Source organism: Eucyclogobius newberryi, unplaced genomic scaffold, assembly GCF_026437365.1.
Source record: "Eucyclogobius newberryi isolate DKJ021-1_F unplaced genomic scaffold, fEucNew1.0.hap1 SCAF_15, whole genome shotgun sequence".
In the NCBI taxonomy this organism is placed as follows: domain Eukaryota; kingdom Metazoa; phylum Chordata; class Actinopteri; order Gobiiformes; family Gobiidae; genus Eucyclogobius; species Eucyclogobius newberryi.
Window position 1 is genome coordinate 4,937,694 of NW_027315779.1, and position 286,660 is coordinate 5,224,353.

Below are 286,660 nucleotides of genomic sequence, written 5' to 3' on the forward strand. Positions count from 1 at the left end.
GTGTTATGGTCTCTGTGCACAACAGCGCCTGGTTAGCTCAGTGTTAGCGTCAGTACTTCCTGTCTAATTCTATCTCAGTGGGATTTTGGTTAACTCACTCACTCTAAATTTAATCAATACAATTCACCTTATTCCGGAAGCTCGTCGGGCGCCGCCTTATGATGTAATCTTTCTTCCAGTTGTATAAGTTACAAAGACTTGGATATTTTACTCAAATCAATCTACTTCATAGCATCCTTTTTAGAGTAACGCGTTAGTTTTGTGCACCTATGTAATCCAGTACTCCTCAAGTTACTTTTTCACATGAGTAGCGTGTTAGTTTTGTGCACCCATGTAATCTAGTACTCCTCAAGTTACTTTTTTATCATGAGTAGCTTGTTAGTTTTGTACACCCATGTAATCTAGTACTCCTCAAGTTACTTTTTCACATGAGTAGCTTGTTAGTTTTGTACACCCATGTAATCTAGTACTCCTCAAGTTACTTTTTTATCATGAGTAGCTTGTTAGTTTTGTACACCCATGTAATCTTGTACTCCTCAAGTTACTTTTTCACATGAGTAGCGTGTTAGTTTTGTACACCCATGTAATCTAGTACTCCTCAAGTTACTTTTTCACATGAGTAGCGTGTTAGTTTTGTACACCCATGTAATCTAGTACTCCTCAAGTTACTTTTTCACATGAGTAGCGTGTTAGTTTTGTACACCCATGTAATCTAGTACTTCTCAAGTTACTTTTTATCATGAGTAGCGTGTTAGTTTTGTACACCCATGTAATCTAGTACTCCTCAAGTTACTTTTTATCATGAGTAGCGTGTTAGTTTTGTGCATCCATGTAATCTAGTACTCCTCAAGTTACTTTTTCACATGAGTAGCGTGTTAGTTTTGTACACCCATGTAATCTAGTACTCCTCAAGTTACTTTTTCACATGAGTAGCGTGTTAGTTTTGTACACCCATGTAATCTAGTACTCCTCAAGTTACTTTTTATCATGAGTAGCCTGTTCGTTTTGTACACCCATGTAATCTAGTACTCCTCAAGTTACTTTTTCACATGAGTAGCTTGTTAGTTTTGTATACCCATGTAATCTAGTACTCCTCAAGTTACTTTTTCACATGAGTAGCGTGTTAGTTTTGTACACCCATGTAATCTAGTACTCCTCAAGTTACTTTTTCACATGAGTAGCGTGTTAGTTTTGTACACCCATGTAATCTAGTACTCCTCAAGTTACTTTTTCACATGAGTAGCGTGTTAGTTTTGTAGACCCATGTAATCTAGTACTCCTCAAGTTACTTTTTTATCATGAGTAGCTTGTTAGTTTTGTACACCCATGTAATCTTGTACTCCTCAAGTTACTTTTTCACATGAGTAGCGTGTTAGTTTTGTACACCCATGTAATCTAGTACTCCTCAAGTTACTTTTTATCATGAGTAGCGTGTTAGTTTTGTACACCCATGTAATCTAGTACTCCTCAAGTTACTTTTTCACATGAGTAGCTTGTTAGTTTTGTACACCCATGTAATCTAGTACTCCTCAAGTTACTTTTTCACATGAGTAGCGTGTTAGTTTTGTACACCCATGTAATCTAGTACTCCTCAAGTTACTTTTTCACATGAGTAGCGTGTTAGTTTTGTACACCCATGTAATCTAGTACTCCTCAAGTTACTTTTTCACATGAGTAGCGTGTTAGTTTTGTACACCCATGTAATCTAGTACTCCTCAAGTTACTTTTTCACATGAGTAGCGTGTTAGTTTTGTACACCCATGTAATCTAGTACTTCTCAAGTTACTTTTTATCATGAGTAGCGTGTTAGTTTTGTACACCCATGTAATCTAGTACTCCTCAAGTTACTTTTTCACATGAGTAGCGTGTTAGTTTTGTACACCCATGTAATCTAGTACTCCTCAAGTTACTTTTTCACATGAGTAGCGTGTTAGTTTTGTACACCCATGTAATCTAGTACTCCTCAAGTTACTTTTTTATCATGAGTAGCTTGTTAGTTTTGTGCACCCATGTAATCTAGTACTCCTCAAGTTACTTTTTATCATGAGTAGCGTGTTAGTTTTGTACACCCATGTAATCTTGTACTCCTCAAGTTACTTTTTCACATGAGTAGCGTGTTAGTTTTGTGCACCCATGTAATCTAGTACTCCTCAAGTTACTTTTTCACATGAGTAGCTTGTTAGTTTTGTACACCCATGTAATCTAGTACTCCTCAAGTTACTTTTTATCATGAGTAGCGTGTTAGTTTTGTGCACCCATGTAATCTAGTACTCCTCAAGTTACTTTTTCACATGAGTAGCGTGTTAGTTTTGTACACCCATGTAATCTAGTACTCCTCAAGTTACTTTTTATCATGAGTAGCCTGTTCGTTTTGTACACCCATGTAATCTAGTACTCCTCAAGTTACTTTTTCACATGAGTAGCTTGTTAGTTTTGTACACCCATGTAATCTAGTACTCCTCAAGTTACTTTTTATCATGAGTAGCGTGTTAGTTTTGTACACCCATGTAATCTAGTACTTCTCAAGTTACTTTTTATCATGAGTAGCGTGTTAGTTTTGTACACCCATGTAATCTAGTACTCCTCAAGTTACTTTTTATCATGAGTAGCGTGTTAGTTTTGTGCACCCATGTAATCTAGTACTCCTCAAGTTACTTTTTCACATGAGTAGCGTGTTAGTTTTGTACACCCATGTAATCTAGTACTCCTCAAGTTACTTTTTCACATGAGTAGCGTGTTAGTTTTGTACACCCATGTAATCTAGTACTCCTCAAGTTACTTTTTATCATGAGTAGCGTGTTAGTTTTGTGCACCCATGTAATCTAGTACTCCTCAAGTTACTTTTTCACATGAGTAGCGTGTTAGTTTTGTACACCCATGTAATCTAGTACTCCTCAAGTTACTTTTTCACATGAGTAGCGTGTTAGTTTTGTACACCCATGTAATCTAGTACTCCTCAAGTTACTTTTTATCATGAGTAGCGTGTTAGTTTTGTGCACCCATGTAATCTAGTACTTCTCAAGTTACTTTTTATCATGAGTAGCGTGTTAGTTTTGTACACCCATGTAATCTAGTACTCCTCAAGTTACTTTTTATCATGAGTAGCGTGTTAGTTTTGTGCACCCATGTAATCTAGTACTCCTCAAGTTACTTTTTCACATGAGTAGCGTGTTAGTTTTGTACACCCATGTAATCTAGTACTCCTCAAGTTACTTTTTCACATGAGTAGCGTGTTAGTTTTGTACACCCATGTAATCTAGTACTCCTCAAGTTACTTTTTATCATGAGTAGCGTGTTAGTTTTGTGCACCCATGTAATCTAGTACTCCTCAAGTTACTTTTTCACATGAGTAGCGTGTTAGTTTTGTACACCCATGTAATCTAGTACTCCTCAAGTTACTTTTTCACATGAGTAGCGTGTTAGTTTTGTACACCCATGTAATCTAGTACTCCTCAAGTTACTTTTTATCATGAGTAGCGTGTTAGTTTTGTGCACCCATGTAATCTAGTACTCCTCAAGTTACTTTTTCACATGAGTAGCGTGTTAGTTTTGTGCACCCATGTAATCTAGTACTCCTCAAGTTACTTTTTCACATGAGTAGCGTGTTAGTTTTGGTTATTTCATCATCTTTGTGCCGGCCTCATCTCCTCACTGCAATGATGAGGGGATATTTTAAGGATTATTTTACGGTGTTCAGCGATGCAAAGGGATTGTCAGCAAACAATATAGGTTATACAAACATTTTAATTATTGGTAACACAAGGATACTCGTAACGCTACCCAACACAGCTCATTCAGTTAAGGCATGTCAAGTAACAAAATTAAACCATTTAATTAATAACAAACTGAAAGGTTCTTCACATAAAAACAATCAGTCTTATTTAGCATTAGCTGTGAGAAATGATTAGCTTAGCCAACTGCAGTGCACACAGCCCTGTCTCACATTATGTCAATAATGGTGAGTCCGCTCAGTCAAAAGGTATTTTGAGCAATGAAATCATCCATAACTAAATTAATTCAAACATAAGTTTGAGCTGGAACATCAGAAAAATGACTGTTACAATGGAAATCAGCCCTTTTGTTGTAAGTGTGCGAAACAATGAAAACCAAACAGCAGTGGAACAACTCGATTAACTGCTGGCTCGTTCTGTGATGTCAGAAAACTTTTGATAACGCTAAATTTAGTATTCAGGCTCTTAAAATCTTGATATGCAAACTGAAAATCGTATTATGTTTGATGACCGACACAATACCGAGCTCTACAGGCCATAACATCTCCATAGAGACAAACAGCTCCTAACTCCATAAGTAAATACAACTGTAAAAGCTTCCATCTTGGCAGAAACGCTCAATAGCCTGTATAACCTGGACTTGCAATCATTTCTGATTAGCTAAAATAATGACTTACTAGAACTCCTTTGGGGAAACATTGGCATTGTTTTCTTCGGAATAAGCAAAAATAAACAAAACAATCCCTGTTTAAGAGCTCCTGTCTGTGCCTCCCTCACAGCGGGGAGCATGATGTCACCAATAGTTTACAACGAGGGACCAGCTTCCCCCCGGACCATCCGCATGTGTTTTCAGTCAGGAGTCAAATTATAGCCCGAAAGGTCAGGTCACAGATAGTTTACAATAATATTATTCATAAAAAAGTGAAGTGGAAATGATCCGTTTCAGTGACTTCATTGTGTTTATACAAGAATGCCCCAAACGCACCAAAATGGCCGCCCAGTAAAACCAGCCGCGCACACATAACTGAACGTAGTAATAAGGTGATGGAAAAGAACCAAGCGCAGAGTTCGACAATTAGCAAAGATTTAAAATAACAATCTCGGGCCCGGGGCAATGGTGAACTCACTGGAGAATAACAGAGCCGCGTTGTACATGGGGGATGTCAGACGCCAAGTACCTCACAGCTTTTTGGATCAACTTTCCACTAAAATATTAATTAGAAACATGCATCTTTGTTACGTTGGAGTGAAGGTAATTTTGATGATAAAGTTTATGTGTTTAAGAGGTCAGAACTACGGATATTTTCTTTCCACAATGCAAGCCAGTCAGAGGAAACAACACTTATATTGAAATGATAATATTACGCAAGTAGAAATACAAATATAATAGGGATTGTCAGCTTGATGCAGGGAACGACCAGGGCATCGATTAAACCATACGTTGTATACATTGTACACTTTTAAATAGCCTTAATATAAGACGAATAAAGAATTAAATGATAAAGAACAAACTGTTTGTTAAGAAAGATTCAGGCTTAGTAACTACTTAATTAATACCCTAAACATCTATGCCTTATGCTTATTATGGTGTTGTAATTATAAAGTGGTGCTGAAACTGCAATTCTTGGAGCGATATTTTCTTCAAAAACATGTGAGTAACTGCATGATGTTTAAAAAGGATGCAGCTTTCTCTTGTTCCCGTGGGACAAACGACACGTGCTGCTGTAAAAGGAATGTGGACAAGGACATGTCTTAACATACTTGTGTCAAAGTGTACTTAAAAGTGTACTTAAACGTGTACTTAAAAGTGTACTTAAAAGTGCATCTCTAGATTAGATCAGGAAAAATAGCCATAACAATATATTTAGGAAACGTTCTCAAGAAAGATGAGGAATGATTCCATCTGGAGATGAAAACACAGTTATTAAGGCTCAAATGTCAATGACACAATGGAAGAGTTTATGTTATGAAATTATATTTGATTTGACAGTAGGGCTTATACATATAGCAATATAACAAGAAGAAAGGACTTTTGAATTGAATGATGAAATTGTGGAGCATGTGTTATGTGTTCACCCACCAACTGCAGGGTCAGAGGTTTTTTCCTAATATTGATCAATCACAATATTTGAACTTTTATTTAGTCTAAAAAACAAATTGTCAAAGTACATTTCTCAAACATAAACAATACCTGCTTTTATGCACTTGTCCAGTTGTCCTCGGAGGACGATTTTCCAGGTTTATATCAACACAGAATTCCTGATTATCCGAGTTACAAAATCCAACATGGCTGCTCCCTGCCTTTGGAGACAGTTAAACATCCAACAGTTAAATTATTGATAGTCCTTGTGTTATTTTCCGTTTAGTTTCTCTCTATCTGTCCTCCCTCTGTCTGTGAACCTGCCTCCTCTGTCATAAATCCTCTGTTACGCTTCATAAACTGTAGATGTAATAACAATATCCTGCTTTATAACGCATCCGCACTTTTGGCTGATTTGAGCACTTTGTTTGCTTGTATTTATGACTGAATACATAAACTGTACACTGCTCACTCTTTTTCAACTCGACAACTGGAACACAGACAACATCCCTCCGAGGATTTAACACAAAAAAAATTTCGAAATTGTTCCTCCAAAGTCCAACCTCTGCTCTAAATCACGCGTTTTCACTGACAGGAGGATTTACTGTAGATGTAAAAGCACCAAAAACGGATCATTGACGATTATAGCAGACTCGAGCTCAGTCCCAGTTTAAATATGATTAATTATTAAAGGCATTTCACCCCATCAGCCAAACCATTCCACCGGTTCGCTGTATCAACTTTCACCCGGACCTCCTGTACATCCCCTCAGCCCGAGGCCTTTGCTCGTGCCTAATGTGCCTATTGAAAGAGCCTGTCGTATCCGCGGATGCCACAGCAGCGTAACTACAGCATAAACACAGTATTTTTCATTGGGACCGGCCTTATGTCATGTTCCCACTGGACTGTGAAGCATCTGCAGCAAATCAGACGCCCCGCCTCTTCCTTTCTTTGCATTTTTCTCTTATTATGAACAACTTTAAACGGGCCAAAACTTCCTTTCACACAGAAAAACGCTGGCTCAGGACCGCGGTCAAACACAGGTGCTTGTCTTCAGCCTGTCAGTCACAATTTCGCTCCGGGCTCTGGATGAAATTATTGGCACAAAAAAAAAAGAGAGAGAGCAGAAATCTGATTATTTTTCCATGCAATTTACATCATCGTATCCTTATCGCCGTTCACATGCGTAACGGTAAATCTGCGTGAGTGGGAAAAGGAGCTCGTAATGTGTGTCCTTGGGATGTCTTTGTGGAGGCCAGTGCGCAGGTGTTGGCTTATTTTCCTGTGTTGTGGTAAATGGTTAATTGAATCAAGTCGTTAAAAAGCAGATGTTTTGGGCTCTGGGCTGTAAGAACCAGTAAAAAGGAGGTTATTTATGCGCGAGTTAGCGCCGCGATCGACACATTGTAGAGATAATTCAACTTTTTCGCAATTTAAATTTGTTAAAAAAAATGACTTTCTTGCCAGGTTAAAATAATTAGGATTTTTTAAAAACTAATCACAAACAGATACATGAACTCTAAACTGTGAGGTCAGGGTGTGGCTGGAGAGGATTGGCAAAGGGAAGGTACTAGCCTCAAGACAAAAGAAAATTGGCCATTGTGGTAATAGTTTTATTATTTAGCACAGTTTTTTGGTGTTTTCAGTGTACTTACTACTACTCTTTTATATTAGTATTTTGTATCATGGAATTGTACCGTCAAATTCAAAATGGAAGAATGACGATGTAGCGTGTTTTGTGGTTTTGGTGTTAACGCTCTACAGATGCAGAATGGCAAACAATGAGGTTCTTACTACTTCAGAACTATAATAATACATTGCTTTTATGTAGCACATTCCTAATAACAATATGCAGATGACAATCAGACAATTGTGAAAAGTCTGTATAATGAATGGATCGTAAAAAGTGCAGAAATCTCACATTAGAGCCAGCTTTGTCTGAACATTTTTTGCCCAATGAAATACTCGATATTCAAATTTCAAAAATCTTCAGAACAACATCCTCGATAATATCTACATTTCGATATATTGTTGGAAACATAAAGCAATGGCAAGACAAAAACAAGTAATGTGCGAGTCATTTGTGAGGGTTGTGTAGCAACTGAAAGGGAAATGTAGAAAATTAACAACAAAATGACATGAATTTATTGTTTACAGCAAACAAGGACAGACTAGGATAGATAATAGAGACTTCCCTGCAATTTAAGACAGTTTGAATTGATGGGTGGGCAGTACTGGTACTTACTTTTCACTCCTTCTTGAGCAATATTTAGTTCAAAGTAAGTAACAGTACTCTTACTCGACTAAAAATGTTTGGAAAATGTGTGTTTCTTGCACCAATCCTATAGATATGATTTAGATTTTCTCATTTTTGTGTCAGTCCTTTGAAAATAGCATATTTAATGTTTTTTTGTGTACTTTTTTACTCTAACGTGAGTCCTTCCCTGGACCACTACTTTATGCTTATAAGAGGTAAAAGGAGAAGCAATACGAGGCACTCCGACTTGTGCTTTTACTTGAATAATATTAACTCCAGCCACCTCTGTTCATACTCCTCCCTCTGATACTTTCCAGGGATCACATTTGACCTGTACAATGACCCCCGCACACATCCTATATCCTAATGACCCCTGAACACGCCCCAAAATGTAATTCCAGTGGAAGTCCCCCACCTCCTCTTTCTCTCGCTCTCCCTCCTCTTCCTTTCTCACTCGTCTCTCTCCTCTCCTCTTTCTCTCCCTGTCTTTTTCCTAACACACTGGACCTGTCCACAGTTCCCCTGCTGCAGTTTCCCATAGCCCATCTCTCTCCCCCCCTCCCCCCGTGCATCTCGCCCACTCCTCCTCATTCACGAGAAGAGAAAATAAACTTAACAATCCGCAGTATCCCCGTGTCCGCAGCATATGGTCCTCATCAGCCCTGTTTGTGTTTGTGTGTGAATGTTTTGATTTTCCATTTACAATACGAGACCCCGCGGCTCTGTGCGCACCCCACGGGTCACACAAGCCTGAATTTAAACTATTAGCCTATTATTCTAAATGTTGTTATGATACTAACATTTCAAACTTGAGTTCAAAACTAAGGGACTGTCTCGGTGCGCTTTTATGACAATAGCATTGAATTAGTTTGTTTAATACTACCATGTGTTTAATAAGAGTTTTGATATCGACCGAAAACATTGTAAAACTATTCAGAAAAGGTACAATGTTGCGCTGTTTGTATAATTTTTCTCTATTGTACTTGTTCAAATTGATTTATTTTTGTAGAATCAGTACCTCTGTATGGATATTTATATATATTTTTACTTTTTAAAATGAAACAAAAACACTGGAGCAGCACAAGGCATCCAAAATCTAATAATATTTTTGACCACCCATACGGACAATACCAGAACTATTCCAAGATCTGAATTAAACCAGGTATTAATTAGGACTAAAGCAGATCTAAACCAGAAAAAAAGCATGAGTGAAGTCTAAAAAAAAACAGTTCTAATGGAGTTAATTAGGACAAAACCATGCTCAAATCCAGAACTAAAAGGAAAAGATAACTAAAACAAACATTTACATTTATAGGGCCAGGACTGTAGCTCTGATCAGGTGCAGGACTAAATCAACAATGTCCCAAAAAGATAGCAGATGTAAAGCAGAACTAAACCGTGTCTTTATCAGGACTAAACCAGATGTAAAGACAACATGACAACCTCAGTATTTCCACATTTCTGCGTTTGGCCCATTGGCTCTTCTGAGTTTTCCCTGAATCCTCTCACGCCCTCTGCCGCTCTCTCCTCGTGCCTGTGCCTTTGAATCGCAGGTTTAAAATCCCTCTGTTTCTCTGCTCTATTTTGGGTTTTGCTTTTCTTGGCGGCTGCTCAGACCTGGGGCGGACTCCGGGGTCTTTTTCCCAAGCGATCTCTGGTTGGACTCCAGGGAGCGACTGAAAAACACACTTCACATGCTCTGGCCACTTCCTCCTCCTCCGCTCAGCTGGATAATCCCCTCTGTCTGCACCTCTCTGTTGACTTAAAATACTGGAATTCAATGTCATGTATAGGCTGTATTATGCATGCTCTGTTTGGGCTTAATACGACTTAAATATCTATATAGTTCATGCATTAGAACAATGTAGAAAACATAAGGGTTAAAACAATTTAACCCTGATTTCTAGCCATTCAAAAATAAATGACATCAGAGGACATAAGGACTCAAGACTGAGAAGCTACCAGAGTAACTGAGGCAAATTACAGTAGCTGCTCTACTTCTAGATTCACAGTCTTTGAATTCTGAAATGCATGAAGTCTGAAACACAAGGTGGAACTGAGAGAATCACAAACCAAACTAATTCAAACACAAATTTAAAAAAGAACCAAAAAATCAAATTTTATGGACGAGGAAACAATAATACCATGAATAAAAACTGTTTGGAAAGTATATTATTCAACTTAACCACTTAAATTTCTTGATGTTGCAGGATTTCTGGTGAATGGTATTTTCATTCCTCATCCAAGATATGTATAAATAAACAGTGCACATGGCAAGGGGCAACTGAAGGATTAAATAACAAAAATAGATAGCTCCGTTTTGAAAATGTTACTTTTTTTTTCTTTTTGATACCATTCTACACATTGTACATTACTTTGTACAGTACATTACAGTGAGTTGGTGGGATTTGCTCAGGAATGGATGGAATAATATTTTTTATTGCATTAAAGTAGATGGTTTGTTTGACTCTTCAGATGCAAATCAAACCTTACTTACATTTCAATGTGAAACTAAAGCTCCAGAACATAATGGGGCCCTTAGTACCATGTGTTCTCCAGGCTAACATGAATCCGAGAAGCTTTAAAAGGCTTTATTTGCAGGTTATTCCCATGGGATTAAAGAGCTTATTTACAACAGAGACTTGGCTCGTCCAATCTGAGGCAAAACTAAATCATTTGGAAACAATCAAAAACACTCTTCCTGCCTTTGTACAACCCTGACACATATGACTGTCTATTGTTTAACCAAAAAGCCTGCTCTGGAATAGTGTAATTGGACTCAATTGGCTGAACAATAATAACTATTGTTGTTCTAATCAAAATGGCCATGATGAGCTTCACAGTGGCACCAGAGTCACAGAAGGACTCACAGGTTCATTCACAACTGGACAAATGACAGAACATGTGCGTGGGGCGCAATCTAGCGGGGAAATGGGGAATTACGTGCAAAACTAATATCTCTAATATCTCTAATAATAATAATAATAATAATAATAATAATAATATAGCCAAAAGAGAAAACACAGACAGGCATGAATTTTTATTTTTTTTATTTTTTCACGTTCAACCACCAATTCAATGGGTGGAGTTTATCATAACTTACTGACAGGTTTGGCATAAATTTGACCAATACTATTGGAGCTGCAGTGCCTATTTTCAATAATCATTTTGAATAAAAATGTAGCTTCAGAAAAGCGTTTCGCCTCCCACAAGCTCGTATAGCTCCTGTTTACCGTAAACACTGCGCACTCTTGCTTTACATCAGCGCGTGCCTGTGACGTAGAGAGGACGGCGTTTCCGTGGTAACAGGGGCCGGGTCCATTCACCGCAGCGGCTGCGCTTCAGCTCCCCGGGACTCGGCTCAGAGCGACACCTTTAGAGGCGGCGGCCCGGGGCAAAGCGCTGATGCTCAATATGTGGAAGGTCCGAGAGCTCGTGGACAAAGCGTGAGTAATAAAGAGGAGGAAGAGGAGGAGGAAGAGGAGGAGGAGGCGGCGCAGGTGCTGCTGCAGGTGCTGCCCCGCTAACCGCTAATGTGAAGGGGCTTCTCCGCTAACCGGGCTCCTGCGGGCCCTCGGGGCTCCTGGGAGCTCCTGCGGGCTCTTGGGGGCTTGTGGGGCTTCAGTAGCCTTCCACGGGCTTTAGCAGAGCAGCATCAGCAGCTTTCACACGGACACAGGGGACACAGGGGACACGGGGGCCCTCACCGTTAGCTTCACTAACCTTAGCTTAGGTTCCTCTTTCTCCTGTCGTGATGGATGACTGTGAACATGATGCTTTGTGCTGTGCTAGTGTCGTGTGTGATGTACAAACAAGAACAAGAACACATTCTGACCCACTACAGTGGTTAGCTCGTGTCGTTAGCATGGCTAACACGGGACCCCCGCCCGTCCCGCTGCAGGATGCGCCTCACTAGAGGACACTCTCTGATCTGCCTCTGTCTGTGCCCAGCACAATGGGACGTGAACATTTGAAGATGTAGATTTGAATTCCTGCCTACACAAGACCACCGCCCAGAGAACTGGCCACCACAGTGAGGCCCTCAGGGTTTAGCATCAGCTCACACACTGTGGCCTAATTACAGCTATAAGCCTCTGTTCTGTGGTACAGCAACAGAACAAACTGGTTTAACTCCAACCCCAGTTCCCACAAGACACTGTCTAAATAGTGATTAAAGGTGATGTATGTTGCAATAAAACCTTGCAAAGTGGCAATAATAGTTGCTGTGATGGATAGCACCCCTTTGGCATGAAATAAAGAATTAGATCATTTCTATTGGAAATGTTTTGTAGGAAAAGATTCAGTTTTAGTCATCCGGACAGCGTTTTTAGGAAAACGAGATGTTTCGACTTTCAACCAAGAGTCATTCTCAATCTGAGGTCTAGTCTGAGAACTCAGATATTTATCCTACTCTGCGTAGGCCCTGCCCACCTCTTGTATCCTAATAGAACTGTGATGGGCTATCAAAATCCTACTGTATGCTGGCTGTCGCTCCTTCATCAGGCTGACAAGGGCTTCACAACACTATTGTATATGGCCTCCATAACTCTCCTCTTTCAAACCATCTCTTCTACTTAGAATCTTCACCTCACTGTCTTTAAAAGATTGGTTTGTGGCTTTAAGATGAAGATGCACAGCGCTCTGTGGTCCTGATTTAGCACATACCTTGATAAAGCCTCTTGCACCTTTTGTAACGCTCTTAACAACTTTTTTTGTAGTGTATTGGAACTGCTGCCAGTTGGAACTGCTCTTTAAATAAGTTAGACAATTTACTAAAAATACATTTCTGCAAAATGTAACCCGTTGTCATAAAAAATATTATAAATAAGTGTTTTAAAAATGATGGAGTGCAAATGTGAATATTGAATGGGACAGGATGGAGGAAATGGATTAAACAGAAAAACAGGCATGATTTCAAACTGACATTCTGAGTTTGTGAGTGCTCTGGCTGCGGACACCAACGATGTGAGCCCAAACGCGTCATCGCTGGAGAGTGTGATTGTTTCTGTAGCGCAGTCTGACTTGAAACACTTTAAAGAGTTGTTTTCTTCGCTGAGTCGAGGAGAGGGGCCGCTGCATGAGAATAAATCACTAATGGATAAAAACAGGAGAGACACTGGATAAGACGCCAGTCGCAGCAGCAGCAGCAGCAGAGACTGAGAGTGACGAGGACTGTTAAAGGATGAAGTAAAAGGTGCAACTGTTTTTGAGGCAGTTCAAAACCACATGAGCAGGAAGTTGATTTGGTTTTGTAATCCATGTCTTTCTTAAGGTGACAACTTCAGTGTCTATTAGAGCAACTGTCTTTAACTCTGCTTCATATTAAACTTGTAGTAAGTGAGTAAAAAGTGACATTCTGTTTAACGTTATAAAAATTGTGCAATACTTAGACATCTACAGGCAGGTTTTAGCACATTCATCTGACAATAAACTAATAATATTAAATAAAATGAGGTATTCCTATTTCTCAGTATAGGGACTGGACTCAAAATATCGACAGACTTCTTGTCAATACTCGCAATGATATAGAGATGCGTCGTGTGATCCTTTTAAACAACATCAATTCATTATAAATTGCCGAGTTCTACACTTCTTAACCTGCTGAATCCTGCTGCATTAAGGCCGAATCTGCTGAGCTGAAAAATTGACTTATTCATAGGACAATTGTATTCTGATAGAAAAGGCATGGTGATTATGCACTTTGTTATTCTTTTTTTCAGCTTTTGAGAAATAAAGACACAAACACAGTACATAGAACATGAGCCGAGTGCGAAAACGGAACACAAAGTACATTGCTAGCACGTACCATTTATTGAAAAGATGAATAATGGCACATTCAAACCAAACAAAGAGTGGAACGTGGAACATTTTTCCAACAAAATTCCCTCAAAACGTGTGATTTTGTGGTCCTCCGCTGGGGTTTTCCCACTCTTCATCTGTCAAAACAAAGTTATCTTTCCTATTCATTTTTAATATATTTAGAAGAATGGCTGTCCAGATTATTAATCTATTGATAAAATATAGATATTAATCCCCTTGAAAGTTCTGTTTTTTATGCCTTGATAAAGATTTCAGTCAGAGAGTTAAAATGGCCATTGCTTTGTTTCCATTTTGATTATAATAACTAACAAACTGGGTTTTTCCTCTGTCTTTTTTGTATTAAGAGGGGTTTAGTTTTTCCTCTAGAATTGTTGACAAGTCTTTGTATAGAATGCATTTTAATTCAATATAATAAAAAAAAGCATACATTTAGTAAACTTACACACCGGTTTTCTCTATCGCGAGGCACTACCCACCCTCATGTAATAATGTTATATCAATGAATAGTGCATTGTGCAGCCTCGCAATCAAGATCTCCTCTTTCTGGATCTGCCATTTGTGTTTGCGAAGGCGACTCTGTAAAAGCTCTCATTCATTATTCAACGCTCTGCTCGTGATCATACGTGAGGTTTGATCTTACATAATGTTTCAGCTGACTCCCAACACATGACACTCATGTTCAAAACAAAAACATAAATTCAGATATTAACATTAAAAATTAGTTGAGGAAAATTGGTTTCGAAGTAGATCATAAAATGGCAGCCAAAATGAAAGTCCTTTATTTACATGGACAGCTGAAGCTTTTCGACACATCGAAATATGTTTTAACTGTATAAATGTTACATATTTGATTTGTATGTTTAGTCTATATATTGCTCATCTCATCTTGTCTTTTGAGTCTATATTTGCACTAATGATTAACCTTCGACTCTGTCTTTCTCTTTCATTTCATTTCAAAAAGCATTTTTCACATTCTCTGTTCAAAAACCTAAATCCTGACAATAATGAACACTTTCTGATTTCCACAGCACAAATGTGGTCATGAACTACTCTGAAATCGAGTCGAAAGTGCGAGAGGCGACCAACGACGACCCCTGGGGACCCTCCGGACAGCTGATGGGAGAAATAGCAAAGTACGTGGGAATTATGTTCTAACTGGAAGAAATGAAACAAACGAGCAATAATCACGGTCAAAAATAAAGCACCAGTGGATCAATGTCACTATGTAATTGTTTCCCTTCTCATGTGGCGCCGCTCCGCTCTCGCAGATCTACCTTTATGTACGAGCAGTTTCCAGAAGTCATGAACATGCTCTGGTCCCGAATGCTCAAAGACAACAAGAAAAACTGGAGACGAGTTTACAAGGTGAGGAATGTTTACTTTGTATTTGGCTGAATGTTTAACACAATACATGAATCCTGCTTTGATGTGTATTTAAGGCAAGGCAAGTTTATTTGTACTGCATAATTCGAAACACAAGGCAATTCAAAGTGCTTCACACGACAGGAAGAGAAATGCATTAAAGTCACAAAGACGTGAAATCACACAACCTTCATTTCTATTCATTCAATCAATGTAACAACTTATTTACACGTTTTATATTTCCTTGCTGTTATTGCATGTGCTGAAATCTCCAGGCGTTGCTGCTGCTGGCCTATTTAATCCGAAATGGGTCAGAGAGAGTCGTGACCAGCTCCAGAGAACACATCTATGACCTGCGCTCTCTAGAGAACTACAACTTTATCGGTACAAATGCGACGCCGCGCTAACATTTCACCAGCCGCCGCCGCCACTGCTTTCGGGGAGTATAAATACCTGTGTGTTTGGGTTTCGCGCAGACGAGAACGGTAAAGATCAAGGCATTAACGTGCGGCAGAAGGTGAAGGAGATGGTGGAGTTCATTCAGGACGACGACCGGCTCCGAGAAGAGCGGAAGAAGGCCAAGAAGAATAAAGACAAATATATAGGCGTTTCCTCGGACAGCATGGGCGGAGGAGGCAACAGCTTCAAGAACTGTGAGCTCTTTAAATGTTTTTACCGCTACTACAAATGGCCAAACGTAACGTAAGAGATTCCGCCAAGTAGAAATTGATGCATTGGTTTGTGAAATATCAAAGCGCAGATGGAGCGCAGTAAAACCGTTTAACCTCACTGTTCTTTTCCTCCTCGCAGCCACAGAGTTGGACCGCACGAAGTGGGACGAGGACTGGGACAAGGGCAAAGGCGGGTTTCCCTTCAGCGAGAAGCTCGGCGAGATCAGCGACAAGATCGGCAGCACCATCGACGACACGCTCAACAAGTTCAGGAAGAAGGAGCGGGACGACTCCCCGGACAGAATCAGGTAAAAGCTTTCAGGCGGTCCAATTTGAGACGCCGATCCGGAAACGTTACCAAACTAGTCATGAAAGGCGGTCAAAAACACTATATTTACTGTTCTGGCTGCGTTAAACCGGGACAGTGAGTGTTCGGACAGGTTTTGGGGCTGAAGCGATGCGAGCGACTGAGTCAAACAGGAGAATCATATTTAAATCTGTAGACGGCAATAACTTTTGACAGAAACAGACAAATAATAAATAATAAAAAGAAACCTCTGCATTGCTGCCTCTACCGCATCCTCTCCCTGTTGCCATAGTGACAACGAGGAGGACCGGGCCTCGAGGAACGGCCGGCAAGACACGCTGGAGTTCAAAGACGAAGAGGAGACGGTGACCACCAAAAGCATCCAGATCACACAGGCCACCGAGACGACCACCACCACCACGCGCAAGCGCAGCGGCGGCTCCAGCAACAAGAGCCTGGACCTGGGGGCCGCCGCGCTCTACACCGGGGACAGGAGCCCGGACGAGAAGGTACAGCCGTGAGATGGAGCCCGTACAAGCACATGCAGTGGAATGACTGATACAGGAGGTGAAGGTGAAGCGGAGCACAATGTGACGGCAGTGAAGAAGTTTGGATTGGCCACGGAAGACACTCATTAACTAAAACATTAACTGAATAGATTTAACATTTGACTGGAATTGTGTGTACAAAGATCTGAAATTTGACATTTTTTGTGAGGCTTAAAAATAGCGTTAGCGCTTGGAAGGTTTTTTTTTGTCGTTTGTAAAAGAGAAACAAATTAACTGGCATTTCTACCCGAGACATTCTAAATTGTAGTTTCTTTTTCTCTTTTTAATACTTAAAATTAGTGGTGGTACGAGACACAAGATTGGTTTTATGAGAAATTGACATTATATAAAAATACATTTTGCCTCACAATTTTGTATGTATTTAGTGTGATATTTTTGCTGTCATTGTAGAACTGCTTATTTTGACTTCGCAAAACGTAACTCGCCAGCTATATTTTGGTCTGGAAAATAAATCTTACAAGATCCTTTCCCACATGTGTGTGTAAAATCTTTCTGCGGGATCTTGTGGCACGAGATCTTACTTAATATCATTAGCATTTAGATTTTAATGAGAGAATCTTGAAAATGTGTTATGGCCTCACTTAATTTATCCTCCATTTGCCTCACGGTTTAGAAGGATTTTGATGACGTAGCATTTTAAAGATCTCTAAAATGAGAATATATAAACGGCCTCAGAGATGTTTACAGCAGGTTTTATGACCGTGATCCTTCTCTCTCCAGTCTTCAGGTAAACTGTCCTCCAGCAGTGGTCTCGCCGACTTGTTAGAGATCAACCCTTCATCCAAGAGCACCACAGGTAAACTGGCTCAATGAATATGTTATATAAATGTCATATATGTTCACGGTGCAGATCACGTTTTTATTTTGTTGTCGTTTTTCTGAAAGGTGTGAGTCCGGACCTCATTGCTGGCTTTGCAGATTTCTCCTCCCCTGCAGCCTCCGCCAGCCTCCCAACTTCCACAGGTACACGAGGTTTTAATCAGTAATAACGATGCTTTGTCCACTTTAAACGGCCACATTGAATTAACTGCTCAGTCATCGATGGAGTGCGTTATGTGCATGGATTCAGACTACTTCAAACGTCATAAACTAAACGTATAAAGTAGAGCCGTCTTTTATTTTCAGCTGCTTCTTCCACTGGAAACGGAGAGTTTGGGGACTGGAGTGCCTTCTCTACCCCTCCCACCTCGACGTGCGGGCCGACAAAGGACCTGTTTGGCTCCAGCGCGCCCACCTCGGCCCCGCCCCAGAGCCCCGTCCCTCCGTCAGCTGAGCTCTTTGACCTCATGAGCGGCCTGAGCCACGCGGTGCAGACGCCTCACGCCACCCTGAGCGCGTCCCAGAGCCTCACCTTCTCTTTGGGGGGCGCGGCACCCGGAGCTCTGCCCAGCATGCCCCTGTCTCGCTCGCAGCAGGTACAGCTCGCCTACCTACAGTACCTGCCTGTATATTTACTCGGAAATTCCAAACTGAAAATGTACATCTGTTGGATCTTCATCATTTTTTATTAGGGACTGAATCCATAAACTTATGTATACAAGTAAAAACATCAACACATTTTAAGAACAATTCAGGCGTTGTAACTACTTAATGCCCTAACTCCTTGATTAAGTTGTTACTAACCTTAGATCATTCTTAATAAACCAATATGATCATTATTTTGTTCATTTTGGCTGACTGAGAAGACATTATGAGTTGGTTTCATTCGGATTGGCGCTGTAATAACTAAAGTTTGTAAAATGTTGCGATGTGACGTGAGCACAGCCTTTTCAGACGTGCTCATTGTGTCTGCTCTGTTTGTTCTGCAGAGTTTAGGGAGCATGATGCCGCAGCAGTCAATGGGACAACAGCAGAAAGTCGGTGGACCCGGAGCATTGGGTTCAACGTGGTCCGATCCCTCAGTCAACATCAGCCTGGACTTTTTAGCTGCTGGTCTCAATCCCCACAAGACCCCGCCTACTCTCAACAACATCATACAGCAGCAAGGTACACGGCCCGGGTGTGAGGGTTGGCTTTGGAGCAGGCAATGTAACTCATATCTCAAACAGTGACTGTAACAAATAAACACTTCTCTCTGGACCTTTTCCAACAAATGTGATCTCACAGAAACACCCTTCCAATGTGTGTGAGCAAACGCACAAACTCCCTGAGCAGTCTCCAGGGCCACTGCGAGTAACAGATGAGCACAATGTGGCCACTCCTGTGTCACTCCAGCACAAAACCTGACAACAAATGTTTGTGAACAGAGTAGTATTTAGAACTTGACGCTCAGTTTTGACCTTAGCTCTATTGGTGCCCCAGGGAAGAGTTCTAACTGCCCTCTGCTCTCACCCGCAGAAACACATAGTCTAATTTTGGGTAATTTTATAAATGAAGGATCCCTGGATAGAATTCTGTCCAAGATTGAAACGGGACTCTTGTTTATTATAAGAAGTGTTACAGTTGTGGTTAACCTGTTGTTCACGTGCTGCTGATGAGTGTTTCTCAGCCCCGTTCTCCAGCCTCTCTCTGTGAGCTGCACAGCCTCAAGGCCTGAACCTTTTGTCAGGAAAACTGGCCTCGAGTTTTATGTTGCCTCTGAAATAATTCAACAGAAATGTGCATATATGCTGCAGTTCTCTCTGTAATTCACATATCAAATCGAGAAGCGTTTTAGTTCGTCTGCTGTTTGTGCTCATGACTCCAAAATAAAGACTGGCTAAATGTTTGTGGTTTGCAGAACGTCTTAATAGATTTTCTATTTTTCTTAGAGAGAACGGTGCTTCCAACTCAGAATTCCTACTCAAAATCTCAGGGAAAATTTCAGAGCCTGTTTGGTGTAGAATAAACATCGGACAGCTTCATAAAAGTAAGTGTAAGTGGAGTAAATTAAGTTAGGCCATATTGTCCACCCGCTTCTGTGAATCTTCTCCTGCACAGCTTCTGAGCTTCTGCAGCTATAAATGCACAACACGGGTCTAATGTCAGCAAAAGCTAAATTAACTAAACTAAACTGTAATAACAATGTCCGGGTCAATAAATCAACTCAAGGTCTAGATTTTGGCTGAGTTGAGCTCAACCAAAATGAGGCGTTACTGTGATTGTTTGACTTGACAACTGAAGCGCAGAAACTCAAAGAAAATGTCGCTCCGAGTTCTAAGTTCCGACCTCGGAGGACTTCATAGACAAGTGTGATGTTCAGTTCTATGTGAAATAACTTCTATCCTCTGCTTGTTTTAAAGGCGTGCCTCCTGTGAACCTTTTGGCCCAGAACTTTGGAGGACTGACCCTCAGCTCTCCTCCTCACGTGACGCCCATCAGACCAGGAGCCAACCCCATGCTGTCGGGCAACTCCATGGCCTTCGGAATGCCCACCTCGGCGCCCATGACAACCGGAATGCCTGGAACCATGACAACAGGGGGGGTGAACACAGGCTCTATGGGGATGACCGGGATCTCTGTGAACCAAAGCATGATGGGAATGAACATGAACATGAATTTGGGAATGGGCGCTCCGGTGATGATGGGCGTCCCGGCGATGGGCCTAGCACACTCCATGTCTCCAGCCGTGATCCCACCCAAACAAGATGCCTTCGCTAACTTTGGCAACTTTGGAAAATAAAAGTGAACCTGACGAGTGAGTGAGTGAGTGGATGAGTGTCGGACATGTTTGTAGTTTTTGAGAGTGGACCGCTGAAGAGTTGTGGGACTTGGAGGCAACCTTGCATGTTACTTTACTCCTCCTTCGGTGAGCGCCACAAGTTGTTTGCATCCATGGTTTTGCTGGCATGAATTTGGAGATCATGGAAGTGGTTGTCTTGCTGACCAGTCTTTTTGTTAATTGATCTCATTTTACAGTATAACAAATCAGTGCATCATCAGTGTTAGTACCAGGGCTGTACATGAGTGAGGTGGGCTCCAAATGGCTTCACTGCCTTAATTTTACACTGTAATAAGGAACACTTATATCTTTTCTATTATTGAACAAAATTATTTTCCTCAAGTAAGCCATTTAGTGGATACACAGAAATGCAGTGCGTTTTTAACAGTGTAGAGCCATGCGCTTGTCCTCCAGCAGAGGGCAGCGTAAAGCGTGCAACTGCTGAGCCTTGTTCAGGGGCTGAGCTGCAAAGTCCATGTTTGCCCCGCCTCTTGTAGTAATTATTTTACTCATTAAAGAGATTTAAACGTTTCCGTTGACATCCATAAGGTCATATATAGAAGTGAAGACGGGCAGAGTTCGAATGGCTTTGGCTGAGTGCATGTGGGAGTGTGTGAAAACTTGAACATGTTTTTCTGTTTGCTGTGTAAACAGCTAAAGCAGAGCCTGTTGTCTTTTTCTCAGGCTCTGTGCTCCAAATGACCAAATCTTTATTTTGTTACTCTCAGAAGGATGATTCATATCTATTGGTTTAATATTTTATTAGTCAACTCAGACTATGTTCATGACATAATTCAGTGAATTTTCTTTTGATTGTACCCTTTTTTTCTGTATTTCAGTCTACATTAAATTAAATTGCAACTTTACCTACCTTTTCCTGTTTGCTTTTTGTAGATAAAACACAATATTATAAGAAGAAAGTCCTCAAAATGTTGCCTACAACAGAAAGCGGAATATTCATCGTTTCCTGTTGTATTCTGTATTTTGAGAACTTTGTTTTTTTTAACCATTCAAAAGATATATTTTCTTTTAAATTGGCGAATTAGGATTGTTACCATAGCGATTATCTTAAATCTGACACCCCTTGGATTGAGGAATTTTAATTCTAACGTTAGTTAAACGTTGGAATAAATGTGGTACAGTAAAAGCCATGTGACCAAGAAAGAAGACCACTCAAGATCAAGGTTCCACCACAAGGGGACAAGGGGACGTTCACAGTCAGACCAATGTCCAACCAACTATTGTGATCCTACCTTTCACAGGAACTACAGCAAAGCATCACAGCCTTTATTTCCAAGAGGTATTCTCCAAGTACTGTGACCACCCCCATGTTCGAGTATCAGCCTCTCTACCATTGCACTCCAACTCTGGTCAAGACTGAGGAAACGATTATTGATCCCACAGAGCAAGGTAACATGTTCCCAGACACACACTGAAGAAATCTGCACAGGGCTGGTTCAGCATTAGATTTTTTTTACAATTATGTCAAATGAAGTTACTCCAATAAAGAAAAGAAAACAAAAGTTGAACACAATAATAAACATCTCACTTATATCGAATCCCTTGAAGTATAAACAGGCTGGGCTCTTTACGTTTTGGCCTAAATTGTCAGGATTACTTCAATTAGAAATTATAGCAAATTATGCTCAAAGGAAAATCAGATTTCCAATTTCGCATAGAATTTTTAGCAGTAAATATAAATGAGAGAATAGCTGCGATTGGGATACAAGGACTGACAGACAGTAAATTGAGCATTTGCTGTGTCTTGACTATTCCTATTTCAAATTAGAAGCTTCCATAATATCACTAATATAACAGAGATTGCTTATATGTTTTAAAGTAACATAAAAAAACAAAAACTCCAGAGGTAAAGCATGTAAATGTATGAAAACACATTTAGTGTTGTGCTCGCTTCCCAGAATGGTTGATTTGATTGAAAATAAGTGGGCTATTGCGTTCCCTTTATATTCATGCCCAGGAGCTTGTTGGTTATCTTTTATCAGTTGTTGACAAAAGGAAATAAATGAGGATGTTGGACGTTTAAGGAGTTACACTACCTAAAGCTAACCCATGAATGCCGGTAGTAATAATATTGAATGATAATGCATATTGAAAAGCTTTTGCCTTATCGATCCATGCACAATCTATGATATTTGGCACACTGGATCCATTGGTAACAATGTAAATCTATTTTCAAAAAGCAAACATCATATGAATTCCAAACTTTATTTCTTTCAGATCTGCTGAAGTTACTGGATTCGTGCCAAAACACTGGGAGTTGTGAGGAAGCTTCTTAATTCCTGGATGAGAAGGGAGTGGTCCAAACTCACCCATACAGAGGGCTTCCTTTGTTTTAGTAATAATGCTGGACATGAGTGTCGCCCCCTGCAGGACACTCTCTCTGCTCTGGAGAGCAGCTTCAGTGACAGACTGATCCACCCTTGCTGTGTGAAGGAGACGTTTCACAGGTCTTTCCTTCTGCTGCTGTCAGACTCTACAACAATCACTGTTAGCCCTGGTCACATAATGTCATCATCCCTGCCGCCATATTTTTCTGTCCATATATCAGCTGTAAATAAGAGTGTGTAATGTATTTATTTTAAATTATTTCATACTTCTGTTCATAATCTGTATTGCAACACTGAAATGTCCACATTGTGGGATAAATAAAGTTGTCTTATCTTATCTTAAATTATCCCCATAAAACAATTAATCTCACCATCTAGGAATATCTTTGACATTTAATGTATATTGCGTATCGAATAATACAGTTTAGTTTAATATAGTATAGTATAGTATAGTATAAAACAATCAAATTCAATCCAAGTTTTAATTGTTTAGTACATTTTACCCACACAAAGTTTCCAAAGTGCTGCACAGAATACAAAACAAGCACAGGAAAAATGTGTAAAAAATTATATATAAAATAAACACGTACAAATCAAATTAAAAACAACAAAAAATATACAAAATAATAAAAGATGGTCAGAGGACCACACAATTCTCATGCCGGGTTAAATGCCAGTGAATAAAAGTGTGTTTTTATGTAGTATAGTATAGTATAGTATAGTACAATATAGTATAGTACATTTTTTTTACATCAAATTGATCTTTTTTTTATATCGAATCTAGTAAAAATATGAATTGTATATAAATACGATTTTTTTTTTATTCCATGTAAAAAAAAAATCGATAATAAATAATCGAATTCGATGTAATTAAAAAAAATCGTAATAAAAACACAAAATAATCTAAATATAAATAAGTATAGTATAGTATATATATATATATAATAATAATATTATATATATTAATATATATATATATAATATTATTATATATATATATATATATATATATATATAATAATAATATTATATATATATATATATATATAATATGACAGTGACACCTGGAGAGGGGTGATCGGGAAGAACGGCTTCCCCGATCTGAACCCGAGCGGTGTTCAGTTATTGGACTCCTGTGCTAGCCACGGATTGTCCATAACGAACACCATGTTCAAGCACAAGAGTGTCCATCAGTGCACGTGGCACCAGGACACCCTAGGCCGGAGGTCAATGATCGACTTTGTTGTCGTGTCATCTGACCTCCGGCCGCGTGTCTCGGGTGAAGAGAGGGGCAGAGTTGTCAACCGATCACCACCTGGTGGTGAGTTGGATCCGCTGGCGGAGGAGGAAGCTGGACAGACTTGGCAGATCCAAGCGCATTGTGAGGGTCTGTTGGGAACGTCTAGTGGAGCCCTCTGTCAGTAGGGTATTCAACTCGCACCTCCGGGAGAGCTTCTCCCATGTCCCGGGGGAGGTTGGGGACATTGAGTCCGAGTGGACCATGTTCTCCGCCTCCATTGTTGATGCGGCTGCTCGGAGCTGTGGTCGCAAGGTCCCCGGTGCCTGCCGTGGCGGCAACCCACGAACCCGGTGGTGGACACCGGAAGTAAGGGATGCCGTCAGACTGAAGAAGGAGGCCTATCAGGCCACTCTGGCTTGTGGGTCTCCGGAGGTCATCGACGGGTATCGGCAGGCCAAGCGAGCCGCGGCTCGTACTGTCGCAGAGGCAAAAACCCGGGCCTGGAAGGAGTTCGGGGAGGCCATGGAGGAGGACTATCGGTCGGCACCAAAGAAATTCTGGCAAACCGTCCGGCGCCTCAGGAGGGGGAAGCAGTGTCTCACCAACACCGTTTACGGTGCGGGTGGAGGCCTGCTGACCTCGACTGGGGATGTCGTCGGACGGTGGAAGGAATACTTTGAGGATCTCCTTAATCCCTCAGTCACGTCTTCCGAAGAGGAAGTAGAGACCGGGGATTCAGAGGCTGGCTCATCCATCACCCAAGCTGAAGTCACTGAGGTTGTTCGCAAACTCCTCGGTGGCAGGGCTCCGGGGGTGGATGAGATCCGCCCTGAGTACCTAAAGTATCTGGATGTTGTAGGACTGTCTTGGTTGACACGTCTCTGCAACATCGCGTGGCGGTCGGGGACCGTGCCTCTGGACTGGCAGACCGGGGTGATGGTCCCTTTGTTCAAGAAGGGGGACCGGAGGGTGTGTTCCAACTACAGAGGGATCACACTCCTCAGCCTCCCGGGCAAGGTACTGGAGAGGAGAATCCGACCGATAGTCGAACCTCGGATTCAGGAGGAGCAGAGTGGTTTTCGTCCCGGTCGTGGAACACTGGACCAGCTCTATACCCTCCATCGGGTGCTCGAGGGTTCATGGGAGTTTGCCCAACCAGTCCACATGTGCTTTGTGGATCTGGAGAAGGCTTTCGGCCGTGTCCCTCGGGGTGTCCTTTGGGGGGTGCTCCGGGAGTACGGGGTCCGGGGCCCTTTGCTCAAGGCTGTCCGGTCCCTGTATGACCGGAGCAGGAGCTGTGTTCGCATTGCCGGCAGTAAGTCAGACCTGTTCCCAGTGCATGTTGGACTCCGCCAGGGCTGCCCTTTGTCACCGGTTCTGTTCATAGTTTTTATGGACAGAATTTCTAGGCGCAGTAAGGGGTCGGAGGGTGTCCGGTTTGGGGACCACAGGATCTCATCTCTGCTGTTTGCAGACGATGTTGTCCTGATGGCTCCATCAAACCCGGACCTGCAACATGCACTGGGACGGCGGATCGGTGCAGCGGCTGCAGTGATGCAGTCGCTGCATCTGACCGTTGTGGTAAAGAGGGAGCTAAGCCAAAAGGCAAAGCTCTCTATTTACCGGTCGGTCTACGTTCCTACCCTCACCTATGGTCATGAGCTTTGGGTAGTGACCGAAAGAACAAGATCGCGGATACAAGCGGTCGAAATGAGTTTCCTCCGCCGTGTGGCTGGGCGCTCCCTTAGAGATAAGGTGAGGAGCTCGGCCACACCGGGGGAGCTCGGAGTAGAGCCGCTGCTCCTCCACGTCGAGAGGAGCCAGCTGAGGTGGCTCGGGCATCTGTTCCGGATGCCTCCTGGGCGCCTCCCTCGGGAGGTGTTTCAGGCATGTCCCACCGGGAAGAGGCCCCGGGGAAGACCCAGGACACGCTGGAGAGACTATGTCTCTCGGCTGGCCTGGGAACGCCTCGGGATCCCCCCGGAGGAGTTGGAGGAAGTGTCTGGGGAGGAGGAAGTCTGGGAGTCCCTGCTCAGACTGCTGCCCCCGCGACCCGGCCCCGGATAAGCGGCAGAAAATGGATGTATGGATGGATAAATATATATATAATATATGTATATATACATGTATACATATATATATATATATATATATATATATATATATATATATATATATATATATATATATATATATATATATATATACACACATTATATATATATATATATATATATATATATATAATATACAATAAATACGTTTATAAAAATAAAATCTACCAAAAAAGCCTGCTGTAAAGCGAACAAAGGCATCGTGGTGAGTGGACGGAAGAACACGGAGGAAGCTCAAATATTGTACAATCACGAAGGGTATTTTTGTGATCGACATAACTTTCAGCCAATGGACACAGGCAAAATGGTTTGGGGGCGTTTTCAGGAAGAAAATCCGTTGCAAGTCTCTGTAATGGCGGACCAGGCAGAGAACGATACCATTGGGTTCAACGACAACAGGTCAGAATAAAGTTTTTTAAAGGCTCAAATCTTTTCAGACTTAGAGCATTATCTACAAACAACTAATATTACAATATCATCAAAATAAGAGCTCTTCTTGATTTCATTAGAAGCTAAACAGCTCCTTAACTTGTGGACGCTAGCCATGCTAGCTCGTTAGCTCACTAGCTCCTCAAGTGATCTCCAATCGCTCGCTTCAGCATTTCACTCGTGACACTTGGTAAACATCTAACAAGAAATTCAGGCAAATATCTCTTCTTTTTTATATTGTGATCAAGTTCTCTTATGAAGAGTATATTCTTGATTGGCGCTGTTACGCTGCACAAAATGCTTCAAAACCACATTAGCACAGCGATGCTACTTTTTAATTTGTAGTCATAACGTGGTTGCAGTGCTGTTTGTCATGGTATTGCGCGTTTGTCTTGCTGCACCGTTTTGAGGCGTTTGCATTTTCAGCGCTCGTTTATGTTCATATTGCCGCATAATTTAGGTGCAGCTTTATTTGCTGATGGTTTATTGTAGGGCAGACCGTGGCAGACAGACAACACCCGACGACGCGACGTGGACTTCTGAGTGTTTAATGAAAAATAATTGGCATACGCGATCTCGCTGTATAAAATCAAAGGTTTAGTAATTGATTAGTTGATTAGTAATTCGTTATAATCATATAGCTTCATTTGATTGTAAGGACGTTTTTATAATCCCAAAATGTTCATCACTGTCCCGCAACACATGCAACTAACTACAATAATTAAGTGCTTTAAAATCTGCCTGAAAATCGACAGTAAACGGACCAGCGTTGAATTCTTAAGTACTGCTACTGTCTTGTACTTTGCCAGACTAACGTTAATCATTTAATGCACAATTAACGTGTTTTTATTTGTAAGGAGTGACGTGGACAAGAGCTAGAAGGCCTTACATTAAACATAAAAGTGCTGAATCAGAATTAATTTGTCTCTTGGAAAAAAAAATAAAAGAATCAAATCAAAGTGAGACATTGATCTCAGGTCCAGGCTAATAGCAGCATAACATAGTATCATAAATGGTTTAGAAAAATATTACTTCATACATGTTTGTTTGAACTTTGATGAGATTACCAGTACTCATCCTCTGTTTTCATGGCCCTTTTAAAGAGCCTTTATTATTGACCTTATTCCCTATGTTCTGGTTTCGCGTGACTCCGAAAAACAACAACAATCACATTGCAAGCAATAATAATCAGTTAAATTTAGTCATTGCTGACAAGTGTTTTCTATTTCCCAAACGGTACCAGGATGGCGCAGCAGGTGGCCCGGTTCCGCAGCCCCACTCCTCCTGCTGCCGCCCCCCCTGTTCAGGCCCCTGTGTTGCGTGGTCCTCCTCCTCTGTTGAGACCTCCGCCGCCATTTGCGATGATGAGAGGACCTCCACCACGAACTCCTTTTGCCAGACCCCCCTTTGATCCAAACATGCCCCCCATTCCTCCACCAGGGGGCCTGCCTCCACCCATAACCCCTCCACACATACAGGTTAGTTCCACTCTCCGGCCTAAATGGGCACATGGAGTACCTCTTTTGTATTTATGGGATTTGCCGTTGTCGTGGTTATAGTTTCCAATTGTTCTGAAATCGGTTGTTTGTTTCTGACCGCAGCAGAGACCGCCGTTTCTTCCTCCCATGGGGAATATGCCCCCTCCACCTGGAATGGGTTTTCCTCCTGGGATGCCTCCTGGACCTTCTTCTGGGACCCCTGCACTCAACCCAAATGAGGAGATTTGGGTGGAGAACAAGACACCAGAGGGAAAGGTACATTACACTTGCACGTTACAGGCGATAATTCAAATGTTCTCCACTGTAAATCAAAAACAAAATACTGGTATAACAAATTTTACTTTTGGCTTCTTGTAATGTCACAATCTTGCAATAAAATAGTAGTAAAAGAGCTACTTCAAAGTGTGAGACTGTAAAATTTAAGGTGACATTCCTCCAAAATGAACTTAATTGGACTAGGGATGGTCACCACATATGTGTCTAGTATGAAACTAGTTACAGCAATTTTCTACACATATAATTATACATGTAAGTACTGCAGTGTTGAGTTCAATATTGTGTTCTGCAGTTTTTCCTCCTCGCATACTAATGAGTGTGGGTATTGATTTGTTTTTGTTTGGGAAAATCTGACCTTTTGAAATTCTGATCCCATGACTTCATGACTCCTTATGTCTGCGTTTTTACAGGCCTATTTCTACAATGCCCGGACCAGAGAGTCATCCTGGACTAAACCTGATGGTGTGAAGATTATCCAACAATCTGAACTGAACCCGCTCCTCGCTGGTGGGGCGTCAGGAGGAGGTGCAGCAGCGACCCCAGGGACCAGTGCAAGTCCGAACGGTGCAAACGGCGCCACAGTGAGCACTTCCAGCCCCTCCCCAGCGCAGGCGTCCCTCCCCTGCAACACGCTCACCTCCAACCCTGACTCCACAACCACCACCTCCTCCCCATCTGTGGCCATCTCAGGTCAGTAATGTCCCAGGTTGCACAGAGAAAAAGAGAAAGGATTGTAACAAGACTAAAAGAAAAAAACTGTGCAAAATCATCTGAAATTATCACATGAACTAAATGCGTCATGAATTGCGGTGCAATGAAAAAACAAAGAATTATGTAACATGTTTCAGCTTCCTTTCTGAAGACTGAGTTTTTCATCACTGTCAAAATGAGTCCTGAGAGCGTTCTGCATCTAATTATAGAGCGTTTTATTCTCTGACAAACTAGAAGTGTGCTTGTTAGCTTTACTGTGACAAAACTCACCCTAGTCTCTGAAAGTTTGAACTGTGCTTACAAACTGAATATTAAGATGAAGAAAGTGTGGAATGCCTTTGGACTGCTGCAGTTTAAAATGAACTTATGTTTTTGATGATTTTAGATGGTAAAAACAGCCTTTTTAACCTTTGGTAATAACAGGTTTGCATTGTGTTTATACCAAGTTTAGAGACTACGTCTGCTATTGCAAAGTAGGTCTTATGGTAGTTTCAGAATCACCAACTCCAGAAGTAGTGAATGATGAAACAGTTATTAACATTCTGATATGATTAGCAGCAGTAAAAATATAATTGTAAGTTCTGAAAGTACATAAAAGTGCAGGAATGGTGTTGCTGTGACCATCTTTGCATATTGTAATTAACTTTTCTAAATTACAAGTTGTAATCACACCTTTTTCACCTTTGTTAAACTTTCTTGTGATTTGTCCCTTGCAGCTCCCATTGTTGCAGAAATGCCGCCTGTTGCCACGGTCACTTCCACAGTTGCCTTGTCTCCGGTCACCGTGGTCACAGTCTCCACGGTGCCGTCGCCTGTCACAGCGGTGCAGACTATGTCACTGCTGCCCACGGCTCTGTCTCACAGCGTGGCCCAGTCCACTGTCATGTCGGCCGGCATGCCCGCCTTTCCACCGGTCATGGTGCCGCCCTTCAGAGTGCCCCTGCCCAGCATGCACATCCCTCTGCCAGGTAGACACGACAAACACAGGCATTCTCTTTGAAATAAGAGAACTGTCCACACAATTGGGTTATGTTGTTTCATTTGTCTAGAGAAATCAACGCTTGGTTATTTGCTACTTTATTTGGAGAGAAGCGTGATGTGTAAATCTGCTTGAGCTTATGGGTCTCAGTTCCCTGTCCGTCCATGGATTTCAAAATAAGAAATTCCATAGCATTTAACAATTTAAAAACAATATTTTTTTATCTTTTGAATTGGAAAAAAATCCAAATTGTTGCATAAAATAGGAAGCTGGAACGCCATTCAAGAAATAGAACAGATTGTTTTTGAAGACTACATACTTCTAGTTATAAACTGACTATTTACATTTTGTTCATTGTAAACGACAATATATTGATTTGAAATGGGTCCATTGACTTACTGATAACACTGCAGAATCGTACAGAATTTACTGTGGCATTTTACCGATGCAAGCGTGACCCAGAGTCTGATTTTTATTTTGAGTAAACGTGCGTCTGAATAAAGTTGTTGGTGAAAAAGGATATTGACAACACTTAGGCCTCAAATGCAGGACGATATAGGATCATGCATACATCTAAATACTACTTTGATAAAGTCGATGATGAGGGACCACTGTTATAATAACATGGATAAAAGCTCATAAAAATGTTGTAATATATCTCCTTTAATTTATCTTTGCTATAGCAACGATGCTAATTTGTATTAAAATTATTCGAGCAAAAGCAGCCACAAGCCAGTGTGAATCACAAGGGAGCACAAACTTAAGCCTGGTTAAACATGTTAATCAGATGATTGCCTTTTGTTGTCCCAGAGGAGAAAGTGCACAAACATGACGGGCGTTACTTGGACAAATACATTAGGTCTCTGAGTTTGTGTGTGGTTTCTGTGTGCGTCTGTGTGTGTGAGAGTCGGGAGCTGTGTCCTCTGCCGTGTGCTCTTGCCCTGTTCACTCGACGCTTGCTTGTCCGTTGTTCTTGCAGGTGTAGCAATGATGCAGATAGTAGGTGCTCCGTGTGTTAAGGCTGGCCCCGGCGCCAACGGTAAAAACCAGCCGCCCGCCTCCAGCTGTAGATGGCATGGCAGTGAATGGTGTCGTCATAGTAACGCTGTATTTGAGGCTGAGCCGTGGCATGTGGTGAATGCTCTCGACATGATCATCAGTGTTCAGTGCAGTGTCCTGAGTTTTTCACAATTTTGCTGTTCAATTAACTCCATGTTAGGGTTTTTGAGGCGCACACATCGCATTATATCTTTAATTATTCATTTCCGGTATCATAATTGACCTAAAAACATCTTCTAATAATTTAGTGTAGTCGAATTGTAGCTGTGTAAATCTTATATAATCTATATTCATCTAAATTACCATCCTATCCAAATGGTGGTATGGTGCAAATGAAAGGTTGATTTAGTATTTAGATTGCTTTTTGGGGTTAAAATCTATGAATGCATATAGAAAATGATTATGAAACGTTACATGCGAGTTCTATGTTGTTGGTGTTGTGGGTGTTGTCGTTGCTGCTGTGGCATGGTTGTCGTTGCTTCATCTGTGTCTGGTTGTCCACACTCACCCAAAAGGCTGAGGCTTTTACAGAAATATGTCATTTTGTACCAGATAAAACAGATAGGACTAATAATGGCTTTAGGTGGCACATTCAAATACTTTTCTTGTGCTATTAGATGATTGAAAGAAATCCAATACATTTTTAGTACATAAACAGAACACACATGAAAGTAGAGGTGGGTGATAAATTGAAAAATGTATACTATTGCATTTATCCAAAATTAGTATAGTCTTGTCTATAATTAAAACTTAAACAGAGAAAAGACTCAAAAAGGTATAAAGTGATATTTCTGCACTTTTTTTTTGGTTAATTTTATGGTCTTTTCATATTTTGTGTTACACTTGAACTGCTACCAAGACATTTACTGGCACATTTTATCACATTCCCGGTGCTTTTGTTAAAATATTGTCTGAATATTGTTATCGAGATGATGCAAAAAAAAACATTGAAATATTCATTTTTGTTGATATCGCCCACCACTTTGTGAATGATGGAAAACTAAACAGAATGTAAAAAAAACCCTATTAAGAAATACAGAAAATGCACTTCCACAGCTCTGACTAAACCCCATCAAATCCTCGGTCTCTCTTTTCTTTCCCTCCTTTTTCTTTCTCTCTCTTCTTTCTTTCTCTCTCTTCTCTTCTGTTTCTCTCTCCTCTCTCTCGTTGTTCCCTCCCCTCAGGCATGCTCCCTGGCATGGGTCCTCCGCTGGTGTCCATGATGCACCCACAGCTCGCCCTCTCGGCCTCCGCCTCCCTCGCTGGGGCCCTGCAGCTCCCCGAGTGGACAGAATACAAAACTGCGGACGGGAAAACCTACTACTACAACAACAGGACGCTGGAATCGACCTGGGAGAAACCGCAGGCTGTGCTGCTAAAAGGTACGTTCAGATTCATGTTTTTTCATGGGAGATGTTTTTGACTTTTTACCCTCACGGTGCAAAATAAGTAGTAGAAATAAGTAGTAGTTCTTTTTGATTGGGTTTTTGTACAATTCTACTACTACTAGCCGCTACATGTGTTTTAATATATTTGTTTACTTTACTCCAAATCAAAGTATCTTACTGCATTACACATTTTTTGTGGTCGTTCTCCAGAGAAAGAGGCTGAAAAACTGGCGATGCGTTTGGCCCAGGAGGAGGCGGAGGCGATGGAGATGGAAGACGAAGAGCAGAAGATGGAGAACGCTCTGATGATGAAAGAGGTACAATCACGAGCCGGTGTGGACTTTCACAAGGAGAGCGCCATGTCACACTGACCTAGATGTTTTGATGAGTGACCATTTTGTGTATTTTTTTTTTATGCTTTGCCACGCGTCCAGTAAATTATGATGAATGCTTTTTGCTCTGTGACTGGAGAATTCATTTCAAACCTCTTTCTAACACTAGCTACTGTAATGGGGCTTCCACACCGCCGCGGTCGAAGCGTCCAGTTTACATTCAAAGTCTATAGTAAACGCGCGTCGAGCGCGTAGTGCGTTATTCGCGGCGCGGTTTCTTCGTTTTTGTGGCGCGATTGGTGCGTTTTCTTACGCTCTCGATGCTTTGAGCGCGACCGAGGCGGCTAAAGCGGCCGGCGCGACGTGCTCAGATATGTTCAGATCTCTGCAGCAGATGCGCCGCAGCAGCCAATCAGAGCTGACGCTCCAGTGATGTACGTACGTAGTTTACTACCGTATTTTCCGGACTATTAAGTCGCACCAGCCAAAAAAATGCATAATAGAGAAGAAAAAAAAACATACTCCAGAGCGACTTATATGTGATAGTATTGTGTAGTATAAGTATAAGTTGCACCCTTGCCAAAACTATGAAAAAAGTGCACCTTATAGTCTGGAAAATACGGTAATTGTAGCTAGTCTTGACTAATCTGGAATGTATGAACTCTAAAACACATGCAGAAAATACCTATTTATGACAAAAAGAATAAACTCATGGTTTTCATAAATAATACAGTTTATTTGTAAATATTCTTTATTTAAAAATGCCACCACATTTCAGCCTTTATTTTATGTATTTAAAAATAGAAGTAATCGAAAAGATAATCAATCACAAGTATTAAAATCTTTAGTGACGGCGCTAATGTGACAGTGCTTTTTCAAACCAGGCTAAAGAAGAGGAGATGACTGAGGAGGAAAAGGCAGCTCAGAAAGCCCGACCCGTGGCCACGAACCCCATCCCGGGAACTCCGTGGTGCGTGGTGTGGACCGGCGACGACCGCGTTTTCTTCTATAACCCGACGACGCGCCTCTCCATGTGGGACCGGCCCGAGGAGCTGATCGGACGCGTCGACGTGGACAAGCACATTCAAGAGCCACCGCACAAGAAGGGCCAGGAGGACAGCAAAAAAAGTATGTAGAAAGTACTTTTGATTATGACTGAGGTGGAAGGTGCGTTTTAGAAAGAAGCCCTTGATTTGTACGAACAGAAGTGCCAGTTTCGCTTCACGTTAACCAAACACGTTAGAGTAATCCTCTTCCGCTTCTAATTATTATCGATTTTACATTTGCAAAGGTGTCAGTAAAGACGACTTGGACATCGGCTTAGCTTCCGACGATCTGGATGAAGAGCCGACCAAAGCCAAGAAGAGAAAGTGAGTGACGAGCCCTTGTTTTTTATCGAGATCCCATAACGTCCATTGTAACGTTTTGTGTGTGGTTTGCTCGCAGGAAGGAGGACTCCAAGGACGCGGACACTGAAAAGGACGCGGCGATGGAGGCGGAGTTGAAAGCTGCCAGAGAGCGAGCGGTAGTGCCCCTAGAGGCTCGGATGACTCAGTTCAAAGACATGCTGCTGGAGAGAAGCGTATGGATTTGCTTTGAACGAGACTTTGAAAAGAAATGATGGTTTGAGACTATACCTAACTTAATTTGCCTCTTTTGTAGGTTTCAGCCTTTTCCACCTGGGACAAAGAGCTCCACAAGATTGTCTTTGATCCTCGCTACCTTCTGCTTAACCCCAAGGAGAGAAAACAGGTTTGAATCTTTCTTTTCAACTCCTTCATCTTCACAATTGCACAAAATATGGTACGGATGATTCAAGCAACAATTGGTGCTGTAGGTTTTCGACTCGTATGTGAAGACGCGAGCTGAAGAGGAGAGAAAGGAGAAGAAAAACAAACTGATGCAGGCCAAGGATGAATTTAGGAAGATGATGGAGGAGTCGAAGCTCACTGCAAGGTATCGGCAAACATTTGCAACTAAACTTGAAGGTAACAGCTGTGAGATGTGCCAGTGGTTAACATACAATCATAATTTAACCATTGGATGATATTAAGCTGTAAGATATTGAGGGCACGTGATCTGAAAGACGAGAGAACCTCTTTTGGGTTTACCACAAACTGGTTTAAGCTGTGTGTTTATTTCACAGATTAGTTGTTTTTATGAAATTAAACTTTTTAATTTGATAGTGCCTTCCTTTGGTTACAATACATCTATTCAATTATTTAACTTTTTTTTACAGGACAACATTTAGTGAATTTGCCCTGAAGCACGGTCGAGACTCACGGTTCAAGGCCATTGATAAGATGAAGGACCGAGAGGCCATTTTTGTTGAGTTTATGACGGCCATGAGGAAGAAGGAAAAGGAGGACTCCAAAAACAAAGGAGAAAGGGTATTTTATTCCTCTAGGTTTTTATTTAAAAGTCACTTTTGGCTTTCTTCATTTCATATAAAAATGTTTCTTTAGGTTAAGCAAGACTTCTTTGACCTTCTGGGCGAGCACCACATCGAGGGAAACCAAAGATGGAGTAAAGTGAAGGACAAAATGGAGACGGACCCTCGATACAAAGCTGTGGATAGTTCAGCCCTGAGAGAGGAACTGTTCAAACAATATTTGGAAAAACAAGCAAAGGTACATTTTGCATTCTCTAAAATCCAACCTTTTTACAGTTTCAGATAAATAATCCATCACTAATGCAATTTGCTGAAGCTGGAACAAAATATGTCTTGATAAAAACTATCACACTGATGTTAATGTTTCTTTTCCTATGAAATGACAAGATAGAAAAATTAGAGTCAGAGACTGTATGATTATAAGTGAGATTTTTGTTTGTTTCGTGTAGAACGTGGACATCGATAAGGAGCGAGAGATGGAGCGACAGGCGCGGATCGAGGCCAGTCTGAGAGAGCGCGAGAGAGAAGTTCAAAAGGCCCGATCCGAGCAGACCAAAGAGATCGACCGGGAACGGGAGCAGCACAAAAAGGAGGAGGCCATCCAGAACTTTAAAGCCCTCATGTCAGATATGGTGAGTCTCCCGCCTACTTCTCTGATGAAACTAAAGACAAAACATGTAAAACAATATACCGTAATTTTCAGGGTATAGAGCGCTCCTGACTATAAGCTGCGCCAATGTAATTTACAAAGAAACATTAAATTATACATTTACGGGCTGCACCTGTCAATAAGCCGTAGGTGCCCACGCTGTAACATGAGCTATTTACACATTAAGTACATGGTAGTGATCCGCTGATCGTCTTTGGAGGGTCTCGTGGTACACCTGCGGTCGGCTGCGCGGTCTAATTAGACTAATTTCTCCGTGAATATGAGTGATTGTAATAAAACACAGCATTTTGAAGCTTAAAATACAGAGAACACGTTGTGCCCCCTGAACCGTGACCATTGTCCACTGCCTTCTTCTACAGTGTGTCAACCGCTTGCGCATACTTCTATAAATTAGACGCGCCGTTATATGAAAAATGTGGGGGGAAAGTAGAAGCTTAAAGTCCTAAAAATACAGTAACCTGTTTTTCTGACACAAATGATAGATTCTGTATTTTCGGGACATGTTCATTAACTGTTTTTGTGATCCAGGTGCGTTCATCAGATGCGACGTGGTCCGACACTCGGCGTAACCTGAGGAAGGACCACCGCTGGGAGTGTGCGTCCCTCCTGGAGCGAGAGGAGAAAGAGAAACTGTTCAACGACCACGTGGAAGCTCTGGCCAAAAAGAAGAAGACGCAGTTCAGGCAGCTCCTGGACGAGACCAACACGGTGAGGCCACGTCGCTGCAGAGCTTCAATGATGTTTAGTTACTGTAAATCCTATAATTATAATATAAATATAACTATAATTTAACTAATGAGCTCTTTTTAGAATGCTTTGATTTCACATTAATGCAACATAATTAGAGAGAATAACACTGTATTCATCGTTCTCTTCTAATTGAAAGATAACACTGTCGACCACGTGGAAGGAGGTGAAGAAGGTGATCAAGGAAGACCCTCGCTGCATCAAGTTCTCATCGAGCGACAGAGTAAGACTTTTCAAACCTGTAAAATGTTCCTGAGCTACATGTTGAAGTTGGTGGCAACCGTATGAATGTATATAACCAAAGCTGTTGTGACTTGAATGACGGGTGTTAACCTGTTGTAATTGCACAGAGAGTAAAGGAGAACTGCGATAAATTGATGACAAAAGAAAAATCAAGCCTCTTCCTCTGTTAGGTTGGCAAACCAACACAGAAAGCATTAGAGACCAAACCTAGCATCTCGGGGCTACGAGTCTGTTTGTTCTCTGTGACCTGACGCAGGTTAGTCAGAACGATGTTATATTTTTAATACAGTCAACAACAACCGCCCTAAACCGGGTCATTTACCTGTGTTAAAGTAAAGTGCAACAGATTTAAGTATAAGCCAGTGTATGCTATGGTCCTGTCTATTCTGGCATATTTTAGGTCAACTTTTTAACATTCACATTTGTTTTGGTTGTTTTTCCTTTGGCTAATGCTTTTTTCCTCTTTCATAGAAAAGGCAGCGGGAATTTGAGGAGTACATCAAAGACAAGTATATTACAGCCAAAGCGGACTTCAGGACGCTTTTAAAGGAGACAAAATTCATCACTTACAGGTTTGTCCATCTCTTACTGTACCAACATGCTGCTTATGATATGGCTTCATCATAGTTTGAATAGTCTGTTGACCATAGCCTAGTTTTCAGACAAGAGGATACTAGAGGATATCAGGCCAGATTTTAATCCTGATTTCTCTCCCAAGTTGTGATTCTTGTAATAGAATATTAGTTGTGTCACACCTCATTTCAATGTGGTCAATGCGATTCTATTACCACTATTTGTCTGGTTGCGCATGCAAAACCTAATTAGTCCTTCCACAATTCCACTACCATGTTTTCAAAGATTCCAATATTTAAAAAAGACAAATAGTAAAATGTTTTTCATTATAGTCATTGAATATTTTATTAAATGCATTGTGTACATTCTTCACACCAATCCAGGCTGTAAGAGGCATTGTTTGCATAAATATGATTAATCCGTAACACAATCTGAGCTGTAAACCAGCCTCTTTAGGGACATTTCCTTGCGATCAGACAGCAGGCTTTTGTCATGAATAATCATTTCTTTCCTCGCCGCACAGGTCGAGAAAACTGATCCAGGAGTCTGAGCAGCATCTGAAGGACGTCGAGAAGATCCTTCAGAACGACAAGCGTTACCACGTGCTGGAGTGTGTCCCGGACGAGCGCCGAAAGCTCATCATGTTTTATATCGAGGACCTGGACAGACGTGGGCCCCCTCCTCCCCCCACCGCCTCTGAACCCACCAGGCGCCCCACAAAGTGAACAACCAGAAACTGTAGCTACTTCACGACCAATGCCACAAGCCCTTTCCTCCCCATTTTTGGCCAGAGCATGACCTGACCCTTATCTCCCTGGCCTTCGCAGTGTTATCAAAACGGAGGGATTGTTTTGCTTAGAGATGTACCATCGAGATTAACAGTGTAAGGTCTCTGTGTTGCGTCAAGTGTAGTCCTGATTTATCCCCAGAGCTGCATGAAGCAGCGGTGACCCTCCTCGACCCTCCTCTTTAGACACACGAGGCACGCCAGGAGATGAAAGCTGCAAATTGGTGGCGACCGAAGTGTAAAAAAGCAGATGTAAATGGATAACATGATTTTGTATGTGACTTTTTGAGTGTTATGTTATTGAATGGATGAGCGCGTGAGTGCGAGGCGTCCTAATGCCTTACTGCTCCACTGGGCCCGGTCTCGTTTCAAGCGCTCAGTGCGAATGTCATTAGTTTATTCTAAGTGGTTCTCTCTCATGTTGCGGCTGTCGAACGAAATAAAGGCAACTTCCACTGTTTTTTTCAATAAGACTCTTGTGCCATTTATTTTATCAGGTTTCCTCTCTAGATTAGTGGCTCCAAACCTTTTTCCATATTACGTGATGATTAAATAGTTTGTTAGTAAGCTTTTACCAAAAATAAGTGTTTTCACTTCTTATACCAATTTTTTACCATTTCATTTGCACAATTAACATTTGATGACCCGACTGACCAGATAAAGTCCCGGGAAAATGTCATGGAATTAGACATGCACCAGATGCTATTCCTTAACACATAGAGAACACAATTCAACTTAGAATATGAAACGACACAGAAACGTCAGACATTTGTATGGCAAGCTTGGGAGAAAACGCTGGGCTGTGTCAGCCAAGCCGTTGTAAGGAGCCTGGCTGACCCTCCTGCGTCTCACCCTGTTTTTTCCCATGCTGGTTGGTTTTATTAGATATTCTGGAATAGGCGGGTGTCACATTTCTCATTGGTCAGCCTCACATCAAGGCACTTGGTATTTTTCCGTAGAGATAAAGCCTGCAAGGGGGGGTGCAACTCCCCCCCTGGGGCAACATTCTATGGCCCATCTTTACGACCCCTTCACAAAAGCAGTTTGTCACACACCCGTTCTTCTCTTAGACTAATGATGCAGATAAAATATCACTATTATGCAGATAAAATATATCACAGAAATATACTCATATTCACATTTTATCACATTTCCCTCCTGTTTATCAAAGCATTGGTCTACTGTCTCATATGCCAAACACATTACTCTTTTCAGTTTTCAACATGTCTTTCATATTGGTGTTAAAATGACATTTACACTCAAAAAGTAATGCACATTTCTCAACATTGAACACACTTCTTTTCTCTCGGCCCACAACATGTCTACATGTCTATATTACTGTCCTAAATTTTGAGTCAGATTGGTCAATCTCTGTAATTTGACAAACAGACAATTTATCTTGTCTATAATTTTGTGCGGTGTGATGGGAAATATAGAAGTACAAGCGGAAAGCCCTTAAACCCGCTGCTCTCTGGTCAGTCAGTTTGACTCGTCAGGGACCTCTCTGGACACCCCAATAGAATCAAATACGTAGTATCAGGTGCTACTGGAACCAGATTGTCCACTAACCTCTCGACCTTGACCCTGCAGTATGGTTCTGGGTGATGCTGATCACAAAAGAGACATAGGCACAAGTGCCCTCTCAGCACTGTCCCCACACCACCATACGTCCTCGCTTGGTTCCTTAAGAGATCTTCTTCCGCTGCTCGCTTTGGTCACACCTATGACACATATGAACTGGTACATTTCCCATCTCAATTCATAATCTCATTAACATTGCATGTAGTTATGTTGTAGCAGATAAAAAAGGCACTTTTAGTTAGTGTAAACAATAGTGGCTGTATAATATGCCATTGTGTTTCTTCAGCTACAGTCATGTCAATTATACATTGTATATTATACATTATACATTATACATTTCATAACCTTTCATGTTGATCACTTATTTTCTTCCCTTTATTTTCCATTTACCGGTATACACAGTTGTGTATGTTGATCGATTGTCCCGATTGTCCCGATTGTCCGGTGAATAATACAGGTGTTCAGCACCCATATCATCGTCATCACTTGTGATGATGATAACTGTTGATTCTTTTTTCACAGAGTATGGTACTCTGCGCACCGTAGCCTCTGGCTCTCGTTCATCGTAGCAGAGTATAGTACTTTGCGTACTGTAGAATCTGTCTCCCGTCCATTGTAGCAGAGTATCGTACTCTACCATAGACTCTGGACAAAACTCAAACAAACGAAGTCCTGCGTCTGCGATGCTATGGATCTGCCGCTGTGTTGTCCAGACATTTCTCTCACTTTCCCATGAGAGCACCCATGTTCTCGTCCCTCCAATGGTCGGTGTGTGGCTCCGTCCACCTTGCTTGTCCACTTGGCTCGCCTCTGTAAACACCACATCTCCAACATGTTTTGCTGCAGTGATAAACAAAGTCTTTTCAACATTTCAGTGTATTTCAAACAGTTTTCTTGTTTACATTTTTTTTTTTAGTAATTATTGATTCGGAATATTTGTTTACACGTACATATCCCTCCTTTTTGAGATATGGCATTGCCCATTTCTCAAACTTCTACATTTAAACAAAATTCAATAATCCAGATAGTTTACAACGTTCATTAATCCAAGATGTAATCAAGGAAGAGATGGAATTGTGTCTGTCACTCCAACTCCGCAATGTCACCTCTTGACCTTTCACAGTTCAGTGGTCACATCCCTGGCTGAGCCCCCCCCCTTCCACGGCGCTGGGCCCATGTGTCTGTAATCTTACACTGCCCAAACCTATCTGTTTTACCACCATTTGTTTCAAACTCCAAATGTTTCAAACTCTAAAAGTCTCAAACTCTACATGTCTCAAACTGTATGTGTGTATGTATGTATGTGTGTGTGTGGGTGTGTGTGTGATTCAAATACATCAAACAATAATAATTATCTCAATAATTCCCCCGTTGAGCTGGCCTTAAGGGTCAGTTCACAACTTAGAGTATTAACATAATTAATAATTTCACATCTCCTCTGTGGGTGTGGCCTGAATAAAGTCACACATCTAATGTAATATGTGCTAATCTTCTATATGTGCTTCAGGTGAGTTTCAAACTCAATCTCTCACACCTGCTCATGTGATGCTTTACAAACATTGTGTATTAGTTTGTTCTAACAAGTCTATATGTGTATTAAAATCAAAATGATTCTAAACCTTCCCCTTGTCCATAAGGCACGTCTCTTGTATCAACCTGTTTTCCCCTTGTTGCCTACTTTCTTTGTCTTTTCTTTGTCACGTCATCACATCTTCCTCTCTGTCTTCCCCTCTGTCTTCCTCTCGTAACGGAGGAAACACCCATTTCCAAATTTCTAAACCTGCTCTTTCTTTCTCTCTTTTCACTTACTCTTACCCTCACTTGTAACCTGCTTTTACTTTCTCTCTTTCTTGTAGTCTAACCATCTCTTGCCTCCGTCCTGAGTCCTATAATGTTTAAGTCCTATTATCAGTGGTTTTCATAACTTCTATAGCTTCTAAATTTAGATGATATTGTCTAATTTAAATCTATTCAATTCTTGATTGAATCTCAACAATCCTTCAGGTATTTACTTTAGAATGTCAAATTCTTTCCCTGTTAATGTTAACTTTTCCTATTACTCATCAGTCAACCCTCCCTGAGGTGTAACCTCTTGGTGTCCCTGTGATCCGTAAAGATAACAACATCTGCTCCATCCTGAGTCCTCCAGATTCTTTGCCAGTCAATAGCCCCTTATCTCTGACTATTTTTTATGACTTGGTGTCCTTTGCCTTTAGTTAATGACACAGTCATGTCTTTCCAAGGAGGACATCCGCACGTCACTATTTAACTTATTCCCTCACTTACGTCTACATGCAATACAAGGTTTCCTCATGATAATACAAATAAATAAGTTACTGATATAACTTTTACTATCACTTTACTTACTGCCCGTTCTATGTCCAAAAACATCAATCGTCACTCATTTACCCACATTATCACTTCCAGGCCTGTGCCTGCATTTGATTCTAAATTTAAAAACACTTCTGTCTTTTCGTCCTGTACTTTCATCTAGTCATGTATTATGGTTACATAATAAGTCCAAAAAGATAATTTTGTCAAGTCCAAAAATGAAACAAAACAAAACGTAGGTTTGTTCTGTGCACTCAAAAAACACGATACCGTAAAAACGCAACTTTTGTCTTCTATGTCGGGGACAGGAAGTGTCCTGTCTGTGATCACATTCCCCAAAATATTGGCCATCTATAAAAATCTGAATTCATCTTCATCTCAAGTTTAATACAATCTTTATAATTGATTGTTGTCAATCAAACAAAACCCTTAAAATTTGTTGAAATACTAAAATTTAAAACCAGCTGAGTTTAGTTTTACTTATTTCATTCATTTAGAGCGTCCTCTGAACTGCTTTCCCTTCTCCTGTCTTGTTGACCCCCCTTATCTCCCCCTCTGCCACGTCATCTGAGCATACTGGAAGTCTCCCTCCAAAATCCTCTTATGACTTTTCCTTTGTCTTTTTACAGTTTGGGGTGATAATTTTGGCATTATGTGGTCTCGGTCGTCTGAGAGAAATGCTACTTGCTTTACAGTCACGGTTAATGTCAAGCTTCTAGAGAAAATTCCTTATTAGATTCCTCCGGACATAAACGTGGTGTTTAAGATTCACCCATGACTGCAGATTTTAGATCTCTCAGAAAAACGCCTTGTGACCCTTGTATGATTAATTGTGATTCACACTTGTTAGTTAATCACTTATTAATCCTCATTCACACATTCACACTTCTCTCTTACTTACTTCGCTCGTGCACAGCGCTTACATTCACTCATTTTTATGTCAGTAACAACTCGGCATAAGGCTTCATTACTTGCTTTCGGTGAGAAACTTAACTCGTGGTGAGCAATTTAACTCCTTTATGTGAGAACTTATCTACACAAAGCCAACCCCCAAAATATTTCCTCAGTAACATCAAACTGGGCATTTCCTCAGTAACACCTAACTGGGCATAAGAGCCTATAACATTTTTCCAGTAAATATCAAACTAATGCATAAAAACGTTTTATGGCTAACTCTTTTTCACACACAAAGTTTTTGTCTGACCTTCTTCGTCGCCTGTGTTCTCCTGCTGCTTCGAAACAACGCGCTCTCCTCACGGAGATGAGGTGCGATGGGCGGCCACGGGAAAAGTGGACTTCCTTCTGCTGTGCACACAGACTTTCACCGATTCACCCGTCAATCTCTGCAAAGGGGCTGCTTGTCGTCCGGCTCGATAGGACCAGAAAATGTCATGGAATTAGACATACACCAGATGCTATTCCTTAACACATCGAGAACACAATTCAACTTAGAATATGAAACGACACAGAAACGTCAGACATTTGTATGGCAAGCTTGGGAGAAAACGCTGGGCTGTGTCAGCCAAGCCGTTGTAAGGAGCCTGGCTGACCCTCCTGCGTCTCACCCTGTTTTTTCCCATGCTGGTTGGTTTTATTAGATATTCTGGAATAGGCGGGTCACATTTCTCATTGGTCAGCCTCACATCAAGGCACTTGGTATTTTTCCGTAGAGATAAAGCCTGCAAGGGGGGGTGCAACTCCCTCCCTGGGGCAACATTCTTTGGCCCATCTTTACGACCCCTTCACAAATGCAGTTTGTCACACACCCGTTCTTCTCTTAGACTAATGATGCAGATAAAATATCACTATTATGCAGATAAAATATATCAGAGAAATATACTCATATATTCACATTTTATCACAGAATGACGCCCTTCTGATCAGGAACCCCTGCTCTCAGTTTAGTTTGTATAATAGTGGGCAAAATAAATATTCAAATGTACAAATACCTTTATTTCTGTACTATTAGTATAAAATTGCCCAGTGCATTAGAGCCAGGTGGAAACTCAAATTCCAGGTTGCAATCAGTGACTACAAGAGAATTTGATTTACTGAAAAGAGGAAGAAACCAAAGATGAACATGAACAAGTTTAGGCTTTCTTTAGGCAGCGGTGGTAGATTCTGATTGGTCGAATCAATCAAAACGTAAGGGTCACGTGATGTTGCCGGACGTAGATGCTCATCGATCCGCCGCAGTTTCTCCAATGCCCCATTTTGTAGCCTTTTCGGCGTCATGTTATGGCAGAAATCGAAACATACTATCAGTAATGCATATTAGCAGGGAATCCGTTCATTTGTAGGAGTTTCTGTGATCGATAAAAGCGGATTGAAACCAAAGGGTTGCGAATGTAGCATGTGCAGCGCCTATGCTTTGTAGCCGCATCGCCCTGTTTCCGGTCAGTTTAGCCGCTGATCGCTGCACTTTTGTGGCAAGAAAAGCCATGAATAAAGCCGTGTTTGTGCTCTTCACCGTCCTGCTCCTGAAGGACTCTGCCGTGGGCGACCCGCCGGATCCCGCACATGTGGACGGTGCTCCGCCTTCAAAAATAGGCAAGGATATTTTTGTTTTAATTCAGACAAACCAGGGCTTTTGGTTCAGGCTAATTTGATCAGTATGAAATGACCTAATTTAATTTAGTATTTTTATGATTATGGTTATATAATCACTATGCACCTAATACAATTTGGAATCTATCCATTTGCAAAACTTCCTTTTGACTGTTTACATTAGTGTGAGGAAACGACTTTCAGCTATCAACATGATTATTAATACTGGTTTTAACGTTATTCTTGTTTATATTTTGCTGGGTGGGAATCACAGTGTCCTCATGATACAATGATTAAGATACAAAAAGAAAAAGAAAAGATACACAATGAATATCTCACACTACGATAACATGTATGTATGTATGGCAATACATGCACATATTCTACAATGCATCACCCTTTTAAAAGGAAACAATATATTTTAAGAACAGCACTTTGTTAAAGCACTACATGCACATCCATTTATAAAATGCACTTAATTCAATAATCAGTGAATAAATAGTGAATATGCCACAAGCATATCATACATATATTTTGTTTCTCTAATCTAAATTAAAGTAATACCAAAAAATGCTCATGATGATCAATACAGCAGCCTGCAATATTGATAATGAATCAACAAATTGAATATCGCGATAAATATCAATATTTTTGCACAACCCTAATTACAATACTTACAATACTGTTTGAGCTGCTATCGAATATTCCCTATTTGCATAAGCATTTTACTGAATGCTTTTCAATTAACATGGTATTGGGGTGAATGGGTTTCAATCTAAAGCTCTTCATCCACCTTGTTATAAATCTTGTTCTCTTTTTCCTCATTGTCCTCGTTGTCCTCGTTGTCCTCGTCTGCCTCAGCCGTGGTGGGAGCCGGCATTGGAGGCAGCTCCACGGCTCATTTCCTGCGGCAGCACTTTGGGCCCGAGGTTCAGGTGGACGTGTTCGAGAAGGGAGACGTCGGAGGCCGGCTCGCCACGGTAACGGTCAATCACCATGACTACGAGTCCGGAGGCTCCATCATCCACTCGCTCAACCTCCATATGCAGGAGTTTATCAAAGTACTCGGTGGGTCTGAAACTTACTTCATTTAAAGTGATAAAATATATGAGCACATCCACATGATGTGCCAGGAACAGTTTAGAGAAATTACAATCTGTTATGATAAAGCTTTTTCCAAAATCAATAGACGTTTGCCTAATTTGATTGTGTTTGCTTTGCTAAAATAGATGTCTCACCCAATGTATTAAGTAAAAAAAAAAGAATAAAAATGTCAATATAATACGTAAACTATACTGCTTATGTTCCAAAAGTTCCTGACTTCTGTTTATTTGTAGTTAGTTAATGAGTCATTCTGTAGGTTCTTCAAATGAAAAAAAAACAGGCCTCTCACAAAATAAACAATTGGTGTCTTTCTACAGTTTTAATTGCTGCAATTTGAAGTATTCTCAGTAGCGGTGGGAGATCTATTGAAAAATGAATGATGTTGCTTTGGAGATATATACAAAATTAGAATATCAAGTATATTTTATATTATTAAAACTATTAAAAATGACCTAAAATACAGATGAAAATGTCTTTTGTAATCTCCCAAACAAGGTTATTTAAAGTGATGATCTGGCTCTTTTGTGGTTTATTTTATACTATAAGGTCTTGGGCTGGATACCACTCAAAATGGTTAAGGTATACTACAACTGGCACCAAAAAAACTAGCACTAAAGCAGGATAAAGGCACGTCAAGCTGAAATAAACCATGAATAGTTTTTAAAATGATTTACTTAATAAATAAACATGATATTGGGTGTTTGGGTTATCGCTAATGAGGAATGAATGAGAGCTGATCTGCCCTAATCTGGATTTATATGTAGTTGTGACATTTTGTGCATATGTCCTCTCCTCTGTTACTGTCCCCAAAGGTTTGAAGTATCGCCGCAGTGTTGCCGGGAAAACGGCGGTCTTTAATGGCGAGGAGATGATTTTGGAGGAGACGGACTGGTACCTCCTGGATCTGTTCAGACTCTGGTGGCGCTACGGCATTAGCTTCATCCGCCTGCAGATGTGGGTGGAGGAGATCATGGAGAAATTTATGAGGTAAAAAAACACATCTAGAGGCAATTTGGACAAAAACTAAATTTGTCCCCAAAAAATCTAACAATAATTAGATTATATTTTTGCAATCCAAGTTTCATACAAAATTGCAAACTTTTAAATAAAACACAAACTCTACTGCAAATTTATTCCTAACTGTTGCCACTTTTTGGGCAGTTTTCTAATTACAAACTATATACGCACTTTTCTAATATTGTACATCTTCAAAACAGCATATTAAAATCTATCTAGACAATGTAATGCCCATCTCCTGCCCTATTGTGTTACCTTATTTGATATCGGAGCACATCTGAGCCTCTTATAACAGCCCAGTGGCATGCTGGGTAATTGACAAGATGTAATTATGGTGCCACTTTGTCTAATTTATAATCAGCACCATGCCTCAATAATGGAAGTCTGGCATTACCTTAAATTTATATATGGCTTTTAAAATGTAATGCCACTGTTGTTTCAGCCAACGATTTGTCTGTGTTGTTGACGATGAGGGAAACTGAGGGCTAATAACATGATGCAAGCCACACTCGGACACAACAGAACAAGAAGGTGGCTCTAGACAACGCTTGGGTTTACAATTAAGGGTGCAGATTTAGCAATTTAACGATACTAACTAATAGGGCTGGGACTAACAATCAGTTTAATAGAGCGTCAAAACGATTATTTCTTTTGTACATTTATAGAATACATTATCAACAAAATAAAGGTTGAAATATGATGACTGAAGACTTCTATGTGGAGAATATTTATGACTAAAGTGAATCATTGAAGAAAATCATAAATTATTTATAAACTTTTTGACATTTTGATGTCATAATGTCACTCTTTGTTATAAAGTATTTTTGTGTGTGTTTTAGAGTCTGTCTAGTCCAGATAATGATTATTGAAATGTGACTATGGTTATTTTCTATAGCTTACTGATCACGATTAGTTGATTGTTTGTTGTTGTTGATAATAACGATAAACAATCTGCATAAAGAGGGGACAGACATTCAGCAAATTCTCAGAGCCAGAAATTGCATGATTATCATACGATGCCAATATGAGGTGTTTTGGAAATCTAACTATGGACACTTCCCTGCTAAATCAATACTTGTCTTTCTCTGTCACCAGCCTTGTGCGCTGCCTCCTTCTGCTGCCTTAACTGCCTCAGTTTTAGTGTGAACCGGGATTTGTCATTATTAAGAGTTTAGTTTGCATTCGGTGTCTAAAACGCAATAATTTTTAGTCCAAAAACATAGTTAAAACCTCAATAAAACCCTATGTCTTATGCCCATTAAAGATTTCAGACTTTATTTTTCAAACAAATCTATGGACATTTTTTATTCACTTCTACAACCTGTGTTAATCTCGCACGCCAAAGTCCTATTTGGCAGTAAAGCATGTTAGAATCCCTTTTCTTTAAAGATCAAACGCAGCTCAGATTTGAGCCAGCCCTGCGTCCTTCCTCAGGAAATTGTTTTCTCTCCGTCATGAAAAAGTGGAAAAGAACATTTCTTTTTGTGGACGTATATTACCGTAGTTTTAATCCCCATTTAAAATATTTCCATTATAGGATATAGAAGAGTTATTTATAGCAGTTTGTTGATTTAGTTTCTCAGTGCTCCTCAGTTACTATAGAACGGCAGAGCTATTTTAAAATCTGAATCTGATAGGACTCTACATACAAACATAGACTCATGAATGTACATTAACAACATTCACATTTTAATTAATTACAAAGCCATGTGAACCTCAGTCTAATCCCATGCTTTCCTTTACTATGTGTCTCTGTACACTGCTGCAAAGACAAGTGAGTGGAAAGGGGATTTCTCAGACCTGTATTACAGTTAGAGCTGAAACAAGTTGTTCCATTTAATTGCAGCTAAGTAATTCAATAATCAAATAATCCCGAATTGGTTTATGCACAGGCTCAACAGATGCCGTGTGCAAAGAGAAGAGGTTTTATGACACAAGAAATGTGTAAAATTGTATTCATGGGTTTCAGGCATAAGGATTCTTTCCTATATTATATCTTTTGAATGGAAATGGGAAAGGTCCTCACAAGATCTTTCAAATCAGGAAGGAATCGTTTGTCTGGAACTCATAAATACTCAAAGCAGTATCACTTTCGCTTTAGCTGGGTCCAATTTTGCAAAAAAGAATAATTGGTCAATTAATCGATTATCAAAAATAATCATTGGTTGCAGCCCCAATTACAATTAGTTTTGCAATTTATTTTGTAAAGTAAAGATTCAATTGCATATTTTAAACACGGGCCCAGCGTAGAACACATGTTTGTTGAGGTCTAGTGTTTTTTGTTTTTTTTTTAATTCCCAACGAAAATTGGACATTATGTTGTTGGTTTAGAACATTATATGACCTTAAAATGTACAGCCATTGCGATTTAAAAATTGTGACTGTTCAATTTAGCTTTTCTTTGCTTAAACAATTTATGTTTTTACTCTATGTCCCAGTTTAGATGCATCTGTCGGCTCCAACTTGCCGGGAGAGAACCAGTTGTCTTTGTAAATCCTGTAAACCCGTTGTGTGCAGGATCTACAAGTACCAGGCGCACGGTTACGCCTTCAGCTCGGTGGAGGAGCTGCTGGACTCTCTGGGCGGCAGTGGGTTTTTGAACATGACCCGAAGGCCGCTCTCCGACTCGCTGCTGGAGCTGGGCGTGTCGCAGCGCTTCATCGACGAGGTCATCGCTCCCATCATGAGGGTCAACTACGGCCAGAACGTCAGCATACCGGCGTTTGTGGGTGAGGCGCATTTGTAATGGTCACACATTCTCAAGGACAATCAACATACAGCACATGACACACGGACTGGACTTTAATGTTTTCCATGCTGTGTAAAGTCTGTTGTTTTAAATGAACAGAGAAAATGCAATGACAATTCAAGTTCTGGTTAAGGTTAAGGTTCAGAAATGTGTCTTTCAATGCCACTGGGGCGACCTGTCAGGAGAAGTGGTCATGTCTACTGTATTGTGCATGTTTTGGAGGAACTGGAGCACCCAGAGTGGTTGCGTACCTATATTCCCCGTTACCTATGTTCCCCCTTTTCTATGAACGGGGAAACTACGCTAATACTAGCATAGGCTACTGGTTCAAGTTCCACATTCCCAATAATTGTGCATAAATGTATGGTTTTACAGCATGAAATATAGCGGCATATATCCCTAACCCAAACCCAGGTCTTGGGGAACATAGGTACCGGGGAACATAGGGCTGACCCCATCCAGAGTAAACCCACCCAGACATGGGGAGAAACAAGCAGACTCCACACAGAAAGGCCCGGTCTATTTATCTATATGTATTTTGATCATGTTAAGATTTAGAATATAATTTAAGCAGTGACATTCTGTGTAATACATAAGCCTTATTTATGTTTTTGTTAAAGTGAATCCCCTCAAGCTATATATTTTACACTCTTTACGAAGGTAAAGAGTGTAAAATATATAGCTTGAACATGTGAAGACATGTTAGTAGACACGCTGAGGCTTACTGGATTTACACCTGTTAAACAAAGCATGCATTTTCTAAATGTTTCTTGTAAAACTGTACGCTTTCTGTATCATACAAATGCCAATCCGTGTCTGATAAGATGGCTGGTGTGTGTGAAGTCTTCTGTACAGTTTTAAGTCTGTGAAAAGTCACGAAGAAGAAACAGAGAGACGGAGAGGTGTGAGCAGCAGGTGTTGGGCAGCTGTAAATTGGTTGTTTTCAGGTTTCGGAAAGTACTGACGTCATTGTGTCAGAGGGAGCAGGAGCAGTTTTCTTGTACCGTATGAGGTATTTTTTTGTGAAAATGCATGTATTTATTTATTGTTTATTTGATAGGGACAGATATTACATATTCATCTATGTTTGTTGTATTTATGTAGCATGGATTAAACACCAGTCCTTTTAACCAATCCGATATCTTTGAAAACAATATAAAAACTCTAATGAATATGAGTGAATATGCCAAAAAGACCAAATAATGCCCAGCAGTATACATGAACAGACATAATTTCATATAAACGTTTATATACACGTTTATATGAAAGAGGAACTTCACGAACGATCGGGACACGCACTGGAATCGCTTTAAATTAACTTGTTTTGACTTTATTCGGCTGGATTGAGTGTTTTCGTCGTGTCGTTGCGATGTGTCTTGGCTCTGAGTCCCCCGGCTCCGGCCCCGCCCGGCGCCGTACCGCGTTTACACAAAGGAGGAACTCATGAAACTGCGGAGAACAGTCGTCTTACCCGGAGATCGTCACGTTATCCCGGCGGACATCCTAAGGAAAACGCAACGAGGCAGACGGGCTGGACGTAAACTCCGAGAGAAGAGAGGGACAAACAGGAAGTCGGTTCCCGCCGTAGTCATGGGTAACGTGAGGTCCCTTCAAAATAAAATGACGGAAATAGCGAGCCTCATGCGGTCCCAGAGGATTTATAGGGACAGCAGCGTCTTGATTTTCACAGAGACCTGGTTAACAGCAGAAATGCCAGACTCTATTGTAGGTTTGGACAATTTTCATCTGCTGCGGGCGGACAGAACGAGAGAATGCTTGAAGAAAAGAGGTGGAGGTCTGGCGGTGTATGTGAACACGAGCTGGTCCAAACCCGAACACTGCACAGTGAGGGAGCAGCTATGTAACAAGGATATTGAACTATTGGCTATTGGCATGAGGCCATATTATCTGCCCCGGGAGTTCTCACATGTGATTTTGATCGCAGTCTATGTGGCCCCGTCTGCCAATGCTGAAAATGCTTGTGAAGCACTGCTCTCCTGCACTTGTAGGCTGCAAACACAGCATCCACAGGCTCTCTTCCTCATCTCTGGTGACTTTAACCACGCTTCTCCCTCTTCTGTTCTACCAACATACACCCAGTATGTTACCTGCCCCACCAGAGAGAATAGAACATTGGACTTGTTTTTTGCCAACACCAAGGAGGCTTATTCTTCTTCCCCCCTCCCTCCCCTGGGCAGCTCGGACCACAACCTTGTACATCTGAGGCCTGTGTATGAACCCATCGTGCGCAGGCAGCCTGTGGTGTCCCGTGAGGTGAGGATGTGGTCTGCTGAGAGCGAGGAGGCTCTGAGGGACTGCTTCAGCACCACTGTCTGGACTGAGCTTTATGACCCACATGGGGAGGACATCAACACCATCACAGAGTGCATCACGGACTACATCAACTTCTGTTTTGAGAACATTGTTCCCTCCCGGACGGTGCGGTGTTTTCCAAACAACAAGCCATGGATTAACCGTGAACTGAAGGCTCTGCTGAAGGAGAAGAAGAGAGCCTTCAGGTCAGGGAACAAGGAGGAGCTGAGGACTGTGCAGAAGGAGCTGAGGAGAAAGATCAGGCAGGCTGAGGCCGGCTACAAGAGGAGGATGGAGGAGCAGCTGCAGCAAAAGAACATTCAGGGAGTGTGGAGGAGCCTGAAAACCATCTCGGGCTTCAAAATCCCCCCTGCCCAGACAGAGGGGGATCTACAGTGGGTGAATGATTTAAATGCTCACTTCTTGAGGTTTGATCGGTCACCCGCCCCTCCCCCTGCACAGCTGCATGCTCCCTCTTCCACAGCTGGACAATGCCCTGCATCTGTTCCTCTTCGCTTATCTGCCCCGGACCATCGGCTCCCCACTTCGCCTGGACTCACCCATCCCCCCAGCACACAGTCCCCCTGCCAACCACTGACTGTCACAGCAGCACAGGTGAGGAGTGAGCTGAAGAGGATTAAAGTGAGGAAGGCAGCAGGACCTGATGGCATCAGCCCCAGGCTCCTTAAGTCCTGCGCAGATGAACTGTGTGGAGTTGTGGAGCATGTCTTCAACATGAGCCTGAAGCTGAGGGTGGTACCACAGGTCTGGAAGACCTCCTGTCTGGTACCTGTGCCTAAGACACCGCGCCCCAAAGACCTCAACAGCTTCAGGCCAGTGGCTCTCACGTCCCACCTGATGAAGACACTGGAGCGGCTAGTCCTGGACCACCTCCGCTCCACCGTGAGCTCAGCCATGGACCCGCTGCAGTTTGCATATCGGTCTGGCATCGGAGTGGAGGACGCCGTCATCTCCCTGCTGCACCGCTCTCTCTCTCACCTGGAAAAGCCTGGCAGCTCTGTGAGGATTCTGTTCTTCGATCTTTCCAGCGCCTTCAACACCATCCAGCCGCTGCTCCTGAGGGACAAGCTGGAGACGGCTGGTGTGGAGTATGACCTGGCAGAGTGGATCCTGGACTACCTCACAGACCGACCCCAGTTTGTGAGAGCCCGGAACTGTGTGTCTGACACTCGGACCTGCAGTGTGGGGGCGCCCCAGGGCACTGTCCTCGCGCCCTTTCTCTTCACCCTTTACACTGCAGACTTCAGACATGACACGGACAGCTGTGTCCTGCAGAAGTTCTCTGACGACTCTGCCATCATTGGACTCATCACGGACGACGATGACGCGGAGTACAGAGGACTGGCGCAGGACTTTGTGGACTGGTGTCAGCGGAACCACCTCCTCATCAACGCGGGGAAGACCAAGGAGATGGTGGTGGATTTCCGCAGACGCCACCCCACTGCCCCCTCACCAGTGAACATCCAGGGACGGGACATTGAGAGAGTGGACTCATACAAGTACCTGGGTGTTCATCTGAACCACAAACTGGACTGGACTCATAACACGGACGCACTGTACAGGAAGAGCCAGAGTCGGCTCTACCTCCTGAGGAGACTCAGGTCTTTTGGAGTGACAGGGCCACTCCTGAAGACCTTCTACGACTCTGTGGTGGCATCAGCTCCTGTACGGTGTGGCCTGCTGGAGCAGCAGCATCACAGAGAGGGAGAGGAAGAAGCTGGACAGAGTCATCAAGAAGTCCAGCTCCGTCCTGGGCTGTGCTCTGGACTCGGTGCAGGAGGTGGGGGACAGGAGGGTCCTGGCTAGATTCACATCTATGCTGGACCATGAGTGTCACCCCCTGCAGGACACTCTCTCCGCTCTGGAGAGCAGCTTCAGTGAGAGACTGATCCACCCTCGATGTGCGAAGGAAAGGTTCCGTAGGTCTTTCCTTCCTGCTGCTGTCAGACTTTATAACAAAAACTGTTAGTACTGAACACTCGCAATACTGACCTAACCATGTGCAATTCTGTCATATGTGCAATTGCTGTTGGAATTCATGTGCAATTCATGTGCAACCTATGTGCTGTCGTGACACATATTCATGTGCAATTACTGTCGTGATCACATGCAATGGTATTTATGTATTTATTTATTTATTTGTCTATGGGAGTTTTTATTTATTTATAGGAGATCTTCTACTGAAAGTGTTTTTCAGACTTCCTATAAGTGATCTGTTCTTCTGTATCTACCTCTGTATCTACCTGCGTTGCACCAATGAAATTTCCCCATGTGGGACAATAAAGGAATATCTTATCTTATCTTATCTTATAACACTCTTCACTCTAGTCACTCTCCTTAGCCCTCACACCTACACCTAGACCTATTTAATCAGAGGAACCACCCAGTCCCTCTTTCTCACCTTCACACAGCACACGCTGAATGTGGGGCTTACTGACAAAATCAAATGATAACTTTTAAATATTCAATTATATTCAAAATTCAGAATGAGTCTTTCCTTGCACAAAAACCGATGCACAAAAAGCAAATGGTAAAAGGTTTATACAGTACAAATCCTCTATGGTCTCACATATCAAAGTAAAATCCACTACTGCTGAACCTAATCATAATCCATTACCGTGCTCTCTTTGTGTCTAACCACAGCAAACATTCAGAAAACTATAAATAGGCATAAAACACACAGCTGTTCCTGACTCAAGATTTGTAGATGAGTCCAGGCACTACTCTTTTACCAGTCGAATCCTATAGGACAGTAAAGCAAAGGGCCTTCCTCCCCGTCACTGTGTCGGCTGTCGGGAGTGTGGCGACGTCATTTGAAACCTGTCGTCTGCGATGTGTCACAGGGGCAGTGTCTTTGGCTGGAGCTCAGAGCAACCTGTGGTCTGTGGAGGGAGGAAACAAGCTGGTGTGCTCTGGACTGCTTAAAACGGCCATCGCAAACCTGCACCAGGCTCACGTCACCTCCGTCTCACCGGTCAGATCAGGTACACTGGCTCCGGACTTTTACTGTATGTGGTCCAAAAGAGCTGTACTGGAATAACATCTCAATCTGTGACTCATGAGAAGTCTGTGCTTAATATCGACATATTAAATATGTTTATTCACAGTCAAAAACACAGTTTACATGTAACGAATAATTTCTCTTTAAGGAAAAAATATAAATGTGTTTATTGTGCATTTGGTTTCAGACCACCGCATTATGTCATTCAATCTTATCAATCCTTAACAATTATGTGTTTATATATTTCATCTATCTGTCAGTATCAAATATTTTAATAATTGCACAGAAATTAAATACATTTATTTGAAACACAATGTAAAAATATCTGTAAAATATCAGTTATTTGGTATTTAAGAAGCTATTTTGAACCTGCATGTTCTGTTCTAATGAGGTTCATTTGATTTCTGATAATTTAATTAAAAAGGTTAATTATTCAGACGAGAGTTTTTTTTTCTAACCTCAGTCTTCTGCGGCCTTCTTCAGAGTGTCACATGATTTTGCTGTGACGTGTCTTTTGCCGCTGTTATTTACTGACAAAGGCAGGACGACCGCGCCATCTGCACTTAGACTTCTTCGGGACAGTGTGGGAGAGTAAGAATGCCCCCTCGTCCTGTTTTACAGTCCAGTGGTCACGTTTCTTTATTTCAATCGTCTTTATAATCCAGCGACGATGTTTGCTGCACCCCAGTCCATAATGTGGTGCTCTGTCAGGTATAAAAAACTAACTCTGATCTGATAAAAGGACAAGACAAGGCAGCATGTGTATCATTTTTGTAACCCTGTAACATTCTTCGTTTTAGCGTATTTATTTATATTTATTCCTCTTTTTTGTTTCCCAGGAGACACTCTTCAGTACCGCCTCAGCTTCACCTCTGAAACCGGCTCTGGGTCTGAACTTTACGACATTGTTGTTTTGGCGACGCCCCTCCAGGAGAGCGTCCAATCGGGGATCAAGTTTGAGGACTTCACGCCGCCCTTCGACCAGTTGCCCGGCCACTACCACAGCACTGTCGCCACCATCGTGCACGGATATCTCAACACCACGTTTTTTGGTTTCCCCGACCCGCGACTCTTCCCATTCGCCAGCGTTTTGACGACAGACGAGCCCGAGCTGTTCTTTAACAGCGTGGCCAGTATCTGTCCCGTCAACATCTCGGCAGGTTTTAGGAGAAAACAGCCACAGGAAGCTGGGATTTACAAAGTGTTTTCCCCTCAAGCGCTGGACAAGACTCAGCTCAAAGCACTCTTCAGGTCAATCACATATTTAAACATGTATTATGTATTTAAATCTAACTTGTTCCTTGCTCTCACAAACCCTTTGGCCGTTTGGTTAATATTCACATGCATACATTTTCTGGCACATTTACAGCTTTAGCTTTTTTTACGTATTGCGGTGTTCAAGCGTAGTGTTGCTTACAGCTCTTGCTTCTGGGCTGGTGGAACATAAAATACATTATAATTAGCTGCAGACAGCGCACAGTGGTCTGATTTTGTCACAAAGTGCTGCTTTTACTTACTTACTTAAGATTCAATCAATCAATTAGTACAGCAGCTTTAATACGTTTTATTCTGTATGACTATATTTAGCCATTAAATATTCTTTCTAATTATACAGTTATTGCATTATTTCTTTGCATCTTTTGGATGTTACCGGCTTTTATCTGAACTACCATCTTAATACGCATTATGAAGTGCTTTATAAACACTTAGAAATACCTGAATAACCATTAAATAACATACCAGTTACCACTTAACGATCAATATGTGGTCCCTAAACTAAAGTACCATTTGCTTGTACTTTAGATTAAACAAAATCACAATCTGTTCCCTTTTCAAAATACTACAATTTGAAATAATCAAAAGTAATTCAAAAGTTTAATTCCTTACCATAAGGAAAGGAAGTACTTAAATTAAAATATGTGAGTAATTAATTTAGCCTCGGGCTGCACAATTTGGGAAAGCTACTGTCTGCATCTAATTCCGATTTTTCTGACAAGCATTGCAATTTATGTTTTAATAATAGTATTCTGTTCAGAGTTCACATTTTAAGCATCCAGGAGAATTGACAAAAAGACAATCTAATAAAATAATCAATTAAGTGTATTTCAGAACGTGTTTGTACAGATCTAAACTACAGGGTTGGCAGTTTTTATTCAGAATAAGACAGAATATTTTGTTGTTTGTGAAGGAAATAATGATAGTTATATTGCAGCCTTTGTGATTTCAAACCCTGGAAATTGCTATTTCAATTCGATTTGGAGTTATTGTGCTGCTCTAATTCCACTCCTTCCACATTAAACCATCTTCTCCTCCTTTTCCCTTGTATGATTCCAGGTCGTATTACTCGGTGCAGTTGACGGACTGGCAGGCGTACCCTCGCTACGGCAGCAGCGCGGGCCTCCCCTCTATCGAGCTCCACCCAAACCTGTACTACCTGAACGGGATCGAGTGGGCCGGCAGCGCCATGGAGATGAGCTCAGTGGCGGCCAAAAACATCGCGCTGCTGGCTTATCATCGCTGGAACCGACAGGGCGACATGGTGGACCAGAAGGACCTGATGCACAAGATCAAAACCGAGCTATGACCGAGAGAAAAGATGAGGACTCGACACTGAAGCCGTGTCTGACTCTAAACCTGTGCAGAGCATGGTATGTGATGGCTAAAGAAACAGTGCATAGTTATTTTAAAACCTTTCAAACCTCTCAAATAAGGCGACATTATAAACATGAAGAGATTCCATTTAAAAGACTGAAATGCTCTAGTCTTACCCTGGACTGAAGATGTGAATATTTAATTATTGGGTTGTAAGAATTAACTCGAGTCATGGTTAACTTTGTTTTTTTTTGTCATTATTAAAGTTGATCTATTTCTTTATGTCATTAACATAGAGAGACTCATTCAGTTCATGTTTTATTTATTTAAACATTTTGTAATAATTGCACTCTGGCCTGCACAATATTGAAAATGATTCAGATTTCAGATGTTATTGAGTGACTGCGTAATGTCCTGTTTTGTTCCTGTTTTTCTTTATTATTGTTATAGAAACACGTTTCATGGCTCGCATTTCTTGTCTGATTTTTGTCATTCAAGGTTCTTTTTGTAGATATTTTTCATATAATTCCAGCTCTTGCTTTTGGTGTCCCTTGATCTTGTCGTTTTTTCAGAATTCGTCATCAAAGTTGCAATTTCTCATATATTTTAGAGTGGCGGAATAGTAGTAGTAGTAGTTAGTAGAACTTCTGATACTTGTAGCAATATGCAGTCTTTTCATCATTCATTGATCATGGCAGCTGTACAGGATATGGCCATACATTACGCAGTCACTCGCAAAGACTTCTTGCCATTGCACAGCTTCTAGATGTTATATTTCTACTTTTTGACACAATGTCAGCTATATTAAAACAAATATGTTCATAAAAACTTAACAGAGACAAAACTAAGACTAAATCGAATAACAAATAATAACAAGTGGTGAATAAAAATGTCTGTCGGATGGAGGATTTTGGTGTCAATGCAGTATATTTAGTATCGGTTATTGCAATAGTGATACTTTTGCAGTATATTGTGCACGTCTTATAATAGTAATGCAGTCTTACGGGGTACTTTTTGGACACTCTTTGTGTCCAAAAAGGACTTATTCACATCACATTACGCCTCGTTCCGTTTTCATTCCAGACACTCGGTGGTGGATAAACAGATTCACAAACAGAGCTAAATCTCTCTTTTATCATCTGTTCAATGGTTTCACAGTAACATGCACGACATGGGGATTTCAAGAAACCTCGAAGGACAAAAGCGTCAGCATCTGAAGCCCTGACACCACAGCCTTTTAATGAGCTGTTTGTGAGACGTGAACATTGGCTTTGTATCAATAACTACAGCTAAGACCATATTACTTTATAGCAATTATAAAGTTTGTCCCTTACTTTAACTCCTACACAGATGTCCAACTACATTCCAGGCTTTATTCTGCCAATAGGGATATAAAGTTAGAGGAAGCAAATGACAAACAAACAACAAATAATGGAACCTACAGTATTTTGTTTACCTTCACCAAAGTTGAGAGGGTTCGGGTGTTTTTTATTAGATGTGGAAGTGGTGTTTTAAAAAGTAGGGGTGGGTAATATTGACGAAAATTAATATGTTGATATTTTCCTGATAACAATAATTAGTTGAGAATCCAACAGAAATGTGGTAAAATATGTCTTGAAACACATTAATCGTCAAGACAAATGTGAAATGTCTGTAAAAATCAATCACAAAAGTGCAGGAATATCAACTTATAGCCTTGTTTTTGAAGTTCACCACTTTTTCATTTTTTTTCTTCTACTTAGCTCTTTTTGTGCCATTTCTTTTTACCATAAATTATAGACTCAACATGTTGTATATCTTCAAAACAACATTCCCATATTATCCATCAGTCCTGAGATTATAACATTCAGGTCAAAGTAGCACATACAAACATATTATACCATAAACAGCTCGCAATTACGATCTTATCTTTCAGTTCAACATCAGACCTTGTTAATATCTGGATTCAGCATTTACAAAAGCATTGGCCTTTTCAGTGCTGCCTATGTTTTCTACGACGCTGCAGAAAGTGTTATGGCTGCGCATGTGTCTCCTTTGTAACCGTTATAAAAGTGTGAGTGCGGCTGGCATCTGCTCTGTGTGGAGAAAATTAATCCAGGTCTCTTTATATTTAGCCGCCACACAGACGAACAGCATTTGGGATTGTTTATCTAGCTTTTGTTTCAGTCTAAATGTCAGTTTAATGGCTTCACTCTCGAGTATCACAGACTATATGAATATGATTTTTAGTTTATTGTTATTAAGTTCATTTTCTATCAGTTTGTATCAAATCTTTTTGCAGCTTAATGATTTACACATGAGACAATATAATCGAGTTTAGTATGTCTTCAAAACAACTACAGAGTATTACCGCTTTAGTACTAGCATGTATTATAACTCAAACGTCTAAATAGCAAGACTCCAAGCGGTTGGACCGGTAGTAATTAGTTAGTATTTAATATTCTCTAATGGAGTACTATTTTTGGGTTGTCTATTGCTTCAGCCTGTGCAGCAAAACCTATTTGTAACCTAAAATAGTTTGGGTGTAGCTTCCCTTCACAACAATAATTCTCAAGCAAAATACAAACGACAACCTTTTATAAATGCACGTGTTATTTACTACTATAATATACTTACTTGGTTTTCTATTTTTGTCTTATTTTTTCAATTGGAAATGTAAATTACACACATTGCCAATTTGCTATTCCCACATTTCCTATTGGTTATTAGGATTATGGCCAATTGAAGTCCCATAAATAGAATGGCATTTTCACTTCGCACTGAAACACAAACTGTTCAACCTCTGCTACTACTAGAAGCATTAAACAATTGGTAATTACAGTTTTCTTAATTTTCTCGTTAACCCCATCACCGCAGTGTCTTTGTAAATTCATCATCCTTGGGTGATTTACTGCAGTGGCCTGATCCATTATCTGTTCTTACTGACGCTGCTTCTGTTGCATAATCCAGTGGAAAGAATGTTTTTTAGGGAGCGCGGCCAATGAGCTTCAATCAACGCTGGGCCAAATGCACAGACCGCATCCAGTTTGAGAGTTCATGTGGTAATTATTCTGTCTTGTGCATATTTGGAGCAACAACTAAGGTTTCAAATGATCAAAGCTTTTTAGAATTTACTTTTTCCATATGGGGCTAACCTCATGGGTGAATGCATTTGAATATGTATGTACAGTGTGACTTAGTAAGACTGGTTTCTTCTGTATCAATAATGTGTAAATTAAAAAGTATTATCCTGAACACATCCCGTTCTGACACAAAACAAAGTGCCCTAAATGTCCATAAGTGATGCCTAGCCTTAGATTGTATATGTACATTTGTGTCACTATTTTAACAACAATATTGATACCCAAATGAATACTGAGTATATTAGCTTCAACCAGCAAGATAAGGTCCATTTATTTATCTCATTGTGTTTGAGTTTGTATTAACTAAATCATAGTTTTTAAACTACCAGATTTTGAATAATTTGACCAAAATTGTACTTTTACGTAATTTCTCCAACCTAATATAAACTCTTTTGCACTGTTGTTGTTGCTGTTGTTGTATATATCTGTTCATTTGCCTTGATAACATGTAACAGAAATGTCATGATTTATTAAAACTTTGTGGCATTTCAGAGCACCAGCTCAATAAAAGGTTCTGCGCCTTCTTAAATCTTCGCTTGAGAGTAGAGTAATTTGTCATTTTTACTGTTAACTGAACTAGAACCAATAGAGTTCAAAACTGTGCGTCCTGAGTTCAGTTTGATGTTTTCAGTCCAGAGAAGAACCGTCGTAAAAATGAAAGAGGCCAGAACTGAACGTCTTTTGTTTTGGTTGGCTAATGTGAAAATTGTGTTTTCTTACATCATACATTAAGTACTGAAGCTGTTTTAATATTTATAACATAGTATAATATAAATACATATCTCATAATATAAAATTGAAGAAGAAACAATAAAGCAAGAGATATATGTAAATTTGCTTTTTTTAAAAACTTTTTTGTTAACATTTGTCTTCAGAAATAATATATTTTCAATGAAGCCACACTTGGAAAATTTTGACTTGCTAAAGATGTTTTGTGTTTTTGCCAAAACAATTCCCCGAAAGACTCACAAATACAGCACCAACAACACTGTTGCTAAGGCCATTCTAAACATATAATTATGTGAATTGTTATTTGGAGTGAACCTAAACAATATATATATATTTTTTAAATTTAATATGGACATAGCATTGGACGATCCAGATGCTAATTTTCAACACCTGTCCATAGGGCCAATTTAGGTTTGCGAATTTTGCCAACACATTTAACAGTATTTAGTAAATATATTATAGATACCTGAAAGATACTGCTCATTTAGTCTTTTGGCCCTCACCCTGTTCAAACAAGTTGTGTTTTGTTGGCATTGGCTTGTTTTTCTTTAGTCAAACTAAAAATATGAAGTGATGGTCTGCAGGGTCATAGTTTCAGTTTCCTGTGACAACACAGCAAGCAACTAGAGAGATTTCACTATTTTGATCCTTTTCCTGTAAGTAACTTCCAACTTAATTGTTGTTTACATAAGGTGCTGACTCACTTTGCAAGATGTAACACTGAGGTAATCCTCAAGGTCATGACCTCCACTATCCCACTGATCATTAGATCTGTCCCTCTTCCGTTAAACAGTTCACCAAAGGTGAATAAATGCACTAGACCCACCCCCATCCTCTGTAATAGTGCATAAGAAAAGAAATCATGCAATACCCAAGCAATTGGGGACAAAGTTAAAAAGCCAGTCAGGCTTGTTTATTTTGACAGTGTTGTTCTGTCTTACAAATTTACTTTTTTCCATAGTTTTAAGATCTATATATAGCTTGCTTTACCATGACACATACATTTGATCATAAAATTATAATTACTTAATCTATTAAGAAATGAATACGTATAATCATCACATCAATGCTTATTGGCAATTACAGTTATTACACAAGCATACATGCATTATTTTAGTGTACTAATTGTCATAAAATGTAATCATCGTATAATTTCAATTGAATAGACTGTCACAGGAGACATTTTATCTCGTTAAACTTACCCTTTATATATATATTATGAGTTATTAAGTTTATCATTAAGTTATTTTACGTATTAAAATCTACAGTTAAATATTAAATTCTCGGGGCTCATTTCTGATTGGCCCCAGTCGCACCACGTGACGTGAGCAGTCACGCGCTTTCCAGGAACCCGTCAGGAAGAAGAAAAACAAAACAAACCTTTTGCGAGCTTCAACGACGAGCAACGTGTGTGTGGACTTAACTGACCAAAAAGGAGGGCCTGTAATCTTCACTACAAGGTCCAACACTAAGACGAGGTGCCTCAAAGAGTGAGTATTGGCGTTTGGGATGCGTTTGATGGTGACTTTGTCGAGTGTCACGTCGCAGTTTTTGCCCAAGCGCAGCGGAGGATTAGCAGCGAAGCTAACATGCTAAAGGCTAATGGTGCTGCTGCAGCTGGGACCAAGCAAAGAAGGGGCGGACAGGCGACTAAAGAGGGACAGGAGGCTAAAGCTGTAGCTGGGTGCAGATACATGGTTAAAATGAGAAAGAATACATGCCTGTTCAGCTTTTAGTGCAGATCTACGAGGAAAGTAAAATGTGTTATTGTGGTTCTTGTCAGGAGTTAATCAGGAAGTAGAACTAGTGTTATAATAACTGCACAATTGTGTCAAATTCGCCATCACATTTTGCATTTTATCGTGCAATTAATATTATTCGACACTGGAATGCAATTTCATCTTGCTGTTACATTTGATTGCACTAGTAAACATTCCCCCCCCCCCCCCCCCCCCCCCGTGGCCTTCTTCATTTGATGTTAATTTGCCTTATTAACGTGATTCCGCAACGGTTTTGTTTGTTATTTGAATTTTAACAAGAAGATGGGTATCTTAAAAATCCAATCGAATTCTTTTCAGACATAGAATAGTGTTTTTGAGCCATAAAGATTGTAGCTAACTTTTGCAGACCGCGCAAAGGTTCTTGGTGGTATCGGGTACACGCCCCCCAACACGGCTGCCGCTGTCAAAACTCGACATAACCCAAAATGTACACACGATTTCACGAAATGAATGCGTTATAACATGACATAGCGTCTCACTACTTAGTATTTTATATTTTTTGTGTCTACTAAACGCGTATTTTGTCAGGTTTTCCACGTTTAGTACCGTTGTATTCGCTAGAAAACATGTGCTCTGTCTATATGTCCGAGTAGTTTCGCTTTGTTTTGCAACAAAATGTGATTAATTTTGTGTTGTCCGGTGTTATATTCATATATAATTGCGATTTTTTTGGTTTAAAGTTCATTTTTACGCTTTAAAACCTAATCTAGGCCACGGTATTACAGGCCTCCAACTTGTTTATCGTCACTCTCAACCTATACTGAAGCGAGCAGTTCATTATGGAGCAGCTCTGTGGACGAACAGACCCGGCGGCCAATCAGAAGCGCTCGGGGGCTGGACTACGCGTGTGCCGGTCCAATCGGAATGCAGGATTACGTGGGTGTTGGCGCAGCGGGTTAGATGTCGCATTTGTTTTGCTTTTACCGTGGAGCTGTGATGCGAGCGCAGACTGGGGCACGATGCTGACATTTTTGCCTTGAACCTCGGTGCGTACGAGTCGTTGCTTTGTCCCCATCATATTTGTGAACTTTGTGCTCATTATAGCTGCCATGTTATTGTTTTTTTGACCATGCACCAATCACGTGTTTCCATCCCTTGTTTATATCGCAGTACATTACGTACCAGTCTTTATGTCCAGCGTGCTTGCCCCCTTTCCCATGCAATAACGTGGCCTCCTTTGTTGTTGTATAGAAAACTGCTTTGTTCATTGTGGCCTCACCAGCAGATGCATTGTCCACCGACTTTGATGCATTCATACGTGTCTATTGTCCCAAGATTTTGCATTTGACATGGATTATATTCACCTGACAGGTTCGAGATAAGTCATATTATTAACAACTACTCTATTATTTGACCTACATTGCATCAAATGTGGCTACAGTATTGTGATTACAGTTGAGATGTATGTTTAAAAAGTAGGATTCTGCTCCGAGTGCACATTGTTAACACATCAAGGCAAACAATAACATTTGACAGAAGTCTAAAATATGAACTGATAAACTAATGCAAGTAGCTAGACATTTCCAAACATGTTTTTAGATGTCTACTAATTATTTTATCTCAAATACAAGGAACAGCACAAAGGAGAAGGTATTTTCTAAGTTTACTGAATATTTGGGGAGTGAATCATGAGTTTAATCAGCCTTTAATAAACCAATTCTTTCTACTTTTCTGCTTAAATAGTTGTGGTCTTGTGTCTGTGAGTGGTCAGACTTACTTTTTTGAGAGCCTTTGCCACATATTAGTCAACCTATCAATCGGCGGGTAATTTCATTCGTTGACTCCCTCAACTTAGACTTGGATTTTGCTCGTGATATATTGCGCAGCCCTAGCATCACGCACATTTTGTCTTGCATTTGCAGCATAAAAACTGGAGCAATAATACACTGTGTAATTGGTGATGTCATTTGACCTGTGAAAAAGTCTGTTTTTAGATTGCATTTCAGCTTGCATGCTGTTAGATTAGGTTTTGGTGGCAGCCTTTGTCAATCATTAATCCCATTTATTTCCTATTGTAGTTTTCCACATTAAAGTCCCTCTGTTGTGTCCTTGTGACGAGGCATTTGACACACCATCACCGTCAGATTTAAGCAAGGCAAGTTTATTTGTAGAGCACAGTTTGCACACAAAGTGATTCAACATGCTTTCGAGAACAAGAAAAGGTGCATTTAAAATCACAATACAAACAAATCAAGCATTCAAAAAATCATTATAGAATAAACTGTTGCAGGTCAAGTGGTCAATTTGAATGGATCGTCAACAGTTTTATAAAACAGACTTCAGACTCGGACTCAAATGCAGTTTTGTTAAATGTTCTGAGAAATGTTGATTTACCAAAAGTGCCAGATAAATTGAAACTGCACATCACTAAATAGTTTTGACTGAAACGACACATTATTTCAAACCATGTATCTTTTATTGTCTTTCCTATTTGAATACTAACGCATATTAAATTGTCCTATTAACTGATTCATCTATTCAAAAATGATGAATCCTCTAAAAGCTATGTGCATTACTCCTCCTGTTATTTGATTTCTAGATCCAGATTCCGATGGTGAAAGCTTGTACTGTTTTCCCTGCACTTTCACTGAACACTCTCATTGTTGTGAGCAGGAAATATGTCTGAAACCCAATGTATGCTTCCTATAACTTCCTCAAATGTCACCAGCAAAAATGTTCTGTAACATTATCTGAGCATATTAACTTTAGCATTCTTTACCCCGCTGTATTATTGTGAGCTCTGTCGAGAAGAGCTTTTTTATGATATGCATTGAAGCAGTGGGTTGGATGGCTAATTCTAAGGAAATGAAAACGTATAATAATAAATGTCACCTTGAAACGGATGCCCTTCACTACTGTACCAAATGTCCCGACACTGGCCTTGCTTCAGGATGGTTGCTCAGTGTTCTTTTGCTGTCAAACTTGATGATATTTGTGTAAACGGACAGCGTGGCGAGCTGCTCTTATCTGGGGTGGCATCAGCACAGACGCTCTCAGATAAGACGCAGAGTGGCCCAGTTGGAACGGGGCCAGACTGTGGAGAATGTGAGCCGTGTGCAGTGCGCCTCAGAACCACAGGCTAATTTGGTTATTAATCATTTAAACTGGACTCAACGGAAATATGTCAAATTGATCCTTTATACAATATTCATACCATAAAATCACATTCATGCTTTTGTGACATTGACATTAATGGGCTTTTTATGAATATTATTTTAATTAAATAAATGAACACTTTTGCCCATAAAAACAAATGAATCGTTAATAATAGATTGTATTTTACTGCTTAAAAAAGCTCTTCACAGGATTAATTTTTCTCCTCAGTCACTACTTTTGAAGCATAGTTGGGAAATACTGACATAAATGAATGTCTAACTTATTTTTTATATCGAGTATCTGGCTCACGATAGTCAGACTACTATGTCAGTTAGGGCCATATCATACTTTCACGGTGATACCAGTATGATTTGAGTGACATATGAAATTGAAAGATCGCAGTACAATTTAGATGGAACTTGCATCAGCGGTGGAACTTGCATGGAGCGAGAACTTCCGTCTTTTATTTTATGTCTTGATCAAACCAAATAAATTGGCTCTGCTTTGTGCAGTGAGAGGAGTTTGAGTCGCTGCTGTGATGTCTGTTCTGTGTTTTCTTTACACTGACACGTGTTGTTGTCAGGTCATTGCAGAGCGAGCGGACTGTCTGACTTTAAGTCACTATTTTCACTATTGACAGTGACTGAGTTCACTCACAGTCCGTGTCACGTTACAGGAGTAGCCACAGTGTTGCACAAAGCATAAAACCACCATTTAAAGGTTTTAGGTTAAATAATGAAAACAATAATTAGATAATTAAAACAACATTCCTTAATATGTGACAAGTTCAATGAATGTAGGTCCAGCCTTTATGAAACCTTAATCTACCTGACAGGCCATAATTAGATTATTGAATTTAAAAGCAGGCAAATGTTGCATTATGGACTATTAATAAAGTTATTTATAATGTACTATTTATTAATATTATATATATATATATATATATATATATATATATTATATATATTATATATATTATTAGTATTTGTTATTATTATTAAAATTATAGCTTTAATGTATTAGAAAGAGCTGGTTAAATGGAAAATATATATATTTTTAAAAAATCTGAACCAATACAATTGTGCCTTTTTGAAGTATTTTGTTTAGCATAAATTATATGGTCAATTATATAATTATTATACATTTTCTAATCTATATCATGATCAAATGTTTTTGCCCTAATGTCAGTCCAACAGAAACGTGTTAAAACATATCTTTGAATATATTAGTTGAGATTGGCTTATTCAGTTTAACAGAGCACTTCACATTATTCCTTTACTCTTTCACTCCTCAGTTACACACTGAAGCCACACTGAAGCCACAGCTGCCCTGGGCAAACTGATAGATGAAGCATCTTGCACAAGGATACAAAGACAATTTGCATTGAATCATTCTTTAAATTTAAGTCAAAGGTCGATTGATGCTTGCTAATTTATAAGATAACTGTCAAATGAATCAAAATCTAAATCCAAAACTGCACTGACACAAAAACAATAAACAACAAATGTATGTAAGTGCTCAGTTTAATTTTAAAACAGTCCTAAAACTGTCAAACCAGTAAAATTATATCAGAGTTTGCTCTGATATAATTTTACTTAAGCATAAAAGAATAAAATAGCAATTTAAAAAGTTCAAGAAAAGGATCAAGTGCAAATAAACAGTTATTTAATATATCTAATGCTGGTTATTTGGTGATGGTGTCCAGACGTGATGGAGCTGTGGGCGCTGCCGGTGTCACTCCTCTGGGAACAGCTGCCCTTTTACACAAATGACAAGATCATTTGTAACAGGCCCCTCGGCTCTTCAGGAGGAAACGCTGTTCAGTGTGGACCAGACGCCTGAATACTTTACAACAATGCAATCATTTCTTTACATTACTGTTTAAATGTGTGCATCTGACATTTTGAAATACCGTGTGTTGATCAGCTCTAGAAGCGCACCAGTTTTAGTTGTGAGATGAGTTTGCATAAAGTCATTTTGATTTCAAACCACACCAGAACATGATTGTAGCTCTTGTTTAGCTGCATGTGCTGATGCAGAAGCACCGGGGCCTGTTCGAGGCGAGTGTGAAAGCCACATATCGAGTAGTCCGGAAACGATACAAAGGTAAAAATGGCACAAACAGCAACTGCAGCGATGATCAGATTCAGCAGCACAACAGGCCACGTAATAGAGCCAGAGATGAAGAGGTCCAATGTGAGTCGTTCGATCAGGGCGCACTCATGATGATGATGATGATGATGAACACAAACACATCTCACAATCACACAATATTCCCTCTTTGTTCACGTCAAGATAAAAGTCTATTTTTCTGGCCGATTTGCACTTAAGTTGCTGTAAAATAATGCTGTTTTTCAATGCCTATTTTACAAGAGGAAACAGAGTTGTAAAAGTGTTTTGATATTACTTCTAAAGAAATTCTTGTTCTAAACTAAAGAAAAGTCTAAAACTAAAGTCACCCTTATAAAAGAGGTTTCAATGGGTTTCTTACCAGGTTGAATAAAGGTTAATAACAACAACAAAAATGTCAAATTACTTCCTCAACTCTCTCCAAACCACATATTTTGTTGACATGATTGGCTTCAGACCTCTCGATTCAAAAAAAGATCCCAAACTGATCATTTACAATTAGAAATGACTGAATCGAATCGATTGTTTTAAATTTGTATTTGATTAAACTATAGTTAGCAGGTTGAACTCTGTATATTTTGTTGACGACGTCGTTACTTGAACGAACGCTCGGTTTGTCATTCGCTTTATGTGAGCCTTCGATTTGCAGTTTCAGTCCGATTGTGATTCATCCTGCAGCTCCAGTGTCCGGCGAGTTTTATTACTAAACGTCGTGGCGATTAAACGCTGTGTGAATGTGGCTGAAGAGGTGAGTCACTGTGTCCCCGTCGTGTCGTCGTAACAGATCCGCCTCTGGATATAGAGCACTGTTTTTGTTTAGTTTCCTTTGCCCGTTTAAGCTTGTACATTTTACCAAAGCAGATGAATCGGAGGCGAGGGGGAAGTGGACCCTGCAGAGCGGCGATGGTTATCAGACTCCGTGCTGTTACAGTTATTGCCTGTTATGTCACGTCGTCGTCTATCGTTACGTAAGGGTCTCCTATATGTTTTCTGTGGGGCAGTTTTTAGCAGAGCGCACAAGGAGCCGGCTGTGAGTGAAGTGAGTGAGAGCAGCTCAGGGGTGAAGAGTTTATTCGGGGCAGGAAGTGATGCGCTCTGCACTCTCCTCCAGTATTTGTTTAAATGCAAAACGCAGCAAAGGGGAAGACTGGTGTTACTCTGTGTATGAGCGGAGAGATGGAGGAGGAAGAGAGAGAGAGCTCAAAGTCTCTTAATATGTTGGAGTGATTTAGGGTGGGACGAGACACAAAGTTAGGTCCACGAGAACAAGATGACATTTTGACATTTATCTAAAACATAAATGACTCTCTTTGGTTCAGATTACAATTGTACTTCTATTTCATGTTATAGCTGTCGTCGTAACAATGTACTTGGACCAGAACCACTCGCTACAAGAACGATTTCCTCCCTTTACCCTTGGACTCATGAGCACTTCATAACCTGTCACTTTAAATAACTCACTGGAACAATGCTCCATCTATTTGCACGGCTTGTTCTGTCCATACTGTATCGTTTTTGCATCTATGCATGTAGCCAAGGTCTATTTATATAGTATCTTATATTTTGCATGCCTTTATTTATAGTTTACATTGCATTATTACTCATAGCTTTGTGTTGCACCATATTGCTGATGCAAATTACTTGCTTTTTTACTAACAATGGAATTAAAATCTTTCTCAAAAACAATTCTAAACTATTGCTTCTCAAAGAGACTCTTTAAAGCACTTCACCCATTTGGACCCTGCTGAAAATGTAAACACGTGAGAAAGAAATCTCACAAGATTGTTCTGTGGGCATAGTGTTGTGGCAGTTTTACCTCGTGAGATCTTGTCTCATCCTTAGAAGTAAGAAAATTGTAAGTCTTAAGATAAGATAAGATAATCCTTTATTGTCCCACATGGGGAAATTTCATTGTTGCAACGCAGGTAGATACAGAGGTAGATATAGAGGAAAAGAACAGATCACTTATAGGAAGTTTGAAAAACACTATCAGTAGAAGATCTCCTATAAACAAAAACTCCTATAGACAAAACCTCCCATTTCCCAACAAGGGATGGAGGGGAAAATAATAAAGATAAAAATGAATAAATAAGTACCATTGCATGTGATCACGACAGTAATTGCACATGAATATGTGTCACGATAGTAATTGCACACGGCAGTAATTGCACATGAATTGCACAGTATTTGCATTCATTGCATTCATTGCATTCATTGGTTGATTAAAGCTCCTCCTGCAATATTCAGTCTTACGCTTCTTAAACTACTTCGGTATTTCACCTCAACTTAATATTAGACTGTTGTATCAAAGTAAAAGCCTAATTCCTCCTGATTTCAAAGGTGTAACTTCTCTGCCCTGCTCTCCTTGTAGATGCTATTGATTTGTCTTGAGGGCTGGACTGACTCCGGGTTTGTTTTGAACATTTGGACATTATAACACGGTTAGACGTGCGCTGTAAAGGCAGGTATTTGGAGAAGAAGAAAGAGACTACGGTATTGTCAGACGCAACGCCTCATTTTCTCCACGGTTTGTTGTTGGATGAGTGGAAGCCTGCGTTGCCAGATTTTCAGAGTGGAACAAGCGGCAGAGCCTTTGAAAATGGCCCAAAACAAACAACCCGAGCTCTACGATAATAAGCAACAAGTAGATGGCGTTGTGTCGCTGCTGAACGAGCCCTAAATATATGTGCATATTTATTATAACATGTTTAACATCAGTAACCGCTTGTGCAGCCCGTGTTTCAGTCACAGTGGGTCTTTTAACATAAAATTCGCTCACTATAAAGATGAGAACTGCGGAGGAAACAGCATTGGGACGATCCGGCAGTTTCTCTATCACGGTGCAACGTCAAGAGTGGGCGGAGCTAACGTTTCAAACTGAAGCGTTTAATCAGGTACAGGGCCTTTTAATGTTTTGGTGTATTAAGTTGTCTCCTCTGGGAAATGCGTTTTCCGCTGGGACGACCTGTCAGGAGCGATGTGTCGTGGGACTTCATTACAGCGGGACGAGCCGTATATTCAGTGCGTTTAATCAGGAGAATGGGGAGTGGCTGTTTACTAAAGGATGTGTCTTTTACGATACACTCTGGAGGGTAAATAGTACTGCAGTTTTATGGTGATGTTTTGGTTATTTTTCGATTGAACGTCCAGGTCCATGGTCCAAAAATAAGTTACCGTATTTTCCGGACTATAAGACGCACCTTTTTTCATAGTTTTGGCCGGGGTGCGACTTATACTTATATTTATACTTATACCTGATATTATTTTCGCTCTTGCAACCGCATTTCATACTCCAGTGCAACTTATAAATGTTTTTTTCTTCTCTATTATGCATTTTTTGGCTGCTGCGACTTATACTCCGGTGCAACTTATACTCCGGTGCGAGAATTATACTCCGGTGCGAATTATACTCCGGTGCCAGTTATACTCCGGTGCCAATTATACTCCGGTGCCAATTATACTCCGGTGCCAATTATACTCCGGTGCCAATTATACTCCGGTGCCAATTATACTCCGGTGCCAATTATACTCCGGTGCCAATTATACTCCGGTGCGAATTATACTCCGCTGCGACTTATACTCCGCTGCGACTTATACTCCGCTGCGACTTATACTCCGCTGCGACTTATACTCCGGAAAATAAATTACTTAAGAGAGTAAATTATCACTTTACAAATACATTCATTATTCATTTATTTTTGATTGAATTTGACTAAATAAAGTCATATCACAACATTGTTCTAAAACTGTTCCGAAAATATTTCTACTTCTTCAAATTAATATCTAGTTTCAACACTAGTTTTAGTATCAGTTTGTATCTAGTTTTTGTTACTTTTGATAGCCCTATTTTAGTTTATGACGAGAAAAATGATAATGGGATTAAAGGAGGCGGGCCGTTTCGAGACTCCTTTAGTTACCTTAGTTACCTTTTGAGTTACCAAACAATCAAGCTTTTCATTTTACCTGGAGTCAAAGCGTGAGAATATAGTCGTTCTCATAATGCCGTCATGCTACTTACATTTTGTCTAAACATTCATCGCTAAAGAATTTGTTACTGTCAGTTCAATTGTATGATGTGTATTCATATTTCATCTGCTGATTGAATACTTTCCTTTTCACCTCGACATTCCACAGGCTGTTTGTTTGTGACACTCTGCCTGTTATATAAATGCAATTATTTATAGATGAGTCAGAACATTACATATGTCATATACATACTGGTCGTCCTTTCTAATGTTTGCTAATGCAGTAATAACAAGCTCAGTCTCTCCTCTGATTCGATCTCTTTACCCACAAACAGCCGCTCCGCTAAAGCTTTGACATCTACAGTAAGTTGAACCCAACACTCTGAAGGATGACGGCTTTTCAGAAAGGAAAGACATTTTACAAATCTTTTAAATCCAGATTAGTCCATAAAATGCAGGTTAGTTATCCAGTTAGCAGTGCCAACTTCTCTGAAAAGGCTGAGCCCAGACAAACAAAGGTCAAATGCAGTTCCCCCACCGTCTCGTATAACATCGTTTTTATTAGCCTAATTTTTGAGCTCATAAACATCCGAGTTCTTGTGGTGAATTAACATTTCTTGTGACTGTGTTGTAGTTAAGGCTGAACGTTTAATATAACAAAATATCGAATTGTGATTTTTCAGACAAACCTGTTTATAGAGATCTAAACTACAGGGTTAGCAGGTGATATTGTACAGAATATTAGGAGGAAAGAAATTATGTTCGCTAAATAATTGTAGTCCTCGCTATTTGCCATTTGCTAATTGCGACTATTCAAATTGCGATTTTGACATACATCTTGCACTAGTAGTGGAGGTCGTAGTCATTGTTGTAATAAAGTCCAGACGGCATTCTTGCTGTATTTAGATAATTATTAGATTATTATTATTACATATTTGACATCAATAGTGCACTTGATTAAGAAACCTACAGTGGCTTTGTGGCATAATATTCAGCACTCATGTCTCACAACAGGAAGTTTCATTCTCAGACCATGTGGGGACTTAATGGGCAGACTTTTGCCTTTCTTTGTTCCGGTTTCTAAACTATAGGCTAATTGTCCATCATCTACTCCTCGAGGTCACATGTTATAAATAAGTCCTTTTATAAATATGCTATAAAGGATTCTGCACATCGATTGGCTTTTGACAGTTTTCCTCGTCTTCTCTCCACAGCCCTGAACAGACTTGTCCCGTATCCAGACCCACAGCAACAGAGCCCAAACCCAGTCCCTTCTGTGCCCTCTGCGCCCCTCTTGTCTCTGGGACATCCCAGAGTTTTTCTGTGGAGCAGGAACTCCTCCCTCACCTCTGGGACTGGACAGAAGGCCCAGAGGTTCCCCCACTACAGCCCATAGCTGTGCTTTGGCGATGCCTCAGGTAAAAACAAATGCATGAAAGATGTACATTTGAGACCTGTGTTACTGTTACTGTTTAATGAGTTTAATGTTAAAAATAAACTATTTTTAACTGCTGTTGACTTCATGCTTAACCATGTTCTAGTCAATCAAATATCAAGCCATATCCCAATGAACTTGTTCCAATGTTATGCAAACTGATCTGTTACAACGCCAATTCAACAATTTATAAAGACGTGCAAAGATACAAATTGCCAAAACAATGAACAAAAGGAAAGCTGCAGAAACAGAACAAAACCAAACGTAACCAGAAGGTTTGTGATCTGTGCCTCCGCTTCCTGTCTTCTGTTTGAAATCTGATTTGGTTAACCACACCAAAGCTGCTGCTCTGCATCAGCTCAGAGCAAAGAGATCTTTATCTGCTGTTGTGCTTATGGTTAAAACTGATGCCACTAATGCTGCTATTGTTGTAAACATTAATGCAAAGGCTCTTTACCTTTATGATGCCGTTGTGTAAAACTACAGTGTTTAAGCATGTGATTTCAAGTACTGGTCCAGAGGTACAAATAATTGGAGCAATGCCAGAGATTTGCCTTTATATTACATAAAAACAAAGTTCAGTAACTCTTGAAACAGACTTACCAATGAGCATCTAAGTGTGGTTTTGTTGTTTGAGGCTCAGTAGATGACGTGTTTCTGTTGTTTCAGCCCAGTGTATGTGCGATGGAGCCTCCCTTTGCAGACGCCTTTCAGAACTACTCAATTGTCAACCAGGCGCTGACCAGCACCGACCTACTGGCCACCAGCTCCGACCTGGACTTCATGTACGAGCTGGTGAGTGCTCTTCCACACTCTGTACACTGCATCACTCCAATGTAGAGGAGCTGCTTATTTAAGACATTAAATCGAAACTAATTCACAGATGAAGTCACAGCTTCACACCAAACCTTCGTCACCATGTGCTGCAATTTCCACATGATTAAAATCTGCTGTAACGAGCAACGGTGTTGGTTTCAAAGGAACCAGTGTCATCACAATGCTGAATTTTCACATTGATTCATTACTAAGGAAAAGTCTACATATTTGACAGATTTCAGGGTTCATTGTTGGATGTTGAGCCTGTGGATCTGGGTGTTTCTCTGGAAAGGCCTGTGTCTAATTGTTTTTCAGCGTGTGACATTTGCGTCCTCTCTGTCAGCTGCAGGTGTCCAGTCATTTCCCATCAAACTCCACTGTGAGCCACCTCAGCAGAGTCAAATATGACCCAACACTTGACAGTTGATTTAGTTTATTTTAACTGACTCAATTTGTCTGAAAAATCGGAACATAAACAACTCTGTTCAAGTTTCTAGATTTTAATATCACAAATGTTTTATATTTTTTAATACACATTTAGGAACGTGTAATAACCACCCTGCGGTCTGGTTGATCCCCCTCTTCTTCAGGATAGGGACATGAGCTACAGACAGAGCCCATGTGGCGACAGCATGTCAGGGGCGCTGGACGGAGGGAAGGAGGCAGAGGGCCCCGAGGACCAGCTCATGGCTCTGGGAGAGAGCGAGAGCGTGTGCAGCGGATCGGCCTTTGAGCAGTGGGACTCGTACTGGGAGGACCTCACCAGGTACACATCACTTATTCATCCACTGCTGCTGCAGGGTTCATATTAAGGCAAATTAACCTTATCTGCCAAAAGAACACGTGTATAGCGAAGGAAAAAAAGTAATTCCCTGAGGCGCCGTAGGAGGGAGAAAGGCTAGAATGATTCTAAAGGCCCAGAAAGAACCGAACACGAATAGACCTATATATTTTGTTGTAAAGGCTTCAAGGCGTTCAAGCTCTCACTATAAAAGCCCCATAAAAGTTCAGACGTTCTTCTGACAGGAGCTTTTAGTGTTTCCTCTGCACAGACCTCTTAGATGAGATCTGAGTGCTGCTTCTGCAAGGCCAGGCCCCCAAGACGAACCTGGTCCAATATTTAACTAATTAAATAGATAATGGCAACATATTTTATTTAAATTATAAGCTATTCCTGTCTGGATAGAGTAACCTCTGTGAGATGATAAATAGATGATCTGTTTATATTGTTTGATGAGTAGATAGATTTCTTTATTTGTTCTAGCGCAGCCAGCAGTTTAAAAACATTTACATACAAAACATCACAGTATTTTGCTCTCAAGAATTGTTGAAGGTCGATAGTTGTGGGGATAAAAGAGTTTTTTGTCTATTGGTCCTACATTTGAGCATGGTGAAGCGCCTGCCAGAGGACAAGGCCTTAAACTGTGGACAAGGCCTTGAACTGTGAGTGCAGTGGGTGAACAGGATCTGCCAGAATCTTCCTGGCTTTGGTCACTGACCTTGTTTTTGGGTCCAGTATATCATTGCAAATCATTGAATCTCAATGATTATACCACACTCACAGTGCTATATAGACGGCCACGATTTTTCATGTTCAACAAATTGAACCAAGAAAGAAAAGAAAACATTAAAACCAATTCCACAAAATTACTGTAAAACATTTTCATGTAGTACAGTATGGGGTAATGGGAAAGAAACTGATAATTTTATAAGTAATTGTGGGGTGGTCTAGTCAAATTTATTTTCATGGGGCCCATCATTTTCTGGCCCTCCCATTGGTAATTCTGGTAATAAGAATGTGTTCATTAGGTACTCTTAAAACTGTTGATACTGGGAAACTGAGATAATTCCAAGCCAAATTATAGCGCGAGAGAGTGTCCTGCAAACACTGGGAGTATCAGGTTAAGTGTGATAGTGTTATTTTGTGAAACCGGTTGACTTTCCAAAGACGCAGTAACACAACCAGAGCCGTTTACAGTGTAGTAACTATTCACAAATATCAAAGCTGCTGTTTGGACAAAGAGCTGACATGTGAAACATGTGACTGAAAGGGAACACAAGCAGTCCTCTCTGTGACTCTGCTGCAGTGAAACCAGCGCTGCCAAAACAGTTTGTTCTCCCTGATGTTGTGTCAGTGCAGCACTTCACAGTCTGAAGGCTATTAACTTTAAGGTGGAACAGTGCAGGCTGCAGCAGTCTTATGGGCAGGCTTTAATGAGGTCACATTTGAGTGAGGTGAGGCACTTACAGTTTAAGGTCAATTGTTCAGTGCATTAAAACTAATTTATAAAACTTAAAGTGTAACACAAACTTCCTCAAACTAACTAACTAAACATACCATGGAAAGACCACTGGACCATTCTTTTTGTTTAAAGTGTGACCCGTGTTGTTTTGTGTTGCAGATACACACGGCTGACCAGCTGTGACATTTGGGGCACTAAAGAGGTGGACTTCTTGGGGCTGGATGACTTTTCCAGCCCATACCAGGACGAGGAGGTGATCAGCCGCACCCCAACGCTGGCACAGCTCAACAGTGAGGACTCTCAGCCTGTGGGCGAGACGCTCTGCCCCCCCACAGACCTGACCATGCCTGCTCTACAGGCCCCGCCACCCGTGTTCCAGCTCCCTGCCCCCAAGAAGAGACCTCTGGTGTCGGGCCAGGGTCCTGGGGCAGCCCGCCCTGTGCCCGCCCGCCTGTCCCACAGCCTGCTCCCGGACGTCCCGGAGGGGCCTCAGAGACCCACACGGCCCGTTGCCTCCAGCACTGAGACTATGTCCAAGACCCAGGTCCAGGTCAAACCGGACCCTGAAATCACCCAGACCAAGCCGTCGGGACGAGGGGCGAAGGTGGCCCCTGTCTCCAACAACACTGACTTTGTCCGTAAGGCTAAAGTGCGTGTGAGCTCTGGGCCTAAGACTGATGTGATCTCAAAGACTCCTTTTGAGAAACCCGAGCCGGCTCTGGCCCGGGATGAGAAGGCGTCCACATCGATGGGACCTCCCAGTGTGAGTGTGACCGGGGGCTTCGAGAGGCACTCTGAGGGGGCCACCAGGTCCTCTGTGCCGCAGCTCGTGGAGCCCAGTCCAACTGTAGACGAGCCGGCCTCAGGGATGGAGGTGAACAGCAGCGACGTGCCTGGAGCAGGAACTGTCCTGGTGGTGGAGGGCAGCGAGAAGAGCAAGGAAGAGGAGCACAACTACTCCCTGTTCCTGACCCGCCGCCGCCTGTCTCAGAGAGGCCTGAGCCCGGAGGATGACGAGGAGGAAGATGAAGAGGAAGAGGAGGAGGCAGAGGAAGAGGAAGAGGAGGAGGGTCTGGATGATGAAGATCATGATGAGGACCACGACGAAGGTTTTGGGAGCGACCACGACCTGCTGTCGGAGAACGATGAGGAAGATGACGATGACGACTACGAGGCTGACAAGGATGATGACATGAGCGACGCCTTCTCTGAGCCAGGTACTGCCCCAATAACAATGATTCTACTTTTATTGTTTTATTTGATTGATAATTAAAACTTCACAATAGTATCAAGCTCTTTGTTTCCTTTCATTTTTACACTGTCTGTCACTGTGTTGCCGCAGGCTGCGATGTGGAGATGGAGGACATTAAAGGTCTGACAGCAGGGGTCCCGAGTCGAAAGAGGGGGAAGCGCCGGTATTTCTGGGAGTACAGCGAGCAACTCACGCCCTCCAAACATGAGCGTATGCTAAAGCCCTCCGAGTGGGACAGACACACTCTGCCCAGCAATCTGTACCAGAAGAACGGCCCTCTCCATGGTAACGCATGTGCTCTGTTTAATAGCTACAATGTGATGACATCCACTCTCTGCTGTCTGGGGTGCATTGTGTCTAATGCCTAATGGCACAGTGACAGTATCGACTGGCTAGATTGCCCTCTGAATAATTAAGCCACAATCAGTGTCAGGGGCTGTGTGTATTTTTATTATGGGAATTCTATTACTATAGCAACCCAGTGGCCTACATTTTCTCGTGGTTTAGCTGCGCGCATGTTTGTGCTTTATTATAAAACATATTTATTGTAATAAATTATTTCTCATTTATTTCTTATGTTCTCACCTCCAACTCACGTCTCCTTTAATATCTCAGTCAGCGCACCCCTGTTACCTGCACTCTCAGCCGAGAGCGGCTCCTCTTTATCCTCCACTTGCCCCTCCCATTGAGCAAAATGCATAGCTAAGTAACAAAATAACTGTACATTAAACATGTGGTATCTTCCTACCAGGCAAGACATTAATAATTACACATTGATATTCAAAATAAAGCAGTAGATGTGCGTAAAACTGTGTTTACATCATGCATATCATATGGTCAGCACGATGGCGCGAACAGGGCCTTTTTCATCTACCAGGAAGTACTGGCTCGGTTTAGTCAGATGCACTGTATCGGAGGAGCGAGGCTGCTATAAGAAAGGGGTCTGGGCTGGTGTGTATGATTAATAGAATTATTCCAACCCACTCAGGTGTGTACCCTTGGCTTGTGCGTGGGGCATGAAAAGGTCCCACAATTGTTCAGCAGATGAACCGAGACTCTACATATGGAAAAGGACTGACTCAGTCACATTTTATTTCTAAATAATTATTTTTGTTCACCTCCGCCCATTCCTGTCCATGTGCTCATGTCTCACATCACACTCAGCCCCCGGCGGAGGAGCCATCGGGACACACAGGACCCAGTGGGCCAGTGTTCAGTGTCGGAAGACCCTACAACACCCTGCAACACCCTACAGCACCCTACAGCACCTTACAGCACCTTACGGCACACTACAGCACCCTACAGCACCCTACAGCACCCTACAGTGCACTACAGCACCCTACAACACATTACAACTCATTGCAACACACTACAGCACATTATAGCATCCTACGACACACTACGACACACAACGACACACTACTGCACCCTACAGCACCCTACAGCACCCTAAACAGACCCTCCAGCTCAAGTGATGTTGGAACTAATTTCCACATCTAAGTGCAATGAGTTTGCCATCTTCTTCAAGGACAAGGTCCAGACCAATAAGAATACCATCAATCCCACGGTGCAAATAGAGTTCAACAATGAGTTAAACACATGGAGCTGACTCTGTTTGTACCTGTGGTTGAAGAAACTGTATTAATTACCCTACTTGCCTTGACATTTTGCCCAGTAGAGTTTTAATGTCTGTGGTGAATTGTTTGTTAGCTCCACTTACTAAAATAGTCAACATGTCAATCAAATCTGGAACATTCCCAACAGCCTTGAAAACTGCAGTTATTAAGCCGCGGCTAAAGAAGAGCAGCCTGAAAAAGTTGTTTATCAACCGCTTATTCAGTTCCTCCTAACGAATGACTCCTATGATGTCTTCCAGTCTGGTTTTTTATATTGCATCACGGCACAGAGACTGCTCGCATTCAGGTGACAAATGACATCTGTCTGAGCTCTCATGCTAGTAAGGCCTCTGTTAGTCTTGCTGGATATCAGTGCTGCATTCTACAGAGATTAGAGGACCGTGTGGGCACTGGTACAGCCTTAAATTGGTTGAAGTCCTACCTTGAAAACAGGAAATACTTTGTTGAGATTGGTGACTGTGTCTCTGACAGCATGGCGTTGACCTGTGGAGTGCCCCAAGGGTTAATCCTCGGACCCCTTCTGTTCAATCTGTATATGCTGCTGTTGAGACAGTTAATACAAAACAGTGGTGTGTCCTATAACAATTTTGCACAGGACATGCAGATCTATGTCCCACTGACGGCAGGTGAATATGGACCGATGGTTGATTAACTCGGCCAGTGAATGCAAAACAACTTTCTCCAGCTGAACTCGGACAAGACGGAAGTCCTCAGAAACAAAGAGAAAGTGTTAGCAGTCAGCCCTGGTTTCGCTCTCTAAAATCTGTAAACAAAGTGAGAAATGTGTGAGTAATAGTGGACTCAGACCTGAATTTCAATAGCTACATCAATTCCATAACATCAGTAGCTTTTCTCTTTGTTTCTGTCAGTCTTGTCTGTGTTCAGCTGGATAAAGTTGTTTTTTTACAGCACAATACAGCACCCTTCAACACATTACAAGTCATAACTGCTTGCCATTGCCTGATTTCGTCAGCTCTTGGAAGCTAAGTAAAACGGGTGCTAGAGGAAATGTTGTTGTGTCCTTAGACAAGACACTTCACCCACACTGCCTAATACAGTGCTTTGAGTGCCTTGAAGGTGGAAAAGCACTATATAAATACACTGTCATAATAATAAAATAATATATCGCACTCTACAACTACCCTACAACACCCTATAATACCCTATAACACACTGCAACACCCTATAACACACTGCAACACCCTATAACACACTGCATAAGGCATTCGCCATTAAATTATTTTTATACATATACTAAGAAGATAAGTAAAGCTTGAATTATTTGATTCTCCTGTACATTGCGGAAATTCACTGTTACTTTTATAAGGTTGATATCTTAAATGCAGACATGCATTAATAACCTTATTTCATTATTGTTCTGTCAACATGTTGTTTTGGTTATTTTAGCAGTAAATAGAGCTCATCAAAAACCTTTAATTTTATGTATTTTTCTGACCTGTTTTGTCTCGTAGGAAAATACATGTTAAAGAAATCCCGTCGCACGGATGTGGAAGACCTGACTCCAAACCCTCGTAAACTGCTGCAGATTGGGACTGAGCTGCGAAAACTCAACAAAGTCATCAGCGACCTGACTCCAGTAAGTGAACTGCCCATCAACGCTCGCCCCCGGTCCCGCAAGGAGAAGAACAAGCTGGCCTCCAGGTGAGATTCAACAGCCTCAATGTAAAAGAGCGACATGTTATGGTGCATAATTGTGCATATTGTTTTTTAAACATGTACATTTTTGTTGCAGAGCTTGTCGTTTGAAGAAAAAGGCCCAGTATGAAGCCAACAAGGTGAAGCTCTGGGGTCTCAGCACTGAGTATGGTACGTACATTTAAAACTATAGGTTCAATGTTCCAGTCTGCTTGATAAAACTCAAAATGTATAGTCACTTAACAAGTCCAGATTTATCCTGAAATCTTGAGCCTAAACTAGCTCCAGTTCCAACTTCAAGTCGTTTAATTAAATAAATAAAGGCGGATCTAACCATTGCTAATTCAGGCCTAAGGTTTAAGCTGCACTGTTCACTCCCTGTGAATCTGGGATGGTCAGATCAATATATCTGCGACATCATGATGTCTTGATGATGAAAGGACCGAGAATTGGCCGCTCAAATCAGTGCATTACGTAGATGTATAATGCCCTGATTGAATAGATCGATGGGTGAGAGACTAGTGAAAGAGGACAGACGTGGGAGGAAAAGGTCAGAGCCGACTGAAAACCAGTTCCTCAGCCAGTTCCAAACCAGCGTCTGTGACTGTACAAAAACAGCGGAACGGCTCCGTGACAAGGCACAGAATATAGGCCTATTTGAAGAGTGCAGCTGGTCATCACGCAGCTGAAGTTGTTTGTTTAACAGTATTGAGACGGAGCCAAGTGAGAAGACAAAGTGCATGTGCTGAAACTTGAATAAAATGTCTTTTCAAGTTCATCGTTTTGTTTGAATTGCCAGCCTGAACTATTAGTGCCTTTTCCAATTTACTAGTTTAAATTATGCACTGTACAGAATATTTTATCTTAATTCTAATACAAAATTACCACAGAAAGTAATTTGTTTGATATGTACATAATTTAATCTTGTAATACTGAAGCACTTCTCGGCCGTTTGTAGATCGACTGCTGTTTGTGATCAACTCCATTAAAGAGGAGATTGTGTCCCGTGTGGAGGACTCCGCCCCTCGTCCCACAAACATGACGGACTCTCTGGACAAGCTCATCCAGGACACTCTCGGTCAGAACATTAACATTTCTTCTTATTGTGGTATTTGTAATATGCCTGTCCTGTCCTCCATTTTTGTAAAGTAGGCCAACGCTGAACACAAAGCACAAGGGTTAGGGTTTTGATTTGATGTTCTTATGCGCCATCAAAATATATTATTTTTGCTGAGTCATTTTCCTCACTGGTTCAAAGCAAACAAACGTTGACTCATCCAGGCACATTAGTGGCTCAGAAAGTGCAGCTCCATTATCCAGGAGGTTGGAGGTTTGATTCTCACTACTGCAGTTGCACACTGGCATGAAATGAAGTAAAGAGTTTAAGCAATAAGACACTTTCTTACAGGATCAATTGTATGCGTCTCGTTTTATTAGACATGGTCGAATTCTTCCCCTGTTAATCACACTTAATGACACAGAGAGAGAGACAAGTAACCTGCCTCTCTCCTCAGTCCATAGGTTACCGTCACGTGACTTATTTGTTGCCATTTTGAAGATGTCACCTTAAGCTGTTGCCTCTCTGCTGTAATAGTCTTGAAAAACACCACATCAAATGTAACATTAAATTGGCTTTGATCCTTATCTACAGCCTCGAGTTGCTGACCCTTAAAAGCCAGTGACAACCTGCCACAACAAACATTTGTGGACATTTACATCTAAGCTTTTTGTCCACAAGCCCTCTGCACAGGTTAAGCCCTCAAAGCTTTCAAGAGCACAGACTTTATGTGCGGGTGAGTCACTGTCTCATCCTAAAATATAACACCCGAACAGTTGGAAATTAGACTTGTTAAAACTGTCATTTATTAGCATAGATACGCAATAATATGTAAACTAGCATTAGCCAGCGCTAACTACCTGAAACAAACAGCTCTGTCTTGTGAAGTCCACTGGTCCCTCCTGATGACAGTAATCCATTTCTGGACAAATGGGGTCTTTGGGATGTTACAGAAGAGGAATCCTTTTGTTTTGAGACGTTTTGATGAAACGGCCCACAGTGAGCATGCGGCTTTCATCCTCAAGATGGCAGTAGCAAGTGTGTCACACCCATGACGTCTGATTCATTGGTTCTTTGATTGTGATTATACAGGTCCCAATATAAACAATTTTGAGAATGTTGGAACCACAAATAAGTAATTTCAATTCAATCCATTCTCCAACCACATAAACTTAAATGCAAAGTTATTTTTACCTGGCAGTTTGTCACTTTATTTCTTCACTCAGAAAGTTTGATTTCATAAAGCTGGTCACAAATTTAACAAATGCTGATCTTTTGGAACACGTGAATGAAATTACCGTACTTTTGGGGCTTTAGAGCGCTCCTGAATAAAAGCCGCTCCAATAAAATTTACAAAGAAACATGAAATTGTACCGCACCTGTCATTAAGCCGCAGGTCCCCACGTAACGTGAGATATTTACACAAAAATATAATAATATAAGTTTAATTTCACTGCGGCAGGTTCTAAACTGCAGACCGCCGCTCTCCACGTGTGTCTTTGCGTTTCGTCTAGATTCACTTCCTCATTAGACTAATTTCTCTGCAAATATGAGTCTGAAACACACAGCATTTTGAAGCTTAAAATACAGTGACCACTGTCCACTGACATCTTCTTCTACAGTGTGTCAAATGCTTGCGCTTCCTGCTAGAGTGCCCCCCAGTGGCCGTTAGCCAGTAAAAATCTAAACTAACCGCACTGTTGTATGGACCGCAGGGTTCAAAGCGTGGGACAAAAGTAGTGGCTTAAAGTCCGAAAAGTACGGTAAGGATTTCAGCGTTGTTTGGCCAAGCTGTTATAATTGTGAATAATTGCCAAATGTAGATCATTGGTCTCACAATAAATATTGTATTGATTCCTCTGTGTAGGTTTTAAAACGGAGGAATCAAGGAAGGAGGTGAACAGAAATCTGACTCTGCCTTTGACGAGCAGTATCAAAAATAATCTAATATTTTCACGGCCTGAAGTTACAAGTCAAAGTAAAAATGCTGACATTCCTGTTCCCGTGTTTAGTCTCACCGCCTGTTGCCGGACAGACTTCGGACTTCGTGAACAAGATCCTGGAGAACACCGGGCGCGGGGACCCGACCGGGGGACTGGTCGGCCTGCGAGTCCCCACCTCCAAAATGTAGAGCCCCTGGTGTCCTTGGAGCAGTGTCCCGTTGTAACTATGCTCCTCTGCATGCCCCTCCAGCCTGGAGACATCCACATCCATAGTCCAGACACACACAGACACACACAGACAGTGCTTTAGGCCCCTTATGGTGTAGACCCTTTAGCTTTCTGTCTCATTGCTCACCTCTCCCTGCCCTCTGTGCATGCTGGGAGGAGTTTCCCTAAAGCTAATGGCCCATAGGTGTACAGAAGCAGGACATCCAAAATCTTCTAGGTGTTTAACATAATAATATGAGAGCTCATAAACACATTACACTGGAAATGTTCATGCAATGAAATGACAGAAAGAAAGAGTTTTCAAAGCAATGGCCATTTTGGGAGCCGGCCGAAGAAGATGCTGGTGATAGAGACATTCAAGTGCGATCGCTCCGTCTCCTTTAGGACGTGTACATACCCACGCTCCCCTCTGTACAACAAACCGGGTGTGTCCATAGTGTCTGATCAGAGTGCTACTCATTGTGCCTTTGTGTGTGTGTTTGTGTACGAGTGAACCAAGCGACGTGATTGGCCAGAACTCCCTGAGCTCCAGCCAATGAGAGGACTACTTTGCAGTGAGTGTGAATGCGAAGGAGACACCTGTGGGTTGTGTTCTGTCGTTTAGATATTTCTGAATGTACATAAGTGGAAGCTCTTGTTGCGTGATGCCACAGAGTCTGTGTAAATAGGAGGGCTCTGCAATAGTTAACTCTTTGGTTTTTGGTACTCTTGTCTTTGGGGATCGGGGGTGGGTTGACAGATATTTTTGTTTAGAGTTACAAAAAATATTTGCACACTATATTTTGATTGTTTTTTGTACCAAAGACACATGCAACGAAATGGCGACCAGCCAGTTAAAGTAAGGTTTTGCACAGCTTACATGACGCCGTATTGAATGTAAGAATGTGGGAGGGTCAGGGAACCTCAGAGAACTGTGAAATTAGCTTGGGTCCAATTCTGTACAGAAAAGGAACATTCATTCTTTTTACCGTATTATAAATTAATCATCCCACCTTTGGGCCTCTGCAGCAGAGCTCTGCCTGGAGTTCTTCATTCCTCCCACCACATGCTAATTGTATTAAAGGCGCCAAACCCAGAGCGCTAAAGTAGATAAGCTATGTTACATTTGCCTGTTTGTTAAAAAGTCATGACAATAACCAAAACATTGCGTTTGATTTTCCGACATAGACAAGGTTTTAGTTCATTCACATAAAATAACTCAATTGTTTTTAAGTACTGTATATAAAGAAACAATGCTAATCTTATCAATGGTAAAGCCACTTTCACACAACCGATTCATTGAAGCATGACACATTTCTAAAGCCTATCCTTACATTTGAGAAACTTAGATGAAAACACAAAAGCCAAAAAAAAAAACATTACTGTTATATTTTTGTATTTAAGCTGCCTGTTTGCTTCTTGAAGGTTTGAAAGTATTTGTTAGGGTTTAATTGTTTCTGAATGAAGTGAAGGAGGAAAAAGAGGAGATTTTATATTTTAAAAATATATTAAAAAGCACTTGACTCATCTTCAGCGGGCTGAAGCTGGGGGAAACTTAAAATCAGGAAACACTTAAATGAATGATGCAAATTGAAGCCATGTTATTGTGTCAGAAAAGCTTGTGTTCTAATTATAAACACAGAAAAAGGCCAGGAAATAAGATGCTGATCAAAACTATTGAAACATATTTCATTCCAGTAGTAATCTCTAAATGAGACTCTACAAACTGTGCAGTGCACTTTAAATGAATAAAATCAGGTATACATTCTAAATACTCCTCATAGAGCCTTTGGTCTCTGTGCATTCATATTTTAATAAATGCTGCTACCCAGAATGCCTTTAAGGCTGGTAAACCTTGGGAAAACTAAGCAATTTCAAAAGGAAAAATCAATCAATGAATCAATCATTCCATCTTGGAAAATGATCCCCATTTAAATAATGACATTTGATGTATTGTGCTGCTATCAAAGGTAAAATGCAAAAATTAATATATTTTTGATTGACATGGCTGAGACTAACTTTTATAAATACAGTTTTGACTAAGCTAAATATGACTAAAATTGAGCTTAACTTCACAATGCCGTGAATATAAAAATATCCTCCTTCACTGAACGAACTCTGCTGAAGGTTTGGTCTGTTTGCATTGATAACTGCTAACGCTATTGCGTGTATAAATATATTTCAATGTCTAGTGTGTCTAGTGTCTAAAAGGGAGATTTGGTGCTTTTTTCTGAAACTAGAATGATGAGTATCATGAGGTGTAGCTCTAGTGACTTGCGCTCCCTAACCGTCCATAGCTATTTTCTTAGTAGTGATTTTGTTTTTGTAAATAGTTAAGTATAAGTTAACATGTACCTTCTAAATGTCCGATATGTGTAAACAATATATACAAAATATCTTGTATGTTTGAAAACAAAAGCACTTTGTCCAAAAAAAAGTCAAAAAAAGAAAGCATTTTTTCTTCCATTTGCTGCTAAAGACCTGGTGTGAATGCTGCAAGTGCACTTGTTGACTACTCGCTTGGATCGCTCCAGAGACGACCAAGAAATAGTTTGTGTCCTGGCGAGGGCTAGATCCACGACGTAATGAGGGACATATTTGTAGAGGTGAGATAGGTCGAATTACTGATAGGCATGGGACTGCATTTAGGATTTGATGGTACAACAGTCAGAACATCCCCTCTGTCACCATTTGACATCTAGTGTTTGTGGCTCTGACCCCCCCAGAGTTTTTACCACTGATGTTCATTTGACTATTCTCATTGACAGCGGTCAAGTATTCACACAGAAAAGACAAATACCTCGCTCTTGTTACACAATTTTTGGCCCAAAGTGAATTGTCCCTCATCACAAATGCTTCATATCATCCCTGGTTCTCCTCATGTTTTGATACTGTGACACATATCTTAACCCTGCTGACTGTCCCATGCCTACCTCCAGATCACGTATGGTGCTTTCAGGTGCGTGTGGTGCGTTTGTGGTCTTAAAAAGTGGAGGGTTTTTTAAACCAGGTCCCTTCTTTGATCTGATGCTGCCCCTTGGCGTCATGATTCATTTGCCTTCAGTAGAGGTTTCCTATGGTAAAACTGATTCTGCTTTGGCTTCCTCTTCAGGGTGATGTACAGCGTAGACCACATTTCTCCAGAGCTATATTGTTATCATTTGTAAAACTGATTTCTACTTGTGACTTAAAATGCGGTGGGGTTTAGCCTTTGGCGGCCAAGAAGAGCGGAGAAGTAGCTGTTGTTACCCGCCAGTGGGGTAAGTTACTATATCACTGTACTGTATGGCAAGCCAATTATAAATGGAGACCCAATCCGGACACTTATTGCCTTCTCATACTCAGTATGACAGTAATAAATCAGGGCAGGATTCGTCTAAAACCAAGAGATGCACCTGTGGTTTTGGGCATTGTCTTTGTCCACAAACGGTCATAAATCCAAATCCACTTTGCCTGGCTCAAAACAACTGAAGTAGCAAGAAAAGGAGGAATGTATCTGAAAACACTGCTTCTGATATTTGTGTCAGCTTTATTAATTTGTCCCTCTTTCAAAAGCGGTTAACTATGGTCAAAGTTTATAAAACTACCAATTTGACCTGGACTTGCCAATGCAGCGCTGACGAGATAAAAATGCGTTTTTGGTCGATTTTAAAAAGGCGCAAGCTGTGCAACTTTACATTCAAACCAGAGGACTCTGTGGCATTTTTAATAGTGTAGGAGATGAGTGAATATATCCACGCCAGTAAAACCTTTCCTTACTTTTACTTTATTATTTCTGATTACAGTAAAATATTAAGCTAATAGAGTGTGTAACTTTGTGCTACTCTCGTCCGATGAAAGTGGATAATAATAACAGCTCTTCTACAGAAAATCAGGGTATCATAACTTCAATATATAAAACAAATATTTATGTATTCCTGTATTTTCACCTTTCTTTACTAGATATTGTGTGTGCAATGTTATGAATCAATGTCTGTCGAGATGGTGTAATGCTCAATACAAATTCAAGAACCGCTGACATGGTGCTGCGCATTAACCCAGAAACTATCCCCTGAATTGGCCTCTGTATTGACCCTTTTGTCATTGACGTTTTCATTCATGTGTGTGCGCATTGGCGGCACGTGGACCAATGATCGTGTGTTTCTGAAGTGTAAATTTGTAAACTTTTATTTGTAAAAACTGGACTCACACATTTGACTTCGCAGGCGTCTCGCAAAGATAAACACATATTTTTCGATAAAACAATCAAAACTAGAAGCGTTGATGACCACAATCCCAAAGAACGTTCAGTGTTGCAGTATCTCCACCAAGAGCCAAAGCTAATCACCATCCTTGTGATTAACAGCGGGTTTAAAGAAGCACTATGTATCTTCATAGCTGCTTGTCTCTTCGGAGATGTTATTGCACAGAATGTTCCGCAGAATGGCATTAAACTTAACTTAAATCCATGCAAGACAAGTAGAATCCATGTTATTCAAGTCTTCATGCAACACCTGCAAGTTTTATGTCATACTGTGGAAATTTACTGGCATACAATAAAATCTCCATGGAGACAAACAGGTGGCAGATTAGAAAAGTTACATAGTGCGCCTTTATTTTTCTTTATTCCACGACTTTTATTAAGTATTTTAGAACGACTAAAATCCCGGGTTGGACGTCTGTAATGGACATTTTTTTTCTCAAATAGTAGTCAAAATAGTAGTTAAAAATTGGCGAACACTCTGAATTGCATCTTTTTAATAAAAACCCAAAGAGAGTCTGGTTCCTACTCGACGTGGTCCCGGCTGCAACACTTGGATTTAGAATGAATGCGAAATCTATGCATTTTACTGCAACACAATCTTTACAACACAGATACCTATAATGTCACACTGAACTGCCAATCGCAAAATAACTTGATATAATAATCCGCTTTTTGTTCTAATAGCTGTTTGGCCAAGTCTGATCTGTGAGTCTGGTTTGAGTGTTTATTTTATGTTTAGTTCAAAGCGTGTGTTTGCGTCCGTACTGGCTCCACGCTCTCCCTGTGTAAGATACAGTCACATAGGAACGACGTGCTCCGATACGCTGATAACACGGGAATGTTTCTGCATGCTGTGCACCGCATCGAAACGAGAGAATCAAGTTTATGGAAAAATAATAATAATTGGCCAAAATAAATTGCTAGTTTAGTTGAGGTTTGTTTGTCATTTGTTACAAAGTCGTTGCATGGCTTTTTGGGCTCACTTTATCCCAATGAATCTGTATTTGCTGCTATTGAACGAGCACAAAAAGGTCTGTTTAAGTGACAATTACCACACATCCCTGTTGTTTTTCCACTTGTTTTATTCCTATTTTATTTAAAAAATGAAAAGAAAAAAAAAAAAGAAAAAGACCAACATTACATTAACGTAAAGATAATATTTTAAATGCGATGCCTGCTCGATCCAGGTGCCTTATTCAAATATATTACACCGATCGCCACTTTAGTCAGTCTGAAATGGGGTTTTCCCCAAAAGAGTTGCTGGGGCAGATCATGCATTTCTCCCCATATATTTTGTACGAAAATAAGCTAAGGAAGACTATGTTTTCGGGTGGCCTGGTCCTATTTCAAAGTTTTCTCTCTGCCCACTATGCCACGACATTGTTGTAAATTTTGTATTGGCTGCTGCTGCTACTTTCACTGGTGTAGAGAGGAGCGAAGTGAACTTCCACTGTGTACAGAGGCCGACACTTCTGGTGAAACAAAAAACAAAAAACAGCTCAATCTCCTCCTTGGATGAGATTTAACAGTGGGGCTGCCTCTTAAAGACGTTTCCATAAAGAAAATATGACTAAGAATAGACTTTTTTGCTCTATTGAAGTGCCAGACCCTCCAAGAGTCGAATGAGGAGGAAAACCGTGGTGCTAACCTGTCAGTGGCTGGGTGCTATTATGGCCATGTTTAAAAAGCTGTATTATTAGCCATTTTTTATTGCTCCTGTCCACAAGTCAGACTTTTTTTTTTTTCTTCTTTGTGTTTTTTTGTAGTTTGAGGTGAATCTTTGCTGCTTTGCGGTTTGTTGAATGTAAGTCTACTCGTTTCCCTCGACAACTCGAGTACAGACAAATGAAAGACGCTTTTGTGTCTAAACCGTTTCAAAATTATCATTTAAATATTTATGCTCTGACAAATATTGCTCAATTTACTTTTGTGTTTTTTTTTCCTTCTAATTGTAAATTTTGCATTGCATTATTTAAGCAAATATATATAGCGTTTAACCAGAAGTCAGACTAATTAACTTTACTGTAAGATTAATTAAAGTCACAAAGGAATCCTGTATCAAACACAAAAAAAAACTTCACCCGAAAATGTTTACGCCCATAGTTCATCGTAGAAATCTCTAAATACAAACGGATTTTTCATGACGATAAACAACATATTTACAGTTATAACATTTTATCAAACCCAAATTGCAATTATAAAAGAACAGACGTTTTATCTTGCAATTTGAGGTCCACAGTTTCATTGTGACTATAGTTAATTTTTAATAATTGTCATTACTCTAAGATGCAGTGGTCGTAAAACTGCACCTGGCCTTGACACAAGATCAGAGATGATTTTACAAGGGGAGATTTTTAAAACTTGATATAAAAAAAGAAGATAGTCACTTAAATATTTTTCATTATTTGTTGAGTCGCATAATTATGGCTGTTGATGGGGGAAATCGTTGTGAGCTTGACATTTCCATGGTCTGCCAGCCACGGAAGGAGACCAGCTTCATTCTGGTAATTAAATCTGTAAAGTATTTTTTCTTTTTTTTTTTAAGTTTGAAATCTTTCCCTGTTCAAGATTTTCTAACAGCTTTGATTTAGAAGTCTGATCTGAAGTTTGGAAGCTCTGGTCCGCTCGTTACTTTATCAAAAACTCCAAAAATCTTACAAAAAACAGCTCCTTTTATTGGTAGTTTTCCACTGCGCTGGAGACGCGTCATACCTTTTTGTTTTGTTTTTTGAATTTTTTCAGAAGGGCTTTGGTCCGTGGTGGTCTCGATAAGGCTGGTGGGCAGAGACCGCTCCTCCTGCTCCGCTCGGTGACGCAGAGAGAGGCAAAACATCTCCTAATCGGCCGACTGAAACCATTTTTACAATTACTGAACACAACACAACAATCCACCCGTCGACAATAACCCGTTTTCTATATCTATACCCACGCGCTCGCCGTACTACAACACTGCAATGATTTACATCTCCTACCAGATTTGCCAAAATGCATGACGCAAAAGAGAGAACGAGGAAGGAAATCCTATACGTCATCTTATTTAGTTTTGAATACGAACGACCGGCAATGAGTTCCATACAAATCCTGTGGCAAGCATCTGTGATCCTGAGCTCCACATGCACCGTTGTAAAGATGCTCTTGGTCTTGTATGGTGAAAACTACTTATTATACAACTTTAGATCAACGGCATGGGATTTATTCGTAGTGAGTTATAGTCCACTGTGTTATTCCCTCTCCCTGATCTTTGTAGGAAGCCTGTATTTCATTGCTCAGTGCTCTCCAATAGAGCTCTCGGTTTTTAAGAAAATGTCTGTATTTGAAACCTGTCGCGACAAAACCTGAAGAATAAAGTGTATCCTGCTGAAACTAACTTGATCCTCTCTTTAGCAACAACGTCTATATTTGTAGTTCACATATATGCCTGTTCAAATACAATATCTTGACGGCTGTTAAATTTATGTTGTGTATTAAATGTTGTGCTGGTTTTTACTTTTTGTCGAAACTTTTTGTTTTCATTTCAAAATGATTCGAAATGTTTTCTTTCTTTTTTTTTCTCAGAGGCACTGTGGGTGGCTTTATGCACAAATATAAACTGTTGTTTTGGTTCGTACTGTAAGGCTGGTTCTGTCAACGGTCGCTCGACTTCCTGCAGACACTTGTCCTGAATCTGTGTTGTGTTACTGTGCCTCTTATTTTATTTCTTTTCTATTTTTAAAACCTTTTTTTCTCTGTTGTATCAGCCAGGAGTTGGTACCACAGCTCTGCTTGTAACCACAATAGTCTGATTCTGTTTATTGATTTAATATCAAATAATAATAAAAACATTAGCACCCCATGTTCTGTCTTCAGTGTTTATTTATGAAACGACTTCATTATATATTTGTTAGACAATGTTTGTCTGTTATACAATAAGATTAGTGTTCGTGTTATTCATATAGCATAATACAGACTATTACTGATTTACCTATTTGTGTATAAAGATTTAAAGTGAGAAACAGAAAATATGAGACGTTTGACCACTTTTTTTTCCTTCATTTCAGACTCCAGGTCCATTATTTTAACAAATTAAAGAAATGCAAAAGATAAACACAATATTAATATAAAATTGTACAAGTAAATCTAAGCAGTTCCTCCAGAGCTTTTATAATAACTACACCTCAATTAGCCAAAAGTATGAACAAAGACTTGAATTCTCATTGAAGACTTTATGATGAGATCTTGATGAACTGTTTGCTTATTATGAATTAATTATGTGTTTGCTTTACTAAGCCTAATTTAAGTGTGTAGTTGTAAAGTGTTGATAATTTTGATTTTATATATGCTGTTACTATGATGATGATATCGTTATTTTTTTTTATTTGAGGCTTACAGTTGTGTATATAAGATTTTGCACATTGCCGAATATAGATCAGAGGTCCATACTTAAATATTAACGTGGTAATGCGGCCGCCCTGATACAGCTTTGCCTTTTCTTGTCGCTTTCTATTTTGGTCCTTGGGCGTTCCGTACAAAAACAAACATGGCGTCTTCGTATGACGTTCATGTTCGAATTTGTAGTCAAGAAATCATAAAATATGACTTGGAAATCAAAGCACTTATTCAGGTAAGAGCTGTAATTGTGCCATTAGATCATGTACTATTCTTAGTAATAATGTTGTTGTGATACAAGTGTAAAACGCTGCAAAGCTGCACAGTTAGCTTTAGCTGCTAACAGTGACAACGCTGTGAGCTGACGTCTGTAGTTTTGATTCTCCTCGCTGACTAATCTATTCAACCCCTTTCATGCTTATTAAATAATAAAACTACGTAATTCTAAGTTGAACTCTGGATGGGTGGTTGCCATTAAAACTATGAACCAGGAACTCCTTGTTCTTCATAAAAAAGTGTTATAATGTTGTTTTCTCACATCCTCTAACAAGACACAAATAAAGGGTTCAAGTTAGTTGATCCGCTCAATTATAGCTGCACAACCGGATTACCAAAAATAAGACTTTTGGGGTGAATATAGAATTTGGGTTTTTAACTACCTCACAATATATCCTGTAGCTTAAAGGTTTTTGTTTTTCTTTGTTATTTCTTATTCGTCAATTTTATATAGCTGTTTATTCTGTCAAAATTTTAAATGGATTAATACTATTAATTATGTATGTGTGTACATGCACTGTAATATGTAGTTTTCCTTTCAACGCGGGCTTTTCCTTACTCATTTGCACATTCGTTTTGCATTTTGTAATGTATTATTCATGTATTTGAATTAAAAAAATATATGAATAATGATATTATAAATGATAATTCTAAATTCAATAAAAGGTCTCAGCAATGATGGTATTAGTGAAGGAGGATGAGGATGTTGTTGTTATTCTCGTTGTGTGTTGTAGGACATCAGAGACTGTCCTGGGCCACAGTCGGCCCTCTTTAACCTCAACTCGCAGGTCAAAGAGAAGTTCATCAAACTCCGGCTCAGAATACAGGTCAGACTTTGTTATCTCACATAATCTTACAATCAGTCAAATGTGTAAATGTGAGGAACCGTTTTTTATTTATACAGGATCTGGAGCAAATGGCAAAGGAGCAGGACCGAGAGTCAGACCGAATGGACATCCAGGCAGAGACGGAGAGTCAAAGGAGACAACTGCTCAGGTTTGAATACTGCAACTGTGCAAAGACCTCAGGAGAATATTAAGCTATCGAAGCAGAGTCCTAAGGACTTCTTAAACCTATACTTATGCTATTTCATGCCTGTTATACTTTTATAATCACATCATAGACTCATAGGTATTGTAGTTTTTGCAAGATGTTTTGACAAGAAAGTACACCGTTGTAGTAGTCTTAGCAGGGAACAAATTATATTAGTTTTCTTCTGACGTTTGCAGTAACCAGACGGCCTGGAGGAAGGCGAATCTGGCTTGTAAACTGACCATCGACAACACAGAGAAGGACGAGCTGCTGCAGAGAGGAGAAGCATACGGCACCAGACAGAGGTGAGACCTTCACGCGATGGTGCAGCTGAAAGGAGGTTCTGCTCTGTCTGAAGCCTTTTGACTCAAGTTAGACTTTAATTTGAGTTTTAATTTTACACAATCTGACCATAAAGAGCTGATGTTTGAAACTACAACAGGAAAGCTGATTTGTACAGTTAAACAGGTCTGTTTCAAATGAAATTGCAGTCAAAAGCTAGCCTGCTAGCTTTTGACTGCAATTTCAGGCTAGTAAGTCACACACCCTTTTTGTTAAAAATTAAACGGCTGAACAGGACTATTAACATTAGCATTGATCACAAGCTCCTGAAAATATGTTGTTTTAATTAATGTTATGTTTTTTCAGACCATCTAATACGTATCAGCCTGTTACTTCTATAGCTTATATAATGCAAAGTATCAATAGACACGCCATTTAATTTACTTATTACATTATTATGTGTTTATAGCTTGTATGAAATAGTTTATGCTGTTGTAATTTAACCTGTAATTATTTAGGAAAGTGACAAAAGAGAGTTTGGTGGATAGCAGCAGTCACATCACAGAGAGCCTGATGTCCATCAGCAGAATGATGGCCGAGCAGGTGAACCAGAGCAAGGACACCATCAGCACTCTGGGTACATAAACACTGACATTCATGTGTACATTTTGTGTGTGTGCTGCCACTTATAAGTAGGAATGTCCAGATCATTCAGTTAATCGATAATTGTGATTGTTCAGGACCCAATATAAATGTAACGACTAAAAAATTATGTTGTGACTATTTTAGGAGCAAAATTAAGTTAAATCTATACTCCAAAATGGTAAACCGGAATATGATAATGGTTCAATTGTGATGTTTCTTCTCACAATAATATATATAGAAATCAACAATGAAGTTAATCCACTGAATGAACTAAATGATCAAATCACAACAGTCAATATTTCATCATTTCATTGTTTTGTTTGGCCTAGCATCACTTCATTGCGTCTTACTTGAATGAGGGTCGCTTGAGTCACTGAATCTTCTTTCCTTTCCTCGTTCCCGGCAGCCACCTCGTCTCGGACGGTGCTGGAGACGAACGAGGAATTCAAAAGCATGACGGGAACCATCCATTTCGGGAGGAAGCTCATCCTCAAATACAACCGCCGAGAGCTCACAGACAAACTGCTCATCTTTCTGGCGCTGGCCCTGTTTTTTGCCACCGTCCTTTATATCCTTAAGAAACGGATCTTCCCCTTTATTTAGCAAATAGACTCGCAATAAAGCTACTTAAAAGCGGAAGACGCATAACCAGCCCGAAGGTTTACACTCGTTCTGATTTATGAAAACGGGAGAGCCAGCATAAACTAAAATATATGTTAACAAATACAAAAGTACAAACAAACTGTGAGCAAAATGTCTTAGAGGATTGTTGTATTGCTGCGATTGAAGTTACGATGTCTTCCTGTGTTACTGTACGTTCTCTCCAGTTTCCACGTCCAAAGACATGTTGTTGTTGTTTACAAGTCAAATCCTGTCTCCGGATGACTCGCGTTGACTTAATTACATTTTTTTTTTTTTTTTTTAGACACATTCAGGGCAAGACTATACTTTTATTATTTAATTATATCCATAATAAGCGTATGTAACGATCTGTTTGTCTGTGTTTTGTATGTGGTTTTGTTACTGATAAAACTGCCAGTCTCGGATGCATTATAACAGCAATTGTCACTAAACTACCAAGGAACTGTATTTACATTTGTTTTTTAGAAGCAACCGTCTATGTATCCAGGCTTTACATAGAGACTTTTAGTATACTTTTTCATAAATCTATCAGGGAAGAATAAGTCAAGTCACCGTTCTTTTACATTTGTTTAAAGTAGAGCGATGCCTCAACCACTGCCTTAAATATTTTAGAAGTAATATAAACATCCTCAGTTTAGATTGTGTATTAGTGGTTATGTATGTTAGGCTTCTCGATGCTTGTTATTTGTTTAAAGCACTTGGGGAAAGTACAAAATAAAAATACTGCACAGCGAGACACTGCAGGTGAAAAGGAAAACGCCTTGAATTTAAAGATATCAATTTGAAACGTCTCCTATAGTTACTTGCATACGTTTTTAATCATGTGCTTTTTTGTATAGAAATAAGGCATTTTATGTGTAAAATGGGATATATAAAAATATCTATATTTTTGTTGAGCTAACAAGATTTTTACTTTTAGACCTTTTTTTTTTGTTCAAATTTGTCAAGTTCGGTGTGTAGGTGCTACTTTAAGGGCTGATCTTTATGGAATAAAAATGCTTTTTAAGAGAAGGGCCTTTGAATTTATATTGTCCCATGTAAATGAGTGAAGTAAGATTGATTGGAGTCAATTAAATAATAAACCATCTTTATGAGCAGATTTGACAGTTTTTTTGTTTCCACATGAAATCCTGTGTATTAGGAGAGCAAACTGACAAAAAATACATATGTAAAAAATGAGTGTTGCCTGCAGTGTCTATAATGTTTAGGTTGCTGTACTTTAAACTTCAGTAGTTATTACTGTAGATACTTTAACTCTAGTATCTGTACTTTCTAGTCCACTAGATTTTGAAAGTAAAATACTTTATATTTGGTGTGGGGGGCTATTTTAAGCCTGTTGGTGAAAATTCTGCCTAGAGGTTTGGAGTTCAAGCCCGAGCTTTGAGCAAACAAGAATTGTGCAAATCGTTGGTCGAATCAATTTATACATTTTTGTAGTGAATTTTATGTGTATATTTTTAACAAAATGTAATTGAAAAGCTCTCAAAATCTGTTTGAAAGACTGTACTTACTTTAATTTTCTGCAAACGTATCTGCACTTCAGTAACAAAATTGAGTACTTCCACCAGGTTTAGAACTGCTTTAATTGGCCAGTAGGGGGCACGTCATTGTGTTCAACGCACATGGAAGTGACACCAAACCTACTGTGGCATTAATAACGTTTATTAAATCAGTCAAAACTACTCTCGCTCTGCTCTCAAAACAACATTCAGGCGTAATAACGTGATGACCTGTTGTCTGTGTTATGTAACTTTTCTGGTGAAGATGTTATTGCTTTGCCTGGAATGTTACACAGTGTGGCATTAAACGTATATTAGAAATGCATTTGTACTGAGAGCGGGATCGCCTCTCCACAGATGTGACCTGGCTTGGTAGTGTCACTTGTCACAAATCAATTAAATACACATTTCAACAGGTATACTGAAAGAAATGACATAAACTGGATCAAATCGAACCTTTCCTGAATCATTTTAGAACTAGTCTGTTAACAAGGGTTGTATGTTAATATAATGTTTGATTTGTTCATCATTTAGTTAGTCACTCCGGTTTAGTTATTAGTGCTATTCTTTTACGTTTCTATTTACTATTTGTAACCTGATCTCCAACTATAGTCCAGCCAATCACGTGTGCGGGACTTGTGCGTTTAGCAAAGTTGTTGTGTTGTTTTTCCCCCTTCGTATGTACGGCCCAAGGTGCCTCCGTCTGCTTCCCGTTCCTCGTGTGCTTTTCCTGTGTGTTTGGTCCTTGAGAATGTGAGTTATTCCTCTTAATGCTTCGTCTTTGTCTGTTTTAACTGTGCTATTATTAGTCATTACCTGTAGTTAGTTTGTTTTATTAATCCGGCTCCATCTCGGCAGTGTAATCTGCGCCGACGATGCGTTCACGGCCCATAGGCCAGCATCACTTGTTGTTGTTGTTGTTGTTGTTTTATGGCGGTTGGCATCCAAGTGTTGCATTACCGCCAGACTTTATTCCTCAGACTTTGTCGTAGTCCTCAGACTCTGTCGTAGTCCGTAAAAGTACTCCTTCCATTGCTTTGGTGTTACAAAGCCCATGAGGTCATGATATGTCTTTCCGCAGCACGCTGGCGCTAGTAGTGATGCGTTCAAGGACGATCGGAATTTATAGTTTTTGGCGAGAAAATGGCTGGAGATCATTGCTCTGTTGTGTTGTTGTGAATGTTGCTGCTTGTATACTGTATATTTCCCATTTGAACTTGTTTTAACGTAGCAAACTAGTCACACCTTTACTGTCTATATACTATGTTTATCTGCCCATATTCATTGAATTATTGTGTTTTAATATCCATTATTCACTGTACTTCTGTATTGTAGAAATCTAACCCCAAACATCGAACCACACATAAAACCTGAAACATCAAGCAAAATAAAGAGTGATAAGCAAAGCTGACGTCCTCCTTTGTTCTGGCCGGACAACCTGGGAAGATTGGGGAAATATATATCCAGAAATTATACAGTCCTTCAGAGTTCGCAAGATTGGGTCTCCTTACCAACGCCTCATTTACATAGTCAGTAATTTTAAAGAAACTACTATTACTTTGTGTTGAATAATATTATAATATAATATTGTAATGTAATATTATTCAATATTATAAAGTAATTCTGTGATAAAAGGAGCCATGGATACAAACGGGGACAAACCACCAGTAAAGTGTTGTAGTGCTCCTTTTAGTATTATTAGTATTATGATGATGAGAAAGTGGAGACATTCCCTTCACCTAAAGGGCCAAATCGAGGCGTCAAAGCATCTTTAACACTGGTTTGATTGTTCCTATTCTGCAGTGGCTTGTATCTATCAAATATGGGCCAAGGAAACACATGCTGGGAGTGAAGATCTCATCCAACGAGCAAAAGAGCTGTTAATGCTCATAGTCAAGTGTCTGAATCCATCAATGTTTAATGGAGCTGCTGCAAATCCGAGGACGAGATCACGTTGTTACGCCTGAACGGGATGAAGCAGCAGTTCCAAGTGAGACTGAACAATGCACAAGAAAACAAAGCAAAACAAAAAAGCACATGTGAATAAATAAAAGTATTTAAATAGGTAAGAGACTATTGTTGAGCTGCCAGCTGCGTCTTTCGCTGGACACTAAATCCCTGTTTTTGAGTCTGAGTCCATGCGCTTCTTCAACTGGAAGATTCTGTCAAAGAGGCTTCTGCAATGATGAGGTAGATACATGTTTTAACCTTGTACAAATGCAAAGATTAAATATGTTATGTCATAGTCGTGCTATTAAATCTTTTCTACTCTAGTCATAAGTGCATGTGTGGGTCCTGCCTGACCTGTGGGTCTATGAGAACGTGACATTAGGTTTCATAAATGTAGACTCTGTTTCGTTGTCCATCAGACTGGGAACGCTTCGGTTGTCCAGCTCAGGTTCCCTGGTGGTGGGCAGTGGACGTCCCGGGACAGTGGGAGCAGGTGTGGAGGTGTTCAGAGATGTGACTGTTTGGACAAGAGAACAGGTGCTGCTGAAACTGTCGCACAGCGTCCCCCAGTGTTGAGAGCACTGCGCCCGCAGCCTCCGCCCGACCCAGGAGCGAGGCTCATCTCCACAGGACAACAGGAAGTTCATCAGCTCCACATAAGGTCTGTGAACGCGGTAAATGAGTGTTACAGTCACCCACCACCAATTATATAATACAACCATCTGAATCTTACAGTGTTCATCATTATCAGTCTTACAGTCTATTTCATTCATTATTTGGGTTTCCATTGTTCAAACCCTTGTGTCAGTGATGAGTGTGTTACCAACCCTGGAGGGAAGAGCAGGTGGAACTGGACCAGACTTCCCGTGGTGTTCGGGTGCTGCTGGAGCGCGAGGCAGAGCTGGTGTTTGGAGTAGCACTCGCGCTGAAGGGAGTAGATCATGTCTTTAACAGCAGAGCAGCGCCGACTCACGCAACTGAAGCGCTGCCGCAGTCCCAACGCCATGCACCGGAGGGCGTCCTTCACGTACGATTTACCCTGCAGGATAACGCAAATAAATGGCTTCACCCATAAAGGTAATGCAATGTTTACAACCTGACCAGCAACCTGATGTTTGAAAGGACAATTCAGTCTGGCGCTATATATCAATTTGGTGTTTTCCAGGTTAAATGTTGTCCTCAATACAGTATTAATATAACTAGATTGTACTCTGTTGCTGTAAAAGTGAATTGCCTATACTTTTATAGATCATGGTTACAAACTGTAAGTGTTTGTATAAACTTCTACAACACACAGAGCTGTCAGAACCTTTTCTGTGGATGTTTGCACGTGTGAGATCTTTAAAAAGCAACAGTTGATTCAGTCGTTGCCAGGTTATTTTCAGTGTCTCGTTTGTTTTAATTATATTTTACGACACATTTTAGGCACAGTCTATGCTATTAAAAACATAAATATAACTGTCAGTCCGCCATAAATCAAATTAGCACTTTGTTTGCCGTGTCAGACCTGTGCCATTTCCAGGTCTATTCTGGTAAAGGAGACGGGCGCTCCGATCTGATTACAGCCTCTGAACGGGCACAACCCAACGCCAGCTCCATACAACATTCTCCACTAACGACCTTAATGACACAATGTTGTTGTTGTTGTTGTTGTTGTGTTACTTTTAATGGTGGTTGACAAATGTGCATATATCGCCACCTACTGTTGTTGCATGTCTTCAAAGTGTTTTACGCTATACCTTTTTTATTTTTAAAGGAAAGAGAGAAAGAGAGAAGGAGATGGTGGGCAGTGGAGGTCCTGGGACAGGCCAAACAATGTGTGTTTGTCACAATGAGCTACAGATGTTACCATGACAAATGTCATCAGATCAAGATTGGGATTTTTTGTTATCATGGTTACACCATAACATTACCACATAGCAATAGTATAAAGTAAAGTTTTTTTTAAATGCAAACCTGAGTTTGATAAATGTATAATTTTGCTGTATTACTGAATTTATATTTCCTGTTGAACATTTAGTCTTGACACGTGATGACAATATAATTGTAAATATGTCGTGTCACGATCATATATTAACAGGATTAGTTATGAAATTAATTTCTTGCCAACAATGAACTAACGTTCCTTCTGAAGGAAGATTCAATAGAGGCTTAGAGCACAGGACTGACCTGAGAATCGTAGCGTCCCGCGTTGTGCAGCAGTGTCAGACAAATGTGGTGCAGTCCCTGAATCTCACACGAGTTATTGTTGAAACACTGAAATGTCCCACAGCCGACGTCCCCTGAACTCACCAGACACGTCTGGATCTCTGCTATAAGACACAAAAACAAGGAAGAAACTAAAATGTTTGGTTAACGTAAAGTTTACTTGTACTACCATCAAATGATAACACAAACGTGAGCGATTAGCACAGCAGAACACAGAACCCAAGAGGTTCCCACAAACACAGAGGGATATATATATATATATATATATATATATATATATATATATATATATATATATATATATATATATATATATATATATATATATATATATATATATATATATAAATAAATAAGAGGAACTCGCATCCAGAGAACCTTCTCTGCCTACGGCCATCAAATATGGGCTTTGAATAAATAAAAAGCAGGACAATAGAGAATCAGAGCCAACTCCTTTCATGGCTTCAATATGGATTTTTAGATAACATGACATCCGATCTATTTCAAACCCACCAACAATTCACTTAAAAACTGGTGCATCCGAATGACAGAAACAAACCGAGTGTCATTGGAGTGATACAACAGCCACTCTACAAGAGAGCGTCCCGACATTGTCATGAGAGCAGCTCAGGAGCCCAGTCTGTCGAGCATGTCCAGCTCAAAGCCACTGACCACTGACCACACCTTTGAGGACAATGAAGTTCAGATCCTGGCAAAAGGGAAGAGGCGGTTCAAAAGAGGAGTCAAAGTGTCAGGAAAGACAGTCCTTTTCTAAACAGAAAGCTTGTTGTATTAGTATGGCCCGGACATGATCGACTATGTGAAATATGACTCGGGTGACAATGTACTTAAAATAATAGAGTGTATTTAGCTCCTTACTAGAGGAGATTATTAAGCCAGTCCTTTACCAGAACCTCGTCAAAACTGAAGAATCTTTATTTTGTAAAATATAATTAAAAAAACATGAAAATTATAGAAGCACAACAGATAGACGTGATCACTATTCATCAATACGATCTCACAGAGGAAACCCGTATCAATGCAGCTTAATCCACAATCAAGTATAAGAAAAGAAAATTATTGAAAAGATAAAAAAGATACAGATGTTTATAATATTTCAACAAAAATATAAATGATCAAAATAACATACACTATTTACATCTGCGGGATGGAAATGATAAAAATGACACTGATACTGTATCATGTGTAATATCAGACACAAATTCATGAATCCAAAGCACTCCACGTGTAAGTAACTGGTCATAGGTCCCACAGTTTGCACTAATGACCAGCGACGTTGCAAGAATGTCTTAGGACCCCAAGCAAAACATCACCAGGGGCCCTCCAGACACGCTCCAGTGCTTCTTTTCTGTACCTTTGAAAATTATAACCCGCTTTGAAAATGATAAGCCGCTTGTAAATATTAGTATGGTTCTTCTGCTTTGTAACAATAATACCATAGTTAGTTAGGGATCATCTCAAAATGGGTTGAAGCTGAAAATACTTAATATTTTTCGTTTTGTTGCTTTGAAGCTTCAATATATCGTTGTGGCAGTAATTGTTTAGAAATGCTAAAAAACTCTCTCAGCAACGAGCATTAGGCCAACATTAGGCGGCGGGTGAGGCGCGGAGCACGGGGAGTGCGTACGGGGGAGCACGGCCCACCGCGGCCCGTGCGCGCACCGCGGCCCACCGCAGCTCGTGCGCGGCCTGTGCGCACGGTGCGTTGTGATCACGGCGCGTGGTGGCCTGTGCGAGAGAGCACCCGCCCCGCTCCCTGCGCTGGCCACGGCGCGCCGTGGACCATGTGGATTGAGTAAACAAACATGTGCGACAGGTGACATTATTTGGAGAATTCATAACTTCTACTGATAAACATACCAAAGGATGTTCACTAGAAGTGATCAGGGTCAAGTTACTATCGTTTTATCAACGCATTAACATTTTATGTGAAGCCAGTCTTTCGTCTTTTGGGGGGGTACAGAGAGAGACGGAAAAAAATCCCGTCTTTTCAGCTTCAACCCATTTTGAGATGATCCCTTATTGCAGTTGCTGAACCCATTATTGAGGACAGAATGTCAAAAACCAGTCAGGAGAGTGACCTGTCAATGAAATATAATGACTGTAATGAGCTTGTTGTATTTACAGTAATAAGCTTGTTGTAGCCTAAGGACTCTGGGGGCCCCTGGTGATTAAGGGGCTCCAAGCACTTGTCTGTCTCGCCTGTCGGGTAGCTACGCCTCTGAGAATGACACTATTTCATGACAATGGTAGAAACAATGGCACAAACCCAGCGTTTAAAATGCATTTGCTTTAAAATACATGTTAACACACTTGAGTAAAACAAATGTGTGTGAAGTGTCTATCGGGGGCCGCACTCTTTGTTAGGTCTTGTTGAATGGATCCTCATCTCTTCCTGTGCCTTGGTGGTCTGTCCCGTGGCTGGATGTGGAGCGGTGCCCGAGGCGGAGGTCAGTCCTGGGCCGGAGGTGTCGTCACGCGCTCCCGCTGCTGGAGGCGCGTGAGGGGAATGTGGAGCTGCGGCATTGAATTACAAAAAGCAGCGCGGCCCCGCGCGACCCGGCACGACCCTGCACGCGGGCTCACACGGGGCCCGTAACAGACTAATGTGATTCAACGCCTGCCCTGCGTCCGGTGGGTCTGTGGTCCGTCCCGAGATACGATGACGTGACCAGCCAACGTAAAGGAGATATATAAACATCAGCAACCTGTTGGGCATTACTGGCCTATTACTGGCCAATTAGGGCCAGCTCCGGGGTCAAAGGACAAACCCTGGCTGTGTAAACACACGCGTCACGGGAAGCCTCTTTATTGGCTGCACAGATTATCACTAATGGATCTTTTCTTCACCCTTCTCATCACGCCGCGTGCAAGTCTTTTTCACTCCTTGCATTTTGCCAAAAACATTTAGGCCTTTACCTTTTCTGGTGAAATGGTCTTATATGAAACGCTATTGCGTCAGACTTTAAGCCAAATAAGGCCAAATTGACGCACTTTGCCCAACTCAAATGTAGATTGGATTCACTGGCATGCACGTTATTGGTTTGTTTCTTATATAGTTTGGCATGATTAAACACTTCCAGTTATTTGCCTGAGCGTGTGCCATAGTCTCACCTGTGCTCTGCAGAGTCAGTCGTCTTTTTGCTTGAGATATTTGCTTCTCCTGAAAGTCGGGCTGCGTTGTGCTCAGCGCCAGTTGAGCGGCCACAGCTACACAAAAAACCCAAAGCACATGTGCCCCGCGCGCTGACATGTTCATAAGTCCGGCTCGGTCCGTCAGGTTGTTCCCGGTGTGTTGATCTGCAGAGTAGTATTTGAGCTGTAATATATAAGGGTGCGGAGGGCGCGCGCCTCTGAGTGATGGGGCCTGGTGCCTGGACCAATCAGAGCGCAGCCACGTGGACGCGCGCTGGGACAGGACAGAGCGCAGTTTATCATTGATGAGGGAAAGAGGCTCTCGCTGCAGTGCGTGAAGTTTACATAAAGTGCAGCTGGTTGTATTGGGAAGTTTGAAAATGGGTGAAACATTGGGCTTAATCACGGTCACTACAGCCGCGTGTCTGATTCTACAAACAACAAAAGGTGAATGAATGATTGTACATAAATAAATCAGGAAGCTCGTTTGTGGTCAACTTTTCAGTTTGTGTCCTATCATGATATTTTTGATTGTTATATTATTTTACGAGGAACTAAGTCGTGGAAAGCAAAAAGAAAAAGAAAACCTGCAGAATTTACAAAACGTCTCCAGCCGTGCGTGCACGTGCATAATGCCTGCGCGTGTCCTGTGAGGTTTTACCGTGGTGAAGTTAGTTTCACGTTGGACGTTGGACATTCGCCTCCGCAACTAGAACCGGAGCTTCCTCTGAGTGTGCCCCGCCTGCAGTAGCTCGACACAGGGAGCTGCGCGCGTTTGTTATCTTAAAAAATATAAACACATTTATAAAAAAAACAAAAAAAACAACAACATTGAGCATGAATCCAAGTTGCTAATCCCAGATGTCATAGTCCTTTTGGGCTGAAAAATTAACCCTTTGTAGATTTTTAAAGAATATTTTTAGTCAAAAAACAAGGATTATTTTCAATAGCTCCTAAATGAGCAAACCTAGATAGTAAACGCTAAGTGATTATAGTAGTTTGAGTCTCCAGGTACAACGCACACCTTTTACTTTTTCAAATTAACCCTTTGTAGATTTTTAAGGAATATTTTTCGTCAAAAATCAAGGATTCTCTTCAATAGCTCCTAAGTCAGCTGACCTAGAAAGTCAACCCCAAGTTATTATAGTAGATTGAGTGTCCAGGTATCACGCACACCTTTTACTTTTTCAAATTGATCCTTTGTTGATTTTTAAGGAATATTTTTCGTCAAAAAACATGGATTCTTTTCAATAGCTCCTAAATCAGCTAGCCTAGATAGTAAACGCTAAGTGATTATAGTAGTTGTGGTCTCCAGGTATCACGCACACCTTTTACTTTTTCAAACTAACCCTTTGTAGATTTTTAAGGAATATTTTTCGTCAAAAAACAAGGATTCTTTTCAATAGCTCCTAAATCAGCTGACCTAGAAAGTCAAACCCAAGTTATTATAATAGTAGGCGAAATAAGAACAAAATAGGGACAAAACAGGAACAAAACGGGACGGCAAAATAGGCACAATACAGGATCAGAACAGAGCAGGAACAAAACAAAAAGAAGCCAAGAAGGAACAAAACAGCAGAGGGGGGCGTGCCCAAGCCGCTGCGGACCACCACAGGAGACCTGCAATATTACCAGTGGAATCGAAACTGATCTAAATAAATTCTCGGCACATACCGGGCATGGTTGACGGAGTAGCACACGATACTTCCTTAGGGGGTCAATGGGATCGTCAATGGGATTGCTCCACACCACAGGCTGCATCCAAACTGAGTGGACCAGCGCATGCAACGTTGGCCAGCTGTTGCCGCACAACAGCGCCTTCGCCGCAATCTGCGGCGTGTGGTCATGGACAAGGCGTTAAAAGCCAAACGGGTGTACTTGACCGGTGTATCTGGGGCAAACCGGGATTTAGGAGCGTTGAAACTGAATGACTGAGGAGAATTGGGAGTTCATTACCTGCTAGGTGATTTGCCAGAGCCCCGGACTGGATTATGGGTGCCTGTGGCACTGCAGCGGCACTACCGGAAGAATTTAATTCATGAATTTGTGAAATGAATGAATCGAAGCCGCGGGATTTTCATTACCTGGAATGGAGGACGGAGTGGCCAACAACCAAGGCCCGGAAGAGCGTGTGGGCGAAACGAGAGGCGGATGAGGAGGGCGCGCTTAAATAGTCTGCCAGCTGAGCGCCACGGAGCGGCAGGTAAGTGTACCCTCAGCACAGGCCTCTACAGCCCATATTGCCACATTCCACCCCCCCCCGAAATGCATCGTCGCCCCGACGATGAAACACAACTTAACACCAAGGCCTAAAAACTGCTTGTGTCAGCCTGGAGGATGACACAGGAGCACCTTGGCCGGATGGTTGTTCAACTAGGGACCTTGGAATACGGTGGGGATTTAGGTATTGGCCAGCGGTAGTGCGAGTGGACCGGCGTACAGATGCCTCGCTGAAGCCAGGATTGGCCACAGGGTCAATTGCTGGCGGAGCCTGGTCAGTGACCACGGTGGGGAGAGCAACTAATGGTTCTTGAGCACTCGGCACGTGTAATGGGACGTGGGAGGAGTTTTGGGGCACAACTGTTGGCTGCCGCACCGGCGGCTGTAAAAACAAATCATCCTCAAATGACTGTTCATCTTCTACGATTGGTGCTACAGGTGCATCGGGAGGATTCACACCAGGGACAGTGGCAGGGGAGTCACTGCAAAGCAGGGCCTTCAACAGGGATCGGTGGACCCTTTTTACCTTGGTTTGTTGATCCACAGGAGCCACCGTGTACACCACGCCATCTTCCCTTGGGGCTTGCAGGACAACATAGGTTGAGGACCCCACAGGTCTTGGGTCTTCCGACAACCCCTAGCACTGTAATCGCGAAGTAGCACCAGCTGGCCTTCCTTAAATGGCACATCTCTGACCCGTTGGTCATGATTTGCCTTTCTGCGTGAGGCCGCCAGACGCAATCTTTCTCTTGCCCCGTTGAAAGCCACCTGAAGACGCGTCTGGTGCTCATTTCACCCACTGTTACAAACCTAGGGATTCTGTAGGGGTGTCAGCTCCCTGGTCAGTGGGAGTCAGCACCCTCTCCTGGTTGCCAGGTGATTCTCTCCACTGCAGGTCCCTCCTAACACACCTTAGGATCGTTTGGCTTGAGTGGAGCCAGCTTGGATATAAGGGAGGCTGGTGGGAGCAGTCTCTCTCTCGCCGCGCCCCAAGACTGGTTGCTGTACTGTGTGGCAGCACAGTTTTATTTCTGTTTATTTTTGCACATTTTCATTGCAACGATACATATCACACTACACTTAGTTAGTTGCCATCTACACAGATACATTTGTTTCTTTTGTCAGGGCCTGATTATTTATAATAAAAATATACTATTAATTATTGTAGAAAAAGCTTCAGTTGTAGTCATCTGGACTCAGTTTGCAAAAATAGACGTTTCGACTCTCATCCAAGAGTCATTGTCAATAACAGAATTTAGGTCGAGAACTCCGATATTAATACTGTTCTGTGGTAAGACCCGCCCATTGGGAGGAGCCTTCCTGAAGTAGAAAGAGTTGTTTGTTTCAACAGAAACTCCCCCCTTGTATCTACCGAGCTAGCCTATTCAGAATCTTAATGGGCTATTAGAAACCTCTTTGTCTTTGTGAGACCCTGGCTCAACCACCCTGAGTGTAGAGGCTGTTTTGTCTCACCTATGTAACGTTCTTTACAACTTTCTTCACTGCATTGGATCGAAGAAAGTTGTAAAGAACGTTACATAGGTGAGACGAAACAGCCTCTACACAAGAGGCTTTATCAGCACAGAAGAAATACTAGTTCAGGACCACAGAGCGCCGTGCATCTCCACCTTGAAGCCTCTAATCACTCGTTTGAAGACGGTGATGTGAAGGTTTTAAGCAGGGAGAAAAGATGGTTTGAAAGAGGAGTTAAGGAAGCTATTTTTGTTAAAAAAGAAAGACCTTCTTTAAACAGAAATGGAGGGCTAAGGTTTAATCTTCCTGTTATTTATAATGGGTTACTGAACCCCTGGAAAGGTAGAGGACATTCAGATGCTAATCAGGTACTCAGGGTGGTTGAGCCAGGGTCTCACAAACCACAGAACAGTATTAATATCGGAGTTCTCGACCTAAATTCTGTTATTGACAATGACTCTTGGATGAGAGTCGAAACGTCTATTTTTGCAAACTGAGTCCAGATGACTACAACTGAAGCTTTTTCTACTATGGAACACGCCTGGACGAATGAGGGATTACACCGACACTATTAATTATTGTGAGAGCTGTGTGGACCCCCTCTTTGTTTGGCTGCCGTTGAGCCCCCCCCCCCCCCCCCCCCCCCCACGGGGTCTTGCACCCTACCCAACAAGAAATCAATAGGCAGACGTGGTTCTTGCCCAAACATCAGGAAGAATGGAGACTCACCAGTGGACTGGTGGGGAGTGGTGTTATATGCGTAGAGCACCTCGGGTAAGCAACCACTCCAGTCCCTTTTACTGGATGCAGGAAGAGCATGCAACATATTGTGAAGTGTTCGATTGAACCGCTCACACTGCCCATTTCCTGCTGGGTGGTAAGATAAGACAAGATAAGATATTCCCTTATTGTCCCACATGGGGAAATTTCATTGATGCAACGCAGGTAGATACAGAGGTAGATACAGAAGAAGAGAACAGATCACTTATAGGAAGTTTGAAAAACACTTTCAGTAGAAGATCTCTTATAAACAAAAACTCCCATTACCCAACAAGGGATGGAGGGGAAAAATAATAAAGATAAAAATAAATACATAAATACCATTGCATGTGATCACGACAGTAATTGCACATGAATATGTGTCACAACGGCACATATTGCACATATGACGGAATTGCACATTGTTAAGTCAGTATTGCGAGTGTTCAGGACTAACAGTGTTTGTTATAAAGTCTGATAGCAGCAGGAAGGAAAGACCTGCGAAACCTTTCCTTCACACAGCGAGGGTGGATCAGTCTCTCGCTGAAGCTGCTCTCCAGAGCGGAGAGAGTGTCCTGCAGGGGGTGAGACTCATGGTCAAGCATAGATGTGAATCCAGCCAGGACCCTTCTGTCCCCCACCTCCTGCACCGAGTCCAGAGCACAGCCCAGGACGGAGCTGGACTTCTTGATGACTTTGTCCAGCCTCTTCCTCTCCCTCTCTGCGATGCTGCTGCTCCAGCAGGCTACACCGTACAGGAGGGCTGATGCCACCACAGAGTCATAGAAGGTCTTCAGGAGTGGCCCTGTCACTCCAAAAGACCTGAGTCTCCTCAGGAGGTAGAGCCGACTCTGGCTCTTCCTGTACAGTGCGTCTGTGTTATGAGTCCAGTCCAGTTTGTGGTTCAGATGAACACCCAGGTACTTGTATGAGTCCACTCTCTCAATGTCCCTTCCCTGGATGTTCACTGATAAGGGGGCAGTGGGGTGGCGTCTGCGGGAATCCACCACCATCTCTTTGGTCTTCCCCGCGTTGATGAGGAGGTGGTTCCGCTGACACCAGTCCACAAAGTACTGCGCCAGTCCCCTGTACTCTGCATCATCGTCGTCCGTGATGAGTCCGATGATGGCACAGTCATCAGAGAACTTCTGCAGTGTCGTGTCTGAAGTCTGCAGTGTAAAGGGTGAAGAGAAAGGGCGCGAGGACAGTGCCCTGGGGCGCCCCCACACTGCAGGTCCGAGTGTCAGACACACAGTCCCGTGCTCTCACAAACTGGGGTTGGTCCGTGAGGTAGTCCAGGATCCACTCTGCCAGGTCATACTCCACACCAGCAGTCTCCAGCTTGTCCCTCAGGAGCTGATGGTGTTGAAGGGGCTGGAAAGGTCGAAGAACAGGATCCTCACAGAGCTGCCAGGCTTTTCCAGGTGAGAGAGAGAGCATCCTCCACTCCGATGCCAGGCCGGTATGCAAACTGCAGCGGGTCCATGACTGAGCTCACGGTGGAGCGGAGGTGGTCCAGGACCAGCCGCTCCAGTGTCTTCATCAGATGGGACGTGAGAGCCACCGGCCTGAAGCTGTTGATGTCTTTGGCGCGCGGTGTCTTGGGCACAGGTACCAGACAGGAGGTCTTCCAGACCTGTGTTACCACCCTCAGCTTCAGGCTCATGTTGAAGACATGCTCCATAACTCCACACAGTTCATCTGCGCAGGACTTAAGGAGCCTGGGGCTGATGCCGTCAGGTCCTGCTGCCTTCCTCACTTTAATCCTCTTCAGCTCACTCCTCACCTGTGCTGCTGTGACAGTCAGTGGTTGGCAGGGGGACTGTGTGCTGGGGGGATGGGCGAGTCCAGGCGAAGTGGGGAGCTGATGGTCCGGGGCGGAGAAATGAAGAGGAACGGATGCAGGGCATTGTCCAGCTGTGGAAGAGGGAGCATGCAGCTGTGCAGGGGGAGGGGCGGGTGACCAATCAAATCTCAAGAAGTGAGCATTTAAATCATTCACCCACTGTAGATCCCCCTCTGTCTGGGCAGGGGGGATTTTGAAGCCTGAGATGGTTTTCAGGCTTCTCCACATTCCCTGAATGTTCTACTGCTGCAGCTGCTCCTCCATCCTCCTCTTGTAGCCGGCTTCAGCCTGCCTGATCTTCCTCCTCAGCTTTTTCTGCACAGTCCTCAGCTCCTCCTTGTTCTCTTCTTCTCCTTCAGCAGAGGCTTCAGTTCACCGGTAATCCATGGCTTGTTGTTTGGAAAACACCGCACCGTCCGGGAGGGAACAATGTTCTCAAAACAGAAGTTGATGTAGTCCGTGATGCACTCTCTGATGGTGTTGATGTCCTCCCCATGGCCGTAAAGCTCAGTCCAGACAGTGGTGCTGAAGCAGTCCCTCAGAGCCTCCTCGCTCTCAGCAGACCATATCCTCACCACACGGGACACCACAGGCTGCCTGCGCATGATGGGTTCATACACAGGCCTCAGATGTACAAGGTTGTGGTCCGAGCTGCCCAGGGGAGGTAGGGGGGAAGAAGAATAAGCCTCTTTGGTGTTGGCAAAAAACAAGTCCAATGTTCTATTCTCTCTGGTGGGGCAGGTGACATACTGGGTGTATGTTGGTAGAACAGAAGAGGGATAAGCGTGGTTAAAGTCACCAGAGATGAGGAAGAGAGCCTGTGGATGCTGTGTTTGCAGCCTACAAGTGCAGGAGAGCAGTGCTTCACAAGCATATTCAGCATTGGCAGACGGGGCCACATAGACTACGATCAAAATCACATGCGAGAACTCCCGGGGCAGATAATATGGCCTCATGCCAATAGCCAATAGTTCAATATCCGAGATTTTGTAATCTCATACAGCTTACACAACTGCTGGATGAGAGTGCTCTCAAAGTTTCGTCCCTGGTCCGAGTGTATGCGTGCCGGCACACCAAACTTTGCAAACCGCTCTGTGACCAGAACTTGCGCCACAGTGAAAGCGTGCTTGTTGCGGGTTGGAACTACAAGTGTGTATTTGCTAAAAACGTCAGTCATGACCAGCACGTTTTCCAGACCAGTGGAGGTCTGCTCTAACAGGGTAAAGTCGATAGCAAGGATCTCGTTTGGCTGTGAAGCCAGTAAGTGGCCCATGAAGGCGTGAGGAACCGATTGGTTGTCCTTTGCATGCTGACATCTCTCGCAAGCCTGGCACCATTGGGCTACCTCCCGTGACATACCTGGCCAATAGCACCGGGAACACAGCAAGGCCAGAGTCCTCTCTATTCCTTGGTGTCCATGCTCCTGATGGACCTGGGTGAGGACATTCTGGACCAAGGCTTTAGGCAGAAGGAGTTGATACACAGCCCCACCACCGTCAGGACGAAACACCTGCCGATACAGCTGCCCCTCTAACTCTACCAGGCGGTCCCACTGGGCCAGCACTAAGAGGGCAGTCGAAGAGAGGGCTCGTCGCTCTTCACGAGTGGGCTGTCGATTTTGTTGCCAAAAGGTCAGGATCTCCTGTATGGCGGGGTCAGACTGTTGAAGCTCGCGGAGGTCAGCAGGGGCAACTTGCGGTAGAAAAGTCACAAGGGACTGTGTTGCCTGTGTAACCATTCCTTGTAGGGCTTGTTTTAACTGCCCAGGCAGACATGTGCCCAGTTCCCGGTGCCACTTCCTGTAAGGAAGTGCCAGGCTGGCGAGACAAAGTGTCAGCATTTTGGTTACACTTACCTGAACGATATTTTAATTCAAAATCAAAAGAGGCCAACTGGGCGGCCCAGCGCTGCTCAACAGCTCCCAGTGTGTCTGAGGAGGGATAACTCAGGGGATTGTTGTCCATATAGATCACGCATTTGTGTCCTAGCAGTTACTCCCTGAATTTCTCAGTCAGGGCCCACTTAAGGGCCAACAACTCTAGCTTCATGGAGCTGTAGTTGGACATGTTGCGCTCAGTCGGGCGCAGGCCTCGACTGGCGTACGCAAGAGGTCGCACCTTCCCTTCCTGGTCCTGGGAGAGCACTGCCCCCAATCCAGCATGACTTGCACCAACCTCCAGAATGAATGGGAGAGAGAAGTCAGCGTAGGCAAAGTACCGGGGCCGTGGTGAGCTTGGCTTTTAAGGCCTCAAAGCTCTGCTGACATTCTGTGGTCCAGGGTCCAGTAGCACAGGCCGTTTCCTTGACCGTTTATCAGTCAGTTCAGCAACTCTACGGTGTTTGCTAACTGCTAAAATAATCCTTGATTTTTTGCGAAAAATATTCCTTAAAATTCAAAAAGGGTTAAATTGAAAAAGTAAAAGGTGTGCGTGTTACCTGGAGACTCAATCTACTATAATAACTTGGGTTTGACTTTCTAGGTAAGCTGACTTAGGAGCTATTGAAAAGAATCCTTTTTTTTTGACAAAAAATATTCCTTAAAATCTACAAAGGGTTAATTTGAAAAAGTAAAAGGTGTGCGTGATACCTGGAGACCACAACTACTATAATCACTTGGGTTTGACTTTCTAGGTCAGCTGACTTAGGAGCTGTTGAAGAGAATCCTTGATTTTTGACGAAAAATATTCCTTAAAAATCTATAAAGGGTTAAATAGAAAAAGTAAAAGGTGTGCGTGATACCTGGAGACCACAACTACTATAATCACTTAGCTTTTACTATCTAGGTTTGCTAACTTAGGAGCAATTGAAAAGAATCCTTGATTTTTGACAAAAAATATTCCTTAAAAATCTACAAAGAGTTAATTTGAAAAAGTAAAAGGTGTGCGTGATACCTGGAGACCACAACTACTATAATCACTTAGCATTTACTATCTAGGTTTGCCAACTTAGGAGCTATTGAAAATAATCCTTGTTTTTTGATGAAAAATATTCTTTGAAATTCTACAAAGGGTTAAATTGAAAAAGTAAAAGGTGTGCATGATACCTTGAGACCACAACTACTATAATCACTTGGGTTTGACTTTCTAGGTTTGCTGACTTAGGAGCTATTGAAAAGAATCCTTGTTTTTTGACGAAAAACATTCTTTAAAAATCTACAAAGGGTTAATTGTTCAGCCCAAAAGGACTATTGCATCTAATATTAGCAACTTGGATTCATGCTCAATATTTTAATTTTTTTAAATATAAATACGTTTGATATTTTTTAAGATAACACATTTTTAAACAAACGGTACTTTAGAGTCGGTCCCTAACTGGCGTACCAAGCGACACTTCAGCGCGCAGCTTCCCGCGTCGAGCTACTGCAGGCGGGGCACACACCGCTCTAGTTGCGGAGGCGAATGTCCAACGTCCAACGTGAAACTAACTTCACCGCGGTTGAGGTTTTAGCAGATTTTTGCCTTTTGGCTGGAGGATGTGCAGCAAGGAACATGATTGTTTTCACATCTAAGACCAAAACGTACACTTTGGAAAGATATTTAAATGTTACAATGAATCAGATAACATGACCCTCAGTTATAACTCATAGATCCTTCTGAACTTGCCAGATAAGGTCACATTGGCCTGGAGGAGTGGGGAGTGTTCCACAGCCTTACGATTCCTGGAAAATAGTAAGAAACTATTGTGATCAAATCACTGGTAAATACATAAAAAATGTGTTTCTTCAACTATACTGTCAGTTATGTAGTGCTAGTACAGACTGTCACTGTGTTGTTATGTTTATGTTTTTAGCTGTACTTACCGGTACTTGTAGTTTATCATTCTTTATATATTTAACCTGTTTCATCTCTTTTGTTATGTTTTTATGTCGATTTTTATTAAAGCTGCTGCTTGCATCAGAATTGGCTCTCTGGGATCAAATAAAGAAGTCTACATCATCTACACTGTTAGTAGTAAAGGGGTAAACTGGTTTGATTACAATAGTTTGAGACAAAAAACTGATCAATACATCAATGATAAGATTCCCATTTTATTCCAGACATTTAATTAAGTTACATAGTTTAAATAGGTCTTTGCTCTGCCCGCGCCTTCAGTGCTTTCTGTCCAGATGAAGACCTCAGGAAGCGTGTGGTGCTGTTTATTGAACTTTTCCCGCTCATATTCCGTGTCATGCCCATTTCAAAACAACATCACCATCGCTTTGCGCAACCTCCCGGTGACCACCCACACCACGACCTTTCACCCCGACACACAGAGCACACATGCTCAGAATGGCACATCACCACAGACAGGCCCCCCCTACAATGGACAAACAGGGACCTCTGCGGCCGGAGCAGTAAACAACGCTCCAGTCTGGCTCTATCAAAGGGAATGGACATTGAGTTGACCAGTTTCCCTGTACCGATCGTTGTATTTTTGTTATAGACAGACAAAAGTAAATATTAATTAATTGGTAATTAATTTATATCAGAAACAATGTCCACTTTTCTTGTTATTTATCCAACCAGACAACACAAATCAGCACACTAACATCATTTGACCAGCATCTATGTCATTTTTACTATTATTCAATGTTGTGATGTCATCTGAGGCCATACATTTCAACAATAATTATATCATATTTATACTCAAAATACTTGCTTGCCTCAATAATGTTTAATCATCTCAGTAAATGTTCTCAATCGCTGAAGAAAACAACTCTTTCTTTAACGGTTCCGCTCGCCATTTGAAGTGACTGTAACTGTTAATGGAAGCATAAATCAGGCACTTAGCAGGGGTTTCCGCAAACAACAGACTTGAAAAACATTTGCGTTATCATGGGCTGCCCTCCTCCAAAACAAGACCCCGATCAATAGAGGTTACACAATCGATCGGCCAAGACAGACAAACACAAAACGTGAAGTGCGTCCATCAAAGTCTCTGCCTCTGTCCCGAAACACTTTGAAGAGTCACAAAAACAACAATTGAGATAGCGTGTCCGTCACTGGAGCGAGTTTGGTAACCGCTGTCGCCCTGGTCGTGGTCACTGCTCGTGCGGTTGACCGACTGGCACACTGTTGTTATCATTTTGAGTGGGATTTCAGACATATCTTTGGGATTTGAACAAGTTGAGGAGTGTAGTTTGTGCTGAACAAAGGCCATAAGTGAAGGACTGTTGGATTGTGTGAATGCAGCTTTCCTGTTGTGGATGCTGGCTGTGACACAGAGGAGGGACAATCTTACTCTACTCAAAATGCTTCAATATCTGCAGACCTGACCTGACCAGTCCTTCTGTTATGCACAAGATTTTTTGGTGTAATTAGGCCCGAGCGCCACAAGCTGGCGAGAGGCCTATTAATCTTGTAAGGCCGTGCAAAGCACGGCTGCGAAAGTGCGCACGTAGTGCGCACGAAATCGAGCGCGAAGCGCTCGCCCACTTCCAAACACTCACTAACGCACTCCTTCACTCACGCACGCCCCGTGCATACTAATTAGTAGTAGGAAAATGGAACATTATCGTTGTAAACGGGCGAAGCCCGTGCAAAAGTGCGCACTAAACGAGCACTTTACATATAAAGCACTCATTTGCCCTAAGTAGCTCACAAATACGTTCCCCATCTCTTGCATGTTCCGTGCATATAAGCATGTAATGCAAAAATTGAACATTATTACTGTATAGAGGGCCAGAAACACAAAGTGGGCGGAGCCCACTCAAAATTATCGAAAGTACCCGTCAGTGACCAGGGACCCACACCATGAGGTAGGAAAGCGCGAGCGCTTTCCGAAAATGTATAGTTTATGATATTTGAAAAATGGGAAACATTGTTTTCGCATCGGAATATTATTCTTTCTTTCTTTCTTTCTTCTTCTTCTTCTCGGGACCAACCCCCCTATTTTTCACCCAGTGAACATTGACGAAAAGTCACAAAAATTTGCACACCTCTAAAAATCGTGCCTCTCTACATTCTGGCTATTTCCCTTTTCTAAAATAAAAAAAACTGGCGCGTCAGCGCCCCCAAATGTACCAAAAATGCATTGAGAGATAGGAAATGACCAAAAAAAATCTGATCGTAGAATCATGAAATTTGGCGCAGAGGTAGATGGTGACAAGAGAAGTAAAAAATATTATTACGGCAACATCGTCCGCCCAACCAAATGTCGGCCATATTGGTTCAAAAATGGCAATGCATGACTCAGGAGTTTTTCCAAATGTCGTACTTTTACGAACTCCTCCCAGGGTGTTGGCTCTAAAAAGCTGAAATTTGGTGAAAATGGTACTGAGGAGTGGGACATCAAAAGTTATTCAAATTACATTGATACCCGTCACGGTCTCTGTGCGGCGAAGCCGCAAACTTTAGCTAGAATTTCAGAAATCTCCCAAATTTAACATTTCTGCCGTTTGCGCAGATAAAGTCCGAATTGCGTCAAATTAGAATCAGTTGTTAAACTCTTTGCCCTAAACCTACTTGAAGTTAAATTAATTAATTTGGCGCCACAAACCCCCCCGTACAGATTTTATATGGAGGTTAAATGTTTAGTTTTGCGAAATTATATGAAATTTGACAAACAACTCAATTTTAGCATCCCCATCAAAAAAGTCAATGAGACCCATGTCATAATTGTTATGGCTTTGCCGTAGCGATGACCAAAACCTCCCACGTTATTCCAATGGGGAAATCGCCAGAACATGTTTACACTTTATACTTTCACAAACTCCTCCCAGGGCGTCAGCCCTATTAACCTGAAATTTGGTGAGACTCATCTTCAGGGGTGTACCATCAAAAGTTATCCACATTTTTATTCAAAAAGTCACGGTCTCTGTGCGGCAAAGCCGCACATTTTGCCAAGAATTCAAAATAAAATTGCTTTTTGATGGTAAAACAAAGGGGAGAAGATGTGACAGCGTCACAGATTCAGCAGTAGATGTAATAAAAGGACAATTGGGGCGCGTTAGCGCCCCCTCCTCGTGCGGCGTGGCGGCGGCGTGGCGAGGGCCGATCATTGCCGCTTGCGGCTTTAATTCTAATTATTCTTGTATTTTCTAACTGCTTAAATTGCCCCTCAATGATGACGCTGGCTCCACACCATGGGACGGTAAACTAAACACCACATCTGCTCTATCCCGGGGCAAGAAGTGACTAGAGCTTTTGGAAACTGTGCAAGACAGAGAAACATGATCAGTTCAATGTGTTTATATTAATAAAACAAGAAGATGTATTATTATTTACAACTAAATCTAATGTACAAGCTTGAATTTGAGAGTAAGTTGAATGTCAAATTAGCAATTTAGGGGTTGACATTAAAGTCCAATAGGGGGGAAAACATGAAGAACGAAGATAAACAAAAGTCCTGAAAAATAGTATGAATCAGTATTTTGGCAAAGTTTGGGTTGCGGTCCACCATCGAGAGTATTCACCAATCAAATATTTCTTAGTGTCTCTCATGTGAGATGGTTCTCACGGGAGTAAAACCGGGACAAAAACTGAGCTCTTCATCCTCTACGATGCACAAAACAGATTCGTCCAAGCTTGAGGATGTAAATGGTCCTACAGCATTGTTCATGTGCATCTGCAAAAGAGACAGAACTGAATTACGTATTGTGAGGATTATAGCACCACAACCTAACCTTAACCAAATACACAATCATACCAACGGATTTATTAAAGAATACTGCTTTTCATGGTGACATTTCAACGTAACAAGCAGCAGTTTTTCATTTACTTTGCTTTTTTAATGGCTACTTTAGATTTTTGAAACCTACATATTTGGCCACTTTAATGACTTCAGAGATCAACATTTTGTTATTGGCTGTCACTCATCCACAGGGAGCGTAAGCAGCACATGTGTGAACACACATGTTCAATGCAACTCTGCCCCCTGGACCCAAGCCTGGCCCAACAGAGTGCGAAATGTGGCCCCGGGCCGGGCTTGGGCAAAGACTCTAAACTCTAGCAGTGGGCAGAAATACACTTTGAACCAGCTAATAATGAAGGAACACCATTATAACACAGTTAAAAGCTCAAAAAAGTCTAACTTACATAATATGTCCCCTTTAAGATAACATCATTGAATAATTGGGCTCAAAGACACAACATTATACTCTAAACTATAATTCAATGGTTAAATAAGCTGAGCAATATGGTAATACGTTATCATTACAAATGATAGATAAAAATGGCTTTCAAACAAAAGACACCAACCTCATGGCGTGTGGGGTCCAGTAACAGGTGCTGGGGGGTCTACTGGTTCACTCTGTTCAGGAAGAGACACGGCATTCAAAGAGATGGGAACGTCTTCTCTCTTTTCCCCTGACAAGAATTCATGGATGGCCTTTTCTATCTGCGGCCTGAAGGTGTGGTTCATTTTAGGATCCACCACTTGAGTTATAATTCGGTCCACGCCTGACTCCAACATCCCAGATCTAAAAACACAACAGATATCATCCACTATGCATGAATAATAATAGCATGAGTAGTTAACTGTAGTATTCATCGCAACATCACAATGGTGCAACAGGTTTTAAAGTTATCTTCAACAAGAACAATTCATCATGTATCATGGTTCTCAGTAAAATCTCATAATTTATATTTTGCTTTGTTTATTTTGGTAGGTAAAAGCAGAGGACTCACTGCACCACTTTCTGCCTGAGTCCGTTCCTCATCTGGTTCTTGTTGATGGTGGAGGTCCACTCCTGACCGCCCAGGTCGGTGGTCACAAAGTTGTCAACTTTCTGCCGTAGGTTCTGGTAGGCAGGCTGGAACAAAATAATACATACATAAAACTATTCAGTATTTGTAAAGCAGTACTTGGGATGTTTCAATATTTTTTTGTTCATTGTTGAAATTACACATAAGAATAAAAGTCATTGTAGCTCACATCATGTGCTGCTTGTAATATTCCTCAGCCAGTAACGAATGCAGTCTTTGCTTTATGTTTTACCTTTGAATAAGACACATTGTGCTTTTTATTGTATAGAGTCTATATAAATTTAGATATTATTGTACAATGTATTCATTAGAGAAAACCATTATATTGATCTAAAACAGGTCCACTGACTTCCTGTTCCAAACTGCAGGACAGTGGCATTTCACTGTAACAAGCCTATTTTCAATGATGTGTTTGACAAATTAACCTAAGTGTGTACAGTGCAGTGGGTGGAGATAGGGGGTAAGTGAAATTGAGATATTTCTGATCACTCAAGCCTCAAATGCAGAACAATTAAGCATTACCTGAATCGTAAATCAATCAAAATACAACTCTGAGTGAGTTAATGAGGGAACACAGTTATGGCTAAGTCAGGGTTGTGGTCGAACGCTCATAATATCCCATTTGAAGTACATTTAAGCTGAGTGTAAATAAAAATAATGGTACGTTCAAGACATGTATTATTTGCAATCTTTGCATTAATAATTAAAAATGTAAGTGATATGCACCTTAGTGTCGACGTCTGCCAAACAGTCGCGGCGAAACTCGTCAAAAAGTCCTCTGTTTTTCAGATGCTCCACGATCAGCGCAATGAGCTGAGGGTCTCCCGGAGGCAGACTGGCCCCGTTCACGCTCCCGCTTCCCTCCGCCATTACTGTACAAAATAAAGATATTGTTTGTACATTGATCTCCTTATTGTTTGTCTCTCAAAATAGAACAATCTTATCAAAGTATTTCTTTGAATAGACTCAGGACTCAAGGAGCTAACAAACTAGCCGCTTGTTTATACAAAGTGTGTGCGTTTGTTTTAGTCGTTGTTATTATGTTGCATTGACGTTCTTAATAGCCGCCATTGTATCTGTAGCCCCGGTGATCAAATCAAACGCTTATTTTATGAATACTACGCATGCGCTCTAAGGCACCGGAAGTAAATCATTCAATTCTGCTAAAGCGCAACATGGCGCACTGCGTTTGGAGGGGATTATAAAGTTATGTGTTTGACTATTTTCTATGGTTCACTTGCAAACATGTACATTGTACAACTATAAGATAACATAAATCACCACCAGGATATATTATTGGGCTATCAACCGCTTCAAGCAAAGGTAATGTTTAAGATTGAGCTATCGCGGCTAACAAACATTAGCATTGTCAATGTAGCTTTCTGCATTGAATTGCTAAAGGCATGTGCCATACATCTATGTTGTTGTGCCTGAGTAAGTAATGTACACAATAATGCAAAATGCTAAACTATTATGTACCGTTGAGACTGGTGAGGATATTCTAATTAAGTCCTACCCTGACGTGGAGGTTTGTTTAAGCTAAACGACTAACTAACAGTTACAGCTGTATTATTAAGTTATAAGAGTTATTTCTAAGTTATCTGTTTTTATTTTATTATACTTCTGTGCATAATTTGTGTTGCAAAACTGGAATTGTGAGACGAATAAAGGTTATCTTATCTTAACTTGAGAATTGTTGTAACATGCATGTATAGTATTTATGAATGTTGTCGCTTAATATAACTATTATATTTTCTTGTTTTAATGGTATAGCGTAGATCCTACAGTAACATTATTATGAAATGTCACATACAAAAATGCATTAATTTTAGTTTTATATAATTACTTTAATTTGTGTCTCAACTTCATTCATGCTTGCTTATATATCTAATTTGTATAATTTAGTTTTGTGTTTTGATTGTTTTGATTTACCTTAAAATTATCATCATTATTACTATCATTATTTATTATATGTCTTTGTTTTTATTTTGCACATACACCCAGGCCTCGTATGTCTTGTTTTTTGTCCAAATAATAATACAACAAATTTACAGCAAGGAATAATTTTTATTCAATACTATTTAATTCCACCTTCCACAGAAGTCCCTGTGTCTCTGGTCAGGAAAAGTTGGACTAAATAATCATAAAATATCTGGATGTGGTTTTTTTTGCAGATGAGCGGGGGATCTGACGCAAATAAGGAGTTCATGGAGCAGTTGCGGATGCAGGAGATGTACGACCATAGGAAGACGGATGGCACTGACCCGTTCACCTACACCGACCCTGAGGACGGCACTGTTTACGACTGGGATTATGAGAAGAAGGCCTGGTTCCCCAAAGTAAGAACTTTCCATTTTGTAGTGGCGATCATTATTTTTAGACCAGCATGTGTTTTAATTAGAGCTGTCAGGTTAATACTTATAATGTATGGACTGAATAAATGGCAGATAAAGTGTATTATGTACAATATGTGGCTATGATTATATTTATGTACCGACACTGAAAGCATTATCATTATCACAAATAATTAAATTGTGGTCATTCAGATATGTACACAATGTTGCACTCTGAAGGATTATGGACTGACTTGCTAACGGCCTCCAATTCCATTTGTATAGATATGCAATCCAATTATTTTATGTCAAAGTAAAGAGATTTTTTTATTGCCAATTGTTTAGGCAAAGATTTAAAATGTAAAAAAAAAAACATAATAAACCTATTTATCCATAGAATATTCAGCAATAATTAATGTCCTGATTCTAATTCCTGCTTAATTTAATAATTATATAATAAACTGCTATTTTCTTTAGCAGAAACTGAACTTTTCTTCATCTATTTTCAAATGGATTACATAGATGATATTCACTTTTATGATGAATATCCCTTTGCAGATCACTGAGGACTTTATTGCAGCTTATCAGGCCAACTATGGCTTCAGTCAAGATGGAAATCCAGATAAAAACAGTGGAACAGCCAAGGCTGAACCAGCCGCACCAGAGCAATCGATCAAACCTCCACCGACAGAGAAACCAGCAGAGGTCGCCAAAACCCCAACCCCAGACTCTGCAGCGGAGGCCAAGCCAGACATGGCCCAGGACACTGACCAGAAAGGGGAGAAGAGGAAAGCAGACCAGGGTAACACTGACTTATTTTTCCCAGTACTTTACAAGACAATAAAGGTTATGCAGATGTGTGACATGCAGAATTTTAGCTTAAGTGTATGAAAATGTTGAGTAATGTAAAAGTAATGACATTTTCTTCTGTAGAAGCTCAAAACACAATTAAAATGTGATGGAGCTACTACAGTTTAATAACAAATATGAAAGTCTACAACGCCGCTACATATTTAGTGTGTATCTGAAATCTAAATGAAGAAAATGAGGTAGATAAGCAGATAAACAAGAGGAAAACTGCAGCTGCGCTCACATTAATCACTGATACGGACTTTGTGGTCACACACAGCTGAACAGATTATGTTTTTGAGTCCTTGTGTTGAGATAATTGTAGTGAGCTGAGTTGAAGTGTCTGTATTCTGTACAAAGTTCCAATGAGCAAAACAAAAACTCCATTGACAAATATGTGGGAAAAAAGAGCAAAGAAACAAATTCACTCAATAATTATGAATTGATGACAAATCTGAACTCTTGGTGTTGCTTTGCCAGCATGAAATTCCCCTTCTTAGGGATCATCTCAAAATGGGTTGAAGCTGAAAAGACGTAATATTTTTCGTCTACATTTCGTCTTTTTTTTGCCTTGAAGCTTCAATACATCGTTGTGGCAGTAATTGTTTTGAAATGCTCAAAAACTCTATCAGTAACAAGCATTAGGCCAACTTTAGGCGGCGGGTGCGGGTGGAGCGCAGCTGGTGCGTACGGGGAGCACGGCGGGTGCGTGTGGGGGAGCACGGCGAGTGCGTGTGGGGGAGCACGGCGGGTGCGTGTGGGGGAGCACGGCGGGTGCGTGTGGGGGAGCACGGCGGGTGCGTGTGGGGGAGCACGGCGGGTGCGTGTGGGGGAGCACGGCGGGTGCACGGGTGCGTGCGGGGGAGCACGACGGGTGCGTGCGGGGGAGCACGGCGGGTGCACGGGTGCTCAGCGGGTGCGTGCGGGGGAGCACGGCGAGTGCGTAAAGCCACGGCGCAAAGTTGGAAAAGCTATTTTGCAGCAAGACGCGGCGCAGCAAATGATCAAGAGATTGCGCTCTTGTAATGTGCATATGCCCGGAAGAAGGACCAAAACAAACCCCGCATGAGGTTTCGGCCAATCACAGAAGATGTGAGATTCTCACTGAGACAAAAGCACGTGTACTGCTTTTGTCAGTCTGACTAAGGTCTAAACGCAGGCAATTGACAATTACAAGTTTGGACAAGAAACATTAGTTTCTCACTCTCTCCTCCTCTTGAGACTATCTCAATGTGGTCATCTCACAATTCCGGTTGAATGGGATGTGTCGTAGGGCCCGTGGACCATGTGGATTGAGTAAACAAACATGCGGGATGTTGACATTATTTGGAGAGTTCATAATTTCTACTGATAAACATACCAAAGGATGTTCAGGGATGTTCACTAGAGGTGAGCAGGGTCTAAGATAAGATAAGATAATATAATCCTTTATTGTCCACACATGGGGAAATTTCATTGTTGCAACGCAGGTAGATACAGAGGTAGATATAGAGGAAAAGAACAGATCACTTAAAGGAAGTTTGAAAAACACTCTCAGTAGAAGATCTCCTATAAACAAAAACTCCTATAGACAAAACCTTCCATTTCCCAACAAGGGATAGAGGGTAAAAATAATAAAAGATAAAATGAAGAAATAAATACCATTGCATGTGATCACGACAGTAATTGCACATGAATATGTGTCACGACAGTATCAAGCTATCAAGCTACTATTGTTTTATCAATGCGTAAAATTTTATGTGATGCCAGACATTTTTTTTTTAATCTTTTAAGCTTCAACCTATTTTGACATGATCCCTTATATAATAATTTGACTGTCACATACTTTCTTCTAAATGTATTTTTTTTTGCGCAGGATGGTTTGACATTGATGAGGACAAAAACACAAATGTCTACGTCTCAGGTTGGTGTTAGTTACTGCGCATTTCTCCATTTCGTTGAAGTACTTTTCTCTCCTAAACATCTCTCTCTGTCCAAAGGTCTGCCTCCTGACATCGGCGCAGACGAATTTGCCGAGCTCATGTCCAAGTGTGGCATCGTCATGAAAGACCCCATCACTGAGGAGTACAAGGTCAAACTCTACAAGGACAAAGAGGGAAATCTAAAGGGAGACGGCCTCTGCTGCTATTTAAAGGTACAAGGGAAGTTTACAAAAAATATCTTAAAGGAAATTCCACGAGTACAGTCGTTTAGCCCGCTCCGTCTGTTTTAAGTATTATAAGGCTTTATTTTATCATTCAGTAAGTTCGATATCATAAAGTTTGTCACATCGTTTTAATTAAAGATTCACATACAAAGCAGACAGTGGTCCTCAGCGTGTAAGTGTTTCCCACAAGTAAATTAAAAAGTAAATCTGGCTAAACATTTCACCAAACTGCTGTAAAGATGTAGAAACACAGTGGAATTCACCTGAAATGAAGAAGATGTGGTCTAAATGTAACTAAAATATAAGAGCGAGCCTATATGATGTTTTTTTATTTTAACATATGCCTATTAATTATTTTGCTGGGTTTTTTGTTTGTTACTAAAGTGAGAATAACGTCATGAACATTTAGATCCTGAACCATGAATTGAACCAACTTCTGTTTATTAACTACGACTGCAACTATACTAAAGATTTTTTAAGTCGACTAGTCAAACTATTATCCCTATTGTACATTATTACTATTTTAATACTTTTTTAGCCAAATAAAGGATGAAATGTGGTGACTGAAGGTTCCTAGATGGAGGAATTAAGGATGTTCTTGACGCTGTAGTATAAAACAACTATAAACAATCTTTTGATGGCATCTCAAGCCCAGCAGCCGATTCCCGCTCCGTTTACCACAATGCATTTGTAATATCATGTTGTCTGCTGCCCAGATTCACTCAGATTTGACGATTGGTTTTGCAGAAAGAGTCCGTGGAGCTGGCCGTTCGTCTCATAGATGAGTCTGAAGTGCGAGGTTACAGGCTTCACGTGGAGGCTGCGCGCTTTGAACTAAAGGGAACTTATGACGCCAGTAAGAAGAAGAAGAAGAACAAGGACCACAAGAAGAAGCTCAAACTGCAACAGAAGTGTGTGCATGGTTCAGCGTTGCACGAACCGTAGATTAAAACCAAAAGCTTACGTGTGATTGTGCGTGTAGGCAGTTGGACTGGAGGCCCGAGAAGAAAGGAGAAGTAAGGAAGAGGCACGAGAAAGTTGTGATCATCAGGAACATGTTTCATCCCAGTGACTTTGAGGTAACAGCAGTCATTGGGTCCGAAATGACCATCTGTCTTCCTCTTTTTAATGCCCATTTCATTGTGAGTTTTGCTGCTTCTTGACAAATGGTGCTCATGGTAAAGACCTTAAAATACTAGACAATAATACAGATGAAAGCCAACTACTTTTCCCCTCTCTTAAACGCGACAAATTACCAGTAATATTCCTATATACCTGTAATATATCTGTCTATAACTGTTGTTTTCCTGTAGGAAGACCCTCTGGTGTTGAATGAGTACAGAGAAGATCTTCGAACCGAATGTGAAAAGTTTGGAGAGGTCAAGAAAGTCGTAATCTTTGACGTAAGTTCAGCTCCCGTGTCTGTTTTTTTACCCGAACGTTTGAGCGTCTAAATTAAATGAATGTCACCGTGACGCAGAGACATCCGGACGGCGTGGCCTCGGTGGCGTTTAAAGAGCCGGATCTGGCCGACGCTTGTATCCTGTCGTTTAACGGGCGCTGGTTCGGCGGGCGGCAGCTCTCTGCGCAGCCGTGGGACGGAACCACCGACTATCAGGTACAAATCTACCACTTTGTTCAAAGCTACAAGACGAAAGGATTGTGTCATGTCTTTAAAAAATGGAAATATGAAAATCTGCTTAAAATTCAAGAGTTGGCATCTTATTGTTTATACATTTTCTTTTGTTTTTCACATTTATTGTTATTGTTATTGTAATGTAATGAAAATGGACTTTTTTGACAGACTTTTGGACCGTATACACTGGACAAAAAGTGTCATAATTTCCTTTTATTGGATGTCTTGTGTCATGTCCTGGGTTTTATGTGCTTAAAAATTGCTGCAATAAAAAAGAAAGAAAACTGAATGTAAAATTGTTAAGAAGGGGACCTTTTATTAGAATATCAAAATTGCTGTTGTGACGAGATTAAAAATTTAAATAAAAATAGTCAAATTATTTTTTTTATTAGGATACAAAGAGCAAATTAATATAATCACTGTGTCAGTAAGGCCATATTATTTAAATCAAATCAAAAGTAAAGTTTAGTAAACATAATCTCCAATGTATTCTCTTATACATACTTATATTTATACCTCTTGTATTCTCTCTGTGTCATCATCAGATTGAAGAAACGTCCCGTGAGCGCGAGGAGCGTCTCAAAGGCTGGTCCACGTTCCTCGAAACTGGTGAAAAAGCCGGTGAAAAAGCCGACGAAAGTTCAAGTGCAGCTAAACCGCCACAGGAGGGAGCCACCGGCACAGACGGCACCGAGCCAGAATCAAAGCCGGCACCGGAGGAACCACAGTTGACACCAGACGCTGAAGAACACATGGACTCCACTGACAGCAGCCTGGCAGGAAGCGACGAAGAGGCTTAAGCTCAGGCTCGCTCCGTTTGGACAATGGCAGGTGGTCTACACGTGTAATACTGGAGGAACTGGCCTTCTACTGGACATATATACCTTTTGTGAGCTTAAAGTACATTTTGGCCAGAATCGCCTCACCATTTCATCAATTAGTGTCTCGACTCTTGAATGCATTGTATTTTTTGAGGCCGTACGACTCGGTTTCATTGTGCTGTGTTTCGTCTCGATAATGTTGATTTTTCTTCTGTTTTAAGCCGCTTTCACTTAAGAATTATGTCAATAGTTAAAAAGAAAACATGTTCCACCTTAAATTGCAGCTGGGAAATGCACCTAAAGTCGTCAGTTTTCTGTAAACTCGTCATTTGTCATATCACACTAAAGCAAAAATATGTGATTTTCTGTCATTGCTAAACAAAACTGAACAGAATGCAGCAACAGTAAAGTTCAAAATAAACTCTTCAAACAAACAGAAAAACACTCTTCTTTTGTTGTTGTGCACATTAAAAAGAGATGGTTGTTCAGAACATGTAAAGTAACTCAATAATGGACAGAACATGATACATAAGTGTGACTGGAGCTAAAGACACATATGTCACTTCTGAGGGTCTGATCGGACGTCGTGGAATAAAGCACCGGCTCAAGTTGCTAAAGCTTCGCACTGGATGTGAATCTAATATATTATATAAAATATAATCATTTGATCTTGAGACCTGACCTGGGCTCATTTTCATATTAAATGTAATATATTTGACTGATTTTGCGGCCCTTACAGAGGTTAAGAATCACCGCTCCAGACCAGTGCTTCTTAAAATAAAACATTTACCTTCTGAATTGCACCAAACTGAGCTCTAGCTTCACTTTCCAGTCAAATCTGACACATTTTCACCATTAACTTTGTCACTTTCACTCCAGTAGAGCACATTATTAGAACGCTTCATTGGGAAATTATGCATTTGAAGAAAATCAAATTGAATCCTCAAGATGTGATTTGATTACCGCTTTGACTGACTAAACCACAGAATAAAAAACAGGTTTAAGCAGGATCCAAAATACTGAACTGGAGTTGCAAAATGATTTCATGATATAATTTTATTGATTTTATTTAGTATTTGAAATGTAATTAAAGCAAACTAAAGCCTATATTTGGTGAATCAATGGCGCCAAACAGCAGCAATAGAAGTAAACAACAATGTTATATTTGGCCTCTGCAAAACTGCACAAACACATTCATTTAAACTGAAATCTGATTGGCCAGTGATGTTTACACTTAATTATCAATTATGAGCAGTGGGAAATTGTCACCTCCTGCCAAAGCCACACAAAAGAGCTGTGAGGAGTTTTTTGTGCAAAGTTTGAACCACATCAACTTGACAATAAGGATTTGGGTCAGCGTTCAGCTCCACATACTCCTTTGTCCAACTCAAGGACACGAAGAATACAGTGAAAACAGACGATTGCCATTGCATTCAATTAAATTACAGCATTATCCATTTAGCCAAACAAAACAATTCACTGTATTAATTTTTTCCTCTTTGAACATCTTTGAACATAAAACAGTCTTGGTTAGTGCCTCTGGCGCCTTCTCAGATAACTTGAATTATTGATATGCTGGCTCTGTTTTTTGGATCACAATCTGCGCGGAAGGAAACATAAAACCCAATTCTTAAAAAGAGTTTGGGGATTTTGTGGTTACATCATTCGACAGTAAGTTTAGAGAAGTCGAAGTAATGCTGTGTTATGTCAATTAATTAATGGGCTATGACATGATTTTAATTACGTTTTTTTATGTTTGTTTGTTTGTTTGTTCTTCTCGAGTGCTGCGGTCTTTCAGCTCTTTTTACAAAGTCTCCATTAAAAGGCCCTGGCCCCTGATGAAGTTAACGTATCTTTATAGTTTTAAATATTGGTTGTAAAAAATAAAAATAAAAAATGTCTTGTATCAGTGGCACATTTCAGTCCCTCAAAAACATGTCACTTTTCTTATTCTGCCTGTAAAAGTCAAGGGCCCTTAAGTCAGACTCTTGAAGGGCCGTGCCCCCGCCCCTCTCTCTGCGGGGCGCCTGGACAAACTGGTCCTTCCTTCCAGAGTGAAGCCCCTCAAAGAAACTCACCGGGACAAACTGAGACAAACTGGTGCGATAGAGACAGATCGATTGTGTCCGACATGGATCCGTCCTGATGCCCGGCCCGGAGCAGAACCTGAGCGCGCTGTCGGAGCCCGCGGCGGCCGGAGAAGAGGCGCTGAGCCGGGCGGCGCACACCGCTGTGGCCGTGGCCCTCGGGTTCATCTTCGTCCTGGGCTTTGTGGGGAACTTCGTGGCGTTGCTGGTTTTCTCGCGGTACCGCGTGCTCCGGACCCCCGTGAACCTGCTCCTGATCAACATCAGCGCCAGTGACATGCTCGTGTGCATCTTCGGGACCCCCATGAGCTTCGCCGCCAGCGTGCGCGGCCGGTGGCTCACGGGCATCTACGGCTGCCGCTGGTACGGCTTCTCCAACGCGCTCTTCGGTATGGTATATAGACTTTGTGTGGGGCAGAATATAATCATAAGCAACAAGAGCCGGATCTTCATTTGGCCCCTAACTTTACCCGTGTGTAAGACTTCTTCTGCCTTTCTATTCTAATAGAGCCTATTTAAAATGTAGGGAAAAAGCAATGCAAATGCCTCTGATTAATATTTTAATGAATGCTTAACAAGCCTATGGGCCCCTGCTTGTCAGGCCCTGCTTGGGGCATCACCGCACTTTAAACATATGACATCTCCATATGTGCATTAGTTATTACTACACAGACAAATGTATACTTTCTCTTAGCTCAATCAGGGCTTAATTTGATCCCTCGCTTATGCACTACCAGTCTCTACAGTTGGACACCTTTTTTAATGTCTATGACTATCTATATTGTAGATATGGGCCTAACTGAATACATCAAATATATGAAGCAAGAATAAAAATGTTAGATTCAAGTATATGCACCCCTTTCTTTGTTGACAGTTATTCAAACCCTTGGACTGAGCTTATCACGAATTCGCCAAAAAGCTGAGATTTGTCAGGGTTCAGAAGTGGAAAGAGAAAAGATGGCTATTTTTACTAATCTAATTATTATTGTTATTTCGCATCTCTCAGTTTATGTTACATTCCGTGTTCATAGTTTTGACTCCTTCAGTCATCATCTACAAAGTAAATATTGTCATGACAATTAGAAAAAAACACAAGGAAAAAGTGTATCAAAACACAAGACAGTCAGTGTTTAGGTCTATAAACCACTACAATATGAATAATAATAAAGTGTAATAAGACAACAGTTTGGTCCTGCTCCATTAACTTCAGACTATGTCCATATTCCACCCCCTCATCACGGGACAGACCCTCCTGACGTGTCACTCTCGTGTTTCAGGTATAGTGTCGCTGGTCTCTCTGTCGCTGCTCTCCTTTGAACGTTACTCTGCAGTTCTCCACACCGTCCCATCAGACTCCTCTCAGTTCGGACGGGCTCGTTCCGCCGTGGCCGCCTCCTGGGTTTACTCTCTGGCCTGGACCCTGCCCCCGCTGCTGGGCTGGAGCAGGTCAGCACCAGCACCAGCACCGCAAGGCTAACACCGTAGTAACATTTTGAACTTTGTGTCTTTGGGATTAGTTACGGTCCAGAGGGTCCCGGGACGACCTGCTCGGTTCAGTGGAACAGGCAGTCACCCACAGCGCGCTCCTATGTGAGCTGTCTGTTCATCTTCTGCCTGCTGCTGCCGCTGCTGCTCATGCTCTTCTGCTACGGGAGGATCATCATGGCCGTGCGCACCGTCACAAAGCAGGTACTCGGTCTGTACCGGGTCTGTGCCCGGTCTGTGCCCAGTCTGACCCTGGATGTGGCCTCTGTGTGGGGTCGCCCTTTTCCTAAATCAAGTTTTGGAGATGGTTCCCAAGTGCCCACTTCTCCTGACAACTCGCCCCAGAGGCATTTGACCCGTCCTGGGCCTCTTCATGGAGAATAAACGATTACACTTATACCTTCAGAATAGGGTGACCATCTGTCCCTCTGCAGGTTGTCCTGCACTGCCATTTAGGCCCTCGTCCCTCGTCCCAGTGATTTAAAGAATGTCCCACCATTATTATTTTTGTTAACATCGAAAACAGATTAAGATAAATGCTCCTTGCAAAGAAATTTAAATAAAAGACAGTCTTTCTGGGTTGGGATGTAATGGTATAGTCTGTGTTGTCAGGGCTAAACATTTAAAATTATACGTTTTTATAAGCTTTAATCACGTCCATCCCACCTGTTTTTAAATATGACTTTTATGATTCTTCTTCTTGCCATTACTGTTTGTATTTTATTATTGTTGTCCGTTAGTATTTTATTATTGTTGTCCGTTAGTATTTTATTTTTGTTGTCCGTTAGTATTTTATTATTGTTGTCCGTTAGTATTTTATTATTGTTGTCCGTTAGTATTTTATTATTGTTGTCCGTTAGTATTTTATTATTGTTGTCCGTTAGTATTTTATTATTGTTGTCCGTTAGTATTTTATTAACTGTACTTACTTACACAGCCCGACACGTCCCACTGCAGATTTAGCACAAAACCCCTGCTGTGTGTGTGACTCAGGTCCCGCGGTTGAACCAGTCCTCGGCGGAGCAAAGGGAGTCCCGCGTGCTCCTGATGGTGGTCTCCATGGTGACGGGTTACCTGGTGTGCTGGCTGCCGTACGGCGTGGTGGCCATGCTCTCCTCTTTCGGACGTCCCGGAGCGGTGCCCCCCGTGGCCAGTCTGGTGCCCGCTCTGTTGGCCAAGACCAGCACTGTCCTGAACCCGGTCATTTACGTTCTGCTCAACAAACAGGTAACGCACGGTCACTCTGCAGTTAAGACGCTACATCTGACGCTACGTTCACAGTTTGGAAGCGACAGAAGATGTTTCAACCCAATTTATACTTTTTTCCATGATCACTGAAAAGAAAACAGACTCTAGAACTAAACAATGCAATAGGGCCTTGGTTGAACGTTACACAGTATTAAAGTAAAAGTACCGAAAGTCTATATGACAGGTTAGAATACACATATCACAAAAATATGGAACACAATTATGTTGAAGCTTTTACTAAACATTTTGCCCATTTGTCCCCAGTTTGACAATGTTTGCAAAGTTTATAATTGTACTTCCTAAATGAAAAATGGAAATGGGCAGCAAATTGGACACAGGTAGAGGTAATTCCACAATTGTTTCCTAGCAACCCTACTGTAAACAAGAGCCAAAATCCATATGCAAATTACACATAGTTATGATTTGACAAACAGTAATACCATGCAACACCTTTATTATGTTGAATGATCATTTGTCAAAAAAGTGTGTCTGTGTTTTGTACATCCATGGTTTTGAATGGCACGTCACACATTGATGACATCACAGAGAGATCCAGTTTTAGCATTACTTACTGTATTTTTGTACTTTTATTCCTCAAAATGTCTTCACAAACTGCAACTTAACAGAAGTAAAACTCTGATGACTAATTACCACAGGTGCCATTCTACCAGATTAAGTCATAATTAGAAAAAAGTGAACCTGTGGGTCATTTTTACAGCAGATACATTCACTTTTACTTCACATTTGAGAGCAGGTACCTGTATTTTACTTTTTACTTTACTATTTACTTCCCTACATTTTTTGACTGGACTGAAACGTAGAGGTAGTTTTCATGTGATTTGAGGGATTATATTGAGCATGTTCGACACCCTTTTCTTACTTTTCACTATTTAAGTACATTTTTTATATTCATTATTTATTTGAATTTGATCTCAAAGGCTTTAAATTGAGTCAATATAATAAAAAGATATGAACTAATAAGAGTGTGCATTCCAAAGAAACCACCATCAGCTGTAAAATAGACAATAAACGCAAAGATATTGTAATTTTAAGAAAAGTGATCAATATTTTGTCCTGTTTCGACGGCACAATGCAACCATAAATAAATACGATAAACCCTTTTGTCTCCCAGTTCTACAGATGTTTTCGGCACATATTCAGCTGGACCTCGGAGGCCGTGCCCACCCCGGACCACCAGTCGCTCCCCACCTGCCGAGGGGCGTGGCTTTACCCCCCTGAGGTGCGCTCAGTGGACCAGGCTCCACACACGTCCACTCCCCAGCCACAGACACAAGCAGCAACAAGCACAATGGGCAACTGCAAATGTGGACAATAGATTCATCACTAGAGCCTTCAAAATGTTCTGTCATCGCAATGTGGCAAATGGAGGCAAAATTACGACAACACAACTTTGAAAAATCAACCAAGATCAGGTCAAAATGCTAAGTTTGGAGCTTAACAAAAAAAATATGCAGCAATTTGGAATTTCCCGTAGAAATACCAACCAGTTTGCTTTTCTTTTACAAGGATTGCAAAAATTATACTAATTTCTGGTATTAAGTTGTATTTGAGCTTCCTAAAAAGTATATTTGTCTTAAAGTATATGTCTGTATCATATGTCTGTAAATACAACTATTGTGGGTCAACATTTCTGTAAGTATTTGTCTTTACGCAATAATAATAATAAACACATAATGTACAGTTGTAAATGTCTTTGAAACAGGCTCTAATATCGCTCGTGTGTGATGTGGTTTTAATTTAAAAAACTCAACTTGATTCGTAGTAGAAAAAGCTTCAGTTGTAGTCATCTGGACTCAGTTTGAAAAAATAGACGTTTCGACTCTCATCCAAGAGTCATTGTCAATAACAGAATTTAGGTCGAGAACTCCGATATTAATACTGTTCTGTGGTAAGACCCGCCCATTGGGAGGAGCCTTCCTGAAGTAGAAAGAGGTTTCTAATAGCCCATTAAGATTCTGAATAGGCTAGCTCGGTAGATACAAGGGGGAGTTTCTGTTGAAACAAACAACTCTTTCTACTTCAGGAAGGCTCCTCCCAATGGGCGGGTCTTACCACAGAACAGTATTAATATCGGAGTTCTCGACCTAAATTCTGTTATTGACAATGACTCTTGGATGAGAGTCGAAACGTCTATTTTTTCAAACTGAGTCCAGATGACTACAACTGAAGCTTTTTCTACTATGGAACACGCCTGGACGAATGAGGGATTACACCGTCAACTTGATTCGTCATATTTTGTGATTTTCAGAGGTTTCTCAGTTTCTGTATCAAAATCACATTATGTTCCACTTCACTTTTGCCTCCTTTCTGGACTCATTTGTTCACAAACGTAATATAAATTGCCTTAAATATTGTAACTTTGATGACTTTGAACATACAAAGAACTGCATTTGAACAAGTCTGTAGAAAGATTGTTCATTCATGGACCGGCTGGTGTTCTGGTGCAGCGGTAACAACCTGGAGTTCAACGCCCAGAAGACAGTGGAAATGATCGTGGACTTCAGGAAAGTCTCAACCCCCCAGTCCCCCCTCACTATCATCACAGACTCCTCCATTACCACAGTGGACTCCACTTTCTTAGCACCACCATCACCCGAGACCTCAAGTGGGACCTCACCATCAGCTCCCTCATCAAGAAGGCCCAGCTTCCTGCAGCAGCTGAGGAAAGTCAAGCTGTCAGTGCAGATGATGGTGCAGTTCTACACGACCATCATTGAGTCCATCCTCACCTCCTCCATCACCGTGTGGTTCACTGGAGCCACAGCCAGGGACAAACAGAGACTACAGCGCATTGTGTGCTCTGCTGAGAAGGGGATCGGCTGCAGACTTCCATCTCTACAGGACCTGAACGTCTCCAGGGCTCTGGGACGAGCAGGTCGGATCACAGCCGACCCTTCTCACCCTGGACACGGACTATTTGAGCCACTCAACCCAGGCAGGAGACCACTCCCCTCAGACAGGAGGCCACTCCCCTCAGGCAGGAGGCCACTCCCCTCAGACAGGAGGCCACTCCCCTCAGGCAGGAGGCCACTCCCCTCAGACAGGAGGCCACTCCCCTCAGGCCATAAGAAGTTTCTTTCCCTCTGTCGTTGGACCAATGAACACTTCTAAACACCTGCCACTTTAACAATTATTCAACCAATACTATTCACCCACTGTTCACTTTCTGCACTATTTCCGACCATCTGTATATTTTTGAGTAAATCTCGGTGTACATACAGAGACAAGTTCATGTTTAACCTTATTTTATTAATTTATGCATGCCATATTTGACTCTATAGACATTGCTATTATTGTATTATTCATTGTTTTATGTTGCACCTTAACGCCGTGACAAGTAGGACTGGGTATTGCCTTGTACCGCACGATACAATACGTATACCGATACAGGGTCCACGATACGATACGAATCCCGATACAAGGAACTTGATATCATACGTGTCTTGATTCACAATCCCTAAAAAAACAGTCTTAAAAGTTTACTAAAATTATGTTTTGATTAAGTAGAACAAAAGGCAATATAATCTCATTTTCACAATGTCCTCAATATCAGAAAACAACTGTCCTACTGTTTAAGTCACATGTTCAGCTCTTCAGATTCAGCCTTGTTTCAGCAGTCTGTAGGTTCAATAGTGTAACTCTGCCATTTCTAATGACTTTGTTGTTTTTAGTGTATCACAATACGCATCTCTGCGCATCTCTACACATATTGCAAAGAAGTCCACCACGATACCAATATATTTAGCACAGCCCTAGTCATAAGTTCCTATGTTTGCAAACTGTGTTCATTGACAATGGCAGTAAACATTTTCTCATTCCGATTAATATTTACTCATCTTTTCCCCACAAGAGGGCGCAGTTGCTTAGCACTGCCTGCTTCACACCATGTTCTCTGTCCGTTTCCATGTCATTTTAATACACTTTTCTGTGTTTTGTTGTCATTTTCCTAGAAAGAATCAACACGTATCAGTGACATTCAGACTCTTTAATCATCTTTTATCAATATACATCATTCTTAAGGAGTCGTCTTGGGTAAACAACGTGGTTCAACATTTCAATGCTTCTGACATCAAAATAATTTATTAAGAAAATAAACACGTTTTCAAAAATATACAGTCATTATGCGTCGCTGGAGACACTTGCTCCGGTGCTGCTGCGTTAGTGAAGATTTGACACGTTCACATTCAAGTTGGACCGATAAGCTACGATTTACGAACGTAATTTCATGGACATAACGTAATACTGTTGGTGGAAGAACGGCCGTGGCAAAGCCTCTCCCTCCTCAGTGCGTGGGTCTGGTGCGGGACAGGTTGTAGAGGGGCAGCGACTCGGGGCGGCTGTAGTCGGGAGGGTTGGCGTGAGGGTCGTAGCCTAAACGCGAGAGCATGGGGGCGATTTCAGCCATGTCGCTCAGGACGTCCGACGGGATGTTCCCCACCCACTTGGAGAGCGCGTCCGTGTTCACCGGCTTCACCACCTGATCCGTGGAGCGCTCCACCCTGCGAGGCACAAGAGGGGCGCGGCGGTTAGGCACAGGGCAAAAGAGTGGAAATAAAGATTGTAGAGGCATTTAGTGTTTAATTCTGTCATTATTAAGTGTTTGGATGATGGTGAGAAGAAACTTTTTATTCACAATTATTGACATGAGAAAAATAAAATGGGGATTTCATGGTTTTTCAGTCAAATACAGTTCATTTTCTGAAATGTGACCAGCTTTCTGAATGATGAGTTAATATATATATATATATATCTCGATTTTTGCTTCTAAAAGTGTCACAATTATTTTTTCGTTCCTAAAATGCATTGTACGGCTGCTGAATTATGCACACAATTATTTTTTTTATCTCAATTACGGTATGTAAAACCTAATTGACATTTTGATTAATGATGTGCTAAGAAAAAAAGGTGGGGCGCTTAAAATGAAGAGAACGAACGCATGAAAGTAGGACTTCTCTAAAAGTACAATTCATGAGCAACTTTTCCAATCAAGCAAAGATGCACAACGTGCAATGAATGTGCAATGAATCCACATTTACTCAAAGTGACCTTTTGGTTATCCAGGCCTGAGACTGGAATGAGTTTTATTCTTTGTGAAGTATAAATGCAGTCGTTTTCATCCACTAGGTTTTGCCTTATACCAGTTTAATTCTAAGTGTATTAGCGCTTTGTGATCAATTTAATCAATCAAATAATTAATCAAATACACACAAAACAACCATTTACAGTTCATTTCTTACAGCTTAAACAGAAGTATTCATCCACAGGCCTCAAACCCATGATATTAACAGTGGCCTAAATCCTCTAAGCCTGTATGTGCCAGGGACACTCATCTTTCCTCCATAATTCGCTTTATGGCTCAGATCCCAGTAAAGCCCAGGGATTAGATCAGGAAAGTGATCGTTATATTTGAATCAGTTAAACACATAAATCCTGTACTTGGCACTGCATGATTTTGAGACATTAGTTTCAAATCAGGCCGTGACTTTAGAAACCGTTCGATGAGTGAGTAAAGCTAAAGGACAGTTCAGTCGGTCGTGCAGTTATGAGTTCTGTCTAAAAAAGGCATAAATCCATCTTCTCCTCACACAAAACACTCTTCCACTAATTTACATATGGCCTTAATACGCGTTTATCTTCTCTATTTAATTAAGGTAGTACACCCAAGCTTTTAACCCTCTTAGACTGGCTCGTTTTATCATTTACAATTATATAACTTTCTTAATTTACTATTCTTATATGACAAATGTGCGTTTTAAATCAAAACAGCACATTTAAATAAATTAGCCTCGATTTAATCTATGTTTTGTCAATGTTAACCTGTTTTTCTGATTATACTAAGGCATGCACATTTTAGTTGTGATATACCTGACATGAATGTGTCAAAAAGAAAATTAAAATACTGCCATAACATAAAAAGGTCCTCAGATGGATTTTTAAATGAAAAAGGTCGATTTTCATGAATGATTTTAATTTTCTAGTCTAAATTAGCCTCGATTAAGTCCAGTTTTGTCTTTGTTAAGTTTTGATTTTGTTGTACTGGTATAATTCTGTTAAAGTATATTAAAACATCACATTAATATCGATATCGCAGCACTTAACAGCTGTATTACATTTCAACATTTCCAATATTGTGCAGCCCCTTTAGACGATAATGCTCCATATTCTATTTTTGCACACCTCCACAAAAAACATAAAATATTTAGTAGCTTTATACAGTATACATTTATGTTGGGAACTCCCTTCACTCTTCGCTGATTGGTGAATCCACCTGTCACTCAGAGTGCGACAGAATGACCAACAGAAAAGTTTGTGTATGAGCCGGGGATCTATCAAACTGAGCAACATTTAAACAGAAAAAGTACTGAATCACACTAGAATGATCTCTCCAAAGTTACAGATCTCTTTATTTTCTTACCATCCATTATATTTAAGCCATGAATTTTCACATACTGTAAATGTGTAACTAATGAAATGCCTCGTTCCCCTTGTTACGCTGCGACCTGGGTAAATACAGCAGCTTTTAGATGATCAATTATCACAGCATCGATGGCGTCAGGAGCCATTTTGTGTCAGCGGTCGCAGAGGGAACGAAAAGAGCAAATGGAAAATGATGTGCCATTTAAACTCATGTGACTGAAGTACATACCAGCGAGATGGTTTATAAAGTAATAGGATTTTTTTGGGATGAACATACTACTCCAGTTAATGAGAAACTATTTAGAAGCAATATACGTTTTGAGAATAGAGTTGTCGTACTCGAGCAGGTAAAATAATAATAAATGTAAAAAGAAAGAAAGAAAAAACAAATCTAAAATCGTGGGAAAGAGCAACTAAAACATTTACTCAGGAGGACTGTTCCATCAGGGCACATTTTATTCAAGTAGAAGTAAAAGTACTGAGTCAACACCTACTGAGAAGTAGGTCAACTTCAAAACAGCTACTAAAGGAACTAAAAGGAACTCAACGATGAAGCAGAAGCTGCGAGTACTAAAGGTGTCAGACAGCGGGCGTTCTTGCCACATCCTGCTTGTGACTGCAGCTCATTAGAAAATCTGAAAACAGAATCCACAGAAAACGTGCCGATGATTGTAGGAGAGTCAACTCAAAGCCCAAGTACGTCTGATCAGAGCCACTGACGTGTGGATTCAAAAGTGACCACCTTCACTTTGCTAACCATTTAATACACATCATAAGAGTCATAATCCTGGTTTTGGTTTTTTAAATGTCCACTGTATCTGACAAAAAAACATCTCCTTTGACAATAATAAAGCAGTTTTCCTATATATTCATGCACGTTTGAGTCATGTGATGTCCTGCAACTGAGGCTGGTGATCATAGAGGTCAAGATTATTCGATTAAAATTGATAATCGTGATTATTCAGGTCACAATTATTATTTTTTTTAATCCGTCTGTTTTTGTCACATTTAATTTTATTTTGCCTTTCAGAGAGATCAGTTTCGTAAAGCTGGACACAAACATTTCACGGTTGTTGGTCATCGTGAAAAATAGTTCATTCGTGATGTTTTTCCTCACAATAATCACAACACTAAAAGATGATCTCGTGACAAACCTGCTGGAGAACTCCGAAAATTCACGTTTTCACCCATCCCCTATGCCTGCCCACATCCCTGTACATGTGTGTGACTATTTGAAAAATCAGTTACACATGTAGAGTTCCAAAATGTCACGTATCCACTTATATATGATAAAAACATGTAAAATGACACTCAGATGCTTGTGTGAAAGTCACTATTTAAAAAGTTGCAGTATGTGACTTTTCTGGTGGAGGGTCCGAAACCGGCATGTCTCAATCAAGACGCTATAGTATTGCATTTAAATCATCACCATGGACACAACCAGGCCAACTATTTCTTTGCAGTAAATGTAATAAATGCCAGATAAGTGACAGTAAAAGAATCGGACGTAAACGCTTTTCTGCGTGGGACTCACTTGGACAGAGACACGCCGCCCGCCTTCCCGATCAGCTCCTCGTGGTGCAGCACGGCGCGGTCCCACTGCAGGTCCAGGAAGCGCAGCAGTTTCCTCATCTCGAGCTCGGGCCGCTGCACCAGCTCCTCGTAGCGCACCGGCAGGCAGCGCTCGTCTCCGGCCGCCGAGCACTGGTTCACCATGGTCTCCACCGCGCTGCTCCACTTGGTCAGGCAGTCTCGGTAACTGCTCAGGTCGAACCCGGAGATGGTCACCTACGAAACAAAAACAACACGCACGCTTTAAAATGGGGGCATGCGCTGGTCGTTGTTAACTGTAATAAGCGTTTTTTAGGAGTTGAAAAATGTCTACGTGGCATTTCTGAACCCACAGAGTCGGGTCTCGGAGTCATCATTTTGTGAATAGTTGCCAATCAAGTAGAGATGTGGGCGGGAATAGGGGGTGTGTGAAATCAAAAATTGTCCAAGCACTCAAGCGTTGAATGCAGGATAATATAAGTCGCACCAGCCAAAAAATGCATAATAGAGAAGAAAAAACCATATTAGTCGCACTGGAGTATGAAATGCGGTTGCATGTGTGAAAATAACAAATAACATCACATAAGTCGCTCCGGAGTATAAGTATATAAGTAAGTATATAAGTACAAGTCGCACCCCGGCCAAAACTATGAAAAAAGGTGCGACGTATAGTCCGGAAAATACAGTAAAAAAACCTTTTAGTTTCGTTTTGGCGAGGAAACAGTTATACCACGTTTAGAAGTAATACATCCCCTTTAAAAAGGCCCTTTTATTGTATTATAACCCACTTTTTATGACAGATGAGCTGGGATTAAGTTTGTTTTTGTGACTCTAAACATTGTAGTCTGAAGATGTAAATTGTACATAAAGCATCTGTATGAGTGGAAGGGTTCATTAAAGCTCGCCTCGCCTTCTCTATTCCGCTTCAACCATTGGGCTTTGATACAGATTTACTCTGGAACACAAACCTTTCGTGAAATCATGGAGTGGACGGCTGCTCTGCCGTCTCGGACCATGAGCACAAATTTGGCTTTGGGGAAGATGTGTGACAAATAGGACAAGGACTTAAGTGCAAACGGGTCTTTGTTACAGAGACGAGGCGCGGGCTCTCCGTGACCAACGATCACCTGAAACACAAGAAACATTTAAGCTTTTGAGTATAGAAACGGCTCATTTTAGACTTTTTCTGCTCCAGAGGTTTAACAGATTGAGGCCGTGGAGAATCTGAGGCATTTTGCATAAGAATCCCACAAATCTACAAACAGCCCTGCATTTAAAAATCCCATCGCTGAAGGAACTAGTCGTCAAAAGTATCGAAACTACAGTTCAAAGTATCGATAAATGTTTGTAAAATGGTGTCGATTTTGATCAGAAATTGTACAAAAGGAGTGTTTTTAATCATCATTGTGGTATCAATGCGTTCGCACATCCGGGAACTTGTACAATAGCAACCCGAGTCCGCCATTTTGAAAGGGGCACAACAACACGTCTGCTACATACGATCTCCAGGATATGTGAGGCCAAAATCCTGCGTTCTGTAAGGACATTGCGTTGTTCACACACACACACACACACACACAGACACAAAATTAAGCTCATGCAAATACGTATAAAGTTTGGTTCGCAGAGGAAACCGTTTGTGCCCCTTGTAAATAGTATCAAGTCTTTTCCTTGTATCGAAAGTTTGAAATTGTTGTACCGTGACACACCATCGCCTACAATCACATTTCAGACAAAACTAATTCCCATGAGAAACCCCGGAAAGCTCTGGGCACCCCTCACCTCGAGCAGAAAGGCCCTCACGGCTGCGTCCAGCACCTGGTCGGTGACTCCGGCCTCGTCCAGTCGGATCCTCTCCTTCACAGAGCGGCTCCACGTGGCCCTCATCGCCAGCAGCCGCGGGATCACCCTGGTCTCCTCCCCGCAGCGCACCGCGTTGTGAGCGTCCAGCATCACGCGCATCAGAGTGGTCCCGCTGCGTGGAAACCCTCCGATGAAGATGAGCGGCGTGTCCTCGGGGAAGTGTTCGGACAGGGACAGATTCTGACTGGCCGATTGGCTCAGGTGCATCTCCATCCATTTGTGTCGGTGGCTCTTTGGCGGGCACTGGACGCCGCTCATGCCCAAATATAGAAGAGAGGCGGAGCAGAAGAGCACCGAGCCCAGGAGCAGCGTGGATCTGCTCGTGCGCATGGTTCAGAGTCCGGCGCCGGCACACATGAAGGTCTGAAGGTCTGCGGAGGCAAAACACGTGTGACGCACAGCGTTTCCCCAGGCAAGCGCCTGCTCAAGTGAAGCGCGATTCTTTAGACTTTATTCTTTAGACTTTATTCTTTAGACTTTATTCTTTAGACTTTATTCTTTAGCCGCTTGCGGCTTTAATTGTACTTTACTTGTGACACCACTGGAACCTAAACAAAGCACAATTTGTCTCAACTAATGTTCAATAATACATTTTTCAACAATTTAGGGATTAAACTACTCAAATGGAATCTCATATTTTGATAGTATTTTTTAATAATATCTGGACAATACAGACCTTTTAAAGAAAGGGAGTGTCTACAGAGCCGCGGCAGAAACTGCCATGGTTATTTTGTGCCGCGGCTCCTGAAACTGCTGCGCTATTTGTCGGCGCCGTTTCAGAGCGCGCCGGGTTAAGGGTCAGGGTCAGGGTCAGGGTCAGGGTCAGGGTCAGGGTCAGGGTTAGTTATATGGCAGTGCCGCGGTTCCTGAAACTGCTGGGCCATTTGACCGCGCCGCGGCTCTGCAGCCACGGCCTTAAAGAAATACGAAAATACCTTTTTTATAAAATTAAGAATTCACTGGTATCAATTCGAAATGTCAAAAAAGAATAAAGAATTTCCGAATTTCATCAATGATAACACTTTATTTTGAAAATATTCTATCTTGAAGTCTTCAGTCACAATATTTCCACTTTTATTTGGTTGATAATGTATTTAAAAAGTCTCAATGTGCAATAGAAATAATCATTTGACCAGTCGACTAAAAATAATCGTTAGTTGTAACCACATTTTCTATAAAACAAACAAAAGAAACTTTCAAAGTTCAGATCAATGAATGAAGTAGGCATTAGTCCTCACCTGTGGGTTTATGGCACGTGAAGCGCAGGAGACGGACTGGGCTTTCTCATGGGACGAGCTAAAGACAACACGATTGCGGGATAGGGCCGTTAAAATACAGGCTCCGTCCCATCTGTCGTCGGTCAGGCCTGGAGTCCGAGAACAACGAGTCCAGGAGGCGACCAGAGCTTGTCTCTCCTTTTACTCATGGTTCCTACAAAGACAAATGAACTGGTCAGAATAAAACTCCTCCTTCAGGCTGAAGCGTCGTTTTATAGTAAATAGAAACATTTATAGTGAAGTAAAACATTTCTTCTTTAGCTGTAGTTTGTTCTAGCACGACAAAGTTACTTACCATTTTGTTTGATCTGAAAATGCTGAAAAAAGAGCTGATAAACAAAAATGTATAAAATTAACTATTCTGGAGTTTTATTTTTGTCTGACAGTTAAACCGCTCTGTCATCATAAGTGAATACAGAATAAATATGAACATAATATACACATGCAAATAGATCTGCAGTCAAAAAATTCCTAGTTATGAATTGTTCACAGACGACGGTAATAAAACTGATTTTGTACATATTTTTCCAGTAAAACCTAAAACCCAGGCTTTATCATAATAATCCCTCATTACATCTTTAATATAAACTGCATTTGTAAATGTTTTCACTCACATCCATCAGAGTGTTTTTATTTGCCAAAAAACATCTGTATTCTCAGGTTAATCCAAAATTCTCTATTGAATTCACATTACACTTCATTTTTGTTTCCTGTTGCCTCAATTCAAGAATTTAGAATGCATTTGTTTATGAACTTTTATAATGGTTTGAACATCAAGTCAATGAACAAAGTAGACCTAATGTATGGGCTTTTTGCATCAGTTTACATTCATTTTTCGTATAATTCAGAATGTTTCAAATTGCTGGTCACAAACGATTTGAATAATGATTATCTGGTCATGGCGTCAATCATTATAAATAATTGCAAAACAGAAATTGGTCACAGTGACATTCTTACACCAAACATACGCGTGGACATGACCATCTCATATTCTTGAACTGGATATGTTAATATTGTATGTAGTCGACTAAACCCTGTGCATCGATTAGTCGGTGCTGGCAAAAGCTCTGAAATGTTTCGAATCTCGCGCCAAAATATTTGTCTGAAGAGAAATAAACATTAATTTATAAATCTTAACAGATTAAACTTGTGATTCACTCCCATAATATCCAGCTAACTCATCCACACATTTTCCCTTCAGTCATTGTCAACGTAAATCCTTTTAATCCGAATAAATATACTTAGTCAACTAATAAAAAAGGTGCTTGACTGAACTTTAGTAGTTGTATCATCTTATGATTCCCCCTTTAAGCTGCCTTGATACAGACAAAAACAAGTCTAAATGCATTGATTATCATTTAATTAAAACTATAAATCAGAGATACAATACAACGCAACTAAATCCATCCCTCCATCTCAGGCCACCATCTTCTGGTTGTATGAATGCATTTCAATAATATCATTTTAGAACAAACATTAACGCTAACACACAAAATAGAGACACAAGATATGATTGTTCTTGATCTACCTGTTAACTCATTTGCATATTCCAAATTTACATTTATCCATTAATGAATCTTCATAAATCACATTTTGGTGTTCATTCATTTCCAGAAAAAGCGGTCATTGTCACGGTTACGTTCTCACTAACTTTCAGATTAACAAGCAAATACATTTCTAATGGATCAATTCATTTAGATATTTGATTATAGAATTGCTAAATGCTTAACACAGGATGGTGCCCCACATAACTAATAAACATACCCACTCTCATGCTGTGAGTCATGTGAAATCGATATACCGTATTTTCCATATCGATATACCGTATTTCGCACCGGAGTATAAGTCGCACCAGCCAAAAAAATTGCATAATAGGAGAAAAAAGGTGCGATTTATAGTCCAGAAAATACGGTAAACTTTGACAGTCACCCTCTTCCATAAGTGGGAGGACAATAATAACATTACAGTACTTATACTAGTAAAATATCCCCATTTTATAGCTCCAGAAATCAGGGGCCGATTGTGAGAAGCCAGTGGAAAGGACTAAAGGCTTCATGAAGTGAAAGTGGATCCCTCTTAACCTCCAACAGATGTTTGTATTCTTCCTGACAGTTTCTACCGCGCTGCGACAGAAGCGATTTGGGCTTACGGTCGCATTACCATCGGCCAAGACAGCCAGACCACAACTTCTCAATTTCCCTTCGCACGAGACACTAAACACGCTCGTTCCCCTTAACGGACTCCAGAACAAAACGGTGCAAACGTGTTCAAGACTTTAAATAGTCACAATTTCCAAATCATGACACGAAATCAGTTTTGTTCAATATATAGCCCAAAAAAAACGAACTAAATGTAAATAACTTTTTTTCTTATCTGTTTTTGTCGCATTTATCTTGAGCAGCTTTACGAAACTGAACTTTCTGACAGATAAACTTGAACAGTAACAAGTCAGACAACTGGAATTAAAAAATATGTCACTGTCTCAATAATCGTGAATAATAGTTATGTTTTTTCCCCTCGCAATAATCCTTAAAGTAAAAACGTCAAGAAGATCAGTTCAAAACCACAACAGAACCGATTTAGAACACATCAAGACGTTTCGGTTTAAAAGGTCAACTGCATAACTCCTCTGATGCTCGTCGTCATGGAGATCGCATTCCCTTGCCTAGGAATATTTCACGCTACGGCATCAAACGTAATACGAGTGCGTTTATGGCTCAAAAATACGTTACACACATTCTTGCGATGGGTGGACTTGCCTCTGCACCAGACCCGATCTGTAACCCGGCATCGCCACGCCAGCAGCTCGTCTCCATGGTTACGCAGTGCGCCTTTAAAGCCAATGTAACGTGCGCAGCGGCCCTTGACAATACATCGAAGGGGAAAAGGGACACGCCAAAATATAAATATCAGTTAGACGTTCTTTTTTTTTTCCAAATAAAGTTGTTTATCTAAAATCCATTTAAAAACAACTGCATTTTGTAAGTTTCTCATAATGTTTAATTAACAACTTTCCCCCCTGAACAGTTCTGACCATGTGCAGACCCTCGTTATTCTTCTAATGACATGTGCAAACACTCCCATACGTCTTTCACAGTTTTACCCTCAATCCTGTACTGGAAACGCTCTTGGTTTTGAGGCGTTTCCATGGTTTTTTGTCTTGTTTAGAGATTGTGGCGCGGGCCCAACATCTGGATGCCACGTGGGGCTCCATACAGTGTTCTGGTGTGGCTACAGCTTCTGATGAGAAGACCACATGTAAAAACAGACAGAATGAGGACATGGGTCTGTCCCGAAAGGCCCAAGGTGCGTCCTAATCCGGGATAAGGGTAGCGAAAAAACCTGGGAGGTTTACATGTGATTCAAATGCGTTTCCAAACAGAGATTAGGCCACTTGGAGCGCAGAAGTACAGGGCTTTAAGAAGGGGCACACACCCAACCATTTTCTGATGTTCTGCTTTACCAATACCACCGTCTAAGTCAATTAATTGTTGCAGCTCTACTATACAATTTAAATGCAGTTTATATGGCAGGCTGATATGAAAATGAATACTCACATTTTAGCTCATGATTTTGAAAATATGACTTTCAATCCTAATTTCATTAATATGATCAAGACGGACTTTAAATCACTGGCTTTTAACACAAAAAATGACAATTTTTTTCACCAAAGTCTGAATTCTGCTACAAACCTCATTCCTTTACAGACAGAATTGGCTGTGAACATTTCGATTAAAAAGCCCTGGACAGATTGTAGACTATTTAATATTCTTATATTTTTAATGGTTAAAAAAATAAAATAATTTCCAAAGTTGTTTTAGTCATCGAAAAACATGAATTGACCTATAGTTGATCTATTTAAACCCCTTTAAAGTGCACAAGTCAAGTTCTTATGTTTACATCATTAGACATCATTTGAAAAACATGTTTGTTTGGTGGGATAGTCCCTGTGGTAACTATCATATTTTTTTACATTAACAGTTGTCCCATGTGGGACAATAAAGGAATATCTTATCTTAACATTGAAATATATATCTAAGCCAATGTGAAGGTGGCAGCAAATAATGTGACCACAGCTTAAATACAATGAAAAACAAATGTTTAGGACAAATGTTTGGTTGTTCTATAATCAAGAGTGGACTGGAAATAAGGTGGAGAGACGAACCAAAATGTCCCCTTTAGTTTATGACACGTGACAAGTATTTTTAATGTAAATACGAGGCTTAATATGAAAAAAAAAACATCAATTCCAATAGATTTTTCTTCAGAATTAGTCAATTTACAACATAACATTTTGGTTTGAAGTAAACACTTTTTCAATGTTGACAGATGTTGCTCGCCATCAAGAACACCTTTGGTCAGAGATGCTTTTTCTACAGACTGATGCCCCCCGTCATCTGAAGACCACCAGCTCTGAAACCCATTTTACAAAGACAGACTTGTCCTGTCTGAAGGCTTCACTTATAGAACTGAACAGGAACCTGCTGCAAAACAGAAAAAGTCAGGCCTGATTCTTTGTTCCCCTTTAAAAAGACTATGAATTAATACAAACTTAAATAGCTCGTTCGGATTTAGACAAGCTTGAGACTCTGCGACTGTAAACGAGTGAAAGGCTTTATAGTGGACATGGTAATACACGTTGTACTTGTGCCACTAAACCACGTTTCCGCATCATACAAGGAACCTGCTTTAGTGCAAATAAAGAGGCCCGCACGATAAGCCAGTCCAGAGAGACGGTGTGGGCAGCGTTTCCTGGAGCACACACGTCCCAGATCCAAAAAGATACAACTGAATAGTATTTGCATCAAAACAAGTTATGCAAATGGGTCTGTTAACATCCATTAGAATGTTTTGGAGGATTGGGATATCAATATCATCCAAACAATAAAGTCGTAGAGGAATGAACATCATGGAACTAAGGGTGGACGATATTTACAAAAAATTATATCTCAATACTTTAGAGTATCTCAAAAATGACATTCAGGCGTCATGATAATAGTCCACGTTTTGTCCCTGGTTTAATCTTGCTTTAGTCCTACATTTGTCCATGATTGATTTAGTCCTAGATTTGTTCCTGGTTTAGTCTTGCTTTAGTTCTAGATTTGTTCCTGGTTTAGTCTTGCTTTAGTTCTAGATTTGTTCCTGGTTTAGTCTTGCTTTAGTTCTAGATTTGTCCCTGGTTTAGTCTTGCTTTAGTCCTAGATTTGTCCCTGGTTTAGTCTTGCTCTAGTCATAGATTTGTCCCCGGTTTAGTCTTGCTTTAGTCCTAGATTTGGCCCCGATTTAATCTTGCTTTAGTCCTAGATTTGTCCCTGGTTTAGTCTTGCTTTTCTCCTACATTTGTCCATGATTTAGTCCTCGATTTGTCCCTGGTTTAGTCTTGCTTTAGTCCTAGATTTATCCCTGAAATAGTCTTGCTTTCGTCCTAGATTTGTCCCTGGTTTAGTCTTGCTTTTCTCCTACATTTGTCCATGATTTAGTCCTCGATTTGTCCCTGGTTTAGTCTTGCTTTAGTCCTAGATTTATCCCTGAAATAGTCTTGCTTTCGTCCTAGATTTGTCCCCGATTTAGTCTTGCTTTAGTCCTAGATTTGTCCCCGGTTTAGTCTTGCTTTAGTCCTAGATTTGTCCCCGGTTTAGTCTTGCTTTAGTCCTAGATTTGTCCCCGGTTTAGTCTTGCTTTAGTCCTAGATTTGTCTCTGATTTAGTCTTGCTTTAGTCCTAGATTTGTCTCTGATTTAGTCTTGCTTTAGTCCTAGATTTGTCTCTGATTTAGTCTTGCTTTAGTCCTAGATTTGTCTCTGATTTAGTCTTGCTTTAGTCCTAGATTTGTCCCTGATTTAGTCTTGCTTTAGTCCCGCTTGTTGCTAAACCGAAATTAGTTAAATGCATTACTTCAGGTTTAAGTATCCAATGTGAATAGACTGTACATTTACACACACGCGTGAAGAAATATCAGTTTAAACTCTTACAACACGAAAGCTGCAAGTTTAACTCTAAACGAGAAGCACGATATTCAAGTCTCAACAACATTCACGATATGATCAATGTTTCGACACTGCACATCTCTAAAACACCTCTAAACACCTCTAAAACACCTCTTAACACCTCTAAACACCTCTAAACACCTATTATAATGGTGAGACAAAGCTTATGTGGCCCTGTCTGGACACAAAAAGGCTGTAAATCACTGGTGCAGGGGGTAAAAAAGTGCACATTTGTGGCCGTGAGGCAAAGGCCCAGCGGCCGCGCACATCTGGACACCGCGGCTCCAGGTGAACGACCCCCGCCGTAAATCAATAAACCGTGACAGACCAGCGACCACCGACAACCACCAGCAGCACCACGGAAAAACACGCCATCGGACTGCGCGTTCTGCCAGTCGGTTGCGTGACTTCCATTTGTTGCGTAAAAAGACGTAAGCGAAATGCACGTCCACTCACCGACGTTTTGTAGAAATCCACAGGAAAAAACCAACAACGATCACCTTCTTGGAGCAAAACAATGAACGTACCAGCGGTTTCCCGACACGATGCGCATCTGTATGATTTGAGTAAACTGTCAATAAATGCCTGGCGGTTTGGTCCGATGCGTTTTCTGCGTTGGAAATCTCTACATTTTGCGTAAGGTACAACTTAAAAACGAAGAGTGCGCTACCTCTATCGCTGAAGGGAAAATGATATGAGCGGAGTAGGAGATGAAGGCGAGCGCTGATTGGTTGAAACGTCTCCATACATTTACATGGGCGGCGCTGATTGGGCCAGAGGCGTTAAAGGGGGCATCTCCCTTCACCCGCAGTGTTGGACCGAACGTTCTTCTTGATATATTTACGCAAGGAAGGATGAAATTACTTTACTTATCGATCCGTGCGCTCCCGGTAAAAGCCCACGGGGGAGATTCAATCAGCGTGCGCGGTCGTAAGTGGAGGTTAAAGCCGCCTCATTTAATTTATCTGTGTGTTTTCACGCTCAAACCTTGACCTGGCAAGACTTTTATGGGTGTAATAAAACATGGTTTGGTGGGATTTTAGCAGCTTCTGACGCAGACTGTGAAGTTATACTGTAATAAATGAAAAATGAAGGCACGTGCAGCCATAAAATAACAGGCAACCCATAATTAGTCATTTTGTAGTTTTTTTTTTTTGTCAAAGCATGTTATTTTATTTAGAATTTGAAATATCGTAATGCAGAACTTCCAAGGTTTAAGTTTCCTTTCACATTTTTAAATCAACCTTTGTGAATCCTTTTATTTGTTGATAGTTTTTTGTTCTGTGGCTGTGGTTATTTGAGGTCACAGCACTGTAACTTCCACATACGGAACAAATCATTCTCTTATCTTATTGATGCCTGTACATTATTATCTGGTACAAAAACATTTTATTGGCAAAGTAGGGCGCTGTGCTTCTTTTAAACTTGCTTGCAATTCGTCTCAAACAATCAACTTGGCAGAGTTGTGAAAAAAAACAGGAAATTACTGCATCACCATTAAATGAAACGCTTTCCAGAACTTCCTTCCTCTGCCTTTCGACAAATTCTAACAGCACATATCATGATTGGGTCTTGAATACTTTTTTTTTTATTTTCAGAACGTTTTGTGGCTTTTAAATTTGGAAAGAACAAAACAATAAATTATTTACTGGTTCATTTGTTGTATTATTCAACAACAATTAGGGATGTCATGATAGCAAATTTCAGTGTCGTTATTGTCAGAAAAAACATTCAGATTTTATTCATGATTCACAATTCCTAAATTCCTTTCATTTCCCTTCCTCAAATGTATGACTTGCATGAAATCAAAACTTTCTGAATGAAAGTATAAGTTGATATGATATAGAAAAAAAGGCACTTAACATTAAGGTTTACTTTTGTGTAGTACAGACTGAATCAAAGTGGCTTCTTTTTGCTTCTTAAATTACAGTGTAACTTGAAAAATAACAATCAATTAACCAAAAAATCTTGACAACCCTTACGCCAACCATGTGATCCTGATTGCTTGTCCAAATTGGTGGTGTGTGGGCAATAAAATGTTTTTTTTTTATAAATGATTAGTCTCATCCTTGTGACTTATTTTACAAGAGGAAATAATGTTGAATAACTAATATCCAAAATAAATAAAAAATACAGAAAAATTAAGTGTGATTGTTTATAGTCTTGTAACGTGCCAAAATAGTATTAAAAAATGAAACTTGTGTCACTTTTGTCCTGCAAGTGTCATGAATTTTCTGCAGCTTCTTCCATCTCAGCTGGGGTTTTGTTTTCTTGTTCTGGATCTCCAGGAAGGATCTCTGCAATGGTCTGAATCAACTCCTCAATCTGCTCCTCTGATAAACGCTCTTCACTCTCTTCAACCATCTGAACAAAGACAGACAAAATAAATTGTAACCCGTTTAAATGCAAACCAGTGTCATGTAGTCATGACATGTAATTCATATGGGTTACAACTATTAGAAATATATTTGTGACAAGCAGTAACTATTTTTGGTAAAAACACTTACAAGCTGAATTTCCACGGCTGTTTGAGGGCGGTGGTTTAATACCTGCAGCTTTTCTGCTCTGAAAGAGAGATTATAAAAATATAAATAAAGCTTTAGTGGTTTTGTTTCATGCATGTAAACAGCAATTGCTACACTAACAAACTACATCATGGTTGAGGTTTAATACATATTTGTTTTCAGAGAAGATTTTAAATACATCCAAGAAAATTAAGACCACATTGTAACTGCTAAAGAAACTAATACAAATCACATACATTTCAGAACATTTGTAGAGGTATAAAGACTACGGAGACCATGGAGACCAAGTACTTAGTACTCTGCAGAGGACATCATATTATAAGCTGAATGCCAATTTCACAACAATTGAAACTGCAGTTGGTCAAATTGTTGTTAGTCTAACACTAATCTAATCCTCAAACAGCCCTGATACTTGCCTGTGACTGTGACATCAGAAGCTCAGAGAGTTTTATCAAATACATAAAGACCCACAATAGGAGGCTGAAACCACAAAACACACACGTCTTCACTTACTTTGTAAGTTTGTGAGGCATCATTGTTGTGAGAAACTCTTTGACAATCTCTGGACTTTGCCTGCTGCACGGAGTTTTCGACAGGTATTTCAAAGTCTACAAAGAAAAAATTGTAAATGTATTAAACTAGTAAAAATATGATGTGATATAGAGGTAGAAAGAGTTCAGACCTCATACATGATGGTGTTGAGGTTTTGCTGCCCAACACTGTGCTTGTTCTTCCCACTGTCTTTCCTCTGCTCCTTCAAGTCCGTCAGCAGTTTAAAAATCTAATAAACAAAACAAGATAATTATTTTCCAAACGTTTCCAATGTAATTTAAAACATCATGAGAGGTAGAGACACATACCTCAAAGTTACTGAGCATAGCAGCATTGGCATTTTTTCTGAAAATAAAATACAAATTGGGTTACATTATGGATTGCAAATGGACCGAGTACAAAGCAAATAACTCGGTGCTTTATGTGTACGATACTAAAAAATCTATCAATAAGTCACTGATTTAAAATACATTATCGCCTCTAAACATCACACATTTTTATAGCAGACTGTGACGTTAAAATGATCCCACAACGGCAAAACAAGAAACATAATCATCCAAACCTCACAAATGCATAAAATAACTCTTAATAATTTACTTACACTTCCATAGCGGAGATGATAATGCGGAGATGCCGCAGATCGAGCACGGGTCCTTTTGAAAATAGGTCCGTAAAGAAACTACACCAACACAAATGTTCCGCCCCACAACCATTTATTTTGTCACACATTGACTTTACATAACCACATACATTATAAAAGGCACATTATGTAGAAAAGCAAAACAATAAAAGAAAAGTTGTATGAAGCTTTACAAAAAAATGTAAAGTTTTTTTTGTGGCCCATAGGCTTTAGTAGACAGGAGAGGGTGAAATGGGGAATGAGAGAGGGGAGGACATGCAGTAAATTGTCAGATATATTTAATTGAGGCAAGTAACATTAATACTTTACAGATTTTGATTGTAACAAAGCGAGTTCAAGGGTTTGTGGTTTTCCCTTTAAACATTTTAAATATCAAGTCACCAACTGATCAGAATCAGAAAAGGTTTATTGCCATTGCCAATGAACAAAATTCACAAACCAATGAACTTGCTTTGGTGATTCGGTGCTACATAAAAACAATGAATAAAACATATATACACACTATATAAAAGTGCAAATATAATATAAATATGCCACTTTAAACCCTTGAGGAAAGGAAGGAGACAAAAACAGAATTAATTCACCTGTTTCTCTATAGTTTTTTAGATCTTCCTGTTTTGAACCGCTAGTTCTGGTAGTTAAAATTGAGCTTTGATCTACTCTTTGCACATCCCCATTTGGGTGGCCTATGATGCAAAAAATTATATCTATCTATCTATCTATCCGGACTTGAACCTGAACGTGGGTTTAGGTATGTATCCCTACCCAAGAGTATTGTTTTGATGACCAGTGGGGAATTCTGTTCCTTTCGGTCTGTGTGCATGGCATTAACGCAAAGCCCTCCAGTAAAGTAGAAAATACTACCGTACATAAACTGTACAGAGTTCCAGTATTCTTAATTCCCCATTTCCATTGAGTCTGGCTCACATATGAAATCAAAGAACGGTTTTAATATGTCATCATTCAAAACATTTTCGCTTTGAGCAGTGTTTTGAAATAGAGTGAAGTTTTCACTCGTGAGTAGATTCTTTACATGATGATTTATGGCATCCCTGTGTTTATTAAAACAACCCAAATATTTCTTCAACACATCCAGTTTTCCTTTTTGCACTAAAATAACAATGAGATTTTCCAAAATGGATGACAGCGCGGGTCCATACTCAATGAAATGTTCGGGTTCTACTGAGATACTTTCACGAACATACCCGCCCGAGTGCATTGCCACAACATGACCATGGCTGTCAAACACTGGAGAGCCAGAGGAGCCAAAGTATAAACAGCAATCATAGAATGCCACTTTAAACCCTTGAGGAAAGGAAGGAGACATAAACTGAATTAATTCACCTGTTTCTCTATAGTGTTTTAGATCTTCCCGTTTTGAACCGCTAGTTCTGGTAGTTAAAATTGAGCTTTGATCTACTCTTTGCACATCCCCATTTGGGTGGCCTATGATGCAAATGCTGCCACTCTTAGGAATAAACCCAAAGTGTTCCAACAGACCAGATGGTAACTTCTGGTCTGTGTTCAGCTCCAACAAAACCCAGTCCTCATACTCTCCAACAACTGCCTCCTTCACCTGGTGCCATTCAGCGGCCTGGTCCAGATTTTTATAGGAGAAACGCACTCTAACTATTTCAAACAGCTGACACGAGTTCCGATTAAAACAAGGTTTAATTACGTGGAAGTTTGTCAGGACAAATGAGTCGAACAGAAGAAAACCGCTGCCCACTGCGCTGCCACCGATTCTGACCTGACACACAGAGTCACTACAGGACGTCATCAGGCTCGTCATGGTTTCCACGGTAAAAGAGCCATGGTTTCTGCCATACTCAACATTCAGGAGGTCAGACTGTTCCTTATCCTCAAAACAATCACTCACCAGAGAAGACAGGTGAGATTTCAATTCTTGAGAATCTGGGATTTCATGCAACTCACTGCCAAGACTACTTGGCCAAGACTTTGCATCATAATCATTTCCCTGTTCAAATGTTTCATTATTATCATTCTCGTCATTCTCCGCATTATTCTCCTGTTCAAGAGTTTCATCCTCATCATTCCTCTGTGCATGATCAAGAGTGTCTTCCAGACTACTCGGCTGACTTTCTGGGGGACTGTTCTTGTTCATCAAAACAATCTGAAAGGTTTTTCCATCAAGATGATCCACAACATTATCCATCTCTACTCTAGTGAAATGGTAATTGAGGGCACAAGTTTTCTTAAAGACTGATTTAAGAAAGCGTCCATCTCTTTTTAGAGCATGTTTCACCTTCTCCCCTTTATAAGCGTAAACAGACAGTTCAGAATATGGTCTTAATGCTGGATTTCTTATAATCTTTGTGACATTTTTACCACCCTTTGTATGAACATTAAACACAACAATTTGATCTGATGACAGTGGTCTAGTTTTGGCCACTGGCTTATTGTCAACAGCTTTCACATAGTTCACTAGCAATTGATCCCCAGTTTGGATCAATGTGCATGGAAAGTGTGAAGCGATGGGTTTGCCAGATTTCACAACCACAAGCTCCTTCTGAAGGTTCTTTTTTTCATTTTCTCTGAACGTTGAGCTTCTCCTCAGAGAATCCTCCACCGTTCCTGCTTTGTTACATGTCTGGTTCATGGGATTCCTTTTTCCCAGGCGCCATTCAAATGAGTGAGTTGAATGACAAATCTGGCTCTGGAAAAGCAAGTTACAAAATGTGTCATTCTTGGCCAAAAAATAAGGATTGTACAATTTGAGACAAATTCAACAACTTTTTATTATAGACACTGTGATTGCAATCATATTTTAAAATGTTTTCAAATCAGGATTCACTGCACATTTTTAACACACCTTTACATTGAGAGAAGATTGGAAATATGAACGGCTAAACTACAATAACCACATGCATTTCAGAAAATGTCTAAACTAAAAGGGTCTGTAGGTTTTTTCACAGAAAGACAGGAGGATATTTAGTTATTTCAGTTACATTCCGATTCTAACTCTGCAATTTTCAAACTTAACCAAAACTACCAAATAAAATTACAATTTAGATTTGATTGATTGATTGTTTGGGGGTGCACGGTGGCAAAGGCGGTTAGCGCTCTTGCCTCCCGGACCAGACCAACATCACATGATCTCTCTGGGTGGAGTTTGCATGTTCTCCCCGTGTTACCGTGGGTTCTCTCCGGGTTCTCCGGCTAAATTGGCCCTAGTGAATGAATGTGAGAGTGAACTGTCTGTAATGTCTATGTCTCTGTGTTAGCCCTGCGACAAGTTGGCCACTGTTCAGGGTGTACCCCGCCTAAGGCCCGAAGTCACTGGGATAGGCTCCAGTCACCCGCGACACCGAAAGGGAACAAGCGGTAGAAAATGGATGGATTTGATTGTGATTAAATGTGAGTGTGGCAAAAATCGTTATGAAAACAAATACCTTTTCTTGTGGCAGATCATTTGGGTTTTGGTTCTCCTTCTGAAAACAAATAAAACAGTTGTAAGTGCACATAAGACATGAATACATTTGTAGCAGATGTATTGTAAATAAAAAGACGTACCTCTGCTGGGCTGATCATGTTTGAACAGAGGTCTGATGTTTCAAATCCAGGCAGCTGGACCAAGCGTAGAGGCTAACAATATTTACTGCCTGAAAGAGATTTAATATTTTATTTGGTTAAAAACACATCTATTATTCATTTTTTTGCTGTATTATTAATTACAGACACATTGTGTGTTCCTCAAATAACCAGTTACTAAAAGATAACATGGCTGGCAAGATAATAAATGGATAACTTGCAAATAAAGTTACTGATAGTAATCAAAGTGAGAATAACTCCTAACCAATCCGGGACCCCCACGTCTAATGGACATTGTCGTAACATAACGTTAAAAATTAGGTTTCGTTTGTGCTCATTTAAGTAGATTATTATGTTATTATAACTTGTGGCCACAATCATAAAAAATTAAATAAATCGTCATAAATTTAAAAATTACATCTTCAATGTCATCTTGCGACCCCCACTTTGGGGGTCATTGTGCTAAGCTAATGCACAGAGTTGGTTCCAAATCGACCTCAGTAAAGTTAAAGTCGTGCGAAAGACAATTATTGTAGAAAAAACTCAGTTTTATCATCATTAAATTGTATTCTGTGGACGGAACACTCCTGGTCGGTATATCAGAATCCACTAGAGGCGCCACTAGCCCAGGCCTGCGGCAGCGGCAGTGCTAGCCCAGGCCTAGCAGTGCTAGCCGCCTGTGACCACCTGCCGCGGGGACTGCGTTTGATACAGGTAGGATCATTTGACCACCTATTTTTTTTAATGAAGCAATCTGAAGAAGATTTGTGATCTAATGCAATGAACCTCATTAAAATTGATTTAAGGCGAAGTATGTGTTTAAGCGGCCGCAATATTGTATGTCTAGTCGAGGCATCTGCTCCCCGCTGAGACATGCGGTTGTCCCGCTGAGGACATAATGTGGTTTAGATGCATGTTGCAGTAACTGGCTCCGTGGTGGTTGTACACACACAGGTCACAGCTATCGCCACCTCTAAAGAAACAGTTACAACAGCTGATCATACGGCCGAAATGAGTAACGTTAATACATACTTTTGCGCTGCTGGAAAATTTAAAGGTTTGTTTCTGGCGCGCTTTGGGTTTTCAGGAAGTGGCGTTTCTTCTTTGTCTTGTGGATGTTTTTTCCGGATGACAAACACAGAAATGCGCATTACCGCCACCACCTGGAGCTGATGTGTCTACTCTGTGCTTTCATTATAGTGATACCTAAAGTGAAAAAGTGATCCCATTGCTTATTTAAGACCATGCATATTTTGGGTCACTGTGTTGTATGCCGTAATGCCATTGTAAAAGGCTATTTACATGGAACTATTCGTGGGGCGTAATGAGGTCACGTGGGTTGATATGAAAAAGGAGTTCGGATTGTTCAAGAAGAAGAGTGAAATTTGGAGCCCGAATAAAAACATACCAACCAAGTAACACACCACAACAAATACACACACAAACTAGTGTGCCACTACGAATACACACACACAAACTAGTGTGCCACAACTAATGCACACACAAACTAATGTGCTACAACAAATACACACACAAACTAGTGTGCCACAACGAATACACACACAAACTAGTGTGCCACAACGAATACACACACAAACTAGTGTGCCACAACGAATACACACACAAACTAGTGTGCCACTACGAATACACACACACAAACTAGTGTGCCACAACTAATGCACACACAAACTAATGTGCTACAACAAATACACACACAAACTAGTGTGCCACAACGAATACACACACAAACTAGTGTGCCACAACAAGTACACACACACATACTAGTGTGCCACAACGAATACACGCTCAAACTAGTGTGCCACAACGAATACACACGCAAACTAGTGTGCCACAACGAATACACACACACAAACTAGTGTGCCACAACGAATACACACACAAACTAGTGTGCCACAACGAATACACACACAAACTAGTGTGCCACAACGAATACACACACACAAACTAGTGTGCCACAACGAATACACACACACAAACTAGTGTGCCACAACGAATACACACACACAAACTAGTGTGCCACAACGAATACACACACACAAACTAGTGTGCCACAACGAATACACACACACAAACTAGTGTGCCACAACGAATACACACACACAAACTAGTGTGCCACAACGAATACACACACACAAACTAGTGTGCCACAACGAATACACACACACAAACTAGTGTGCCACAACGAATACACACACACAAACTAGTGTGCCCCTGTTCATGGACTGTTCATGGACCGTTCATGGACCGTTCATGGACCGTTCATGGACCGTTCATGGACCGTTCATGGACCGTTCATGGACTGTTCATGGACCGTTCATGGACCGTTCATGGACCGTTCATGGACTGTTCATGGACTGTTCATGGACCGTTCATGGACCGTTCATGGACCGTTCATGGACCGTTCATGGACCGTTCATGGACCGTTCATGGACCGTTCATGGACCGTTCATGGACCGTTCATGGACTGTTCATGGACTGTTCGAGTGAGACATTTTTGAGACCAATTATAATTTTCCTGAGGTGCTGTTCTTCTCCTGGTGATTCTTTCGCCCCCACGACCACTCAACAACAAATACACACAAAACTAGTGCTACAACAACAATAAAACAACAACAACAACAAAATGAAATGTGCATACTTGTAATATGATTAATTATGTTTGTTTTATGTTTTTGAGTTATTCAATTAAATCATCGGCAGTGTTAAAACCTCTGAACTCAGTTTATCACATCTCCTGTAATGAGGTTCATTACAGGAGAAGGAGACAGAACTCACCACTGTGATTTATATTCTAAAGTAGAATGACAATCATTAGATGCAAGACGAGAACAGCACTGACTTTTGTTTGTGTATAAGACTCTACTTGGCCTTTTGCCTGATTATTTATCCAGTTTATTGCACATTAGTTCAAGTATTCGCTGTTTGAGGTCTCAGGACATTTTAATCTTACAATCCCATCGTGTCAACACAGAGACAGGAATAAAGACCTTCATCAACTTTGCTCCTGTGGAACAAAACACAGAGACTTTTTAAATTAAATCAATTTATGTCTTTTAATGAGTTTAAAGCTCTGGTCAAGGACTACCCTCAGTGCCAATGCACTTTACTTAATTGTATCTCAGATTGTATGTTTAAATGTGTTTTCATGCATTGATTAATTTTATTGATTGTTTTATTTGTGTTTTAGTATTCTATGTTTGTTGTGTATTTTGTGTTGTGTTTTAACAGGGTACCCATGAAAAAGAGAACTTTTCATATTGGGGTTTCCCTGTATAAATAAATAAATGAAATGAAATGTATTTGTCACGCCAAAACACCGTTTCCTCGATGGGCGACAATAAAATAGAGACGCAGATTATTTACAGGGATTTAACAAATGGATAACCTCCCCTTGTCCTTTGACCCTCCTTCTGTGAGGAAAGACTTCAAAAGTCCCTGTGGGAGAAAGTCTAAACCTCGAGGAGAATCACAGAGACAGATAAGACAGTTCATCCAGGCAGATGAGGAGCATCTGCTCAATTTAATGTCACAGTTTGAAACATCCAGGGAAATCAATAACATCTCCATGGAGACAAGGAGTTAGATGGCGGGTGCAGCTTTAAGACGTGGTGAAAGTACAGGACGTGAACAGGAGGCGGCAGCACTGAGCGCAGTGGCATTTCCACAGAAGAAGTCATTGTGCGTTGTCTTTTTACATAAAGTCATAAACGGCACATGACTGATCCACACGAGCCATGGCCAACGCGGAGGTAAAGGCTTTTAAACACTTAACACGTGTTTTTGTTTTGTGTGCTGCCATATGCTGTTGTTTTGAGTATTTTTAGTCCTCCGTTTGGGATTTGTTGGAAAAATAGCCCCTAAATTAGGCAGCTTTTCACTTGCAATCTAATTATGATTGGGAAATAGCAAGGGCAAAGAAGACATGTAAGTTAATTTATATGATAGATATGAACCACAAAATCAGAAGGATGCGTATTTATTATGTTTCTTTATCATTTTAATGTTTCATCAAGACAACACAAGCACTCAAAGACATCGGTTATGTCACGATATCTAATTTTAGTGTTACGATCATTGTGATAAGAAACATCACGATTTAACGATTATTCACGACTGACAATTAATAGTGAAATCTTTCATTTTCTTTCATTCTCGTGGTCTAATTTGTTACTGTTCCTCAATTTTTTGACTGGCTTTACAAAATTGGACTTTCGGAAAGACAAAATAAAGTTAAATGTGACAGAAATGGCCAGATTCCCCATTCAATGTCAAATCATCATTTAGTAGTTGCATTTTACTTGTGTTGAGATATTAAAATTGGTTTGGAAAATAACTGAATAATCATCTTAATAATAAACTTTTTACATGCTATTGACTTTCTATGTATGTTTATCTGTTTGAATGCATATGTTTTATGTTTTGGGGTCAAGGTACATTATGGTAATAAGATAGTAGTAGCATCATAACTGGGAGAAATGCATTTTGCCGCCCAGTTTATACATTATGTACATTACATGTTTTTATACTGGTTCTGGATTAAGTTAATTACTTTGCCATGACCTAAAGGTGAATGGCTGACCTGTTTGTACGATAACTAATGTTTATAATGTACTGCTCCTGAAAATATCACGACAAAGACTAAACCCACAAATATCTAAAGACACCTATTTACAATGTTAATTATTCAATTAGACGTGGGTATGTAGATAATATTTTGAATGTTGTTTTGAAGATATGAAGTTTATGAATAGAAGTTTATGGTTAAAAAAGTTTATGGTTAAAAAAGCTGATTTAAAAAACAAAAAAATATGTAAATTGTCAAAAAATGTTATAAGGAAATAGTTCTGCACTTTTGTGATAAATTTTACATTTGTCTAACAATCAAACCTCAACTAATACATTTCAAGATGTGTGTCCGTTGAGTTGTAAATCCAGAAAATCTTGTTGAACGATAAAGTTGATATACTGTAGTAATTGTTGTGACAGACCTGTTTGCATGAGTAATTACCTTGTGCTCACAATGACACTCACATCGAAGCCGTTCCTAATGCCGTCTCTTTCTTTTTTGTCACCAGGGAAATAAACTTTGGGGGGGTCGGTTTGTGGGTGACACTGACCCCATAATGGAGAAATTCAACGCTTCAATCTCCTACGACCAGAGGATGTGGGACGCAGACATCAGAGGCAGCAAAGCCTACGTGAAGGCGCTGGAGAAGGCCAAGCTCGTCACCACAGACGAGATGACCAGTATTTTACATGGGATGGATCAGGTCGGGTCATATTTATATATCAATTACACAAGGGAAAGAGACAAACGAGAAAGTCAATTGCAAAAGAAAGTGTACAATGCCTAGTTTGTGTGTTTTGCTCATTGCATTACACAGCCATATTTGTCAAGTTTTTAGAGCTTGACAAATTGTGACTTGGCATAAATAATCTTACTCATATTTTGATCATTTTCGCCATTATCTGTACTATATAGACTCTAACATTCAGACAAAAATAAAGACAACACCGCAACATTATTAAATAAAAATGTCAGACCGTAAACAATTTCTAAATGTCATCAAAATACACTTTATTCTTACAGCCTTCTGTCACCATATTTCAACCTTTTATTCGGTTAAAATTGAATATGCCAGACGAAGGCCTAGAAGCTGAAGCGTTGCCTCTTCACCTGTAAATAAATCCACCTTGCGAGTAAGACGGTGCAGGATTTTTCTCAGTTTTCTTTTTCTCTGTTTATTCTGCCCTAGAACTTGATGTGTGCAGCACCGTCGTCATGTTAAAATGTAATTTAAATGTCTTGATGCACATTAGAAATAATCGTTTAACTAGTCGACTAAAAAAATAATAAATAGCTGACTGCAATAATAACCCTTAGATGTCAGTGTAATAAAACCTTGTTAGGCTGCAACTAAGTAGAGGATTTGACCTTTACCTTGATCTGAGGTCAAAAGATACTGCGTAACAAAAAGAAAAACATATTTAGTAATTCTAATAAGTTGAAACCTAACCACAATATACAAATGTTGTTTATATAAGAGCGCACACCAACTTTGTAGCAAGGTGAGCAACCAGGATAAGTGAGCTAATCTAAATGCAGATGTTTCAGTCGTGTTTTGTTGTTGTTGAGGCTGTGTTTAGTGCGAGGGCAGGAAAGTTCTGCGCTTTCTGAGGCGAGAACAAAAACAACAGCACGTGACAGAAGGTGGAAACTGCCCTGTCATTTTTGGACGCAGAGCTTTGGACGTGTTTGTGTGGCTTAACTCTCTTTGTGCTCCGTGGAAACGACACGTCACTGTTTTCGACGCTGCGTTTCGTCCCTGCAGACGGCTTTTGTTGTTCAGCTCGCACACATTTATCGCAGCAAATGAGTTTATATCAGGCTTTACTTCAATATTACCACAACGAATGAGTTCCAACAGAATTACTTTGAATCTCTGAGGCTTTGTCATTGTTGTATAAAAAGTCGACACTGTATCAAACTAACTGAATGTTCTTATGACAGATTTCTGAGGAGTGGAGCAAAGGCGTGTTTGTGGTTAAACCTGAAGATGAAGACATTCACACGGCCAATGAGAGACGGTTGAAGGTAAAGGGATTAGTTACTTATCTGTCATGTTATTCTCTGGTTAAACACTTACACTATGAAGATCAACAGTCTCGTCCACTTTGTAGCTCCACATTCATTTTCCCTATAGAACAATCCTATATTAAGAGGTTAAAGGCACAATGGAGGATAAAAAACTAAATGGGAACTTGTATCACTTAATTGTTTTTGCAGAATTAGAATACCATGTCATCTACATAAAAAATAAAAGATTGAATGATTTAAAAAGGCTGCAATAAGAGCGTTCAACAACTACAGTAAATCGAATCAATCAAACTTGGATTAAAGTATAGATTAAAATTTCTGCACTTTTCTTAATTTTACAATCAATTCATGTTTGATAAGCTTTGCATATATATATATTGTCTGAATCTTCTAAAATATAATAATCAAGATTTTTGTCATTTTTGTCAATATCTCCCATGCCAAGTTCATGGTTGACGTTTCAAAGCTGATTTAAGTTTGTAAATGTGGTGAAAAAAGGAACCTTAGCAAGCGTTAACATTTAAACTGCTGAAAAGGAGGATTGTAAACGAAAAGATAGTTTAGTCGAAGCTAAAGACTGACCATGACAAATTTCAAATAGAGGATTTAATAATAAGAAATATCGGAGGTCTTTACGACAGTCCAACATCAAGAATTAAAATTGACATTAACGGTCACTTGATAGATCCACTGACTCCAGAAAGAGGGGTGAGGCAGGGCTGTGCTTGGTCACCCCCAAACCTTTTCATCATCAAAAACCTCAGGATTTGAATGCAAAAACATGTATTGAAATGAAACACATAAATGAAATGCCGAAATGGGGCGTTGGGTGAGTTTTTTTGTATTGGATTGTTGTTTGTAAGTGTTGTTTTGTTGCTAGGAGCTGATCGGCGTTCCTGCCGGCAAGTTGCACACCGGTCGCAGCAGAAATGACCAGGTTTGTATATTTTTATATGTAACACATTAAGAGCGCTCTGTTTAACTTTTCTGGTGGAGGTCTACGTGATCCTTGTCGCTCTGGAGATGTTATGCTTTGTACGGTTGCAACTAACGATTATTGCAGTAGTTGTTAGTCTGTTTCATGTTTTGAGTCAAACGAGTATTTCTGTAGTACATTGAGAGTTTAAAAATACATTATTTACTTTTTTTTGAGATTTTGTCTTTGTTAAAAAAAAGCTCTTTTTCGTTTTGGAGCCTATATACGATTGCAAAATTGGACTACGATGGGTTTTATAGTCTATTAATCACCAGCCCTAACCCAGGTGACGCCATGAGATCAAGTTACAGGTCAGATCCGTGGAGAAACGAGCACACTCTGTAAGAATGCATGTTTTTCAGGGTTTTGCAAATACAAGATGAGTTTAATGTGATACTGAGGAACATTTCAAGCATAACGATAAAACTAAGCACTAACAAAGCTGGCATCTACAAGAAAAGGTGCACAGAGAAGCGTTTTGTACTTCGTTTGTCCTATTAACGTTTGTTTTCTGCGATGTTCAGGTCGTTACGGACATGAGACTGTGGCTTCGTGATGCTTTGTCGACGCTCAGAGAATCCGCTTTGCAACTGGTCTCTACGATGGTGGAACGGGCGGCAATGTGAGAGAAAAACGTATATAATGTGAGGTCGTGCCCTCTTTGTCTAATCCTTTCAATCGCAGAGAAGTCGACGTCCTGTTTCCCGGTTACACGCACATGCAGAGGGCTCAGCCAATCAGATGGAGCCACTGGATTCTAAGGTAACCGCGCGCTTGAATCATATTTATTCAGTATTCGGTAACGTGGGACTTGTACTTTTGCGTTTTATCTTTCAGTCATGCAGTCGCCCTGTGCAGAGACGTGGAGCGGCTTCAAGAGATCAACAAAAGGGTCAATGTTTTGCCTTTAGGAAGGTACATTTTTACTGAAAAACAATATACCGTACCAGCCAAAAAATGCATAAGAGAAGAAAAAAACATATATAAGATAAATAAAATCCAAAACCAAGAACAGACATTTAATCTTGAAATGCATTCTAAAATGAAGAACATGGTGAATAGGTGTACGTATGCTAACGCTAACACCTTCAGCTACATGACGCACAGACAGAACTGTGGTGAGTGTCTGGTATGTTAACGTAACATATTAACAGTTATTCAGATAACTATAGCATAAAGAACATGCTAACAAGTTTACCAAAGCATCAGTTTTACCCCAAATCACTAAATCCACTGAATTCTTCTTCCTCTGTGTCACTTCTAAACAACTCAACAACAAGATTCTTCTTCTGCGTCGCTTAGAGACTAGAGCGCCCTCTTGCGGTTGCCAGTGTGAAAATAACGAATAATATCACATATAAGTCGCTCTGGAGTACAAGTCGCACCCCGGTCAAAACTATGAAAATGTATGACTTATAGTAGAAAATACGGTATATTCATATATAATGATCAGATGTGTAGTATTTTTCCTTTACTGCTCAATGAACCATCCTCTATATCCTCGTTTCTCATCCCAACTACCTTCACTACTTAAATTAATCCAGACAAGGTTTTTTTAATCTCCTAAATTGTCTAATTATTTCCTACTTTTTAGTTCTTGTCTCCGTGCATTGCCCTTCAAATAAAGACCAAACTAAACTGTTGCAAGCAGCCGGTTGCAAAGTACAAGTTTATTTGTCTTTGCCACCCTCAGCAATATCTAACAGGTTTAAAGGAGTAAAACATTAGCTTAATTTCCTTTTTCACTGGTAAAAGGCCTCACAATTTTGCCTCTGAACAGGAAACTGTTTCTTTGTTCTTTTTGTGACTTTTTTCCCTCCATATTATTGCTTTGCTTCTCGTTGCTTTCAGTGGCGCCATTGCCGGAACCCCGTTCGACATCGACCGGGATCTACTTTGCACAGGTGAGACCACGTTAGCAAAAGAATGCCTCGAATTCCGCACGTTCTTAATGCACAGCGTAGGGAAGTAAACTCTTTCCACGTCGTCAGAGTTGGGTTTTGACAGCGCGAGTCTCAACAGCATGGACGCCACGGGCCAGAGGGATTTTGTCTGTGAGTAAGAGTTCAACCGTACAAAGGTTTATGATGGCGTTTTGTCGTTTTGGGTTGATTTCTTTGCTTTGTCGTCGTCAGTGGAGTTCTTGTTCTGGGCCTCGCTGTGTTTGAACCATCTCAGTAAAGTGGCTGAGGACCTGTTATTGTACAGCACCAAAGAGTACTCCTTTATTACTCTGTCTGACGCCTACAGGTTTGTGTTTGGACATTTTAAGAAGCTGAAAGGGCGAGTCCGTCTTCTGTATGGTTTAACACTGTATGTATGTTGTTGTGTGCAGTACAGGCAGCAGTTTGATGCCCCAGAAGAAAAACGCCGACAGTCTGGAGCTGATCCGGAGCAAAGCGGGACGCGTCTTTGGTCGAGTAAGATTTTCTTTTAATTGATCACGGGGTTTCTTGTCTTTTATGATAGATGTTCTAGACGAGACACATTTCCCTCAAGACAAGTTCCATCAGGTCCATGAGAATGAGACGCGTGCAAGTCACGTCACAATGTTGGCCTTGCATTTTTGTAATTTAATTGTAGTAATTGTAGGACTAAAATTACACTCTTTGACCAAATTGGGTGTTTTTATTTATTTATTATTATTTCAGATTAAATGGTCTACTTTTTAAACACTTGAGCAGTCTGTTCTTTAAGTGACTGAGGTGCTCTGTTTAAATGAACTTCCAGTTTTGAGGTTAAAGTATAACTCTTAAAAGTTAATGGTGGCACTCTGACATTTCCTCTATTAAAAGGCCGAGGTTTGAATTTAAAAAAATACTTTAAGTGCATTTTTAAACGGGTACCGGTAGTTAATACTAGTATTTCACCTCTTGAATAACTTAAAGTCGGTATGGACGATTTTTCGGCGATTTGAGAACGCAGGTGGAAGTGCACATGCCACTCCCCCGTGCGGACTGATACAACACACACGTGCGTTTGTTTATTAGCGCAACGGAGCGCATCACATCTCTCGTCTCCCGTAGATTTCTGTCCACTTCTGCGTCAGCTCGAACTGTCTTTCTACGTCTTCATTTTGCCCCGTACACTGAGGGAACTATATTATGATAGATCCATGCGATTAGGCACGCGGAAACGTGGGGACGAGCCTGACGCGGCTGCAGGTGAGCAATAGGTGCGTTTTATGACTGATACGTGGCAGGACTAATGATTTATCCACGCCACGAGGAAATATGATAAAAAATTTGCTGAAAAAAATCGTCCATTCCACCTTTAAGTGTAATTTTTCTGTTGGGGCTTTTTTGAGTTGAAATTTTACCATAGTTCTACATCTGTCAAGTTGCCGTTTGTGGAAGAAAAAAAACAAATGCCATGAATATACTACAAATACAATTAAGTACTTTCTAACTGTCAGACTAGTTCAATCCATTTGAGAGCTAAATATTTGAAGTAAAAAGTCTTTAAAGTACAGTACAGACACCTAAAAATGAAATACAGTTCTTTTACGTTGCTACTTTCCAGCACTGGCTGCTTGTTCTTTGCATCACTTCCACTGCGTCTGCCTTTTCACTGGAGGAAGGAGGAGTTGTATACTTTACAGTCTGCTGTGTTGTCCTATTATCAGCGTGAGCTTTTTGTGCCGTGATGGTTCACTTTATGGTCCCTTTTCCCAGTGCGCCGGGTTCATGATGACGATGAAGGGTTTACCGAGCTGCTACAACAAAGACCTGCAGGTGCTGTCCGTCTGTGATGTCCATATCATACCACTGTGGGTTCAAACCACATTTTATTATGATTGTCCTTCAGGAGGATAAGGAGGCCATGTTTGACTGCTTTGACACGCTTCACGCCGTGCTTCAAGTGACAACCGGAGTCATTTCCACGCTCAAGGTATTCAAGCTAATCATGTTTGTGGTTAATTACAGCGCTTGTAATGTAACCGTTCGGCAACTTGTCTCTGGTTAGTTTTTACTGCTCATAAAACTCAAGAAGGTACATTTTAAACTTGCCAAATTTGCAATTGCAGAGTGACTCACCTGCTCCCCCTAGTGTTGCACCTTAAGAGTTGATCACACAAATTAGGGCTGCACAAAATGTCACTAAAGTGGTGATATTGTCAATTATCAATACCACACAAAAAATCTATCTGTGGTTTATGTTATTTTGTCTGATTTTCCTTTATTGAATCTTTATTGGTCTTGATTTTAGTCTCAGTTCTGTCTCTGTTAATGTATTTGTCGATCTCTCAAAATAAACTTTTGGCACAAAAGTCACACCAGCCAAAAATGCATAATAGAGAAGAAAAAAACATATATGAGTTGGACTTGAGAATGAAATGCGGTTGCAAGTGTGAAAATAACAAATAATATCACATATAAGTTGCTCCGGAGTATAAATATAAGTATACAAGTATAAATATAAGTATAAGTCGCACCCCGGCCAAAACCATGAAAAAAGGTGCGACTTATAGTCTGGAAAATACAGTATTTGTTTTAATATAACAAATGATTGTGTCCTACAGTATATTTATATTTAAAGTGACAAACAGTTGCTGTGAAAGGAGTGAATGTATGGAATTGTCTTGGCAAAGAAATAAAATAATCAAGAACAATAATGTTTTTTGAGAAGCTTTCAAAATAAGAAAAGAAAAAGAAGTTGTTGCGGTTAAAAAGACATCTGCATTTAATACATTGCCTAGTCTTCTAAAACAAAACAAACATCAATGTGAAGTACAAGTTGAAAAAGGGGGCGGGTAACATAAGATTGCCCTTTTTTCTGCTCCTTTTCATTTATTCTTTGTTCAACTGTCACTGATAATGTCTTTTTATCTTATTATTTGGATGAATATTAAAATATGGCATGGGTGTCGACATTGCAGTAATAAACATTCAGGGTCGCGGGTGACTGGAGCCTATCCCAGTGACTTCGGGCCTTAGGCGGGGTACATCCTGGACAGTGGCCAGCTCGTCGCAGGGTTAACACAGAGACATAGACATTACAGACAGTTCACTCTCACAGTCATTCACTAGGGCCAATTTAGACTTTCCAATTTTTACCTAACACATGCAGGTCTTTGGACGGTGGGAGGAAGCCGGAGAACCCGGAGAGAACCCACGGTAACACAGGGAGAACATGCATACTCCAACCAAAGAGATCATGTGATGTTGGTCTGGTCCGGGAATCGAACCCACGATCTCCTTCTTGCCACCGTCCACTAACCCTAATTCCTACAGCGTGTAGCCCTAATACAAAGGCCACACAGATTTATATAGAGATAAGTGTTCTCAAATCAACTTTTTATTTTATTTTGGATTTATTTCTTCCAGATCACCCCGTCCGTGATGGAGGCTGCCCTCAGTCCAGACATGTTGGCCACAGATTTGGCCTATTACCTCGTGAAGAAAGGGGTAAAAATTACACCTTTAGCAATATACTGCTGCATCCTGTTTGAGTGTTATGTTTTTATTAAGTGAAAGAAGCTGAACAATGTGAATAACTGAAGATTGTGCTTATTGCAATACTAGAATTTATCGTGTTTTCACTCAAATGTCAAAGGTTTTAATGCCATTGAAGGCTGAATTATCAGTCGATATTCACCGTAGCCTCTTCATGTTGTTGAGTAAATCCTGGATAATTAGAAATAGTTAGTTTTGAGCAGCCTTTACGCTCATTTTAGCCGGCACAAAGGCTGCACTGGCTTGTGTTTTATACATGTATGTCCCATCTTTGTTTAGGTTCCCTTCAGAGAGGCCCACGGCATTTCTGGAAAAGCTGTTTTCACTGCAGAATCCAAAAACATCGCTTTAAACCAACTCAGTGTGGAGGATTTGAGCTCCGTCAGGTGAATAACGTCGCCTCAGAGACGTACAATTCAACTCACTAAAGGCTGACCGAATAAAGGTCATGGGGTCGTTTTTGTGTGTGAAATGGCGTCTGCTTTTTCCCACAGAATTCCTATTTTATTTGAAACAATTGAGGGTAAAATGTCACATGTTAAATTGTAACAGTATCGCTTTTGTTCGTGTTATATTTAAGGGAAGCATCTTTTCTTATTCCAGTACATTTCCTGCTTGTATTAAACATTGGGGAGGAAAATTTGTCACCACAGTCTACTCTGTTTACGAGTTATATCAAGTAAAATCTCATGAAAATCTTTACAATTCTATTAAAGTAAACTAGTAAACTAAACTATTATTGTACAAGTGTTTTCCCATCTCTGTCTTAAAACTAGAGCTCTTTTTTTGGTGTCTGAAAAGTCATTTCAAATTGCTGTTATAAACTATTTGGTGAATGGGACGGTCAGTGTACAAAAACCAAGGCACTTGCTTATAATGTTAAATAAAATGCCTTTAGTAATCCTAGCAGTATTTGTTAATTACACTGAGCTCTGTGTAGACCATTGAGACATGATTTTTTTTTTTATTGTACATAATACCGGAATGTCGCGCAGATCGTTAGGACTAAATGTCTAAATGTTGTCTTTTCTCACAGCCCTCACTTTGGAGAGGACGTGACTGCAGTGTGGGACTACAGCAGCAGCGTGGAGCAGTACAGCGCCCCTGGTGGCACAGCCAAGTCCAGCGTTTTGGCTCAAATCGAACACCTGCGAAGGTGGATCAAGGCGCAGACGAAGTAATCCACAACCACTTCAGCTTGAATCGAGTTTACTGAGCCAAAGGGTCAACTACAACTGAACATTGACTCTTTACCGCAGTCAAACCTCGAGTTACAATGAATGTTACAGTAAAATAATCATAGGATGTAAAAAAAAAATATGACTTTCTCCTGACGCCACTGACATTATGCACTGTATTTAGGAAAGAGAAAAGCAATAGGAGCCGTCCTCGTGTTTCAAAGCACCTTTAATTTTGAACGGCACCAATGTTGCCTGTAGTTCCTGCCATTAAACAGAGAAAATGAAACGAAACATTGCAGTTTTCATCTTTGAGTATTTAGAGTCTCTACAAATGTACATACAAAAGATCTTAATGTAAAACTATCTATCCAAACTGGAAGAGGGTCAATGTATTCACAATCTTGAATCACACATAGAGAGGGGCAATATATCGGTTCCAGATGCAGTGTATCGATATCTGTTTGATATTGAACATTTTGCTGATATTTTTTAACAGACAAAAATGGAAATAGTAATTTGGCAAAAAAAAAATGGCTTTATGTTGACACAAACATGCAACAATTGATTTTATCTCCGAGATGAATTTTGAACATTTTGTTATTATTTTTAAGTTAAGTTCATCTTCACTATAACATAAAGGTGTGGGCAAATATTAGTTCAAATTAGTTAAAAAGCAAACCATACCGTATTCTACTGTACATCCACAAAGCCTACCCACAAAAATGAATTCAAACCTTCAGTATGAATTCTTTGTTAAAGGCCCCATAACATGCAAAATCGACTTTTCAGAGCCTTTAACCTTCTTACATCGCTATTTGTGCTTCATATATGTACCCAGAGTGTTTTTTTTATTGATTCCCGCAGTTTTTAGCTATATTACAGACTATCTCCTTTCCTCGAATCTCCAAACTGACGGGGGGTGGGGCAAGACCGCGTCATAAGGGCAAGCACGCGTCATCATCCCCCCTCACCCTCCCGCCTCCCGTCTGGATGGGGGCGAATATCAAACCAAGCCGTTTGCATTTCCAGGTTGGTGAGGGGGTCCAAGGTATTGGTGATATTTCTTAACTATTATGTTAAGGGTGTTGCACAACCCTTATTATTATCAATTATACACTTAGGATAGACTACGAAACGTGAAAAAAGCATGTTATGGCAACTTTAATGTCATTCTAGTAATAAGTCATTCTATCCACACGCGCCGTTCGCTTTCCGGTTCTAAATGTGGAGTAACAGGTAAAATGAGAACACCAGGGTCAGACTTGGAAGTGGGACGCCCGAGTTGGATTTGTACACGACTCTGCCATCGAGTTGCTGGGCGGGTCTGAAGTTGTCGATCATGGGCTGTCCGGTCCAGAAGCGGCACGTGGAGACTATGGCACTCAGCTAGCGACAGGGGAAAGAATCGGGAAAAAAATCCGGATCAGAACGTAAAAAGTGGAATTCCGTTTGTCTGAGAAGATGATCGTTTTACTGACTCTCATGTGTCGAGGTGGGCAACGTCATAAGATCGTGAATGTTTTGAAGATACGCAAAATGTGAATATCGAGTATATCGTTTGTAGTCAAATAAAAAAATAAGAATTCAATGGAGAAATAAAAAAGTTGTGGTGTAAACTTTAAAATAAGGGTATAAGGTGATATTGCTGCACTTATTACAGACATGTCACATTTGTCTGATGATTCAACCTCAACTTACACATTTGCAGACATATTTTAACACATGTTTGGCATAAAATCGCCTATTGTTATCTGGATATTCCAAAGAAATATTGATTATTTTTTGTTAATATCGCTTAGGGACACCAGCACTGACATCCACCATTTGAACAAAAGTAATAGGCCAAAATGAGCCTATGTAATGCATATGAGCGAGCCTATAAGTGACTGGAATTCCACACTCTTTAGTTCATTCCCTCAATGACTAATGTGCCATTTTATTTGCAAAAAGAAAAGCTCTTATTATTGCCTTTTTTCAGGTTTTAGTTGTTGTTTTTTTGGCTTTTTACCATTGAATCCTGTGTGGCTCTGCACCCTGAGACTCACCTGTCGGCTGCTGATGGCGAGCGTCTTCTTAAAAACGGTCCAGGCCACGGCTTGTTCACAGCCGGGCGTCGTCATGGAGCCCACGTATCTATAGTAACTGTGGAGCTCTGGCGCTGGCGGGACGATGTCGCTCAGTCTGAAGTTCTTGACTTCTGTGGAGCTGCCTGGGAACAGAGGAGTGACAGAAAACATGGAAAAGCTGCTACGTTTTTCCTTTCACGCTAATCACAGTAAAGTCGAGGGTTTTTGCTCAAGAAGGGACGGAATGGTTTATTTTGTACTATAATAGATCTGGTTCTTGCCTTCAACATGGCACTTATCTGTTATCTGCAAATTAACTCGTTGCAGCTATATTCTAGTGACAATGGGGTTCACATCACGTTCTTTTACATTAACTTAAACTAATTTACGTCTATTCACTGCATTTGTAAACCTCATTGGTCTTTCTCAAGGACTTAAAATCATCTTCAATGCCAACATTATAGTCACTACCCTTCTTCTGTAAGGGTCATTTTGGCAACTGTTTTTAAAAATACGTTAATCATGTTGGTACAGTTTCCGCCTGCTCTTCATTTCCACTGGCCGGGGGTGTTTTTGATGTTCTTGTTTCTTTTCATCCAGTTAGTTTTTACCATTGTTTTGAACACGGCCCAACGCCTCTATCACCGAGTTCAGCTGTGGATGGTCGTCAGCCGACTCCTGTGGACAGCAATTACACCTTTTTTAACAACATAGACATTAAAACATTAAGAAAACATGATATATATTTGAAACAACAGTACCTCGAAGAGAAAAGAAAGCAGAGCTATTCCAGCCATGTCGTGCTCAGCTTCGGCCAGAGACCCGTACGGCTCCTTGATGTGGACGATGTGCATCTGAAAACAAGCAACACACTCAATAAATTACAGTCACAAATATGAATTATTGTTCTTTTTCCAATTTAATTAAACCTTTATCTTTTTTTTTGGAGGTCACCAGCGCACAGCAGTAGCAATAAATGTTTACCAGTACAAATCACTTAGTTTAAAATCAGAAATATGAAGATGAAAGATGAAAGAAGGAGCCCCGTTGTCTTTTTAGTAATAAGGAACTAATGTGTTGAAGGAAACTAGATCAGGCCATTTAGTTTCCGAGCAGAGAACCTAAAAGCTTGTTTTCCCGGCTGAACACGAGGGACATGCAAGTGATGAATCTCATTTGAGTGCAAACTGTGGTTCTCTGGAGGAAGGAAGACAGTCAAAACCGAGAACCAACTCCAGAAGAGCCTCGTAAACCAAAAGCATCCAATAGCTGTATTGCCTAGTTGTAAAATGAAAAACACTGTTATGAAATGTGCTTTGAACGCAGCACAATCAGAGATGTTCCATAGGCCCATAACTGCAGTTTCGTCGGCCCTTGAGGTCACAATGACATCACCAGTGTGTGCTGTATACTTGTGTGTATTGTTTCTTTTGTTCCTGGGTTGGGCTGTACCTCCATGGGCAGCCTCTCTCCGTCGATGGTGTGTTCGGACCCTGGGCTTCCCTCTCGGCCCCAGTGGAAGTGGAAGCCGGCCGCTCTGTATTTTCCCGGCAGAGCTCCTCCGGACAACTGCACCGACTGAGGCAGGCTGAAAGTGGCTTAAAACACAGTATTTTTGGACGTGCGTTTTGTCGGAGCCAGATAACTATTTTCTCACTTATACACACATCATCTTCTTTTATCAAAATAGCACATTGTCACAAGAATGAGATCAAAATGTTAGCTTCATCGCCATATGATTTGAATAAATACTCAGAGAAAAGTATAATCTATCTTAAGTGTAGTTTTTATCAGTAAATGTGTTATATAATATTAAATGGTATGCCTGTCACAATAACACATGTTGAAGTGTGACATAGTTCTACTTAAAATGTGACAATATACAATTATAATGACACTTCTTTATGCCACTCACAGAATAACTCTAACGCCGCGGAATCCCAGGAAAAGCTGCATCAAATACAAAGCCGAATGAAACACTTTATTCTGTTTCTGTAATTTCTTTGTGATTTGAATGCATTTTTCCTGCTGTGTGAAGCACTTTGAATTGCCTTGTGTATGAAATGTGCTCTACAAATAAACTTGCCTTGCCTTATTCAATAGTTATTACCTATAAATTGTCTCTGAAGTTTCTTATTTGACTCTTGCGCTAAATTAAAAATAACAAAGAAAATCCCCAAAATATCGCGGCAGCTATAATTCAACTTCACAAACGATAAGTCGATATAGTAATCGTGACGGGGACAATTGAATGGTGAAAATGGCAGTGAGATTGGTACCGGAGTTCCCAGTGTTCATCAGGCTGATGTTGATGTGCTCGTCGTGTCCGATGAAGTTGAACGGAGGCAGAGCAGAGTTACTGTGGGCTTTACTGGTGACAATGTTGATGGGAGACTGACGAAGCCCCCCGCAGCTCGGGAACTGGGCCGCCCATCGACTCGGGTCTGAAACAACCATTCATTATACAAATACATGTTATTTATAGAGCGCTTTTCAGTACAAGACGCTTCACAAAACAAAACTCAATCTGCTGCCGGACAATGCCGAAACAGTCTTATCTACATTCATGTTCATTCACTTTTTTTTTTTTTTAATGCATTTACTAACAAACATGCACAACTTTAAAGTCGACATATTATATACGATCAACTTTAATGAGCTTGTAACAGTGTTTCCTCATTAGTTTACTCACATTTGTATTTTGATTCATGCACGTTTGAGTCGTTCTGTATTTCTATATAACGGATGTAAATAAGAGTGTTTACTTTACCATTATTATTAGTGTTATTTGTCTTATGCCAGCTATTTTTATTATTATTATTATTTCATTTTTATCTTTATTTTTGTTTTCTTCCCTCCATTCCCTATTAAGATATGAGAGGACCTGTTTACAGGAGTTTTGTTAATAAGAGTATTTGTTTTTGTGTTTTATATATAATATATCTGTCCTTTCCCCCTGTATCTACTGCGTTGTAACACCAAAATGTCCCCATGTGTGGACAATAAAGGCATATCTTATCTTATCTTACTCAGAAAATTCCAGTTTTCACTAGCCCAAGACTCTTAAATGTATTTATTAACCTTTATTTAACCAGGTAAGAACCCATTGAGCGCTGACCTCTTTTTCGGGGGATGAACTTTAGCCACTTTTCCAACAGTTTTGAACAGGAAGTCAATGGATCCGTTTCTGTTATAAAGTTGTTTTAGCTCAAAATTGCAGTTTACAATGAACAACATGTAAGCGTAGGAAAAACGGCAGTATACGTCTCCTTTAACGTCAGATATCACTGTGTTTGTGTTCGAAAGTCTCTGTGATTCAGAGAGTGTGTGTGGCGCCTCACCTGGGCACGCCTCCTCGCAGGAGTTCTGGGCATCGTAACACCACAGACCTGAACAAAAAAAAACCGTGTAATTAAGCAACAGCAGCAGTGTCAAAGTCAAGCTGTATATATTAGAATATTTGGCTTCTTTTTCCATGTCAACTCTGTCAAACGTTCACTGTGGGCCCCCTTCGCTGGACAGAAGGGGCAGAAGGTGAGGGCGATATTGGCAAAAATGAATACCTTGATATTTTTGAGTATTGATATTGAACAGCAGTCGCACAATGTTATGTCAATCCAACAGAAATGTGTTAAAACATGTCTTGAAATGTATTAGTTTGGGTTTAATCATCAAACAAATGTGAAATGTCTGTAAAATTACTCACAAAAGTGCAGAAATATCACCTTTTACCCTTTATTTAATTTTTTCTTAATCAGCTAAACTCAATACATTTCCTACCTCACTGGACAGTCCACCAATCCAAGCCGATTGCAAGTGAAAAATTGTATTAATTTGAATTAGATAGTGTGTGTTTTAACTTGCTAAACTTTCAAGCTCTATGTACTGTACGCTGCTAACATAAAAACAAAGAAATAAGGTAACTAATTCTTGTGCAGGGTTAATATTGTATAGAAAAAGGCAAACATTTACTTTTCTTACATAAATGTGCCAGGTCTTCTTTACCGTTGGCTGTTTAAAGTGACAGGTTAGACCACACATTTCACTCAAATGTAGTGAACGTGATCATATTGAAGAATTGACTAAACATTTAGCATATTTTTCCCCAGTTTGACCATTTTGGTGACGTTTATAATGTTACTTCCTGGTTTGACGTTCAACAACTGTTACCTAGCAACCATATTGTAAACAAGGGCCAAAATCATAATTGTAAAGAGCCAAAATCTATATAAATTACACAACCGTTAGGATTTGACAAATATGAATACCTATAATAAAACCTTTATTTAGTTCAATTAATATTTAAACTGTCAGTTGTTGTTGCTTATTGATGACATAGATAGATGGATTCCTTTAAGAGCGTTTCTCTACTTCCTGTAATTCTTTTTTTACATGTTTTCTCTACAAACTATTCACTATATGGTCTAAAACTGTGATACCTAATTACTAGAGTCATAATCAGACAAACACGAGAACCTGTCACCTGCTCTTTAACTCACTCGTCCATCAAACAAGGCCTGTTTGTGTTTGTGTTGTAAGGGCCGATGTCTCCGGTCTAATCTTGTCATATAAGGACGCGCCCTAATGGGAACGGACAGCTCTATAGACAAGTCTTTATTTGAAACGCGGGTCAGATTAACCAGGTGTTTCTCACAATAACCTGCTTTGAGTGCTGTGGTTTCTCACCGCGGAGAACAATGCACAGGACGCACTGGCCCCGGCCCACCTGGCTCTGCCCCGGCCCACCTGGCTCTGCCCCCGTTTAACCCTGTGAGCGCCGGCACAGCCAACGCAGTTCAAGAGGTTCTTAATGTTATCGTAGCATCTTTTGGCAATTTCACACCACATTCTTTATCCCCGAGAGCAAGTTGTACGGAATGAAAATTGTAAAAATGGATCCAAAACTATGGGCCGATGGCAGGTTACACTTAAGTTATTTGTTAATCATGTGGAGGGATTTCTATGGATAAGCCCTGTTGAGTTTTGAGTCCCTGCACCTACTTTTTGTATCTGTAAAATCATTTTTCTGTTACATGTTATCTACATATGTAATAAATAAATGAATAAATACAATTATACATATGATTTGTTGCATTATTAGTCACATATTCTGTACCATCAAAGCTAAAATACCTCCAACTTAATTGACTTTGAGCCTATTGCATTTTGTTTGACTTGCACCAACAATACATATATTGTATATATTGTTCTTTTTTCCACCTTAAATTCTATAACAGAGATATTAAGACTGGAATCTACTTCTACAACTACAATAACAAGTGTCAGTCGTACTGAATTGTGTTACTTTACGTGAATAGCAACACGGTTGCTTTTATGGTAAGAAATTCACCAACAAATTATTATTAACTTTACTGGCAATATAATTCTCCTAAAATGTAAGTCATTTGTAATTAAAAGTGTGTCCATGCTTACCGGTGCCTGTAGTCTGCAGGTAGAGCAGGTTGAGGAGGTAAAGAGACAAACCCATGATGAGCATTGGTTAAACCCGCTCCAGATCTCTTCACATACTTTTGAGCTGGACAGTGTGGGACCTGGAGGAAAAGGGGCCCCAGTCTTGTCTTTTGAAGCCCCCTTCTGGAAAATGCACGCGCTGCAGCCGCAGAACAGACAGAACAGAGGATGTTTGAGCTAATGAAAGTGTAATGTGATAGTCCTTCTGTGCCAATGATCAACACCTTATTTAAGAGGTGAAGGTGGCTTTTATTTCTAAGTGGTTTACAAGTACTATTAGACATGAAAAGGATTTTATTCATAGATAATGTGATTAATCAGGTCACAATAAGAATAAGAACTGAATAATGATTATAATTGAGACCATTATAGAAGCAAAATTAAGTAATTTAAAACCAATCAATGCTCCAAAAGGGGAAAACCAAACGCAAATTAACTTCGCTTTATCATTCAGAAAGATTTATTTCAAAAATAAAACAAAATCACATAGAGGAATGATCTAAAAAACAATATGAAATAATGTGAATTAAAGATTAAACTGTGATGTTTCCACCAAAGATAAGAAAATGTAATATTGTTGGATACCTAATTATAGCTTATATTGTGCGTGCGCGCACACGCACACACACACACACACACACACACACACCTTCTTTCATTGGTGTGAATCATGTTCATCATTGTGTTTTTCCATTAAATGTTTGACCGCCTGGAGTCAACCTAAAGCTACAGAAATGTGCAGTTTATCTAATATCAAGAACATTCAGTCCTATGAAATGTTTGGAGTAAGTAATATTTGACGTTTCACGTTTGCTTCGCATCATTTACTTTTCTTAAAGCCTGGTATGACTTTTTATAATATCCTGAAACCAGGTGTATTTACAGTATTAACTGAGGAAAAAAAAACACAACATCAAAAAACTTGTACAAGTACAAATATATTTAGTTTGTTAATTATTTATAGAAATACATTGCTAAATGACAGTTTTGTTGACAGTGAGAAAGAAAAGACACTTAAAGGAGAACTAAGTAACATTTGTATCTTTTAAACATCTTTGTACGATGGTTACACTTGTTTTTGTGTGTTTCAAGTGCCCGTCGTCGCCCCCTGCAGTCTCTGAACAGAAAACCAGCCTGCAACATTTGCTGACATGATCTATTCGGTTTGATTTTTTCTAAATATATTTAGCAACGTTAAATGTTCTTATTTGTACTGCCTCATTTCAATAACAAAATAAGAAAAGTAGCGCTTTCAGGTCTGTTCTCTGACTGTGTATTTTCGCACGTGAGCTGCAGGGGGAGCACTATCACTAAAGTTACTTAGTTCTACTTTAAATATGGTAGGTAGGTTTAAAAACAAAGTGCTTCAGGCTGAAATGAATGGACCACTGTACAGGTACATACTTGAAATGTTTACGACACAACTGGACATGTTTAAATTGCACTTAGGTTGTTGTTCCTTCATTGGGTTTGGAAATAAAGTTAAGACTATAATTAAAAGAATACATGAAATTAAACGGGTGCTACAAGAGTTATAAAAGAATAAATAATTACTTTTCTAAAACTGCGTTACATTGAACTGAAATGTTTGGTCAAATCTATATTAAACTGTCCGCCATGATCACCTCTGGATTTCAGTGTGCTAAATTGTGAATTCTTCTTGTGAAATGTTCTTGTGCTCTCTTTTCCAGTTTGCAGTCTTCACAGGAAGTAGTTCTGAAAAGGACACATACATTTGAATGAATACAGATTGTACTTTATCTTACAAAAACTACTTCTTCTTAAAATACATGACTGAAGTGTCTAACAATTCTATTACTGCTGCTAACCTCAAATCTTTTTAACCCAGGATCCTTGAGAAGCAGAACAAGTAGCATCAAGATCCAAATACAACTACGACGCGATGATGGCGAGTATTTAAAGACAGAGAATCAATTCATCTGTTACTGTAATAGAGCCATGTTCATCCCGCAGAAAACGTTCTGTTTGTTCATTCTTTTGCTGGAATGTTCCACGATATGGTATAATCTTTTATTCAAGTACTGGCATTTTTATTGTCCAAAACATATTTATTAAAAGACCTCCCAAAAACTTGCAGAATGCCCCTTTAATAATATATTTTTTTGCAGGCTTTGCATTTATTTTTCTTGCAAGTAGTTTATACAACACACAATAAGCAGACAACTGGTTATTTTACTTAGAATCTTAACAAATGATTAAATAAAGGCCAAACACATGTTATGGTGCAAACTGGTGTTCTGGCACTAGTGCTGGAAAACTACTGGCACCAATAGAAACTGCTCCATTCTATTATTACTTTATTTTTTAATGACAGGTGTTGCCTGGTGGTGCAGAAAGAGCTCTAGTAGAAAAGTAGAAAGTAGAGAGTTTACCTGCACGCATAAAAGACTAAAAGACGGTTATCAAACAGGCTGTCAGGTTTTCAACGCTGCTCTTTATGACGGGCTAAAGTGCGATTCCAGTGTGCAATGACCATTTAGGCTATAATTATAATATAATGAACCGTTTAAGACCTACAAATAACCATTCGATATTAGTTCACAAAAATCCCCCGTTTATTTCAGAGCTGTTGTATTTGTTTCACCTGAACGACCACAGCCGCCACCACCACCAGAGTGGCTACCATCAGCATGCGTCCGATCCAGCCCAGATTAGCCGTCTTGAGGATGAAGAAGCGAGCGCGGCTCAGTTTGGTGGGTGTGTGGGGCGGGTAGCGCATGGTGTTCATTGCCTCCATGTTCAGCTTCTTGATGAGACAGCTGCGCAGGTGACTGAGCTGGTCGAACGAGAACTTACCGTGATAACAGCCCATGCCACTGTTACCTGGGCAACAAGACACAGGAAGACAGGCTCAATATTTATGACGGCATGGGCAGTTTAAGTTTAATATAAGTCGACAGTCCATTCAAATGTAAGAGAAAATGGCAAATATTACAAACGTTTCAGTGATACATTTGTGCACACAAGTGGAAAATGATCTTGTGAGATTTACATTTGGCGTGTACAAAAGAAAAGGGTTAACGATGGTGAGCGACACACTTCCTGCTGCTGTCAGACTTTATAACAAACACTGTTAGTCCTGAACACTCGCAATACTGACATATTCATGTGCAATTACTGTCGTGATTCAAGTGCAATTACTGTGCAATTCATGCTCAGTCGGTCCCTCTTCTGCCTGAAGAGTGGGTCCAGCTCCAGTCTCCTTGTGTCCGTCTGTCCGTCTGTGAGAGTCGGATCTCTCCTTCACTGGAACTCCTCCAGGTTTCTACGCTTTTTTCCCAAAGAGGTTTTTTTTGTAGTTTTTCCTGGCCGAGAAGGAGAGTCTAAGGACAGAGGACCCTGGGACATCGTCCCGCGCCACCACAGACATTGTCTGACTCCCTCGCCACCACAGACATTGTTGATTCATTTCTCCCTGTGGCCCTCAGAGGCAACTGTTGTTGTGATTTTGGGCCTTACAAAAATAAATTGATTTGATTTGATTTGATGTGCAATTCATGTGCAATTACTGTCGTGATCACATGCAATGGTATTTATTTATTTATTTTATCTTTATTATTTTCCCCTCCATCTCTTGTTGGGAAATGGAAGGTTTTGTCTATAGGAGTTTTTGTTTATAGGAGATCTTCCACTGAGAGTGTTTTTCAAACTTCCTATAAGTGATCTGTTCTTCTGTATCTACCTCTGTATCTACCTGCGTTGCAACAATGAAATTTCCCCATGTGTGGACAATAAAGGAGTATCTTATCTTATCTTGTTTAGAGAAGCCGTAGTTCCAAAAAGCAATGCTACAATGTGAGAAAATTATAAATAATGTCAAAACCTTGTCTCATTCCATCGTGTTATGGATATGGCTCATGCCACTCAGCCAGGAGGTGGAGGGTTCTATTTCTTTGAGAGATTTTGATAAATAAATGTGATATTTTGGGAGATGTCTGTTCTTTTTCTTGTAAAGCAGGAAACAACTTCCACAGAAAATGATAAGTCAAAACTGTATTTAAAAAAGCAGAAGTTGTGGAGTAGCTTTAACACCTGAGTTGTCAGGGTGAATGTTTAACACATTATAGTGTCAGGAAAAGGTAAAACATGAACGTTAATACATGTAGATAGCATCTTAAAATCTAAATGAATTTACTATTGTACCAGTAATTTCTGCAATGTGATGCTAATGAAAATCCACTCTAGACGTGTAAGTACTGTAGCAGAGCAATAGTGTCAAGTCGTAAGCTTCTTATGATGTATTTTCAGAATTTTCTGTTGGACTTATGTTAGACAATGTGATGTTTGATGAGTTAATGTCTCTCACCGACTCCTCCAAAAGGCAGAGCGCTGATGGAGTAATGCACCAGACAGTCATTGGCCAATAAGGCTCCACTGGACGTCTCAGAAATCATCTTCTGTATCACCTACAAAGAGACATAAAAACCCCAAACATCTGTATTCATCCAATGTTTCTGAATTTATATGTTGCTATGACGGCACCAAACCTTGTCATCTGGCGTGAACACATAAAGAGCCAGAGGTTTTTCTCCTTTGTTGATGAATTTTGTGGCTTCGTCCAAACCACTGACAGTGACAATGGGAAGAACTGGACCAAAAATCTCCTCCTGCATCACTTTGGCTTCAGGCTTCACATCTCTGAGCACTGTGGGGGCTGAGCACAACAGAGATGGCCCAATCTAAGTTTGAGCGAATATAAATGTCGGCCAAAAGATCTAAACGAGTATAAAAAGATTCAGTTGTTTTCATTTGGACTTTCGACACTCATCCGAGAGTCATTCTCAATATGCGTCATTCTCTTTGTTTACTATCAAACTAGCCTCTTTGTTTCCTTATAAGCCCTTTAATGGGCCATCAGCTTCGTATTGTAACCTGGCTTTTGCTCCCTCCTCACTAAGTACCTGATTAGGAGGCTGATCGCCTCAACTAAGACAAAGAGGTTAGTTTTCATATCAAACAAAGAGGGTTAGTTTCTAGTGAAACCAAAAACACCTTTTATCAGGAGGGCCCGGTGGGCAGGGCCTACTCAGAGTAGGATAAATATCTGAGTTCTTGGTCTTGATTTGCAGATTGAGAATGAGATTGAGAAACATTTTGTTTTTCCTAAAAAACATGATTTCAACTGAATCTTCTTCTACAATGGAACACTCCTGGACAAATGAGGGATTAAACTGACAGATCTAAACAAGGGCAATAATATGAGTGTAAATCATTAAATTAACACAGCTCAACAGCTCATAATGAAGAAATGAACCCAGAAAACTGTATAAACCTAAACAAAACCAGGCTAAAAGTAGAACTAAACCTAGAAAAGCAAAAGTTTTGATGAAAGTATGTATGAAAAATACATCAAAACTAACCCAAGCTAAACAAAGACTTAACCAGGTTCAAGCCAGGTCTCAGTAGTTTAGTTACCGATGTAGCAGTCTGCCTCTTCGTTTTGTCCTCCCATGGCCACCGTACTGTCGTCTATAAGAGCCATGATCCTCTTGAAGTGTCGCTGGTTGATGACACGTCCGTAGTCAGGGCAGGTCTGTGGGTTCTCTGTGTAAAACTCCTAATAACGGGAAAAGAGTTGAGTTTATAATTGGATTGTATGTAAATGAAATCATAAGGATCAGCTTTAAAGATTTTGGCAGCATAGCATTTCTAGCTCGATCAGTCAATCAATCAACCAATCAATAAAATCAAGACAATCAAAGCTTCTAACCAGTAAACATCTTTATATTTGACGTTTTACAAATTTAATTTTACATTATCAGTCGTTCCTCCTGGATTACAGCTGTGCTTGCAGTGGGTTTGGCCAAATATTTACTTACAGAAAACATTGATAAGTTCTGAAGTCTATGTAGCTTACAGTTTACAGTGTAATCAGAGGGGCTGCAGCTGCAAAGGATTGTGGGACTTGTAGTTTTAGCAATAAGAAAGCATTATATCTATGGGAAACTAATAAATATAAACCAGAAATGTGATTAAAACGTCAAGTACTCATCAATGGGCAATAGGTTTAGAATCACAGGGTCCGTCACAATCCGTTAATACACGATACGCAAACATCACACTACAATGCAATATCTTGTACATGACATTCTAGAATATGTCAACTATTTTTAAAGACCCAAATACATTTTACACACATATTTCTTTGTTAAAACTCTACGTGCACAAGCTGTTTATGAAAGACGCCTATTCAAAAACAATGAGTGAAGAAACAAATGTGTAGTGCTGCCACATTACTTCTGTGCAATGTACCTGAAAATACAAGCACCCTCAGGTATCAATACTGTACCAATTCAAGTATTTCGATCCTGATGTGTGTGTATTTTATGTTTACCTTCACAGCTTTCTTGATCTCCGCGATGACTTGGTCCTGGATGCTCGGTTCACACAGGATGTAGTCTGGAGCGATGCAAGTTTGGCCACAGTTTGTGTATTTGCCCCACGCCACTCGTCTGTTTACGGGAAGAATATACATATATACAATACAATAAGAAAGGTATTTGCAACCAACCACTGATGCTACGAAAGGTCTCACATTTTAGCCATAGTTTATTGAATTTAACTGTGTGCAGCATATTTTGAAATAGAATAAGACTGTTTATTCATTGCTCGGATAATTATAATCTGATCATATTTTGGTGCCTGCAATTGTAAAAAATAAAAATAAAACAAATATATCACTGAAATATTTTTAATCTGATATTTTGACAGCATTTCCTCCAACAACCATGTCAATGTTTCCATGTAGCGTTTGGTCCATAGAATGTGTTAGTAATTGTATTTATTTGTTTATTTGTTCATTTATCTGGGACGATTCACATAAAAACACCGACCAAACACAAAAGAGGAGATGTGTTAATCGATAATCGTAATTATTCAGGTCATAATATAATCGTAAAAACTGAAAAATTATAATCGTGACAATTTTAGGAGAAAATGTACGACAATTTTCAAACTGAATTGAGTATTTTTTCAGTTAAAAGAAACGTGACGATTTTAGTAGCAAAAAAAGTGAACCTAAATGTAAAGTGCTTTTTAATCTGGCTGTTTATGTCCAATTAATAATTCAGAAGGTTCGATTGCATAAAGCAGGTCATAAACTGAGGAGTGGTACTGTGGTTTTGGCCGTGAATAATCGCAAATAATTGTTAAATTGTGATGTTTATTCTCACAATACAAATGAGAAATGGTGACATCTCTAGTTGAAACATGTTCAAACCTGCAGGCGATGGCCACGTCACAGCTCTTGTCGATGTAGCAGGGGCTCTTTCCCCCGAGCTCCAGAGTGACCGGAGTCAGGTGCTTCGCCGCCGCCTCCATGATGATTTTTCCGACCGTGCCGTTCCCGGTGTAAAAAATGTGATCGAACCGCTGCCGTAGCAACTCCTGTGTCTCGGCCACGCCTCCTGTCACCACCGGATACAGCTCCTGAAATGTAGACACGTAAGAGATGGGATCTTAGTCATTCCGTCTGATTTCCCCTTAAATTTAGAGATATGTGAAACAGTGGCTGTAATTTTGTATTATTGTATTGCATTAATTTGTGTAAAATATCCAATGTTCATGTGACCAACAAGTCAACAATGCACTGATTAGCTGGGGGCCCGAAAACGGCTTTTTAGTCTGAGTAGAACTTATTTTCTTTCGAGGTCGGCAGCAACATGTTAACTAACACTAACACCCCAGAAGAAGGAGTATGTGGAAGAAGGAGTATGTGGCATGACAGGCCCAGGCAAGCTTCTGGAATAAGGTGAATAGCCAGGAAGGACCCGTGTAAGGACCCGTGTAAGGACCCCTCCTTCTCGGCTTCCAGATCCATCCTCAGCTTTCGCACAGCGCAGTAGAGAAATGACGCAGATGTACATGTTTTGGTGAACAAACTGTAAGAATCCTTTCTCCCTCTAACTTTGAGCCAAAGTTTCCAGCGTAGATTTAGCCAATACAAGGTCATTTTATACTAAAACTAAAGTAATGTCGCATCGCAATACGACTAGTGGCTAGTTGTTTTGGTCAATAATTAACATTTCATTATTTCTTGCAGGTAATGGCTGTGTAGCATAAATGTGGTTATGAACCGCACCGTCTCCGTCACTTGACCTACGCACACAGCCGCTACTGCGCGGTTTCAGCCAATCACGTCCATCGCAGCGCTCGACTAGCTCAAGCTTGAATCTATCAAATGTCACTGTATTTTTATTATTAGGTGTCACTGATTTTTCATGTATTGTGGTACTGATATATGGTATTTAGGATGTATTCTGAGCATCTGCTTTGGCGTCTTTAAGTGGCCACTCAGTCTGATCCTCAGTCACCCGAAACGCTGCCTCTTCACCTGTAAATGTAAATTCCCTTTGCGGGTAAGACAGTGTTGACCACTCACAGCTCAGCCACATTTTATTTCACCACATTTAAACGCATGCTCTTGCTGGGATCTGGAGATGATTTACTGGATAAGAGATCAAAACAATATTTCAAATGTGACTATGAAACAAATATGTCACTGAGTGTTCTTACTTTGTCGATGTAGGCGGGCAGAAGCTCCTCCATTGCTTTTGCGGTGTGGACACAAACTTCTGAGGGCTTGATCACAGCCGCATTACCTGGAATATCAAAAGCAAACAATCTAAAGTAAACAGTGGGATTATTTAAGTGTATGCGTGGCTCATTCATCTCTTGTGTATTTGTCTATCGATCTAAAAGTACAAATACATAATAGCTGTTGGAATAGAATGCTGTTTTTTGTCAGTTTATGAGACTGAACTGTGAAGAACTGTGACCTCCTCTGACAGAAGCTGATAATAAGAGAATAAAGTCCATTCGGAGCGAGCCACGGCCGCAGTTCAGCCAGAGGTCAAAGGGTTCAACTCATTTGTTTGATGAAATAAAACATATGGTTAATATTTATCGTAGCTCATCAGTCAAGGAGCGGTTCAGGACAAAAAGTTGAAGAAAAAGGTTGAAAAATATAAGGACCTTGATCAATGTCATCTAAAATACATTGTCATCTGAGTATTCCATTTACTGTGGATATTAAAAGAGCATTAACTGACTGAAGCTTCAGTTCATACGATGCTGTTGCAGAGTTACGGATAAAGCATTTGGTAATCATTTCTTAATTTAAAACCCAAAATATCTAAACCTTTTTTCCGCTTATAAATTGGGTCACTACAATTTTGGTTGTTTTACATATATTTATTTTTTAAACATATTTTTAGGTGCATAGTAAGATTTCTCCATCCACCAAATGCAGTTAGGATTATATTTTTTAAGCTTTTACTGAAAATCTTACCTAGTTTGTCCTAAATTTACCCCTTTTGTGAAGTTTAAAATTATAGTTAAAATATTAGCCAAAACGCGCCTATTTTACAACATTTTTACAATTTATTCAAGGACAAATAAATAAAATAAAAAAATAACAACACCTTTAGTTCCTTAAATGGTTGTTAAACTGTTAGAAGAATGTGTTCCCTGTGTGTGTAAATTGTTCTTGCATCCTTTACTTTCTTTAAACTTTTCCTCACAAACTGCCCCTTGACTGATGCAAAATTATCCCACTGATTGAAATAATATTTAAAACATCAAAACTCGCCTTATGCACTTCAAGGTAGAACAATATCAGCTTGACTCTAAATCTAAATCTCTAGTTTAATTTCTTCAGTTGCTGGCAGCATATTTATTCAAATTTAAACAACAATTTTAGTGAAACCTGGAAGAAACACTTTAAATAACTCATATAAAGTCATTCAAGTTAAATCACAGCCTTCTTTGTGGGAACAGAATATGAAAGGAACACTTAAAGCAACTTATATAAAGTAATTTAAGTTAAACTACAACTTTCCTTTCTCAAAACAAGATAAAGAAATTCTTGCAAAAATAATAACCAAAGTTCAAATAATGTAATGGTTCGTTCAATCATTCAAACAGCACATGGAGCACTAAATACACTTGAATACTCTGTGATTTCAGTGCTGTTTAAAGAGCCTTTGACCCACTCACAATGTGTATTTGACCATTGAGTAACGCTGCAATAAAGAAGGAAGACGTGGTTTAGGTCATAAGACAAAACAACATGAAAGATCATCAGACAGTTATTAGAATACTGTAATAAACAGTATTTCACCTTTTCATTATTATTATTATTATTATTATGCTATTTGTGATCAGAGGTGCTGGCCCATGTCAAATGTTTGATAAATGAAATGTAAAGATAAAGGTGTAGTGCTTGTGTAGGGCGGGACTTGAGATAACTTTTGCTCCTATTTGATTAAAACACTTTTATGAGGTGAAACCGAAGTCTTGTTTTTCTGACGTCGAACACCGTTTGAGTCTTATACAATAGTTAAGCGTTTCTTAATACATTTTTGTACATAATATTGGTATTATTGATTTGGTATGTTGTCGAGTGCTGTTATTATTGTGTTATAACAGGATAACTAAACTAAACCCAATCCACCACTGCTCAAAAACTTGGGCTTGGGCTTTAGTCGATTAAAAAAATGATTTATTTGGATCGCAGTGGAGGAAAAGGTTTGGTTTATGATTTGGGGATGAATTATGAGTTAGATCTGCCCGTTTACAGACAAATACACTACATTTCTGCATAGATATTTGGAAATGTTCTGTTCGTGTCAGTGCAGTTTGGGTCAGATGCATGGCATGTGTGCAGAGATTCGGTTTTGGAAGCTGCGCACGCGTTTGCTAATTCGTGGAACAATTTTTATTATATTTTCTTCTTTTGTGGCTTGAAAATCGGGAAATGCAGCTTTAACTCCCCGTGCGGTTATTGATTATCATTGTTTATTTCTAGCATATGTATTTTGTACTGTATCATTATTATTCTAGTGGGAACAATAAGATAAACGCTGTATTTTGTTATTGACATTCCTAAAAAATGTTATGTGTGGCGCAATTCTTAGTTTTTAAAAAATGATATAAAGATCAACAACTATTATCGCTAGTGATGGGCGAATGGGCGACACAATAACAAATAATACTGCGGCAAAGTACTGCAATATTGAGCCGATACCGATGAGTTTTGTATATGAAAATGCATTGGAATTCCTCTACTATAATAAATTCAACCGAGGCTATTATCAGTTCCTCTTCGTCCCCGCTTGAACTGATATGACATTAAGTCTAAGTTCATGCTTACCGGCTGCGATGGCCCCGATGAGAGGCTGGATGGTGACGGCCCACGGGTAGTTCCAGGCCCCGATGACCAGGACCACGCCCAGGGGCTCAGGGCGGATGTAGACCGTGTCCGAGATGGTCAGCAGGTTCTTCTCCACGGGACGAGGCGCCGCCCAAGACTTCAGGTTTTTAACGGCCATGTTTATCTCGCCCTCCAGGCCCATGGTCTCGAACAACTGCGTGCCCACTTCACTCTGATGGAGAGTTTAATGTAGAGTTGTAGATTACTTTTGTACATTTTAAAACAAATGCTTCCCAAAACAAATGGCTTTCTGATTTTCTGTTTGATCAGATGAGCTTAAACACATGCCTGCTGTGATCAAATATCTCCAATGCTCCTTCTTTGTTGTAAAACTCATCCTCATGTCTCCCTGTGGTTGTGTGTAAGTTCAATATTGAATGACTCTGACAGTTGCTTTGTGTTTAAACACATGGCGACTATGAAAATACACTGTTCATCTATGATGTCATCGACTGTGTGTCCAGTGTGCCACATGAATGACATGTTTGTTGACTGAAAATAGGTCACTACCGTTGTAGATATATCACAATTCAAATCATTTTGTGACTGTTGTTTGGAAGATATGCAACATTTGAATATTGAGTATGTTGTTTATAGCAGGAACTTATACAAAAAGAGCTGATTAAACATAAAAGTGCAAAAAAGTTATTTGTCTTTCAAATAAGGGTGTAATTTGGTGAGTTTTTGTTTTGTTTTTTTGTTTGCCAGATGCCCTCCCTGTCTCAACCCCCAGTATAACAGTGACTAGTGTATTGTGGGTGAATCTTCTTAGCCCAGGATGCATAACAATAGTGTAAACTCAGAAACGGGGGATTTCTTTGTAGAGAGTGGGGCTTCCCCGGTTATATAAAGTCAAATAAAATACCAACTTTCTAATGTTTTAGAGGAGCCCAAAAATAGCACAAGAGAAAGCATGACGGACAATACGGTACAAATGCAAATGATTCTAACCAAGGGCATCTGGAATAATGAGACTAAGCTATTTTAAGCCACACTAATGAAGCTCTTGTAATGTTGTATTGACTGCAGCTATGTGGTCTTGTATTTGGACTACTATGTGGTCTTGTATTTGGACTACTATGTGGTCTTGTATTTGGACTACTATGTGGTCTTGTATTTGGACTACTATGTGGTCTTGTATTTGAACTATTTCAAGAGTGAATTTTCATGTAAAATTTCACGTAGCTTCCCTCAATGGCATTTGTCCTAAAAATAGTTCTCTTTTCATTCCCAAAAGGCAATTAGCAGCACCTCAAGTACGGAATATAACCATTTAAGCAACACTTGGGGCACTTTGGTAGGATGGCTGTTACCTTATGCAAGTCCTTCTTCATGGCGTCCGCGATCTGCATCTCTTTCTCAATGAACAGGCGCTTGAGGCTCTGGAGCTGCAGGATGCGGTAGTCTAAGCATTTGGACCGGCCCGTTTCAAATGCCTTTCTGGCCCGAGCCACAGCCTCCTGCTCGTGGGACATCCTAAACACAACACAACAGGTTAGTGTCAAGTCTGAGATAAAAATGTGTTTACTATAAGAAGCCAAAGTTATATACTAGATGTTGATGCTCACACTGACAATCCTTGGTCATATCTCATCTCTATAACTTACTAACTCACATCTGTCATGTTATTTCTATTCCAAGTGGTGGAAAATATGTAGAAAATGTATAATTTAGCTATTTTTGTAAAACAAAATTATTAAAATATCCAGTTTATCATCTATGAGTAAAACTATTTAAAAAAGAGTCAGAAATGTCTAGCATAATTCCTTAAACAAAGGAATAAAGACATTTACAGGCACGTTTTAGCACAGTCTTGCTGCATTACTTGGATATTGCTTGAATGTTGCTATAAGATGAGGCAAAAACAACCAAAAAAACAATATACCGTATTCATTTGTGTCACTATCTCACTATTTATTTTTTGTTGTGTTCAGGTTGTTCTAGGTTTGATTACAAATGTTGAGAAGTATTGCGAGGCAGGTCGTGAAATATCCCTAAATCCTGTAATCCTGTATCAGGAATTACTAATATTATATATATATATATATATATATATATATATATATATATATATATATATATATATATATATATATACAGACTACTATCTGCAAAGTAGAGGTAAATGTGTAACCCACTGCTACCTTTCTTTTCTTTAACCCTTTTTACAACCGTTTTGTCTGATGATCCCATTTGGTGGGCTGTAAACTCTGAAATGTAACCCAAGAAGCCCCTGAGGGTTCCACACACCTTTGCAGCTCTATTGCATGGTACAAGGGAGGCATTGTGTTTGCATTGTATTGTACTTGGTTAATAACACACAAAACTCCACATCAAAGTTGAAAAAGCCTTAGTTAAAACCATGCATTGCCCTCGCGTGAGAATAGTTGGGACTAAATCAGACTAAATTGACAGTTGCCTCTCGTGCTTTGTCATTGTTGTGGAGTGTAACAGGAAACCGCGCTGCCAACGGGTGGTGTTTAAATTAAAGGTACAGCATCTGACCACAACAACAACGTCATAAAACCAGCTCCAGTCACACGCACATTATTATTATTATTATTATTATGTTATTGTACAGCAGTGGTTTGCGATACAATGAGCGCGAGCCGGAAGTTGTTGTTATTATCACGTAATAGCGACAAGTTCATGAGAAACTATTTGTATTTCGGCCACTGCAGAAGGCGCAAAGCATTGAGCAATCTGCGCTGACCCGTCCTTTATCCGCGCTACGCCCAAACAGCGCAAAGTATTATGCAAAGCGCGCGTTTCCGCTACACGCGTCTGATCAGCTGATTTGCAGCCGCGTGCGCGCTTTTGGAGTCCTACCTGGATGTTGTTTTGCGGTGTTTTCTGGCCGTGTGCGGGACGGAGGGAGGTAGTGTCGGTGGAAGGAGCAGCGGAGAACGGACTGTGGCGCAGAACCGACGCGCCGCACTCGCTCCCCGTTATGACAAGCACCGCCCCCAAGACTCCGCCCATCTCCGCGTGGCTTTATAATGTTGTGTTATGTACTCAGCCCGGTAGACTTTGGACCGGACAATGTTGACAAAGTGAGAAGTCAGAAGGATTGAGCAAAAGATTGATTTATTTGTTGTTTATTTAGTTTAGTTTATTTTTGACGTCTGATATTGTCTGATATTGTTATATGGTGGTGGCTGCCAGGCTGTGGCTAATAATGAGCCATAATGCCTGAGCCAAAATAAAATAAAATGAAATGAAATGAAATAAAATTAAATAAGATTTGATTTAATTTAATTTAATAAATAAATAAAAAAATAGAATGGAATGGAATAGAGTACTTACTGTACTGTAATAAAGCAGTATAAATAGTATTGTATTAATTTGGATTCTCCTGTTTATGGAATATTATGTTAAAAAAGGCCTATTTGCACACATACTACTAACTTTTAATGGCTGTTTTTGGTGCCAATCTGAGAAAATAAATAAGTCTCTGTGTCCATCCATGACTTGTGAGGAGAAGGTTCAGGTGCCAGTGTCAGAGCTGAGATGAGGAAAGAGCAAAGCCACGTGAATCCACTTAAAGGATTCACGTGGCTTTGCTCTTTCCTCTCCACAATGGGTAAATTCCAGTGTTGCAACACAGATTAGAGGAGGAACGTTGCAACGAGCAGTCAGCTCTCACTAGCGCCGGGAAAGATGCGGATGTAAAGACACGCACAAAGAAAATGATTCCGTTTTATTTTTGTATCATCATTGATTGGGCACTGCTTTAATATTTTTCCGTCATGCTCGATTTGTTTTTTTCTATTTTGATATAATATTTCAGATGTGGTGTAGGGCCTAAGAGCCTTTATAACTCTATGGGAGATTCACTGAAATGAATATTCAAACTGAAATAACACACTGAATCTCATCATTACTTGTTTGGGATTGGCAAAAACACTTTTGCAGTTCAAAAATGGCGATAGACCCAGATTATGTAGAATGTTTTAACTTATTGGACTCATCTCAATGTATTTGTTTGTATTCTCTGTATATAAAAATATGGTTTAATTGTCAAGTGTATTTAGTATGAGACTGGCACAAATATAAAGGCAAGCTGAACAACAGTAAATAAGAAATGCAATGCTTTATCTTGCCAAAAGTATATAAAATGATCCCAACTAATCCTTTCCACTATTGGCAGAAGTGTGGGTTTGTGTGGCATCAAAAATACACTATTATATCCCATAAAGTCCACAGGTGATTATTCTGCACATTCTGTTCACTGTTCAGGGTCACATTTTTAAATAAAATAAATGGTCACATTTATATAGGCGCTCAAAGTGCTTTACATGTAGGAACCCATTCACACACCAGTGCACAGACACGGGCGAGGCCGGTTCAGTGTCTTGCCCAAAGGCGCAGTATTCACCTGAGGAAGCTGCGATCGCTTTGGCAATGCGAGTGTGGGCCAGGATGTTAATGTTGGGAGTATGATTTGAATTGCTGAGCTTCGGATCAGAAGACGAGCACTCTGAGCCAATCGCACTATCTTGTCACTATCACTGTCAGAAACTCAAATGTTATTTTTATGACATTTCCAATGTCATCCAAAAAAATATTGCTGCAGAACTGGAAGAGAATACATTTCCCCCTCCAGTTCTCAAAATGCCATCTATTTTAAAGCTGCACTAATATTCATGGCTTCTTTTTATTTTTGATTCCTCTGACTCATCTTTGTTTAATCCAATCCCTAACCTGCCTCGCACCACTCTCCTTTGCTCCTCACACACAGAGGGCCTTTTGGATGTCCCGGGACGGTGGACTGAGCCAAAAGAGGTGAACTTCTCCTTCCACATCAAACAGCAGAGGTTTGTGTATTGTGGAGGAGCAGAGCTGGTGCAGGAGAGCGTCTTTCACACCGGTGTGTCAAACTCAACTCAGAGAGGGGATTGTTGGACCTGTGTGCACACCTGAGTTTGTAAGGAATAAGTGCCAAAGAACAGGGCAGTTTGTGTATTGAGTATCTGTATAAGCAGAAGTAAAGGGGCAAAAATATGACGTGTATCCTTTCTTATGTCTAGCTTAAATGTTTTATTGAGCATGTGATTCTCTGCACTCTCTAGTCTATCTATATTATTATTCGCAAACACAATCATTTTATTAATGTACAGTTTGTATTGAGGTTTATTGTAACAGCTAAGGTAGATAAGATAAGCCTTTATCTGTCTACACAATGGTGAAATTTCAGTGTTGTAACTCAAGTAGAAACAGAAGTAATAGAACAGATAACTTATATAAAGCTTTAAAAAAAAACACTCTTAATAGAAAAGCTCTTATAAACAAAACTCTTATAAACAAAACCTCTCATATTCTTAATGAGGAATAGAAAAAAATAAAGCAAAATGAAATAAGACGAAATAATAATAATAGTGGCAAAAGTAAACACTGTTATTATTATTTTGTCTTATTTTATTTTTAGAAGTAATTGTACGTCTCTAATTTTTAGACGACATACTTTTAATAATATCTATATTTGAGGTTATAGTACTTGAGTAAAAGCTTTGATTACTTTTCCCACTGTGAGATAAGTGACAAAAGCTTTATGTTATTACATTGTTTGAACATTTGTTCGAATATGAGTTAATATGATGTTTGTGGTCTATCATTTGAAAATACCAGATGTTATAATTTAGTTAGGGTTTATTTAGTTCCAATTAACTTCAAAGTATAAATCAGACTTTATGTCCAGACATTCTTACTAGTCTAATTTATTAAACCACTACTTTGTACGTATACTTGATTAAAAAGAAAATAAATAAATACATTCTAGGATTCAAGGATTTTAAAAAAAAGTGTGCTCCTCCAAAATATTGATTTGTTGATTTACTTTTTTCTACTACTACTACTACTAATAATAATATAATCATAATAATCATAATAATAACGCAAGATCAATTAAATACCACTTATTTTAAGTATTACTTATTTTTATATTAGGCTATTCACAAAACTGAATCTTCTAGAGTTCCATCATGTGGTCTACATTATTCTGCAGTTCTACAATCAAAGTTCTCAAGAAGAAGATATTGATTGCCTAATGCATTTGAAAGTCGAAATACTTCAGGCCCAGTCAAATGTCGGCATGTTGGAGCTTGTTTTGGCCAGTTTGAAAGAACCGCATGTGACTCAGTTTCGATGGGCTACTCCTGATTTATTAGTATCGATGTGTTACAGGTTTAATGATGGTCATGTGACGGCTATTCGCTGTGAACGTCCATTATTGTTTCTTGTTTTGGTCATCACCAGCGGCAAACACAAGATAATGCGTCGTTCACGTCTTATGTTAATGTGCGCAAAACAGTTTCCACCACATCCTCCTCACGTGATTCGACACTCTGCATCCATACACTTTGGATTTTGCTCAAAATAGAGGCAAATGACATATGGAATAATGTTAGTGATTTGTGCTGCACGTTACTGTCGGTCTGGGAAGTGTCCGTCCACCGCACCGAGCGTTAAATCCGCTGTTTTGATGTCTCGACCGGTGCAAACGCAGTAGCTCAGTTTGTCACCTCAACACATCACAGTTGCCAGAGCCTCACACTCCTTCCAGCACCTTCCAATACACGTCCAGCTCTGCACACAGCACCGGCCTCAGCTTACGTTGGCAATGGGGATTTGTAGCTGATGCGCTCCAGGAGGCCGTGCGCTGAATGGAGAGGATGTTGACCAGACTTAGCTTCAAAGTGTGTCAAAAGGTGTCACCCAAGTTTTTACCTGTCAACAAATCTGTCCTGGATGTTGCAGCCTATGTTTAATGGGGCTCAAGTGTCGCATGGGAAATGGCCCAAACATTGTCAAATGACCAACGACTTGGACACAACACAATTTGCCTGACTGTAATGATCACGAATAGCCTGACATGCAAACTAATGGTATATTTATTATGAGCCAAATGCAGCCACATGTGTCCATTGTACACTGTTTGTATTGCCTACATTGTAACTATTGCAGTCTTTAAAAATAAGCTCATCAATTGCTCAGTGCTAAGTTGTCTCGTCAAAATGGGCTTGTTAATGGCTCATTGTGACTCATTGTGGATCAAACACACTATTAGGGGAGCATGGTGTGAGGAGGTGTGCACAGCATCAAAGGCAATATGCACTTTACATTTCCATGTGGCCCATTGGTGGGTGCGGCAGAAGGTGATTGGTGTCTGTCTCCCAAACCAGTATAAAAAACCCTCCCAGCGCGGTCAGTTTGGAGCAGAAGCATCAAGGATTAACATTAAACGCACTTGGAAATAAGGAACTAAAAGAAATGTCTTACGGAATGGATTTCAGTGTGCGTGAGATGAGCGCTTTCCACTGGTCCAACACCTGCCTGGATCTCAACAACATCGAGGATTACGCACAGGCCCCGAACAGAGGTGAGTCTTTATGCTGTTTTTTTGGTACTGTAGATACATATTTTCAGACAAACTGATCTATATGTTTTGATTTCTTCCGTTAGTGTCCTGCAACGCGCCCTACATGCGTCCTCCAGGCAATCAACGCCGCAGGAAACGCACCACCTTCAGCAGAGCGCAGCTGACCGAGTTGGAGAGGGCCTTCTCCATCACGCAATATCCCAACATCAAGATGAAGGAGTCCCTGGCCTCTCTGACTGGCCTGCCCGAGTCCAAAATCCAGGTAAGAACAGTGACAGTGCTGAAAAGTATGTGGTTATGATCCATAGGCAGGGCAGAGACCACCTCAAATTGTAGGATGATGGGGACATGGAGGAACAAACTCCAGAGTGCTCATAGATAATAACTGCAATAACACCATTTGTATCAATAAAAACGCACATGGAGAGATCGGAATTGCAATAGATGGCCACATATTACAACACAGAAAGTACAGCCCCAGAAGTGTGATATCGTGTGTTCTATGTAGGTTTTCACTTTGTATTAAATTCAGGTGGCCTCGTTGAGAAAGTGGGACATTCTCTAAATAAGTAGAAAGTGCACGGGACAGGGGCCTAAACGGCAGTGCAAAGAAACAAAAAGAGGGACACTTGTCAGACTTTCATGGTGTCATATGGGTCAAACTCAAATGCCCATAAGCTTGAGCCAGTATGTTAAGGCAAAAACAAAATTACTGCATTTCTTCCTTTCTTTCTTTCTTTCTTTCTTTCTTTCTTTCTTTCTTCAGGTTTGGTTTCAAAACCGCCGTGCACGACATTTCAAGAGCAAGAAGCCGCTGAGAGACACCCCAACACCCAGCGCAGAGTCCAGTTTGAACCAGCCACTCAGCCCACCATTTGCCCAGGTCCCCACTTTCCATCCTCCCCCGAGCCTCCCGCACTCTTCCCCCGAATACACCGCGTCCAGCCCGCTCTCAGGCATCATTGAGCCGCTGTTTGCATTCCCAGCGTCCCCGGGTCAGGTCGCTGTGCCCGGGTCGCCGTACGCGCCCTGCGGGGAGAACTACGTGGACATGGCGGACTTGAGTGACCTCTGCGGGGACGCTTTCCTCCCCCACAGCCCGCTGAGTGAGTGGGACGTCCCCGAGGAGCTGGAAGCGTTCCTGGGGGTCGACTCTGAGCCCGTGCCGTGTGCCCGCTGTGTGCACGGTAAACCGGAGCCGGAGCGGAGCGCGCACAGCCCGGGTGTTGAGTTCATCCACGGAGCCACAGACGGGTCGGTGTCTGACCTGTCCGACCTGTCGCTGCAGGATCTGGGCGATTTCAACCTGTCTGAGGTGGAGATCTCTGCGGCCATGATCGATTATCTCCTCAACTGAACTTTATGCATTATATATAAGCATCCTTCTTTGGCCATGACAGATATTTAAATATAGGTCTGCTTTGGTCTCATATTTATAACATTATAACTTTTATAGCATTGTATATTGTAAATATATATTTAGATATTGTTATTTAGAGCGATCTAAAATAAAAGCTGTATATATGCCTGATAAACTTCTGCCCTCTCCACTGTCACGTGGCGCCGTGGCTTAGTTGGTTAAAGCGCCTGTCTAGTAAACAGGAGATCCTGGGTTCGAATCCCAGCGGTGCCTTTTGCTGAACAGGCGAGTTTGGAAAAAGGCATTAAAACGTCCCGTTTTCAGAAATGTTGTCAAACGGTAACGTGACGGTGTAATCCCTCATTCGTCCAGGAGTGTTCCATTGTAGAGAAAGACTCAGTTGTAGTCACTGGACTGTTTTTTTTTTTTTTTAAACAGAGTGACTACAACTGAATCTTTTTCTACACTCAACCGGTAAAGTAACTCAATGAACTATATGTGTCTCTAAATTCCGATTTGATCATTACAATCAGCAATTTACTGTATAATTACTAAATTATACACCACACAATTTCACACTAATTTGTTCGCTAACAGCTATATATCAGTTGTTATGATATAGTTTATTTCATTCCATTGCTATTTGTAAAAAATAGGTTACTCAATGTACAGCTATTTCAACTAATAATATAACTATTGAGTCACCTTTCATGTCCAGCAGATGGCGCTCCTCCTTCATTATACAAACACACAGTGACACTTATCTCTAAACACATACGAGTTTATCTTAATGGCTTCTACCTGGTCACTAGGCCACATGCATGTGAAACATTGTTTTCTCAAATTTAATCAGACAGAAATTCAATAGAATCAAACAAATACTTGAGAAATGTAACTAACGTTTATCATAATCTAGGACGTATAGGCCCAAACTTTTAGTCCCCAGTACCCCCAAACTCGTGCAATGGTGCCTCTTTTGTAAGTATACTTCTGTTTACTTGTCCGGTCAATTAGTCCATTTTTAACATTAATATTTTCTTGTTTTAATCAAACAATAAAACATTCTCATATATATATATATATAATGTGCTAAGGAAACACATTTCCACCTTCTCTATAAAAAATAAAATCCTTTCAAGCACAAACTGGTAAGAACACTAGTCTAGGCGTAAATCCAATTAGTCTTGAAGTGTCTCATTTTTCAGCTCGTGAATTGTCGGGAGTTTGTTCACTCTCACAGCCCAGCCAGTATTTTGCAATGGATCGTGGGTAAGGCGGGATCACGCTGTCCACACGTTTCCTCTTCAGGTCGACTCTGGTGTATTTATCTGAAAAGCAAAAATACAACCACAACATTGAACCGATGCCACATTTACTGCTCTGAAAATGTAACACAACGCAATATCGATAAAAAAATGACCCTTTTTGAAGAAGTAGACGTTCTGGACTGGCTTGGTCTGGACTGGCTTGGTCTGCTCTTGTCGCGGCGGCGCTTGGTGTTTCGCGCTGCTGTGGTCCGTGTAGTCGAGGTAATCGCTGTAGTCTAAGAGGTCGTCAAAGAGGCCGTCGAAAAGCTCGTCAATGAATGCATGGCGGGTTCTTCGCGAGCCCCGTTTCTTGTTGGGTCTCCTCTTCTTGTAGCCGTGGCGTTTGGCTACAGTCACAGGCGGAGGGGTGGGTTTGGGGGTAAGTTTGACCCGTCCCACCATGGCTGCATCTACGGGATAACTCAGCCCCACCCAATCCTGGCTGATGAGGCGCGGGCCGCTGGGAGCGCTGCTGGCTGGAGGGGGACAGAGGGATAACATTATATCATTATAAACGGTAACAGCGTAGCCCCTGTTCGTCTGCTCATCCGAGGAGAAGGATAGAGACTGTTTTCTAGCTGAAGACTGAGGGAATCAATCAAAATACACATATATGAGGTACCAGTAGCACTGTAAGAAGGTTTAAAGCTCTGAAAAGTTGGTTTTGAATGATGTGGGACCTTTAAACAAATAATTTGAGAATGACAATTTACAAAAATAATAATATAGACTTGGCTACTTTTCAAGACAAGCTGCAATTTGGTGTTATGCAAGTATAGTAAATAAATAAAATATACTGTAATATACTAAAATATGACAGTACCGTATTTTCCACGCTAAAAGGGGCACTGGATTACAAGGCGCAGTGTCAATGAAGGGTCTATTTTTAATATATAAGGCGCACCGGACTATAAGGCGCATAAGCGAAACAAAACGTGTACCACACAAAATCGCTTTTTAGGTCAGCCCAACCAAAATTCATCCATATATAAGGCGAGGTGTCGTTTTTTGAGAAAATTAAAGGCTTTTAAGTGCGCCTTATAGTGTGGAGAATACGGTACTCACTTACAGGGACGTTCAAGTGTACCCTAGCTTCTCAAAATGACACTAAATCTCTTAAAACACAGTATTTCCTTATATCAGAATACTCTCAGGTCAAACGTGTCGCGGCCGAGAGTACAGGGGTCTTACACGGGGCTCCAAACAGCTCTCCGAACATGTTCTCGAAGCTGTGGTCGCAGAACAGGTCGGTGTAGCGCGTGAACAGCAGCGACGGAGACGAGCGCGTCATCGCCACACACTCCTCGTGCGACGGCTGGTGCTTGAACTCGTACTGGTAATATTTGTCATCTGCGAACACAAACAGGTTACACGTCTTCATTTGAAGCTTGATCTTTAGAATCGTTCAGTTTTTCACTACATTTTCGATTGTATAACGTTTAGCTGACATTTCACTAGCGGGAAAATGAGAGTGAAGCAGTTACTCAAACAACATGGGACACATTTGTTAGACAGAGAGTTGATATGTTAAAACAAGTAGTGAGTAATGACTTGTTTTATTGCACTCGGATTCTGTCAAATAACCCTGTCAAAGTAATGATCCGTCAAAATAAACAAATCAAAACTCCAGTTACATCTTCACTCTTTCCCAATATTTAGAAGCAGTTAACTCTTGTTCGTAATACATTAGTAATAGTCACATTACAAAAGGTAACGGAGCAGTTCTGCATTCTTTTTCTTTGTTCTTTACTCTCACCGGACTGAAGACAACAACAACAACAACAACAACAACAACAACAACAACAACAGCAGCACTGAACAACGCACAAGCTGAAGTACAGTTCCATGGCTACAAATGCTTTCACGTGCGAGTGCAAGTACTGACTGAGTGCGCTTGACCAAAATGTGAAATGCTTTCAAATGGAGCAGAAACGCATTGATTTTGTCGTTGTTCAGATGAAACAGTTCCTACAATGAATCGCTTGTGGGCGAATGAGGGATTGGACTGATTTAACTAAAAGTATACATGCGTTCGCACATCCGGGAACTTGTGCAGTGGCAACCGAGTCCGCCATTTTGAAAGAGGCACAACAGCACGTCTACTACATACGAAATCCAGGAATTATGAGGCCAACAAAATGCCAATAAACTGCTTAATCTGTCAGGACATTGCTCTGTTGACTGACCAAGAAATGAGAGCTTTGTCCTGTACCTTAGTTTTCCGTTATGGTCTAAAGAATCAAAGTATTCGTAGCTCATTATGCCGTAGAAAAGGATGCAGTCGTGTTGATTTTTATATATCGCGTGCCCCTTTTAAAATGGCCGCTATGGGGAAGTCCCGGCTGTATGACGTCATCGCGGGGGAAAAAAGCAGTACACTGGAACAATACCACTCAAAGTAGATTTTTTGTGCAATTTTAGTAGACTTTTAGATGAGTCTTTTGTACAAAACTCGATAAATTGAACGCAAGCAGGAGATGAAGAGTGAGTTTGTAAGTATGAGAGACTTGTACTCAGTTACTCTATGATTTGAACGAATTACAATCACATGGCTAGAATCGCACTCAATTACGTGTTTAAAAATGTACTCCAACAAGTACCCACAAAAACCTGTTCATTTACAGCCTCGCCAGCATGAGTTTGTGTACCTTTGAAGAAATAGGCCTTCTCTTTCCCCCTGTGGCTCGGCGCGGGAACTGCAAACGCCGCATCGATGTCCCCCGGGACCCCGTCAAAGCCGATGGAAACGTCCCGCGGGTAATCCTCGTCCAGAACGTCCCCGTCAAACCTCCAGTACCTGTTTCCCTGATGACACAAATCCTTCATGTTAGAGCTCTCGCGCCGTAGCATAAGCGCTATTGTCAAGCAGCCGTTGTAACCTTGAATATGTAGGTTTTCCCCTGGCAGTTGATCCGGGTGAAGGCGGCGTCGACGGGGCCCGGCATGCCCCAAACGTCTTCGATTAATTTGGGATAACCGGGTAGCACGGATGTTTCGTCGAGCTCGAAGAAATGTTGTCCTGAAAAGTCACACAATCAAAGTGTAAAGTGTGTTAATAACATTTTGCACTTAGCAGGACAGTTGGACTTAAAAACACTGGTAAAAAGCAACAGAAGAGTCATCTAATGTAACACAAATAAAGAAAAGAATGTCGCAAAATTGAATGCCAGTACATGAACCGGAGGAATGTACAAAAATAAATAGGCAACATTTTATAATAAATACACTTTTAATTGCATTTATAAAGCATGAACAAAGACTCACGTCACAATGAACAAAAAGTTGATTATTGCATTTATTCTGTATGTAATGCTAAATAAAATAAAATGTAAGTCCGATTATCCTTTGTCCTACTTATCATCACGCTCTGGTGTCAAAGCTACAGCTGCATTTCAGGAGACTCGCTTTGTTCTTCTCTGTAAAGATTGTAGGTTCAATCACGATCCAAACATTGCTCTTGCAGCAGACCCTGGTGGATTTAAGGGCGTGTTCCAGTTTAATTCTGATTCTGTGGACTTGATCTGGTCCTGTTTTGATCCTGGATCAGCCCGGGCCTTGTCCATGTTTAGTTCCGGGTTTAGTCCCAGTTTAGCTCCAGTTGTTCATCACAAAGGCAAATCTACAATACCAATTTCTATACCACAATTATAATAAAACACAAAATAATAGTAGTAGTTTCTTCAGTGTTACCATGTGGACCCACTAGTTCTGATATGGTTCAGGACAGGGTTGAGTATTGCCTTGTACCTCGCGATACAATACATATCCCGATACAGGGTCCACGATACGATACAAATCCTGATTCATGATATTCCTTAAACCCGGTGTTATAAAGTTTACTAAAATGATGTGTTGAATAAGTAGAATAACAAAATGCATTAGAATGTCATGTTCACACTGTCCTCAATATCAGAATAAAACTGTCGCATGATTAAGTCACATTTTCAGCTTCTCAGATTCAGCCTTGAATGCAGCAGTCTGTAGGTTCAGAAGTGTAGAACTTTGTCATTTCTAATGACTTTACGTTGTTTAACAGTTTCACAATACGCATCTATGTATCGATACACGTATTGCCAAGATGTCCATCACGATATATCACAACATCGATATATTGAGCACAGCCCTAGTTCAAGAAGACCATTCTAAAACTATTCAGGAAAGGTCCAAGGTCATTTCCATTATCAATGCTTGTTTCTAGAGTTAATGCAAGTTTCGTATTGATTGGCATATCGGTGTCAATTTTCTGGACTCCGACACAAGCAGCTTCTGTCAGATCCACATAAAAAAAGAGAATTACTTTCTTACTTACCTCTGAATGCATATATGGAGCCATTCTTGAGCTGGAGGAACGCGTCGAAAGCTCGGCCGCTGCAGGTCGTGGCGTTGGGGTCCGCGACCTCGGTGGGACGATGCGTCGGGTCCATTACCGGGGCGGAGGCAAACGTGGGTGGAGCCTCAGACTCCGTGGGAGGAACCGCATACTGCGTGGGAGGAGGCTCGGACTGCGGGGGAAGAACCTCATACTGCGTGGGAGGAGGCTCGGACTGCGTGGGAGGCGTGGTCATGATCTGAGTCACGTCTTCGTCGAAAGTGTCCCCTCGCACTGCAAAACAGAATGCAGTGGAGACACGTTATAGATGAATATAACAGACTATACACTATTTATATACGTTTTGGCTACGAATCTCTTGTCAGTTTAGATTTTATTTTATTTTAGAGACAAATTTCTGTTGAAAATTATTGCGTTTTGGTCAAATCCATAATTCTTTTCTACATTGTATTTGGTGCTTTTACTGGGTTCAGTCCTGGATTAGACCTTGTTCTAGTCTTGCTTTTGACACGGATCAATGTTAGTTTGGACATAAGGCTTTTTCTCAGTTTAACCAGCGTTAAGAGCTGTTTAATTGTGGAATGTGCAATACATGACAGATGACAGCTCCTCTGCTCTGAGAGGAACTATCAGCGCCTCTGCTCTGAGAGGAACTATCAGTCCCTCTACTCTGAGAGGAACTATCAGTCTGCTCTGAGAGGAACTATCAGCCCCTCTGCTCTCAGAGGAACTATCAGCGCCTCTGCTCTGAGAGGAACTATCAGTCCCTATGGTACACAGTGGTACACAGTGGTGTACCATAGTTGTGAGGTAACTTACCCTTTTTGGGGCAGAGAGCCTCGTAGTCGGGACAACAGCTGCCGTAATACGCACACAAGGAGTCACACTGACATTTGGTCCCAGGGTTAAAGGAGCCACAGCGCTGCGCACAGGATTCTGGGAAATTTCAAAAGTTTGTTAGTCAAAAAGTACAGGACATGTTCATGCTTATGCAATAAGGTTCAGTAAACAGTCAAATATTCTCAAGATGAAAGATGATGAGATACATTTATAATTGGTTTGTAATACAGAATTTAACTGGTATTCGGTTACAATTAAATCAAATATACATTTTAAACCACTTTAAAATAGAGTTTGTTTTGATTTATAAAGAAGGAAATTACATAGTTTGTTACATAATAGATAATTAATTCTAGGAAGAAATATTTTCTATTGCCCACGAAATAGTTATGAAACAAATTATTTCAAATCACAATGAATTACTAAGCTACGTTTATAAGTAAGAAAAAAAGGACCAAATGCCATAAACAATCTCAAACTACTACACTGTACTGAACATTTTTCTGCATTACTTTCTTGAACATATAAAACCTTACCTTCCGCAGCAAAAGTGACTCTCACCAAGACGACAAGCCCCAGCAGCAGGACCACTGCTGGCTTCATTTTCTTTAGAAAAATACACAAACAAATCTAAAAATAAAATTATAAGTCGTCCCTTTTGTTCACTGTCAGTTCCACTAAACAGCTCGTGCAGAATGGCCCAGTTTGGAGCAGGACTGTGGGCAGAATATCAATGGGGGATTTTGAAAAGGCACTGACCCCGAGGCGTTTTGGACTCGTGTCGTAATCACTAAACTGTGTCCCAGATAAAACACCAAAATGTCAATACCGACCATGTTAAAAGCAGTCTGTTCATTTGTCTAATTCACACAATGACTTGAATTATAACACATATTATAACACAGCAAAGGTAAATCTGGAGCTGTGTCACCATTTTGAAGGACAATATCATACTTTAGGCCTGTTAAGTTGAACAAGTTAAATTGATTATTGCATTTTTTGTTGCGATGTAACTCGGTGATCCACAGTAACACCATGAAAACATGGCCCTGGTTTGGCCCTGGTTTAGCCCTGGTTTGGTCCTGGTTTAGCCCTGGTTTAGCCCTGGTTTGGTCCTGGTTTGGCCCTGGTTTGGCCCTGGTTTAGCCCTGGTTTGGTCCTGGTTTAGCCCTGGTTTAGCCCTGGTTTGGTCCTGGTTTAGCCCTGGTTTGGTCCTGGTTTGGTCCTGGTTTGGCCCTGGTTTGGCCCTGGTTTAGCCCTGGTTTGGTCCTGGTTTAGCCCTGGTTTAGCCCTGGTTTGGTCCTGGTTTAGCCCTGGTTTGGTCCTGGTTTGGTCCTGGTTTGGCCCTGGTTTGGCCTTGGTTTGGCCCTGGTTTAGCCCTGGTTTGGCCCTGGTTTAGCCCTGGTTTAGCCCTGGTCTGTTTAGTTCACTCTAATTTAGTCACAAATTTGATGTGTTGTGTTTCGTTGGATGAACTCATGTCATTTGCTTCGTGGGTTGTTCTTTCACAGTTACACAATATTTAAGTATGTATATATTTATGTCTCTGGACTGTCGGAAAAACTGCAGAGAATTTTTAGACAACACGAAGTCCCTGTTTATTTTAAACCAGGAAACACTTTAAGACAAAAACTGGTTCATCCTAAGGACAAGTTGCAGACTCAAAAACAGAGCAATGTAGTTTATTTGATCCAATGCAGTGAAGAAAGCTGTAAAGAACGGTACATAGGTGAGACTAAACAGCCTCTACACAAGAGGCTTTATCAGCACAGAAGAAATACAAGTTCAGGACCTCAGAGTGCCGTGCATCTCCATCTTGAAGCCTCTAATCACTCGTTTGAAGACGGTGAGGGGAAGATTTTAAGCAGGGAGAAAAGATGATTTGAAAGAGGAGTTAAGGAAGCTATTTTTGTTAAAAAAGAAAAACCTTCTTTAAACAGGAATGGAGGGCTAAGGTTCAATCTTCCTGTAGTCTACAATGGTATTCTGAACCCCTGGAAAGGTAGAGGACCAGGACCAGGACATTTAGATGCTAATCAGGTACTCAGGGTGGTTGAGCCAGGGTCTCACAAAGACAAAGGGGAGACTAATAGCCCATTAAAGGGTTGAATAGGCTCGGTAGATATTGTATACTTATGTTTTATTGGTGCTTGAATTTAGCTTCCACCTTTCATTGTTTTTCTTTTTCACTATTTTCTGGTAGATTTATCAGCAAGATTTTTTATTGATAAAAACTTGAATTAGATGAAAACATGAACATGTTGACCAAATGAACTCTGTATTTAAACAAACGTGCTGCTCTTTGTGTCTCTTTAACTTTAGTGTTTAGAAAAGTAATGACACATCTGTCCACTAGATGCCGCTGTGACCTGGGGTCTCATCTATGATCGCTTATGTACAAACATGTTACCTAGGCGACTTTCCACCTTAAGTTTGTGATTCATGAGAATGTAACTACCTTCCACTCTGAGCTGAGGCAGAAGATCTGCACTTGAGTTTTATTAATGAGACTCTTGAATTTGTATTTATTTTTAACGATAATGACATTCAGACAAAATTATGTCAATCCAACAGAAATGTGGTAAACATGTCTTTAAACATGTTTTAAACATGTTTTAAACAGTTTAGGATTGATTATCAGACAAATGTGAAATGTCGAAAATGAATAAGTCATGAGTTGAAATATCACCTTCTTCCTCTTCTTCTGCAAAGTCCCACCTCACTGTGATTGGTCAAATCCTCCTGTCAGTCAGAGCATAACAGAGAGGAGTGAGTGGGGAAAAGTGTCATTAAACGGAGAAGCATTGAAGCACTAAAACAATTTCACCAAAAATAGCAAAGAATCAGATGAATTTGATGATTTGTGTCGTCTTATCACTATAATAAACTATACATAAACACATCAAAGTGCCTTTTCTCTGTTATTGTCCCGTTCCTCCTTTTAAACCTTTGAGCCTTAAACCTTAGCAGGATGATAATGTAACAGTCTCACAGGCCATAAAACTGCCTTTTTATGATGTGTAAAAACTCGTCAATCAGTCAATTGTTATGGGTCTGTCATGTAATAGGTTTTTTGCACCGTCAGAGTCCAGTATCAATTACAATCTAAATGTAATTTTAAGTGCTCTTAATGTAACTTCACTCATCAATGACACTATACTAATTAATTTAATTTATTGGACTTTGGGCCATTCTCTGCTTGAGTATTCAAATAACAGTTGGAGTGGGAAGCCTTTGTTTGTATTTAATAAGCTTTTATGAGTTTATTGACGTCATATACCGGTAAAAATTATGTCAAACACAATACAAGAATTGTTTTTATGACTTACCTCTCTGAAAGGTGAAGGGGAGGAAAATACCAGACGGATTTGTGTATTCTCTACTGTGTGTCTACAATAGTTTTAAAATAATATTGACAAAAACACAAATAGACAGTGAACCCAAAAACAACTTTGCAAGCGTTTCCTCATCATTATTTTCCTCAAAGTTGTATTTTGATTGATTGATGTTTGAGTTAATCCTGTTTTGTCCTGCAACTGAGGCTCGAGTGCTCAGAAAATACCTGTTTTCACCTACCCCCCTTCCCCGCCCACACCCCATACTTTACATTATACATTGTTATATATTATTTGAAAAAGTCAGTGAATTTCTGAGTGAAACTTAAAATAAAGTAAACAAAAAGACAAATGATTGACTTTTACTAACTGTTGTCATGAGAGATTAAGATAAGATAAGATAAGATATTCCTTTATTGTCCCAAATAACAGCATATTTTCCTCAATCTGTGCGTAAAAATGACACTGAATGAATAAAGTTGGAATTCAATGTTTGTTTGTTTATTTTAAATCATCAAGATTTGTCTACATAAAAATGCGACTGAATCAAAATATTACTGTTTATTTGATTGTTCTCAAGTACGGTTTATTCTCCTGTCTCAGACATTCTGTCCTGTCTCAGAGAATGTCTCAGACATTCTATCAATACAGGAGCTCCACAGGGCTGTGTACTTTCTCCTCTGCTCTTCTCCTTGTACACAAACTGTTGCATCTCCAGCCTCGACTCCGTAAAACTGTTCCAAGTATTCTGACGACACCCCTCATCGGTCCATCCGGACCAGAACCTCCCGCCACAAGAACAGTTTCTTTCCCTCTGCTGTTGGATCACTTTCTGCACTACATATGTAAAATGTGTGTACAAAGTAAGCCTATTTCTATTTTTATCCAATAGCAGATTTAAATTGTTCTTTTTGATTTTATATAGGTGGTTTTATCATTGTTCATTGTTTTATGTTGCACCAAATCACCAAAGCAAGTTCCAATGTTTGTGAACTCTCTTCATTGGTAATAAAGCTTTTCTTATTCTCATTCTGTTGTCTGTTGTCTATTGTGTAATGTTGTTCTGAATAGTAATAAAAAGACTCAAATAAACCAAAGGAGGAACCCCGTCTAAATGTTTGTATATGTTGGCTGCACATCACAGAGACCTGGACGGGGACTCTAGGTTGAAAAATCCCTCCTTCCTGATCCTGTCGTTCATATTTACACTTTAGTCAGACGAGCTGAGGAGCACTTCTCCACTTCCTGGTTCTGTTTCCCAATCATTTCATCTGTCCTTCGTGTACGGTGCTCCTCTGTGTTGAGTTAATATTTGATTTACTGTCACAGATAAAAACACTAAACGGCACTGATCACAATCCTTTCGTCAAAGCTTCATCTCAAGAAGCCATTTTTAAACATCTCGCCTGCTTCACCTTCCAAGTTCACTTTATTCTAGTTCTTATTCCGTGTGTTTATGTCATATTCCTGGACAGCGAATCTCACTTGACCATGAATCTGAAGTGGTTTTGGTATCACAGGAACCTCTTCATCATCGTTCTCACTCCGTTCCTGCTGCTGCCGCTGCCTCTGGTCATCAAGACACAGGTGAGTGCGCAAAAACCACACCGCACCCGACACAAAGTTAAAGGTGCACTATGTAACCTGTCTGGGATGGTACAGCCGAACTCATGTGTGTTATTATTGCTTAAAAAACACTTGAAAAACATGTATTGTGAGCAGGTTCGCCTCGCCACAGACCCGTAACCTGGACTGGCGGTGTCGCTGTCCATTCTTTATCTGATGTTTTGGTCAAAATTGAGTTATTCATCATATATTCTTGTTCCTGAACACCTTCTGCACATTTCATTAAGATTTTGTCAGGTTTGGTGCATTTTGTTTTGTTCTCCACGAGCATGAAACTCTGTCCTCGTTCCGTTGTGCTCTAAAAGTGGATGAGAGCGATCAGTTTAATGCCACACTGTGGAACTTTCAGGCAAAACCGACCCGCCACCTGACATGCTACATAGTGCACTGGTCCACCTGGTACTTTTCATTCATAATTTGGAGAGTTGTTGGTGGTGCAATGATTAATTTTCCAGTGGCCTTAGGTTTGGCCTTAACCTTATTACCATATAACACCCGTGAATCATTTGCCGTGAGGAATATCATTAATCAGCATCAAAATGATACCTTTTCATCATTTGTGTATTGTATTTTTCCTGCACTAAAATCGGATTGACTTGAATTGGAAAAAAAAATTGCAAACTGAAAAAAAAAAAGGAAATTGAGGTTTTATTTGTGATTTAAAATAATTAGTTAAACAATGATCTATGTTTATTTGATGAATATCCACACAATATACCACATCACAATTGGGACGCAGTAAACTGGGACCAACCGTGGATCCAAACCTGGACTAGAACAGGACTTGAAGCTCTCAGTTCAGTTTAATGGGAAGTTAGTGTAAAGAGCACAGCAAATTACGTCTTCAAACAGCTTCATGTTCTGGCTGTAAACTCGACATCGCGTTTATTATAAGGACATCTTCAGAAACAAAGTGTTACTTTTACGATCAAGGGTTAGCGCTATCGTCCGCAGTAAAGTCTTATGGCCTCTGTGGCGCAGATGTAGATAAAAAAGAGGAGTTAAAGGCTGATTTATGCACTTTACGGTAGGACTGGGCCTCTTTGTTTCTCTGGCTTTGACTTGTTATCTAATCTTCAGCCGCGGCTTTGAACCTTGTGTCTCACTGAAGTAGTAAAAAAAACAGAAAAACGCAGGCAATATTTTGGTTGGTGATTTGTGGTTAAATGTTCGATCAAAATGTTACATAAATACCGGCGAAATCTTGATTTATTCAGCCAAAGTAATTAGAATTTAACTCATCTAAGCCTTCAGACATTTAATTAAAATGTAACACGGCTGGGTGATAGGACAACAAAGTAATCATGTCCCCTCCTCATAATGATTTGATTTTACTTTATTTAGTGGTAATAAAAGCAGGAGTGAGTGGTATTGGATATGATTTTACTGACAGAAAATTGGCTTTCCCAAAAAACTCACTGACAATAAAACATGAAATATAGTTATAGTTTTGGACCATTTACGTACGCATCTGTGTTTCTGCTTGATTTAAACATGTTAAATGATTACTTGTCTTCTAATACACTGTTGCAATAACTATAGCTATCTGTTGACAATGGAGTGGAAAGTTACAAAGTACAAAAGTAAAAGTACAGTTCTTTTTTGCACTTTTATGTATCCACACTTTACTTTTTACTGTGGATACTTTTGACTTTTACTTCACTACATCTGAGAGCAGGTACTGTATCTGTACTTTCTACTCCACTACATTTTTGAAGTGGACTGAAAAGTAGTAAAAATTACTTTTTTGTATGTTTTTTGATTTTATATATATATATATATATATATATATATATATATATATATATATATATATATATATATATATATATATATATATATATATATATATATATATATATATATATATATATATATATATTCTTTAGCATGTTTATGTTTATAATCTGCCTAACTGTTTTGAGGTCAAGTCTTGGCTTTGAGCAAACAAAAATATACAAATAAAGGTCAAGAAACATTGAGAAATTGAAAATAATAATAATTGAGAATAATTCATTTTCAAGATCACCACATTTCACTCATAAAAATATAATTTTTTAAACACATACTTCAGTGCTTATTTGTGATAATTGTCTTTTACTCAAGTGAATATTTTGCTGCTGTATTTGTACTTTTACTTAAGTCACGAGGTGGAGTATTTCTTGCACAACCGTCTATTGTGAACCACGTGTCTGCTCCCCTCAAACTGATGTTGTTTCTTTTTGTGGCGTCTCAGGAGGCAAAATGTGGTTACACCATCATCCTCATGGCGTTGTACTGGTGCACCGAGTGTCTGCCGCTAGCGGTGACGGCGCTGCTGCCCGTCATCCTGTTTCCAATGATGAACATAATGAAGGCTGATCAGGTACAGTCGCTCTTCACTTCAGTGCAAACAGCCCAATATAAGTGACTCCAAGTGTTACAGGTTTGAAGCTTAATGTGCTCAAGTGATTTACAAGCGCGAAGGCGAATGTGCGGATTCTGCAGTTTGCACTTTTTATGGTCACGTTATAAAGCAAAGTGGATTTGATATTATCTATGTCAGTGTCATATTAACCGTCTCTGTTTTTCCTTTGTCTTAAGATAAACCCAACAGGATGGAGGCCTCTGTTGATGGTGGAATGTTTAGTCTTTGGATACAATGTTTTTTAGCAGTAAAATGAGCTGCATTGGCCACTAAATGAGTTTAAACCAGGTACACAAGGTCAATTATAGTCATATAATGAGCTTGGACAAACACATTAGTGCAAAAATGAAAAGAGCAGTTACTATATTTTAAAAAAACAAAACAATACTCATGTTTTACACCACGTAAATCAATTAATAAATCACAAACGCTGAGGCCTTCACAGTTCGATTTCTACAGTTAAATATATAAAATAAGGCAGCACATATGGCACTGGTCTGTGAGTCCTTAACCAGCTCCAAGGTCATGCTAACATGCTAACTGAGCGGCTCTCAGTGCAGGATAAGTTATCATATTCATTGCTATCATTTAAAAAAAAAAAAGATTGTACAATCTAAGTGTCCACGAATCATTTATCAAAAATGTTCATTCAGGGACGAACACACAATTATAACACCAGTCAAACCTCTAAAATGCATCTTACCTAAAGTTAAATCAAACATAACAAACGTTTATCTACAGGACGATGGTATCAGTGGTGGTCATTGACACTTCCATCACAAAGTCATTTTCTAGCATATTAAAACATACACATTTACAAACATTTAGGCGTCTGGACAGTTGTACAGACAAAAACTGTCCCATTTCTCGTCATCTCCTTCCACATTTTCCTCTGCAAACTGATCTTCCTTAGACTTTCCCGGCCTGGGCGATGCTTGCACGTCGTGTCCTGCGTCTCATCTGTCGTGTACTCTGTTCCAGGTGAGCATAGAGTACCTGAAGGACTCCAACATGCTGTTTATCGGGGGGCTGCTGGTGGCCATCGCCGTGGAGCACTGGAACCTCCACAAACGCATCGCTCTCAGGGTCCTGCTGCTGGTCGGAGTCCGGCCCTCGCTGTAAGAGACTCACACTCAGGTCTAATATGCAGACATGTAGTTATCTAATGCACCTCGTTACTTCCTACGTTTGAAAGCTCGTCGAGATTGTCAACCTGATCGCAGTATAATCAAGTAATAACGTTGTGTAATGTTTTACCTTTAGTAGTGGTAGTAATAGTCGACTCTGTTGATGCGTTTAACTGATTTATTCGATCAACGTTTGGATTACAGTAGTTTTATTTTGTTGTCTACTATTGTAGTTGTGTTTTTTCTTCTTCTGTATTTAACTTTTTTATTCACTCTTGTCTCGTATCATGGTGCTGTATAAGTAAACTCGGCTTGCTTTTGTATAGGGCTGCAGCAATTAAACCACTAATAGTGACTAGTCGACTGTAAAAACGTATCGTAGGTGTATTCTAATCATTGTAATTGTGTTCTGGACTTAAAATACACAGACTTTCGAAACACTTACAAACAGCAATCCAAAGAGGGCCTTTTCCCACAAATACACAGGCTATTATTTTAATTTGACAACATGAAACACTAAGTCAAAATCAAGAGTAAAACATAATGTTCCTCCTACAACTCTGTCTGTGGCTTCTCAGGTTAATGATGGCTCTGTCTGTGGTTTCTCAGGTTGATGATGGGCTTCATGATGGTCTCCGCGTTCCTCTCCATGTGGATCAGTAACACAGCCACGACGGCCATGATGCTGCCGATCGCTCACGCCGTCCTGCAGCAGCTCCGGGCCACGGAGGCCCGAGCCGACAACGTGGAGGAGTGCGACAGAGCGGCGGACAACCCCTCGTTCGAGCTGCAGGAGACGCAAACCAGCGGAGCCGTGACCAAGAAACACCTGGACGTGATTCAGGAGGAGGAGAGATACAGTGAGTGATGGTGACGGGGGGAGATTGTTCACAGTCCCGGGATCGTGACATGGAGAAACAAGAGGAACTACAATGAGAAACAAGAGAAACTACATTGTGACATAAAAACACATTTAGCATTGGTTGTTTATAATGATCATCAGTATAAGTGGGACAAATATGCCAGGTCTTATTTCTGTTTCGTTGTTACCTGGAGTAGCATTTAGCTTAATTGATGCCCGTACAAGGAATCCTGGTTAGAAAATCCTCTGCAGTCCTCTCTGCAGCTCCGCAATAACTGATGTTTCCACGACAACTGACGTTTCCTTGATAACCGACGTTTCCACAATAATTGACGTTTCCTTGTTAACGGATGTTTCCTCGATAACTGACGTTTCCTCGATAACCGATGTTTCCACAATAATCGACGTTTCCTCGATAACCGTCATTTCCTCGATAACTGACGTTTCCTCGATGACTGACGTTTCCTCAATGACTGACGTTTCCTCGATGACTGACGTTTCCTCGATAACTGACGTTTCCTCGATGACTGACGTTTCCTCGATGACTGACGTTTCCTCGATAACCGATGTTTCCACAATAACTGACGTTTTCTTAATAACTCACGTTTCCTCGATAACTGACGTTTCCTCGATGACTGATGTTTCCTCGATGACTGACGTTTCCTCGATAACTGACGTTTCCTCGATGACTGACGTTTCCTCGATGACTGACGTTTCCTCGATGACTGACGTTTCCTCGATGACTGACGTTTCCTCGATAACCGATGTTTCTACAATAACTGACGTTTTCTTAATAACTCACGTTTCCTCGATGACTGACGTTTCCTCAATGACTGACGTTTCCTCGATGACTGACGTTTCCTCAATGAATGACGTTTCCTCGATGACTGACGTTTCCTCGATAACTGACGTTTCCTCGATGACTGACGTTTCCTCGATAACCGATGTTTCCACAATAACTGACGTTTTCTTAATAACTCACGTTTCCTCGATGACTGACGTTTCCTCGATGACTGACGTTTCCTCGATGACTGACGTTTCCTCGATAACCGATGTTTCCACAATAACTGACGTTTTCTTAATAACTCACGTTTCCTCGATGACTGACGTTTCCTCGATGACTGGCGTTTCCTCGATGACTGACGTTTCCTCGATGACTGACGTTTCCTCGATAACTGACGTTTCCTCGATAACCAACGTTTCCTCGATGACCGACGTTTCCTCGATGACTGACGTTTCCTCGATGACTGACATTTCTTCGATGACTGACGTTTCCTCGATAACTGACGTTTCCTCGATGACTGACGTTTCCTCGATAACTGACGTTTCCTCGATGACCGACGTTTCCTCGATGACTGACGTTTCCTCGATGACTGACATTTCTTCGATGACTGACGTTTCCTCGATAACTGACGTTTCCTCGATGACTGACGTTTCCTCGATGACTGACGTTTCCTCGATGACTGACGTTTCCTCGATAACCGATGTTTCCACAATAACTGACGTTTTCTTAATAACTCACGTTTCCTCGATAACTGACGTTTCCTCGATGACTGACGTTTCCTCGATGACTGACGTTTCCTCGATAACTGACGTTTCCTCGATGACTGGCATTTCCTCGATGACTGACGTTTCCTCGATGACTGACGTTTCCTCGATAACTGACGTTTCCTCGATTACCAACGTTTCCTCGATGACCGACGTTTCCTCGATGACTGACGTTTCCTCGATGACTGACATTTCTTCGATGACTGACGTTTCCTCGATGACTGACGTTTCCTCGATGACTGACGTTTCCTCGATGACTGACGTTTCCTCGATGACTGACGTTTCCTCAATAACCAATGTTTCTACAATAACTGACGTTTTCTTAATAACTCACGTTTCCTCGATAACCAACGTTTCCTCGATGACCGACGTTTCCTCGATGACTGACGTTTCCTCGATGACTGACATTTCTTCGATGACTGACGTTTCCTCGATAACTGACGTTTCCTCGATGACTGACGTTTCCTCAATGACTGACGTTTCCTCGATGACTGACGTTTCCTCGATAACTGACGTTTCCTCGATGACTGGCGTTTCCTCGATGACTGACGTTTCCTCGATGACTGACGTTTCCTCGATAACTGACGTTTCCTCGATAACCAACGTTTCCTCGATGACCGACGTTTCCTCGATGACTGACGTTTCCTCGATCACTGACATTTCTTCGATGACTGACGTTTCCTCGATAACTGACGTTTCCTCGATGACTGACGTTTCCTCGATGACTGACGTTTCCTCGATAACTGACGTTTCCTCGATGACTGGCATTTCCTCGATGACTGACGTTTCCTCGATGACTGACGTTTCCTCGATAACTGACGTTTCCTCGATTACCAACGTTTCCTCGATGACCGACGTTTCCTCGATGACTGACGTTTCCTCGATGACTGACATTTCTTCGATGACTGACGTTTCCTCGATGACTGACGTTTCCTCGATGACTGACGTTTCCTCGATGACTGACGTTTCCTCGATGACTGACGTTTCCTCAATAACCAATGTTTCTACAATAACTGACGTTTTCTTAATAACTCACGTTTCCTCGATAACCAACGTTTCCTCGATGACCGACGTTTCCTCGATGACTGACGTTTCCTCGATGACTGACATTTCTTCGATGACTGACGTTTCCTCGATAACTGACGTTTCCTCGATGACTGACGTTTCCTCAATGACTGACGTTTCCTCGATGACTGACGTTTCCTCGATAACTGACGTTTCCTCGATGACTGGCGTTTCCTCGATGACTGACGTTTCCTCGATGACTGACGTTTCCTCGATAACTGACGTTTCCTCGATAACCAACGTTTCCTCGATGACCGACGTTTCCTCGATGACTGACGTTTCCTCGATCACTGACATTTCTTCGATGACTGACGTTTCCTCGATAACTGACGTTTCCTCGATAACTGACGTGGCTCTGAGAATCTTCTCTGCTGCGAGTCCATAAATCATCGTCAGACTCGCTCTGGGACTTTTCTAAGTCTTATCACGATCTGTACAACTGCGTGCTCAGACCAGGAAGTAAACCGACAGCGTGTTCTATAAAATGTGTATCTTAAACTGTTGAGCGGTTGCACCATCTACAAATATCTTCCTTTTTTGCTGTAAATTCCGAGACGCCAAACGAAAGGTACTCAAGAGCATTTTTAAAGGCTTGTAGCAATGGAAATAATGCACACTATTTTCCCTTTAATAGTCTTTCAACGGCTCTGACCTCGTGTTTTCAGATGAGTCCGAGCGACAGGCCGAGCGGACGGCGAAGAGTATAGAGCGAGAAGCCAAGTACGACCTGCTGACCAAAGGCATGAGTCTGAGTGTGTGCTACTCCGCCAGCATCGGGGGAACGGCTACTCTCACCGGGACCACCCCAAACCTCATCCTCCAGGGCCAGATGAACCTGTAAGACCTCACACGGCGGCCAAAGAATTTTATTGAGTTGCTGCTTCTTTTCTGTCTGATATTCTGCAGCTCATCTTGGCCCTTTAGACGCTCAGCTCTCGACTTAACTTATCGCATTTTGATCATTTAGGCTGTTCCCAAACAACGGAGGCATCATTAACTTTGCCAGTTGGTTCGGCTTTTGTTTCCCGAATATGGTCCTGATGCTCATCTTGTCTTATCTCTGGCTGCAGTTCATGTTCCTCGGCTTCAAGTAAGTTCAGTTGCCCAAGGTCAAAATCAACTCAGTTAATGTGTAAATGTGTTACAAAAAAAATAAAAACACGTCAAAAGACTTTCTGAGTATTTCCAATGGTCGTCAGCAAATATGAAAAAATAGAATAATCCACAATTTTTTTGCAATTTAAAAAAAAAGTAATAGTGGTAAAAGCCGTTATATTTTGTGAGTAAAAAGTTCCAATGCAAATAGAGAAGATTAAAATCCTTACAAATTATTGACTCTTAACAATTAAACTCATCAAATGTATAAAATAGATATTGCTTAATCCTATGGTTCCCAACCTGGGGGGCAGGAACCCCTAGGCGGGAGCCAAAGTGGGGGTCCCCAAAGGGTCAAGTCATCAAAGTAAACAAATTTGCAAATGAAATAGTACAACTCCAAAACAAATGATTGGGAATTGGGTGTGGGAACATAAATACCACAATTCCTGGTTTAAATGATTGTTAGTTCATTATTGGTTCATTTTTATTGTGTAATACATTCGTCGGGGTCACTGATTTGGAGTGGGGGCCCGGTAAGTCTCTGGTACGGACAGGGGTGGGCTTCCAGGGGGAAAAACCACAGACTCTAAGTGTGTAACTTGTCGTTTCCGTCCTCAGCCTGAAGAAGTCCTTTGGTTGCGGTGAGAAAAATGAGCGTGACCGAGAGGCGTACGCTGTGATGAGGGAGGAGTACAGGAAGCTGGGGCCCATGTCGTTCGCAGAGATCATGGTTTTGGTGATTTTCGTCCTGCTGGTTTTACTGTGGTTCACCAGAGAGCCGGGCTTCATACCGGGATGGGCCACTGTCCTCTTCAACCAGGACGCTGCGTAAGCAATCACTTGTATTCATCCTTTTCCCTTGAATCGAAATGCAAAACGAAAGAGTCTCAGCTTCACAAAGAGTCCAGTGTGTGTGTGAATGTAGTGAACGCGGTCGCCTCTCCACAGATCTAACGCGGAACTGTGCTTGTCTCCATGCGGATTGATATTTTTAATGTTATGCTGTGGAACATGACAGGAAAAGCGAAAATATAGCTTTGGAAACAAGCAGAAGGCGCGCCATCTGCCTTGAAAAGTGACGCAGTGCACCTTTAATACCTGTTAGAATATTGAGCATATTCTCTATTATTAAAATTATTAAAAATGAAAGAGACAGAAACGTTCCTTGTCATCTCCGAAACCAAAGTGTAAAGTGTCGGTGTAATCCCTCATTCGTCCAGGCGTGTTCCATAGTAGAAAAAGCTTCAGTTGTAGTCATCTGGACTCAGTTTGAAAAAATAGACGTTTCGACTCTCATCCAAGAGTCATTGTCAATAACAGAATTTAGATCGAGAACTCCGATATTAATACTGTTCTGTGGTAAGACCCGCCCATTGGGAGGAGCCTTCCTGAAGTAGAAAGAGTTGTTTGTTTCAACAGAAACTCCCCCTTGTATCTACCGAGCTAGCCTATTCAGAATCTTAATGGGCTATTAGAATCCTCTTTGTCTTTGTGAGACCCTGGCTCAACCACCCTGAGTACCTGATTAGCATCTGAATGTCCTTTACCTTTCCAGGGGTTCAGAATCCCATTATAAATAACAGGAAGATGAAACCTAAGCCCTCCATTTCTGTTTAAAGAAGGTCTTTCTTTTTTAACAAAAATAGCTTCCTTGACTCCTCTTTCAAACCATCTTTTCTCCCTGCTTAAAACCTTCACCTCACCGTCTTCAAACGAGTGATTAGAGGATTCAAGATGGAGATGCACGGCGCTCTGAGGTCCTGAACTAGTATTTCTTCTGTGCTGATAAAGCCTCTTGTGTAGAGGCTGTTTCGTCTCACCTATGTACCGTTCTTTACAGCTTTCTTCACTGCATTGGATCGAATAAACTACATTGCTCTGTTTTTGAGTCGGCAACTTGTCCTTAGGGTGAACCAGTTTTTGTCTTAAAGTGTTTCCTGGTTTAAAATAAACAGGGACTATTTATATTGGGATTCTGAACCCCTGGAAAGGTAAAGGACATTCAGATGCTAATCAGGTACTCAGGGTGGTTGAGCCAGGGTCTCACAAAGACAAAGAGGATTCTAATAGCCCATTAAGATTCTGAATAGGCTAGCTCGGTAGATACAAGGGGGAGTTTCTGTTGAAACAAACAACTCTTTCTACTTCAGGAAGGCTCCTCCCAATGGGCGGGTCTTACCACAGAACAGTATTAATATCGGAGTTCTCGACCTAAATTCTGTTATTGACAATGACTCTTGGATGAGAGTCGAAACGTCTATTTTTTCAAACTGAGTCCAGATGACTACAACTGAAGTTTTTTCTACCAAAGTGTAAAGTGATATTTTTGCACTTCATTCACGTATTGTGCATTAGTTTAACATTTTAACTGAAATATTATAACACATTCCTGATGCATTGTTAAAATATATTGTAAATGTTGTTATTTAGATGCTGCCAAAAATATCTACATATTATTTTTTGTCAATATTGCCCTCCGTACGTCAGTCTATCCAAAAATCCACTATCCCACCCAACTTAGTACATGTTTAAAGATATCATTTTGATAGATCACCTAAAAAACTGCTGAATGAATGTGCTTTTTAAGTATGGATGTTGTGTGATTTTTATTGGATTTGAATCACTCAGAGTCATGATTTAATTGGGCTTTATCGTGCCGCTCCGGTCTGGTGTGACATCAGCTCCGCAGAGCCATCACCACCTTGTCCGAACCCCCTTTGCATCTATTTTTACTCCTCACATCTTTGTTTTTGGTTCCCCTTAGCGACAGTATCGACACGTTGGTAGTTCGTCGAAAGTTCCTACGTCCCTCGCCAGGACCGGGCAGCTCGTTTACTTTTCCTTTTGACTGCGTAGTTTTCCTCTGAGTGCTGCGGTTTCCCCTCTCCCCGAACAACACGCCTCCTCTGGGGCCCGCACACTTGAACAGAAATAAACAATCTTCTTAGGGCTCTGCTGTTACATAAAGGTCGTCTGAAGGTCAAACTCATAATTAAAGTGGGCAATTTGACAACAAACAAACACTTCATTGCCACGGCAATTTCTGTCTGGCAATAGTTGAAAGTGCATGGAGAGTTCGTCACCTGCTCGTCTTCATGGAGATGTTATTGCTTTGTGTGTGTTCCTCCGTATGGCGTCAAACTCATCTTCATCTATCTCCATGGAGACAAGCAGCAGGTGACGCTATTCATAGGTTTTCGGCCTCCTTTTGCAACATTTCAAAAGATTGTTGTATTGTTAATCACTACGAAATTTCTGATTTGTTTTAAATACTTTAGTTTCTCAAAAATACTCATCAGTGTCTTGGAAACACAACACAATAAGTTTCTCCAAATCCCATTTTTTGTCTTAACATTTGAATAACAAACTATAAAGCTAAGCGGGGTTGGGCCTGGTTAGTGCTTGGATGAGAGACCACAGGGGAAACCACGGCTCTAGGGAAAACTGCCATTGTGTCTTGAAGCAAGACACTTTGCCTAGTGGGAATGTGGTGAGTGAGGCAGATAGAGCAGATTCAGGGCAGATACAACAGTAGTTTACCACCAAAAAGTTACAAAGTGAATGAATAATACAGTAAAAAACCCTCCGTCCACCCAAGTCAGAGTAAGACCACCATGTCACCCATACGCATGCGTTCGCGGTGACGTCACACATCCGGGACTTCCCCATAGCCGCCATTTTGAAAGGGGCACGCGATACATTAGCAACCACCACGACTGCATCCTTTTCTACGGCATAATGAGCTACGAATACTTTGATTCTTTAGACGATAACGGCAAACTAAGGCACACGACAAAGCAAATCATTTCTTGGTCTGACAACAGAGCAATGCCCTTACAGAACGCAGGTTTTTGGCATTTTGGCCTCATATATCCTGGAGATCGTATGTAGTAGACTGTGCCCCTTTCAAAATGGCGGACTCGGTTGCCGGATGTGCGAACGCATGCATACGTTGTTATTCGTCGTTTCTTCTTGCTGCTTCACACTTGTTTCCTCTCTGTCTCTCAGCTACGTCTCCGATGGAACAACTGCTATTTTGATGTCGCTGCTCTTCTTCGTGGTGCCGTCCCGCATGCCCACGTGCGGAGGATACGGCTTCAACGATGCAGGTGCGTGTGTCCTTATCATCCTTCTCATCATAAGTGTCGTGAAGGAAAATCCCTCGCTACGTAACAGCTAAAATACACATGCGTTCTGGCACCGACCCCTGTAATTACTCTGTGGAGATGACTGTGGCGCGCACTCACTATGGCGGGACGTCCCACAGGGAAGCTGGTGAAGTCTCCGCCCATGCTGCTGAACTGGCAGGTGGTGCACGAGCGCATGCCCTGGAACATCATCCTGCTGCTGGGGGGAGGCTTTGCTCTGGCCAAGGGCAGTGAAGTGAGATCCACACACAGGAACTCACCTCCAACCAGACAAACACACACTCACTCTATCGGAACAATAACGCTAGGAAGACGTGTTAGAGTAATGCTTTGGGAACAGAAAAAGTTGACATTTCAACAGTATTTCTCTTCCTCAAGTTCACATTTATCCCCTCTAGCGTAGAACAAGTAGATTCCAACTGATTCTAAAGCGAGAAATAAAAGCTACACATACAGTCAAACAAGTTTTAGAATGGCCTGGATCAGGATTATAGGGATGGGAAGTGTTGATACTTTCAGCTGGTCTAATTCATGGTATTGATTCTACACAGCCAATATTTGACAAACTGTAGAACTTTTTTATTTTACTTTTACCCATTGACACCCATAACATCAACCATCAGAAAGATCGTTGACATTTCAGTTTGAAAAGATACAATTTTAGCATGTTGTCTACGTCTTAAACATTTCATCTTTCGAAATCAGTGTTAGCATAACCTGTGCTTTGGTGGTCTGCCCCAGTTTCACTTCTCCTCCTTCTCCTGTCATTCTGTTGTCTGCTGTTTTTTATCAAAGTATAACAAAGCTTTGATGGATGTAAAATAAGAGTCTAACACGTCTCCTTTGCGCAGGAGTCCGGCTTGTCCTTGTGGTTGGGCAAGAGCTTGGCGCCTCTGGAGTCGATTCCTCCTTTTGCCATTTCCCTGCTGCTCTGTTTGTTGGTGGCCCTGTTCACCGAGTGCTCCAGCAACACAGCCACCACCACTTTGTTCCTGCCCATCCTCGGCAACATGGTACAGCCTCACACCAGAGCAAAACAGGCAATATCACAGAGCTTGTAAGGTCAAGATGTCGTCAAGAAGCATTTTCAGATACACGCCTGTCTATTTAAGATCAGGTTGACCACTTTTTATTTTGTGCTATGTTAATGTATTGCGTTAATACTCTTTTGTGATTTCATGATATCAGCGTAAACTACATAGACTACAAACCTCCTTAATTAGCTCGTGTTCTCTCACACAAACACCACATTCAAATTGGGACTAATCTGGGACAAAACCCGGGAACTAAACATGGATTTGACTCTGACTAAACCAGGACTAGAACAGCACCAAACCAAGTCTAAATCAGGACTAAACTTGGCTCAAACTGTAGTTGTGGTTTGAAAAGTGTGACTCTACAAAACCCCGTTGTGTGTTGTGTTTTCAGGCCTCTGCGATTAAGATCCATCCTCTGTACATAATGATGCCCTGCACCATCTCCGCCTCTCTGGCCTTCATGTTGCCCGTGGCAACTCCACCCAACGCCATCGCCTTCTCATTCGGGAACCTCAAAGTTGTGGACATGGTGAGATAAATTTGAGATCAGCTTTGAAATGAAGTGATGGTATAAGAGAAAGCATTATGTAACTTTTGTATGGATGATAGTTTCTTCATCAGATTTAGAATTATAAATCCAGGTGAAGTTCTCTCTTTAACCTTTTTAACCCTGAAATTTTTATTTTTTGTTTTCAATGCATTTTTCTGTTCTGTCTGTGTTTTTCTGTTTAGTTATTCAAAATGAAAAAAAAAATCACCTTTTAAATCTTCAGTGCATATATTTTGTGTGAATTTAGCAGGCATGTGAGTGAATAAATTTTTACACAAGGAATTTAAAAAAAGATAATAAGAATGCATACTCCATTAACCATATTTGACAATAAAAACTAGAAGAAAAAAAAAAATCCTCAGTGGGAGTTTGTCTAAAATTAAAAATCTGGTGAAACGACTTATCTTCCAGACTTTTATAATGGAGGAGGATCCACCGCCTGCTTGTCTCCACGGAGATGGATCTGTTTAATGCCTTGATACAAGCAGGTGCTGGACCTTTCACCAGAAGAGTTACACCGCTACGTGACATTTAAGCACCATGTGAGAAAATATGTACAACTCGACCATAACTAAATCAAAACTAAAAGATAAACCTACAGAGAAACAACCAGAAGTGCCTCATTTTCTTACCACAGTTTGAGAAATACTGGCGCAGATCAAACACTTGTCGACTTCTGAACTTTAACACTTTGTCGTTACGTGTCATCAAACAGAATCTTCTCTTTCCATTTCCCAGGTAAAAGCTGGCTTCATGCTGAACATCATTGGTATTTTGTGCATAAACGTAGCCATCAACACTTGGGGCTACGCCATGTTCGATATGGGGACGTTTCCTGATTGGGCCGTCAACGCTACGGCCACGCCCTGAGCGAGGAGCTTTCATTTCCTATGGACAATGTGGAGGACACACTTCTGGCAGAAGACTTGAATTTGCCATATTTCAGCACTATAATTGTGAGCTGTGGGCCAAAATGTACCGGTGAATTACAACAAGTGACGATGAAGGTTTCGTCTTAATCTATAAAAACAATGTTATCAGATTTTATGATGACTCGACTTTGCTCTCAGCTGGTGCTTCCTCGTGTCGTCGTAGAGAAGGAAATATATGTAAGCTGTGAATCTATACATATATTGACTATAGGTTTTATTTTGAAGATGATGAGATCTACTTTTAACAATAATGTGTTTAATTTATTTTTGTTTAACCTTTATTTAACCAGGAAGGTCTCATTTAGATGACTGATTGGAGTCTTAGGCAAAACAGCAGCACAGACCAGTCAAAACATGTTTAGACAATTTCAAGAATTTGCTCCCCAAAAACCACATTTTCTCCCTAAAAACCGTTACACATCAAACATCCAGTTTCCAAACCTTTCAGCATTAATTTAAACTGACCTACTGGGATCAGTTCTTTACTTTCCACACCTTTTGTAAATAATTCCAGGTTGAGCGTGCAAAGCATTGAAATATTGAATAATTAATAGAAAAAACAAATCTGATGCTCATGTTTTGATAAACTTGCTTTTTGTGCATTAGGTTTTAATCAAGGGAATGTCGTGAGAACATCTCGCTTTGATTTAACTTATTGATGCGGTCCTTTATTTGGACCTGAAGTGTTTTCTGCGGTTTTTTTTGTACATTTTTACTGTTGAGTATTAAATGTGACACAGTGGTAGAAAGTATGAACATTTCCTAAAAAAAAGAAACATTTTCTCGTTCATGCACGCACACATTTGAAACTAACTTTAGTATGTACACATTTACATCACTACACTGCACTTGCTGTTGGAGAATGCACTTGTATTACTTTACTGCACAGGATGATTAAATGCAGCACAATGCAACCACCTTTTTATTGACATTTATGTTGGATACTTTGTACTTCAGTGATATAATAACCGCTGCACGTTTTACTTAGTACTCTAAACTAAAAATAAGTGCAAATCTGGGAATGTTAAAATGGGGAAAAGGCCCAAGTGGCGGTGCAAACGAGCACTCTGGTTGAATAATAACTTTGATAAGAAACTGCCAAAAGCACGGCATGTAAAGGTTGTCGACGCACTGATACCAACGCAATAAACGTGGAACAAAGCGCACGTGGAGCGATGGGTGCCCCGTTTCCTGCCGTAATTTACCAAATAAAACTGTGAAAGAAAGTCCACTAGTCCAAAAAAAAAGGAACAAAACATCTTTATTTCAGTCACGCCACGTTTCACTTTTCAGAAACACATATTTTACAATCTTAAATACATCTGTCGTCTACGTTAAAATGTTTTACAGCTTTCGAAAACATTCAGAACTACCTTCTCTTTGCCCCGTGTTTCCTCTTGTGCATTTACTAACGTTAGCTCTTAAATGATTGATGGGTTAAAGGATGATACAACTGAGTAAATTATATTAAAAAAAAAAAACGAAACTGGTTGCACATTAGCCCAATTATATCAACCATTTGTCTTGGCGCTTCTGCTAAACCATCAGAAATGACAAGTATATAATTGACTTTAATCTGTGTATTTTGTATTTTTTAATTGATGTTATTTCAAGGCACAATAGTCACAATCCCCATAGTTTATTCATTGTGTAGTACATCCATAATGGGGCTATACACTTTTGATTAGACCGTTTTTAATCTAGTTTTCTGGTAAAAGTGTAAAATGTTTTTGCGTCATGTTGGATCGTTTTGCTTGACATAAGAACAAACGAGTGAAATAAACGAGTCACACACTGGATGAAAGTTAAACTAATCATGATGAGCTCAGGTCCTTTAAACTATTGCAGATACTCGTTTTGGTCATTTGTAATACAGCATTATGAAACCTGTCAAACCACAATTTTACAAAGTTAATTTTGTGACATTCGACAAATTACAAATAATAATAATAATAAATCACATTCAGACTTTGTTTGAAAATGAACACATTTGACAAAGTGGGACATTTGTTCGGGTTCAGTTGTGTGTTGGTTTTTATTGATTTATGTCTCTTTCTCTGGTTGTGTTTTGCTTGATTTTTCATGTTTGTACATATTTTTGTTCTTTAAAAATGAAAACAAAATCTTAATAAACAAAAGAAGAAGTTAATTTTGCGATCAAATTAACGCACTCAGGTCCTCACTCACTGGAAGGTTTACTTTACATTTGTTTTTAATTTAGCCGTACATTTTTTCTTCTCTGACAGATAATTCGGGTTGAAATAAAACAAAATAACGTTCAAAATGACTTAAAATGACCCCAAGACCTGATTTTTGTTGTCATTTTAATTAACAAATGAATAAATCCTCAATTATAAGCGAATTTGCCCAACAATTGCTGAATTAAACTGTACCTTTTACCGCTTTTCTACCTTTTCACCGCGATCCAACTGATCCATTGTTACCGCAACATCCTTAACAATAGTAACAAAAATATATCTCAACATGGTCCACGAATAGTGCAACTTCAAGCCTTTTATGACTGTATCTACGGCTACGTTTGAAATGAAATAACAGTAAAGTATAACAATATTAAGGGTTTGGTACAGGCAGAACACATAAACAGGAAGTACAGTCTAAATCTTATTACAACCGTCGTCTACAAAAGGTGCTCGTGGTCCGTGAGTTTAGGTCATTATTGTAAACTACTGTCAAGTGTCAAGAAGTCAATGGACCGGAGTCAAAACCATCACAAATGGACGTTTTAAAGGGACTACGTGGAGTGAATGCCAGTTTTTGTAAGTTACGACGTGACGATAATGAAACGTTTGCAGTCGTTCCTCTTTGTCGTGCGAATGTCGAGCACTTTCAAGGGCTGCGATGGTAAACCGGGATAATCGTGACTGAACGGCCATTAAAATAATCCCCGTCTCTTTTATTAATCGTTATGCGGACTATTCAGACTGTAAAACACACGCCGAAATACATTATATGATAAAGAAAGAGGTAATATTAAATAAAAATGGGAAAACATAATAAATAAATTGTGATTTTTATCGCTGATACACTCACTATGTTCTTTCTAGAAGCCCCCGGTCAGATATTTTCACGTTTACTTGTTCAAAAAGGTATTTGAATAATCGTTTGCTTTCCCAATCGCAACTTCACTTTATAACTCAATTCAAACTGACATTTCGGAACAATTCTTACATTCGTGGAAGAAAATAACTGTGGAAAGATGAATCCTTCTTTCTCTGAACAACCAAACTCATAAGCAAAAACGTAGGTCGCTTTGATAAACAGAATTGACGATACGGCAACAACAAATTCAAATCACAATGTAGATTTTTTCACAGTTCATGTACAAATTGTATCTGTGTTTGTGAAGAGATGGCTCAACTGTAATCGTTTAAATCCACCTGTCACTCACATCAGATTTATTGTCTCGTCGCTCAGCTCTAATACATTTGCCTCGACTTAAAGTATCTCAACTTTAGCAACTTCTTATTGCTTCAACCCAATGTTTCCCTGAGGAAGTATTAACAAACTACATTGTGCCGGGAAGTGTTTAAGCAGTAACAAAACGACACATAGTCCCTTTAAAAATCATACAAACAAGTTTTCAACATTAACAGGAACGAAAAAAGAAAAAAAATCAAAAAAGTCTTCTATCAACATTTTGACTTCAGGACGTGGCGTTTGAGCGTTTTTGACTCACAGACCGGAGCAGGACGCACGCTGCGCCCGGTCTCGGTCCAAAAGTCCCAAACCTGCTCGAGTCTCTCTGTGTCCTCTGCGTGGCGCTCTATGTCCCGCCGTTGTAGGAGTAATCCGCCTTGTTGTGCATGACCAGTTTATTGTTCACAAAGTAGAAACTGTCGGACTGCGTCTCGTACGGGTGCAGCACCATCTCTCGGACTGCGGCACAAAGACAAACGGACATCCACAGTTTAACAGGGGTTTATTTTGTATTTATTTATTTATTTATTTAAGGACATAGCATTGGACGAACCAGATGCAATGTTTTAAGTGTTATAGCAGAATATGCTAATTTTCATCACCTGTCCATTAAGCCAATTTAGAGTTGCCAATTTGACCTAACACATGCATGTCTTTGTAACGCTCGTCCCCCGTCCTGAGTCTCTCGTCCCCCGCCCTGAGTCTCTCGTCCCCCGCCCTGAGTCTCTCGCCCCCCGCCCTGAGTCTCTCGTCCCCCGCCCTGGGTCTCTCGCCCCCCGTCCTGAGTCTCTCGCCCCCCCGCCCTGAGTCTCTCGCCCCCCGCCCTGAGACTCTCGTCCCCCCGCCCTGAGTCCTGAGTCGCCCTGAGTCTCTCGCCCCCCGCCCTGAGTCTCTCGTCCCCCGCCCTGAGTCTACCGTCCCCCGCCCTGAGTCTCTCGCCCCCCCGCCCCGAGTCTCTCGCCCCCGCCCTGAGTCTCTCGCCCCCCTGCCCTGAGTCTCTCGCCCCCCCGCCCTGAGTCTCTCGTCCCCCGCCCTGAGTCCTGAGTCGCCCTGAGTCTCTCGTCCCCCGCCCTGAGTCTCTCGTCCCCCGCCCCGAGTCTCTCGTCCCTCGTTCTGCAGCTCGAGCTCACATGGATCTCCAGCGTCCATCTCACATCAGTGAATAATCTTATTTGCACTGCTTTGTGGGTTTCTCACTAATAAAGTATAGTTACTTCAAAATAATATTACTCAAGTAAAAGTACACAGTAGTGTCTGGGCGCAACATCTGCTGCTTTATGAGGACACAACATTAAATAAAGTAAATGTCAAAGTAATGTAATATTGTCACCGTAAAGCTTTTGTCACTGGTAGATTTACTCACAGTGGAAGAGGAACTAAAACTGTTACTCAAGTAAGAGAACTGACACTTTAAAAAGTGACTCAGTAAATATAACTGAGTAACTGTAATCGAGTAAATGTAACTGAGTAAATGTAACTGGGTAAATGTAACTTCCCACCCACCTCAGAGTATTACTAGTCAGTGGAATGTAAAACACATAAAAACACAAAATGAAAGAGTTCAAGCACAATGTCCTCGTCTCGTTTGTGTTCAGTTTCCTCTTTAACCTCTCACTTCCTCCATTTCACTCACACTGACTGAGAAGAGACGAACAACCAGGAGGATTTACAACCAAGGACTGGAGAAGTTCATTTGTGTCCCAGGAACTACCCATGGGAACTACACACTCGAGCTCTGATCAGAAGACCAGCGCCATCTGCTGCTCGGTTGAGTGAAGTCACCAGCTTTTACTGTCAAACAAAACCACAGCTACACTGCAATAGAATAATTACTCATAAGTCTATTACAAATTTGCTTTCAATGAGTTCAGCAAAAATAATATTGGAATCAGTTAAAATGATAAACTACTTCAGAATTCAAGTCTTTTTTAACCAGCGCTAGATATTCAGTCTTTGCAGAGTATTTTCTGTATTGTAAGGGATTATATTTCTTTTATTTATTTATTTCTCACCTTGTGACCATAGATTAGACTAGGATTTTGGTTAGGTTTGGGAACATGGTAGGTTAAAGTTAGGGAAACAGTTTGGGTTAGTCGACATTGTTGGCAGTGAAACGAATTAATAAAAAACTGGCTAAAACAAAAGAGGAATAAAAAGGAATAGTTTGGGTTCATTTCAAGGCAATAAAAGTGTTAAACCGCTCTAAATTGCACATTTTTCATCCGTTACCATAAAAACCAGCAGGGTCTATAGCCGTCGAATGGTTTTGGAGACTCTGGCTTGATAAAAAAGCAACAGTGTGACTTACTGGTGTCCTCTGACAATGGAGGGAACTCGTAGATGTGTTCGCACGTGTTCTTGCTGTTGGGCATGCAAAAGCCAAACTCAAAATCAAAGCTCTTCAGCAGCTTCTCCCTGAAATAATGCCTCTCGATCATCCGGAAGTTTTCAATGGGCAGATCTCCGACGGTGAACTCAACTCTGCAAAACGGAAAACAAAATGAGGAATAAACGGTGAAATATATGATCATTATTTGTATTATTGACTGGTTAATCCATGACTCACGTGGCGCCGACTTGTCTCAGTCGCAGGAACGCTGGAGTGAACTGGTATCGGACAAACCTCCCTGCGTTCGGGTCGATTTCCCTCTTTTCTCCGGCTTTGTCTGAAAGTGATATAAAGTAAATGGGTAAAAATGCAAAAAACACCACTAAAATCCACCTTTTTCATTACAAAAATGGGGCATTAATGTCAGAAGGAGGCCTTATGTGTTATTGCAAAATTGTATATACTTTTTGTGACAATGCTTTCAGTAATATTGAAACAAAAATGTGCACGCTTCAATTTACAAGTCAGAAAAAAAGCTTAACTTTGACAAAACCAGACCTGACATTTTATTTACTTAAAGGTGGAATGGACGATTTTTTTCAGCAAATTTTTTTATCATATTTCCTCGTGGCGTGGATAAATCATTAGTCCTGCCACGTATCAATCATAAAATGCACCTATCGCTCACCTGCAGCCGCGTGCAGTTCGTCCTCACGTTTCCGCGTGCCTAAGCGCATGGATCTATCATAATATAGTTCCCTCAGTGTACGGGGCAAAATGAAGACGGAGAAAGACAGTTCGAGCTGACGCAGAAGTGGACAGAAATCTACGGGAGACGAGAGATGCGATGTGATCCGTTGCGCTAATAAACAAACGCACGTGTGTGTTGTATCAGTCCGCACGGGGGAGTGCGCATGCGCACTTCCGCCTACGTTCTCAAATCGCTGAAAAATCGTCCATTGCGCCTTTAAAAACACACAAAAATATGAAAAAGAAAACACCGGAACATTTCTGTCAGACAAGAACCTTTGCATTATTGCGATATATGCAGGTTGTTGCAATCAGACAATATTGCGAATTTGCGATATATCGATATTTTGCCATGTATTGCGCTGCCGTATTCTCCCGTTATATTTCACCGCTTTAACTCTCGACGCAGACAAACGAGCGAAATTACAGGGCAGATCTGCGGAGAGGCGACAAAGAAAGACCGACTGAATAAACGCAAGAGGGACCCGTTTAACCCCATACTGCGGGACGTCCCGGGACGAAGCTAGGACATCTTCGGAGACGAACGGAAAGGTGGACGTCTGAGGAGGCGGTCGTGACGTGTGCGTGGCTGACCTGTCGATGGAGGTTTGGTGATCTCGAACAGCACCGTGCCGGTCTCCATGTCCCGGATCTTGAACCTGGTGAAGTCGATATTGAAGACGTTTTCATCCGGACTGCACAGGTAATCTGAGACAAGAGGGACACATTTTAGAGCGTTAGTGACAGAGAAGAGACGGCAGAATACATGATAATACAACAAAATAGATTAATTCATACTATATCGACTTTAATATGATAGAAAGAATATTTTTCAGGCATAAAATGATTGCGTATGCATTTTCCTTGCAGTATTAGACCTATATAATAACATCGGGACTGTCGTTTTGTTCAATAATTAACATATAATGACAAGAGAGCTACTAGAATTAACGGCTTTTGTGTTAAATTGAGCCATTTATTCTTTTCTACAAACCTGCTTCAGGTTATTACGTCAGCTGTGTTAAATAGTTTCAACAACATATTTTTCTGTAGAAATATATTGTACTTAAATATGTTTATTGTGACAGGCGTAAAGTGGTAAAGGGTATTTTTTATATTAATCAAATCAAATCAATTTATTTTTGTAAGGCCCAAATACAACAGCTGCCTCTGAGGGCCACATATTAATCCAAACACTATCTCAGTATCCAGATGCAACTGCAGATTACTTTTTTTTTCAAACAAAAAACTGAACCAGATGAGCAAAGAAGTCTAACTCTTGATTGAAATGTTCTACAAATACTTATATATATTAAAACACAACAAAAAATAATCACAAAATGTACTCTTGTTGTGCCATTTTGATTTAATCACAGCTCTGTCTTGGTAATAAACCCTTTTCCCCAGTCCTCAGTATCTAGAAAGAAATAACTGAGGATTTCAATAAAAGTTGAATAAATAATTATTGGCAGCTCTATATGGCATAAGATGAGCTAGTCTCCTAGTACGACTGCATGATGGCTGTGAAATGCTGCAATATTTAGAGTTTTATGTTTTAATGTGCCTTATAATTTCAGATATATATTAAAACAAAATGGGGAAAAAACCTTGACAGAGACAAAATCGAGATTAAATCAAGACTTGTTTGATTGTTTCATTTTAAAAACAATAAATGCGCAATATTTTAACATACTTTTTGACACAATAATTTCATCTACATCGAGTTAACAGTCTAATTAGACAAATTTACAAAGTACCCATTCGAAACTGCCTAAAGTGCTTGATTTTTTTTTATAAAAGGCAACGTAACAATACTTAGACACGGCAGATAATAAAGCGACTAGAAACGATTGAGGTTATTATCCGTACGCGGAGCACAGCGGTGGCAGTGGTTGAAGAGGAGGGTTATTTCTGGTCTCTAATCCCTGCTGCCATCTCCAGCCTGTGTCAGCGCTCATTACTGTCCCGCCGGAGCCCACACTCAGGGAGGGCTGACAAACACACATGCACCAGCAATATCAATACACGCTGACATTTTCTGTGACCAGGATGTTTGAGGTCGCCGCTTTGCACGTTTGAAATGCTCGCGATTCATGAGAGCAATCAAAAAACAACTCTTAAATAAAACTGGTGCTGTTGATACACTAAAGCAGTTCATAGTAACACGTTGCTCACACCCAAACTCTGTTCATTAGAGCTGTCGGGCATTAGACGATTAGCCAGTCGATGTGTTCAGTGTGCTACTTTTTATCAGTTGGCTAATTGTTTTATTGAGATTATAAAGGATTAATATGGACTTCAATGGGATAGAGTGAGTTTATTCAACCTTTTATGTTCCCATATAATAGTACTTTTCTTGTCTTGTCCACATTGGGTCACATATACAATAGAGTCATAGAAATAGTTTGATTATTTTTTGGCAATGCCACGCCCTTTTTCAGTTGACTACTTGATGCACAGGGAAAGTCTTGGACCGAGACATTTACAAAGTCGACTACAGCACCAGTGTATCGACCAGGTTAAGCCAGTTTATTACAGAAATAAATAAACTGAAATGACTAAATCAGTAGAAAAATAAAAGAAAGTTACATGAATATTTTTTTAGCACTTCACATCAAAATATTCATACATCTGTGTGAGTGCAAACCCTGTATTGCCCAAGGACAATATATGCAGAGCAGTGTAGGAGGGCGTGGGGATCAAACTGACAACCTTCAGGTCAGAAGGTCACTAAACTACAATTTAAACGGGACAAATAACAAGTGAGACGACACTGCAGGTGAAAAGAAAAGTGTAGTTTACTTAAATAAATGTGAGTAACAGTTTTTCAACATGTAGTATTTTAGTACGGGTTATGTGGTTTAAATGGATTTCTTATGTAGTATTTGGGTAAAATAGACAATTATAGCAAGACTATTTACTCGTTAAATCTTGAATAAATCAGACTTCAAAATAGATACCAAAAAATCCTTCTGTACGATCTTGTTAAGTCCAATATTGGTACATTTGGTGCATGTAATGTTCTACTTCTTTATGATCTTTATGTCCATGCGTGAAAAAAACAACATTGCATATTTATATAAACTTTTAATAAACATTTTATCTATGTCCCACAGTGTCTCGCCTTTAAGAACGAATATAGAATCTCACAATTAAACCAATAAAAAGACTCCAGAAACAGTGATACTCGACCACAGCAGAGAACCACTGGCTGACTGTAAATAAAGTTAATATTTATTGTAGATTATACCTCATACTTTCATTTTACACGACGCACACAATCCTCCCCTTTCGTCCAGAATAGACACGGACACAGACTGCGGTAAGTAGTTTTGTTGCAGAAATACACACACGAGATGTTGGGTTGGCTGATGACGAAGTGCGGCGTGTTTACCAAAGCGCCAGGGCCAAAACCAGCGACGCTGCGACAAAAACAACTTACGTTCTTAATTGCATCACGTAACATGTTATACCACTACAACCACAACATGACAACACAGGAAACTAAAGAGATAAAGTGAGATTATCAGCTTCTGTTTATTGTAATGGTGTAAAAAGTGCTCAAATAACGTCTTTCAAAAGTACTTCTATAATTTAGTTTGTACAAATGTGTTGTGTTTTTCTTCTGCAGATTAGTCTCAATTAATTGGATTAAGTTTAGGTGAGAGGGCGATCACAGGTCACAGGTATTGCGTAGTATTCGTAGATCACCCGGAGGAACACGTGGTGGTTAAGTAACATGGGCTTAGCAACAAAAGGCAAATGGGCGGTAAAATTTCTGTTCAAAATTTCAAAAAGCAAGAAAAGCAACAACTTTTATGCATTATATTTATCTTTCGTAAACATCAAGAAGCTTCACATTGCTCTATTCATTCACACTCATGTTCACGTTGTACAAGAGCAAGGAAAAAGTGGGAGATAATATGTAGAAAAACTGATAACGATAACTGTTTTGTGCAAAATGTGAATGCAGAGTACATCAGCTGTAAAGAAAACAATTAGAAATGACTGCTAAAAGAGCTGAAAATTAATTGAACGCTCTTTTCTTGTTAATTTTTTGATCCCTTCACGTTTTCTGTGATACTCGCCCCTCAACTCAAGACATCTACAGGTACAGCTTTAGTTAATTCCTGTTGCATTGTTATAGTAAGTATAGTATAGTAAGTGTAATATATGGCAAGAGAAAGCTATCACAACAAATGATAGTATTGAAACTACTTTATGCAACTGATACAATAACTTTGAAGCAGGACAATCCCAGTGAAGCCTTCTAAATGTACAATATCATTAAAAACCTGAGCTGCAACAAATAAATGGCAGAATTTTAACGCTAAGTTAGTGTCTAAAACGAATATAGTGACTAACTATATTACTGCACTTCCCTCATCTCCGTGAATCCACCGCTCGCCTCCATCAGGTTCAGAACGCAGGCCGACATGTTAAACCTGTGTTTGAGCTTCCCTCCACTGGCTCCCTGTGCGTTTCAGAATGTATCTTAAGATTTGACTGATTCGTTTTAAAGCTCGTTTAGGTCGAGCACCGAGTTGGTCTTGTCGGTCCGGGCTCCTCAGCTTTGGAATGACCTGCCTGTGGAAATAAGGCTGGCATCATCTGTAACGTCTTTTAAATCACTTATTCAAACTCACTTTTATCAAATGAACTCCTTTAAATCCAGTTGTATTTATTGACTGCTTTCTTCCTGCAGTGTGATGGTTTGAATGTTCTCTGACTTCCTCACTGCATCTCTTTGTCTCTTCTATGTAATAATAATAATAATAATAACTTTTATTTATATAGCGCTTTTCAGTGACCCAAAGACGCTGAACATAATAAAAAAGGGGGGGGGGGGGGGGTATTTACAGACAGGGGGGACAACACGTACAATACACATTAATATACAGATAAAATGAACAAGACAGAATGTATTTTATATTGTTCCTATAAACGTTGTAAACCTGGTCTATAAATATACTTCATCGACCTTCGACAACAAAAATAACAAACTAATAAAAATGTCCCACATGAGCAAGAAAAAAAGTACAGACGATCAAGGTGAACCTATCGACAGCCAATAGAGACTATATTTTTCAAAAAAGTTTAAAAGAATAAGCTGTTTGCAAACATACTCAAGCCCAGAAAATATATGAACTTCTCTGTCATCAAACGAAGGCTCCTGTGCCTTCTGTGCCTCTTCCTTTTGCCTGTGCTCATGAATCTCAGAGGATTACTTTGCTTTGCTCACGGCTTGTTCATGTTTATGCATTTATGCCACAATCTCGCCACACAAAGCGTCCTAAAGTGAAGGGCGACAGTCAGCATCACACTGCCCGGTCAGTTTATCTCAGTGTTGAGTTGTGCTATGTTTGACAAAGATTTAGAAGGACAACAACATCCCTTTGCAGGAAAAGAGGTGAGGTGAATTTATACTTAATCAACAAAAGCTTGGTCTGACAGAAATACTGAAAGCTGCTGATGTTGTGCTTGTGCTAATACTTAATGATGCCCCAAGAGGACAACTGAGTGAGAGACATAAGAGAGAGGTGTATCACTGTGGCATGCGGGCAGGGCAAAAAATTTAAATTACAGTGTGTCACAACTATACTTAAATTAGTCAAAAATATATCCAAATGAGCCTGTTTTTCCCTCACTTCTGCTGCTGAAGCTTGGCTGGAAGTCACAGTGTCTTTTAGTGGCCTCTACAGGCCGCTGAGCAGTACTGCAGGAAGCTTGTCTCTTCTTCCCCGCCACTTTTCATTTGTGTTCAGTGTGTTCAGAGGCCCGTTCATGCTCCGCTCTCTAACATGAGCTTTTAAAACCGGAGAGTATCTTAATTCAGCAGTTGTAACAGGTATGGGAATTTAGCTCAGTAAGATCGGTGTTTGCCCTTCCTGTGGGAACTCACCCTTGCGTGCTCGTTTTTTTTCACTTTTGTGCGCGAATGTTATCCACTAAATATTGATAACACCCCAAGTCTGCTTGTCCATCCATCACTGCACACTACTGGAGTATTAAGCAGTGTAATGAAGGGGATTCTGTTAGTTTAGATAATGTTACAATTTGACCAGATTAAGCGCAAATGACCACTTTCACGTATCAATAGTACTCCTATTTTTTTGTTTGTGGGTGACAGGGAAAACGTTGGATGTGAAGCAGAACAAGCACCTCGTAATAACGAGATAATTTTCAAAATTATTAGATTCCTTTTTTTTGTAATTTGAGATTTTTTCTTTTTTTTCCGTCATCTCCCTGCTGCACCGCTCTCTCTCTCACCTGGAAAAGCCTGGCAGCTCTGTGAGGATCCTGTTCTTTGATCTCTCCAGCGCCTTCAACACCATCAGCTCCTGAGGGACAAGCTGGAGACGGCTGGTGTGGAGTATGACCTGGCAGAGTGGATCCTGGACTACCTCACAGACCGACCCCAGTTTGTGAGACTGTGTGTCTGACATTCGGACCTGCAGTGTGGGGGCGCCCCAGGGCACTGTCCTCGCGCCCTTTCTCTTCACCCTCTACACTGCAGACCTCAGTCTAACCCTAACCCACTGCAGGCTCCCCACACTGCAGGTCCCCCACACTGCAGGTCCGAGTGTCAGACACACAGTCCCGGGCTCTCACAAACTGGGGTCAGTCTGTGAGGTAGTCCAGGATCCACTCTGCCAGGTCATACTCCACACCAGCCGTCTCCAGCTTGTCCCTCAGGAGCAGCGGCTGGATGGTGTTGAAGGCACTGGAAAGATCGAAGAACAGAATCCTCACAGAGCTGCCAGGCTTTTCCAGGTGAGAGAAAGAGCGGTGCAGCAGGGAGATAAATATATATATATTTTTTTAAATCTCATAATTTCGAAAATTATCTCGTTATTATGAGATAATTATCTCGAAATAACTAGATAATTGTCTCGAGATACGAGATAATTTTTTTTTCTTCTGAATACAACAAACTTCCGTATCGGGGAACAAAATTCACAAACATGATTTGGTGCAACATAAAACAACTTCGACTAATGGTAAAAATAAAATGGAAAATATGAATTAACATAAAAAAAAGGAATACTGTATCAGAAATAAATGTAACAGACAGAAATATTTTGGAAGTTAAGACCGAGATTGATAGGAAATTGATATGTTAAAAGATATGAAAGAAAAATTAAGAAATCACACGTTTCCTGAATAGTTTTAGAATGGTCTTGGTCTATAACTGAACTAGACAAGACCACATTTTATCATCAGTAATTTCAGTTTAAAGTTTAAAATTATATTGTCTTAAAATGTGTTTCTTTCATTGTGGTATCAAAATCAGTATCAAGTACCGAGCCTTTTCTTTATAATAGCATTGAAATGAAGATCAAATCAAATCAATTTATTTTTGTAAGGCCCAAAATCACAACAACAGTCGCCTCTGAGGGCCGAATATTTATTACTACATTCCTTTATTGTTAAATTCGAGTCATAAACGATCTTCCTAATTATGAAACACAATGTCAAACACAATGAGGCAGAAACAGAAACTCGGTGCTGCTGACGAGGCTGGCTATTTGACCGTCGGCGTTGGTCAGACCTGGCAGTGACTTACGGCGACTCTAGGGACAGATTTTTTTGCTCTGGTTGTAAAGTGTCATCACAAATTAAGTCCAACATTTGGGATCGGCGTCGTCCAGAGAGGAGCGGCTCCGTGTAAAGCTTAATTAATCTCGACAGACGCTCAGCTCCGCGGACACGTGCCGCCGAAAATACTGTGGCAACTGAATCAGAGGGATTTGAGTCGGACGTAAAACGGGACGAATGGGTCGGCCCTCAACAGAAACGCTTCACAAAGACTGGCACGACAAAATGGTCAGATTCCTACAATTATTCAGTGTTAGAGATGGCATTATATAGCCTGTGTTTATACAATTATTAAATTATCATACAGTATCAAACTTTTCCTGTGTATTAAGATTGAATTTGAATGTTTCGTATCATTCTATCTCTAATGGACAATTTATAGAGACATTTTAATTATTTAATCATCTTTTCAATTCAGTCAATATCCACATTTGGACAGAATCAATCAAGAAGATTTAAACCTAAACATCCCAAATGATTTACTTTACTTTAGTTTGTGGTACATTACTATAAATTCACATGACATTATATTTATAAAGCTTTTAGTGAGCGGCGCTGGTATGTTCTGAGCTGCTATAGAGTGTATCGAGTGTGTATATTTGGGTCACGGCACACTTTTCTGGGAAAAAGTATTTCGCTGCTCACCACTTAATAAAATAACACCAGATCACCCCTTTGAAAAAAGTGGTATTAAATGCAGCAGATATTGTCCCTGCCACTGTGTCTGGCTCTTTAAATTTGGCAATGGCGAGGAGTTATTACAAAGAAGACATTAAACAAAGCAACGCTGACCACTAAAACTCTGTAAATTAAACATTTATTAAGGCATATACATCTGAGCTTTCAAGGGCCATAATATCTAAACTATTACAGTAAATGCATGAATAATATGGATGGTAATTTTACTAAATATATTGAAAATAAGTGGGAAAGAGAAGGTGATCTTGCTTTGACAGATGAAGAATGGGAACATGGCGCTCAATGGAGCGCCACGTCACATTTCTGTTGGAAAATGTATTATATTTTTTTTATAACAACATGTAAAAGTGCCCATTATTGTCCTTTTGTTCATAAATATTGGACTGAGATTAACAAAGCACAGCAGACTGCTTTTGGCATCGCACTTGAGTTCAGGACAATGTATTTGGGCTGCCATGGACACAAGCCAATACGTACTTTGTATAAGAAAGCATACATTTGATAAGGCTGCCCCAAATTAACTGTATGTTTGCTGTGACCCTACCAACATGTTTCAAGTGGGTAGGTAGGTAGGTCATTTTTATCTATTTATTATTTTTAACTTTGAAGGCATAAAAAATTCCAAATTCGTATATAAAATCCACCCATATTTAATGATAATTTGCCTATGAAATTGAGTTAATATTATCATTTATCAGGAGAGATACTACCGTAAATGTACAAGAATAGCGATCAATCTCATATTTTTTGGTGGCTGCCTACAAGTCCGAAGGTTCATGCGTTGGTTACATTTCTCTATGGTCGCGACATTTTCCGTTTTTAAAATATTTCTAGCGAGTTCCAGTGACACAAAATTATTCAACGCGGCGCTTTTTTGAAAAACGGTCGGTGAGTGGGCGAAATATAAGAGAAAAAAATATTTGGCATCACTTTTTTTTTCCAGTCGGCAATTTTTTTACCAAGTCGGTCGGGTTCCGGCAAACTGGGAAGCCTAAGACTTTGGACAAAATGGGCCCTCTATGTGTAAGACTATGTAAAATGTTTGTGTGTTCTCTTTCTGTGTCTTGTAATGTTTAAAAACTGAAATGAAACCTCTGTGCTTTCTTTTTTGGTAAAAAGTTGCTCTTATCTGGACACTCAATTAAATCAATTAAATCTATGAAACTGTAAAGTCAAATAATAACTTTATATTAGTTTGTTTAGTAAATCCAACACATAATAGAGAAGAGTAGATATCAACAATACAAAATGCCAAAGAAAACTCTCCCTTTAGACCATAAACCAGACCTAAAAATGGCGTGTAAATGCATGCTGTCATTAGCGGGAGTCAAGGGGGAGTAGGAAGTGTGTGGGCGCGCGCAGGACAAGACGCTTGGTGTTGCCGTGGTGACGGTGTGGCTGGCACGTTGCCTTGGTGATGGCGTGGATGTTGTTGTGACGATGTGCACATGTTCCTCTGCCTCCGGTGGCGACGAGGCGTGACCATATCAGGATTCACCGTGGGAGACTGAAATCATTCACATTTTCGCAAACAGAACCCAGAAACAAAAGGGAATGAAACAAAAGCGGTCGACACCAACGAGCAGAGGTGGACGGCATTAGACAGACGACAGAGGAAGGGAGATAGTCAAAAAAAGCCTTGCATATTCCAAATCATCACAATTACGATCATTTTAAATACTGTTGTTTAAGTGGTAAATAATACGTCATTGACCACAAAAAACAATGTCAACTAAACTTAACAAGCGATTTCTCACCAAATTATCAACATTTAAAGTAAGAAACAATATAAATTAATATTGTTTAGTGAATCTTAACCTATTGGAAGACAATAATTACTAAAAAATATATGAGATCAAATGTTAGCACCTTCTCACTAAAGGTGTTTGTTCAAAAACGTTTTTAATTTTGTGGCTAAAATTTGAGTACCGTAGTATTTTTCATGCACACGTAGTTTTACTTAAGTAGAATTAGATGTGAGAGATGATATAAAAGTATAATAAATCAGTTGTTGTTTTGGAGAAAGAAATTAGAATATATCGAATATTTTTTTATAATTACTTTAAATTTACTGCAAAAAGAGCTGATTAAAAATAATTTGAACCGAAATGTAACTTTCCAAACAATGTTATGGTCCATTCATGATTTATGTCATGTACAAGTACATTTTAGCACATTCCTGATGCTTTGTTAAAATATCGTCTGAATATTGCTCACCGTAATAATTTTTAGTACTTTTAATTTTGTAATTTTTGTAGAAATTTTCAGTACTCTTTTTCCACCCCGGAATATTAGTGGTGGTTCTGAAAAATATAAACTTCCTGTTTTTATTGATATTAAAGTGGACAATCATAACAATTAGATTTAATAAGGAAGTAGATTGAATTAAGGAAGTAGAGCTGCATTTTTGTTACCGTAAATAACGTTGTGCATTTCTTACATTGATTTACTAAAATGTAATTCAAAAGCCCTGTTTAATTCTCCGTTTGTCCCACTCTCATTGCATTGTGCTAATGAAAGACGGTTGTTTAAGTGCTGCTCTCTGCTTTAAATAGTCGAGTGCCCGGCTGCACCTGTTAGCTAACGGCTGGATGCACGTTTGTGTTCAAAAGCTTCCTAGAAATACAAGTACGTAAGAGAGTGTAGGGATTAATTTGGGGAGCATGAAAAGAGTTTTTGTAATGTGACGTGAGACTTTATACTTGTTTGGGATGTTACAATATCAAATTTTAGTGTTGCGATTATTGTGAGAAAAAACATTGCAATTGAACGATTATTTACGATGATCGAAATTGTGACCAAACAACAGTGGAATCTTTAATTTTCTTTCATGCTCGTGGTCTGACATGTGTTACTGTTTTTACACAATTTAACTTTCTGAAACACAAAATTAAGTTGGACAAAAACAGCCAGTTATCTAAAATTGGGTATTTTTTTGGACGCTAAATTGAACTGAAAAGACTTCTAAAATCATCACAATTATAGTGTTTTGAGTGTTACTGCTGAACAGCCTCTTGTGTAATAATTCATGTTGAAGATGAATTAGTCTAAATGTATGTCAGGCCTGTTGTTGCCATTGTTCCGTGTCTTCTCTCTAGACCCACAGGTGGTCATAGGCTCCACTGGTACTGGTATAATTTATGCTGCTGTCAGTTCTTAAAATCTCAATATTTGCATCGGTCCATATTACACATCTGGTACATATAGTTTTAGATCTGCCAAATGCACTGCAATAGCCCACTTCCATCTCATGAGTCGAGTGCATCAAAGTGACACACATTTCTTCCATTGTCAACACCTCGCTCTTCCCTTTTCACTAAAACAGTAAAGGATTGTGACTTATAGGTATAAAAAAACAAAATAAACCTCATCTTGGTCAAGTGCTGGTTCACTACAACACAACCACAACATCGAGTGGACGATATAGTGGCTCGGTAAAGGGAAAACTCAAGAAATTAACCTGGAAAAAATGTGTTTCTTGTGTGATATAACGTGATGACATTAATTGTAGGCCACACACTTTTTACTTTTAAAGGGCGAAACATGGCCTTTTGGAGTTGGTACACACTTGCCCTGGTTTAGTCCTGGTTTGAGTCTAGTTTAGTCCTGATGTAGGCTTCGTTTGGCCCTGTTCTAGTCCTGGTTTTACCCTGGTTTAGTCACGGTTTAATTACATGTTTAGTTCATATTTTACTGTGGCGTGTGCAAGTATGGACACACATTTTTCAGCCCCAGCACCACCTTTTCAGGAGAGTCATCATTTTGTCACTTTTTCAGGCCTTTTCATTTCAACCACTGCCAGTGTCTAGGCCCCGGGGGAAAAGTCCTGTCTCATGTCCGACTCAGGGGCCCGGGGGCCAGAAGCAATGCCGTTATCTCCCTAACGCATTCATTCATCTCCTTCTGAGTCCTTCAGGTGCGCTCACTTTTCCGACAGCTCTGTCTGCGTAGATTTTAATGCTTTGCCCGAAATGTCCCACAGTACGGCATTTACAGAGACGGTCCAAGTTACGGGTCAAATCTGTGGAGAAGTGAATAAACACCAGATAGATGATATCGTTTATTGTCCGACTGTGGAAAGCGACGACATCTCCAAAGAGACAAGAAGCTGGTGGCAGACCGACCAACCGCTGGAAAAGTTACACAGAGCACCTTTAATGAAACATGTTTGATTTGTTTCAGAAAGTGGTCATTGTCAATAAGCCAACTTATCCTAACACAGGCTTTTACAACGTTTCACAGCATATTTTGTTCTCCCATAGATGAGCCACTATCTCAGCTCGGTTTAATCCACATGACGTGCATTTACTCTCTTATTAACGGGGCCTGCACACATAGATGCGGGGACACCGAAATGACGTTTAGTATGAGTCATCCGTGCAGACTGGAGCGCCTCTGTCTCCACAAACAGCACTCCAACAACAACAACAACAACAACAACAACAACAACAACAACAACAAAAGCGCCGTTTACAAGTGCACTTACTGCCCGTGATCTTCTGCAAACCCAGCACGTCCTCCGGTGTGATCCCGGTGCTCGTGAGCAGCTCCTCCTCTGTGGTCACAGGGACCCCCATCACGTCCACCGAGCCTTTCTTCACTCTCATCCCGCCCGCTGCCGCCGCTGCCGCCGCTGCCGCCGCTGCTGCTGCTGCTTTCTCCTTGGGGCTGCCGCTCTTGGTGCCGTTCTTGCCGCCTGTCTCCGCGTCCGTGCCCGTGGATGGATGATGAGTCCCGCCACCGGCTGCTGTCTTCGCGCCCGCTGCGTCCTGGCTGTTGCCTCTGCTGGTACAAGAATAGCTCATTCTCCGCTCCTCCTCCTCCCGTGCCCCCCCTTCTTCCAGCCCAAGACACTGGTCGCGTCGCCCACACACGGACCTATTATCCGCAGCTTAATTATAATCTGCTTTATTTGGGCTGCGGTCTCTGTCTGACGCTCCTTGTGCGCGGAAGACGAGACGCGCTCGGACCGTTTTCTCCAGAGCGCGCAAACACAGCACTGCGCCTGCTCTCTAAAGAGACCAAGAGAAGAAGAGGTCCGAAATAATGGAGCACGCAAATGAAACAGAGGCACCAAATGAAACAGAGGCACCAAATGAAACAGAGGCACCAGATGGTCGTCGCTGTCAAGGAGCAGGGGGGGTGGGATCAACGCGATCAACGCGCGCTTCTGCGCCGCGCAAACGCGTTATTAACCGCCACTCGACACAGACACACCAGACAATGTGTTGTGTTGATGCTAAACAATGTGTCTGATTGCATCGGTTTGTAACAAAGGGTCATTCAGACCGAACCTGTCTGTGTAATCCAGTCTATAAACTAAACACGTGAGATATAGACAGCACATTCCCTTAGAAACAACAACCAAACAGGGGAAAAAACACAGGAACAACAAGAAAACAGATATGAACAGAATGATTATGGGGCCAAAGGTATAGAACTATTGACCAGAAAGTCCCTCACATTCTGCCACCTCACATGAAGGTCTGTCAAAACGTGTTGAGACTGGATGGTCAGACAGATATAACTGTGCAATCAAATGGAGATTGAATCATTTCTAATTGATGATTATCTTGGTGTTTAAGGTCTACAGTCAACCCTCTGCTTGTTTTTCCTGTAAAATGACCCTGACTAAACGTGTGTATAGTATGGATAGGAAACACTGATGAAACAATGATGAAACACATTAATCAATACAGGAACAAATGTATTTCTTTTTTACCATAGCCTCCGGCCCTTAGGCCTGTGTGGCTGAACTCTGATGTTGATCTGGCCAATTCAACAAATGTCTATCTTGAATGACATTAGGCTGTAACATGTGTCCACCTGTGTCCTCAATTCATAAATGGATGAATACTGAGCTCATTTACATGGTGACTTTCAGACTCTGTTGTGAATTGGAATCAGGTGTAACTTTTCAGTCACCCATTGCCAGGGTTTGTTGGAATTAATTTAATATTAAATGGTTTTATGCATTCTTTAGATTTCTGTAGTTAGTTTAAACATTGGCAAAAACTTATGACAAAATAAAGAATTGCCTTTGCACTTAATCAAATATGATAATCCATAGGGAGAGGTTAAGTTAAATAATGTCTCTGTCTGCAGTGATTAAAGAGCCAATTACCTCAAAAGGTCATTAAATGGGAGATAACTCACCAAGACAGACCGAGGCAGAGCAATGTGGAGAGGGCGCCCCCTAGAGGCACTGTACAGTAACTGCAAACGATCTGTTTAAAATATGATTTACCACTGTAACAAAAAAGGCAATTTGTACAATATCAGATGTAAACCAGGAAACGGGAATAATATCACAATAGATGTAGGCAGTAGTAATGGACAAGTTCACTTTTTCTGGTCAAACTCTTGGACGGGCAATTGGGCAACATGAGGATCTGAGAGAAAGAGTGGGGTCTGGTCATGTCAGCACCAAAATAGGACTATGGAATTGAACAATTGGCCTGCGTGATATTTCCATTCAACGGACACGAGCTCAAATTACTACTGAAGATGTTCATTCTGGTTCTGCTATAGAGATGTTAGAATATAGATTGGAATCACACACATTAAAAACTTTACAGAGATGTTATGTTCAGCATGGCATTAAACCTGGACTAGATCAGGACTAAACAAGGACAAAGAACAGGAGTGAACGCCCAAATAAGGACTGAAATTGGTCAAATTTAGGCCAAAATAATTAAAAGAAATTAGTGTGAACGCATAGTTAGAAATACAGGGTCAGTCACAATACTTTGCGTGAATGCTAACACCAGAAGTTGGCATCTTAACATTTTTGTTTGCTTACTTAATAACTAGGAATTCAGTGAGGTGTGGCGACCCAATCCCAAACTCAAGGCAGATCACTCTTTCATCATGTCATGGCTGGGCAAGTGAAACACTAAAACCACTGGGAAGCTGTTCAATTTGAAGTTTGATTGGTGTATCTCTGAAGCTGACTGTACGCACTCATTTAGTGTATTTAGTGACGTGCTTTGGTCCATAGGCTGTACCTCTCTCAAGCCTCTTTACTTCTGCCTGCTGAGTTTGCTGGTCCCTTTGTCAGGTCTGAGCTGCTGCTATCAGCAAAAACACACACACAGACATTTGTACCATTGTGAGGACATTCATTCACATACTGCATTCCCCTTACGCCTCTTAGCAGCATCACTGCATTAAAGTTTTAAACCCTCGACCCCGAACGAACCTGGGCCAATCCAAAACGACAGGAACAGCAATGACGAATGGGGTTTAATTGAGATATTATATAGTCAGAAATCGATGCAATATTTATGTCTGTCTATGTTGTTAATTGACATCTTGATGAAGAGTAGCAATAGCTTCATGTGTTGAAACATGTGTCTGTTATAGTGGTTCTGTGTATTTTTGTGTCTTTGTAACTCTATGGGGTCCGACGTACACTTTAAACAATGTAATGGTTGCTTTGGTAATGTGCTGACCTCAGTGAGCCGCTTATATGTTTATTGTTCAGTTCAGAATGAAAGGATGAGGCCACGGCAATGCCCCTAAATGCTCTTTATATCTGATTAAATACACTAGAATTAGATTACATGGATCATTTTAAAGTGGACTGATTTACCCATTTAAAGGGAGTTAGTGTGCACTGTAGTGTGAAGCTGTCAGTCACAGCTGTGGTGTAAGAAGGTCTCATCTGAGACGAGGACAAGCGCGCAGACAAAGCATTTTGCCTCTTCACCCTTTTTATTAAAATGGCATAGCTGAGTTTTTAATTATAATCAATCATAGTTACAGTCTGTTTATTCCTCTGTACCTCACACGAGCCATAACTGCAGCTCATGCTCTTTGTTTGGAGTTGAATCTCAGTGTTAACCCCTCGGAGCAAAAACAATGGAGGCCAAAACAAACTGCTGACACGAGTCCAGGCTGTGGACTGGGCGTGGCTGTCCCAGGCCTGAGGCCAAAGGGGGTATATATACCCCCATAATCCGCCCATACACAGACCATTCAGTGGGACCCTGCGACACTCCACTCACCATTTTAGGTAGGTCACAAAGTTAGACAAACATCACAGTGAATGCCACATTTCTTTCAGAGGGGCTGCTGTAAGAATAGCTTTTTAGCAAATTATCTGGACAAATTTAGTGGCTAAAGCAAACATAAGAAATACCATTATCATTATTTATTGTGTTGAAGTTTGTTATACATGACTTCAACTTCAAGTATTATTGTGTTACTGGTTTGATGTTTTCCACAGGTTACTACTGATAAACAGGACAAAATGGCTCACACAAACACCATGCCCATGGGTCCCTGGAAGGTGAGCTGAGAGACTAATAAACATATGAAGTTGTTTGGATAGTTTGTGGATAAATGGTCCCTGTCGCTTTCAGATCACCGTGTATGATCAGAGGCACTTCCAGGGCAGGCGCATGGAGTTCACTGCCTGCTGCCAGAACATCATGGAGTGTGGGATGGAGAACGTTCGCTCCCTGAAGGTCGAGTGTGGCGCGTACGTGTCTCTAAGTCTACTATCTTTAAATAAGCAGATCAGACATGTTTCAGAGCCTCTAATGTCTTGTGTCTGTCTGCAGCTGGGTGGGCTATGAGCACTCCAGTTTCCATGGGCAGCAGTTCATCCTGGAGAAGGGAGATTATCCCTGCTTTGAGTCCTACATGGGCAGCAACTCCTACCGTATCGAGAGGATGATTTCCTTCAGGCCCATCTGCTGCGCTGTGAGTGACAGCTCCTCTTGCTCACTAATATTTGACATAAGGTTAACATTTTCTACATTCACTTTTAAATGTGTTGTTACTCCAGAACCACAAGGACTCCCGTATGACCGTCTATGAGATGGAGAACATGACAGGACGTCAGTTTGAGCTGTGTGACGACTACCCGTCTCTGCAGGCCATGGGCTGGATGCACAACGAGATCCGCTCCATGCACATCCAGTGTGGCGCGTAAGTACTGTTTCAACAACTGATGATTTTACATGTGGTTTTCTAAAATGTGCAGCAACGACAAAAGATGACCTCTCATTCAGCCTTGTTGATGCTGGATTTGAGCATGTATTGTCATGCTTTTAGTTTTATTTTAACATTTCCATGTCATTCTTCCACAGCTTCGTGTGCTACCAGTTCCCCGGTTACCGTGGATACCAGTACATCATGGAGTGCGACTGTCACGGAGGCGAGTACAAGTGTTACCGCGAGTACGGAAGCCACGCCCAGACCCCCCAGGTCCAGTCCATCAGGAGGATCCAGCACTAAGAGGGGAGCAGCCCATCACCTCTCCCCGGCCCTCCTCACCTCGCTCCTCCTTCTCCCGAAACATCCCGGCTCCACGGATCCGGCTAGTCCTGGCTGCCCGGTCCTGAGCTGGACTTCAGGTGCTCACTGATGTCAGTCGTTCACAGCACTTTGGCTTTGAGTTTTTAGAGAAACATCTTTTAAAAGGCAAACTGTAAGAAAGACAGAAAAGAGGACATTTTTGAGATTCAGACGACAGAGACCTCAGAGCGGAGACTCCATCTGCTCCAGCGACGGCAACAAAAATCATTGTCTTTTACATCAATCATTGAGTTTGGTGTTACTGTGATCTCCATGACTGCCTTTGTATAACGCGATGAATAAAGAGTATGAGCAAACATCAAGGTTTACAAATGAAAGTTGTGCATTTTAAATACAAATGACTCTTTTCATTCTTTCCTTATTTGTTATGAAAGTTGATACAGAGGAACATAAAATAAATATATATTTATATATGCAATCGGAAGAATGTCTGTGGCCCAATGCCCCTTTAGCCCTAGTATAAACCTAGAACACTTTGGTTATAGATTTATATGGTATTTGGTTTGAAGTGAAACATTTTAAACCAGGGGATAAAACATTAAAACAAATATAGCTAAAGCTCTCAATATTTCAGTAAAACAAATCATTCTGGAATAAATCTAGATTGTATTGTACTCCAAACCCACACATATAACAAATAAGCCTAAAATTCACATTTTTCTAGACTCCGATATTACAAGTCCCTAAATCTTATTTGAGTGAGATTGGCTTCAGTTCTGAAAGAGGAATTGTCAGGACCCAGCAAATGCCACCACAGACACCAGCCCTGCTCTTTATTTATGACAAAGAAAAGCGAGGCAGGATTTGACATCTGATTTTCCTGTGCACAGTTTGTGGCCATTTGCAATGAGAGTAAACCAGACATCAGAGACCAAAACTACAGCTTCACAAAGAGTCCAGCCATTTGTTTGTTCTGCAATGGGTTCAGAAACAGTCAGAGTTTGAATTGGGGTAAGGAATATAAACCCTCTCGACAAGGGGTTAAATCAGGGCTATTCATCTTGTTTACTGGTTTAATTCTGGGTTAGAGCTCGATTAGAGCTGGTTTGGTCTTGGGTTTAGTCCTAGTTTAATTCTCGTTCACTTCTGGATGGGAAATGTTGGTAAATCATTTTGTATATTTATTGAATCCCTCAGAAATTATGTTATTGCGTTAACTGATGTATGAAACAGTGTTGGGGATATGTTGTTAGAGCCAAAATGTTGTTACAGTGGAGTGTTCTGCAAAATCTGGCCCTCTGGAAAATTAAGTTGAATAGCCCTGGGTTAATTAATTAATATTTGTAGCTCACATGTAGAGAATATATTGTTGCATTTAGAATAATTGTTGTAATCCCTTTGCTGACTTTGGGACTAAACGTGTTTACCACATTATTCAAGCAGGTTTCGTGGCCGGTTTCTGTTTCTCTGATGGCTCCAAAAACATGCGCTTACAGTAGATCGCCACACGAGGTCGTAGTTGGAACGTGTTGCAAATATAATTGCGACAGCAGAGTCCTCCTTACGGCAGAGGATGACATGTCAACAACAAACATGGCGTCAAGCAGCAGCGGCTACTGGGAAGGTACCATGGATCTATTATATTATCGAGTTTAAATTAAGATTTTTATTGTTTATGGGTTATTTACGGGTCAAAACATGACTTAATGTCAAGGGAAAATTATGTAACATCATACTTACGCCCTAGTTTACTTTTAGCTTCAGAGTTAAATGAAAGCGTCGCAACCTGTTTGCTTGTTTGGTGGATGAAAGTTACAAAGTTAAAAACCTATTGGGTTTAGATGGCACTTTATTTCCGGTGTTAGTTATGTAAAGACTTCTCTAAGATGGTTGCTACGTCTCTGCAAGAAATCAAAGCTATTCAGTTGATAAAGAAGCCTAGCTACAGAAAAGCAGAATTTGTATAAGCAAAGTAAACAAATAAGTTAACTCTGTTTCTCTTAAAACAGTTTGCATCACACATTACATCTCTCCACAATTATTGTGGAGAGATGTAATGTGTGATAGTTACTTCATGTTTTGAGAAAATATTAGATTTTTTAAAAAGTATTATAGATATAATATAGATTTATCAATGAACAATGAGTATAGATAATACGGCTTCTAATCAAAATTAATCTAGACTGATATTGTAAAGTTATAAAAACAACGTGTTGCTGTTTTACCTTTTTAAAAAAGATTTAACATTTAAAAATGATTTGTAGTTTTTCAATTAAAGGCGCAATGGACGATTTTTCGGCGTTTTGAGAACTCCGGCGGACTGATACAACACACACGTGCGTTTGTTTATTAGCGCAACGGATCACATCGCGTCTCTCGTCTCCTGTAGATTTCAGTCTCTTCTGAGTCAGCTCGAACTGTCCTTCCCCGTCTTCATTTTGCCCCGTACACTGAGGGAACTATATTATGATAGATCAATGCGCTTAGACACGCGGAACTGTGCTGCTCTCGGGGGACGAGCCACACGCGGCTGCAGGTGAGCGGTAGGTGCGTTTTATGATTGATACGTGGCAGGACTAATCGGCAGTCCACGCCATGAGGAAATAAGACTCAGATTTGGGCCAAAAAAATCGTACATTCAACCTTTAATATACGCAATACAAACGGCAGTCCACGCCATGAGGAAATAAGACTCAGATTTGGGCCAAAAAAATCGTACATTCAACCTTTAATATACGCAATACAAAATTGTTCAGCCCCAATTTCAATAAATCCTTTTGTTGGTTCTCCAGATTTACGGAAGCAGGCGCGTCAGCTGGAAAACGAGTTGGACCTGAAGTTGGTTTCTTTCTCCAAACTCTGCACAAGTTACTGCAGCGGCAACAATGGCCTGGGCATCAACCAAAGAGCGAGGGACTCCAGGTCGGGCAGTCAATTATTACTGACCGTTGTTATTTAAAAAAGTATATTATAGTACTCAAATGAAATGTTTAGGGTGTTATGTCTTTAATAAACACTACCTTCATATTGTGTTCTTTAAAAAAACAAAACTCACATCAGAAAAGTTTTATTGCCATTGTCTGCAAACAAAATTCACAAATAGTAGAAAAAGCTTCAGTTGTAGTCATCTGGACTCAGTTTGAAAAATTAGACGTTTCGACTCTCATCCAAGAGTCATTGTCAATAAAAGAATTTAGATCGAGAACTCCAATATTAATACTGTTCTGTGGTAAGACCCACCCATTGGGCGGAGCCTTCCTGAAGTAGAAAGAGTTGTTTGTTTCAACAGAAACTACCCCCTTGTATCTACCGAGGTAGCCTATTCAGAATCTTAATGGGCTATTAGAATCCTCTTTGTCTCTGTGAGACCCTGGCTCAACCACCCTTACCGTACCTTACAGTACCTGATTAGCATCCGAATGTCCTTGTCCTGGTCCTCTACCTTTCCAGGGGTTCAGTAACCCATTATAAATAACAGGAAGATTAAACCTTAGCCCTCCATTTCTGTTTAAAGAAGGTCTTTCTTTTTTAACAAAAATAGCTTCCTTGACTCCTCTTTCAAACCATCTTTTCTCCCTGCTTAAAACCTTCACCTCACCGTCTTCAAACGAGTGATTAGAGGCTTCAAGGTGGAGATGCACGGCACTCTGAGGTCCTGAACTTGTATTTCTTCTGTGCTGATAAAGCCTCTTGTGTAGAGGCTGTTTTGTCTCACCTATGTAACGTTCTTTACAGCTTTCTTCACTGCATTGGATCGAATAAACTACATTGCTCTGTTTTTGAGTCGGCAACTTGTCCTTAGGATGAACCAGTTTTTGTCTTAAAGTGTTTCCTGGTTTAAAATAAACAGGGACTTCGTGTTGTCTAAAAATTCTCTGCAGTTTTTCCGACAGGCCAGACACATAAGGGATAGAAACACCCTTCCTTCTCTGTTCAGTTTCCCTTTTGTCCTGCTTCTTGGTTCTCTTCACTCTGTTGAATTCTAAATTCTTTTATTGACAATGACTCTTGGATGAGAGTCGAGATGACTACAACTGAAGCTTTTTCTACTATGGAACACGCCTGGACGAATGAGGGATTACACAGACAAAATTCACAAACTAGAAACTTGCTTAGGTAATTATGTGTTACTTAAAGCAATGAATGGTAAGCTGTAAATGCTAAAAAATATGATATAATTGTCTTATGTCCAATGTCTTCATTTGTTTTGTCGGATCAGGTCTGATTCCGTCGGGTCGTCTCATGACAATCTGATGGTTGCCATGACCACGGAGATTGAGCAGCTTCTGGCAAAAGTGGGTCGATTGAGTCATTATTGCTTTGTTTTGTTTTTTTAAATATAAAACTGTCCTCCACGTCTTTCTTACAGCTGACGTCTGTAAATAACAAAATGGTAGAGTTTGCAGCGGGGACTAAAGCACATAATGCAGCGCTGATGCACACCTTACAGCGACACAAAGACATTTTACAGGTTTGTAGTTGCAGGGACTTTTATTGCCTTTAGTATTAATAATTAAGTTTATAGATTGCCTTTCTTCTTTCAGGATTACTCAAATGAGTTTCATAAAACAAAGACCAACTTCTTCAGCCTCAAAGAAAGAGAGGACCTGCTGGGCTCCGTTCACAGAGACATTGAGTAAGAACCTTTTCAAACTTGTACTCTTGATGAAATGGACAGAAAGTATAGTACAGTATACATACATTATTTGTTCATCGTTTACACAAAATTAAATCCCCAAAGAATACTAGAATTATTACTATACAACACACAAGTACAGGACATCTCTGGAGCTTTTCACAAGAACCATGAAAGAACTCCTTTTAACTGACGTTCCTTTAATTAATTTGTGTAAATTGATTTTTTACTGAACAGATAGAAAGTTGTTTGACATTTTGTGTTAAATGTGCCAAAGAAAACCTTCCACGATCCACTGTCAATGTTTAGAAATAAATTAATCTCTTTGTGAAAGACTTTTCAGCACAAAAACGGCATATATGAAATGCAATTTAAAATATTTTGAGGATTTGGAACCATAAGTCATTTTTTTACTTTTATTTGTATCATGAAAAAGTATCTTACGTTTCCAAATCATCAAGACATTTTACATTTTATTTCAGATATGCCCTTTCTGTGCTGAAAAGTCAATTTCTAAACATTGACAATGGATCAAGGAAAGTTTTCTTTGGTACATTTAACACAAATACATTTGTTATTTGATTGTCCTCAATATTATAATTTATATTATTCCTACAACAATGATTTCTTAAAGACAATAATTTAAGAGATGAGTTCTGAACATGGCTCCTAAATCACATCTCTTACATCATAGTTTTCAAAAGAACTTGAGTTTGTGTGTTATAGTTTTTAGTATGACCAGCAGGGGGCTCACTTGTGCCTTTCAGGTTCATCCATTGATCATTGTGGTCCTCATGTTTCAGACTATGGAGGGGCACCTCCTCCTGTTGCCGCTCTCTGTCTGTATCTCTGCCTTCTCTGGGGAAAGCGCGCTAAGTGCCTTCTCCAGTAAATCAAACCACAAGGCTTTCATTCGGCCCGAGCTCTGGGTGAGAGCGATTACGTCACGTCCGACCCACTCTGGGCAGGTTTTAGATGTGAGAGGAGAAACCCAAGATGATAATGACTATGACTAATTAGAAGAAGAAAAAAATACAAGTAAAGTTGAGATTAGTTTGTTTACAGCAGGTCAAAGGGAGTTCCCAATAATGGAAAACACATAATAAACGCGATAATTAACAGGAAACAGAAGCTAGAAATTAGTTGGTTATAGAATATTGACATTCTATCTAATGATATCACAAAAATGGCACACGGTGAAGTTTATGTTTTTCTCTTTTGCTAAATGAAATATAGATTTTTACAAATAACCCAATTATTGACGCCTCTTATTCTACCTTTAAGCGGCTTTTATTCCATTCAAAAACAACTTTCTTCCATTTTGTTGAGGTGCTAAAAGTATCACTTTATTTCTACGTGCAGAAGTTTCAAATTGATCGTTACTAATTACATTTCCAGTGCTTTGTCTCTTTCAGGTTTACAAACGGATACAATGATCATAAATTATGGCTCAAAACTTCTCTTGTTTTTTTATATATTTAAGATAAGATAAGATAAGATAATCCTTTATTGTCCCACATGGGGAAATTCCATTGATGCAACGCAGGTAGATACAGAGGTAGATACAGAATTTATACATACTTTAATTTATGACGGTGAAGAATTTCCACTGTGTTATTCTGATTTATACTTCATTTAGGTCTGAATACTGCTGATCAGGCAGTAACTGTAGATCGCAGCTCTCGTATGTAATCAGTGAAAGGTTGAGCCATGATGAATTGGGGCCCGGTCCAAACAGGGCGGTGCTGGTGTAAATAAGAAATGGAGGAGAGCGTGGAGGCTTAAGACCTCTTAAAAGCCTTAAACGCAGGAAGTCCATAATCAGCAGTCATCAGTTAATAGGAACCAGCGAGACCTACGTTCGCCATGTTTAAGTTGTTAATGGAGGGTTTTATTGAGATCTGTGCATTATATTGTATAGCCGCCGCAGTATTTGCAATCAGATGCAGTCTTATATTGTCAGCTAATACTTCTCCTGGCTCCACAATGTGACGCAAACAATTAGCCAGTCCCCGTTTGATATGTGAAAGCACAAACTGTAAGCTCATGCAATTTGGAATGCATTTATGATATATATATATATATATAAAAAATCCTGTTTGTAAAAAAAAAAAAAAATATATATATATATATATATATATATATATATATATATATATATATATATATATATATATATATATATATATATATATATATATATATATATATATTTTATATATATATATATATTTTTTTTACAAACAGGATTTTTTTTTAAATCATGCTGGCCAATAAAGAGTTAAAATAAATGAAATTAATATTTGAGATTTATGTTTTTAAAGTTGTTGGCTAAAATGAGTGTCTGAAAAATTAGGCTGAAAACAATTTGAGCAACATCCAGTTTCCACGGATGAAATGGTGTATAAATGAAAAAGTCCTGGTGATGAACAGAGGGTAAATCACATCGGACTTTACTCGATCCATGTTTTGTAAGGTCCTTCAGATTAGAAAATTGCACAATACAAAGCATTATATTAAAAAACACGTATTGAGTTTGTGTTTTACTAGCTCTTCCAGTAAATCTGTATAAGAATGTGATTAACCTTGCATTGACCGACATTAGATAATCTGTTTGATAACCTGACAGACTGAAAAAAAGCCTGGAAAACGTCAGTATCTTTAAAATCAAATGCCTCTTGTAATGTGTGATACAGTGATATAAAAGTGCAGCGCTCGGTGCTCGGCTGATGATTAACTTTGATATCTCCCACTCTTTCTTAAAGAAGTTTCGGAGCCGTATCTTCTTTCCGTCTGAAAGTCTATCTCAGTCTCTTTATCTGTGTTTTGTCCTTTTGCTGCAGGTCGTACAAAAGCGGCTCCGCAGTCAACAACAGACGCACCGAGCTTTTCCTGAAGGAGCACGAACATCTGAGGAAGTGAGTTGTGTGAATTGGAAACTAAGTTCATAAATTGGTATTATTATTTGTTTAATATTTGGAAAATACTTTTTTTTTTTTAAAAAGGCATAAACGCAAGGCCAGGGTTTGTCATACTGTGGTACATGGCTCTCTTCAGTTTGAATATCTTTTTAGAGACAAATATGTTTGTTTTTGACTTCCTTTGGCTGCACAATTATCTTATCCATCATAAATCATTTTAGACCTGGTTTAGTCTTAAAGGACATATCATGTCCTGCCAGCAAGATCAACGCTCACGATTTTTGTGACTTCACAAACTTGGCTCCTGCTGATTCTCTTGGCTCCTGCTGATTCGTTTGGCTCCTGCTGATTCGTTTGCAGTCCACAGCAGTTTTTAATGGGCCGGTCACGTGGCATTTAGGGCCCACAGGCGGGACTAGAACCAATCACAGAGCAGCATGGTATGGTATGAGTCCATAAATAATTGCCAAACTTGTTCTGCAAATTCCTCCTGTCTAATCACAATCAGTACCACTGCTTAAACCAGGAAGTGGGAGGCCAGCATGTGTGTAATTCCCTCTGCAGCCAATAGATGGCGCCAAATCTCAGTTGGTCTGGTGGAAACGGCAGAGATTTAAATCTAATTTTGTTGTTGTTGTTTTTTTTTAGTTCTAAAACTTGAGTTGCTAAACTAAAGGTACTGAAGAGCAAGTTTAAAGGCGGCGAACAATGCAAATAATGCATGACATTTGCCCTTTAAAGGTGCCATAACATGCTTTTTTTCACGTTTCGTAGTCTATCCTAAGTGTATAATTGATAATAATAAGGGTTGTGCAACACCCTTAACATAATAGTTAAGAAATATCACCCAGACCTTGGACCCCCCTCACCAACCCGGAAATGCAGACGGCTTGGTTTGCTATTCGCCCCCACCCTTGTGAAGAGCGATCTGGCTCCCCCGCCCAACCCGTGACGTAGTCTCTGAGTGCGATATCATTAATGAGGTTTTGGGCCTCTTTGAACCGTGTTTCGTCATAAATCTAAGCAGAAAAACTCCGGAATGGGCTTGTAGGGAGACAAGAGGCGCGGCTCAGCGCAGCGCGGAGCCGGGGGGAAGGGGCGGGAGGCGGGAGGGGAGGGGGGACGGGAGGGTGAGGGGGGATGATGACGCGTGCCTGTGGTTATGACGCGGTCCTGTGGACACCCCCCGTCAGTTTGGAGATTCGAGGAAAAGAGATAGTCTGTAATATAGCTAAACACTGCGGGAATCAATCAAAAAAACACTCTGGGTACATATATGAAGCACAAATAGCGATGTAAGAAGGTTAAAAGCTCTGAAAAGTCGATTTTGCATGTTATGGGACCTTTTAAATTGGGTAAGTCCGGGGGTGGATCTGGTGGTATTCGGAAAGCCAAATATTATGTTCAGTGGTACTTATTTGGTGTGAAAAGTTTGAGAACTACTTTGCTAGACTATTATTTAAGAAGAACAACATAATAAGTTGAGTGCAGGCGTTCTCATGAATACATATTATAGCTTTTTTGTCGACTTGTTGTTAGCATCACATTATATCTTGACCTAGAAGAAGAGCTTCATTAAACGCACTGAGAAGCACCGAATCACAAGATCACAATGTAACAAAGATTTTAAATGGGGAAAACACAATTCGATTAATCTGCAGGTTCATGTTTTACTGTGTGCTCTTTGCCCCGAGTGTGTGACATGTCAAATATCCTGGAAGAGCGACGTCTCCTTTTAATTTGTTAATGGACTTGACATGATGCCTGTAGTGGGAGGAGTCTGGGGCGGTGGAGGCGTATGGATTGAGTTATTATGGCAAAAGCGACAGACGACAAAACATAAATTTAAAAAAAAGACAAGCTAACCAACCAAAGAGGCTTCTCTTTTTAACCAGTTTGTTCAATCCATCAATTGTTTGTAGCAAAAACATAATTCTCTTTGACATCAATTCTTATTTTTACCCCTGGCCTGCACTGTAAATGTGTACAGATATTTAACTATCATCATGCAACTTTTCTCCATTGTGTTAGTTATAGATGGATAAATAATTAATCCTGGTGGAAATGAGATGTTTCAGCTGCTGTACAGTATTTAAGTCACTCCAGCAGAGGTACAGGGATTTAAAATAAACATTAAACATAGTTATTAAGGTTCAGTGCTATGCATCATTGTCTTTTCTGGTGTTTTTATTTCCAAAAGTACTTTGAAAAACGGGTATTCTTACGAACTTGTCACCTGTAACTTGACCTGGTTGTCCCCCACGTGCGTTTAATGCTCTACTGCGGGACATTCCTGGCAAAGCAATAACATCTGTGGTATTGAGGATATCGACCAGTGCTGCTACGTCTCAGCGACAGGTTGAGAGAGAGGGTTATTCACTTTTATCCCCCTCAAAACTATAAATGTTTTCCGTTCATTTCAGTGGTTTCCTGTGTATTGAATCACGCTGGCCACGACATGTAATTAACTTTATTGATATTGTCAGAGTCTCTCACATGAAGGAGAGAGAGAGAGGGAGGCAAGAAATGACTTCAGTGCATTTGGGAATTGTTTATTGAAACGGCTGATCTTTATTTACAGCAACAAACGACGTAATACAATAGTTTTAGATGACTGCGATGAATGTGGCACCGGCCGTAATTATGCACAGGGTCATTTTAGATTCCAAAAGCATCCTATCGTCTGATAAGAAAACCTCTGCACTGGAAATATTGTCCGTCTCACATCCCCGTTTGGAAACCACACTCTTTATAAATGTGGACAAAAGTTTAGTTCCAAAGTGTTTTTGTGTCTCTCACTGGAAGAAACGTCTGTCAAATGTTAATTCCACTTTTCACTTTTAAATAATGACATTTAAGCCTTCGATTTAAGTAAATTGGTTGACAAATTCAGATTGAAATAATGTGAAAAGAATAACTTCATTACTGTTAAGTTATAAAACATTCATAAATATAAGGATGATATTGACAATAAATGGCATTAAACTTGACTTCACCTTATTGCACAAATGTTCTATATTTGGCAATCTTTTGAATTTAACTTGACTTTGATTTACAGATCCTTTCATCTCTGAGGTTGTAGTACTCAGTCAGTTAGTTACGTACATGTTGAAGATATTGTACTTTTCTAACACCGTACTTTTACTGCTACTTGAATAATATTTAAGTAAATGTTACTCTTCCCACTGAATAACTCTATTGTGTCAAAAGTGTCATTTGAACAACTCTTACACATCAGATTGTTTGTTTTTACGTCTATTATTTTAAAGTATCTGTGCATTTAAAATCTATATGACAAGTTGGACTACACATTTCACTAAAACGTAATGAAGACAATTATATTTCAGATTTTACTAGATATGTTATGCCTTTTCATTCCCAGTTTGACCGTTTGTTCTTCCTGGTTGGACATAATATGACAAATATGACCAAACAATCATACTGTAAACAAGAGCCATAAAATACACAGGGCATCTCTGAGGATACACATCAAATCCAAATACATTTCACAATAATTATGATTTTACAAACATTAGACAGTTTAAACAGTTAAGTGTAAATTGTCTCTGTGTTTTCAATGGCACGTCACACATTGATGACATCACAGAGGGATTTGGTTTTAGGACTCAACACAACTTTTCTTTTTCAACTTCAATTTAATGGGATCAAACGATGATAAATATTTACCAAAGGTGCTATCCTACCAAACTAATCACATAGACTTTAATGTTCTTTGTCGGATTACATTACCACAAATTATAAATCATGTTTTGAACGCTTCACTGCTTTAATACTTTACTACTTTACTCAGTAGTAGATTCTCCAGTTAATGATTTACTCTTACTTGAGTCATTATTTGGGCCGTTATTTCTGCTTGAGTTCATATTTTGGCGACTCTTCCACCTCGGTTTAATCTATCCAGAGCTGAGTGGGTTGAATAAGGCCAGAATTACAGTGTGCAGTTTCCCACACAGGAGAACCTCTAGGGTGGAGCCGTGATCAGCGGCAGAGGAGAGAAGAGGAGGATGCACAGACAGAGGAAGTATAAAGCTCTGTATTGATTTTTGGTCTCCAGTGGAGTCTGCTCAGCCCTGAACACTTGAGCCGCACAGCGTCACTTAGTGCAGAGCTAATAGCAGCTGATGCAGCCTCCATGTGTTCACTACAGGACTCAAACACATGCTACACTCCATATCCTATAGAAACCATGAGTCACTGCATATGTATATATGTGTATATATGTATATATATATATATATATATGTATATATATATATATATGTGTGTGTGTGCGTGTGCGTGTGCGTGTGTGCGTGCGTGCGTGCGTGTGCGTGTGCGTGCGTGCGTGTGTGTGCGCGTGTGTGCGTGCGCGTGTGTGTATATATATGTGTGTGTGTATATGTATGTATGCGCTCATTGCTCTTCTCAGCACCAGCAGCTCAAAACTTGGTCTAAAACAGGACTTGACCAGGTCTGAAATAGAACCACGCTTTGAGGACCTCTGTTCTGTAACTTATGCTCAGTCTCACACTTGGATGTGATAATGGCCCATATTCATTACATTTACATTCTTTTTACAGAAGTCATTTCCTACAGCTGGATTCGGTTTATGTTCGAGCAGAAGCATTTTTACTCCTTTTTATTTTTACTCTGACCACCTCCTACGTTTCTATGACTCATGTGTTCTTTATTCAATGCAGAACATTCTGCTTTCTGAACAACACGGTTTACACTTTACATTTGAACTTAAATCTATATGTTGCATTTAAAAAGTACATATAAAAAGTATTTAGACGCCAATTATGGACAGTCTAAAAGAGACGGGTACAGTATTATCAGTAAATATATTTTTATCATTCATGCAAAAAAGGCAAACCATTGGTGTCCATAAATAATGACTTTATCTGCAATAATGTGATGACGCAGAGAAATAATCTTGAACATAGGAGAAAAGGCAGGTTCAAGGAGCATGGAAAGCTGAAGCTCCACCTGAAATCTGTGCTTTGGATGTTTAAACAATTTACTTCCTCCACAATCCCTCCAGCCACAGCCACTGGGCACAAATGAATTAATGTGGGTGTGATTAGCGATACAGCTGCCAATCAGAAAAGTATTTTCCAGCAGAATATAAAGCTCATATTTGTCTTTTTTTTTTTTTTATTTTGTTTTTCTACTAAAGCCTCTGCTAAATGTAGATCTCAGTGACGCCCTCTCTGTCTCTGAGATGTGATTACGCATTACACCTGACCGCTCATAACTCTAGTCTTCACACAAATGCTGTATTATTTTACACAGTGGTTATGTGTTATAGAAATAATGTCATATATTATACATGTAAACGGTCACTGAAGTATTCCATCCGGTGCATTCTCACCATTGCACATGTTCCATTCTCTCGTAATCGTTAAGAGACTGGACATTTTGAGTGAGGATTTGATTTGCGTTGAATCTAATTTCCCCTGTTCTTTCCACTGTTCACAGCTCTGATCGTCTTATTGACAATGCAATAAGGTAAGCTGTAATGGGGCTGTCCACTCTCAGTCTGTCTCTCTGTAACAACCTATACTCTGCATCATCTCTGTACAATCTCTACCATTTACAATGTATGGAGGCCTAAGAGCTCCAGTCCTTCGCTCTCTTTCAACATGTTGTAGAATTAGTTTGCAATAGTTCTGTTTTCTAATGTATCAAGTGTGTGTTTTTGTATTGTTTTACTTTCGGCTAAAGTAACATCTTCTTATGGTGATTTTTTTGCCTCAGCATTGCCATGGCAACCAAAGAGAACATGACATTTCAGCGCGGCGTGCTCAAGAGCATTCAGACCAGAGTGACCACTTTGGCCAGTATCCTTTAATGGGCCGTTTGAATGTATCACAGGTGATCACACGCAGTACACGCAGTACACGTAGTACATGCATTACACGCTGTACACGCTCAGGGCTTAAACTCTTAGTGTTCTATAATGATAATTCACCCTGGAGAGACAAAGAGACCACGAGAATGGACTGTTTAGCAAGCTTTATTCGCGAGTTATTTGGCGCTCAGACCCCGGCGGAAGACGTTGCAATCATGGGCACTCCATGATCTATTTGTATTAGATGTCTCCCCCCGGAGCCTGGAGACTGGTAGTGGTAGATGTTAAGAGGAGGTAGAGGATGAGGGGAATGCAGAGGAGGAGCTGGGGAGGTGGTGGGTCGCAGTACGGTTTGAGCGGCCGAGCCATCTGCCTGAGGGCTTAAATGTGACCGCCTGGCGCTGATTGGGAGCGGGGAGGAGTCACTGAGAGCGTTAATTGGGGATGAGGAGCAGGTGTAGGGGCCATGGTACAGACGCCCCCTGACCTTTCACCCTCCTTCTTTGGCCAGGAAAAACTGCATAACCTCTTTGGGATGAGCGCAGAAACCTGGGAGAGTCCATGGTGAAGTGAGGGATCTGACTCTCACAGACGGACAGGCGGGCGCCCGCTTGAGTGCGATGATGGCGCTGGGGAGAGGGGTCCTTCCATGGTGGCCTTGACGTAGATGGGTGGAGTTAGGTCTTCCAGGCTGAATTTACGCAGGCTTCATTACTCCAATGAACCAGAGATGAAACAACACCGTTTTACAGCTAGAAGTGTGATGAAAGTGTGAAGTCTCACTCAAACCATGCAATTGTAGTACTTTATTATGCCTATACACAACAATACAGTGGAACATACTATAACTAGGGATGGGCGATACTGAATTGACAAAAATATTATCTCAACGTTTTTTTTAGTATCGCGATTACAATAGACAGACAGTGTTATGTCAATGTGTTCAAATATCTTTTATAACGTATTAGTTGTCCGTCAAATGAATCACAAAACTGCTCAAATAATACGTTTATCCCTTTTTTTGAAAGTTTACAACGTGTCCCTTTCATTTACTCTTTGAATCAGTTCTTTTAGTCACATTTTTCACTACAAACGATCATATAACCTTCACAATATTATCTAAATATCGATATATATATTGCCCCTTTAACACTAACCTTTGCTTTTGCACTCTCAGTGAAGGAATGTTCCACTCTCACCTGCACTCACTGACTTCGCTCTCAGTTCTGTCCCTTGACTCTGTCCTCAGACCGTTTCCCCGCCATCAACGGCCTCATCCAAAAAATAAACCTGCGAAAAAGGAGGGACTCTCTCATTCTGGGCACGGTGATCGGCGTCTGTGCCATCCTCTTGTTGCTCTACACCTTCCACTAATGCCACCGTTTCTGCCCCACACCGTTTTAACTCAACAGCGCTCGTGCTCGTGTCGCAATAATCGGAGAAGAAAAAGTCTCAATTTAGAGAGTGAGGGTTTGTTTTATGTTTTGTGTTGCAAGACATTGACATTTTATATATATATTGCTTCTCGTGTGTACACATGGCATTTTTTTTTTGCTAATAAAACACGTTAACGGGGTCATGCTCATTCAGGACTTTATTTCCAACATGCAAAACCTATGGCACAGTCGCTCAGTACAAATGTAGAAACATGAAATGGAGTGCCAAGACCAGAGCATACAGTAAACAGCCCCATTCGTTTAAATAGCAGAATATTCAGACACAAGGCTCAGTCCAGTCACTACAGTCGCTATGGAGACGAGAGGAAGCGAGACGAGGGCCGCAAACCAAACGCCAGGAGGGTTCAGCACCGCCCATCGTGGTTGGAAGGTGCACCGCGCAGCTGTTCTGGTGGAGCGTCCGCTGAGGTGTTATTCTCCACAGTGCGGCTTTAAGCGAATCTGACGAGCGAGCGGCGCCGCCAGGTCGAGCTACGGGTCAGGTCTGTGGAGAGGCGCTCGCAGTTAGAATGCGTGTTTTTGTAATGTATGTTTGAGCAAAAAAATAACCACGGTAATGAAATCAATTTGTGGGAAGTGAACTAGAAGTACTAATGTAAAAGTGCTGTACTTTTGCAGATACCTCAAGTTTTGACTTACATTGGATACTTTTTACTTCCTGACATTTGAGAGCAGGTATCTGTCCTTTTGGCCTGTGACTCTCCGTATAGTTATTTTTAGGTTGTTCAAATGACATACTGCGTAAGGTTTTTATTTCAAGCCCAAGCTTTGAGCAAAAGAAAAACAAGATACAATTCAAAATATAAGAAATGGATTTGAATTCACTCTTGTTGACCAAAGATCAGCACAACTATTTACCAAAATCACCTGGTTTTACGCGTTAACAGGTCTCAAAGTCTGTGTGACATACTTTTACTTAATACTCATGTGCTATTTACACTTTTACTTGAGTATTTGTTTTGCTTCTGTAGCTCTGCTTTTGCATTGTTACAAAATGGAATGCTTCTGTAAAGCCATAAAGCAGGGCTTTTCAACTAAGGTTTCCAGAGGGCCAGATTTTTCGGTGGGCCAAGGCCTCTGGGCCGGAGGTGCACAACGTGCCTCTATTCTAACATTCTGGGTCACACAAAATATCACCAACACTGTATCAATAATGGATAGATTAGATTTTTGTGAGAAATGACATACAAAATGCTTTACCAATATTTCTTTGCAAAATTGCCCATCCAGAATTAAACTAGGACTAGACTAGGACCAACCAAGTCTGAGCCAGGACTAGCCCAGAATCAAAAGAGGTCTAAAGCAGAATTAAACCAGGGCTAAACTAAGACCAAACCAGGTCTAAATGAGTGTTAATCCAGAATTAAACCAGTAAACAACCTGGACAATGGGTTGTGGGCCAGATTAAATCACTTTGAGGGCCTGATTTGGCCCGGGGCCATATGTTGAATAGCCCTACCATAGAGTCTCCATGGAGACGAACGGGTGTGGGACACCTCACCAGAAAGGTTACGCAGTGCACCTTAAAACTGAAAACATGGTTGAGTTGCTCCCACAGTGGTGCAGTACTGACTCCGTCCTGAAGGGGGATCATGTGTGGCTCGGTCAATGATCGGTTAGTTTGACACAGATATAAAAGCTGTCACTCTCATCCTTTAGTTATTAACATTTAGAGTTAGTTTAGAGCACATTTCTGAACACAATCACATGCAGGTCTTTGGAGGAAGCCAAGAGTTTGACTCTGCGCAGTCATTTTTTGGGTAAAATTCCTATTGTTTAATTCCTTTCTTTTGTTTTTGTCGTTTACGTCTGACAGGAGGAGGTTTTATTCTTGCTTTGTCTTTTTATCAATGGACCAGTCGCCTCCAATTATTACAAGTAAATGGCACACGGTACTCGACCTGCCCCAGGTTTGAGGGACATAGGAGTCCACAGGAGGTTTTCAGGGACAGTAATAGACAGGTGTCCACATGAGGTTTTCAGGGACAAATAGACAGGTGTCCACATGAGGTTTGAGGGACATTAATAGACAGGTGTCCACATGAGGTTTTCAGGGACATTAATAGACAGGTGTCCACATGAGGTTTTCAGGGACAAATAGACAGGTGTCCACATTAGGTTTGAGGGACATTAATAGACAGGTGTCCACATGAGGTTTGAGGGACATTAATAGACAGGTGTCCACATGAGGTTTTCAGGGACAAATAGACAGGTGTCCACATGAGGTTTGAGGGACAGTAATAGACAGGTGTCCACATGAGGTTTGAGGGACAGTAATAGACAGGTGTCCACATGAGGTTTGAGGGACATTAATAGACAGGTGTCCACATGAGGTTTGAGGGACATTAATAGACAGGTGTCCACATGAGGTTTGAGGGACATTAATAGACAGGTGTCCACATGACGAACGGAAGTCTTTTGTGCTTCTTCAAAAACAACATGTCTCCGCTCGCGCCTCTGTCTTCTGAACAAATTAAGTGATTATTTGGGTGTTTTATGTTGATACTCTGTGGAAAAACAGACACAGCACTTCAGATCGTGACTTCAGCAGTATTTGAGCCTCAGTGTAATACATTCTGCTCATTGCTCTAAGTACCTAAGCCGACCGCGATGAAGATGATGACGGCCACACCCAGCACGATGGCCAGGCAGCTCAGGAGCCTCGCCCGGCGCCCGTACTTCCGCGCGCCTGCGACGTCCCCAGTGTTCAGCACCGACTTGGACTGAAGACACAGGACAGTGTTAAACCTTTGATGCTCTCACAACAGAGGTTCACTTGTGAAAACAGCTCTTATTACAGTTCAATGTTTTAACCAAATGTCATTCCACAAAAAGTGGAATTCCAACTTGAATCCATAACTTGGTATATTTATTCTAAAAGATGACCTCAGTATCTTCTCCTGCCACATTAAAGCCGTTGCTCGGGTGCAGTAATGTTACAGTTTTAATATAATGTTGGGCTCATATTTAAACCATCAGAGTAATAATGAGGTGCACTCACCACACTGGCGTACCACAGCGCGCAGAAGTTGAACGGAAGTCCCGGGCAGAAGCAGGACACCACGGCCAGCCACAAGTAGCTGGGCGGCTGAGACCCGGGAGGCACCGGGGAGGGAAGATGCCCGAGGCTCAGGCGGGATATGGACTTGGGTGGGGCCGCCAGCTGCCCGACTGACCCGGACTTCAGCGGTGATCGGTAACCGTTCTGGTCCGCGTCCAGGGAGCGCACGCTGCCGCGGATGTTGAGCGATAACGAGTCTGATTCTTTGAGGTTGCTCTCTCCCGTGGGCTCCGCGGTCCCGGTGCTCAGTAACTTCTCGGTGTCCTGGAATTCGGTGGGGTTGGATGGCTCGCGCTCCCCCAGGGCGCTCTTCTCAAAAGTGGCGTCAGTGTTGATGGCCATCACTGAAGTGCTGTGGGCGTGAGGCACTTCTGGGATAAACAAACTCTGCTTTTAGTTGTTTCCCATCAGGATCATCAGCTTAAGAAAGACCAAATCAGTCCAAAATATCCCAAAAACAGTTTAATTCAACTCCATCTAAATCCTCATGAATGGATGCAGTCTTTGGCTCCTCTGTAGTGTGAAGAAGAAGCGCACTCCTCTCTTCCCCTCATCACAGTGTCTGGACTCGGCTCCACGCAGCTCGTGTGACGCTGCAGAAATTCCCACACGTTTAAAGCGCTTTTGGGGTGAGCGCGCGGTGCGTAAAAGCTTTCCATTTACGCGCGGCGGCTTCGCCTGGATGAGCATCTACAAAGAGGGGAGGGCGGGTCACTTCACTCTTCCACTGGACCACAGACTCAGGAGGCGCGCGCGGCGGACCCAGGGACGCGCCACTGCGTTTATATCAGCAGAAACTCCCTCATTATGACTCTAAACATAAAGGCTAAACATGTATAATGGGGTTTTCAACTTGACCAATTATGCGCGTATTCAGGCCAGTTTAAACTCATATTTGTGTCATCATGATTCATTTTGAAGAGTCTCCACACCGTGTTTTGACTCTGCCTCGTTACAGTTGTAGTGGTGCTGCCATCTTCTGGTGGTTTTAAGAACCACACGTGTAAAATGACTGGCATGAGGCAATGGCAGAGGGAGTGTTTGTGTTAGATGTTGTGGAATGAACCTTGAATGTGTTTTATCTCTATAGAAGGGGATATGGTAAATCAAACGGTTCAGAGGTTATTAGTCTGTGTGGACTGTTCAAAACAAGCCCACAAACACATGGGACAGAGTTTAAACACTACCACACATTATTAATCACACCATGCTGTTGTGTGTTTCATGTCACCCACTTTTTCTAATGCCTTTCCTTTATTTCTTGGACAACTTTTTCAAACTTTACAAAGTCAGACATAAGAAGAAGGGGCTACTTCCTTTACATTATGAAGTCAAGTGACATCGTTGACCTTTGACCTGCAGTTTGCAATTGGATCTAGATCCTCATGTGAATGAAATGTCCTTTTTTGTCTGAAAAAAATCTATTTGTTTATTCATATTATTACATGTATTTGTATGTCACTGACTAATATTCTGTATAATATATGCAGTTTCTCTTTTCTTTAGATCTAATTATGTTCAAATAACTGAATGAATCAGATCTTTTTACTGTCGACATGTTTTAAACTCGCTCATAGTGTAGAGAATGCGAGTTTATTAGTGGCCATTTTCTGCCTCCTTTATCTTTGCAAGAGGAAGATTGTCCAGAACGTCGGCCTTTACATGTCATCTATAGACACTGAATCTACAACATTCAGCTGTTAAAGTACACAAAGCAAGACAACATAGATATTGACACTTGTTTTAATTCAGCAGAGGCAGTTTATTAATCATCAGCACAACATCTGGAGACATTCTTTATCCATGCACGTCTGGCATGTTGCACGAGGGTGAGACTGTACATGACAAAAATATACACGAAATGGAGCTGCCACTGACCAGTTCATTATTTATTGTTTAATCATTTATGAAGTACAACTATTTGCCTTTGTAATACTATAGGATGGACTTCAGTCACTGTGAATAAGTATGAACATGAGGTGTAAGGACTAAGAAGTTAAATGAATGGAAGTCATCTTTTTGAGAAATATAAAGCCTTTCCTTATTCTGACAAGGAAACGGAGAAGAAAGCTAGTTATTTGTGACTGGAGAGCAGATAAATGAAACTGGTTTATGTTTTAGACAAACAATTTTGGATAAATATTGTAAATGTGATTTGCAAATTTAAGTTCAAAATGGAAGAAGTAGCTGGAATATCACTTGCTAAACTAATACAAGACTCTTTTCATTGCAGAACATGTTAGGAGAAGTCTAAATTCCTAAATAATTGCAGCATTTGATTATGATTTTTCCTGCAGCACTATTTTGCAACCATAAGAATCATGTAAACATTGATCACAAATGTTGTAGTAGCTCTTTCTGGTGTTGGTCTTGTCCCTATGATCCTCTCGTGTTGTTCCCATGATCCTCTCCTCTTGTCCCCATGATCCTCTCGTGTTGTTCCCATGATCCTCTCATGTTTTTCCCATGATCCTCTCCTCTTGTCCCCATGATCCTCTCGTGTTGTTCCCATGATCCTCTCCTCTTGTCCCCATGATCCTCTCCTCTTGTCCCCATGATCCTCTCCTCTTGTCCCCATGATCCTCTCGTGTTGTTCCCATGATCCTCTCCTCTTGTCCCCATGATCCTCTCCTCTTATCCCCATGATCCTCTCGTGTTGTTCCCATGATCCTCTCCTCTTGTCCCCATGATCCTCTCGTGTTGTTCCCATGATCCTCTCCTCTTGTTCCCATGATCCTCTCCTCTTGTCCCCATGATCCTCTCGTGTTGTTCCCATGATCCTCTCCTCTTGTCCCCATGATCCTCTCGTGTTGTTCCCATGATCCTCTCCTCTTGTCCCCATGATCCTCTCGTGTTGTTCCCATGATCCTCTCATGTTTTTCCCATGATCCTCTCCTCTTGTCCCCATGATCCTCTCGTGTTGTTCCCATGATCCTCTCCTCTTGTCCCCATGATCCTCTCCTCTTGTCCCCATGATCCTCTCGTGTTGTTCCCATGATCCTCTCCTCTTGTCCCCATGATCCTCTCCTCTTGTCCCCATGATCCTCTCGTGTTGTTCCCATGATCCTCTCCTCTTGTCCCCATGATCCTCTCCTCTTATCCCCATGATCCTCTCGTGTTGTTCCCATGATCCTCTCCTCTTGTCCCCATGATCCTCTCGTGTTGTTCCCATGATCCTCTCCTCTTGTTCCCATGATCCTCTCCTCTTGTCCCTATGATCCTCTCGTGTTGTTCCCATGATCCTCTCCTCTTGTCCCCATGATCCTCTCGTGTTGTTCCCATGATCCTCTCATGTTTTTCCCATGGTCCTCTCCTCTTGTCCCCATGATCCTCTCGTGTTGTTCCCATGATCCTCTCCTCTTGTCCCCATGATCCTCTCCTCTTGTCCCCATGATCCTCTCGTGTTGTTCCCATGATCCTCTCCTCTTGTCCCCATGATCCTCTCGTGTTGTTCCCATGATCCTCTCCTCTTGTTCCCATGATCCTCTCCTCTTGTCCCCATGATCCTCTCGTGTTGTTCCCATGATCCTCTCCTCTTGTCCCCATGATCCTCTCGTGTTGTCCCCATGATCCTCTCCTCTTGTCCCCATGATCTTCTCATGTTTTTCCCATGATCCTCTCCTCTTGTCCCCATGATCCTCTCGTCCGTGGGCATTGCAGACCAGAACAGTTCTTCAGCTGGCAGCTTTAGCATGTGTACACCAACATAAAGCTCGCCAGTGAAGAACTGCTGTGTGTCCGCCATTTTGGATCGACCGTGTCCAGTCGCACATCTTCAGCGTCAGGTGGAGTTGTTCCTGTCGGAGGAAAAACAAAGAAGAAACATTTTAATTTCCTGTGTGCCCCAAAGCGCGACACTGACATTCAACTGAGGGGAAAATAACAGACGAGTTTTATTGTTAAATCTTTGCTTCTTCAGTTGGTATTTTAGTTAAAGCTGCTCCAAGTTGGTTTTGGTTCAGGTTCTGTGTAATATCTAGTTTTATTCCAAGTTTAGTTCTGTCTTACAGCTAAGTTTTTGTTTGGTTCTGGTTTAGTCCTGTTTTAGACCTGGTTTAGTCCTGGTTTAGTCCTGGTTTAGTCCTGGTTTAGTCCTGGTTTAGACCTGGTTTAGTCCTGGTTTAGTCCTGGTTTACACCTGGTTTAGTCCTGGTTTACACCTGGTTTAGTCCTGGTTTAGTCCTGGTTTAGTCCTGGTTTAGTCCTGGTTTAGACCTGGTTTAGTCCTGGTTTAGTCCTGGTTTAGTCCTGGTTTAGACCTGGTTTAGACCTGGTTTAGACCTGGTTTAGACCTGGATTAGACCTGGATTAGACCTGGTTTAGACCTGGTTTAGACCTGGTTTAGTCCTGGTTTAGTCCTGGTTTAGTCCTGGTTTAGACCTGGTTTAGTGCTGCTTGGTCCTGATTTGCTCATGGTTTAGTCCTTGGATCCCGACTTAGTCCTGGATTTGTTCTCATTATTACCATAAGTCCTTTCAATGCTTCTTTTAGGGGAAGATTTGTTTAAAATAAAAAAATCTGAATATGTTTGGTTCACCATTTTGCAAATAAAAGATGAAATACTCCTCTGTTTTACTGCTGTACAGTAAACCGGCTGCAGTGAAGTGCATCCAGCCGTGAGTAACTGAGTGAACTCATCTGAACACGTAAGACCAGGAGCCACATGACCAACATCTGCCGCTTCTGTTCATCTACACAATACACTTTAAATCCACTAGTTTAACATTGAAACATTGAGCTGAAGCAGGTCAGATTTGCCTCTTAATTCATCTAAAACATGGCATGAAGCTCAACATCTTCTAGTTTTAAAAAGCCGTGGCATCATTTAAGCGGCAACGTGGTAAGTTAAAACGTTTAAGCCTAAATTATCCTAATAATCTGTGATATTATTCATTTATGTATGGTAAATAGTGGCACTTTAACAACTTTAATACAGTGTAATTTTAGTCAAACTACGATATTCACAGTTTTACCTTTTCTCAAAGATCTTTGTCTATATAATACAGTCAGAGATGGAAGAAAAAAAAGTTGAAATAATAATAAATAATAAACTGTCCTCTCAACTTATACATTTGTTTTTTAAAAATTACAAATATGTCACATTATAGTCACAGGTTTGAGGCTAAAACATCCCAGACCGGTCCTTCTCGCCGGAGTCGCACATTCCTGCAGCATTAATAGTCAGAATATGGAGAGGTATTTGACTGCCCATGGGCTGCAGACCGCGCTCAGTGTGGGGCGGGTCATTACCGGACAAAAATCTCAACAATCCACAGATGAAAAACAAAACAAAACATTGTGGTTGTACTTTTCCACTTGGACCGGCTGGTTTGAGACCGTGACTCAGCACCTCTGCTCGCCGCCCTCTCCTCGCCGCCTGTCGTCACATGAAACGCTCTCTTTCCATTCTCCAGTTTATTCAATACCGGTTTGAAACTTTATTCGTCAAATACGTGTGACTTTAAGTGGTTCGGTTGATTTATTGGGGCGGTATCGTTTCAGTTTTTGTTTCGTCTCTGGCCCGATCCATCTTTCTGTAATGATACACCACAGACAGAAGAAACATCCGAGTCTCTGTAACACGAGGCGACTGACACAAAATGGATCCATTTAGAAAATTAACACGATGAATAAAGTTTGAGCAGGCGCCTTGGCTGCTCAGCTCAGCGTGACGCACAAAACACACAAAACACACGTAGTTTAGGCCGAGTTAATGACGGATTAAATGAAAGTAAAGTGAACGTTGTGTGTGTCTCTCATGCTACAACATAACAGTAAAATAATAATGGCGCACATGAATACACCTTTTTGTTGGATTGACAGTATCTTCTGATTATTGTTATCGGAATTCTCAACATCAAAAGCCGGGGGCCGTGGGCTGGGATTTCTGGGGGTCAGACAGGTCGATGCCGCGCACAGTTTGGCAGCCAGCTCTCTGTCCGTCAGTCTCAGGGCAGCTCTCTCTACTGCAGTAACTTGAATGAACACTATGTGAAGCAACTTTTAGTAACGAAAAGATGATATACGAAAATCAAGTGTAGTCATTAGTGATCTGGTTTCTGTAGGAAGAATGTGAATATTTAAATGTGCAATTGCTGATGAGGTGCTCCCTCTGCTGGTGATTGGTTGTTGGTGTATGTTTGTCTGGGTTTTAGCTGTATTTTATGTGTTACATAGGCTTTTGTTGTAATTATCTGACACTTGTTAAGGGACGACAGATGACTAGAAATAAATGTATTGTGCAATGTATGTCAAATGCATATTATTTAATTAGAATGATAGTTTTTCAAGGCCATAACGAGGAACAACCAGACAAAATGCTAACATCTCCATGGAGACAAACATGTAGCAGATTTCCCTTCAGAAAAGTTACAAAGTGCACCTTTTGGGAGACAGAAAATAGCAGATTTTTGTAAACCCAACAGAAGAACTAATTCAAACACCTGCTTTTCAAAGAACACACGAGAGAACATTTGTTTGTGTCCCGCTGTCGGAGTGAATGATCGTGATTATAACCCAGTCAGAGGCAGCTCCAGTCATTACAAGCAGGAGATAATGTAATAAGTCTAATCATAATGCCCTGAAATGAGACGTGAGTGAAGCAGGTTATGACTAGTTGGATTAAACGAGAGGCATTTGGACACGCACAGAGCAGCAGTTACACTTTCCTCTCTTCACCACTTTTGTCTGCGGCTCGACGCACGACAAGACGTTTGGAAACAGTCGCAAATTATATACTTATAACACACTACTATAATACATACTTACACTGAAAAACGCGTGTTGCAACTGTGGTTTGCGCAAAAAAACCGATGCAACTATATTCTATTTGTATTGCTTTGTACCACTAGATGGAGTTATGAGCTACAAGAGATAACTGTGTAACCTGGTGGTGCCAGCGGCTTGTCTCCATGGAAACAGATTGATATAATGCCATGCTGTACATACGTAACCGTAGATATTCAAGGCAAAGCAATAACATCTCCATGGAGAGAAGCAGGAGGAACATTATAGTGGAAAATATAGAGGATAAAATAGTATTCAAAATCAAACTTTAATGAGCTTTAACCGAACAGTTTCATCATTATTGGTTTCCTCAAAGTGGTATTTTGAGTGATTCATGTTTGAGTTTTCTTGTGTTGTCTCGCAACTGAGGCTCGAGCTTTCAGAAAATTCCAGTTTTCTCCTACCCCCTATCCCCGCCCACAGCCCTGATTATTTGAAAAGTCTCTGAGTGACACGTGTGGCGTTCTAAAATGTCCCAGAGCCACTTTTCAAGAGTAAAAAGGTGTAAATGATGTAAATAACAATCTGCTGAAATGACACCATGAAGAGGCGGAGCTTAACAGTTTCGAACAGGAAGTCAATTAGCCGGTTTAGACGACTATTTCAGTGTAAAATGGGACAAAATGTAAAATGACGATCCACTTATGTGATAGTACGATGCTAAATACATGCACCATTTGTCTCCTTTAGTGCTTTTCACTGTTGTCATGCCAAAGGTGAAATAAAAGCCTTGCAGTAGTTCATTTAGCAACGCAATTTAGGTAAAAAAGAACCACAGAGACTAATCAGTGAAACCAGAATCAAGCATGAGTCATTGTAGGCATGTTCTCTCTGAAGCTTCCTCTGTGTGCTCTGGTTTCCACGACGCCCTCGACAAAAATGCACGGCACAAAAGATGGCGAGCGCGCGAGAGGGGCAAAGAGCTGCTTCTGCCGCGTTTGACCCAATGACCCGGTCTTAAACCCTTTCACTCGAGGTCGCAATAAAAACATTTTAAACTCGATTGTGATACTGAGGAACGCTCTCTGTGCTCGATACTTCAGTGTTTTCATACCACGACAGAAAATCAATAACTAGATCAGTCTAAAAGTGTTCAAAGGTCTAATTTTGTCCAGTCGATGTTATTTATTTCAGTATCGCTACTTGCTGAAATGAGTATGGAATTGTATTATATTTTGTATTTGGACAATATTGGGAGTAAAAAACAATGAGCACAAAGAAAACATGTGACCAAATGCACATTCCTGTCGTCAAGTTACATGTCATGCACTTAAGGGGAAAAGCAGAGCGACTTTCTTTGTGTTCACAATGGGAGTGGAATCAGCCCCACCCGTTTTCTTCAATATGTTGTCAAATATTGGGCTTCAAACTCTTGTAATCTGGTTTGAACACAAGAAACTCTCATCCCACTTCTCCAGCTTCATATCGTTCGAAAACATCCTTTTTAAATAAATATTTGACAGATTTATATGTTTGCACTGTTGAAGTTCCTCTTTCATATTATTCCACGTACTTGTGATCACTTATATTATAATAAATGCACTTTAAATCATATATATTTCTTGGCTAGTAGTGTATCTTTTTGCTGTATTTTTTGCTTTATTCAATACTAGTTTTTGCATCAATTAACATCAGACCTTTGACAATCATGAAGAGTCGGATCGTCAAAAACTCTATACTGATCATTACTAAAACTAGTATTAAACTTGTACTGAAAAGTGTTAATAGTACTATAGTATTTGTGTATAAAACTGCATTAAATTCTGTTGGATTCTAAAAAAAGTGTTTTTAATCATGATCAAAACTGGTATAGACTATTTTCCTCACCATCGTTTCAACTTTTTGTGTTGTGACGCTGCACAGCCGCGTACACGATGACACGATGACCTACCATACTTCATACAGTCAAACCTCTTACCTCTAAATCAGACCATGCAGGTGTTCAGATTAGCCCTGTGCTCAGAAACAGCTTTAATAATGTCTTGTAATTAGAAATTCAAAATCTGAGTTCCTCTCTCTCTCCCCCTCTTTTCTCTCTCTCTCCTCCCTCTTTCTCTCTCTCTCCCCCTCTTTTCTCTCTCCTCTCCTCCCTCTATCTCTCTCTCTCCCCCTCTTTTCTCTCTCCCTCTCTCCTCCCTCTTTCTCTCTCTCTCCCCCTCTTTTCTCTCTCTCTCTCTCCTCCCTCTATCTCTCTCTCTCCCCCTCTTTTCTCTCTCTCTCTCCTCCCTCTATCTCTCTCTCTCCCCCTCTTTTCTCTCTCCCTCTCTCCTCCCTCTATCTCTCTCTCTCCCCCTCTTTTCTCTCTCCCTCTCTCCTCCCTCTTTCTCTCTCTCTCCCCCTCTTTTCTCTCTCTCTCTCTCCTCCCTCTATCTCTCTCTCTCCCCCTCTTTTCTCTCTCTCTCTCCTCCCTCTATCTCTCTCTCTCCCCCTCTTTTCTCTCTCCCTCTCTCCTCCCTCTATCTCTCTCTCTCCCCCTCTTTTCTCTCTCTCTCTCCTCCCTCTATCTCTCTCTCTCCCCCTCTTTTCTCTCTCCCTCTCTCCTCCCTCTTTCTCTCTCTCTCCCCCTCTTTTCTCTCTCTCTCTCTCCTCCCTCTATCTCTCTCTCTCCCCCTCTTTTCTCTCTCCCTCTCTCCTCCCTCTATCTCTCTCTCTCCCCCTCTTTTCTCTCTCTCTCTCCTCCCTCTATCTCTCTCTCTCCCCCTCTTTTCTCTCTCTCTCTCCTCCCTCTATCTCTCTCTCTCCCCCTCTTTTCTCTCTCCCTCTCTCCTCCCTCTATCTCTCTCTCCCCCTCTTTTCTCTCTCTCTCTCCTCCCTCTATCTCTCTCTCTCCCCCTCTTTTCTCTCTCTCTCTCCTCCCTCTATCTCTCTCTCTCCCCCTCTTTTCTCTCTCTCTCTCCTCCCTCTATCTCTCTCTCTCCCCCTCTTTTCTCTCTCCCTCTCTCCTCCCTCTATCTCTCTCTCTCCCCCTCTTTTCTCTCTCTCTCTCCTCCCTCTATCTCTCTCTCTCCCCCTCTTTTCTCTCTCCCTCTCTCCTCCCTCTTTCTCTCTCTCTCCCCCTCTTTTCTCTCTCTCTCTCTCCTCCCTCTATCTCTCTCTCTCCCCCTCTTTTCTCTCTCCCTCTCTCCTCCCTCTATCTCTCTCTCTCCCCCTCTTTTCTCTCTCTCTCCTCCCTCTATCTCTCTCTCTCCCCCTCTTTTCTCTCTCTCTCTCCTCCCTCTATCTCTCTCTCTCCCCCTCTTTTCTCTCTCCCTCTCTCCTCCCTCTATCTCTCTCTCCCCCTCTTTTCTCTCTCTCTCTCCTCCCTCTATCTCTCTCTCCCCCTCTTTTCTCTCTCTCTCTCCTCCCTCTATCTCTCTCTCTCCCCCTCTTTTCTCTCTCTCTCTCCTCCCTCTATCTCTCTCTCTCCCCCTCTTTTCTCTCTCCCTCTCTCCTCCCTCTATCTCTCTCTCTCCCCCTCTTTTCTCTCTCTCTCTCCTCCCTCTATCTCTCTCTCTCCCCCTCTTTTCTCTCTCCCTCTCTCCTCCCTCTATCTCTCTCTCCCCCTCTTTTCTCTCTCTCTCTCCTCCCTCTATCTCTCTCTCCCCCTCTTTTCTCTCTCCCTCTCTCCTCCCTCTATCTCTCTCTCCCCCTCTTTTCTCTCTCTCTCTCCTCCCTCTATCTCTCTCTCTCCCCCTCTTTTCTCTCTCCCTCTCTCCTCCCTCTTTCTCTCTCTCTCCCCCTCTTTTCTCTTTCTCTCTCCTCCCTCTATCTCTCTCTCTCCCCCTCTTTTCTCTCTCTCTCTCCTCCCTCTATCTCTCTCTCTCCCCCTCTTTTCTCTTTCTCTCTCCTCCCTCTATCTCTCTCTCTCCCCCTCTTTTCTCTTTCTCTCTCCTCCCTCTATCTCTCTCTCTCCCCCTCTTTTCTCTCTCCCTCTCTCCTCCCTCTATCTCTCTCTCTCCCCCTCTTTTCTCTTTCTCTCTCCTCCCTCTATCTCTCTCTCTCCCCCTCTTTTCTCTCTCCCTCTCTCCTCCCTCTTTCTCTCTCTCCCCCTCTTTTCTCTCTCCCTCTCTCCTCCCTCTTTCTCTCTCTCTCCCCCTCTTTTCTCTTTCTCTCTCCTCCCTCTATCTCTCTCTCTCCCCCTCTTTTCTCTTTCTCTCTCCTCCCTCTATCTCTCTCTCTCCCCCTCTTTTCTCTCTCCCTCTCTCCTCCCTCTATCTCTCTCTCTCCCCCTCTTTTCTCTTTCTCTCTCCTCCCTCTATCTCTCTCTCTCCCCCTCTTTTCTCTCTCCCTCTCTCCTCCCTCTTTCTCTCTCTCCCCCTCTTTTCTCTCTCCCTCTCTCCTCCCTCTTTCTCTCTCTCTCCCCCTCTTTTCTCTTTCTCTCTCCTCCCTCTATCTCTCTCTCTCCCCCTCTTTTCTCTTTCTCTCTCCTCCCTCTATCTCTCTCTCTCCCCCTCTTTTCTCTCTCCCTCTCTCCTCCCTCTATCTCTCTCTCTCCCCCTCTTTTCTCTTTCTCTCTCCTCCCTCTATCTCTCTCTCTCCCCCTCTTTTCTCTCTCCCTCTCTCCTCCCTCTTTCTCTCTCTCCCCCTCTTTTCTCTCTCCCTCTCTCCTCCCTCTTTCTCTCTCTCTCCCCCTCTTTTCTCTTTCTCTCTCCTCCCTCTTTCCTCTCCCCCTCTCAGATCAGACTGTCCTGCATTCCTGACATTCCCGCTGCGTATGTTAGAAATTCCATCCCGACTTGCGGCCTCGACCGACTCCTCGCTCCTCCTTTTCCAGTTCCAGAAATATATTTATTGTCACAGTTCTAGAGCGATGCGTCCCTCCTCCCGCTTCGTACACACGATCACTTCCCAACGCTGGCCAGTGCCACGCCCATTCCCGTTGTATATTACATAGGTTACGGCCCTGCAATGTACACTTAAGCTTCTAAGTCCTGCAATATTGAACAACCCTCCGTGATGTTAGTTTTAATCTAAAGTTTTAATACACCTCTTACACCAGGCATGTCCAAACTACGGCCCGGGGGCAAAATGCGGCCCTCAGACCGATTTTAGTTGGCCCTCCGGCTTCCTGCTGAGTATGGTCAAACAACAAAAAACAGTGAAATTGGAAGAAATTGTGAAAATCCACAGTTGCGAAAATGACCACCACATCAGGGCTTGATGAGGAAGACGTTTGAGGCCAACAAATGTGACATTTAAGGGGACAGAATGTTCCACGGAGTTTGTTACGTGGTGTCATATTTGTGTCTCAGGTGACCACCGTAGAAGCGAGTTAAACAGTGATCCTAAAGAGGTCGACACTGTTTAACTTGGTTCTATGGCGTTTGAGCTGAGACCGGACCAGGCCAGACACGGCACATCTATAAGTGAAGGTTCTAAAAAAGGTCAGTGACTAAAACAGCAAAAATATGCCTTTTGATTTTGTTTAATCCTCAAATTTACTGGGGATATTCTGCCCCTTTCCAACCCTAAAACACCCCTTTGACTTGCTGTATATTGGGCTGTTTTAACCCTCAAGACAACTTTAGGTGAAGTTAAAGGTACTGTATTCTTTTAGTTACAATTCAAAGGTTAATTTGATTGATTTTCTAATTTTCTTTTACTAATTTAAGCACCATCACAGGCGTCCCAAAATGCATTTATTCAGACTGGCTTTGACATGTTATTGTGTACAGTTTGTTTAATAAATCTTGATTGATAAATTGATTGATTAAGCGTGAGCATCATTTTGTACTTTTTTCATGTAGCACGGGACTGACGCCTTTTCCAAATGTACTTTTTGGCGAGGTACACTCTGGAATTAGTGGAAACAAACTATTAACCAAGTACAAATGAATAGATAACTGAAAGTTTTTGGATTAAAAACATTCTAAATTGTAGAAAGGAGGCAATAGTGAAGTGGAACATGCAGTGATTTCAATGGAGAAACTGGGATTAACGTCAGAATATCGCAAAATATGAGGTGGTTTTGTCAAATGAAGACACACGTGAGTGATATCAGAGCCTGGTTTGAATCTGGGCAAAAGGGAGATCAACCAACTCCTCAAACAGAAGGAAAATAAGAACGAGTGGAACGACGGATCGGAGGACGAGAACGAAGGAAAAGTCACATTTGAAGAAAGACGAGAGCTCTTCACCCGAAGCCTGCTCGTCCCCTGAGCAGGTCGAACTTTAGATTAACCCGTTTAAATTTAGACTCTTTCACATATCACAAGATGTTCTTTTGATTTGGGCATGCAGCCGCTAACACAATGGTTTTGTTATTGCTTTTACAAAAAAAAATTAATTATAAAATAGAGTACGATGGGCACATAGCATTATTTTAAGGAAATATCTTGATTTTTTTTTTTTTTTTACTGGACAAATTGTGACATAAATGTAGACACGGCAATAGTTTCTCATTTCACCACAGCTATATCACATCCTTTACCACAAATTATACTTTTCTGATGCTCGAATACAACTTTGAGGCCAGAAAATATCAAATTAACTGACATTTCTACCCTGGAAATACAAAATTGTCATTTATTTTGTGCTGCCAGACTTCCAATCCAAAAGCATTTTGATCTGATGTCAGTTAAATATCGAATGTGTGTTATTACTTCATTTTGCCTCAACATTCTGATGATATAAAAAAGGTCTTTACACCATAATAGGCTATCATAACTGTATTGAATCACTGTCAAAGCCGAACGTATCCATTACAGCCTATAGGAGCTGACACTGCATATATTCCGGCGCCGCCATTTGGAAAATCGTGACCCTTCTGCCCCACCTGTCAATCATAAATCTGCCCCCGAAGTCATTCATTCACTTCATATCATCGCAGCCTTTATTTCCTGCAAGACCGAGACGGAGGAAGGGCCCCGCGACGCCCGGGCTCCTTTTTAACGCAACAGTGTGTGAGCGATAAGGCACGTCGGAAAACACACAAAAACGCCGCTCTTATCTGACGCCGAGGCCGTGCTTGACAGGGGCGGGAGGGAGAGCGCGCGGGGGGAACAGCGGCAGGACAGACGTGGCACGGACAAAAAAGACTGCAGCGTGGCGTGGCGTCTGAAGCGGCCTCTGCGGTTGAGCAATGCACGAGTCGCACAAGTCAGAAAAAGGGGGGAGGAATGACTAATGGAAAAGAGCCGCACAAACGGAATCATGAGAAGAAATCCCGCCATCACGGAGATATTGACCACGAAGCACGTCGACTGATCTGGAATTCTGCCCTCGTGTCCTCCAGCTGAACTATTTTCTCATTTGACATTGTGGATATAAGTACGTTCAGTCACGTTTTGGGGATATTTGACTGCAGCTATAGTGCCATGCCTTTTATTTTTGTCTGATAAAAGGGCTTAAATGAGTTAGTTTTCATTCTTAACGCTCTGGGGCTTGTAGTGTATTCAAATATCTCCAAGACGACATGTAAAAAACGTACAAGTCATGTGACCTTTTTTACAGTTGGGGTCGAGTCATTGACCTCGGAGTGGCCGAGATAAAAGAAAAAGCAGTTACACAAGTTTCCTTTTACGTACATGCATGTTACGATTACTTTTTAAATATTGAATGCTGGAGGCCGGACATTTTTTCATTTTCCAGATAATGCTGCGTCACCACAAGTACTAACTCCAGCCAGAAGGGGTCAGTATAGAAATAAATAACTAGTTTATTACCGTAGCTCTTGTCCATTGCAAATCAGACAAATATCCCGCAGAAATGGCCATATTTTTGGGAAAAAATAAACTAAAACAAATCAAAACAGACGTTACGATAGACTAAACTGTTACATAAATCCTTTTGTTTTGTTTTTTTTTCCAATCCGATTAGCATCTCAATTATAACGTATTCATCTTCAGTGTATTGCTGTTATTTAGTTTTTGTCTTTTTTCATTTTAAAAGGTGAAGCTAAATACAGTATATTTGTTTTATTGCCATTATATATCCTCTTTTCTTGTGCGATCATATTTCTAATCCCTGCGTCATAAATACAATGGATTTGGAAAAAAAGGCAGTAACACACGAGTTACAACACCTGCTTATTGAGCGCTGCCGGGCCTGTTACGCCTGTTACGCATCACGAGGCGCGTTCTTGGATGAGGCGAGTGTGTGAAGCTCTGGCCCAGATCAAAGCGCGACACAGGCCTCCGGAGCACGAGGGCGGCGGCTCCACAAACGTGCTCCAGCTCCTCACGACCACTGCACTTTCCCCCTGACGTGTTATATTATTGATGATTTGAAATGACGGGTTGAATCTCTCGACTAAAACTGGTTTGATTGAGGTCGGGCTACGGGGAAATAGTCTGAAATAGTCTTTGTTGCCTTGATATTTAGTGATTTTGACTAATATCTGAGTTTGAGTGATTAACCGAGGGAGTTCCAAAGTCATCTGGTCCCATTTTCTGCCATTTAGACACTTTATTTAGAGGTGAATACATACAGTATAAGTAGAGATGTTAAGATTATTCGGTTAAATCGATAATCGTGATTATTCAGGCCACAATATTATCGTAAGAACCAAAAAATAATAGTAATTGTGACAATTTTAGAAGCGAAATTATGTCTTTTTGTTCAATTTCTAGCCCAAAAACAAGACATAAATGTGAAAAAAGCTTTAGTTTTGTAAAGCCGGTCACAAACTTCACAAATAGTAATGCGTCAGACCACGAGAAAACGAAATGTAACGATTTGACTGTTGTTTAGTCACAATCTCAAAAATCATGAATAATCGTTAAATCGTGACATTTTTCGCAACTCTAGAATTTGATATTGCGACATCCCTAAGTATGTGTGAAAATCCTTATTTCATCTGGTTTTCTAGACTCCACCCAAAAAACTGCATCTTAACACACGCGGCTCGTACTCATTGGGCCGGTCCCAAGCCATAATCGGGAAGGGTTGCAACAGGAAGTGCATCATTATCATCAAATCCATGAATCAATGCAAACAGAAAAAGATCCAAGACGCGACACAGTGATTATATGTTGCTCTACATCAACTCCATATGATGTATCTGGTCAAAAAGGGGAATCTGGGTCGGCGGTTTGGCCATATGGGGCGTTTCCGGGCGGAGCCAGGATAAACCGGTGCCTGGGAGCGAATAGCGCGATCTGACTTTTTGCCAGTGCCAAAGAGCTGCACCTTTGAAAACCGTACGCAGCCCAATATTGACCCGTGCAACCCTCTGCGCTGCACAAACGTCCCGCTAAATGCCATGTCGAAAGCAACGACGTCCGGGATGAACTGCACCGTGTCCTGCCAACCTGCCACAGGACAGACCGTACCCTTTAAATTCAACAGTGACGCTCTTATTAACAATTATCCAATCACATTATATTGACTTTTGTGCTTCATCCTACGTATATTTATTTAGACTTGTTGAGTCACAATTGTAGTTTAACAGTTACAATATGGGAATAGTTCACAAAAAAAGCTCTCTCTCCGTCTTTTCAATACTAATAAACTGTAAATACATAACGTAGCAGGTCAAATAATGCACCGATATACAGATGTATATATAACACAGGCATGCACAGGAGCTATGGAAGACACAGTGCGCGGATGAAAATGGTGGCGTCGCCGTGACACCAGGTAATCCGTTACATAAGCTGTTGTTCGACCGCGGAGCGAGGTGCAAGCGTCGTCACGTGTCGCCGAGAGAACAGACCATTTATTTATTAGCCATCGCGGAACGTCGACGCGTGGGGAGTTGTGTAAAGAGAGAGAAAAAAGTATGCGTCGTGACTCATCGTACGTAGTGACAGCTCTACTACACCGCGGATCGGGTTTAGGGCTGCGGTCGACTGAAGATGTGCGAGAAAAGTAGAGCAAACACGTGTATTTATTTAAACCAAAAAAGAGCATAAACACATAAACACACTGCGTTCCCAAACTTAATCTAGGCTTTACCGGTTCTGCTGTAGTCGGACATTCTTGAGACACACGCCCGTGCACTAGGAGGAGCTCGTGAAATATTCAGTACCGTATTCCCCGCACTATAAGGCGCACTCGAAAGCCTTTCATTTTCCGCAATAAACGACAGTGCGCCTTATATGTGGATTGATCCTGGTTGTGCTCACTGACCTCGCAAGCGATTTTGCGCGGTGCACGTTTTGTTTCGCCTAATGCGCCTTATAGTCCGGTGCCCCTTATAGTACGGAGAATACGGTATATGAGAAAACATCAAAAGGAAATGTGCAATGCATTTCCTTACCTTTTCCGTATGAAATGGGGGAAAGGAAAAAAAGACAGATCCGCCCGACCGCCCGCCCGACCAATCGACTTAACAACTAACGGCCTGGACCTGGATGTGCCGTCTCGAGACAATCGGCATGAAACGTCACAGTGACATTATCGGGAACGCGTGAGCGGTTTCGGGCGGTTCCGTTTTAGTTGTGGCGACGAGCCTTTTACCTAACATCCCGTCTGCTTCCCCTTTGACACGGACACGTAACATGAAGGAATGAAGGGTGTAACCTGGTTGAGCAAGATGGCCTCATTTCTGCAAACAGGACGCACACAATCCCTCACACATGAGCTTGTACACGCAGAGGAGACTCGGCGCGGGGAGGGGAGGGAGGGGGATATACTGCAAGTTCTTTCTCTTTTCTTTTTTTTTTTTTTTAAACTGTGACATTGCCCTCTATATGCCATGTGACGCTGGTCGATAGGGCCGGCTCATGTCACGGAGGAGGCCCATCTCGTGACGAGGCCTATTGCGCATTCCTGCCGGCGCACTGAACCCTCCTGCCTGTACAATTATGTAAGAGAGGGCCGCAACACTGTAACGTGCACCAGCTCCACTGACATTTCTACACCCTACACCACCCCCCACCCCACCATCAAACCACTCATTTCATCAGAGCCCACCCAAGTTTTACGCACGCACACTGCAGGAAACGCATAAAAGAAGCACGCCACGGTGGTGTGGGACTGTGGTAAGGTGTGAAGAAGCTCCTACGTCATCAGATTGAAAAAAAAAGAAAAAAAAAAGCACTCACTGTTCCTCAAAGTTTTGACTCATCTTTGGTTCGTCTGCGTCTAAAGTCTGGCAATGTTTCTCAGAACTTGACTCGCTCTATCTTCCTGTTTGTATCTGTTCACACTGGCCTTTTCCCCCTTTTTCCCGGCCCCGTGCCACCAACGTATTCAATATAATGTACTTTTAACACATTAACACCCGCAATACCACGTCCATCTGGCCTTTATAACTCACCACGACGACATGTAGAGTGAATTGTATACAGATCTTTGCTGCATTTCATTAAGTTATGCAAATTGGAGACACATTTTCTAGGGTTGGTCAAGTGGCCTGCGTTTGGTAGCACAAAAATGACCACTCATTCTGGTGAAAATGTCCCTCAGAATGACACCGCAGCTCGCCCCACATGTTGCTGATGCATAGACCGGGTTCAAATCGCTTACAGAGTGACAATATCCACTTATCCCGCCTGTGCATATCAAAGGCCTAGTCCATATCTGACACATTTCTGGGCCTATAACCAGCAGCAGCCACAACTCCTGAAGCGCACAATTAGTATGCCACAAGTCACACGACGTCAAACGCAGAGACATCCACGCGGCGAGAAAGACTATTCAGGAAATCTGGGGAGCTTTTAGTCGACTTGGGTAAAAGTGGCGTTAGGTTATAGGGTTGGGTTGTCGTTATTACCGGTGAAGTGCACGGGAAGTAGGTCATCCTGTCCGCGCGCGCGCCCGAATCACACTGGGTAAGAAGGGCACGGACCCCCGCAGATCCGCGCGCAGGGGGGACCGGGCCCCGAAACCCGCACGAGTGCCCCACCTTGACCGCGGGGCTGGGTCGCTCCTCGGCTCGGCCACGGGATCCGGAGGAGTTCGCGGAGCCTCGCCCACCCCAGCGCCGCTCTTCTCTCTCTCAGGCGGGGTCTTTTTTTCTTCGTCTTCGCCTTGGACCCCGCGGTGGAGACGGCGTTCTACCGGCGCGTGCACCGGGGAGCGCACTTTGGCACGCAGTCTGCCCGGGGAGAGAGAGAGACCGCGGCTCCGTAGGACTTCAGCCCCTTTTTTTACACAACTCTCTCTCTCTCTCTCCCTCTCTTACTCGCCTCCCTCTCTCCACAGTGTCCCCTCCCTCCCGCGCGCGCGCCTCCGTCACGCACACACTCATCTCCCCGAGCCACACACGCAGCCGGCTTCCCTGCGATCAGCTGGCAGCGTCGTGACGTCGGCGGCGGGACACGCGCGACGCACGTCAAAGGGTGTGACGTCAGCACGTTTTTTTTTTCCGGGTTTTTTTTTTTTTTACAGCCGACGCGTAGATATTTGACGTAGGGAGGTTTGTGCACTTTATGTTGTTTGATTGGTTTTATGTTCCGTTGGCAGTTTGGGTTTTAGGTTTTAAGAAATATTTAGGCCAAACGAGGTGAATGTGAGAGTTATTTAAGTCAAAATGTGTCTATTTGTAATAAAACTCGCCTTTACTCAATGTGTTTCTAATGTAATCAAGTTAAAGCAGCGTAAAAGTGCGTCTTGAAATAGCCTTGACTAATATAAGCCTAAATCCATGTGATAATCAAATAAACTTTCTATTACATTTCTATTAAAAGGGAATTTTCTCTTAAGGCTTATTAAAACTAAATATATAAAACGTGTGATAACTGGTTCAGATTTAAATATAATTAAAAACGGCACATTCTTTTGGGAAAATGTCACATTCACAAATCTAAATACCTCAAATCAATTCTACATGTGCACAGAATGTCCCCTGCGTCCTAATGTCGACGGCCCCGCACCAGCCGCTGTGTGCACTGGACAAACTTTGACTTATCTTTTCCCACTGTGCTTATATAAACTACAGTGTTCAGCTGTAAAAGCCAATGAGTTTTATACAGTTATTTTCTAATAAATACAGCAACGGAATGAACTATTGCCTTGAGGATGAAAGTTGCAAAGTTGTGTTTCCTGACATCGGCGATTAAGGGCTGATCTGTGCAAACGGCCTCCAGGGAAGTCAGCAGGTCCAGATGAACTTGTTACTCCCTTCACTTCCTCCCTCCCTCCCTCCCTCCCTCCCTCTCGCTCTCTCTCTCTCTCTCTCTCTCTCTCTCTCTCTCTCTCCCTCCCTCTCGCTCTCTCTCTCTCTCT

At 40.8% G+C, this 286,660-nt stretch overlaps 20 protein-coding genes and 1 non-coding gene across 25 annotated transcripts; 12 read left to right on the plus strand and 9 right to left on the minus strand.

Annotated features, from left to right (window-relative positions):
* The first annotated feature begins 11,440 nt into the window (after window positions 1-11,440).
* LOC140360530 (clathrin interactor 1-like) lies at window positions 11,441-21,307 on the plus strand. Its single transcript, XM_072445771.1, has 12 exons — window positions 11,441-11,514; window positions 14,917-15,021; window positions 15,157-15,253; window positions 15,526-15,634; window positions 15,727-15,903; window positions 16,061-16,229; window positions 16,521-16,737; window positions 17,518-17,593; window positions 17,683-17,760; window positions 17,923-18,212; window positions 18,606-18,783; window positions 20,019-21,307. The coding sequence occupies exons 1-12, from the start codon at window positions 11,474-11,476 to the stop codon at window positions 20,396-20,398; spliced, it is 1,917 nt and encodes a 638-aa protein (XP_072301872.1). The 5' UTR covers window positions 11,441-11,473; the 3' UTR covers window positions 20,399-21,307.
* Window positions 21,308-26,427: 5,120 nt separating this feature from the next.
* Window positions 26,428-38,695, plus strand: tcerg1b (transcription elongation regulator 1b (CA150)). 5 transcript variants are annotated; one of them, XR_011926930.1, is made up of 21 exons: window positions 26,428-26,538; window positions 27,812-28,046; window positions 28,170-28,322; window positions 28,754-29,033; window positions 29,771-30,022; window positions 31,013-31,072; window positions 32,277-32,474; window positions 32,691-32,797; window positions 33,697-33,940; window positions 34,104-34,182; window positions 34,259-34,394; window positions 34,475-34,564; window positions 34,650-34,768; window positions 35,052-35,202; window positions 35,278-35,442; window positions 35,654-35,836; window positions 36,403-36,582; window positions 36,761-36,844; window positions 37,035-37,120; window positions 37,336-37,436; window positions 37,961-38,135. XR_011926930.1 is itself a non-coding variant. In XM_072445773.1 (20 exons), exons 1-20 carry the CDS (start codon window positions 26,429-26,431, stop codon window positions 38,160-38,162), a joined length of 3,129 nt encoding a protein of 1,042 aa, XP_072301874.1. In that variant the 5' UTR covers window position 26,428; the 3' UTR covers window positions 38,163-38,695. The 5 variants fall into 5 exon arrangements, 2 of the variants coding, with proteins under 2 accessions (XP_072301874.1, XP_072301875.1); XR_011926931.1 differs by having other exon boundaries at window positions 36,972-37,436; window positions 37,961-38,155; XR_011926929.1 differs by having other exon boundaries at window positions 37,035-37,436; window positions 37,961-38,155.
* A 5,750-nt stretch (window positions 38,696-44,445) lies between these two features.
* pcyox1l (prenylcysteine oxidase 1 like) lies at window positions 44,446-57,474 on the plus strand. Its single transcript, XM_072445777.1, has 7 exons — window positions 44,446-44,686; window positions 45,545-45,751; window positions 46,600-46,774; window positions 49,322-49,533; window positions 54,731-54,871; window positions 55,728-56,139; window positions 57,223-57,474. The coding sequence occupies exons 1-7, from the start codon at window positions 44,503-44,505 to the stop codon at window positions 57,470-57,472; spliced, it is 1,581 nt and encodes a 526-aa protein (XP_072301878.1). The 5' UTR covers window positions 44,446-44,502; the 3' UTR covers window positions 57,473-57,474.
* Window positions 57,475-62,700: 5,226 nt separating this feature from the next.
* On the plus strand, window positions 62,701-92,624 carry crebrf (creb3 regulatory factor). Its single transcript, XM_072445787.1, has 10 exons — window positions 62,701-62,821; window positions 73,518-73,721; window positions 74,408-74,533; window positions 75,145-75,320; window positions 76,957-78,014; window positions 78,140-78,334; window positions 81,159-81,348; window positions 81,440-81,513; window positions 82,301-82,420; window positions 84,412-92,624. The coding sequence occupies exons 2-10, from the start codon at window positions 73,713-73,715 to the stop codon at window positions 84,528-84,530; spliced, it is 2,067 nt and encodes a 688-aa protein (XP_072301888.1). The 5' UTR covers window positions 62,701-62,821; window positions 73,518-73,712; the 3' UTR covers window positions 84,531-92,624.
* Window positions 92,625-93,242: 618 nt separating this feature from the next.
* On the plus strand, window positions 93,243-96,220 carry LOC140360280 (vesicle transport protein SEC20-like). The gene is made up of 6 exons (XM_072445491.1): window positions 93,243-93,392; window positions 94,168-94,260; window positions 94,338-94,429; window positions 94,663-94,770; window positions 95,266-95,384; window positions 95,799-96,220. The coding sequence occupies exons 1-6, from the start codon at window positions 93,309-93,311 to the stop codon at window positions 95,993-95,995; spliced, it is 693 nt and encodes a 230-aa protein (XP_072301592.1). The 5' UTR covers window positions 93,243-93,308; the 3' UTR covers window positions 95,996-96,220.
* Window positions 96,221-120,968: 24,748 nt separating this feature from the next.
* On the plus strand, window positions 120,969-128,032 carry htatsf1 (HIV-1 Tat specific factor 1). Its single transcript, XM_072445778.1, has 10 exons — window positions 120,969-121,152; window positions 122,004-122,168; window positions 122,721-122,964; window positions 124,867-124,914; window positions 124,991-125,145; window positions 125,905-126,068; window positions 126,140-126,236; window positions 126,471-126,560; window positions 126,638-126,775; window positions 127,339-128,032. Exons 2-10 carry the CDS (start codon window positions 122,004-122,006, stop codon window positions 127,591-127,593), a joined length of 1,356 nt encoding a protein of 451 aa, XP_072301879.1. The 5' UTR covers window positions 120,969-121,152; the 3' UTR covers window positions 127,594-128,032.
* Window positions 128,033-129,742: 1,710 nt separating this feature from the next.
* Window positions 129,743-133,770, plus strand: tmtops3b (teleost multiple tissue opsin 3b). The gene is made up of 5 exons (XM_072445627.1): window positions 129,743-130,090; window positions 130,979-131,147; window positions 131,219-131,390; window positions 132,180-132,413; window positions 133,567-133,770. Exons 1-5 carry the CDS (start codon window positions 129,760-129,762, stop codon window positions 133,768-133,770), a joined length of 1,110 nt encoding a protein of 369 aa, XP_072301728.1. The 5' UTR covers window positions 129,743-129,759.
* A 2,655-nt stretch (window positions 133,771-136,425) lies between these two features.
* On the minus strand, window positions 136,426-142,616 carry tpst1l (tyrosylprotein sulfotransferase 1, like). Its single transcript, XM_072445788.1, has 4 exons — window positions 142,206-142,616; window positions 141,392-141,550; window positions 140,407-140,660; window positions 136,426-136,954 (listed from the first exon to the last, which is right to left on the minus strand). Exons 1-4 carry the CDS (start codon window positions 142,614-142,616, stop codon window positions 136,738-136,740), a joined length of 1,041 nt encoding a protein of 346 aa, XP_072301889.1. The 3' UTR covers window positions 136,426-136,737.
* Window positions 142,617-151,692: 9,076 nt separating this feature from the next.
* Window positions 151,693-152,984, minus strand: crcp (calcitonin gene-related peptide-receptor component protein). Its single transcript, XM_072445492.1, has 5 exons — window positions 152,935-152,984; window positions 152,757-152,855; window positions 152,588-152,682; window positions 152,057-152,114; window positions 151,693-151,913 (listed from the first exon to the last, which is right to left on the minus strand). Exons 1-5 carry the CDS (start codon window positions 152,950-152,952, stop codon window positions 151,773-151,775), a joined length of 411 nt encoding a protein of 136 aa, XP_072301593.1. The 5' UTR covers window positions 152,953-152,984; the 3' UTR covers window positions 151,693-151,772.
* Window positions 152,985-154,161: 1,177 nt separating this feature from the next.
* On the minus strand, window positions 154,162-156,818 carry LOC140360395 (serine protease FAM111A-like). Its single transcript, XM_072445602.1, has 3 exons — window positions 156,801-156,818; window positions 156,680-156,718; window positions 154,162-155,943 (listed from the first exon to the last, which is right to left on the minus strand). Exons 1-3 carry the CDS (start codon window positions 156,816-156,818, stop codon window positions 154,162-154,164), a joined length of 1,839 nt encoding a protein of 612 aa, XP_072301703.1.
* Window positions 156,819-160,503: 3,685 nt separating this feature from the next.
* asl (argininosuccinate lyase) lies at window positions 160,504-171,057 on the plus strand. The gene is made up of 16 exons (XM_072445779.1): window positions 160,504-160,588; window positions 161,915-162,109; window positions 163,351-163,434; window positions 164,318-164,374; window positions 164,938-165,035; window positions 165,098-165,175; window positions 165,251-165,328; window positions 166,265-166,317; window positions 166,405-166,467; window positions 166,549-166,663; window positions 166,749-166,833; window positions 168,088-168,147; window positions 168,221-168,304; window positions 169,741-169,821; window positions 170,149-170,255; window positions 170,906-171,057. Exons 1-16 carry the CDS (start codon window positions 160,574-160,576, stop codon window positions 171,048-171,050), a joined length of 1,398 nt encoding a protein of 465 aa, XP_072301880.1. The 5' UTR covers window positions 160,504-160,573; the 3' UTR covers window positions 171,051-171,057.
* A 1,211-nt stretch (window positions 171,058-172,268) lies between these two features.
* ca4c (carbonic anhydrase IV c) lies at window positions 172,269-178,641 on the minus strand. The gene is made up of 8 exons (XM_072445603.1): window positions 178,550-178,641; window positions 176,458-176,505; window positions 175,396-175,560; window positions 174,569-174,714; window positions 173,878-173,970; window positions 173,728-173,794; window positions 173,096-173,259; window positions 172,269-172,436 (listed from the first exon to the last, which is right to left on the minus strand). The coding sequence occupies exons 1-8, from the start codon at window positions 178,611-178,613 to the stop codon at window positions 172,269-172,271; spliced, it is 915 nt and encodes a 304-aa protein (XP_072301704.1). The 5' UTR covers window positions 178,614-178,641.
* Window positions 178,642-180,204: 1,563 nt separating this feature from the next.
* aldh3a2b (aldehyde dehydrogenase 3 family, member A2b) lies at window positions 180,205-192,734 on the minus strand. Its single transcript, XM_072445789.1, has 11 exons — window positions 192,651-192,734; window positions 191,135-191,297; window positions 189,762-189,993; window positions 187,124-187,209; window positions 185,829-186,037; window positions 184,944-185,061; window positions 184,025-184,166; window positions 183,097-183,263; window positions 182,916-183,015; window positions 181,194-181,432; window positions 180,205-180,304 (listed from the first exon to the last, which is right to left on the minus strand). The coding sequence occupies exons 2-11, from the start codon at window positions 191,294-191,296 to the stop codon at window positions 180,290-180,292; spliced, it is 1,470 nt and encodes a 489-aa protein (XP_072301890.1). The 5' UTR covers window position 191,297; window positions 192,651-192,734; the 3' UTR covers window positions 180,205-180,289.
* Window positions 192,735-198,758: 6,024 nt separating this feature from the next.
* trnat-agu (transfer RNA threonine (anticodon AGU)) lies at window positions 198,759-198,832 on the plus strand. Its single transcript has one exon. It is a non-coding gene; the product is annotated as a tRNA-Thr (tRNA).
* Window positions 198,833-199,694: 862 nt separating this feature from the next.
* On the minus strand, window positions 199,695-205,722 carry vtnb (vitronectin b). Its single transcript, XM_072445780.1, has 9 exons — window positions 205,573-205,722; window positions 205,016-205,132; window positions 204,444-204,469; window positions 204,176-204,383; window positions 202,746-202,885; window positions 202,515-202,671; window positions 201,058-201,216; window positions 199,980-200,342; window positions 199,695-199,887 (listed from the first exon to the last, which is right to left on the minus strand). The coding sequence occupies exons 1-9, from the start codon at window positions 205,637-205,639 to the stop codon at window positions 199,754-199,756; spliced, it is 1,371 nt and encodes a 456-aa protein (XP_072301881.1). The 5' UTR covers window positions 205,640-205,722; the 3' UTR covers window positions 199,695-199,753.
* A 3,992-nt stretch (window positions 205,723-209,714) lies between these two features.
* slc13a2 (solute carrier family 13 member 2) lies at window positions 209,715-224,712 on the plus strand. Its single transcript, XM_072445781.1, has 12 exons — window positions 209,715-209,958; window positions 212,234-212,362; window positions 213,386-213,522; window positions 214,141-214,391; window positions 217,672-217,843; window positions 217,974-218,096; window positions 218,723-218,932; window positions 222,113-222,213; window positions 222,372-222,487; window positions 223,104-223,265; window positions 223,681-223,818; window positions 224,578-224,712. Exons 1-12 carry the CDS (start codon window positions 209,863-209,865, stop codon window positions 224,707-224,709), a joined length of 1,767 nt encoding a protein of 588 aa, XP_072301882.1. The 5' UTR covers window positions 209,715-209,862; the 3' UTR covers window positions 224,710-224,712.
* Window positions 224,713-228,552: 3,840 nt separating this feature from the next.
* LOC140360539 (protein unc-119 homolog A-like) lies at window positions 228,553-244,509 on the minus strand. Its single transcript, XM_072445782.1, has 5 exons — window positions 244,073-244,509; window positions 231,883-231,996; window positions 230,776-230,875; window positions 230,518-230,690; window positions 228,553-228,668 (listed from the first exon to the last, which is right to left on the minus strand). Exons 1-5 carry the CDS (start codon window positions 244,389-244,391, stop codon window positions 228,556-228,558), a joined length of 819 nt encoding a protein of 272 aa, XP_072301883.1. The 5' UTR covers window positions 244,392-244,509; the 3' UTR covers window positions 228,553-228,555.
* Window positions 244,510-247,498: 2,989 nt separating this feature from the next.
* On the plus strand, window positions 247,499-249,215 carry cryba1b (crystallin, beta A1b). The gene is made up of 6 exons (XM_072445785.1): window positions 247,499-247,603; window positions 247,817-247,879; window positions 247,953-248,071; window positions 248,154-248,295; window positions 248,381-248,523; window positions 248,685-249,215. Exons 2-6 carry the CDS (start codon window positions 247,841-247,843, stop codon window positions 248,830-248,832), a joined length of 591 nt encoding a protein of 196 aa, XP_072301886.1. The 5' UTR covers window positions 247,499-247,603; window positions 247,817-247,840; the 3' UTR covers window positions 248,833-249,215.
* A 1,182-nt stretch (window positions 249,216-250,397) lies between these two features.
* LOC140360540 (Golgi SNAP receptor complex member 1-like) lies at window positions 250,398-263,840 on the plus strand. Its single transcript, XM_072445784.1, has 9 exons — window positions 250,398-250,477; window positions 251,646-251,775; window positions 253,073-253,148; window positions 253,223-253,324; window positions 253,398-253,489; window positions 256,333-256,407; window positions 261,892-261,921; window positions 262,171-262,253; window positions 263,514-263,840. Exons 1-9 carry the CDS (start codon window positions 250,432-250,434, stop codon window positions 263,636-263,638), a joined length of 759 nt encoding a protein of 252 aa, XP_072301885.1. The 5' UTR covers window positions 250,398-250,431; the 3' UTR covers window positions 263,639-263,840.
* Window positions 263,841-267,475, minus strand: LOC140360542 (trafficking regulator of GLUT4 1-like). The gene is made up of 3 exons (XM_072445786.1): window positions 266,723-267,475; window positions 266,318-266,444; window positions 263,841-266,228 (listed from the first exon to the last, which is right to left on the minus strand). The coding sequence occupies exons 1-3, from the start codon at window positions 267,122-267,124 to the stop codon at window positions 266,203-266,205; spliced, it is 555 nt and encodes a 184-aa protein (XP_072301887.1). The 5' UTR covers window positions 267,125-267,475; the 3' UTR covers window positions 263,841-266,202.
* Window positions 267,476-268,511: 1,036 nt separating this feature from the next.
* Window positions 268,512-285,538, minus strand: LOC140360546 (uncharacterized). Its single transcript, XM_072445790.1, has 2 exons — window positions 285,339-285,538; window positions 268,512-270,579 (listed from the first exon to the last, which is right to left on the minus strand). The coding sequence occupies exon 2, from the start codon at window positions 270,018-270,020 to the stop codon at window positions 269,082-269,084; it is 939 nt and encodes a 312-aa protein (XP_072301891.1). The 5' UTR covers window positions 270,021-270,579; window positions 285,339-285,538; the 3' UTR covers window positions 268,512-269,081.
* Window positions 285,539-286,660: the final 1,122 nt, after the last annotated feature.

Coding starts and splice junctions, on each gene's coding strand:
- tmtops3b (XM_072445627.1), top strand. CDS start 129,760: ATGCCCGGCCCGGAGCAGAACCTGAGCGCGCTGTCGGAGCCCGCGGCG. Junction 130,091..130,978: donor CTTCTCCAACGCGCTCTTCG/GTATGGTATATA, acceptor CTCGTGTTTCAG/GTATAGTGTCGCTGGTCTCT. Junction 132,414..133,566: donor ACGTTCTGCTCAACAAACAG/GTAACGCACGGT, acceptor TTTGTCTCCCAG/TTCTACAGATGTTTTCGGCA.
- asl (XM_072445779.1), top strand. Junction 163,435..164,317: donor CCAATGAGAGACGGTTGAAG/GTAAAGGGATTA, acceptor TTTTGTTGCTAG/GAGCTGATCGGCGTTCCTGC. Junction 166,664..166,748: donor ACTCTGTCTGACGCCTACAG/GTTTGTGTTTGG, acceptor TGTTGTGTGCAG/TACAGGCAGCAGTTTGATGC.
- LOC140360540 (XM_072445784.1), top strand. CDS start 250,432: ATGTCAACAACAAACATGGCGTCAAGCAGCAGCGGCTACTGGGAAG. Junction 253,325..253,397: donor GACACAAAGACATTTTACAG/GTTTGTAGTTGC, acceptor TTCTTCTTTCAG/GATTACTCAAATGAGTTTCA. Junction 261,922..262,170: donor CTTATTGACAATGCAATAAG/GTAAGCTGTAAT, acceptor TTTTTGCCTCAG/CATTGCCATGGCAACCAAAG.
- vtnb (XM_072445780.1), bottom strand. CDS start 205,639: ATGAAGCCAGCAGTGGTCCTGCTGCTGGGGCTTGTCGTCTTGGTGAGA. Junction 204,470..205,015: donor GGCTCTCTGCCCCAAAAAGG/GTAAGTTACCTC, acceptor TCTGTTTTGCAG/TGCGAGGGGACACTTTCGAC. Junction 204,384..204,443: donor GGGACACTTTCGACGAAGAC/GTGACTCAGATC, acceptor ACGCAGTATGAG/GTTCTTCCCCCGCAGTCCGA.
- pcyox1l (XM_072445777.1), top strand. CDS start 44,503: ATGCTTTGTAGCCGCATCGCCCTGTTTCCGGTCAGTTTAGCCGCTGAT. Junction 54,872..55,727: donor CGTCTCACCGGTCAGATCAG/GTACACTGGCTC, acceptor TTTGTTTCCCAG/GAGACACTCTTCAGTACCGC. Junction 56,140..57,222: donor CAGCTCAAAGCACTCTTCAG/GTCAATCACATA, acceptor GTATGATTCCAG/GTCGTATTACTCGGTGCAGT.
- tpst1l (XM_072445788.1), bottom strand. CDS start 142,616: ATGCGCACGAGCAGATCCACGCTGCTCCTGGGCTCGGTGCTCTTCTGC. Junction 140,661..141,391: donor ACTCCATGATTTCACGAAAG/GTTTGTGTTCCA, acceptor TTTGTTTCGTAG/GTGACCATCTCCGGGTTCGA. Junction 136,955..140,406: donor GGCGGCGTGTCTCTGTCCAA/GTGAGTCCCACG, acceptor TGTGCCTCGCAG/GGTGGAGCGCTCCACGGATC.
- LOC140360546 (XM_072445790.1), bottom strand. CDS start 270,020: ATGGGAACAACACGAGAGGATCATAGGGACAAGAGGAGAGGATCATGG.
- LOC140360280 (XM_072445491.1), top strand. CDS start 93,309: ATGGCGTCTTCGTATGACGTTCATGTTCGAATTTGTAGTCAAGAAATC. Junction 94,261..94,337: donor AACTCCGGCTCAGAATACAG/GTCAGACTTTGT, acceptor TTATTTATACAG/GATCTGGAGCAAATGGCAAA. Junction 94,430..94,662: donor CAAAGGAGACAACTGCTCAG/GTTTGAATACTG, acceptor TGACGTTTGCAG/TAACCAGACGGCCTGGAGGA.
- cryba1b (XM_072445785.1), top strand. CDS start 247,841: ATGGCTCACACAAACACCATGCCCATGGGTCCCTGGAAG. Junction 248,296..248,380: donor TCAGGCCCATCTGCTGCGCT/GTGAGTGACAGC, acceptor TTGTTACTCCAG/AACCACAAGGACTCCCGTAT. Junction 248,524..248,684: donor ATGCACATCCAGTGTGGCGC/GTAAGTACTGTT, acceptor ATTCTTCCACAG/CTTCGTGTGCTACCAGTTCC.
- crcp (XM_072445492.1), bottom strand. Junction 152,683..152,756: donor TCAACACCATCATGTATGAG/GTCTGAACTCTT, acceptor TTTTCTTTGTAG/ACTTTGAAATACCTGTCGAA. Junction 152,115..152,587: donor ATGCCTCACAAACTTACAAA/GTAAGTGAAGAC, acceptor TCTCTCTTTCAG/AGCAGAAAAGCTGCAGGTAT.
- ca4c (XM_072445603.1), bottom strand. CDS start 178,613: ATGCTCATCATGGGTTTGTCTCTTTACCTCCTCAACCTGCTCTACCTG. Junction 173,795..173,877: donor TGCTTTCTTTTCTCTTCGAG/GTACTGTTGTTT, acceptor TGCTGTCCACAG/GAGTCGGCTGACGACCATCC. Junction 172,437..173,095: donor TCGCCATCAGCAGCCGACAG/GTGAGTCTCAGG, acceptor CCCTGTCGCTAG/CTGAGTGCCATAGTCTCCAC.
- crebrf (XM_072445787.1), top strand. Junction 75,321..76,956: donor TACTGGGAGGACCTCACCAG/GTACACATCACT, acceptor TTTGTGTTGCAG/ATACACACGGCTGACCAGCT. Junction 81,349..81,439: donor AAGAACAAGCTGGCCTCCAG/GTGAGATTCAAC, acceptor TTTTTGTTGCAG/AGCTTGTCGTTTGAAGAAAA.
- aldh3a2b (XM_072445789.1), bottom strand. CDS start 191,296: ATGTCCCACGAGCAGGAGGCTGTGGCTCGGGCCAGAAAGGCATTTGAA. Junction 183,264..184,024: donor AGAGGCAGACTGCTACATCG/GTAACTAAACTA, acceptor TGTTGTGCTCAG/CCCCCACAGTGCTCAGAGAT. Junction 181,433..182,915: donor TCTGCCTTTTGGAGGAGTCG/GTGAGAGACATT, acceptor CTTGTTGCCCAG/GTAACAGTGGCATGGGCTGT.
- slc13a2 (XM_072445781.1), top strand. CDS start 209,863: ATGAATCTGAAGTGGTTTTGGTATCACAGGAACCTCTTCATCATCGTT. Junction 212,363..213,385: donor ACATAATGAAGGCTGATCAG/GTACAGTCGCTC, acceptor ACTCTGTTCCAG/GTGAGCATAGAGTACCTGAA. Junction 223,266..223,680: donor TGCCCATCCTCGGCAACATG/GTACAGCCTCAC, acceptor TTGTGTTTTCAG/GCCTCTGCGATTAAGATCCA.
- htatsf1 (XM_072445778.1), top strand. CDS start 122,004: ATGAGCGGGGGATCTGACGCAAATAAGGAGTTCATGGAGCAGTTGCGG. Junction 122,965..124,866: donor GAAGAGGAAAGCAGACCAGG/GTAACACTGACT, acceptor TTTTTTGCGCAG/GATGGTTTGACATTGATGAG. Junction 126,776..127,338: donor ACGGAACCACCGACTATCAG/GTACAAATCTAC, acceptor TGTCATCATCAG/ATTGAAGAAACGTCCCGTGA.
- LOC140360530 (XM_072445771.1), top strand. CDS start 11,474: ATGCTCAATATGTGGAAGGTCCGAGAGCTCGTGGACAAAGC. Junction 15,254..15,525: donor ACTGGAGACGAGTTTACAAG/GTGAGGAATGTT, acceptor TGAAATCTCCAG/GCGTTGCTGCTGCTGGCCTA. Junction 15,904..16,060: donor AGGCAACAGCTTCAAGAACT/GTGAGCTCTTTA, acceptor TCCTCCTCGCAG/CCACAGAGTTGGACCGCACG.
- LOC140360542 (XM_072445786.1), bottom strand. CDS start 267,124: ATGGCCATCAACACTGACGCCACTTTTGAGAAGAGCGCCCTGGGGGAG. Junction 266,445..266,722: donor CGCTGTGGTACGCCAGTGTG/GTGAGTGCACCT, acceptor CTGTGTCTTCAG/TCCAAGTCGGTGCTGAACAC. Junction 266,229..266,317: donor CTTCATCGCGGTCGGCTTAG/GTACTTAGAGCA, acceptor GTTTTTCCACAG/AGTATCAACATAAAACACCC.
- tcerg1b (XM_072445773.1), top strand. CDS start 26,429: ATGGACACAGGCAAAATGGTTTGGGGGCGTTTTCAGGAAGAAAATCCG. Junction 33,941..34,103: donor CCAGGAGGACAGCAAAAAAA/GTATGTAGAAAG, acceptor ACATTTGCAAAG/GTGTCAGTAAAGACGACTTG. Junction 34,183..34,258: donor ACCAAAGCCAAGAAGAGAAA/GTGAGTGACGAG, acceptor GTTTGCTCGCAG/GAAGGAGGACTCCAAGGACG.
- LOC140360539 (XM_072445782.1), bottom strand. CDS start 244,391: ATGAGCTATTCTTGTACCAGCAGAGGCAACAGCCAGGACGCAGCGGGC. Junction 230,876..231,882: donor CACCAAACCTCCATCGACAG/GTCAGCCACGCA, acceptor TATCACTTTCAG/ACAAAGCCGGAGAAAAGAGG. Junction 228,669..230,517: donor TCCATTGTCAGAGGACACCA/GTAAGTCACACT, acceptor TTTGTGCCGCAG/TCCGAGAGATGGTGCTGCAC.
- LOC140360395 (XM_072445602.1), bottom strand. Junction 155,944..156,679: donor ATGATCTGCCACAAGAAAAG/GTATTTGTTTTC, acceptor TTGCTTTTCCAG/AGCCAGATTTGTCATTCAAC.